The sequence below is a fragment of the Puma concolor genome, chromosome B4, assembly GCF_028749965.1.
Source record: "Puma concolor isolate L17-30 chromosome B4, mPumCon1.1.hap2, whole genome shotgun sequence".
NCBI lineage: Eukaryota > Metazoa > Chordata > Mammalia > Carnivora > Felidae > Puma > Puma concolor.
The window spans coordinates 61,830,785-62,109,471 of record NC_141673.1 but is presented as its reverse complement, the minus strand read 5'-3'; the positions used below and the strand labels follow the sequence as shown (position 1 = coordinate 62,109,471).

The 278,687-nt window shown below is 45.5% G+C and overlaps 6 protein-coding genes, 1 long non-coding RNA gene and 1 pseudogene across 15 annotated transcripts; 3 read left to right on the top strand and 5 right to left on the bottom strand.

Moving 5' to 3' along the window:
• The first annotated feature begins 9,103 nt into the window (after positions 1-9,103).
• On the top strand, positions 9,104-27,760 carry LOC147579118 (uncharacterized). Of its 2 annotated transcripts, none has more exons than XR_015253563.1 (6): positions 9,104-9,539; positions 11,274-11,447; positions 15,207-15,304; positions 17,775-17,993; positions 25,405-25,515; positions 27,497-27,760. It is a non-coding gene; the product is annotated as an uncharacterized LOC147579118 (long non-coding RNA). The 2 variants fall into 2 exon arrangements; XR_015253562.1 differs by having other exon boundaries at positions 26,793-27,760.
• On the bottom strand, positions 23,898-39,324 carry GTSF1 (gametocyte specific factor 1). 2 transcript variants are annotated; one of them, XM_086713176.1, is made up of 9 exons: positions 39,145-39,324; positions 37,510-37,554; positions 32,176-32,276; positions 30,012-30,138; positions 29,490-29,573; positions 28,978-29,041; positions 27,166-27,260; positions 26,218-26,254; positions 23,898-24,110 (listed from the first exon to the last, which is right to left on the bottom strand). In XM_086713176.1, exons 2-8 carry the CDS (start codon positions 37,523-37,525, stop codon positions 26,238-26,240), a joined length of 504 nt encoding a protein of 167 aa, XP_086569302.1. In that variant the 5' UTR covers positions 37,526-37,554; positions 39,145-39,324; the 3' UTR covers positions 23,898-24,110; positions 26,218-26,237. The 2 variants fall into 2 exon arrangements, with proteins under 2 accessions (XP_086569302.1, XP_086569301.1); XM_086713175.1 differs by lacking the exon at positions 39,145-39,324 and adding an exon at positions 38,128-38,252.
• An 8,802-nt stretch (positions 39,325-48,126) lies between these two features.
• On the bottom strand, positions 48,127-54,735 carry LOC112867442 (gametocyte-specific factor 1-like). Of its 2 annotated transcripts, XM_086713172.1 has the most exons (8): positions 54,631-54,722; positions 53,558-53,653; positions 52,950-53,062; positions 52,373-52,493; positions 52,102-52,203; positions 50,867-50,933; positions 49,329-49,399; positions 48,127-48,300 (listed from the first exon to the last, which is right to left on the bottom strand). In XM_086713172.1, the coding sequence occupies exons 3-8, from the start codon at positions 53,040-53,042 to the stop codon at positions 48,287-48,289; spliced, it is 468 nt and encodes a 155-aa protein (XP_086569298.1). In that variant the 5' UTR covers positions 53,043-53,062; positions 53,558-53,653; positions 54,631-54,722; the 3' UTR covers positions 48,127-48,286. The 2 variants fall into 2 exon arrangements, with proteins under 2 accessions (XP_086569298.1, XP_086569299.1); XM_086713173.1 differs by lacking the exon at positions 53,558-53,653 and having other exon boundaries at positions 54,631-54,735.
• A 3,952-nt stretch (positions 54,736-58,687) lies between these two features.
• Positions 58,688-99,008, top strand: NCKAP1L (NCK associated protein 1 like). Of its 2 annotated transcripts, XM_025930319.2 has the most exons (31): positions 58,689-58,868; positions 59,973-60,083; positions 60,805-60,897; positions 66,686-66,742; positions 67,219-67,361; positions 68,527-68,617; positions 68,708-68,845; positions 69,650-69,698; positions 69,797-69,953; positions 72,901-72,957; positions 73,215-73,311; positions 73,868-73,977; positions 74,148-74,280; positions 74,750-74,831; positions 75,013-75,071; positions 75,287-75,432; positions 76,804-76,936; positions 77,205-77,324; positions 79,394-79,539; positions 79,823-79,954; positions 81,441-81,659; positions 83,556-83,686; positions 86,385-86,482; positions 86,618-86,711; positions 86,868-86,950; positions 87,246-87,326; positions 90,298-90,391; positions 91,310-91,426; positions 91,802-91,911; positions 93,390-93,479; positions 97,587-99,008. In XM_025930319.2, the coding sequence occupies exons 1-31, from the start codon at positions 58,767-58,769 to the stop codon at positions 97,716-97,718; spliced, it is 3,405 nt and encodes a 1,134-aa protein (XP_025786104.1). In that variant the 5' UTR covers positions 58,689-58,766; the 3' UTR covers positions 97,719-99,008. The 2 variants fall into 2 exon arrangements, with proteins under 2 accessions (XP_086569297.1, XP_025786104.1); XM_086713171.1 differs by lacking the exon at positions 93,390-93,479 and having other exon boundaries at positions 58,688-58,868.
• Positions 99,009-104,036: 5,028 nt separating this feature from the next.
• PDE1B (phosphodiesterase 1B) lies at positions 104,037-131,532 on the top strand. Of its 3 annotated transcripts, none has more exons than XM_086713166.1 (16): positions 104,037-104,186; positions 104,277-104,399; positions 120,714-120,827; positions 122,179-122,361; positions 122,558-122,624; positions 122,966-123,082; positions 125,244-125,384; positions 125,793-125,893; positions 126,003-126,128; positions 126,254-126,355; positions 127,447-127,567; positions 127,869-127,950; positions 128,281-128,389; positions 128,867-128,997; positions 129,506-129,625; positions 130,124-131,532. In XM_086713166.1, the coding sequence occupies exons 2-15, from the start codon at positions 104,290-104,292 to the stop codon at positions 129,607-129,609; spliced, it is 1,608 nt and encodes a 535-aa protein (XP_086569292.1). In that variant the 5' UTR covers positions 104,037-104,186; positions 104,277-104,289; the 3' UTR covers positions 129,610-129,625; positions 130,124-131,532. The 3 variants fall into 3 exon arrangements, with proteins under 3 accessions (XP_086569292.1, XP_086569293.1, XP_086569294.1); XM_086713167.1 differs by lacking the exons at positions 104,037-104,186; positions 104,277-104,399 and adding exons at positions 115,531-115,720; positions 116,094-116,308; XM_086713168.1 differs by lacking the exons at positions 104,037-104,186; positions 104,277-104,399 and having other exon boundaries at positions 120,713-120,827; positions 122,117-122,361.
• A 972-nt stretch (positions 131,533-132,504) lies between these two features.
• On the bottom strand, positions 132,505-140,604 carry PPP1R1A (protein phosphatase 1 regulatory inhibitor subunit 1A). 2 transcript variants are annotated; one of them, XM_086713169.1, is made up of 7 exons: positions 140,340-140,594; positions 136,235-136,295; positions 135,191-135,228; positions 134,811-134,874; positions 134,075-134,230; positions 133,069-133,175; positions 132,505-132,635 (listed from the first exon to the last, which is right to left on the bottom strand). In XM_086713169.1, exons 1-7 carry the CDS (start codon positions 140,421-140,423, stop codon positions 132,630-132,632), a joined length of 516 nt encoding a protein of 171 aa, XP_086569295.1. In that variant the 5' UTR covers positions 140,424-140,594; the 3' UTR covers positions 132,505-132,629. The 2 variants fall into 2 exon arrangements, with proteins under 2 accessions (XP_086569295.1, XP_086569296.1); XM_086713170.1 differs by lacking the exons at positions 132,505-132,635; positions 133,069-133,175 and adding an exon at positions 133,389-133,498 and having other exon boundaries at positions 140,340-140,604.
• Positions 140,605-163,992: 23,388 nt separating this feature from the next.
• Positions 163,993-167,810, bottom strand: LOC112868013 (glycosylation-dependent cell adhesion molecule 1-like; annotated as a pseudogene). Its single transcript, XR_015253561.1, has 4 exons — positions 166,645-167,810; positions 165,687-165,731; positions 164,717-164,939; positions 163,993-164,235 (listed from the first exon to the last, which is right to left on the bottom strand). The product of XR_015253561.1 is annotated as a glycosylation-dependent cell adhesion molecule 1-like (transcript).
• Positions 167,811-180,995: 13,185 nt separating this feature from the next.
• Positions 180,996-184,693, bottom strand: LACRT (lacritin). Its single transcript, XM_025930861.2, has 5 exons — positions 184,589-184,693; positions 183,294-183,341; positions 182,043-182,147; positions 181,579-181,665; positions 180,996-181,143 (listed from the first exon to the last, which is right to left on the bottom strand). Exons 1-5 carry the CDS (start codon positions 184,644-184,646, stop codon positions 181,082-181,084), a joined length of 360 nt encoding a protein of 119 aa, XP_025786646.1. The 5' UTR covers positions 184,647-184,693; the 3' UTR covers positions 180,996-181,081.
• Positions 184,694-278,687: the final 93,994 nt, after the last annotated feature.

Sequence of the window (278,687 nt, the reverse complement as noted above, 5' to 3'; positions counted from 1 at the left end):
AAGCGATCTGGCTTCACTTTAGGAGAAACTGACCCACTGGCTTTGTGGAATACTTGGGCCTCACTGGCCGAGGCATAAGGAATGCCCAAGTGACTTATAGGGTGATGCTCACAGAAGCTGCCAGTTAAATGTGACCCATTAAGGACCCTTGGGTATTAGCATGGGTACAGACTAAACACTCCCAGAGAGTCATTGGTCTGTTAAAAAAAAACAAAAACAAAACCCAACAAGCGTATTGTTGAGTGACACGCAAGTGATATGCAGGTTAGGACAGAAGCCAAATAAATGTGACTGGAGGGCTGGGGTGGGGGTGGAGGGTTGTGGGGATGCTAGAAGGGGCCCCAAATAAGATCTAGGGCTAAGAGGGAAGAATGAAGAAGAAACCACAGGTGTGTGTGGAGGGACTTCCTTGAGCCCTTTTCTGGCCTTTGCTTTGTTCTAGGCATTAAAAAATAATGGGGCGCCTGGGTGGCGCAGTCGGTTAAGCGTCCAACTTCAGCCAGGTCACGATCTCGTGCTCCGTGAGTTCGAGCCCCGTGTCGGGCTCTGGGCTGACAGCTCAGAGCCTGGAGCCTATTTCCGATTCTGTGTCTCCCTCTCTCTCTGCCCCTCCCCCGTTCATGCTCTGTCTCTCTCTGTCCCAAAAATAAATAAAAAACGTTGAAAAAAAAATTTAAAAAAATAGTGACTTATTCTCCCTACTGAGGTGGAGAAAGGAAGAGGAGAATGAGAATTCTTCTAGCTCTGACAGCAGGTAGGGACCCTCTGGGATGGATCCAGGTATTTGACCTGGAAGTTCCTGCTTGAGCAAGACTCTGCTCTTCTCTGGTTCTCAGTTTTTTCTTTCTTAAACCAAGGAATTGAACTAGATGGTCCCTGAAGTTCCATCTCCAACACATTCAGATGCCTATATAAGAACCCAGTGGGGGAGGGGCGCCTGGGTGGCTCAGTCGGTTAAGCGTCCGACTTTATCAGGTCCTGATCTCACGGTCGGTCGGTCGGTCCATGAGTTTGAGCCCCGCGTCCGGCTCTGGGCTGTCAGTTCAGAGCCTGGAGCCTGCTTCGGATTCTATGTCTCCTTCTCTCTCTGTCCCCTCTCTCTCTGCCCCTCCTCCACTCACACTCTGTCTCTCTATCAAAAAATGAATAAACGTTAAAAAAAAAAGAAAAAAAAAAGAACTCAGTGGGGGAAAACCAGCGTGGGGGTTGGAGTCCTTGTGTGTGTGTGTGTGTGTGGTGGAGGGGGGGGCAGGACTAAACAAACACTTGGTAACTAGGATGAGCTCAGGGCTCTGAGGGAGAGACTCTGCAGGGGGTGACGGGAAGGAAACCAGGCCAGGCCAGGCCAGACCCCAGAAAAGTGAATGGAGGATGGACTCATTCATTCATTCTTTCATTCATTTAACCATGTACCTTCAGAAATTAAAACCTAGGAATCTGAGCTTCCCATCCAAGGAGGCTCTAATGCAGCTAGGAGCTTTAGATGTCTAGGAAGGGCAAACTTTCAGGTTCCTCCCCAATTTTTGAGGTATTATGGGAAAAATTAGCTAAGTACCAGGTACAGATCTGAGCATTATGCGTATATTACCTCATTTAACCTCAAAACAATCTGATGAGGCAGCTGTTTCTATCTTTCAAATAATTTCCCTATTTAATCTTGCCAACAACCCTCTAAAGTTAACAAAGCCATCTGACTGATGAGGAATCTGAAAAAGCAGGAAAAGGCAAAATTAGATTTCTTTTTTTTAAAAACATTATTTATTTTTAAATATTTATTTATTTAGAGAGAGAGTACAGATGAGCAGGGGAGGGGCAGAGAGTGAGCGAGAGGGAATTCCAAGCAGGTTCCACGCTGTCAGCACAGAGCCCCACGTGGGGCTTGATCCCACGAACTGTGAGATGAAATCAAGAGTCGGACACTCAACTGACTGAGCCACCCAGGCGCCCCCCAAATTAGATTGCTATTAGACGTTTCTAAGTGGTAAAGGTGGGAGACCCTGGAAGGAGTTGTGGGGATTCTCACTTCCTGTGAAGATCTTTTCTGCTCTGGGTTTCAGGATTGACTTAGCTGAAGGACAGAGGGGTGTAATTTGGAGCCCTTGACAGACAGGGAATGAATATGCACATTAAGGTGCCTGACAAGTTACCGGTTATGGCACCTTGATACCTTTGCCTTTCGAGATAGAAGGTATCATCATAGAGTTGGGAATTACTTTAAATTGGCCACAGGAGCCTGGGAGGCCAGAGGCTGAATTCTGAGTGAACTAGCTGGCCTTTGTTTCACCAACTAACTACTGGCTCAACAGCAGGATAGAAGGGAATTAGATATACAGAGGGACTTCCCTATTGTTTGGGTTTATAGGGGAATCTTGCCTCCTGTGGGCGATTGTAAAGTTAATTGATTGTTCCATCACCGGTCAGCAGGAGGTGGGGGTGTGAGTGGTAGCCGGCGGTGGAAGGGGGGGATGGTAGTGGAGGTGGAGGCTCCCCCAGATGACCTCTGACCCGTTCGAAGAGCCTGAGATTTCTGAGGGGGAGGAGGAGGAGGAAATTTACCAAAAGGGCACTTTGAGGGGAGGAGGGTCCACGTGTTGGGCTCCAGCCTGGGGTGAAGTCAGAGACATAAATCACACCTCCCAACTGCCCGTTTCCGCTTTGAGCTCGGTTCCCAGCCAAAAGCCGGGCTATCCTGCCAGAGGAGTGAGTGTGGAGACGGGGGAGGGACCAAGGAGCTGGAAGCCAGTGGTTGGGAATGGGAATCAGCTGGGAATGAGCATCTGGTCTCATAAGAGTCATGAAATGGGCTCAGGGTGAGGGCTGGTAGGGCCGGGAGCCTGGAGATCTTCACAAAACTGCGCTCTGGTAGATCTCGCTCTCATTCTACTTGGGACACACCCACCTCCCCACCCAGTCTGCTGAATTCTCCTTTCCCACAAACCGCACCAATGTGACATGCCTCGAGGCTCAGACCCCTACAGAGACACACCCCCACTCTTTTCCCATCCAGCTGTTGCTCACTTTTGCCAGAAAACCCCGATCTTCCTCTGATGACTGATGACCCGCCCTGAGAAAGGAGGGCAGCCTGAGGGAGATAAGTGTATCCTGGATCTTCATTAAAGGTCTAGAACCATCCTCCTCTAGTGATCCAAAAGCCTGAGCTATGTCATTTTTTCCTCACAGGGGACGGGTCTGGCGGCTTTTCCCTCTCACTTTAGGAGAACCCTGGGGTTGGCTCTCCTCTTGGTGTGCAATGCCTCCTCGCCAGGAGGTAGAGCGGGAGGCCTGACACTCAGTGTGCCTGTTGGGTGAGGTAGATGTTTGAGGGCAGGAAGTTGAGAAAGCAACTGAGACAATGGCGTTTTTTCCGCTGGCCGGGGTCCAGGTTGCCGGGTCCTGTCTGACCCTAGCAGCGCCTCCTACTTCTTCCTTTGGTCAGCTTCCCACTCAGGGCTCATTTGTGGGGAGAGATAGGAGAGGCAGTGTTCCAGTGGAGGGAAGCCCTCTTCCCCCTTTTCCAGGTGACCGTTCTGGATTGACCAGAGATTTGGGGGGCACAAGTAACCTGGTCCAGCCTGGGACCGTGCCATCCGCGCCTGGTGTTCTCTTCCATGTAAAGGAGTTTGCCGTGACCTCTCTATGGTATAGCTAGAAGTACATCTAAGGGGAGCAATTATGCTTCATTTTGGGCTATGTTTGCCCCATTCTTTTCTCTAAATTATCTGTTTGCATCCCCATTAGACTGGAAGCTTTACTGGAACAAGGACTGTGTGTCTGTCCATTGATTTGGCCCTCAGACTAGCATTAGGAAAATAATATATATATATATATATATATATATATATATATTTAATTTTTTATTGTTTATTTATTTTTGAGAGAGTGAGAGAGAGTATGAGCATGAGAGAGGGAGACACCAAATCCGAAACAGGCTCCAGGCTCCAAGCTGTCAGCACAGAGTCCAATGCAAGGCTCAAACCCACGAACCGTGAGATCATGACCTGAGCTGAAGTCGGATGCTTAACTGACTGCACCGCTCAGGCGCCCCAATATATATTTCTTGATATGCAAAGTGATAACATGATGATACAGGAGGAGGAGAGGGAGATCTTGGGAATGCTGGAATATATGTTTTCCTAGAAAAGGGGAGGGAGTTGGGTCACAGCTACCAGGGCCACTTAAATGGGGATAAATTGATATTGAAGCCTCCTTCCACCCCTACCTGTTTGGATCAGAAAAAGCCTCTTCCCGATACAACCTCTAAGTCAGTCCCTTGAGGCTCAATGATTCGGTATTGTTTTACTAATGTGCTGAATTTATCTTTAGTTTTCTCCTGTGATTCCAACATCTGGAAGGCACTCATCAAGGTCTGCACAAACTTCCCCAACTCCTTCTAACTCTCAGTCACGCTCCTCTCTTCTGAATTCTTGTGCTCATAGTCTGGACTACACAGTCTAGCATTTAATTATACAGGGTATTTATAAAGTCCTTGTGAATACATTTAGAAAGTGAGTACGTTTGGATGTATATATGATAGAAGCAACGGTAAATATTTTATGAAAGCATATTCCATATAATTTTTAATGCTAACGTTTGCTTTTTGTTAATATGCTTTTAACCTGTACAGAAAAGGCATATGTTATACTGGAAAGATAACCTGGGTTCAAATGCTGCCTCCCTCACAACAAGTTACTTGACATTCCTGGGTCTCAGTACCTTCATCTGTAAAGCAGAAGTCACACCTTCCTTGACTTGTTGGGAGAATTAAAGGAGCATGGTGCATGTACCATCACCTGCTGCAGTGTGTGACTGCAAATATTAAAACCTCATCCAATCTGGCTGATGAATCTGAAATCTATTCAAAGTCTGATATGCTCTTTGAATGAAAGGGGATGTATTTTATTGGTCAGTTCTCAGCACAGACATTACTTCCTCCTTAATTCTCTCCCAGTTCCCTAGACTTCTAGTCATTACACTGTATCTTCTTGTTTGTCTTGCCTATTGTGAGAAATAAGCCCACTGACCCAATCAAAGGAGGGACGCGGAGACTTGGAGCACAGTGAAGCCAGGCTTTCGTCAACGTTCCTGCAAAAGCAGGTGTCTGATGGACAGGCATGCTCGGCCAGTCACAGCAGGCAATTTATCTCCTAGTATGCAAGTCCCGCCCCTGGTTCCTCATTGGCTGAGTACTACAGAAGTTACAACCTTACCCGGGTGTCGCCTATGCCCATATACGGCGTGGTAGTAAGGTAAAAAATAGTCTGATGAGGGGACCCTGGGTGGCTCAGTCGGTTAAGCATCTGACTTCAGCTCTGGTCATGATCTCGTGGATTGTGAGTTCAAGCCCCGCGTCGGGCTCTGTGCTGACAGCTCAGGGCCTGGAGCCTGCTTCAGATTCTCTGTCTCTCCATCTCTCCATCTCTCCATCTCTCGGCTCTTCCCCCTGCTCGTGCTCTTTGTCTCTATCTCTCAATAACAGATAAACGTTAAAAACAAGCAAAGAAAGTAGTCTGATGGGAGCAAATGTACATTTCCTGAGGTGACACAGTCTTTCAGTCCTTCCTCCCTCTGGTCTTTGACACATGCTCATTGCAAAGCCCACGAAAATAAGCCTCTGAAACGGAGAGGGTAAGAACCAGGAAGTGAAGTGTTGAAGGGATTGGGGCTCCATTATGGGGGGGGGGAGTTCATATATATTTCCAACAGGTTGTAAACCTTCTGTTAACTAGACAGCACAGCTTTTATTTGGTATTTCTGAAAATGAATCAATCCTGTCTTTTCTCACACCCACTAAACTCAGTTCTGTGAGGTAAGGGTCTTGTTTACTTCAGTTTTTCCATTGTCTAGCACATTGCCCAGTTCAGTAAATATTATTTGAATAAATTAAACCTTTTTGCAAAAGCAATGGTGGGGTGCCTGGCTGGTTCAGTCAGTAGAGCATGTGACGCTTGATCTCAGGGGTATGAGTTTGAGTCCCATGTTGGGGGTAGAGTTTACTTAAACAACAACAACAACAACAACTACAACAATGGTAGGGGTGCCTGGGTGGCTCAGTCGGTTAAGTATCTGACTTCAGCCCAGGTCATGATCTTGCAGTTAGTGAGTTCAAGCCCCACATCAGGCTCTGTGCTGACAGCTCAGAGCCTGGAGCCTGCTTTGGATTCTGTGTCTCCCTCTCTCTCTGCCCCTCCCCTGCTTGCACTCTGTCTCTCTCTCAGGAAATGAATAAACATAAAAAGAAATTTTAAAAAGCAAAGGTAAACATAACAGTGATATTACAAAATTAATTTCTGAACTGTATGACAATTTTTTAATTAAAAAATTAAAACAAAAAATTTATGTTTATTTATTTTTTTTAAACTTTTTTTTATGTTTATTTATTTTTGAGACAGAGAGAGACAGAGCATGAACGGGGGAGGGTCAGAGAGAGGGAGACACAGAATCTGAAACAGGCTCCAGGCTCTGAGCGGTCAGCACAGAGCTGGACGCGGGGCTCGAACTCACAGACCGCAAGATCATGACCTGAGCCGAAGTCGGACGCTCAACCGACAGAGCCACCCAGGCGCCCCAATTTATATTTATTTTTGAGAGTTAGAGAGACACAGAGCTTGAGCAGAGGAGGGGCCAAAAGAGAGGGAGACACAGAATCTGAGGCAGGCTCCAGGCTCTGAGCTGTTAGCACAGAGCCCCAGGTGGGGCTTGAACTCACAAATTGTGAGATCATGACCTAAGCCGAAGTCAGACGCTTAACCAGCTGAGCCACCCAGGTGCCATGACAAATAATTTTTTTAACAAGATAATCTTCTAGCAAGATAGCACTTCTTGCTATCGTGCTTTTGATATACATCCAATTCTTGAAATGTATCTGGAGATGTGATCTAATGGCTTGTTAAAATTGTTCACTTGAAGCTGTCCCCACAGAACCAGATTTGCAGGTATGGCAGAGACCATTGTCTTCCAATGTCCAGTTTCTTCTTCTTCTTTTTTTTTAGTAATACTACCCTTCCACTCTGCTACCCACACTGAAGTTTAGCAGGATACTTGGCTGTTGGCTAGATACTACTCTGCCCAGCCTTTCTTTCTTTCCTTTAAAATAAATTTCTTTGAAAGTTTATTTATTTATTTTGAGAGAGGGAGGGAAAGAGAGAGAATCCCAAGCAGGCTCCGCACTGTCACTGCAGAGGCAGACGTGAGGCTTGAATCCATGAACCATGAGACCATGACCTGAGCTGAAATCAACAGACACTTAACCAACTGAGCTGTCCAGATGCCACCCCCTCCCCCCAAGCCTTTCTTATAGTAGGAGTGGCCACATAACCAAGTTCTGGTAAATGGAATGTGAATGAACCAATGCGTGTAACTTCTGGGTCATATTCTTAAAAAGGAAAGCTGATTGCCCTTGGCTTCCTCTTTCTTCCTTTTGCTTGCTGGGACATCGTGACAAACTAAGTAGCCACCTTCCACCAAGCCATATAAGACTTCTCCACTAGTCACGGACTACCTACCCATCTCCTTCTGGTTTATTCCTTTATTTGAACCATTCTGTGGGTCTCTTTGTTACGGCAGCATGGCCTATGTTTTTTGAAAAAAGATTAAGAGCACCATGAAATCATGAAATCTCAGCCTACTTTGAAGAATATTTTTAAGGAGTTCAAAAATCAAATTGAACCAGTTTCAATGAAAATAGAATCTGCTGAGGTCTAATTTTATTTTTCTTTTCTTTTCTTTTCTTTTCTTTTCTTTTCTTTTCTTTTCTTTTCTTTTCTTTTCTTTTCTTTTCTTTTCTTCTTTCTTTCTTTCTTTCTTTCTTTCTTTCTTTCTTTCTTTCTTTCTTTCTTTCTTTCAGGGCAATGGCAAAGGGTCTAGTTTCTTTTAATGGCATTTTGTGAAAAACTATGGAATGTGATCTATCATGAGCATACTCAAATTTCTTGCAGGCGGGGGCACCTGGGTGGCTCTGGGTGGTTAAGCGTCTGACTTCAGCTCAGGTCACAATCTCATGGTTCATGAGTTAGAGCCCCGCGTCCGGCTCTGTGCTGACAGCTCAGAGCCTGAAGCCTGCTTCAGATTCTGTGTCTCCCTCTCTCTGCCCTTCCCCCACTCATACTCTGTCTCTCTGTCCATCTCTCAAAAAGAAATAAACATTAAAAAAAAATTTCTTGCAGGCGTTTAAACATCCAACCTCTTCTGTTTAGCATAATATATTATTTACGATAACCTTGAAATCCTCGATGGATTATGGGGTAGCCAGCCTCCAAGATAGCTCAATGACCCTCATCTCATGGTATTCATGCCCTTTCTGTGTTCCCTTCCTACATGGCTTCCTACAATACAATACTGTGGAAGCGACATATGTGACTTTCAAGGCTGACTCATAAACAGACATTGCAGCTTCTACCTTGGTGTGCCTCTTGGATCACTTGCTTTGAGGGAAGGCAGCTGGCATGTCATGGTGACACTCAAGCAGCTCTATGGCAGGACCCATGTGGTGAGGAACTAGGGCCCTCCACCAAGAGCCAGCACCGACTTGCCAGAATTTGAGTTTGTGCACATGAGTCACCTTGCAGTACAAGTGACCAACCCTAGCCGAGCTTTCAGAAAACTGCAGCCCCCGTTGACATCTTAACTACAACCTCGTGAGAGACCTTCGGCTCAGAACCACCTAGCTAAGCTGCTTCTGAGTTCTTGACCCACAGGAACTGTGTGAGAGAATAAATGTTTACTGTTGTTTTAAGTCGCTACATTTGGGGCGGTTCGTTATGCATCAATAGGTACCGAATGCAGATTAGAAATTCCTTGAAAGTAGGATTCATGAGTTTTACCTATTTTACTTCAAGTTACTGCATCACCTCCCTTCCTACTTCCGCCTTGGAGATTAGAGCATACTGAAATATCTGGCAAAATATGGGAGGTGAAATGACATTCCCCTTGAAATTCAGTATGACACATCTGAATGAGGAAAACCAAGATGTCAATCGGTCCATTCTGACCGTTTTTTTTATTTCTGAGGGTATTTACAAGTCCCCAGGGTGGAGGTGAGGATAAAGGAGTAGAATTCAGGTCTCAGGATGAGTATTGTTATTTGTCATTCTGGAATCCCCCAGAATTCTCCGTTCTCAGTTCGGGAGTGGAATATGTTCTTAGGCCTGGGTATATAGGGAAGCTTTGGTAAATGGGGAGTTTCCAGTATCCTATGGAAACTTCCAGTATCCAGAGGATACTGGAAACTCACCTGGACAAAGGAAGTGAGATAGTGCCTGGGGCGGGGGAAGGTGAAGTGTTGGCTCTCTTCACAGGATCACTTCAGGCACAAGTCCTTGCCCAGGGACCAGGTGAACATTGCACAGGCAGCCAGAACCAATGGCCAGCCCACTGTGAATCTGCATCAGCAGGAAGGAGCTTGAGTGAGGAGGGGCAGCTCTGTAGGCAATGGAGCAGAGATCAGAGACAGACTTGCACTGGGCCCAGACTCAGTACGTAGCAATACAGTTGTCCCTTCTTATCTGCAGGGGATATCTCCCTGGATACCTGAAACTTAGACGGTACTGAACCCTATACCTACTTTGTTTTTTCCTATACACACATACCTATGATAACATTTAATTTATAAATTAGGCACAGTAAGAGATTAACAAGAGCAGTAAGACAATCATAATGACATATTGTGACGAAAGTTATAAATGTGATTTCTTTCTCAAAATATCTCTGTGCCTCCTTCTTCTTACGATGATCATATGAGATAATGCCTCCGTGATGAGATACAGAGAGGTGAATGACATCGGTTACTACTGACCTTCTGACATCTTGTCTGAGGCTCCTCTGCTTCTGGACCGCGGCTGACCGCAAGTAACTCAAACTGTAGAAAGTGAAACTGCAGACGGTGGGGGAGGAATGCTGCACAAAGGATATTACCTAGATGAGCATCACTTTATTTTTGACACAATAGTTTTAGATTCTTTGAGTTACAAGGTTGACTAGGGCCTCCAGCCTTCTCAGTACACAGAAGACTAGGAGGTCTGTGGACTTCACATCCCTGTGGCGGTGGACGCCCAGTGTGGGAACAGAGGTAGCACGAGTAGGGACACTAGGAACTCAGAACTTTCACTTCCCCTCCCCGCCACCCCCCCCCCCCCCCCCCCCCCCAGTACATGGTTCCCTTAGTTTAGATACAGCTTATGCCTGGGGTCACACAGGGTTCTGTGGGTGCTATATGGGTCACCCTCAACAAGGGAAAGTCAATCACTGCTCAAAACAAAATAGCAGGTATTAGAGGAGGAAGATATTCTAGGTACTGTCTAGTCCAATGTCCTCATTTTACAGATAAGGAAACCAAGGCCCAGAGAAATGAAGTAACTTGCCCAAGGTCATACAGCTAACGTGGGATAGAATCCAAGTATCTTTATCCCAAGTTAGTTCTTTCCACCCTGCCACGTTTGCCTTCCACTCTACGAATTCCCGTGTATCCCACTCCCATTTATCCTAACACTCAACCTCAAGTTCTGGATTATATTCAGAAGGTCCATTTCTAGACTTTTCTTTTCCAATGGAAGGGCAAAGATGAAGAGCTTCTGCTATGGTTTTCAGATAGAATGCTACCCCCTTTGCCTGCCTCCCTTTCTCCTGTCGCTCTCAGTGAAGAACTGAATCTATTTCTCCATATGCAGGAGGTTCTCGCAGAAGTTCTGGGCTCCATTCAGTCTGTGGCAGGGGAAGCGGATGGGCACAATGCCCTGGGATGCCCTCCAGTTTGGCAGGCTGATCGTATCCAACTGATGGTCATGGCCTGGTGCCCACTGGTAGGGAGGGTGCCCACCCATGCCTTTACTTGGTGCCTGGCATATCCACAGATGCCACATGGCTGGCGGGATACCTATGCTGCATCTCGTCTGATTTGCTGGTCCTGGTTTGTGTCACTTTTAGATTTGTGTATATATATGGCAGAATTTTAGAAGCATGGTCTCTCCATGGGTTTAAGATGCTGGCATTTCTAGACCGGCAGGCAGGACACCTCACTGCCAACCCAGGATCTGTGTTACACAGCCCAGACCTGGACGTCAGGAAACTCCTTCAAATGTCTCTGTGATCCCCTTCTTCCCATCCTCTGCCACCTTAGAGTTCTTTGTATCCCTCCTTCCCAGCCTCGTATCAGAAGCTGAGAGGTCCTAGTGTGAGGTCAAAGTCTCCAAGAAAGGGAAGGAAGAAAATGGGGTGTAAATAGGTTTAGGTAAGTGGGGACTGGGAAGCAACAAAGATACTTTGCTTATTCTCTCTCTCAGGCTTCAGAAGACTCTGGAAGCTGCTTATTGCCCAGTATTTTCCACTGCAACCCCAGGCAGACTTAGACTGCATCTCTACCTGCTGGACACCAAGGAGATCGACAACCCTGTTTTTAGCTTTCTCTTTGGAATATGGAGAGTAAAACTTCACTAATACTCCACCTTTATTCCAAGGTTAAATTCTTCCTTCTCAATCTGTTGAGGCCACATTTTTCTCTCTTAGAAACTGCCTTTTCAGAAGGCTGGACTCCAGGGAGAGCTGGGTACAATTTCCTTCCATATGCTATTCTTTCCCTCTCCAAAAGTCTCTAAGAGGCTGGATAAATGGCCTCACCTCCTTGCATCAGTTGCCCTAGGTGTGGGGGTGGTTGAAATCTATGCCCTTCTTCACACCTGTTAACTATGTCCACAAACAGAAAGCAGCAGGTAGGTGGGGTTATACTTAGGCATAGCTCACAGGGTCCCTGTTCACCTTAGGGGCAGGGAGAAAAAAAGATAGATAAAGAATTGCCCTTGTCTCTATGTCCCCCACCTGACAGAGAGATATGGGAGATCCGGGGGGTGGGGTGTCCTCTCTACTGCTCTCCTCATACTCATGGCTGTTCTCTTCCCATGCCCACTAGCAAAGACAACTCCCTTAGGACCTACCAGCGATCATTCAATCATTTCATGGTGGAAACCATGAAAGTCATTTCAGAAGTGAAGGTCATTTGTAAGTAGTGACAGCTCTCAAATGAATCTTTTATTGGTGAAATGGGACAGTGTCAATAAATACCCTTAAAATTGAGTAGGACACACAATAGCGTCAATCCATGGACGGTACAGGGCTAGGGAAACAAATGACACCAGATCCCGAAATCTACTCTCCTTTCCCCGACTACATTGTGATCTACCAAGGTTAAGAAAAAACAGTCATTTCTTTTTTATTGTTTTGGATGCCTGACCTTGACTGAAAGGATGCCCTCTGTCTTTCAAATTTTTGTTAAAAATTTTTTTAATGCTTATTTATTTTTGAGAGAGAGAGAGAGAGAGAGAAAGAGAGAGAGAGAGATACAGACCACAAGCAGGGGAGGGGCAGAAGAGAGGGAGACACAGAATCCACAGCAGGCTCTAAGCTCTGAGCTATCAGCACAGAGCCCACCGTGGGTCTTGAACCCACAGACTACAAGATCATGACCTGAGGCAAACTTGGATGCTCAACCGATTGAGCCACCCAGGCGCCCCTCAAATTTTTGTTTTAAAAATTGGAAATCAAGGAGTAAAGACAACGTATGGGGATAATCTTGTGCTGTGTGAACATCATGTCATCTGTGTATTAAATATCCTCAGTTTATTCACTACAGTGCTTACAGTTAACACTATTAAAAACTTTAGTGCATTTCCCCCCATTTATATCTTTAAAAAAATGTTTATTTACTTTGAGAGAGAAAGACAGAGAACTCAGGGGAGGGGCAGGGAGAGAAGACAGAATCCCAAGTTGACAGTGCACAGCCTGACGCAGGGCTTGATCTTAGCAACAGTGAGATCATGACCTGAGCTGAGATCAAGAGTCCAATGCTTAACCCACTGAGCCACCCAGGTGTCCCTCCCATTTATGCCTTTAAGTGATCTTATGATTCAGGTACTGTTCCTTTATTATCTCATATTCTTAATAGTTACTATACTATACTCTTTACTTTGTGATTAGTGTGTACAGTTTTAAGGATCCATGAAGGACCTAGGTCCTTAAAAACTCAAACAGTGTGAATATCTTCCTTGTGAATTCCTAAAAAGCCTTTATTCAAAGTAACATGTACTTTTAGAAACCTTACTGTACAGGAGAATGACGTGAGGTGTATTGTGAAAAACAGAGTCCTGTGTGCTGCTTCCAGATATTCTGATTTAGTAAGTCTGGACCAAAGCCCAGGCATCTGCATTTTAAAATAAGCACCCAAGTAATTATGATGTAGGTGATATTTGGATTACGCTTTGAGAAACAGTGCCTTTGACTATAAAAGGCCCGAGGACAGGACTGTAACTATAACAAATCTTCATGTGTACATCCCATTTAATTTGCTGCATGTAGCAATAGATACGGCATCGGAGTTTGGATCATCCTTGGCTAAGGACTAAACCCTGCTCATTCACTGTCATCTCATTTATCTTCTGCACTGAGGACAGGCAGCCCTGGGCCTGCCCGTCCGTTAGAGGCCCTTGGAAAAGAGGCTGTGTGTTACATGTTGTGTGGCTTTCTCTTTTGCTTATCCAAAATATGTCTGTGCAAAGTTTTGGTAAAGGCTGTACACTCTGACATACTGGCCCTGGTGATTCTGCAGCCTTCACCGGAGGGGCCTGAGGAGAAGCTGTCATTTTTTTCTCTACGTTTTGAAATGCACAGCTCAGGGGGCAGGGTGAAGGGTGGAGAGCCCGGGGACTAAACTGGAGTTGGTAAACACGCGTGAAGCAAGCTAAGAAAGCATATTAGCAGGGGAGGAATGACACGGGCTGCACGCAAAGCCTGGAACAACACAGATTTCTCTGAAAAAAGACAGCACCAGTCGCCGCCGGTGTCTATTTTGAAGGAAATAACAACTAAAAACAGTACCGACCCTTGGCTAACATCTGAAGGTTTGTCTGGAAATTGTGTTCTGAAAAGAAGTTTGCATCAGAGAAGCAAGAGAATGAAGGGCAAGTCTTGAAGGAAAAAGAAAAAATAGGCCAAAAAAATCCAGCAAGCACCTCAAATAGCCCAAAGGAGGTTGCAGGGACACGGGGAAAGCTCTATTTAATCTCTTGCCTAGCTAACACAGCCTGGAGGCAGCTTTTAATGCACTTTTTTTTTTTTATAACAAGCCTCGTTTTTGAGGTTGTGATGAGCCTTTCTAGCTCCCGGAATCAGTGATGATTCTTTAAAGAATTTCTTTTCCCCTTGACACCTGGGGACAGATTAACCAAAACCCCAGACTGGAAAGTAGGGAACTCCAAAGTTGCTCTGGTGTGCTTTTAAAACACTCTATGTGACTCAGCATGGTGAAGCAAAACCCCATCACTTTCTACGTTACTTTCTGCTTCTCTCACCTCATCTAGATGGCCTCAGAGAATATTTTAAGGTTGACAGGAAAATTTTACAGAATGGTCAAAAAGTAAAGAAAGCCCTAAAAATGGTTGTATAATCTTCCTCTTAAAAAAAAAAACAAACAACACTAATGTGTTTTGGGGGCGCCTGGGTGGCTCCGTCGGTTGAACGTCCGACTCTTGATTTTGGCTCAGGTCATGATCCCAAGGTTGTGGGGTAGAGCCCTGCGCTAGGCTCCGTGCAGAGTGGAGTCTGTGGAGATTCTCTCTACTCCTGCCCCCTTCCGCCCCCCACGCCTGCACTCTCTTTCTCTAAAATAAATAAAAAATGTTTTTCAATTGAATAACTAAGAAAACAGAATTGTAGGGTTGGATTGAACCTCGGAGGTTATCTAAGTTCAGTCTCACTTTATGAAGACAGTTATGAGGCACAGAAAAGTTGAAGGTTTCCAAGGTTGCGGGGCTGGTCTTAGATTGAAGGTATGTTTGTACAGACTCTCAGTTCAATGTCACTTCTGTCAACTGCTTTCATAACCACTTTTCTCAAGTAGTTTTTGCCTGCCCTTGTCCACTTAGTACTCACGTACTGTAGCAACAAATTTTTGGCTTTTTTTTTTTTTTTAGCAGGGGGGCAGGTTGCCATATGGTACTTTTTTCTTTGAACTTTGAAAGTAACCAATTTCCTCATGAAAAAAAAAAAGAGTGACCTAATCTTATTGTAAAACAAATATTCAAAAACCTCAACAGGCCCTAGAGTAAACTCTCAGTGCTTCAGGTGCTGACTATCTAGTTTCCTTTTTCCTTCCTCTGCTGACCATGCATTCGGATGTTTACATCGGTCAGTAGCTCTGTAAAACTCCGATACTATATATGTTGTAGGACTGTTTGTGGCAGCTTCCTGATCCCTGGATTGTAGCTACGGCGCCATGTTCTCAAACTCAGTATTTCAGCGGCCATCGGAGACTGCAGCTCCCCAGGTGGGTTAGTTCAGTAGTGTTCTGGGAATCATTCCTAGAGGCCCCGCCATAGTCTGCTTCTCCAGCTATTCAAGTGATTTTGTAAGCACTTAATGCTCTGCATTAAGTTTCCTTTTTCCTTAAGAATACTGAGATACTGTGAGTTTCTGTTTCCTGTTCTAAACCTTGCCTGATGCAGGCATTTAGAAGATAATTATAACACAACTCAATAAATGCTATTAAAAATAGTGTGAACAGGGGCGCTTGGGTGTCTCAGTCAGTTAAAAGTGTCTGACTTCGGCTCAGGTCATGATCTCACGGTTCGTGGGTTCAGGCCCCGTGTCGGGCTCTGTGCTGACAGCTCAGAGCCTGTAGCCTGCTTCCGATTCTGTGTCTCCCTCTCTCTCTGCCCCTTGCCCACTCACACACCCTATCTCTCTCTCTCAGAAAGTAAATAAACATTAAAAATATAGTGTGAACAGAGGACAGTAGGAGCCTAGATCAGAGAGGCTGGAATAGTTATCCAAGGAGATAACATTTGAGTTGGAACTTGAAGGTGGAAGATGCTAAGCAGAAAAGTGTTGGCACAGGGAGGAAACGAATGCATTTTAGGAAACAAGATGCACCAAGGTACAGTCACTAAACAGCACAGTGTTGGAGAGATGGTGAGTTCACTATAGTTTGACTATGAGCAAGGTGGGGAGACAGCAGGGCTGGAGCAAGAATAAAACACAGTGGGATTAAGAATACTGCTTTTAGGGGCACCTGGGTGGCTCAGTTGGTTAAGCATCCAGCTCGGATCAGGTCAAGATCTCGCGGTTGGTGAGTTCGAGCCCCACATCGGGCTCTGTGCTGACAGCTCGGAGCCTGGAGTCTGCTTCAGATTCTGTCTCCATCTCTCTCTGCCCCTCCCCTGCTCACGCTCTGTCTCTCTGTCTCTTCCCTCAAATATAAATAAACATTAAAAAAAAAAAAAGAGTACTGCCTTAAGGGGGCGCCTGGGTGGTTCAGTCAGTTGAGCATCTGACTTCGGCTCAGGTCATGATATCACAGTTGGTGGGTTCGAGCCCCGCATCGGGCTTTGTGCTGACAGCTCGGAGCCTGGAGCCTGCTTCGGATTCTGTCTCTCTCTCTCTCTCTCTCTCTGCCTCTCCCCCGCTCACACTCTGTCTCTCTCTCAAAAATAACAAACATTGAAAAAAAAAAAAAGAGAATACTGCCTTTAGGGGTCACAGACCTAACTCCAATTCTTGTTCCTCCATACAGTAATTAAGTAACTCTGGTCAAATCTTGTATATTCTATAATCCACAGTTTCCTCATCTACCAAATGGGGACCTAATAATATCTACTTCATGGGCTTATGTGGAATTAATTAATTAAAAATTAATTTTTTAAGTGTTTATTTACTTTTGAGAGAGATAGAGAGACACAGCTCGAGCAGGGGAGGGGCAGAGAGAGAGGGAGACACAGAATCCGAAGCAGGCTCCAGGTTCTGAGCTGTCAGCACAGAGCCCACAACTCATGAACCGTGAGATCGTGACCTGAGCCGAAGTCGGATGCTCAACCGACTGAGACACCCAGGCGCCCCACATACAATGTGCTTTTGTACAGTGCTTGGCACATCAAGTGCTCAAAAAGCCTCTGCAACTATTATTAGGTAAATTGGGAAAGAATTACTAGCTAAAAAAAATTTTTTTAGTGTTTATTTAGAGAGAGAGAGAGAAAGAGAGAGAGAGAATGGGGGAGAGGCAGAGCGAGAGAGGGAGAGAATCCTGGGCAGGCTCTGCACTGTCAGCACTGGGCCCAACTCAGGGCTTGAATCCATGAACTGTGTGATCAGGGCCCGAGCTGAAACCACGAGTTGGACGCTTCACCCGCTGACCACCCACCCAGAAGCCCTATGTGTGTGTGTTTTTTTAAAAGAACAAATGTAACCTTAGCATTTTTGGAGCTTAAAGGCTATTTGTTTATTTATAAAAAAAATTTTTTTTTTCAATGTTTATTTTTGACAGAGAGAGACAGAGCATGAGTGGGGAAGGGGCAGAGAGAGAGGAAGACACAGAATCCCAAGAAGGCTCCAGGCTCCGAGCTGTCAGCACAGAACCTGAGACCACAGGGCTTGAACCCACAGACCACGAGATCATGACCTGAGCCGAAGTTGGATGTTCAACCGACTGAGCCACCCAGGTGCCCCAAAGGCTATTTATTAACGAAAAGTATGACACATAAAAAGAGTTTAAGAGAAATAAAATTAAGGTAAAGAGAAAAGAGCAAATAACTTCTGGAAGATAGTGGAGGATAGAAGTGGGTGTGACAGCCAGCCTCCAAGGTAGCTCCCGGTGATCCTTGTGCTCGTGCTCCTGTAAAACCCCCTGCCACAGCTCAGCTGTGTAACCAAAAGCATACTGTGGAAATGATACTGTGTAACTCTTGGTAGGTCATAAAATAATTTACGGTTTCCAACTTGCTCTTAACTTACTCTTTCTGAAGGGAGGCAGCTGACATGTTGTGAAGACACTCAGATTTCTGCCAACAACCAACACTGATCTGCCAAGTGAGTAAGTGAGCCACCTTAGAAGCAAAACCTCCAACCTCGGTCAAGTGTACAGGAAACTGCAGCACGGGCTGACATCTTGACTGCAATCACATAAAAGACCCCAAACCAGGATCACCCGCCTAAGTCACTCCTTACCCATAGAAACTGTGAAGGTAATAGATGTTTATTATTGGTTTATCCACTAAGCTTTGGGGAAATGTTATGCACCAACAGATAACTAATACACTGGGATACAGAGCAGGTAGCAAGGGTGAGGTTAGCCTTGGAGAGGAAGCATACCCCTGAGATAAAGGCAAAGTGGATGCTCTAAGAGTTTAGTCTGGAGATGGGAAAAAGAGGAAGCTAAGTTTGATGACCACTATTTTCTCTAGAGAGTAAGAGGCAAAGCCATCTGCTGAAAGTAAGGATGGGAAATAGGGACTATAAAGTTGAGAACAATAGGGGCACCTGGGTGACTCAGTTAAGTGTCCAACATCGGCTCAGGTCATGATCTCACAGTTTGTGGGTTCGAGTCCCGCATCAGGCTCTGTGCTGACAGCTTATAGCTTGGTGCTTGCTTCGGATTGTGTCTCCCTCTCTGTCCCTCCCCTGCTTGCACTCTGTCTCTCTCTCAAAAATAAATAAAACATTAAAAAAAATTAAAAAAAGATAAAGTTGAGAATAAAAAGGGTGCAGTGGTCACCAGGTAAATTTGAAAAAGCCAAACAAGAATGAATATCCGAGTTAAGAAATCATACATCTGCAGTGGAGTCAGTTGGCATATTTAGGCGATTTTCTACCACCATGCTCAAGAACCCAGAAGAAATAGGGTGTAAGAGATAGTGGGTTCCACTTGACTTGGGAATTGGTGACACAGAGACAGTAAAAAAGCAATGCGGTCAAGAGAATTCAGGGTGCTGATTTAGGCCACCGGAGTGACTATGAAGTCCAAGGTGACAGACATGGAAATGAGTTCAAAAGGAAACTCACAGCCTGGGAGAGTGAGAGGTTGGGTGCAAATTACCATTTAGGGAAACAGGAAGGGTCTAGAAGCCAAAAGCAGTAAATTAGAAATCAGAAGTCCCAGGTTATGGTCACAGCTCAGTACTAATAAGCCATGGATCCTTGGCAAAGATAGTTTTCTGGGCCTCTTTTTCCTCCACCCTGGGTTAAAGTATGTAAAATGTCAGGTAAGAACAGTGGTTTGCCTAAAGTAAGCACTCTGCAACTATGTAATACTTGTTCCTCATGTTTTAGTTATATAGTATTTATTCATTTTATTTTTTAAAATATTTATTTTTGAGAGACAGAGTGGAAGTAGGGGAGGGGCAGAGAGAGAAGGAGACATAGAATCTGAAGCAGGTTCCAGGCTCTGAGCTGTCAGCACAGAGCCGGATGTGGGGCTCGAACCCACAAACCATGGGATCATGACCTGAGCCGAGGTCGGACGCTTAACTGACTGAGCCACCCAGTCTCTGTGCTGACAGCTCATAGCCTGGTGCTATGTTATATAGTATTTAATGCCCAGTTATATAGTATTTAATACACACGTACGAAGCATCAGATAAACACCAGGAAACCTACCACCAACTTATTGAATAGAGTAATATACTGTGTTTTTCCCTAATCCCATCCCCGCAGCTTCTCCACTGGAGATAACCACTGTCTTGAAGTTTGTGTTTATCATTCCCTATCTGTGTCTGTCTGTCTGTCTATCTATCTATCCATCTAAGAGAGAGCGTAAGTGGAGAAGCATGGCATAGGGGAGAAAGAGAGAATCTTAAGCAGGCTCCACGCTCAGCACAGAGCCCGACACGGGGCTTGATCCCACAACCCTGGAATCATGACCAGAGTCGAAATCAAAAGTCAGACTCTCAACTTACTAAGCCACCACCCAGGAACCTCCCCCCCGCCTCCCCCTGCTTTTTTTTTTTTTTTTTTCGAATGTTCCACATTTGTACAGCACCTATTTCTTCATATGTAAGATAAAGCTTTGCTCTTAAACTCCCCTCCAGCTCCAAGGCTATGAGATATGATTGGGTGGGCATCAAAGTTACACACCTAGCAGAACCATATGTTTTTCAAGGGCTTTATAAAGCTACAACACTGACTCTTCTGTTGACATCTCCAATTCAACAAAAGGATATCTCAGTGGAGCTTCTAACTTCAAAATCAAAACTTCCCATCACTTTTAATTTGTACCTCTGCTAGAAAGTTCTCCTCTACAGAAAACCAACACAAGGAGCAAATAATCTGTCACCTTGTCCAATGAAAACCTAGAACCCAAGCCTGAGAATGAACTAGAAAGCAGACTTCATTTCAATGACAAGCACTTTATTTTTTTTAACGTTATTTTTGAGACAGAGAGAGACAGCATGAACAGGGGAGGGTCAGAGAGGGAGGGAGACACAGAATCCAAAGCAGGCTCCAGGCTCTGAGCTGTCAGCACAGAGCCTGATGTGGGGCCCAGACCCACGGACTGTGAGATCATGACCTGAGCCGAAGTCAGGCGCTCAACTGACTGAGCCACCCAGGCGCCCCTCAATGACAAGCATTTTAATAAAAACGAAGAGGCATGGTTGGGTTAATATGAAATATTTCATACAACCTGGATTTACATCCTCCATAAAAATGTGTAGGTCTTCTTGTCTTCATGTTTCTTCAAAGGCTCTTCCACTATTTTAGTTTTTATATAAAACAGTCTTTAAGGTAAACACAAATGCAAATCTGCTGACCATATGGTTGTTCTCCAGGGGTACTGTCTGGCCTAGGATGCTATTTTTCCTAGCTATAGACAATCTTAACTTTTATATCTGTCTCACCAGTTACCAAGTTTATGAGTTAAGCGAGTTGGACCAGGCAGTGGAATTGCTGTGTAAAGGGCAAATGTCCTGTTCATACAAAGGTCTGCATTGGTCAGACCTCAGTACAGCTATTATAGAACGTCACCTGAGACTGTTGGTACTGGGGTAGCAGGTTAATAGTGTCCTCAGTGGCTTCTGAAGAGGCCAGGACTGTAAAGTAGGATGTGAATGTGTTCTGGACCTTAATCGTACCAGGAAGACAGTGATCAAAAGAATGAGTGGTCACTACAGTATTTTTCTCATAGAATTTTGGTGGTTTTCCTTATGCTACCCACTGAGTTGGCACAAGAAAACGTGTATTTTTAAAAATTTTTTTGTAATGTTTATTTTTTGTATTTTTGAGAGAGACAGACTGTGAGTGGGGGAGGGGCAGAGAAAGAGGGAGACACAGAATCTGAAGCAGGCTCCCAACGCAGGGCCTGAACTCCCGAACTGTGAGATCATGACCTGGGCCGAAGTCGGACAGTTAACCGACTGAGCCATCCAGGCACCCCGGAAAATGTGTATTTTCTTAAAGGTCTCCTTTCCAAGGCCAGTCCTGCTTCAATCATTTAAAATATAGTATACAAATCACCTTGATTTTTATAACCTGCCTCTTTAAAAATGGTAATATAGGGGCGCCTGGGTGGCGCAGTCGGTTAAGCGTCCGACTTCAGCCAGGTCACGATCTCGCGGTCCGTGAGTTCGAGCCCCGCGTCGGGCTCTGGGCTGATGGCTCAGAGCCTGGAGCCTGTTTCCGATTCTGTGTCTCCCTCTCTCTCTGCCCCTCCCCCGTTCATGCTCTGTCTCTCTCTGTCACAAAAATAAATAAATGTTGAAAAAAAAAATTTTTAAAATGGTAATATAAACACAATGTTATCTCCTCAGTGTCTGCCTACTTTAAAGCTTAAAATGAACTGGGAAAAGTAACACTAAAGGACTCCAAGAATGCCAGTATAGGTATATACATTTTGTCTAAGAGATTAACGAGGAACAGGTACTACCATGCATTACTTGAAATTAAATCCAGATATTCTCCTTGTTTAGCTCGGGTACAGCTACCAGGAGAGCTCAGAATCATTTTTACCTCCATGTGTTTATCCCTGGTAAGAACATTTGCAAATCACAATGGCACTTCTAGAACCACTACAGGGAAAGGCAATCTTCCAAAAAGCAAATCCTCTCCTTGGGGTAGAGTATGGAAGCCTTGGATAAGATTGAAATGCGGGCTTCAAAGGCTCTCTGGGCTAAGCTTGTGAAATACCTCTGCATTTAACCTGTAACACTTGACTTTAACTGAAATTAAGGCAGAATATTCAGCTGCTTACCTGTCCACATTCCAAAGGGAAGTCATCCTCTGAAAAAGAGGATCTCACAGAGAAGTTTCTCCTTCCCAATTCTGACAGATGTATAGACTTAGTCACTTCTTTATTCTAGTTTTTGGGAATTTCCAAAAATCTCTAGTAAACTAAATCCAGACTAGTGAATTCTAGGCCCAATAAACATCCCAAGTAGTCCCTGAAAGCTCCTGGACCAGACAAATTGGCTGCTTTAATCATTAGTTTACTAAAGAAACAGCAGGCTTGTTTATTTTGTGAGCTAATGAAATTAACACAGGTAGGCATTCTCCTACAGTGAGTGGTACTCACACTCGAAAAGGTCAGATGTTTTGTGACTTTGTGATTTCTGATTCTTTTGTTGAGTTGTATTCAAGCAGTTAATTCTTTGCAATGAGACTCACACCCCTGCTTGTTCTTCCTAAATTGGTTAGGTGTTCTGGATTACAACTACAGAATAGACAGTTTTGTTGTTATCACCCAAACAAATGAAATCAACAGGGATTTGTAATTTTCCAGTAAGACGAGTACTTTTAAAACGTTAGGTTGTGAGGTATTGGTTGATATACAAATAACCAGATTTAGTGGCATAATGGGTGTTTTGTCCCCCGTCCATACATTATCACCATCTCCAGAGGAAAAGGTTTAGTTATTCACTTAAGATCACACAGCTAGAAGCAGAAATACCTTGTACTGGGGCTTATCTTGAACCTGTTTTTAGAGACGGCAACTAAATAAACTGCTCTGCTTTATTAGGAGAGAATCCAATGGAAAACTCATGAAAGGAGGCATTCCATAAAAGCCCACTCTCCCTTATCTGTTACCCACAAACAATGCTAGACAGATCATTTTTGAAATTATTTGTAAGTATGCTTCATCCAAATCCTTATCTATACCACATCCTATATCCCTCTCCATGCAGACTTCAAACCAAACTAAACCTGAAAAAGCCAACCAATCAACAAAAACAAAAAACCAAAAACGCACCGATAATCCAAATAAACAAACAAAAAAACTGGTCTGGGGAAATCATGAGGTTTCCTCTTGAGGGCTAACCAGATGCTAGGACAGCCTGAGCTTTGGGTGTTTCAGAAATTGAACTTACTCTACACAAATCCCAGGGTAGTCGGCAGGGCCATCACAAATTTAAGCTTTGAAGCTTAATCAAATTTCACACACAGGTGGAAAGCCTATCTCTTCCCCACACATACATTGTTCCTCTCCATTCCAATCTTCACTCCTACATAATCTACACCTGGTTTGACACCGAGTACAATTTCCAGCTGGAATGTGGGAGAGATGAAAAGAAACCTACCCTAGGTTGGAAATATTCAGAGAGCAAGATGTTCTAAGATTTTAACCAAGAATGGGGTATATTGCTATATAAATGCTATCGACATCTTGAGGACTCTGTATAAAAAGATGCACTGATCAAAAAAGGCCCATTCCTATAAATTCTAAAAAGAAGCTGGCCGATGTGTGTCAGAGAACATAAATACAGTTATTATTTTTTTCCAACCCAAGTTTCTTGCCTGCTTTAGCTGGATCCTTTAAGATAACTTTATTTTTTTTTTTTTTTTTAATTTTTTTTTTTTTCAACGTTTATTTATTTTTTGGGACAGAGAGAGACAGAGCATGAACGGGGGAGGGGCCGAGAGAGAGAGAGACACAGAATCGGAAACAGGCTCCAGGCTCTGAGCCATCAGCCCAGAGCCTGACGCGGGGCTCGAACTCACGGACTGCGAGATCGTGACCTGGCTGAAGTCGGACGCTTAACCGACTGCGCCACCCAGGCGCCCCCTTTAAGATAACTTTAAATAATTATGTTTCATTAATGTGGAACAGGATGTGATTTCTGATCTTGGGGCTGCAGGTACTTAATGAAACTATCAAGCTATCTATGTTGATGCTTTATTTGAAGCAGTTCTTCTGAGTTTGAGAGTTCTGTCCTGCATCAAATGAATGAGACTCAAAGCAGGGAGGAAAAAAGAAAAAGGTACTTGTCAGTTTGAAAGTCACAGTTTATCTTTCTATAATTAGATTAGGAGAAAAAAAAAAAGAAGAACCCATTGGTAGCAGGAAGAAGCAAGAGTCTTCTAGGGTCTGGCATCTGCAAGGAAATGAGAGAAAAAGAAGAGATCTTAGTTCCTGTCAGTGATAAAAACACCAACTATATCTGACAACAGGCCACACAACCTGATTAAAATCTCTTGGTCAGCTGGAAGAATCTGCTATTGTTAATGGCAGAACACCAAGTACCTTCTGACCCTTAACTTTTCAGTTCCACTAAGCACACAGAAACTTGTTAATTGAATTAAAAACATTCTACACAGAGATCGATGTACACTCCTTGTGTCAACAGTTTCATGAGTGAGAAGAAAATCAGAATTGACTATCCATACAATTGACTCCTAGAGACAATTCTGGATTAATTTCAACTAACATATTGATCTTTTTCTCTTCTCACATACTCTATCTACTCATTAGTTCAGTAATATTTTTTGAGCTGTTTACAATGCACATTAGGGGAACAAAAATTAATATGATATCACCTGCTTCGAGACACTTACCTAGTAAAAAGATTTGTTGATAAAAACACAATGAGATAAAAGCATAGTAAATGCAAGGTGAACCGACCCTTTTTATGTATATGTATTCAAAAAAATCTCCACCCATACTTAAGTTCCTTAAGGGAGAAAGTCCTATCTTCTATCTCTTTTTTTATCTTTCCAAAGAAGCTACAGCATTCTACAACAGGCATTCAAAATATGATGCTTTATTTTTTATTAAGAGAATAAAAAGGTCTGTGGCTGTTTAAGGATTCTTACCTAAACTAGGATAATTTTTTTCCCTTGGTTCCTCAGAGGTTATATAGAAAAATACATTTTCAGCATGTAAGGGGTTTAACAGCAAAGAGTTAAGTTCCAAAGGAGAGGAACATCTAGTATTCAGCGTTAGAGACAGGAGCTTTTCCTAGGCTTTCATCTTAGAGTAACTTTTTTTTTTTTTTTGGTAATCTCTACACCCAATGTGGGGCTCGAACTCGCAACTCCAAGATCAAGAGTTGCATGCTCTTCTGAGTCAGCCAGTCGCCCCTAGACCATTTTTATTAGGTAGCTATCCAGTGGAGATGACCACCAAGCATCTTGGGAGGCATGTCAGAGAAGGCTTCAAAGTTCGCCATTCATCCAGGTCAGTGTGTGCTTTCCTGACACACCCCAGTGCTGCTGTAGCACTTTCTCTTCTGGGGCCAGAAGAGAATTTTCTGGTTTCCAGATGTATTTAACCATGTGACATCAGAACCTACCAAGAAAAATGGATAGTACCTAGAAGCAACTTGTAAATATTATTGTCCGTGGCTAAAGGGTGTTTGCTTTTAGAATCTCTTTTCTGCTTCTCACTAGAAGAAATATCAGTTTTGGTACAACATGAACCCTAACTCACAGGAGATCCACCTGCTTCACTGTCCCGAGGAAGCGAATGAACTGGAAGGCATCAGGCCAATTACTCATTAAGTAAATATTCACAGAGAGCCTACTATCTGCATGACAGTGGGGATATCATCTCCTCCCTAGACTAATAATATTCCTTTTGCCAGGAGCAAGACAGCCAGGCAACCTCAACCAAAATAGCATTTGAAGCATCAAATTTGGCTCTGCCATAGGTGTACAGGGTTACCTCAAGGAAAGGCTTCCTCTGTAAAAAGATTTTGCTCCCTTCATATAGATTTTGTGAGATTCTACTAAATCAGGTATTCAGATAAGATCGACAGTGCAAGACTCTTAGAGACCCCAAACTTTTAAGTGCTCATTAAAAGGAGTGAATTTTTTGATGAGTGTTAAACTGTACAGCACAGGGAAAAATTGCAGAGCAGTGAAGCACAGCTGTCTGATTAATCTCAAGCCCATTAAAAAGGCATGATAGATCTAGAATGCAACTTTGATAAAAAAAAGAAGAAAAGAAAAAGGAAAAAGGCAATGTGTATTAACGTTAGGGAAAGCAACTTGGCATGTTAACAGAATTCTAATTTAACCAGTAAATGCCTATTCATTAGCGTGTAAAGCCATAATAGAAGCTATATACTTAAAAAACAGAGGCACACACAAAGCTTTAATTTGGTACCATAATCTGAAAGAAAATTGGACCCAAATTGCTTTATGTCCAGTTAAATCTTGCTACCATCTGAAGAGATAGTGAAATAAAACTGAAACACTTACTTGATGAGATAGATATTCAGTTACTGTGCATTTCCATCTATGGAGTAGAAATATTTCAAAATAAATACACCATGACAATTGAAACTCACTCCATTCCCTATTCTTACTAAACACAAATGACTTATTCCTGGGGTAGACTGAATTACAGTATAAAAGTAGAAGAATTCAAAATTAGTGACTGGGTTCTACTCAAACGCATGGGAAAAGAATAGTTCATTCATTACCTATCAAGCCTTCAGGCATATGATTTGGTGATCTCCTTTTTTTTTGGAAATGGAAGTATCCAAAGGGAAATGTTTTAAAGGGAATCTTTCAGCCACCTACAAAATTAGCTCAAACAGCAGCAGAGACTGAAATCAAGGGAATGTGCATTTGGGAGCAACATTAGGAAAGTACGTATTAAATAAAAATGACAGTATCTTGGGTGTGGGAATTTATCGGGGTGATATGATATGAATTCAGTACCTATTTACCCAGAACGGCCTCTGATGCCTAGGGAAGACATCGGAATACTATTCTTAATGCCAGTTCTTCTGACTTATTACTTTCATTTTCTCTCTTTCATTTCCTTTTAGGTCTCTGCAATCCATTTCGAATCCCAGTTTCCTATTGATATTATGCCTTGAATGTCAGGGATGACTTCCTCCTAGGCAAAATTAATAGCTTTTTTATTGGTCCCCAAATTTGCCCATGGTATTTGATGTCAGTGGTCACCCCAACTTGAGCACATTCTTTTGGTTTCTGCGATCCTGTACTTTCCTGTTATTAACCAGGGCCAGGGCTAGGGTGAAGAAAGTGAAGTGCTCAGAATGCAAAATTCAAGGAGGCACTCACTCTCAGGGTCATGCGAGTGTATGTGTTCACACTGAACACGTTTTTGGCTAGTCAAGACCAACTGTATTTAGCACAATGAAAAGAATAAAAGCATTTTGCCTTTATTTCACTTACTGTTTTTCCACGGCAGAACATACGGCAGAGACTTGGGAACACGCATGCCTGAAGCCAGGTTACTCTTATGTTCCATAACTATGTTGCTTGCAGGGCTGCAAAAAGAAAGACAAATTTGCCTATGCCCGCCTATCTGTATTCTCCAGGCAGGCACACACAAGACCATCAAAAATGTGTTTTTTGTAATTTGGGGGAAAACAGCAAACTACATTCTGAAATGTAAACACATTTCCATCAAAACATTCTTGCAATTAGAATGATTACTACTTCTCTGAAAAGCTCACTGTTCTGTAAAAGCATTAAGATGGGTCTGACCATTTTCATTTTCCAGAAATTGAGATAAACAGCAATGCCATCTACTGTTCGGTTGTGTGACAGGCTCATCAACTCACTCAACAAATATGAGAGATAAAATGCCAAGACAACCAAACCAAAGGCAACACATCTCATAGGACGGAGGGAAAATTAAAACTGTACTATTAAAATTCATCTTCAAGTTCTTCTATTTTAGTGCACACACACAATAAGGTACACGTGCAATTGTTAACTTCTCTTAGGAGCTAAGAAATAAAAATTGATAAGCATTCTATTTGGGGAAAAATGAAGTCTAGCATCTCATTCCTTCATTTTCTAATCCATAAATATTTTCATTTCTGAATATTTGCAATTTGGTCTTGTTTGAAGATGAAGCGGTAGTGAGAAATCTTTTTTTTTAAAGTTTATTTGGGGGGGAGGGGGGGAGAGAGGGACGGAGGGGGGAAAGAGGGAGGGAGGGAGGGAGGGAGGGAGGGAGAGGGAGAGAGGGAGGGAGGGAGAGGGAGAGAGGGAGGGAGGGAGAGGGAGGGAGGGAGAGAGAGAGAGAGGGAGGGAGGGAGAGGGAGAGAGAGAGAGGGAGGGAGGGAGGGAGGGAGAGAGAGAGAGAGAGGGAGGGAGGGAGGGAGGGAGAGGGAGAGGGAGGGAGGGAGGGAGAGGGAGAGGGAGGGAGGGAGGGAGAGGGAGAGGGAGGGAGGGAGGGAGAGGGAGAGGGAGAGAGAGGGAGAGAGGGAGGGAGGGAGGGAGGGAGAGAGAGGGAGGGAGGGAGGGAGGGAGGGAGAGAGAGGGAGGGAGGGAGGGAGGGAGGGAGGGAGAGAGAGGGAGGGAGGGAGGGAGAGAGGGAGAGAATATGAGAACGAATCAGTGAATATGCAGAAATGAGCAGGGGAGACAGAACCCCAAGCAGGCTCCACTCCCTGATCTCATGAACCATGAACTCACGACCACGACCTGAGCTGAAATGTAGAGTTGGGATGCTCAACAGACTGAACCACCCAGGCTCCCCAGTAATGAGAAATCTTATAGGTTTAGATACAAATCAGTGGAAAGAAGAGATGCATTTTCTTCCCTACCCAAAGGTACTCTGGCTTATCCAGTTTCAAGTCACAAACTTTTAAGATTATTTTTCCTTAGACACTAGCTACCCAGAGTAAAACTGATCCATGTGGTGTAGCTGGAGAATTTTTTTCAAAGTGTTTAAATACCGTGAACCTAGCAAAAAAACCAAACAGACACAAGAATGTCTCGTACCACTGTCTCCCTTGCTAGGCTATAAGCTAGTATTTTTGTGTTCCCATAGTGATTAACACAAAGCATGTGACTTTTTTATGAACTGAGGAATAAAAAAGGAAAATAACTCGTCAAAACCACATCTAGACTACATTACCACCAAGTAACATCATTAAGGAACGAGATCAAATCAGGCTTTGGTGGCTTCCTTTGGTAACAGAGCACTTGGATTTTGGGAGGCAGTGCTGGGAACGAGACCATTTCATTTACCTGTTGTTGCCACAGTAGTTGGCTGTGCCCCAGACAAATGGGGTGCTGGTCTGTTCCCACAGATCTGCCAAAGAAAGCAAAACACAGTTTGTGGTGCTGTAGTTTATGCTAGTTGAATCTGTAAGGTGGGAAATAATACACCTAAGTTTAGAGAAGCAAGTAAAAATTGATCAAGTACCCTGCCTGACACAGTAGCAGGAATTTAATTGAAGGATATAAACACAGCAACATAAATAATAATAAACGTGCCCAGTAACAACCAAACACAGATGGTACAACACAATTTATGGAAAAAAACAGATGTAAAGAAGTGCTTCTTCCAATCAAGAGGGATAGGCCGTTCCACGTGTCTGCACAGTGATACAAATGTGCTCGTTCTGGGGCCCAATAAAAATAATAAGGCATTCTGCACAACATGGTGTGCTCATAAAAAAGGAAAATCTTCCTTCTGTCTAAAGCAAATGACTTGAGAATTTAGACACTGTGAAGAAAAAGACATAGAAACACTTCACCTTTATCCCAGTCTTCATCACAAGGAGGGCACTGCCAGGTGCTCTCGGCCAGAGTCTCTTGTCCAAGGTTCCTGGTTTGGTTGACTGCAAGATAATAAAGACTCTGCTGTAAGAAGGGGACATGGCCAATTATGTTAAAAGGGGTCAATGGCCTAAAAGGTTGCAGGGTAGCCTAACAGGTCTTTGTTTCTGAAAAATGGATGCTACAAAAGCTAAACAGAGAGGTCTTATCCCTTTGCTGACAGAAGAAAGAGAAGCAGGAACAAAGACATTTATCATATTTACGGCAATAAAATGATTCTTATTTTTAGATGAATTATTGGTAAAATGGATCAGGCTGTTCAGAAGGGAAAGCAGTCTGACAAACACAACCTGACAACCTGTTACTGATGAGATAAAAAACTCAAAGGCAGAAAGGTATTATTCTTCTCAAATGATAAAAGTCAAAAATCAAGGTGACAACATAGCACAATACATAGCTAGGGCTAACCTCTAGCACTGGAACATTTTAGCTAGTCTTACCAACATCCTGCTCAATACAACTTTTATCATCACAGCTTGAGATATGGTGGCTGATTTCGGCCCGAGGAACCTGGTGGCGAGCATTGAAGGGACAAGTAGCCAATTTGTTTGCGACATCAGGATGATTCTGCAGAACACAAATTAAGGGGTCTGTCAAAATAAGGTGGTTTATTCTATAAACGACTCCACTAATATCTCTCAATAAACTTGTGGCTTAACTATGGGAGGCAAACTCATGGTAGGAGAGGGAATCATTTATCACTCACACAGACTGTACAGGTGACCTCAAGATCATCAAAACATAAGCTTCTTTGTTAGAATCACAGAGACTGACAACACAGATACTGGGTCAAAAGTGGCTTATACGGAAGGACATGGTGAATTTCGGATTGGGTATTTGAGCCATCTTTCTCAGGGTCACAAGACTCTGGCAGCACAGCCTATAACGGTGGAGCTCTCTGGATGTCTTTGAAGGGTGATATTCAGGAAACGGTAACACGGAAACACGCTCTTGGTCTGCATTGCAGTAGCGCCCCTATTATTGCAATGCAATAGTGCTGGAAAATAGCTGTTGGAAGGGAGCCGCAGAAGCAGCAAAGCAATGGCTTTTCAGATTAACACAGGAACGCTTATTTAAAGTAACGATCCCTGAAATGAGGCTGTGAACAATTTGACCTTTATTTTGGTTATTGTACTGAGGAAAAGCCCAAATGAGGGTCTGTTCTGCTGACCAAGTTTCTTATTTTAAAAAACAAAACAACAAAGTATTTAACATCACCCAAATCCTGTAAGCAAGTATATCAGCAGTTAAGAAATTCATTTATTATTAGAAGCAAAACACGTATCACAAATGATACTCAAAAATGTAAAAATAATGTGAAGGGGGAGGACACTAGAGAAAAACAGAGGATGAAGAAAATTGTGAGGAATTTGCGAGCATTCCAATGCAAAGATTTTTGTGGTGAAAGATTAAGAGCATCACAAGAAGAGAGTTAAAGACAGCGTCTTTTTATCGCTTGGCTTCCTTTCCCAACCTTTACCCTTGGGGCATGTTTGAGAGCCTAGGGAAGGAAGTCATTGTGGTATCTGCTGGTCCAGATTATCCAGGTTCAACTATTAGGGATCCTTGCTCTACAGATTCAAAAGGGGTGGAGAAATGATCACCAATGGCATTACAACCATGTCTCCAAGATTACAAGAGAAACACCCTTTAAAGGATGTTAATGCATACATGAATTGTATGCAGTTTGGATTAAATACCAAAAATGTTGTCCAAGCAAATCCTTGCAGACCTTTGCCCTCTGTATCTGACATCTGTATTCTAAAAATCCTTTCTAAGTGCCTCAATTAGTATACCAGCATTAAAGTAGTTTACATCAACTAAGACCAGAAAAAAAACTCAGATGACTCCCCCCCCCCCCCCCCCCCCCCCGCCAACTCCAAAGACGCTTACTGTTTAAACTTGGAGAAATGATTATTTTTAGGAATCTTTTCTTAGGCTAACCTCTAGCTGTTCAACTTCTCTAACATTGCTAAACACACAGACAAACAAAAAAATAAAAAATAAGTGTATTATGGCACTCAATCCTTATCAGGACAATGAACACATCAAATTTACAAGCGAAGAGGGATTTCTCGTTGCTAGCAAAAATTAGTGTTTCCTCTGTTTTACAAAGAGTGAAAAGAGCATGTAAAGGGTGTTTTGTCACTAGTTAAGGGGGAAAAAAATGAAAACGAGAAAAAATTTATGTACTCACGAAATAAATTCCTTTCTATAAATGTTGGTAGTTAGAGTCCTAAAACAATTCCGGCATTAAGTTAAAACACTTTTGTTAAAATTATACGGTTATTTACAAAATCTGGTCTCTTAAAAGAACTCAGGAAGGGGGCGCCTGGGTGGCGCAGTCGGTTAAGCGTCCGACTTCAGCCAGGTCACGATCTCGCGGTCCGTGAGTTCGAGCCCTGCGTCAGGCTCTGGGCTGATGGCTCAGAGCCAGGAGCCTGTTTCCGATTCTGTGTCTCCCTCTCTCTCTGCCCCTCCCCCATTCATGCTCTGTCTCTCTCTGTCCCAAAATTAAATAAACCTTGAAAAAAAAAATTAAAAAAAAAAAAAAAAAGAACTCAGGAGGTCATTACAAGGCAAATAATGCAAACAATATCTTACCTTTCTGCACTTGATAAGATGATAAGGAAACCTGCAGGCCCTGATCTGGTGGTTTTTATCATAGGGGCATTGTAATAGCTTTTCAGGGTCCAGGGAATCGACTAAAAGAGAGAAAGGTAGGATAAACATAAACCCAACCAGCCTTTGTACAACTCCAGTATTCCAGACACACTGGATTTTTCAACAGAATCTTTAACAATAGAACAAGACAGTCTAATGACAACTTGGCATTTTAAAAAAAGGGTGACTAAACATTTAAACACGAAAATGTAACTCTGAGAAGATAAAACTGTATTACCACCAAATCTTGGGAAGTCTAGCAAAACAAGCTATCATGGGATAGCTTGATAGGATATTGATAAGATGGGATCTTATTAGTTCATATTTGGTTGTACATAAATTTGTTTTATACGAAGAGTAACAATGAAAACAACAATAATGTTAAATGAAATGACAGCCTCTTCTCCCTTCTAGATGTGCTAATTCAGGGTCATTCTTACCTCTAGCTAGCCAAACCAAAGCCTCCCAACCAGTATGCTAAAGGTCAGAATGGATGGTGTGCCAATATATTGATGGGGGATTCCTCTGCACGTGCGCCCTCTATCCCCCATCAGTCAGTTCTAGGGCAAATTGAGGGTAGTTAATACCCTTTGCCAGCATTCCTGCCTATTTACTAGTATGCCAGGTCGTGAAAATAGTTCATAAGCACTGCTCTAGATCTAGATTTCTTTTTCGTTTGTTTTGACTACTATTAAGTAGTTCCTGATCTTGGTTGCTGCAGACACCTCTCAAATGAAAACAATACCTGTATCAGACAGGTGGTTTTACCTTTTTATTTATTTTATTTTTTTTTATTTATCTTGAGAGAGAGAGAGAATATGCCTGTATGTGTGCACACATGTGCGGGAGAAGAGAGAGAGGGAGAGAGAACCCCAAGCAGGCTTTGGGTTGTCAGTGAGGACCCAACGCAGTGTGAGATCATGACCTGAGCCAAAACCAAGGGTTGGACATTCAAACAACTGAGCCACCCAGGCGCCCTGGTGGTTTTACTTTTCATAGTTTGGAACACAGGTGGGGAAAAACCAGAATTCGCTAATCTAGTGATTATCAAGTTAGATAAAAAAAAAAAAGCTACAAAAACAGAACCTCCTAAGTTTAAGACAATTGCAGACATATGTGAAAGAAACCCCCTAACCTAGATCATGCTATTTAAAACTACCCTTAGAAGACTATACTTTTGGGGTGCCTGGGTGGCACAGTCAGTTAACCACCTGACTTCAGCTCAGGTCATGATCTTGCGGTTCGTGATTCGAGCCCCACGTTGGGCTCTGTGCTGACAGCTGAGAGCCTGAGGCCTGCTTCGGATTCTGTGTCTCTCTCTCTCTTTACCCTTTGCCCGCTCGCGCGCGCGCACACACACACGCGCGCGCGCACACACACACACACACCCCCTCTCTCTCACTCTCTCTCTCAAAAATAAACTTTTTTTTTTTTAAAAGAAGAGTATACTTTCAGGAATTACCTCTATAGTTACGAAAGAAGTTTCTCTAAATGGATAATGCTACCTGTAGACTTCACATGATGCCCAAGCTGAGCCCCAAATTCTAACAAGCTTGGTTAAAAAAGGAAAATTAAATGGCTAAGCACATTCTGAGTATATTATGAGGACAAAAGGCAACCTAATAAAATGCTGTTGCCATCACTGAAGGCAATGATAAAAGTGAAATCATGTAAACAATTCACATTTGATAAGAAGCTTATAAACCAGGAGACTGCTCTGAAAATCAGAGGTCAGTGGGGAATTGAAACAGGCAGTTTCACTGGAAGAGTGGTAAACATGGAATAGACTGCTAGCCATGATCGTGATGCAAATGAGCCAGAAAGGTGACTTGAAGGACGGAAAGAATAGGCAGGAAAAGTATTAGAGGATGGGCAGGCTTGTTACGCCAACCGGGCTCATCCTGACCAGCAATCTTTTCATATTTCTGAAGCTTCAAGACACCCAGGGAGAGTTTACAGATAGAATTCTTATTAGTTTCTCTTCATTTAATCCATTCCATCATGAGCACATGTCGGGCCATGTCAGCAGCTGACTGACTGGATACACCTTATGACTCGTACACATTATACTGCCCGTACAGTGCCATGCATCAGAGCTGATGATGATGGCTTCCTACCATTAACGCTTTACTTCCTGGCCTCTGGTAACTTAGGTCAGCTCTCAACTGGTTTCTAGATTTGAAAAATTTTATTTTACTTCTAAGTAAAAAAATTTTCATGGTGATAAACAGATACACAGCATAAAATTTGCCATCTTAACCATTTGTAAGTCTAGTGTCCGGTAGTGTTAGGTATATTCACATTGTTGTGCAACCAGTTTCCAGAATTTTTTGCCTAGCAGAACTGAAACGCTATACCCATCAAGCAATTCAGAACCAAAATGCTATCCCCATCAAGCAACAATTCCCCATTCTCTCCTCTCCCCAATCCCTAGCAACCAGTAATCCTGCTTCTTGTTTATATGAGTTTGACTATTCTAGATACTTTATATAAGTAAAAGCATAGGGTAGCCTCGTTTAAAATTTTTTATTTTATTAAAAAAAATTTTTTTAATGTTCTAATTTATTTTTGAGGGACAGAGCGTGAGCAGGGGAGGGGCAGAAAGAGGGGAAGACACAGAATCTGAAGCAGGCTCCAGGCTCTGAGCTGTCAGCACAGAGCCCTATGCGGGGCCCAAACTCATGAACAGGGAGATCATGACCTGAGCCGAAGTCAGACGTTTAACAGACTGAGCCATCCAGTCGCCCCTAGGGTAGTCTTTTTTTGACAGGCTTATTTCATTTGGCATAATGTCCTCAAGGTTCATCCATATAGTAGTATGTGACAGGATTTCCTGCACCTATTTTGCTATTTGCTTTTTTTTTTTTAAGTTTTTATTTACATTTTTAAATAATCTCTACCCCCAATGTGGGGCTTGAACTCACAACCCTGAGATCAAGAGTTGCATGCTCTTCCAACTGAGCCAGTCAGATGCCCTAACCCCCTGCCCCCTTTTTTTTAAACTTAATATATCCTGGAGCTCCTTCTATGTCAGTGCATACAAGGAATATTCAAACAAACAAACAAACAAACAAAAAACAAACAACCAAACCGTAACAGGAATATTTTAGTGCTGCATATGGATGTGCCATAGATTTTTAATCAGTTTTTATACGGATGGACATTTAGGTTGTTTCCAGTTTTTTGTTATTATATATAATGTTGTGACTAACAATCTGGTATACACTTCTTTGTGTACCGTATGAGCATTTCTCTTGGACAGATACCTAAGAGTGCGGCATTGAGATATAGGTGTATTTAAAGTCATAAATACCTGTAATAAGTACTATCAAACTGCTCAGCAAAAACTCTGTCTGGCTTTTTGGGAATATAACTTAATTTGGAAAACAGAGTAGGCCCTGTAGATAAGCTGCCTCTAAAAGCACAGACTCAGATGTTCCTTACCCTTGGGTAGGGCCTGGAACCCACGGTGAGAAGAAATGGAGGAAACTTCATAGAAATCAGGACTAGACCCAACAAAAGTATCAATAGTTAAGAGGTACATCTCCCAAGCAGAAACTGGAAATCTTCTGGAATCTATCAAATTAATTTTTTTAAGTTTATTTATTTTTGAGAGAGAAAGAGCATGTGTGTGCACGTGTGAGCGCACGTGCTCGCATGTAAGTGGGGAAGGGGCAGAGAGAGAGGGGGAGAGAGAGAATCTCAGGCAGGCTCTGTACCCTCAGCATCAGCAAAGGGCTTGATCCCAGGAACAATGAGGTCATGACCTGAGACAAACTAAGAGTCAGACATTTAACCAACTGAGCCACCCGGGGGCCCCACAATCTATCAGATTAAGGTTAAAATTTAAGGTTGAGAAGGTCAAGTATATTCTAAAGCAGACCTTCTCAAACTTTAACATAATCCCTAGGCGTTAAATCACTTGGGGACTGTGTTAAAATGCAGATTCTGATTCAGTAGGTCTGGGATGGTGTCCTGACACTGTGCATTTCTAACACACTCCCAAGTGATATTTTTCTAAGCAAAATAGAAACATACGGCTGAAAAAAGTAAAGAATGAGAGACATAAAGGGGAGTTGTTGCTTTCTAATTTAATAGAGTAGTAAGCTTCCAAGAACAAATAAATATTTATCTGCCTATCTCACATGGAATTCCAGGCTTAAATTATAATATTTTAAGAAAAATTAAGGGAGTAGGGGAGGGAGCCCTACGGAAGACCAAAGAGAATCAGCTTTCTAGATCAGGGATTCTCAAAGTGTGGTCCTCTGACAAGCAGCCTCACCTGAAATCATGTCAGAACTGCAAATTCTTGGGTCCCAGACCTTCTGAATGAGAAATTGTGGGATTGAGTCCAGCAATCTGAGTTTTAACAAGCAACCTGGGTGATTCTGCTGCATGCTCAAAAGTCTGAAAACCTCTGATGTAGATATTTAATAAAGACCATTTCCATGTAGTTTCTATAGATCGGTAATAAAGATTCTACTGAACTCTTCCTTGAAGGTAAAATGGAACGAAAATATCCTTTCGTTGGAACTTACTCTAAAGACATTCTGAACGAGACAGCAAAGTAAGAAACAAAGCAGGCCCTGCTGACAAGTTTCATCCATTCACTGATGCAGAGGTTCTTTAAACTTGGTTAGGACCTAGAAACCATAGTGCCTTATGGTATCAAGTATGGCATGACACATGAAAAACATAGGACTCTGTCCCTTACTACGTGACCTTGGGAAAGTCAGTTAACCCAGGTTCTATTTTCTCGTAGGTAAAATCTGAACGTTAAATGAAATGATTTTTCAGGTTTCTTTTGTTTTTACGTTTGTATGATTCTAGGTGCTCACTCCCTTTTGACTTCTTGGGCCATGTAAGGTGCCTGGGTCACTTGAGAATTAAGAATTCTTCCTAGGATGTCTTTAAATCCTAAAAATTCAACGTACGTCAACATCATTATGTACACAATATTATTCCTCAAAATAGAAAGAAAACAGGGGTTACTAGCCCCTTAATAGGAGCAACTGAAGTCCTGAGAAATTAAAATGCTTCGTTTAATAAAAATATAGTTTAACACAGCTGTCCCAACTGCAGCCTTTTCAAAGCTTGATAAATTTCAAGTGTCTTATTTCAACTTTGGGTATTTCTCTACTACCTACCACATAGACATCTTCAGCAGTTTAGGGAGAAATGTGAATTCTTCCCAACACACTAAAACTCTTGTCAGACATAAAACTATATATAAAGAATTTAACTTATTTTCTAAAAGCAACAAGAAGTACATACTGTAAGTTTCTTCCATGTTGGAAATGAAGGAGCTGAATCCAAGTGCTGAGGGGGGAAAAAACAAGCAGTGGTTCAGGTAACCAGAAATAAAAATGTACCAAAGGAAGTCCCAAAAAGGGGAATCGAACTGAAATTGAAGCTACCCAAGTTCAATATAAGAAAGCCTGTCCTGTTCCCCCAAATATTTACCCTCCTTTAAAGCATTCTTTACTACTTTGAAGTATTTTAACATGCTTGCCTAACACACGCTCTTGGAATAAATTCTAGGGCTCACAGACAGTTAAGAAAAACCAAATATGACTACTAATTTAAACTGTATTCAGGTGATAAGGCAGTCTACTTTAAGTACACACTTAATGGATCCAATAAGCCCAGAGCCATTCTAGTTTATTATTTCTGTGACTTTTCCTAAGCACGACTGCGAAGTGCCACACTTATTCCAGTGATGTTTCACCTCCCTTCCCCCCTGCCAATCTCCTATGCTAAAATGGATACACTTGGTTAAGTGCCTCCAGTTAGAACTCATTCCCTGTACCACTGAGGGAAAACTTTTGAATGTTAGGACTTAAGAACTGTTCACTTTATGGATAACACAGTAACAAAAGTACAACTCTCCACCAGAAATGTAGACGATTAAAGGATAGGAAATAGTTCTGTAGTTTGGATCCTCTTCTACTGAAGATCTCCCCCTATTTAGCATTGTGATTAAACAAACATCATTATGGGGAAGAACTAAATTTATATAAAGCCATTCTCATAGGAAACTCCTCAAAATTGGCTAGATTTACGGCTATTGTCTCTAGAGCAAGCTCTGCTTTGGCCCTTCATACAATTCTACACCCCTTCCCCCCATTCTATGACATAAGCAGCCTTGGAATCTATGATAGGAAATACAAGTGATCAGCTGGAACTCTAGTTTAGAAATTTGCTGTGGAGCCCATTTCTTAATGACAACTGTTAGTGAAAGTGTTGTAAAAAATATTTTTCATATCTGGATTAAGAAATCCCGATCTGCCTTTTGACAAGTTTTACTTATACTTTACACTTTCTCAATAAAAAATAAGAGGTTTGGAAGGAAGAACCAAGTATTAGGTTCCTTGATTTTTAAGCCACCGTAAATTTTGGGGGCAGAACGCCTAATTACAGTAGACTAAGGGCCCTGGAATCCATAGCTTCATCATTCAGCCGTATCCACTGAAGTATCTTCCGTAACGAACTGTTAACAGGCGATTCTTTACCTTTTCCCTAGTACTAGACCGCGGTGAAATGGACAAATTACGTGAAGCAGTCAAGTTTGGGGGGCTGGATGTAGTCTGAAGCAACCGGTTAAACTCTTAACAGAGATGGGGTCTCAGGAAAACTATCGTTTTTCTTCCTTTAAACGAAACAATCAGAGTAGATTTAAGCAAGGAGACTAAACTCGAGAAGGGGTGGGGGGGAAGGTGGTTAACTTAAAAAAATGGAGACAAAAGAGGTAGAGGCCCTCGGGGTGCGCAGTCACAACAGCAGCGCCGGGAACCCACAGTCCCAAGGCTACGGGAGGAAAAAGTAAGATATTAGAGGGCGAAGGTGTCCCAGCACACTAAAGGGGAGGTGTTCGGCGGCCCCAAACCAGACGGGCCTCGCCTTCCCTACCTGGTGGAGACACGCTCTCCCCACAGTGGCTTTCTCCCCACCTCCGCGCCCCAGCAACGCTCGTTTCCGGCCCCTGACGTTGGAGGGTGGGGCCCCCACTTCCTGTGACGCTGGCCTCTGCTCCGCGGGAGCGTGGGCTGCGTGGACCCTCCTTTCCCTCGCCGTGGGCCCCGCCTTGGCCCCTTCCTGCTCTTCAGGTTCCCCCGCCTCGCGCCATTCTCCTTTTTTAGCCCATGCTCCTGGGGGTCTCCGGAACAGTAGTGGCCTTGCGTGGGTGGAACCCGCCCTGCCTTCCTCGGGGTTCGTGGCGGCCATCTTAGGAAGGCGAATGTGCGCTCGAAGCGGGAATGAGACTGGTTAGGGCCGGCTGCTGGTGGGAAGGAAGCCTGGTTGGTGTAAGTTATCCAGGTAGAAGTGTAATATGGATTTTGCGGGGCGGGAAGAGGGAAATCGTAAAGGAGACAAACTTACAGAAGAGCCTAAACAAACAAAACACCAAGGACAGGAATCTAGTTGTTTTTGTTTAGCAGGCGTTGTAGAATCTTAAAATTCAGAAGTCAATAATAGGTAAGAATGCTTGGGAGGGAGGATGACCTCGTTGGGTTAAAGGGAGTTTTAGAGTTGAGGGGAGAGCTCAATGAAAAGAGTTGGAGAGGTGAAGGGAGCCAGAAAGCTATAACTCGATAATGGAAACCCAAACATAGATTTGTTAGCCCTGTTGTGGAAACTGATACACACACACACACACACACACACGCACGCACGCACGCAGTACTTGTCCCTGAAGTGCTTAGGAAAACAGGCCTAGAGTGGATGAAAGGCAAAATAGCAGTATAACAGATGTCAAAAATGTGGTCAGGACTGGAAATTTACATTAGGAAGAAATCACTGAGGCCCAAAGTGAGCTGGGAAGGCTTTATGGAAAAAAGGGACTTGTGGTCTTTGAAGGTTAGACAGGAAAAAAGGAAGATGTTGACATCTGTTATGGTAGATCTGGTGATACTATTTTTCAAAACCAAGAAGTAAAAATATGATATGACAAAAATTTTTGTACTGTCCAAAGTATAGGAGGCAGTATGAGAGATCAGTCTGAGTACTGAAATATTGGGATTTTTGAAACATATCAGTGACTAATAGAGCCTAAATGTGACTTAGGAGAACTTATCCTGATAGCATGAAGTGAATGTGGCTTCAGTGAAAATGACCACAGATGGGACATTTTATTTTTCCGAGAATACTCCGTAAACATAATTTGTTACCTGTTGTTGGTTTTTTTTGTTTTTTTTTTGTTTTTTTTTTTGTTTTTAAGATTATCAGCTCTTGGACTTAGGAGTGTGCATCACAGTCTTTGGCTCATATTAAGATCCTAAAAAGAAATGTGTTGTTAGGCGCCCTGCCCAAGCCATTCTTGTAGGCTAGTGATTTTTAATCTTGTCTGTACATTCCAATCATCTGGGGAGCCCAAGTTCCCCTTCCATACCAGTTAATCAGAAAGGGCTGGGCATAGTTATTTTTAAAAAGCTACCCAGATGATTCTAATGTGCAGTCAAGGCTGGGAACCACTGACCTAGGCACTGTTTTGCATTTAGGAAAGCTATTCTTTCACCTGAGTGGCCTGGATAATTCCTGTGAAGGAGGAGCAAGCTGTTAAAGTGCTTCTTGAAAGATAATAGCTAAGAATGAAAGCTTCACTGCAAGCCTAGCACAAAGCATTTTAGAGAAAGCTGCTGTTTCGGCAAATCGGTTTCAGATTGTTACGAGTATCGTAAGGTAACCTTTCTGAAATTCTAAACCTCTTAATTTATCACATCATTCATGCAGATTGGTGGGGCCAATGTGATTTGAAGTGAAATGTGATTTTTCAGGCTTCAAATTGCAGTAAGCTGGTAAAATTGTTGACATTGTTACTGTGACCCATAAGTACTTTTCAGATACCTGCAGACTGAAATTTCTGAGGAAGAGCTAGGGCTTGAGACGACGGAAGGGGTGGGTGGGTTCCAAACCAGAATCCAAAGTCAGGCTTCACTGCGTTCAGTAATGCGTCAGGGTGACAGGATCCTCAGCTGAGAAAGCTGTTCCATTTAGCAGGAGTGAACAAGCCCACCAACTTGTAAACAAACTCCCCCCCCCCCCCCCCAACTTTCAGTGGAGATTTTAAAATAAAAATGCGCCACACATCTATTCTTTTTAAAAATTTTTTTTTTCTCCATGTATTTATTTATTTTTGGGACAGAGAGAGACAGAGCATGAGCGGGGGAGGGGCAGAGAGAGAGGGAGACACAGAATCGGAAACAGGCTCCAGGCTCCGAGCCATCAGCCCAGAGCCTGACACGGGGCTCGAACTCACGGACCACAAGATCGTGACCTGGCTGAAGTCGGACGCCCAACCGACTGCGCCACCCAGGCGCCCCTTTTCTTTCTATTCTTAAATGCTTTGTTCATTCATCTCCAACCTAGAAAGTTCCTGCTTTATCTAAGATCCCTGCTGAGTTGTCTTTCAGACTGGCTTTTCAGCCAGGTTGAATATATTTGAAAAGGGAAAAAAAACAAACCAAGGCATTTACACAGGGTTAGTCTAGGAGCTATAAGCTAGCTAGGATTAATACCATAAACCGAATCTGATCCTGGCTGGTTCTCTCTGATGATAGGCTAGCATTTGTCCTTAAATTATAGATTATGTATATTAAATTTTTTTAAAAGTTTATTTATTTTGAGGGAGAGAGCATGTGTGTGCGCTCATGCTTGGGATGGGAGGAGGGCAGAGAGAGAGGGAGAGAATCCCCAGCAGGCTTTGCACCGTGAGCGAGGAGCTGGACATGGAACTCCCAACTCACGAACCGTGAGATCATGACCTGAGCCGAAATCAAGAGTCTGGTGCTTAACTGACTGAGCCACCCAGATGCCCCTATAGATTATATTTTTGAACTAATAATTATAAGGTAAAAACAAACACTCTGGACTAATGACTATAAAGACAGATCTGTACCCTAGTGATTAAAAAAACAAATCTTTGTTAGAAAATTAGTTTTCTCAGCTTTTAGGATGGTAGGAACTCCAGTAGTCCTTGAGATTCTTTGGGAGTTTCAGTGTTTGAGATAGCCCAATAAAACTGAAACTTTAGCCCACCGGAAGACTAAAATATTAAATTTCTTTGTTTCTGGCTTGAGTGCTGTCAACAAAATCCTGATTCTCTTATCTAATTATAGATGCCGGTCAGTAGTTAAGTGCATAATTAAAAATAGGAAAATTATTAGGGCACCTGGGTGGCTCAGTTGGTTGAGCATCCGACTTCTGCTCAGGTCATGATCTTGCGGTTCGTGAGTTTGAGCCCCACGTCGGGCTCTGTGCTGACAGCTCAGAGCCTGGAGCCTGCTTCGGACTCTGTGTCTCCCTCTCTCTCCCTGCTCCTCCCCTGCTCATGCTCTGTCTGTCTCTCTCTCCTTCAAAAATAAATTAAAAAAATAGGAAAACTGTTCAATAAATACAGTTGCAAAATATTTCAAAATGAGAGAGCTAGGGGATCATAATAGATGTTCTTACTGATGAGGATAGATTGGGAAGTATTGCTGTAGAGGAGGGTGAAAAGTTGGGCCTGGTTACAATTTTTCAGGGAAAGTAGCAGGGTGAAGTGCTGCCAGCAGGGGGCCAAAGAAAATAAATTTATGTTTAAAGAAGAGTCCCTAGTGGGAGTTTGGATTGAATAATAACCAATATTAAGCTCAAGAAACACAGGATAATAAAGGGTGAATAAAAATAGTGATTTTTAGAGGTCCCTGGGTGACTCAGTTGGTTAAGCGTCTGACTTTGGCTCTGGTCATGATCTCACAGCTTGTAGGTTCAAGCCCCACATTGGGCTCTGTGCTGATAGTTCAGAACCCGGAGCCTGCTTCGAATTCTGTGTCTCCGTCTCTCTCTGCCCCTCCCCGGCTTGTACTCGGGCTCTTTCTCAAAAATAAACAAACATTAAAAAAAAATATCGATTTTTGAAAAATTTGTACTTTAATTCTGTGGCTTAATATATAAATGTCATATACCTGTGTAATCCACATTGCCTATAACAGTTACCAGTGGGCTTGAGAAATCTCTTCTCTCTGTTTTCCGTGACTTCCAGCTAGTTCTTTTTCCAGGAGTCAGCAACAAATAGCTCCTCACACTGTTTCTGATGCTGGCAGCTAAGATGTAAATTGTAAGTCAACGTTTGCAAACCATTGTGAGTATCACTTGGCTTATGAACAAATCGGTGAGGAAATGGAACTGCTTAAAAGAAGTTTGTTGAAAAGGTGGTAGAATGGCAGAATTATATTAAAGAAATTTTACCCACTAAAAATTACGTAAAGGACTAATCTTGCACTGAACAGTTCTAAAATTCTGTCATTCTGATCTGTTATTTTTAAAAACGTCAAATGTTTTATGAGGACTTTAAGATACAAAACAGATGAACATATGGGAAGGGAAGCAAAAATAATACAAGAACAGGGAGGGGACAAAACAGAAGAGACTCTTAAATATAGAGAACAAACAGAGCGTTGCTGGAGGGGTTGTGGGAGGAGGGATGGGCTAAGTGGGTAAGGGGCATTAAGGAATCCACTCCTGAAATCACTGTTGCACCATATGCTAACTAACTTGGATGTAAATTAAAAAGTAAATAAATTATTAATAAAACAAAAAATAAGATAAAAATGTCATCCAAGGGTCATTTTTTTCTCTGAAACCTAATGTTTGCCTGGGATTAAGTTCTTATGTTTTCTTATAACCTCCTTCCACCCTCCTTCCTTCCTAGCACTTAAACTGTGTATTAGATCAGTGGTTCTCAAAGTGTGGTCCCAAATTGCAGCATCAGTATCACTTAGGAACTTGAGAAAATGCCAGTTCTTAGGACTTACTACAGACGTACTGAATCAGAAGCTCGGGTGAGATGTCCTTTCATCTGTGTTTTAGCAAGGCCTTCGTGTGATTTTGATACCCACGAAAGTTGGAGAACCATTGCCTTATACTCTTACTGTCAACATTGTTCCTTTATAATGGACCACGCCACTGTAGTTCTTAACATAGTGTGGCAAGCACAGTAGATACTTGATTATTTTAGAGCACAGGTGTATTTTGTCAGGAGCTGTTAGGACAACTGTGAGACATCATCTACCTTGTAAGAAAACGTGGGAAAAGAGACTAAAATATTGGAGATTTGTCCTTTCCTCGTTTTATACCACAGTTGCTTGGGAAGCCTGCACAGAAAGGTCAAGAAGTATGGACCAACAATAAGATAAAGCTGGGGAACCAATGAGCTATAGTTTGGTACATTATGACATGAGTAATGGGCCTTAGCAATTGTTTCCCCATCATACTGTGAATGTGAGAGTAGAAATCCTAAACGTGATTGTAGGGAAGAAACTTCATAGCTAGGAAGGCTTGTTAGCATTACATAAATACAATTTAAATTGCCTTGTTAGGACTTTTTGGTGAAAATGAGTGATTCTGGTTACCAAGGTTTTTGAAAGATTGATATATTCAGTATAAATATTTAATCCAGGGCACTGAGTCTTCTTTATACCCCATGTCTATATAGATTCTTCATGTTCAGCAACTTTGATTTTTCTTTTTTTTTGTAGGCACAGAACTGTTACATAGTCAAGATCATGTCTCTCCTAAAGCACCTTATAGTAAAATAATAATAAATCAGAATGAAGGGACATTAAATGGAGACATACACCACCTGTTATGGGAGTATGGGGGAATAGTTAAGACTTTGGGGATCTAGGCAGGCTCTGAGGCAGTTACTTTGAAACTTTGCTTTTTTTTTTTCCTTTTAAGTATTTTTCCATAAGTTTGTTTACTTTCAAAGCTTTGACCAAATGTTACGTCAAAGGCCAAAAAAAAAAAAAAAAAAAAAGATATTTTAGTTTCTATTGTGCCTTCCTCCAATGAACTCAAAACTTCTCAAAGTGAGATTTGAGTAGATCTGACATCTATATTTTGAATGGCAGCTGCCTAATTAATGATGTTTTATCCCTTAAGACTAGGGTGGCCAATGTGTTGTTGTTGTTGTTATCCTAGGATAATTGTTGTTCCCCCCTTCATGCTCAAGAGTATCCTGGTTTGAAGGAAAAATTATGTGGTCACACCAATCAATTAAGACTACATGGCTTTTTAGGGGACGATACCATATACCTAAAATATGATAAAGGAAGACATCTTTGTCTTTTGGGCTATTTTTCCTAGGAAACATTTTCTTGAAGTTTTTTTTCAAAGGTTTATTTTTTTTTTTATTTTTTTATTTTTAAAAATTTTTTTAACGTTTATTTATTTTTGAGACAGAGACAGAGCATGAACGGGGGAGGGTCAGAGAGAGAGGGAGACACAGAATCGGAAGCAGGCTCCAGGCTCTGAGCCATCAGCCCAGAGCCCCACGCGGGGCTCGAACTCATGGACCGTGAGATCGTGACCTGAGCCGAAGTCGGACGCTCAACCGACTGAGCCACCCAGGCGCCCCTAGGTTTATTTATTTTTGAGAGAAAGAGAGAGAGATAGAGACTGTGAGCTGGGGAGGGGCAGAGAGAGAGGGAGACCCAGAATCTGAAGCAGCCTCCAGGCTCTGAGCTGTCAGCACAGAGTCCAATATGGGGCTTGAACTCACAAACCATGGGATCATGACCTGAGCTGAAGTTGGATGCTTAACCAACTGAGCCACCCAGGTGCTCCACCTAGGAAACATTTTAATTTTCATATAGTTTGGTGTTAATATACCAAAGTGTAATTTAAAAAATTCAAAATCTGTGTAAGGCCTTAGATGAAAATCTTGTTTATGTTATGTAAATACAAGGGAGCAAGTCAGTAGCCCTCCTTTGTACAAAGTATACTAGAATGTGCTAGATTCTGTAGGTATCTAGTTATTCTCCCTTCTATTTTCTGCTTTAAAGGGGAGAAAAAGATCATCTGAAAAGGATCTAGAAAGTATTTAGGTAGGAATAAGTCTCATAGGGTCAGAAAATATCCATTTGATTATAATTTCTACTTTTAATTGTAAGTCTAACTATACCTGAACTACTCAGTAAACTAGCAAAAAAAAAGTCATTATTTAAAAAAATTTTTTTAATGTTTATTCATTTTTGAGAGAGAAAGGGAGACAGAGCACAAGCCAGGGAGGGGCAGAGAGCGAGGGAGACACAGGATCCAAAGCAGGCTCCAGGCTCTGAGCTGTCAGCACAGAGCCCTATGTGGGGCTGGAACCCATGAACCATGTGATCATGACCCGAGCTGAAGTCAGACGTTTAACAGACTGAGCCACCCAGGTGTCCCTGAAGTCATTTTAAAATTAGCTAGCTGCAAAAAACAAAAAACAAAAACAACAGCTTAAAAGGAACAAATTTTGGCCTGTTATAAATTGGGTCTTGATTCAGTTTAAGCACCAAGTATGTGAATATCTCCTAGATGCATAGCACCAGGCTAGTGATATATGGTATAGCAAATACAAAGCAGCATGTGATTCTGACTTCTCTTGTGAAGATTTGTGGTATGGTTGAGGTTGGACACCTGGTAAGTTTAAATGTGGTGAGGCATAAGAATTAGCCTTAAAAAAAAAACAAAACAGCTAGAAAGAGATTTCAATGGTTGAAGGGCAAGGGGTAACATTTAAAAATGAACAGAGTAGCAAAGAATAAGGTGTATATAAGATTGGAATAACCTGACTTCTATAGAGTTAAGAAGGGAGATTTGGAGACATGCTCCAGACTCAGCTTCTCATAAAAACGATATCTTTTTTGTTTGCATGGGGCTTAAACTCACAACCCTGAGATCAAGAGTCACATGCTCTACTGACTGAGTCAGATGCTCCTAAAAACTGTATCCTTTTTTTTTTTTTTTACTTCTTTTTGAAGTTTTTATTTTTTTAATTTACATCTAAGTTAGCATATAGTGCAACAATGATCTCAGGAGTAGATTCCTTAATGCCCCTTACCCATTTAGCCCATCCCCTCTCCCACAACCCCTCTAGTAATCCTGTTTGTTCTCCATATTTAAGAGTCTCCTATGTTTTATCCCCTTTCCTGTTTTTATATATTTTTTTGCTTCCCTTCCCTTATGTTCATCTGTTTTGTATCTTAAAGCCCTCGTATGATGAAATCATATGATATTTGTCTTTCTCTGACTAATTTCGGTTAGCATAATACCCTATAGTTCTATCCATGTAGTTGCAAATGGCAAGGTTTCATTTTTTTTGATTGCCCAGTAATACTCCATTGTGTGTGTGTGTGCGTATATATATATATACGCACACGCACACACATACCACATCTTCTTTATCCATCTATCGATGAACATTTGGGCTCTTCCATACTTTGGCTATTATTGATAGTGCTGCTGTAAACATGGGGGTGCATGTGTCCCTTAGAAATAGCACCCCTGTATCCCTTGGATAAGTACCTAGTAGTGCAATTGCTGGGTTGTAGGGTAGTTCTATTTTTAATTTTTTGAGGAACCTCCATATTGTTTTCCAGAGTGGCTGCACCAGTTTTCATTCCCCAAAACTGTATCTTTTAAACATGGAAGGTTTGTACAAAATTAATTGAAGAAGGTTGATCTGATGGTCATGTAGTACATGACTTGGAGTAGGAGAAAAATAATCGGAGGATAAAGAATCTGATTAAGGGGGCGCCTGGGTGGCTCAGTCGGTTAAGCGTCCGACTTCAGCTCAGGTCATGATCTCATGGTTTGTGAGTTCGAGCCCCACGTCAGGCTCTGTGCTGACAGCTCGGAGTCTGGAGCCTGCTTCAGATTCTGTGTCTCTCTCTCTGCCCCTACCCTGCTCATGCTCTGTCTCTCTCTCTTAAAACTGAATAAATGGTAAAAAAAGAAAAACAAAAAAGGATATGATTAAGGTTACTGTATTTCCTCCACTAATAAGGGAAATAGGCAAAAAAGCCCTCTAGCCTTTTGGTTGACAAATGAGGATATGAAAACAAGGAAGACTAAAAAACCAAATGAAGCCGGTCACAGGAAGGATATTCTTTATTTAAATAAATAAAAACATACTAAGATGCCAACAATGACTGGAGTTGTTATCTAAAACTTGACAGTTAAGATTTCCCCAAAGTTTGAAAAAGGACAATACATTTTCTGTCTGCTGGCTCTTTAATCCACAGCTTCTCCATCAGTTTTTCTGACCTATGGGTAGAAAGAGAACATTAAAGTAGTGTCATTTTTTATAGTGTTTTTATAGAAGACCTAAGCTTGATATGTGTTAGTTGCATTTCAAATAGAGTTTTAGACAGCTCTTTCTCCATACTCTGACTTAAAGCCATTGGGACTTTCCTTGCATTCTACTATTTGGTGTGGAGAAGGACTTAGAATAGAAAATATGGTTTATTTTTTTAAAGAATAAAATTTTGTCTAAGAAACTTTGAAGATTTAGAATACGACATTAGTGATTAGTTAAAACTATGTTAATATCATAGAACTATGATATTGATAGTTTTTTTTTGAGAGAGTGCAAGTGCAAGCCTAAGTGTGAGAGGGGCAGGGTCAGAGGGAAAAGGAAAGTGAGAATCTTTTTTGTTTTTTAAATGTTTATTTTTGAAGGAGAGAGAGACAGCGTGTGAGTGGGGGAGGGGCAGAGAGAGAGGGAGACACAGAATCCAAAGCAGGCTCCAGGCTCTGAGCTGTCAGCACAGAGCCCATCGCGGGGCACGAACTCACAAACCGGGAGATCATGACCTGAGCCAAAGTCGGATGCTCTACCCACTGAACCACCCAGGTGCCCTGAATGGGAGAATCTTTTTTTTTATTTATTTATTTTTTTTATTTATTTATTTTTTTTTAATTTTTTTTTTCAACGTTTATTTATTTTTGGGACAGAGAGAGACAGAGCATGAACGGGCGAGGGGCAGAGAGAGAGAGGGAGACACAGAATCGGAAACAGGCTCCAGGCTCTGAGCCATCAGCCCAGAGCCCGACGCGGGGCTCGAACTCACGGAGCGCGAGATCGTGACCTGGCTGAAGTCGGACGCTTAACCGACTGCGCCACCCAGGCACCCCGAATGGGAGAATCTTAAACAGGCTCCACACCCAGTGCGGAGTCCGACTTGGGGTTTGACTTCATGACCCCAAGGTCATGACCTGAGCATAAATCAAGAGTCAGACGCTTAATTGACTGAGCCACCCAGGGACCCACTAGTTTAAAAAAGTTACTCTACCTTTTCTCCAGGACTTATAGTTGTTAGGATATTTTTCATCCATAGTCTCTTTTTTTATGTCTCTTGAGTCACTGTAGAAGATAACCAAAAAAGGAAAATTAGTTGGAGACCAGCACTGAAGATTTAGTTTAGATAACCAGTTCTAGGGGATTAAAATCACTTTAAAAAAAGGTTTATTTATTTATTTTGGGAAAGAGAAAGGGAGAGCGTGCATGAGTGGGGGAGGGGCAGAGGGAGAGAAAGAATCCCAAGCAGGCTCTGAGCTGTCAGCACAGAGCCTGGTGTGGGACTCCATCTCACAAACTGTGAGATCATGACCTGAGCCAACGTCACAAGTCAGATGCTTAACTGACTGAGCCACCCAGGTGCTCCAGAGATTAAAATTACTTTATCACAAATGGTTGATATTATTGTCAGAGTAGGAATTATTGACTTCGTGCAAGCTTCTGTTTATACAGTTCCTTTGTACTTCCCATACCCCTGTACATGTGGTGGGTAATTCCATTGATGGCTTCTCTCTCTCTCTCTTTATTTTTTTAATTTTTTTAATGTCTTATTTATTTTTGAGAGACAGAGACAGAGTACATTCGAGTAGGGGAGGGGCAGAGAGAGAGGGAGACACAGAATCTGAAGCAGGCTCCAGGCTCTGAGCTGTCAGCACAGAGCCTGATACGGGGCCTGAACCCATGAACCATGAGATCATGACCTGAGCTGAAGTGAGACACTTAACCAACTGAGCCACTCAGGTGCCCCTCTAACTCTTGTTTTTTAGTTTACTTATTTTATTTTAAGAGAGAGAGCGAGAGAGAGCAGGGGAGGGACAGAAAGAGAAGGAGAGAGAGAGAATCCTAAGCAGGCTCTGCACTGTCAGCACGGAGCCCAGTGTGGGACTCAAACTCACTACCCAAGAGATCATGACCTGAGCCGAAACCAAGAGTCAGATGCTTAACCTACTGAGCCACCCAAGTGCCCTGGCTTCTCTAACTCTTAGATGTGCCCTTCAAGCTTGTTAGGTTGGGGATCCTTGTTAGGTTGGTTCATGTGTAGTATAATAATTATTTTCCCTTTACAATTTTAGGAATTGTTTTTTTTATTTTTGAAAATCTAAGATAGAATTGACAACCTGTGTAATCAAGTCCTTAATGGATTAAAGTCCTAAGTGGAGCCTTAGGGAGGGAATGGAGGTACTCAGAGCCCATGAGTATAGGTTTTTAAACATTTATAATTGAAGTTTAGGCATCTGCCAGGTCTATGACGTAGTGGCCATCTAGCTTTAAGAATTGAACTTAAAGGTATTTTTCTCTCTGTTCCAATAACTTTAAAAAATTTTTTTAGAGTATGCAAGCGAGGGAGAGAGGCAAAGGGAGAGAGAGAGAAAGAGAGGGAGAATCTTAGGTTCCATGCTCAGCACAGAGCCTAATGCGAGGCTTAATCCCATGACCCTGGGATCATTACTGAGCCAAAATCTACACGCTCAGCTGAGTGAGCTACCAGGCACCCTACTATTCCAATGACTTCTGTAAGATGATTTATCTTACCTTTCACAAACCAGCATTTTTGGAGCAAATGTCTTAAGAACAAATAAAGGAGAATGATATGTGTTATCTAGAAAGGAGGAGAGAGGTTGGAGATGTGATACAAGTACTAAGCATTTTTTTTTAATTTTTAATTTTTTTAAAGTTTATTTATTTTATGAAAGAGATGAATGCATGCTGAAGGAGCAGAGAGAGGGAGAGAGAGAGAGAGAGTCCCAAGCAGGCCCTGCCCCATCAGCATGGAGCCCGATGCAGGGCTCGAACCCATGAACTGTGAGACCATGACCTGAAGAGTCAGACACCCCACCGACTGAGCCACCCAGGTGCCCCAGTACTAAGCATTTTTAGATTGTTGCAGAGAAAGCTAGTTGGCAGCAGAGATTTGAATCTTTCTTCCATAGTTGTTGCTGGAAATTGCCTGTGCCGCCAGGGACAACGTTCCCACCAGTTTTACCTTAGGTGTGGCCATATGATTAGTTTTTGCCAATGGAATGTGAGTGGAAGTATTTTCTTCTGGGTCAAGCTGCTTAAGAGGCACCTGCACCTCCACTGTCTTTTTGTGGCAGTTTGGGAAGCCAAGCGTGGAAGGTGACAGTCACAGATGAAAAGAGCCTGTGGTCTCAATCCACCATCCCCACTGAATGCTTGCATTGGGTTACACAAGGAAACTTCTGTTGTGTTAAACCAGGATACCAACACAACTTGAACTTTATCTGTTAAAGGAACTTGCATTATTCTAATACACACATACATCTTTATTTAATACTTATAAGGTAGGTGTTATACCTTTATAGGTGAGGGAGATGTGGTTGAGAAGTAACTTTCCTTATGGCCACAGCATATAGTTGAACCTAGACTGACTGAAAAACTAGTGAATTCTTTATGGCATGCTACATTTTAGAGAAAGGATATCACTTGAGATGGGATAAATCCAAACCTTTTAGACTACAAGTTTCAATTTATACCAATACTTTTTTCTATGGAAAGTGACCAGATATTGGTAAGGTACGATTCTTTAAGCTGTTATAAATGATTTTTGGTTTTAATTAGATCCCTTTTTGCTGGGTTGCTTCTCCAGATGCAGATGAAATTCCCAGATTTATTTGACTGTGTTGAAGGATTTTGTGGGAGGAGTATTAAGACTTAATTTATCCAGGACTACAGTACTTATCAGCTATGAAGGACTTAGAGTCCAAGCCTTCACTTATGGCTGTGTTCACTGTTTCACCCTTGCTCACCTATGTTCCAGACGTCAGGGTCTAGAATCTGATTGGCAGTATTAGAAAGTTTTTCATTTGGCTCCAAACTCGGAGAAATAACCTTTGGAAGATTAAATGGCTCTGAAATAAAGCAGATCAGAAGTTGTAGAAGCAGAGTAGAAACTTCCTTTTGTTTTTCATTCCTCTTAGTGGGCTAAGACTTCCCTAGTTATGAAATATGGAGGGCAAGGGGCAATAGAGCTTGATGCCACTCATCTATCCTCCCCCCCCCCCCAAAAAAAAGACTTACCATCATCTACAGCAGTTCTATTGACACAGTTAGCCTCATGTTCCTTGAGCCTTTTGACTGGGACCACATGGCAAGCATTATATTTGCAATTAGCCATCTTTTTAGCTATCTTCAGATTTTTCTAAAAGAAAAAGGCTCTTGTGAAATGGCTATTAGGTTTTGCCTGTATTGTACCCTCCATTCCTTTCAGGAAATGCTGAAGACAAACCATTTCCAACATTAAGAACTGCTAAGTGCTATGTATGGTCAGAAGCTTGTTTTTTTTTTTTTAATCTTTTAACTTTTTATATTGAGCTTATATTTCTTCCACCAGTGATTTAACATTTTTTAAAAAGTTTATTTATTTATTTGAGAGAGAGAGAGAGAGAGAGAGAGAGAGAGAGAGAGAGAGAGATTGAGAGAGGGAGAGAAGGAGAGAGAGAATCCCAAGCAGGTTCCACACCATCAGCACAGAGCCTGATGCAGGACTGGAACTCACAAACTGAGATCATGACCCGAGCTGAAACCAAGAGTGGGATGCTTAACTGACTGAGCCACCCAGGTATCCCAACATTTTGTATTAACCAGGAAAACGTACCTTTCTACATGATGCCAGGTGGTACTGTAACCTGCTGGCTGGCATCCTGTGGTTTGGGTCATAAGGACATATTTCTAGGACTTCTGGCTCCATGAGGCCTAAATAGTAGGAACCTTGGGTTGACAAAGAAAATATTGACATTTAAGATCAAGTAGTTTTGACATAGGCCTACTTTCTGTTCTCAAAAAAAAGAGGCAAAGATATGGGTATCTCCCTATGAAAGTTTTGCATGTCTAAAGCAATAGCCTAGTCAGCTAATAGGAGAACTGCACGGCTTACATGCCTTGGAAAACTAAAAATTAACATTTATACATATATTTTAGTCTTATGGGTTCTTTTGAATAGAATTCTGTGCCCCCAAATAGAGTATTAAACAGACAAGGCTCTTTGGAAAGCTCACAGTACTGGGGTAAGATGAAATTCAGCACCATCAGCTTGAGTGTTCAGGAAAGCAAGGCCGGGGCAGCTGGTTCCTTTACAGTTCAGCATTGCTCCCTTCCTTCTCTTTGCCAAATCTATCTAAATTAAGCCCTTTGCTAGACAAAGATGCTACTTGTCAGATCAGCATAGCCCTTTTGGGGAGAGGGCAATAGAAGAATGAACTGTACCATGTTCAAGTTCAGGCTACTTTATAATTATCTGCGAATGCCAGTCTGAAATCTTTAAAGTTGTACGTATCAGCATATGAAGACTCCTAGAAAGAACTAAGAATATACCATCTCAAATCTGCCACATTTGACTGCCAATAGGAGGCCTACTTTCCCTTATGGCTAGCTGTCTTTAGCTATCCTAGGAGACATTCACTTCAAGGACTCCCAAGTTTCCAGGCAACAGCTACAGCTGAGATTTCTGCAAAGCAGGGACAGCATAGTCTGATTGAGATGGGGGGGGGGGGGGGGAGGATCAAGGCAGAGTGGCATAAGAAGGAAGGATAGAAAAGTGCCTAGAATAGCCCATTTCAATTCTGCTTTGGATCATGCCTAGGGCATAGACAAAGGGCACAGAGCTAGACTGTTAAATGTCAGATTTTCCTGAGAGCATTTAGATGATTAAGTCCAGGGATTTACACTCAGGTGCCTTTCAGGAACGCAAGCCAGGGTGGCTCTTTCAAGCTTACACTGCATGTTAATGATAATATTAGAGCCACGAACACTTACTATAAAGTGAATTGGCTTTCTGGAAAATAACACCTGCAGTATAATCCAGTATCATACAGTTATCTTTAGATTCTTAAAGATAATAGAAGAAGAGCTTTAATACTAAAATGTAGTCTTCAGATAACCCCAAACCCTTATTTTATCCAGCAGCCTAGAAAAGTATAAAGTTTGATCAGACTGATAAGGCTGGCCTTAACAAAGAGTACTTCAAAAGTGGCAGCAAGAATTGGTAAGCTTGGACCATTCGTCTAATTATCGATAGCTGAATATCCCATGTTGGGAGGCCAAGACTATAATGGAGGCCATTTGATTTAATATGTATTAGACTTGGCGAGAGAGTTGTAGCCTCGAAGCTACTTTGACAAACTGAATCTAGAGGCCTTTGAGACCTCTTACGTTATTCTTGAAGCAGTGTCTCTCAAGAATCTGAAGGGAAGTGTGTCTGAATCTGAAGAGGGAAACAATCCTACAAGTCAGAACAAGGCAAATTTCGCAAAAGTTTGGGGTGAGGGAGAGCAAAGTACCTTTGTCAAGTGATGTAAATCAACTTTCTGTTCAAGCTACTCAATTCCTCTTCTCCCACCATATGGTCTACGGTTTCTCAAGAGGTTTGGAAGTTTTTGATGTCATAGTTAAGTCTTGAATGACTGTTTTTCAATCTTGGTTGTGCATGAAAATCACTGAGTAGTTTTAAAGTGACAGATCTTCCAGAACTAGCAGATCAGAATCTTCACACATGAGGTCTGACTAACTGTGGCTTTAAAAGAGTTCCACAGGGGATTCTGACTTGTAGCCGGGGTTACTAGGCCCTGCCCGGGGGTAATTGAACCACCCTCAGAAGGGTTCTTTCAGTTTCCAGGAGGAACTGCTCCATGGTCTTTCCAATGAAGTTTCTCTAAAGTCTACCAGTTGGAACAATTAGTCCCATCTTTAAATCTGGCCTTTTTCTTTATGTGATGCCAAGTAGAATTTCACAGAAAGTGACATAAGCTCATCACATACTAAAAACACCCAAATTTTACTTTCTTTTTGGCATTCTTAATCCAGCGTACCAGGCCTTGAGCTGAATGTTTACAAACACCACTTCTACAGGTATATGAGGAATGTAACCACTTCTACAGGTATATGAGGAATCACCACGGTTTTATAGATTAGGAAACCAACTCCGTGAGTGAGTGAGATCCTGAAGTTACAAAGCTAGCACATGTTTGAATAACATTAGAATTATTTGAGGTAATACGTACAAAGCACTTAAAGTACCGGGTCCCTAGTATATAACTAGGTCATCACTTCGCGTGTAGGACCTTAATACAGTTCCTTTTGGTAGGAACTGTTATCAATATCTCCATTTTGCAGGCAGGGAAACTGGATCAGAGCTGCTAAATGATAGAGTTGGGATATGGACTCAAGCTTTATGGCTCCATAACCTGGGCTCCTTGCCTCTAAATCATAAGGCTTTGTCCATTGGACTCAACTACATTCAAGCCCAAAATCTGTCCTATGCCAAAATGTAGGGTTTTCACATATACTAAATACAAGCAAATAAGTGTTTTCCAGTCTCCAGCAATCTTACAGTTCAGCTGGGGTGGCAGTAGAATATGAAACAGGCAGTCAAAGATGGGACCTAATTTAGGTGTAAAATATGTGGTAGTGACCAAATACCGCAGGAGTTCAGCAAGGGCCAGACTTAGGACTCTTTGAGCCAGATTCAGAAGATCGAGTAGGATTTGGGTCAGCAAGAGGGAAAGCACACATCATGAGAAAGGCAGAAATGAATGTGGCACATTCACAGTAGACTACTAGGCTGGTCCCTGCTGGGTTGGGGAGTATGCATTTGGGAACAGGAGAAAAGATTGGCTTGGTATGGAGAGTCTTCAACAAAATTTTCAGGAGGATAACAAATGCAAGTGAAAAAGATCCAATGAAACTATACTAACCTGTTAAAAAGGCTGCGGCTATATGGCAGCTGTGCTTCCTACCTGTTGGTGCCTCAGCAACTGCTCTTAATCTCCCCCATCAAGGTGAAAGACCAGTAGAAATCCCACCAATGTCTTTAGTAGAACCTGGGTTTCTTTGAGAATAGTGGGTAATTCAAATCTTCAGGGCCAATAACACCTCATTCCAGGCCCCTAGCTTTCTAGGGATTCTATCTAGTAAATAAACTGGAAGGCAGATTCTGTTTTCCAGGAGTATAAAGTTTCCCTTAGGGATGTTTGAAATTTTGTGTGTTAAGCACTGTCATCTTGTTTCTTTAAAAGAGACATTATCTTGAGAACAAACATATTAAGGTCTGTGTATAACAATGCCAATCAGCTCTCCTATCCCTCCATCCCAGGATTTATTGGAATAATGTAAGAGCCCTGGATATGGCAAATGAGAATGATTGAAAAGTGGAAGGGGGTGCCTGGGTGGCTCTGTCGGTTAAGGGTCCGACTTTAGCTCAGGTCATGATCTTGCGGTTCATGAGTTCGAGCCCCGCATCAGGCTCTGTGCTGATGACCACTTGGGAGCCTGGAGCCTGCTTCAGATTCTGTGTTTCCCTCTCTCTCTGTCCCACCCCCACTCGCGCTCTGTCTCTCTCCCTCTCTCTCAAATAAATAAACGTTAAAAAAATTTTTTAAAAAGAAAAGTGGAGAAAAGGTATTGGAAAGGAAGTAGAGGGGCGCCTGGGTGGCGCAGTCGGTTAAGCGTCCGACTTCAGCCAGGTCACGATCTCGCGCTCCGTGAGTTCGAGCCCCGCGTGGGGCTCTGGGCTGATGGCTCAGAGCCTGGAGCCTGTTTCCAATTCTGTGTCTCCCTCTCTCTGCCCCTCCCCCGTTCATGCTCTGTCTCTCTCTGTCCCAAAAATAAATAAATGTTGGAAAGGAAGTAGATATGAAGACAACTCTGTTTAACGTAGAATTTTTCTGAGGACTTTCTGCTTTTCTCCTTGAAAGAAACATGAAAGTGAGTTGGTTTTCTTGAATTAGGGAGCTAAGGCCTGGTTAGAATGGCAAGAATTTTTTAGTGCTAAAATTTATTCAGCCTTCTAACATTTAAAGTCTATTAATTACTTTTCCCTTGTTAATCTCAGTTAATATGGTTCTTCATGTGGCCTATTTCCCAATTTAGTCTTAATAATTCAACAAACGAGTCAGCATCTTTACTAAGTGGTTGAGTCCAAGAGGTGGTGTTCTAGATCAGTGTTTCTCAACATGTATTTGATGGAATATTTGCACCAAATCCTCCCATGGTGCTTAGAAATGCAGATTTCTAGGCCTCACTGCAGAGTTACCAATCCTGAATCTCAGAGGATAGGGATTGATCTCGGTTTCTGAAGCACCTTTAAGAGCTATTGTACTAGATGTGGGCCTGGGTGGCTTAGTAGGTTAAGCATCCAATTCTTCATTTCAGCTCAGGTCATGATCTCACAGTTTGTGAGTTCAAGCCCCACATCGGGCTCTGCTCTGACAATGTGGAGCCTGCTTTGGATTCTCTCTCGCACTGTCTCTCTGTGCCTTCCCCACTTGTGTGACTGTTCTCTCTCTCAAAATAAATAAATAAACTTAAAAAAAATAAATGAACTCTTGTTCAAAAGCAGTGGTTCTCAAACTTGAGAGTACATTGGAATTACTTGGAAGGTTTATTGAAACACAGAGTGCTGGACCCTACCCCAGAGTTTTGGATTCAGTAGGTCTGGAGTGGGTCCTGGGAATATGCATTCTAACAAGTTTCTAGATGATGCTGATATGACTACATTTTAAGAATCACTGTATTAAAGTATTGTGAAAGATATGAAGAAGTATTAGATACAATTCCTGTCATTAAGGGGCTTATGATGTGGTTGGGGGAGATAAGTCATATACTTAAAAATATGGTGAAGAATATGGTGTTCTGTATAGTATTTGACACTGGAAGGGATAATGTGGAGGATTTGGGATTTAATCTGGGCCCTAAAAGATGGATAGGCCTAAGGTTCAGCTGAGAATAACATAGGTGTTCCTTTTTTTTAAAAATTTTTTTTAAACATTTATTTTTTTTTGAGAGACAGAGACAGAGTATGAGCAGGGGAGAGGCAGAGAGAGAGGGAGACACAGAATCTGAAGCAGGCTCCAGGCTCCAAGCTATCAGCACAGAGCCTGATGTGGGGCTCGAAATCACAAACCATGAGATCATGACCTGTGCCGAAGTTGGACACTTAACCGACTGAGCCACCCAGGCGCCCCTAACATAGGTGTTCTTGATGGGGATATATAAAAGAGAAAAGGCATAAAGGTGGATGGGAGTGGGGTAGTCGATACTTGTTTGTCTGGTACAGAGCTTTTTATAGGACTCTAGTGAAGGGGTAAGGCCAAAAAGGTTGGTGCTAGACTGTGAGGAGCCTTGAAAGCCTGTCCCTCTCCCCTGCCTCCACCAACTTCACAGTCTTACCAAAAATGCTACACAGCTAGAAAGAGGAAGTGTCTCCTGCTGAGTGTGCAAGAGGAAGCACAAGAAGATTCTGAAGGCCTGTGAGCTGTAATGACTGCTTTCCCCCATGAGCCAATTGTAGAGGCTACAGGAAGACCAGCGCACCAACCAGGCTGGGTCCCTCCGCCCAGGGGGTGTCACCACCCAAGCTGAAAGTGTTTGGGGAGATTCGGCATTGCTGTCCGGATACTCCTCTCTTTTGGTGGCCATCATGTCTTTGACCTCTGCCTACCAGCATAAATTAGCCGAGAAGCTCACTATTCTGAATGATCGAGGTCAGGGGGTTCTCATCCGCATGTATAACATCAAGAAGGTAAGCATGAACAACTGGGCCAGTACTAATTAATCCAGCAACAGTAGGGCAGGGGACCCCGTGGCTGGCAGTTCCAGGGGCTAGACTCCTCTTCTTTCCCACTGGCCTTCAGTCACTCGGATTACATAGGCCAGCCAGTGTAGGAAGGCAGAATGGGAGGCTCTTTTTAAGGGCTTTCCCCTTCTCGATATGATTCTCGCCCCAATGAGAGTGTCTGCTTTCTGCTGGGCATATGGAGGTAGGAAATAATTTGTTCTGAGTCACTTGAATAAGGTCTGGGATCTAGAATTCTGGGTCTCATTGTTTATTGTTGATCTCCCATACTCTGAAGACATCCAAAGTTGGGTCTCTGGCAAAAACTTTTCCATGGAAGTACTTACCTAAAAGGAAAAAAATAGATATTTCAATAAAATATGGGTAGGTGCCTTCTGAGATACTTAGAGTCTGAGAGTTCATGCTCTGGTTGTGTGTGTATGCTTAGGATAGGATCTGTTGAGTTGAGAGAGGCTGGTGACAAGAGTGAGACTAGGCGGGGCTGTGGGGTGGGGGGTGGGTGGGGGGCAAGGAGCTGGGCCTAGGGAAGTAAAGAGATAAAGACGGGCGGGAGTGGGGAGTTTCTGGAAGAGAAAATAGGGAGAGGGAACTTTTATGCATTTTGTAATAAAACAAATCACCAGGAACATGGTTTGTCTGACCCCGTGACTCCTACAAATGCCCTCTGGGTGAGATACTTAGATATGGACATAATTGTGACACACTTGCCCATGAAGTCTAATTCAGGAGCAGCTGCTTTTCTCACTCCTTCCGGCTTCAGCTGAGGGGTGGGGAGAGAGCTTCCTCTTTGCGCTGGGGCCCCAGCAGACGCTGAATTCGCTGAATTCTTCTCCGTGAGACAAGATACCCAGGTTGTTCAGCTCTACTGATAGTTGGCTTCATGTCTTGGAGCTTGTTCCTCGTCTACTTAACAGTAGACTTTCATAATGCTTCATAATGAATTCTCCGATTCCCTTTCCACGAGACTGTGTGAGAATGAATGCTGCAGGGAGGGGTATGTTTGGAGGGACAGGAGAAAGGGTTGAAACAGAGTGTGCTTTATTGGTGCAGACTTGCTCAGACCCCAAATCCAAGCCACCTTTTTTACTGGAAAAGTCCATGGAACCTTCTCTCAAGTATATCAACAAGAAATTTCCCAACATTGATGTCCGAAGCAGCACGGTGAGAACATGATCCCTCTCCTCTCTTTTCTCTGAAATAATTCTGTGCTTGGATGGCTTGAACTCGCCTCTTTTAACTGCCTTTCTTTGAACTTGGCAGGGGATAGAGTAGCCTCCTTTTAGCTTTCCTGGGCTCAACCACAGGTCTTCAGGCTCTTGTAATCTTGAGAGTTCTGAGATAAGATGGGATTCTCTCAGGGTAAGCTAGAGCAAAGCATTGCCCCTTTCTCCGTTGCAAGATTCATGAGAACACTTTGTTCTTATAGAGGAAGACAGCTTGATCAACCCACCAAGGTACATTTATTTTACCGTTGTTCCTGTTTCCCCCTCTGTTTCCTTGCTGATTATCTGAGAAGCAGGCATCTCGTGGAATGTTCCTTAGTTCTCCTCCATTAAATATTAGCCCTAGATTTCTTACCATTATACGTATAGCATCTTCTCATTCTGCTTCTTTTGACTTTAATATAAATGGCAAGCCTCTTTGACTGAAAGAGACCTTGAAGTTTCCTCTCATTTAGCACTCTGTATCTAGTCAAGATTATACGCATCATCTTACCTAGAGACTTAAGACCTTCAGAGCATTGGAGATTTTCCAACTTTGCCTGTCAGTGTATTTCAAGTCTTTTCAAGAATGTTTTAGGCATGACTCCTATTCTTCTTGGATTATCTTGAACAATTATGTTATTTTGTGTTTTAAAATTTTTGCTTTGTGTTTCCCTCAGCAACATTTAGGACCAGTACATCGAGAAAAATCTGAGATAATTAGATTCCTCATCAACTACTACCAGTCATTTGTGGATGTCATGGAATTTCGGGTGAGCTCTCTCTAGCCTAGGATCCCAGTATAGGCATTATCCTTCTGAGGCTATTCCTTCTTTAGTAGATGTTCATTTATGTTTCTTAATATTGTTTCTTGAAAAAGTAAGGGATTGGGGCTCCTGGGTGGCTCAGTCGGTTGGGCGACCGACTTCGGCTCAGGTCATGATCTCGCAGTCCGTGAGTTTGAGCCCCGCATCGGGCTCTGTGCTGACAGCTCAGAGCCTGGAGCCTGTTTTGGATTCTGTGTCTCCCTCTCTCTCTGACCCTCTCCCATTCATGCTCTGTCTCTCTCTGTCTCAAAAATAAATAAATGTAAAAAAAAAAAATTAAAAAAAAAAAAGAAAAAGTAAGGGATATGTACTGATGTGGAAGGATATCTTGGTTAAAGAAAAACAAGTTATAGTGTATGATATAATTACATTTCATTTATGGGGCACCTGGGTGGCTCTGTTGGTTAAATGTCTGATTCAGCTCAGGTCATGGTCTCATGGTTTGTGAGTTCAAGCCCTGCATTGGGCTCTGTGCTTACGGCTCAGAGACTGGAGCCTGCTTCGGACTCTGTGTCTCCCCCTCTCTCTGCCCCTCCCTGCTTGTGCTGTCTCTCTCTCTCTTGAAAATAAATAAACATTAAAAAAATAAAAATAAATAAAAGGATACATAGGTTTGTATATATACATAGTGTTAGTATGTACTTGGGCAGATTTGGAACGTTATACATTTAACTGTTAGGAATAACTACCTGTGGGAGTAGACTATGATTAACTTTAATTTATTACAGTGTATATATTTAAGCATTATTAAGTATTCAAGTATTTTAAGTACCATTCCCCAATATTTTATTACAAATCTGAAAAATTTCAAGAATATTACAATGAATATGATTCTATTCTTCTCTTAGATTTCCTAATTGTTAGTATTTTATCATGTTTGCTAATCTTTATTGTTTTCCTGAACCATTTGAGTTAGTTGCAGATGTCGTGCCATTTCCCTTCCTAAATACTTTAGCATACATCTAAGAACAAGAATATTTTCTTACATAATCCTAATATAATTATCGCACTCAGGAAATGTAACATTACTGCAATATTATTAGTTTTAACATACAGTCAGTGTTCACATTCTACTAGTTGTCTCACGTATAACACATTGGATTTAGCTGTCATGTCTCTGTAGTCTTTTTTTTTTTTTTAATTTTTTTTTTTAACGTTTTATTTATTTTTGAGACAGGGAGAGACAGAGCATGAACAGGGGAGGGTCAGAGAGAGGGAGACACAGAATCTGAAACAAGCTCCAGGCTCTGAGCTGTCAGCACAGAGCCCAACGTGGGGCTCGAACTCACGAACCGCGAGATCATGACCTGAGCCGAAGTTGGCCGCTTAACCGACTGAGCCACCCAGGTGCCCCTGTAGTCTTTAGAATAGTTCCCAACCGGTTTTTTTTTTTTTTTTTCCTTATGTCTTTGATGACACTGACTTTTTGGAGTCCAGACTATCCAGACTAGTTATTTTTCAGAATATCCCTCAATTTGGATTTGTCTGATTTGTTAACTCTCTGATTGTAGTTTTGGTAGCAATACTACATAGATGATATTTTCTTTGTGTTTTAAATAATGAGCAGGTACTATTTTTGTAAATGTAAACAAACTGTAAAAATTATTTGGTATGATGTTTTTGAAGGGCAAATTGATGATGTGTTTCAAAAGTCTTAAAAACACACGTTTTTTTTGTTTTTGTTTTTTTTAAAGTTTATTTTGAGAGAGAGAGAGAGAGAGAGAGAGAATGAGCCGGGGAGGCATAGAGAGAGGGAGAGGCAGAATCCCAAGCAGGCCCTGCTCTGTCAGGATAGAACCTGATGTGCTGCTCAAACTCACCAACCATGAGATCATTGACCTGAGCCAAGAAGAGTCCGTGGCTTAAGGGACTAAGCCCCCAGGCATCCCTAAAACACATACTTTTTAATGTAGTAATTTTATTTCTAGACTTTTTCTTAAGGAAACAATCAGAAGTACAGAGATATGTAAGAGTATGTACTCTGTTAAAAAAATAATGTACTCTTTTGCCTTATTTAAGATAGTGACAAATTGATAATTGATGTATCCGATATATAGAGGTTCAGTTAAAAGTTCAGAGTATATGTCTATAAATGAATATTATGCAGCTGTGAAAGATGATAATATTTATGATAATCAGCATGGAAAAATGTTTTTCATATATTCTTTTTTTTTTTAATTTTTTTTAAATGTTTATTTATTTTGGAGACAAAGAGAGACAGAGCATGAACGGGGGAGGGTCAGAGAGAGGGGGAGACAAGAATCCAAAACAGGCTCCAGGCTCTGAGCTGTGAGCACGAACTCACGGACCGCGAGATCATGACCCGAGCCGAAGTCAGCCGCCCAACCGACTGAGCCACCCAGGCGCCCCATTTCATATATTCTTTAATGTCAAAGCAAATTATAATATAGTAAGACATAAGATGTCCCTAATATGTATATTTATACGGGGAAACACGCATATAAAGAAAATTTGAACTTCTGATTGGTGGGATTTTGAGTGATTTTAAAAAATGAATTAAAATTATGCTTGTTTGTATTTTATAATTTTTCTGCAATGAGCATGTGTTATTTACGTATTCAAGAAATAACACAAATTTTAGCCATCTGAGCAATCCAAGTTTGTGATTTCTTCAGATGAAACAAGAGTATGGAACCCTGCTTTGGGTGCCCCAAATCTACCCGAGGGGGCTAATACAGGCCTTTCATCAGACAATGAAGTGGGGACATGGAAAACTGTAAGGTCTGAAGGAGGGTCAGGTCAGAAGTTATTACTCTTGGAATTGAGGGTAGTGGTTAGGAAGAAGGTAGGCAGGCACTGGTGGAGGTGGTGGAAAGAATGCTGGATGCATATAAACTAGGAAACCTTTGGGTCCAAAGGGGATTTTAGGACACCTTCTGGTTGCTGCATTGGTAAAGTTCTGAGCCCAGGGTGTATGGTATCGCTCATTTAGGGTAAGAGGAATAATAGAGACACTGAGATATTGTGCATTGTAAAGTAGGTAGGCTCTGAATCAGACAGACCTGGTTTCAAATCTCAGCTTTACCATTTGCCAGATGTATAAATTTAGACAGGACACTCTTTGGATTCCAGTTTCTTTATCTATAAAATGGGGAAATAAGATCTATGTGGGGTATTTGTGAGAATTAAATGAGATGATGCAGGGAAAACATCTAGCTCAGTATTTAGCATATAGTAAGGTTATAGGCCAACAAATGCTAATTCCATTCTCTTTTGATTCTTACCTTTAGAAGATAAGACTTATGTAGTGACATTGTGTGAGTGGCCGATAGTAAATCTCATCTATAATCTTTGGGAATTGGGTTTCAGGAAGGTGTGGTAGAAAGGCCCTCCTAGCAAATGAGGCAACATAGGGGTAGACAGAGATTTAGAAGTCATGTAGTATACAGGGAAAATCATGAGCTCTGTGTTCTAATTCTGATACTATCCCTTACTAGTTTGTGATCATAGGCATGTATCTTAACTGCTCTTAGCCTTGGTTTCCCCATGTATTAATTTATTTTTAAATTTTGTGTGTTTATTTATTTATTTATTCATTTATTTGAGAGAGAGAGAGAGGGAGGGAGGGAGAGAGAGGGAGAGTGTGCATGCATGGAGGAGAGGGGGAGAGAGAGAGAGAGAGAGAGAGAGAGAGAGAGAGAGAGAGAGAGAGAGAGAGAATGAATCTTAAGCAGGCTCCACGCTCTGCACAGAGTCGAACATGGGGCTTGATGATCCCACAACCCTGGGATCACGACCTGAACTGAAATCAAGAGTTAGATGCTCAACTGGCTGAGCCACCCAGGCGCCCCAATCCCCCATGTGTTAATTTAGATTAGGTCTTTTGGGGAAGATAACGTGGAAACATTTTTTCCTGTTTTAATAAGTTTGACACATATATGCACCTATGTAAAAACCACCACAGTGAGAGTATAGAAAATTTCCATCACTCCAAATGTTTCCTGAGCCTTTTTTTTTTCCCAGTTCAATCTCTATTCCTCAACTCCTGGCCCCAGGCAACCACTGATCTGCTTTCTAGATTAGAATTTTCTTTTCTTCTCTTTTCCACAGGTTCATATAATTAGAATTTATACAGCATGCATTCTTTTGTATCTGGCTTCTTTCACTCAGTATAATGTTTTTGAGATGTCTCTCTGTTGTTTCATGTAACTGTGATTCATTTCCTATTTTTGTGGAGTACTGATCCATTGTATGGATACAATTTATCTATTTACCTGTTGATGGCCATTGGGTTGTGTCCATTACACGTATTGGTGGCCATTATGCCCACGATGCTATAAACATTTGAGTACAAGTCATTGTGGAAACATATTTTTCATTTCACTTGGGAAAATAATTTAGAAATTGAATTGTTAAATCAAATGGTATGTGTATGTTTAATTTTGTAAGAAACTGCCAAACTTTTTTTCCAAAGTCGTTGTTCCCTTTTCTCCTCCCATCAGTCATATATAAGTGTTCCAGTTGCTCCACATTCTCATCAGCACTTACTATTAACTGACTTAAATTTTAGCCTTTTCATGGGTATACAGTGTTGTTTTAATTTGCATTTCTCTGATGACCAATACCATTGAACATCTTTTCATTTGCTTATCGGCCATGTGTATATTTGTTATTATCAAGTATCTGCTCAAGTCCTTGGCAACACATTTTTAAAGTAAAAAAATATATATATATTCTTTGATCTAGCAGTTCCACCTTGTAGAAATGAAAGTGCCAATATGTTAGGAATAGGGAACAAAGGAGAGGCCAGGGACTGGGAACAAAGAAAATGTCCATCAGTGGGAAAAAAGGCTGAATGAATTGACCATACCATGGGCTATTATGTGGCCATTAAAAAGAAGTACATTAGTGTTCTACCAGATGACTTGGAGGACTTTAAGCAGATAAGGTTGGATGAGAAAAACAAAATGGCAAGAAGAATATAACATTATCTCAATTTTATAACACAAATGATGATGAAAAAACCTCTCTCTCTAGTTTTCTCCTCCCCCCCCCCCATCTGAATAAGACTATATAAATAGGGAGAAAATTAAGAAAGGCCATACTGGGTTGTTAAACTGGTTTACCTGGGGGGGTTGGGGCAGGATGGAGGGTGGTGCCGATGTGGGGGGAGGGAAGTGTCCACAATAAAACTGCATATTTATTTAGGTAAAATTATGTATGAAAAGAAAACGAATCCCTATCACACTGGAATGAGGGTTAAATGAAGGATATGCAAATTACCTAGTAAGTACTTAGCACATAGTAAGTGGTCAGTAAATAGAAACATAGAAGGTTGGGTTATAGTCTCATTTGTTAATGACTAATTTCTGAAAACGGGAGATGGATTACAAGAAAAACTTTTGGGATTTATCAATAAAAAATGGGTCTAATTTCTGGTATCTTAGAAACAGCCTATCAGATGATCTGCATTTTGTAACCTTTTTGTGTGTGTGCGTGTGGAGGAAGGGGGCACTGGGATGATAAAATTAGGGAGAGTATGTGTAATATAGTAGTGACTTGTGTCTGTGGAAACTTGGGCATTTGGTAGGGTAAGCTTAATAGGGGCCCACTGATGGCTTCCTGAGGAGAAACTCCCTCTATTCAGCTTCCTTTATGTAACTCAGTGGCTCTCTAGGACTTCTAAGGGAGAGAACCTTCCCTTCAAGTTCTAGTAGTACATGTCACCTTCTCTTTATTCTTTATTCATTCTCATTTCCAATTCTACCCCCAGGATCATGTATATGAGCTTCTCAACACCATTGATGCCTGCCAGTGCCATTTTGATATTGTAAGATTCTTCGTCATTCTCTTCTACCCTAGAAAAGGTCTTGGTTGGAACAGTGTGGGTTGGGAAGGGACTGGAAGAATGGCTATTCCTTCAGGATGATAATATATTACGATATGTTTAATATAATATACTGTATTATTCACTCCGTGACTATAGTTCTTTTGTATAAAGTGCTGAAGTTAAAGGATATTTACATGTGAAGCAGATCAGCAGTATGATTTATTTAATATAACAATGTCCTTATTCCACCTCTTCTAACCTCCAGATGTTACCAAATTTCCTGGCCTTTTTGTATCTTGAGCTCATTTTTAACCCCTGACTGTGGTTCTGATTTTCTCCTTCTGAATTTTCCATCCTACCAGTTCCTCCTTCTAAACAGACCCTTTCAGAGTCTATTTAGTACTGTCTGGAATGGTGGGTGAAATAGGAATTAATTGGCCTTGCTGTTCTTGGGTTCCTATGTATTTTCCTTGCAGAATCTCAACTTTGACTTCACCCGGAGCTACCTGGACTTGATCGTGACTTACACCTCAGTTATTTTACTTCTGTCACGGATTGAAGACCGACGGGTACTCATTGGCATGTACAACTGTGCCCATGAGATGCTGCATGGGCATAGGTGAGTTAAAAGGATTTAGGAGATGAAGAATCTCATACATGGTGGTATGAGGTACAAGGTGGACGCAAAGGAAATAGAATCCATGTTTTCTCATTTGAGGACTTACAATCTACATGATGATCCAGGCCAAAAAAAAAATTTAATTTTTTTTTAATGTTTATTTATTCTTGAGACAGAGACAGAGCATGAATAGGGGAGGGACAGAGAGAGAGGGAGACACAGAATCTGAAACACGCTCCAGGCTCTGAGCTGTCAGCACAGAGCCCGACGCGGGGCTTGAACCCACGAACTGTGAGATCATGACCTGAGCTGAAGTCAGATGCTTAACTGACTAAGCCACCCAGGCGCCCCCAAAAAAAAAATTTTTTTTAAATCCTTATAATGGCATATATCAACAAGTGCACAGCTCTTTTACATATAGTTAACTCTTGAGTATCTTCTAGCGGATTATCCAATTTGCATTGTCTCTGATCATTTTTTAATCCTGGGCTGGCTTCCACTGTGCTTTTCAGGTTATTGCGAAAGGAAGATAAAGTTTTCTTTTTTTAGTATTGGTAGGAATAATATTAGCAAGGTAAAGCCATTAGAGGTAAGTAATGTATGATAGTACATTTGAAGCCAAATATAAATGGATTTTGGATCATCTGAAATTCTGTGCCCCTCCATTAGTGCAAATAAAAATATTTAAGGGCTGAAAAAATGAAGACGAGAAGAATCAGAGTAGGCTGTGACACATTGTTCTATGTATGATGTGTATTCCCATGTGTCTCCAGGAATACCTAGGCACGTGCCTTACCCATTGGCTTTGAATTTACTTGTATCTTTTTGGGTTGTATACAGATTTGGACCTAGGCATGTTACTTGAATTGCAACTAATTAACGTGAATTTATAGAGTACCTATCATGTGTTCAGTACTATTTTGGGTACTTACATGGCAGAAACTTTCATGGACCTGCCCCAAACTATGTAGTTCTATCTAATAGCTTGATACACTTGGGTCTGGAATGGGTTATCTATATATGTAACTCACAGTTTAGTTTCTATATCTTTGAAGGTGGAGGGGGATGCCAGCCTATGCACACAGCTTTATCCCATCTGCAAACATGAGAGTTTACATCATGGTCAAGGGAGACCTGTAATTCTTCTTTCCTATGCTTTTTCCAGTGACCCCAGTTTTGCCCGTCTGGGGCAGATGGTGTTGGAGTATGATCACCCTCTGAAGAAGTTGACAGAGGAGTTTGGGCCTCACACGAAGGCAAGTTTCCTGAGAGAGTGGAGAATTCCTCTGGTGGAAGTATATCGTCCTCGTCATTGACATTAAGGATTCATTTGTTTATTCCCACAGGCTGTGAGTGAAGCTCTCCTCTCTTTGCACTTCCTCTTCGTCCGGAGGACCCAGGGGGCTGAGCAGTGGCGCAGTGCCCAGCTTCTGAGTCTCATCAGCAGCCCCCCAGCCATGATTAACCCTGCCAATTCAGACACAGTACGTTCCCTTCTCTGGTCAGTGATGACATTCTCTTTGCCAAGGCCATCTCTGTAGAGAGTGCTTCTTTCAAGAAATATCATCCCTAAGAGTGCTTTAGCCCTCTTCTAGGATATGCATCTAAGTTGATAACCTCTTATAGCTAAAAAATCATGTTTGGATTCGAGCTTTTGTTTGGACCAGGATTAGCGTGTGGCTGCCCATAGGAAGAATTTAATGAATAACCATAGAATGAATGGACAGATGAAAGTGAGTCATTAGACACCTATTCAGCCCAGCAGGAAATTAAACATAGGCATCAGTTAATGAACAAATATTTTTATTCAATTAATATGGGCCCAACATCCGTGCTTCAAGAACTTAAACTCTTGGAGGGAACATATGGCACGTAGTCATAAAAACACAAGAGATGGTACAAGATGAATGAGAAACGCCGATTTGTACTTGAGGTGGCAAAAAAATCCAAAGGAGGAAGCGATCATGAGAACATTTTGAGTATTGCTTTTCTAAGCTGTTGAAGAGATATTATATTACATGTTTCGTTGTCCCAACTTCCAGCCCAAGCTTCATTTCCTTTTCTCAAGTGTATTCATTTTTGCTCATTTCACTTCCACTGCCTCACCTCCATGATTGGCAGTTTCCCCAGCTACTGGTTTATCAAAGTGTCCTGAGTCAGTCTGGTAAAATAAAAGTTGGTTTTGATACTTAAATTCTAGTTTGACTGCCCTGGTCTTGACTGCCTTAGTCTTTAGGGGAAGACCAGGTTCAATAACTGCTTGACCATCTCTGCCTCTCTTCTCCCAGATGGCCTGTGAGTACCTATCTGTGGAAGTGATGGAGCGCTGGATTATCAGTAAGTTTTATGGGATCAGGTGGGAGTAGATGTCGCAGCGTGTTATGTGGATAGAAAATTCTAAAAGTCTTCATCTGCACTATTTTATCTACCTGCAGTTGGGTTTCTTCTTTGTAATGGGTGCCTCAACTCCAACAACCAGTGCCAGAAGCTGTGGAAGCTGTGTCTGCAGGGCTCCCTGTACATCACCCTAATCCGGGAGGATGTGCTACAGGTGCACAAGGTCACCGAGGACTTATTTAGCAGTTGGAAAGGGTGAGACATGAGAGCCAACTAATCTTATTTTGAGATTTTTAGGGTTTTGGGGAAGAGGGAAGGCAGAAGTGAAGGGAAGAAAACATTCTCAGGAGGGAAGATCGGTTATTTACATTAGATGACATTGAGAAGTCAAAGAAAATGAGGACTGGAAAATGTTCATTGGATGTGGCTATAAAGGTGGTCTTAGTGCCCTTCCTGTGCACAACTTCAGTTGAGTGGTAAGGTTGAAAACCGGGTTGTGGGTTTAGAAGCAAATGGGAGATAAGGAGTTTAATAAGTAATTCTTTTTTTTTTTTTTTTTTAATTTTTCAATGTTTATTTATTTTTGGGACAGAGAGAGACAGAGCATGAACGGGGGAGGGGCAGAGAGAGAGGGAGACACAGAATCGGAAACAGGCTCCAGGCTCTGAGCCATCAGCCCAGAGCCTGACGCGGGGCTCGAACTCACGGACCTCGAGATCGTGACCTGGCTGAAGTCGGACGCTTAACCGACTGCGCCACCCAGGCGCCCCAATAAGTAATTCTTTTAAGAAGTTTGACTGTGAAGGGAAGAATCGAGAGAGAACTATAAAGAGAAGGAGGCGTTGGATTGAGGAAGGGGTCACATATCTTTATTACTTTTTTATTATTGCGCACTAATATCCAGAAATGTACAAAATAGAAAGTGGACGTTGACTACAATCTCATCTCCCGGAATAGTTTGGCGTATGTCCTCCAGATGCTTGTGTGTCTGTAACACGTAAAGGTGTGAATGTGTTTTCAGCCTTACATAAGCAATTTTTAAAGAGCAATGGACCCGCCGCTACATTATGTTCTGCAGTTTGCTTTTTTTCACTTACTATATTTCGGATATTTTTCATGTCTGTCTATAGTGACTTATCTTATTCTTTTTAACAGTTGCATAGTATTCTATTATGTGGTTGTAACATAAGTTATTTACCCAATCCCCTGTGATGGACATTTGAACCATTTCCACTTTCCTTTCTTTGTTTTTTAACTGAAGCATAGTTGAGAGTGTTTCCTTTTTTAAAAAAAAATCATTACAAACAATGCTATAATGAACATTCTTAGACGCATATCTTCATGAACATTTCTCTAAGGTAGATTCTCAGAAGTGGAATTGCTGGGGTGAAGGGTATGCATATACCAAATTTTAATAGCTCCTACCAAATTGCCCTCCAAACAGCTGTATTATCTGCAGTCTATGAGAATACTTATTCCTCATACTCTCAACAACTGGATATTACCATAAAAAGAATCACTGTCAGAGTTAAGAGAGAGTAAGTCTAAGATTAATAATTAGAAGTTACAAGGGGTGGATTTGGGTCTATATCTACATCCATATCTGTATAGCTATAAAACTTTCTAATAATTATTGCTTGTTTTTTTTCGAAGTTTCTTTATTTCTGAGAGAGAGAGAGAGAGAGAGAGAGAGAGAGAGAGAGAATGAGTGGGGGAGGAGCAGAGAGAGGGAGACACAGAATCCAAAGCAGGCTCTAGGCTCTGAGCTGTCAGCACAGAGCCCAATGCGGGGCTCGAACTCGCAAACCGCAAGATCATGACCTGAGCTGAAGTCGGACGCTTAACCGACTGAGCCACCCAGGTGCCCCAAATGATTATTGCTTTTAAGGAATGGAAGGCATGTTTGAAGAGTGTTCAGTTCCCCATCACTAAGAACAACAACTAAGATGTAAGGTTTATAGTTGAGGGAGGTTTTTGGTATAAATGATCTAATTTGATCTTCATGGTACTTATATTCATGTGTAAGTATTAATATATTTTTTATAGATGAGAAAATGGAATTAAATCTCAATGCCACTCATTGGAAATAGGAAATGATTCCAGATTATTTGACTCTAATCCTGTCGCTTTCCATCATACTATGTAGAGGTGAAAAAATTATCTACCAGGAATGCTGTGGAGTTGAATCATGATTTAATTAAGATACTTTCCAAATCTAAATTTCTTTCATTCTGTGCCAAGTTCAGTAAGAGAGTGGTTTGGAAAAGGGAAAAGAAAGGTTATGAAGTTTGACTAATGCAGTGGCAACAGTGATGCAGGACAAGAGAAGACCGATGGACACAGGGAACACACAGAGCCTAAAGTAATGTGGGATTTTTGAGCCTGGATCACTAGTAGAAAAAGGAGATGGTCAGGAGAGTCAAATATTACAGACAAGTGAAGATCAGCGAAAAGGCCATTTGGTGATTCAACAGTTCACATTGACTTTAGAGAGAACAGTTTTTTAAGTGTCAAAAGCTTTGTGGGATTCAAGGGTCAGTGAAAGGTGAGGAAGTCAAGAGTTTAGGTGTGTCTTTGGAGGAGTTTGGTGGTGTGGGAGGACAGGAAAGTTCAGCAGGTTGTCAAGGTCAAGTGAAAGTCTTTCAGGATAAGGGAGGCTTTGAACTTATGTGTTGGGAGTAGAGAATAAACTGGTGGAGAGGGAGAGACCAAGTGACAGAGGTAACTGATAAAGAAAAATTCTAAGAGGAGAAGGGTGAGAATGGAATCCAAGGTAGAGCTGGAGTAACTACTCCTACTTAAGAGCAGGGCCCGTGTCATATTTATGCACTGCCTCTTTTGTCTCCCCCAAACCTGGAAGAGTACTTGGCCTAATGGTGTCAAGGCAGGAGCACATGACAAGAAGTCCAGACCCAGTTTTGCCATTACAACCCTATGTAACCTTGGGCAAGTCGTTCCTCTTCCCTGGATATTATTTTCTTCATCCGAAAATAGTGAGGAGAACTGGATAATCTCTAAGCTGTATGAGTCTCTTATTAGTAGGCCAGGGAGAAAAGTTGGGTTTGGAAAGATCCTGAAAGTGAGGGGTGCCCATGCTTCCCATACATAGGCTGTCATTTGGAATCTCTCAGGACTGGGAAGGTGGGACAAGGTCTCTAATTGGTGGTGTGGCCAACCCTGCTGTGCTTGTGTCAATTTTCAGGTATGGCAAGAGAGTGGCAGACATAAAGGAAAGCAAGGAGCATGTAATTGCAAACAGGTAAAGGTGGGGAATGGGCTCGCCAAGAGGGGATGGAATAGGAATCTCTCTTGACCTTTGTTCTCACCTAAACCGCCCACAGCTTAATTGCTTCAACCCAAGAACTTGCTGCTTCCCCACAGATTCTTGTGTTTTCTTACCAAGTCTAATGGCAGCACTGAATGTTCCTCCTATCTGATACCCCTTCCTAAATGCCTTAGGAGGATTTTTAAGGATGGGAGAGGCACTATTCTCTTGTTTCTACTTTCTTTCCTTAGCGGCCAATTTCACTGTCAACGGCGCCAATTTCTGCGGATGGCAGTGAAGGAGCTGGAGACTGTGTTAACAGATGAGCCAGGACTGCTGGGTCCCAAGGCAAGAAAATGAAATGCTGGCAGGGGAATGATGACCAATGATGAAAGACTCTGTGGGGGAGTGACTTGGCATTCATTAGTTTTTGCATTTCTGATTCGTTCGTGATCTGTTTATATATGTATACACTGATTCCCTTGAATCCTCCTGGAGCACCCCAAAACTTTTTGGATCTCTTTATTGGGTACCATCAGGGGGTAGTATATGATGCATTATAGCTATTTGTGTACTTGTCTTATCCTCTATTTGAGTGTGATCTAATTGAAGATAGAGCTTGCTTTTTTTTTTTTTTTTTTTTTTGCCAAACCACATAAATGCCTACTAAATATTTCCAAGACTTAATAGAGATGAGATAGTATTGACTGTGAGCTAATGTCAACATATGTGCATGTCTGATTCTGTTTCACGTGGTTTTTATGGGTCTCTGTGTTTATTATTGGATACTATTGCTGGTGAGGTTACACGATTGTGTCCGTAGGCATATTATCATGATGGTTCTCTGTGCTCTGAAGTCCATTTTTAAAGTTGAAAATTCTCATAATCTCTGTCCTTTCCTTAGGCCCTTTATGCTTTCATGGCTCTGTCCTTCATTCGTGATGAGGTCACCTGGCTGGTTCGCCACACAGAAAACGTCACCAAGACAAAGACACCTGAGGACTATGTTGACTCGTAAGTACTTGACATGGTTAAGAGCCTTGACCTTAGATGGATTGGGAAATGGAACAGGGAGGCATCAAATGACCTCAGGAGGTCTCCGTTTCTGCTCTATTATCACTGTCTTTGTCTCAGTTGATATTTCTAGTCTCAAAACCTCCCTGTTCTCTTCCTCGACTCTGCAGGAGCATTGCAGAATTGCTTTTCTTATTGGAGGAGATTAGGGCTCTTGTCCGGAGACACATCAAAGTGATACAGCAATACCACCTTCAGTACCTGGCCAGATTTGATGCCCTTGTGCTCAGTGACATCATTCAAGTAAGTTTAATTAACTAAACTTTGGAACTGTCAGGGCGATCCCTGGTCATTTCCCACTGGGGGCCACCCTGGCTGAATCTCATGCTTTGTAGATTGTCAAAAAGCCCAATTTTCCTCTCTGCATTTGTTGAAAGAAAAAAAAAAGACCGATAATCTCCACGGTCTTTTTTTTTCCCCCCTCTTACATGAAGAAATAGGAGAGAAAAATACTTAGGAGAGAATATTTCTTCTTACATGAAGAAATAGGAGAGAAAAATACTACTTAGAAATAGGAGAGAAAAATAAAGAGAAACTGGGTGTTAGCATGGCAGTGAACCCAGGGGATTTCCTCCATCTCTTGGTTAGCTCTTTCTGTTTCTGGCACTTACCAGTTCTTTCTACCTTCATTAACTGACTGAGCCTTGTGGTCCTGGTTTCTGTCCTGGTGGAACCTCTACCCACTTGATGTCAACTCGAACTTCTCTTTTAGAACCTGTCTGTGTGTCCTGAGGAGGAGTCCATTATAATGTCCTCATTCGTCAGTACTCTCTCCAATCTCAATCTCAAACAAGGTAATTGGAGGGAAGAGGAGAAGGTAAGGTATATAAGGGTGAACATCTTTTGTTCTAGAAATCTTGATCTCTTGAGCCAGGGAGTGGGACAAGATGACTTTGAAAAGGACCTACCATTCTGTGGAGTTTGATATAGGGTGCTGTTTTATTATTTTCTTTTAAACTTCTGTTTTTCTTGTAGTTGATAGTGGAGAGAAATTTGAATTCTCTGGATTGAGGCTGGACTGGTTCCGTCTACAGGTAGGTCTGTTCCTGTTAATGGTCCCGCCTTCTCAAGGTTCTTCCTCCTCAACAATCCCTTCTCTGTTTATTTCCTAATCTCTGCTGTATAGAGTGATTCAACATTGACAACTACTGATTGACAGGACAAACCCTAGCCAAACTGTAGCTCCTAGGTGGGCTGTCCTTTTCATTTATTTTGTTCTTCTCCACCCTTTTCCTAACTCCAACCACAGGCATATACCAGTGTGGCTAAGGCTCCCCTGCACCTTCATGAGAATCCTGACTTAGCCAAGGTGATGAATCTCATTGTCTTTCACTCCCGAATGCTGGACTCAGTAGAGACTATACTGGTGGAAACTTCTGACTTGTCTACTTTCTGGTATGCCCTTATTCAGAGCTCTTTATCATTTGACCTGATCTCTTCCCTGGCTTCTGTGGAGAACAGTAGTTCCTTCCAACAGATGGGAAAATATTGTTTGAGAGTTCCTTAGAGGCAGGTGCTCCAACTCACTCATGCCAGGTTCTACCAAATCATAGGAATTTTAGGTTGATTCCCTTTTGTTTTGGCTTTCTTTAGGATAATTATCTGTGATAATTCATCAGTATATATTTTTCCACACTGGTATCTTTGGAACCTTCTGCAGCTTCTTTTTATTCTTGGGGTATTTTGATTTAAAAGAGACATGGAAAATGTGGGGTTTCAGTGGAGGGAGCTGAAAATAATTGAGAGAGTTGGAGAATAGGGCCTTTGGAGAATGAAAATTACTTTGTCTTCCTTAGGTATCATTCAGCATTTATCAAGTGACCACTGTTGGACATAACTCTGTCCTTTGGCAGATCAAACAAACAACACAATATGTTGGCTCTGTTCTCTGCATTCAGTATAGGTGGGGAGATACAACACCCATGTACATGTGAAAAGGACATCAACATAATAATTGCAAATGTAAGAAAGTGTAGAAAGAGTGCATGATATTGAGAGGATATAGGGTTGAGGAAAGATTAGTATCATGGAATTAACCTGAGAAAGTTTTCTGGAGCCTCAGTGGTCGAATTTTGGGAGGGATGTGAATTAATATTACTGTAGGACTTCTAAATTAGGGGGAATAGCCCAAATCATGCAGAAGCTCTAGGGCGCCTGGGTGGCTCAGTCGGTTGAGCGTCTGACTTCAGCTCAGGTCATGATCTCACAGCTCGTGAGTTCGAGCCCCGCGTCAGGCTCTGTGCTGACAGCTCGAAGCCTGCTTTGGATTCTGTGTCTCCCTCTGTCTGCCCCTAACCCACTCGCATTCTGTCTCTGTCTCTCTCAAAAATAAACATTAAAAAAAAATTTAAATCATGCAGAGGCTCTGAGGGAAGAATAGCAAATTTTGGACAAGGGCAGGGAAGAAGATTAGCACTAAACCACCATGGGGTCCAGTATGAAAATCGAAAAGGGTTAAGTTTCTTGGTTTCCTGTCTACCTTAAGAGTAGGGAGTTGTGGGGGCACCTGGCTGGCTCAGTCTGTAGAGCATGTGACTCTCAATCTTCGGTTCATTAGTTCAAGCCCCATGTTGGGCATAGAGCTTACTTAGAGAGAATGATAGAGAGAGAGAGAGAGAGAGAGAGGTAGAGAGAGAGGAGGGAAGTGAGGGAGGGAGGGGTGAAGATCAGTAGATATTTGTTGAAAGAATGAATATTCTCTCCACCTCAAAGGGACCAGCAGGCTCCTAAACCCTGGTTCTAAGTCTGCTTCCCCTTTGTCTGCAGCTTCCATCTCCGCACCTTTGAGAAGATGTTTGCCGTGACCCTGGAGGAACCTACCATGTTGCGTTATGCCATTGCTTTCCCTCTGATTTGTGCTCATTTTGTCCACTGCACTCATGAGATGTGCCCGGAGGAGGTGGGTACCCTGACCTCTAAGCCCTGTCATCTCTCTAATCACATCTCATCCATATTCCACAAAACACAATTTCAAAGGTTGGTTTTGGTCATAAGAAGGGTACAAACATAGGTATGTGACACGTGACCCTAAGTGTCTCAGCTTGATGTAGAACGTGTCCTCTCTCTGGGTCTGTTTCTTCTTCTGAGTGGTGGCTCAGAGCAGATTATGAGGAAGAAGTGACTGTCTTGGTGTTGACAATTTCTTCCTTGGTTCCTCTTTTCCAAAGTACCCCCACCTGAAGAACCATGGCCTTCATCACTGCAACTCTTTCCTTGAAGAGTTGGCCAAGCAGACCAGCAACTGCGTCCTGGAGCTCTGTGCTGAGCAACGAAACCTGAGCGAGCAGGTAGGCTCAGTCTTCTCTCTCTATTTCAGTTTCCCTCTGTCTACCTTGTCTTCCTGTCAAATGCCAAGTTCTCTAACCCTTTCTCCCAAGTAGAGCTAGGGCTTTTGTGTACTTGAGTTTATGGCAGGTTTCTTTTCTTAGTGTAGTTCCTTCAGTCTTTACTCCCTTAGGACGAGATAGAGGTGTCCAAAAATACTCTTATTTGAACAGCTGCATACCAGCAAAATCTGTGCTCTCATTTGAAGCGTTCTGAGAGAGGAGTTAGCTCCCTTGTTTATTCCCCCTCCCGTCTCTGCCCTGTGTATGCATAATTAGGACTGTGGCCCCTATATCACCTGTCTTGTCTCACCTTTCTGTCCAGCTGCACCCTAATCTGTGGCCATGTGAACATTTTCAGGCACCTCCTCTGTGTTTATCCTCAGGGCTGCTTTCTTGTCCTTGTCTGCTTGTTTCCCCCACCCCCACGCCCCACCTTGACTGACTCACAGCACCTGGTCATGATTAGCTCAACCTAAATTTCAGAAAATTAGAAAATGAGGAACTTGTTGCCCTGGAGTCTTTTAGGTTTCCTGGACTACCCACCCTTCCTGGGTTTGAGTCAGGCTTTGTAGCAACTTTGGTAGAAGGGGGTCCAGGTTGTGTGTGTGTGTGTGTGTGTGTGTGTGTGTTGTGTATACATATGGATGGTTAATATTATTACTTACGTAACCTTCCCATTGTCTCATATGTAAAATGCGGATAAAAATAGTTTCTTCACAGAGGTATCATAGAGATGCAATGAAATAGATTATGTTAAAGATTTAGTACACCGCTCTCAATAGATGTCAGCTGCTATATTATTTGGTACTTACTGAGCCCTAAGCTCTGTGCTGGTTTTTTGGGACGGGGGTCCCAGAAGGAAGTTACACAATCCCTGCCCTTGGGGAATGTCCTGGTTTAAGGGAAAGAGGAGTACAAACACATGCCAGAAAGAAATTTAAGTGATGAATGCCCAGAAGCTAGGCAACCAAGTAGAATTGCAGGCATATTCTTCACTTATTTTGAGTCCCTACTACATGCAAAGGACGCGAAAGAGATTTGCTCAGTGTTGTATCAGGGGTGACTCAAGCATGATGTGAGTAATTGTTTTCACGCACACCAGGACTTTTGTGCCCAGATGAGTATTGCCCCCTCTAAAGTTATCATTTGGAATAAATAATTAGTGATGTTGCCATAACGAGCAGAGTTACGCTATTTTGGAATTACTTTCAGAATCTACCGCAGACGTTTTGGCATAATATCAGGGTTGACACATCTTTAGGGTCACATCTCTTAGCATGACTGTGAAGTACCAAAACCGGTTTTCTCATGGTGCTTACGCTACTCTAAGAGGAATTCTGAATGAGGAGTTTCCAGACGTGCTCTGCACAGGCTCCGCAGCATTGGATTAAGTGGAGAGAATTCTAAGATGATTATCTTGAAGGAGAAACCTGAATATATAATTCTATCTTATATTTTCTGTGCAGCTGACTGGGCTATCTCAGTGAAGAGAAGAGATACAGAATTGATTAATAATAATAAAAAAAGAGGTGGAAAGAGAGTGCTGGCCATATTGTGAGCTCTGAATCTTTGGACAGCTACATAGCACGGGCATCTGTATCCATGGGACAGAATATGAAGGGATGTAAAGAGAGATGGTTGTTCCATCCAAGCAAAAAATAACTTTCTTCCCAGGTTGGAAGATCCTAGAAAGTGTAATTGCGTGGAGCTCTTAGGTCCTATTCCTTTTACTTGAATTTTTCCATCAGTAAAGAGTTTCTCTCAGGATGTGAGTGGGGACTTGATGATCTGATCCATAAAATACACTACTGTTTCTAGACTTTGAGCCCTACCCATGGAGAGATATTTAGTGATACCTAAAAGAAATGAGTGCATTTCAAATTGGCCCCCATTCAAGGAGGAGATGCTGGAAGGAAAGAGAGAGAAAGGCAGACAAATAAAAGAATAGACAATAGTGGAGGGTCTGCGAGATGGGCTCCTTGTCAGTTTTAGGAATGGATCTCACTATTCACTTGTGTTTGTCCCTAAAGCTTCTACCTAAGCACTGTGCCACTACCATCAGCAAAGCCAAGAATAAGAAAATCATGAAGCAGAGGCAGACTCCCAGAAAAGGAGAACCTGAGAGAGACAAGCCAGGAGCTGAGAGTCACCGGAAGAACCGCAGCATTGTCACCAAGTGAGGACCTGGGCCCTTGAGGGCCAGGTGGCCACTGCCTCCAAGAAGGGAGAGCAGGGAAGAGGGAAGGTGATTCGGCAGAAGAACGTGGGAGTGGTGGTGGCAAATGGCAGATATGGAAAAGCACTTCCGTGTGAATTTCCTACTTTGCCTTTGAAGGCGGCATCAATGTCCTAGAAGTTGAAAGGGTCTGAGGGTCATGGGCCTGTCAAATCCTTCCTGGGTACTAGCAGGTAGTGCCAGCCCTGTAATTAAAGCTCATTTTACTTTCTCAATTTCCCAGCATGGACAAACTACACCTAAACTTGACAGAATTGGCGCTGACAATGAATCATGTGCACAGCTTCTCTGTGTTTGAACACACGATCTTCCCTTCTGAGTATCTCAGCAGCCATCTGGAGGCCAGACTCAACAGGTATCACTCTTTCCTTGTCTTCTATGTTTGCATAGTATGGTAGTCCTTTTTTTTTTTTTTTTGAGAGAGAGAGAGAGAGAGAGAGAGCACACACATGTGAGTGTGTGCGTGTGCGTGAGCGGGGAAGGAGCAGAGAGAATCTTTTATTAAAAAATTTTTAAAAATTTATTTCATATATAGAGAGGGAGCACAAGTGGGGAAGAGGGAGAGAGGGAGAGGAAGAGGGAGAGAGAGAGAGAGAGAGAGTGAGAGAGAGAGAGAGAGAGAGAGAGAATCCCAAACAGCCTCCATGCTCAGTGTGGAGCCTGACATGGGGCGCTATCCCATGACCCTGGGATCATGACCTGAGCCAAAATTGAGTTGGATGCTTAACTGATTGAGCCACCCCAGTGCCCCTGCATAGTATGGTAGTTCTTAAAGTTGGGTTCTGTTAGATTCATTTTGGTGGTCACTCTGATGGAGTTAATCTGGCATAGGTCTCAGGTATCTTTATTAAAATGCAATTAACAAAAAAGGTCCCAACATTCTACAGGTGGTTTGGTAAACAACCAGAACTGATCACCACTGGTTTAGTGGTTTAGTAGAGTGAGCGGGGATTTTGCAGTCAGGAGACCTGTGTTGACATCCTGGCCATTAGTTAAGACACTGGAGTGGGGAATCTGACTTGTTTGAGCCTTGTTTCCTACCCTGCAAATAAGGATAATGATATTTACCTTATAATGAGAATTACCTGTAATTGAGAATTGGTATAGAATTAAAGGTAATAATGTGTACGAAGTTCCTGACACATACAGGCTTCAATAAAATAGATTCCCTTCCTTCACTTTGCCTGTCTTTCCATTGCCACCTGAAGTAGGAGGAATATTCCTTATATTGGAGTTGAGTGCTATAGTCAGTAATTAGGGGAATGAGGGGAAGAGGTTTTGTTTTTTTTGTTTTTGTTTTTTGTCTTAAATAATACTCCAGTCTTCTGTGTTTTGTTTTGGAATTTGTAATCTATTCGCTTGAGTTGCCAGGGAAGGCGTGCTTGAGAAAGTGACATTTGGGTAAACTCCTGAAGAAGCCAAGTGTGTGACTATCTGAGGAAAGAGCGTTCTAGGTAGAGGAAATAGCCAGGGCAAAGGCTCTGAGATGGGAACCTGCCTAGAATGTGCAGGGACACGGGGGAGGCCAGGATGGCTGGACCAGAATGAGCCAGGGACTGATGGGTCAGATGTCAGGTTAGAGACTAGGTTGGAGGAGCTGGCAGACTGTGTAGGTGTTTCTATGTCATTGTAAGGACTTTGACTTTGACTCTGAGTGAGATGGGGAGCCTTGACAGGGTTTGAGCAGAGCACTAACAAATGTACCTACCTTTTTGGGTTTCTATGAGATTTAAAAGAGGTAATGTGTGTAGTTAAATCATAGCACAGCACCTGGAACACAGTATAAATGTGCTGCTACTGTGTTTAATATTATGATTGTGATTATGATTTTTGTCACCCAGAGCCATTGTGTGGCTGGCTGGCTACAATGCCACGACCCAGGAGATCACGAGGCCTTCTGAACTGTTGGCAGGAGTCAAGGCATATGTTGGTTTCATACAGTCGCTGGCTCAGTTTGTGGGTGCAGATGTTTCTAGAGTCATCCGCAATGCCCTCCTGCAGCAGACACAGCCACTGGACTCGTGTGGGGAACAGACGATCACCACTCTCTACACAAATTGGTCAGTGTTGCTTAGCTTCTTCCATTGCCTTACTCCTTTGTTACCACTTTTGCCTTTACACGGTCAGACCTTGGGTCCAGGCATTTTAGCTCTGAGGGTCATAGACCCCCAAATAGAGGCTTGTTTCTGCTAGAGGACTAGAGCAATAAGCGGGGGGGCAAACCCAGATGTCCTTCTTTCCATGTACCATCTATTTCTGACCTTCCATGTAACACCCATTCATCTACCCTGTAGCAATTTGACCTTTCCCCTCTTATTCTCCAGTTCTTAATCTTCCTTTTCTGGATTCTTACTGTTTTAATTTCAAATGCTCTCTCTTCCTCTTTCTGAAGTTCTCTTATTTCTCTTTGCCCAGCTTCTCTACCTGAAGACTATTCTGTCTAACACAGTATCTCCAGGATACAATCACTTCATCCCAGATACGACCATGTCGAGTCTAGCAGTTTGTTTTTAATAGGAAGGGAGCTGCCTCTCCAAAACCAGAGGAGGTAGGGATTAGCAACGTTTCCTTTGAGAGTTTAAGGATGGAAAGGAGCCAGATTCCTACCTCCCCAAGCCACTGGGTGGCGCTCTTAATCCAATATCAGCTCAGCAGGAGCCAGGCTGCAAAGAGCCCCCCTGAGCAGGGGGAAAGACGGAGACCAGTTTTGCAAGTAAGAATGCCACCAGGGGCGTGTCAGGAAAGGAAAATGGGTGTTGTGGGTTAGGTGAAGACTTTGAATTGTTAAAGAGGGCAAGCTTCTCTGAAGGGGGCACCCACCCCTTGCCTCCACCTGATCGCTACCCCCACTAAGCGCCTTACTTTTAATGGAAAGTCTCCCACTTTCAAAATTTTGACAACAAATTCAAACTAAAAGAAAAAAACCTCATACCTTTGATGGCTGGGTTTGCCCCCCACCCAGGGGACTTCTGTAAGACCTAGACCCAGAGCTAGTTCCTGGGTGAGTGGCAGGGGCTGGCCACACCCTCCTTTGCCTGGAGGTTGGGAGGGGATATTTGGAGGCTGGATGACCAGTGCTCACAAGGCTTCTGTCAGTCCAGGAGGTTTGACTTGGGACTCGGCTTCTAGAATCCTATGTCCTCAGTCCAACATTCTTTTATTTAAAAATTTTTTTTAACATTTATTTATTATTGAGAGACAGAGACACAGCGTGAGCAGGGGAGGGGCAGAGAGAAAGGGAGACACAGAATCTGAAGCAGGTTCCAGGTTAGTCCAACATTCTTTTATTTATTTTTTAATGTTTATTTATTATTGAGAGACAGAGACACAGCGTGAGCAGAAGAGGAACAGAGAGAGAGGGAGACACAATGGAACAGAGAGAGAGGGGGACACAATCTGAAGCAGGGTCCAGGCTCTGAGCTGTCAGCACAGATCCCGACTTGGGGCTCGAACCCACAAACTGTGAGATCATGACCTGAGCCGAAGTCGGACGCTTAACGAACTGAGCCACCGGGCGCCCCCCCTCAGTCCAACATTCCAACATTCTCATTGGAGAGGTTGAGGCTAAGTATATTTCAGAGGAGCCCAGTTAGTAGGAACTTTTTTCTTGTCAGTTTGGGCTTGTCTTACCTGACAGAGAGAGGCCTAGGGTGAGGGGAGAGAACAGTTGGAAAAGAGCAGGGGCTGAGAGAGGGGAGTGCATACTGTTACATCTGACAGCCCCGTGAAATACCCTGCGGACTGGAGGAGAAGCAGAATTACTACACTGCCAGTTGTTGTTGAGCCAATGGCTTGGGGTGTTAATTAGAGTGTTTTGCTGTCTTCTTTGAGTTTCTTCTCCCCACCCCAGCCTTTGGCAGAGTTTCTCTTCCCAAGCCCAGTGGTAGTAGTGGGGAGCAATGGCAGGGAGAAACGATCGAATACTAATCTCGTGTGCTTTCTTGGCCAACCCTTAGGTACCTAGAAAGTCTGCTTAGACAGGCGAGCGGCGGCACCATCATCCTCTCCCCCGCCATGCAGGCCTTCATCAGCCTTCCCAGAGAGGGGGAGCAGAACTTCAGCGCAGAGGAGTTCTCTGACATCTCTGGTGAGCCCGGGGCCTGGTCTCCTTGGCAAGGAGCTGAGCCTTTCCCCTCAGTTCAGCATCTCGGCCTCCAGACCTTCCCAGAGGCTCATTCTGTAGGCTCCTCAACATCTCTGCGGGATTACACGTTGGGGACAATAAAGAGATCCTAAGTGAGAGCCAGAATTGAGGAGTGGCCTGGGGGTTGCAGGTGGAGAGGGAGAATGAGGGGAGTTGGGAGCTAGGTAAGGCCACTCAAGTTACTGAAAGGGTTTATTTTTCGAAGGGTGGTAAATAGTTATTTTCCATTTCCACACAGAATAAAGAGTTAGACATATAACGAAGGGTAAAAGATAAATAAATAAATGTAAGGAGGGAATTCTGATATTTGGAGTTATTAAATAGTAGTCTGATGTCATGGCATCTTCTTTCTGAGGGATAAATTTTAGGGCCTGAGCCAGAGCTTGGATTGCTGATGTATAATGATGATAAAATAATAGATGACATTCACTGTGGGCTAAATTCTAAATGTTCACACCTATTAATCCCTTTAATCCTCACAATGGCTTTGAGGTAGGAACTCCCATTACCCCCGTTTTACAGATGAGGACACTGAGACACAGGGAGGTTAAGGAGCTTACCTAAGGTCACACATTCATAAATGTCTGAACTGGGATTTCAACTCAAGGCAGTCAAATTCTAGAACCTGGGTGCTTAATCACATGCGGTGCTGCTTCCCAGTGTCTAGAAGGACTTTTGTGTCTTAAGGCCGGTGGGTAAGGATTGTGGAGTGAATGAGTTGGGGTGTCCTTCTCTTTAAAAGAGGGCTGGAAGCCATACAGATCCTTTTTAATGGATTTGTTTTACTGACTGATTGATGAACTATCCTACTGTTTCCTCCCTCCTTTCACCTCCATATAAATCCTGGCTCCTGCATGGTGTCTGGTACAGGTGGGGGATGCTTTCGTGACCCCGCCTTCTCCATTCTTCCCCTTCCTTGTTTGGGGGGGCATGTTATAGAAGAGCACACAGTTCTGTTGTCCAGTGCTGTCTCCTTCGTACCCTCATTCTGATTCCATTAGTAAGCTGACCCTACTCTTTGCGCGCTGGAGGCTTCAGATGTCCCCTTTCATCAACTCCACCCACAAACTGTAGGCAGCATCTAAAATCAGCTTTAGGTCTTGCTGACAACTGATGAGCAGCAGGAGGTAAGGCTGATTCCCCCTTCTACCACCCCCACCCCAATTTCCCCAAGTTACCATGGTGATGGGGCAATGCTACTGTAAAAATAGATAGATGGAAAGAGAAGGATGGCCTAGGGTTACTAGCCTGGAGTTGAGAAGACTAGAGTAAGGAGATTCAGCAGATCTGAACTGGATGATCAGTGTGTTTTCTCTCTCCAGGGGAGGCAGTTCAGCCCTTCTTCCTCTCTATCAGCCATTTTGGCATTATCAAGTTGACCAGGTGGCACATCTTTTTCTAATTCTCAGCTCAGTTTTTTCTACTATAAATCGGAGAGGCCAGAAGTGTGTAATATTTACTCTAGACGGGGCTCTGACCAAGTTCCACTTCCTCTGTTCTTGGTGGAAGCAGAGATCAACTGGTCCTGCCTTCAACAGCTTGAGCGTGAGCCTTGATTTCTTTCCCCTCTGAACTCCTATTAACAATGTTAAACTCACTTTTCTGCTACCGGTCTCTTGTTGTTGCTACTTTTGGTTTTGTACAATTTTCTCTGCTGGGATGATGCATGGCCAAAGACCATCGCTGGAGCTCCTTCCTATTTGGATTTGTCACTAATGTTTCCAACAGGGGATTTCCCCAGTAGGGTGTCGTTTAATCCACAAAGAGCCGAAAGTGGGATGAGTAGGGACAGATAAGGCATCCGGGGCAGACTAGAGGGAGGAAGGACTTAGAGGAAAAAACAACTGGGATTCTGGGGATGTGTGTTGGTTATGAAAAAGAAAAGGTAGGTCCAGGAGAGGAAAATTTGGACAGTGAGGCATTAAATAAGGGAAGCAGAGGGAGGAGCACAGAAGACACCAGAGCTTAGATAAGAAACTAGTTGTGGTATCTACAGAAAGGGGCAATAAGACATTGTGCTAGGTTTCAGGTACCAGCCCTTGACTTGGTTAAGTGACCTTGAACAAGCGCTTGACCATGTCTGTTAAACCAGAAGGATGTACTGTATACCTCAGAGGGCTGTTAATAATGATCACATCAATAATCCTTTAATCATATATATCTTTGTGGGCTTCTAAGATTTTTAGCATGGGTTCTTATTGACTCTCATATCAACTCCGTGAAGTATTCGGGGCAGATCTTAATTTCTTCATTTTACAGAGAGGTAAATGGAGGCTCAGAAGGGTCAGTGACTTGTTTAAGGTCTTACATCTAACGAGTTAGTACAGCTAGTCTTGCAAGAGCAAAACCCAGGTACCACAGAGAGGGACTTGGGAAAGGATCACTTCCTGTAAGAATGTAAAGTAAATATCATTTGTGGTAAGTGTTTGCGTGAGTACCAGTGGGGAGGGGGTAAATGGTCCCACAGGATGGCCAGGTCTGTCACCTAAATGTAGGATTGCAGGCCACTTCTGCTCCCCAACTTCCCACTTCCTTTCCTTGAGGAAAAATATTGTAAATGTTCAGATTTACCGTCTGTCTGTGGTGTAAACACTCCAGTGCCCTCTGAGTCCCACCCGGGACCTCTGTAACTCTGTTTCAGAGATGCGGGCCTTGGCTGAACTGTTGGGCCCCTACGGCATGAAGTTCCTGAGTGAGAACCTGATGTGGCACGTGACCTCTCAGATTATGGAGCTGAAGGTACTGTGGAAACAAGGCCTGGGAAAAGGCGCAGCCTCAGGGAAAAGGGGCAGGAGTAGGAGACTGGTCGGGGGGTGGGGGGATGTACCACGGTCTTGTCTTCTCCTGCTTCATGTCTCTGTGTCCTGGCTGCAGAAGCTGGTGGTGGAAAACATGGATGTACTTGTTCAGATCAGATCCAACTTTAGCAAGGCAGACTTGATGGCTTCTCTGCTGCCCCAGCTGACAGGTGAGCACCTCCCTGATGGGACAAGGAATTGTGGCCATGGCATTACGGATGACAGGGGTTTTGGGGGAGTGGGGCGGGGCTAGGCTGGGCGTGCAGGAGCAAAACCCGCACTAGTCTCCTGAGTTCTACTTTTCTCACGTTCTTCCTTCTCCGCAGGGGCTGATAATGTGCTGAAACGCATGACCATCATTGGAGTTATCCTCAGTTTTAGGGCCATGGCCCAGGAGGGACTTCGGGAGGTGAGCTGAGGGCAAAGGGCTGCCCCAGAATCACAGATGCCCCTGAGGGTAGGGTTTCTATGAGAAATCGCGGAGACGTGTGGTGAGCGTTGAGGAGAGAGGGGGAACGTAATTTGGTAGAGGTCCCGGAAAATCTCTGGGGACAGATGAGCAGAGGACACCTAGAAGCATGATGCGAGGGCCGCGTGGGAGGCTGGTGGGGCCCTTATCCAAGCTGGGGCCCTTGTTATGTTTGTTCTATCTTTGCAGGTACTGGCACTGCCCTGTGAACTCATTTATCTTCTCTCTCCTCCAGGTGTTCTCCTCCCACTGCCCATTTCTCATGGGTCCCATAGAGTGCCTGAAGGAGTTTGTGACCCCAGACACAGACATCAAGGTATGGGACAGCTCAAAGTGCAATCCACTTAGGAGATTGTTGTTGTAGAAAGGACGTACCCAGGACCTCGTGAGGGAGGGAGGGCTCTGAAGAATACTGTAGGGGAGGAGCCAGCATTTGAATTTTTTAAAAAATCTTTATTTATTTTTGAGAGAGAGAGAGAGAGAGAGAGAGGGAGCAGGGGAGGAACAGAGAGAGAAGGAGACACAGAATCTGAAGCAGGCTCCAGGTTCTGAGCTGTCAGCACAGAGCCCGAGGTGGGGCCCAAACTCACAAACTGCGAGATCATGACCTGAGCTGAAGTTGGACACTTAGCCGACTGAGCCACCCAGGCGCCCCAAGGAGCCGGCATTTGAATAGGAAGGAGCTGGGAGAGATTTTGTAGAGAGAGGAGTAGTGGTCAGACGATATTCTTGGAGAGTCAGGGCAGAGCTGGAGAGACATGAGGGGGATGGACAGAACTGGGAGCCTGGCATACCTGTGAGAGGGTTGGGGAAACGTTACTGGAGAAAGGTAAGATCTAGGGTAGCATCGGCGGCTTTTTCTAGCTAAAGTGTGCCAATTAGATACTGAACTGTGTGCAAACAAGTTCCCTCTTCAGTCAGGAGCTCAGGTACTTTTTGTAAAATGATTTATTGCTTCCATCCCCACCCTCTCCACCTGAGCCCAGTTTCCCTTTTCTGGCCTTTCCTTCCTCCTGGTTCTGAAACTTTTTGATTCCTCTATGTCTGTGTCACCTGGCTCAGGCCTGCATCTACTACAGAGATGGAGAGAGGAGGAGGGGCTTCTGCAGGCACCCCGAGTAGAACATCCACTTCTCTGCCCCCCCCCCCCCATCTTTGCAACATCTTCTTGTCTTTTGGATTACCTGAAACAAACAGGTGTGTTATGTAGGATATACAGCTAAAGGCTGGGAACAAGGGCCTTCAGACACATAGGGCAGGCCACTTCTTCATGGATAGAGCTCTGTGATTAAGAGGGAACTGGTCAGCAGGAAGAATCAAAGTTGGATATTAAGAAAAACTTCCTTGCCTTGAGATCAAAGGAATTGTGAAATTTCCCCTCTCTCCCCCTGAACCTCAGGCTGAAGCAGTCCTGGGGACCATGTGGGTTTGATGTTTCACTGGGCTGGTTGCCCCTTCTGACTGTTCTTTTACAATGAACTTGGGTTTCTGGAAGCTGCTGATGTCGGGGATGAATGCTATAGCCTGTCAGAAGCTTGTCTACCTGTATCTCCTGGGCAGCACTGATTTTAGGCCCTGCCTGCTTGTGAAAATAAGTAGGTTGGAGCCGGAGTGTGGGGGGAGGAGAGGTGGCCTGTCCATCAGAGATTCTGTTGCTGTCTCCGAGGAGTGCGAAGATTAGGGAAAGAGAAAATAAGACTCCTTCGATCATCCCTTTCTTCTTCCAGAAAAATCACAGGTCATGGACCCGGTCCCTGATCTCCCCAGACCCATGAACTATAGGGAATTTAATTAAAGGGCAGAGCAGAACGTGGCAAAGGTGAGCCTTCCATGACAAGTACCATAGGTGAAGTGTGTGTTGATAGGTGTATCTGTAGGGTGCTTTGCTAAAGTTACCCCACCCAGTTGTCTACTCTTGAAACAATTGTCCTTGTTCTCTCCAAACATTTTCAAGTAATTTGGTTAACCTCAAATGAGGTCTAAATACTCGGCATGGGAGTGGGGCTTTGGGGCCATATCCTGGGAACTTGATTTTAAGTACTAGAGATTCAAGTATCGATCAATAAATGTATTTTTGTAATTTAAATTTGGTTAGCTAACATACAGTTCAATATTGACTTCAGGAGTAGAATTTAGTGGTTCATTACTTACATACAACACCCAATGCTCATCACAACAAGTGCCTTCCTTAATGCCTGTCACTCATCTAGCCCATCACCCACCCACCTCCCTCCATCAATCCATAGTTTGTTCTTTATTGTTAAGAGACTCTTATGGTTTGTTTCTCTCTCTTCTCTCCGTCTCCCTTCCCATATGTTCATCTGTTTTGTTTCTTAAATTCCATCAATCAATCAATATTAATTGAATACCTTCTATGTGCTTAGCATTGTGTTAAAAACTAAAGAGGAGGAAAAGAAGTGCAATGTTCCTGGCTTTGAGATAAAGGAAGAGGAGGAAAGGAATAATGTTGATTGGTGACTAATGTTTATTAGTGACTCTGAGTGTGTAGGGTAGATGCTTTATACATGTGACCTAATTTAATCTCCACAACAACTCTGTGAGGTATTGTTCTCCCAGTTTTACAGATGAGGAAACTGAGGCTCAAAGAGGTTAAGTAACTTTTAGCCAAGGTCACACATGTAGAAAGTGGTGGTCCTGGGATTTGAACCCAGATCTTCTCACTCCAAGGCCTTTTTCCCCCCTCAGATGCCATGAGGTTGTAAAGGATTATTTTCTAGGTGCTGAGATAAGCCATATGTGCCACCTCCTATCTGAAAAGGTAACTGATAATACCATGTGTGATCCATGCTAAGTCCGTGGTACCACTTTAGGAAGGAAGAGATGAATTGGGCCTGAAGTGTTTCAGCGAGGGCTTCACACATAATATGAGATTTGAGTTAAGCCTCAAGGGGTGGGTGTCACTTAGATAGAAGTAGAGGTCAGGAAAAGACGCTGTAGATGAAGAGGGAACCCAAGTATGACAGTAAGGAAGCGAGTTGTAGTTTGGAGGCAGTGAGTTGATGACTCTGGTTGCATTGACTGTAGGAAGCTCTTGGGGAATTAAGAGTGAGAGAGGAAATTCGTACTGTGGAGTATCTGAATGCCAAACAAAAGCATTTGTGCCTTTTCTCTGTAGGTTATGGAGAGCTATGAAAAGAATACCTAGAAAAGATGATAATTCACCGAAGGGTTAACATCTGTGATCCGGGAATCCTGACTACCTGTAGCTTCTGTCAAACACTTCCCTCTGGGAACCCTGTCCAGAATGTTGTTTTCTTCTCTACTAGGTGACCCTGAGTATCTTTGAGCTGGCCTCTGCTGCAGGAGTGGGCTGTGACATTGACCCAGCCCTGGTGGCTGCCATTGCCAATCTGAAAGCTGGTAAGACTGGGGAAAGTGGGCAAGGGAGGGCTTGGACCATTATTTTTAGGTGGGAAAATGTCAATGTCAAAAGAAATCTTCCCTTGGGATTGTGAATTCAGAGGATATAAGCTGGGAGCTAAAGAAAGACTTAAAGTGTAGTCCCTAACCCCCAGAAAACATTTACATAGGCAATTTAGATTCCTAGCCACGTTCCAACCAGTTGACCTGTCAATCTGCTAAAAAATATTAAGCGAGAGCCCCTTTGATGCTCAGCAAATACTCAAAGGAACTTGTGCTCTAGTTGGGGAGGTAAGATTAATGCAAATGAGACAATGAGAGAGCAAGCCACAGTTACATGTGATTTCATGCTGAGTTACATGTGATTTCATGCTGTGGTACAGCATCTATGTGCCTCAGAGTGATCTGGTGCTCTCCCCTCCCATAGAATCACCCTGATGCTATTCACTTCTTCCTCTCGTCTCCCGTTGTCTTTTACATTTCCCGGTACACATTTCCTCTTTCTTACCCACACTCAGAATGGGATGAAACCAAGGGGCTGGTATTAAGCCCTTTCAAAATTGCTGGACTGGCCCTTCTCTCTTAGTTTGGTAAGACCCTTCCCTCTCCTTCCTGCCTCCCCACCCCATCAGGCAGCTGACAGTGTCCTCTGACTGCATGTCCGCAGAGCCCTTCCCCAAGAGCTCTGCTTTGGTCACCAGAGGAGGCCTCCAGGATCAGGCCCCTCATGAGAAGTGGAGGCCAGTCCTGTTCCCCTTCAGCAAGAATGACTTGCCTGCAGTGCTTTAGAAAGCGTTTTCCTAGATAATTTTCTTACAGGATCTTCCCAGTAATCCTGGGAACTAGGACCTCTATAGAAGATAACTCCTGTTTGCTGATCGTACTTTCCCTCTTTTTTTTTTTTTCCCGTCTTACCAGATACTTCATCCCCTGAGGAAGAATATAAGGTGGCCTGCCTGCTCTTGATCTTTCTTGCTGTTTCCCTCCCACTCCTCGCCGCTGACCCTTCTTCTTTCTATAGTATTGAGAAGGATGGTAAGTAAGGAGTAGGTGGGAGGGACCAGTGCTATTAGGATAGTCTCCCGGGGTAGGGAGAGGAGACGGAGACATTTGTCTGGAGAATGTACACAATTCTGACTCAGGTGTAAAGTTCTGTTTCAAAGAACACTTGAGAATGAAGTCTCCGTAAAATTCAATTCCAGTGAGATTTCTTAGGAATACCCTTATCCTAATATCTAACTATCTTCTGATGTTTCTAGGAATATCATCCCCCAAATGCCTCCTGGTCCTTTTGGTGTCAAACGGGGGTGGCCTAGCCTGAAACAGTGAGAAAGTACCAGCTGGGGTCAGCCTGGGGTGGCTCACTTTATTTCTTTTTGTGTCTCTCCCCCTCTGTCAATCATAACCTAGGTTACAACAACAATATTCACTGCTTGACCAAAGCCATCATCCAGGTATCTGCTGCCCTCTTCACACTCTACAACAAGAACATCGAAACTCACCTCAAGGAGTTTCTGGTGGTGAGTACAGAGCCCAAGGCATAGCCCACCTCAAGCCCAACACAGGGCTTTGAGATCAAGAGCTGAGCTGTGATCAAGAGTTGAGTTGGACACTTAACTGACTGAGCCGCCCAGGCACCCCCAAGTCCTCTGTTTTTAATAAGGTCTCCGGGACATCTGATGCACAGTCAAATTGGAGACACCAAGTTTTAGAACCCATAAGGAAGCCCTTTCCAACTCTAATCCTCACAAACAACGGAACCTTTTTTCACATTCTCAAACCTTAGTGTAAATCAGAATCACCTGGAGAATTTCTGAGTCAGTAGATTTGAGGTGGGGCTAGAAACTGTGCGTTTCCAAGATCCCAAGTTGATGCTGTTCATCCTGGGATCTCGCTTTGAGAACCACTGGGCTTGATTTCTAGGACTGGGGCTTATAATCAGGCAGCCGATTGTACTGTAGGTTACATCCCATTTATTCGAGAAAAATTGTTTCAAAAAATATTTTTAGCCAAGGTTTGACTCCCTGTAACAATCACCATTTATCTTAAGTTTTGCCTCTGGAAAAACACAGAATAAGTAGTCTCTTTCCATTGTTGAAAACCCTGGGGTTTTCCATTCTAAGTCCTCCATGGTGGAATTCAATCCATACGCTTCTGATACATGGTCCATTACCCACTGCCTGACTTCAGCATTCTCAACAATGGGGAATTATTCCTCTGCAAAGCATGGGCCTGACTTAAGAAGTAGGGCCTCATTTGTCTCCTTTTAGGAGGACACACGGTAAATCATATTCTCTCCGGAATCATACCATTTTCCTGGAAGCTTAGTTAGAGGGTCTCCATTTAAACTGGGCCAGCCAGCCAATCAGAATGGGATCTGAGCATCTTAGATATAAAGAATGTTCATACCAGATCTCTAAGATGGGGTGAGAAGGGACCCCCTCTCCCCTTTTCCGTTTGCCCTGTTTCTTTACTGAATGAGAGCAACCTGGGCCTGGGATGCAGTTAATCATGTTTCTTCCTCCCTCTTTGATCTGTTGGGGGCCTGGAGGTGAATGGAGAGGACAGCCATTTGGGAGTTGACAGGAGGGGAATGTGAAGAACACTGCCTCTGAATCAGAGGCCCAGCTCTGTCTCTAGTCTGGTGGGGAGTCAGCTGTAAACAACTTGGTGACAGTGCTGTCTGAAGGCTGCCTAGGAAAAGGGATTAATCTCCAGCATACAGTATTACCTGTCTTTGTTCTAGCTTTTGTCCTCGCCCCTTGCAGCCTCTCCCCCAGCACCCCTGGCAACCTCCTGTTGTCTGCCCTGCCTGGTTTACAGGCAAAGCGCGTCTCTGGAGCCTAGGGGATTTGCTACTTTTCCACCCAGAGTCTCCAGGAACATCGCAGCACTTCTTAACTCTCCTCCTTGATCTTTGCTTAACTTCCTGTAGCCTGAGGCTGTCCCACTCTGACCTCCATAAAAATCTGCTTTCTTACAAATTCTTCCCCTACAGGTGGCTTCTGTCAGCCTCCTGCAGCTGGGCCAGGAGACTGACAAGCTTAAAACCAGAAATCGGGAATCCATTTCTCTGCTCATGCGCTTGGTATGTATTTGATTTAAATTGGTCTGGGAACAGAAAGAGCAAAGGCCAGAGGGTTTTGTGTCCTTGCCTTGTTGTGACTCAAAAGCATGAACTTGGGCGCGTGGGTGGCTCAGTCGGTTGAGCGTCTGACTTGGCTCAGGTCATGATCTCACAGCCCATGGGTTCCAGCCCCATGTGGGGCTCTGTGCTGACAGCTCAGAGCCTGGAGCCTGCTTTAGATTCTGTGTCTCCCTCTCTGTCTCTGCCCACCCCCCCCCCCCCCATACATTCTCTCTCTCTCAAAAATAAATAAAAACATTAAAAAAAAAAAAAAAAGTCCTGAACCCAGAACTGAATTCGGCCTGACCGTTAGGACTCACATTCTGGTTAACCTTCCAGACTTGTCCTGTAATCCCAAGGTAGAGTCTTCAATGACTTCTCTGCAGGACAGGGCCTACCTTGTCCCTGGCTGACTGGGTCCTTTTTCCTGCAGCGTTCTGAAGTCTGATCTGATGGGGCAGCTGTGTCCCTCATCCATAACTGCCTGTCCAATTCATGTTTGATTTTACTTGACCACTTCCTACCATTGTATGTCTTGTCCTTAAGAAGTACTATGGGAGGGGCGCCTGGGTGGCGCAGTCGGTTAAGCGTCCGACTTCAGCCAGGTCACGATCTCGCGGTCCGTGAGTTCGAGCCCCGCGTCAGGCTCTGGGTTGATGGCTCAGAGCCTGGGGCCTGTTTCCGATTCTGTGTCTCCCTCTCTCTCTGCCCCTCCCCCATTCATGCTCTGTCTCTCTCTGTCCCAAAAAATAAATAAACGTTGAAAAAAAAAAAATTAAAAAAAAAAAAAAAAAGTACTATGGGAAGGGTGCAGAATAATACAGAGCTGAACTGGGGGTGGGGAACTGGGGGCTCAGAGGAGGAAAGAATTTTCCCCTGAAAAGCTATTAAGACCGAGAGCGCGGTGGGTCATGAATCAGGCGCCTCCTGCTATCTCTTTCTTCCCAAGCTGTGGGCTTTTTGCTACTTTGGCAGAAACTTCTGGGAACTCTGACTCAGTTAACTTAAAAAAATCTTTTCCTCATGACCCTGTTTTCCTCTTCAACACGCTTACTCACTCTTTTGCTCTAAATGTCTGATTCTCCAGGTTAGTACTGCATTTAGATATGGTCAGGAGAGACTCCGGGACTGACCCCTGTGTTTCAGAGACCCTCCTCTGGCGTATGGGGAGAGGACAGGCCGATCTGGAGCCTGTGCTCCGCCTTGAAATCCACACTAAAGATTTCTGGGACCCCAGAATTCTCTGCTAAGCGGCTCCAGCCTACTTGTAGGGCTTGTGCAAAGTTTCTTCCCCAAGTGCATCCTATTGAGGCGGGCTGTGCTGTTGGAAGATTACCTCTAGTGCTCAGGGAGAGAGACAGAGACAGAGACAGAGAGACAGAGAGACACAGAGTGTGAGTAGGGGAAGGGCAGAAAGAGAGGGAGACACAGAATCAGAAGCAAGTTCTGGGCTCTGAGCTGTCAGCACAGAGCCCCACAGGGGGCTTGAACCCATGAACCGTGAAATCATGACCTGAGCTGAAGTCGGATGCTTAACTGTCTGAGCCACCCAGGCGCCCCTTTATTTTTATTTATTAATTAAAAAAATTTTTTTTTGAGTCTAAGAATTCTTAATTCAAACCTGACCTTCCACGAAATTATAAAGGTAGATTGTGAAGGTTGAACAACAGAACATAATAGTTTGATTTATTTAATCACATAGTATGCTGTACTCTTGGCAAGGCCCACAGATGTTAGAGGCAGGCATGCCTGGGACTCCCTTTGAGTCTGCTGTAAATACACAGGCATGGAGTGGGATCTGTGTCTCAGCTAGAAAAAGGCCTAGACTGGGCTGAGGATCCTGATGGAGATGAGAAGAGAATGGAATGAGGGTGTGGGGGGAGGGAGGGGTGTATGGTGAGGGGTGAAAGGGCAGAGGAGGCAGATGAGGGCAAAGGCCAGTAGTGTGCTAGGTAGAGCACAGTCTTTGGAGCAGCATGACCTTGGGCAAGTTAATTAACCTTTCTGAGACTCTGATTCTTTATCCAGAAAAGTGGGCCGTAGTCCTTGCCATAGAGTGTCAGGATTCATAAGAAAATATATGTGAAAGTGCTTAGTACATAATACATGCTCAACGAATGTTAGTTCTCTTTCTCTGCCGCTCATTTTAGTTTCTGGATGATTCTTCATTTGCTTCGTCATTTACTTGGGCAGCTGTCACCTCTGTAAGGTTGGAGGCGATTCTGTATGGCCACTCAGCCCTGCCTCCTTCTGCTTTGCTGGTCCCCTGCTCGTCCCCAACTCCCCCCCCCCCCCACCTCCCCCTCATTGTGGCAGGGTGTCTGCCCCTTGTGGCCTCACAGTGAGGCAGCCGAGTAGCTGGGACAGAGCTAGGCCCTTTTTGTTAGAGGGAGAGACCTAGGGAGGAGCTGCTGCAAAGCAATTTAAATGCAAATGTTTCCCCATGGAAATACAGGGGAAGGAACTGTATTCTGAGTTAAGAGGCTACTCATGTAGCCCCAACTCCTGGCCAGGCACTTCTCTCCCTGGGGGTCTTTCTGTCTTGGCTGTCAAGGCTGGGCAGTGCCCACCCCTGTTACTGCCAGCCTGTTCCTGGCATGGGTTTAGCCGGGGAAGAGATGGCTCTCAGAGAATCATAGAATTCTAGATGTCAGAATGAGACCAGATCCTGGCAATTTGTCCAGTCCTTACACTTTATGGGTGAGTAAACTGAGGAGAGGGTGGGAAGGATGACACATGCAAGGTCTCCCCCAAAATATATGGACATGAGAACCCAAGTGTCTTGGCTTTCACTCTAGGGCTGTTTCTACTGCCATGAATTTCCTCCAGTTAGGAGCCGTGTTATCCTCTGTGCTTAATGGAGCAAAGAATAGGAAGTCTTGGGCCAGTGGATTCTTCGTGAAGCCATCACTCATTTCCCTGGACCTGAGGGTCCTATCCTAGAAAAGAGACCCTATCTCTCTCCTGGCTTACGGTTAGAAAGTCTTGCCTAGCGAGAAATTCCTTCTGTTATCCAACCTAAGATCGGAGCTACTGTTTTTCTGGCAGATTTCCTTTCCTCCAGCCTGCCGTGTCTGTTCCTCTGAGGCTGTTTGTGTGCATTTGTATGTGCACATATTTGAGAATAGCAGAATCTTATAAAATTTAAAACTTGAAAGGACTTCAGAGAAATAAACACATTAGAGTTGATATAGTAGATTCTCTTTCCAGAATGAATTTTGAGGAATCAAAAACACCAGACATATTGGGGAGGGCCCATCTGTGTAAATTGCCAGAGGATACAGGACACTTCTCTCCAGAGTGTGTTTTTTAGCCCCACAACTTCATGGATGAGGAGAGCACTGAAGGAGATACACCCTGTTTCTTCTTCCGGGATGGGGAGCCTCCAGCCCAATGCTAGGCCGTGGGCTCTTTGCTAATATGCCCCCCTTCCCCCACCCCCTCTACCCTCAGTCTTATCCGGGCATCTTGATCTATCTTTCTGCTTGGCTGTGGGGCTGCTGGGATCACCATAGCACACAGGCTTCTAATTAAACTAATTAATCATGCCTGCTCCTTTATGCAGCATCCTTACTGCTCCCCAAGCACTGTATTGAGGGAGGGAGGAGACTGAGACCCAGCACAAGAGGACCCATGTGGATTCCAGGCCCTTCTTTCTTGGCCTGCAGTGGTGGTTGTTGCCTTCTCTGTAAAGCTCTGTCATTGGTGCTTTTATCCAACCTTACCTGCTTCTGTGCTGCCCCCCGCAAATGATTTGGCATCCAGAATGGGGAAAATGGGAGTTTTTCTGCCACCGGAGAAGTGACTCTTTCCTGTCTTCTGCTTCTGACCTTTTCCTGTAACCCTGAGAAGGGACACAGGGGCCATTATAGGGAAGCTGAAGAGGCCACGTTGCTTTCCTAAAGCTAAACCAAGTGAGGGGAAGAAGGAGGGGGGTGTGATTTGGATACTTGTTCACTTGTAACTCTTAAGAGCCTCAGAGGGCCCAGGAAACTGAACGAAGGAACAGGGTGTCACAGAGCTATACCCTCCCCGAGGTTCTCATCTCTTGACCTGTTTCCCTTCCAGGTGGTAGAGGAGTCCTCCTTCCTGACCCTGGACATGCTGGAGTCCTGTTTCCCTTACGTCCTGCTTCGAAATGCCTATCGGGAGGTATCCCGGACCTTCCACCTGAACCGAGTGCCAACTAGTACCCACTGAAGGGCCATTTGGACCTACCTAAACCCAGGAAGCTGTAGCCATTTTCTCAAGGGATGGGGTCAGGAGCCAGAGCTGATGAACAGACATATGGAGGAACAAAACCAACACCATCCATGGCTGAGAAATCAAAGAGAAATGGGGCAGACGGTAGGGGGTGGGGGCGGGGGCGGGGGCGGGAGACGGAGGACAGGTGACGGGAAAAATTAGGGAACTGGGGCCACGTGTGTACATTTTAACATAACATATAAATCATGTTTTCTAGCTTGTGGTGGCTGGTGCTTGAGCTCTGACTGGCATGGGTCTCTCGACCTTCATCACTATTCTAGGATAATGCTGGCGGGCAGAGATGATCAATCATCATATTAAACCATAATGAGCTTATAATTCTCCCACTGGAGCTGCTATTGTCTCCTGCACATTCATTAGGACGATTATCTCCTCTCTTCCTCTTCCAAATGTGTTCGGCAAACATTTAGCCTGCTCCTACTGCAAAGTAGTTAATAGCAAAGGAACTTCCTTTTTCCTTTGTGGGGGCTCTTTCAGGAGTCACGGGTCTCTTCCTCTCCTCCATCTCTACTGCCTACAAGAGGGAGTGCCCTTGAGAGAGTCTCTCTGGCCCCAGCTGCCCTCACCTGCTCTACCACACCTTGTAGGGACTAAGTTCTCCCATCTGTGTAGCCATAACCCCTCCTGCTTTTTCTTTGACATGCCACAACCCAGAGCCATGGGTCAATCTAGCTAATTCTAAGTCACACCACAACGAGTGGGATCCGAGTCATGTGGGTCTCCCAGATCGTTTGGGGATACTCTCCCTGCTATCTGGAGCCCCTAATTTAACCCAAATCCCCTTGTCGTCATCCTGGGTACAGCTGTTGCTGTAGGCAGGGATTTCTCTGCTAGATCTTAAATTTCATAGACCTCATTAGATTATAGGGCCCTGAGAGTGGGTATACTTGAGGGAGTCCAAGCTGTTTCAACTTAGCCCTTTTCTGCACTAATTAGAATTTCAAGTGTCACAAAGCCTGGGGCGTTCAAGATAGCACTAAACTAGATTCAGTTAACTCCGTGGCAGGAAAACAGTGGCCCCATCCATCACTTCTGTGCACCACGGCCAAGGAGGACTGGGGCAACAGACAGTAGGTCACAGGTTGAGAGTGGTGGAAATGGGCGAATATAATTAGTTGATTAATTAGGGTCATGTCCATATTTCCGTGATAAAGAGGAAGCATTTGTTGGGTTTCAACAAAACCATCTGAGGTTCATTAAAGCTATTTGATAGCTGTTTTGGGATTTTGTATGCACGTCTGATCTTTACTTCTCAGTACCCAGGCTTAGTCAATAGTTCTTAAACTTCGCATTCATAATCGATACACAAGTTTTTCTTAGCAACAGTTGTCTGCTCTTCAGGATAGAAGCAACAGAGGATCCAGCTTCAGGCATCAGCTGGTTGTCCTTCCTTGCTGTGGAAGGGACATTATGTTGTAAAGGAGTGATTCAGGGTCAGGCCTATTGAGACTGAGGGCAAAGTTGATCAGGAAGAGGAGTCTCAGACGTATCTGAACAACTACTCCTAGATCCTACTCTGTTAGATCTTACTCTTGAGATGGAGACCTCTTTTCCATGCACGTGTAGCACTATGTAAGAGGAGCCTCTTTTTTTTTTTTTTTTAAATTTTTTTTAATGTTTATTTACTCTTGAAGGAGAGAGATAGAATGTGAGTCAGGGAGGGGCAGAGAGAGAGGGGGAGACCTAGAATCCGAAGCAGGCTCCAGGCACTGAACTGTCAGCACAGAGCCCGATGCGGGGCTCGAACTCCTGATCTGTGAGATCATGACCTGAGTGAAGTTGGTTGCCTGACTGACTGAACCACCCAGGCACCCCAAGAGGAGCCTCTTTTTTTTTTTTTTTTTAAATTTTTTTTAACGTTTATTTATTTTTGAGACAGAGAGAGACAGAGCATGAATGGGGGAAGGTCAGAGAGAGAGGGAGACACAGAATCTGAAACAGGCTCCGGGCTCTGAGCTGTCAGCACAGAGCCCGACACAGGGCTCGAACTCACGGACTGCAAGATCATGACCTGAGCCGAAGTCGGACGCCCAACCAAGAGGAGCCTCTTAAGGACAAAGAGATAAGTTGCTGCGGGAGAGTAGAGGGTAGACATGATACTTCTTTTTTTTTTTAATTAAAATTTTTATTGAGATGGGTGCCTGGCTGGCTGTCCTTAGAGCACGTGACTCTTGATCTCAGGGTCATGAGTTCAAACCCCACGTTGTGTGTAAAGCTTACTTAAAAAAATTTTTTTTATTGAGATAATTAATCCACATGCACTTGTGAGAAATAACACAGAGACACTGTGTGTCTACTATACTCCAATTAAAAAAAAAAAAAGGAAAACACAGCTCTCATGTATCATTACCAGTTTCTCCCAGAGGTAGCCTCTTGCAAAATTATAGTCTACTATCATAACCAGGATATTGACATTGATACAATTCATGATCTAATCCAGATTTTCCCAGTTTTACTTATTCTTGTTCCTCTGTGTGTACAAAATGTTGTTCCGTACAGCTTTTTTACAGCCACATCCCCTTCGCCTTCCCGAACGCTTGGCAATACAAATCTGTTCTCCTTTTCTAGAAAATGTTGTCATTTGACATAATATCTTTTCACAAACATGTAATTACAGACACACTTCTCTGCTACGTATACTTTTCCGAAGCGCTTTCACAACTTTTATGACAATTCTGCAAGGTAGCTGGGGAAGGCTTCCCTATTTGAGGCCAGTCAACAGATTCAGAGACGTTCAATGATTTCATGAAGGTCACGTGTTTAACAGTACGTCTAGACCCAGGACCCGAGTCTGGTGTCTCAATCCTCGACGTTTTCTACCTGACCAGACTGCTTCCACATCTGGGAGCTTTCGCTGTTAGAAACCAGAGACCCTAGAATGAGCGAATAGGAGAAGGTTTGGACATGATGGCCTTCACCACCTGAAACAAAAAGTGTCTAGAGGTGAAGGGACCCATTGGCATTTCAGGCAGTTTGCTTCCTTGACCAGGAGGTTCTCTGACCCCGGACAGCTGGGGACACAATCCACGATAAGCCGCCTTCTGCTATCAGATGCCCAGCTTATTTTATTCAGGCCTTAAAAGGAACTGAGGAATGAATTCTGAGGGAGAAATTCTGACTCCAGTTTGTTTTGTCTTGCAGGCAGAGAGTAGGTTCTAGGCTCAGCATTTTGATTAGTGCAGTGTTTTCATTAAAGTCTCCATTAACTTGTTTGCGGCAGTGAGATGGAATTATCTCTCCCACGGGGCTGGGGTGAGACGCTTGTAGAGGAGATCCCTTTCCTTTGGGCGGGACAAACACTGCTCCCCCCACTATGGTGTTCGGTTCAGTGGGCAGGTGGGGCCAGAGCCTGGCCAAAGGGATCTTGCCTGTTGGCCCTTGGCCTGGGAGGAACGGGGGCCAGCCGTTTGAGCACCGGGCCCCAGGAGGGAGGGAGGTTCCAGCTAGGGAAAATGCTTCCTTCACACAGGTCCTCTGTGCCCGTATCAGTTCTTCTCCAACAAAGTTTGACTCTCGGAAGAAGCTGGCACATGGCTGAAATGCACTCACGAGGTTGGGGGAAGCGTGTTCTTCCAGTTCTCCCCCTACAGGGCCTCCTGCTTCTCCCAAGTAGCTGTCATCAAAAGAGTTGAAGATGAGTCCCCCCTCAGCCCCCACACCTCAGTGAGTGTCAAGCGCTCTCCTCCCACCTGAATAGGAAGCAGGCACACAGGCCAGGCTGCAGGTTGAGGAAGTCAGAAGTTAACTTGAGCTGAGTTTGCAGCTCTGGAGAAATTGAGGAGCAGGCTTTTCTCTTGTCACTTTGGAGGGAGAGGATTGTGAGGCTGCCCCTTTAAATAGCATTCCCGTAGGAGGCACATCACATCCATCCGTCACTGCTGCCAAAGCATCATTTTTGGTCTCTATCAAACTCAGAGCGTGTTGGGAGGCATTGTGGGGTTAGGGGAGTGATGAGGCAGGGTCTTCGAGAGGCAGGGGCCATTTGGAAGGGAAAAAGGAAAGGAATGAGGTTGGCAGAAGGAACCTGGAAAAGAGGGGGGTTGGGGACGAGAGGACAGGGAGAGAAAAATAGTGGTCTGTTGAGCCTGTGGATGGAGCAGATATATCTGGTTCTTATCTGTCTGGAGGTAGAGGAAGGCAGAAATGGAATGAGATTGCTGCCAGAAGGAAGAGGTTGAGGTTAAACACCAGGACTGGTAACTAAAGAAGGAGAAAGAGAGCCACAGAATGGAAAAACACAAGAAAAAGGTTAGGAGGCTTGGTCCTGGCTTTGTTGCTTTACTCTCTGTGGGGACCGCGTCATTTTTCTGGGCTTAGTTTTCCCATTTGTTGAATGAAGGGGGTTAGACTCGATGGACTCTAAAGCATCCTTCATGAATAACTTTTTGTTTTGTGTTGGTGAATTTTCCTTTTCTTCAAATGGGTTGGGAGTTGGGGGCCTGGGAGATCGGGGTGGGATATGCCATTGTGTTGACAAGAAATGTCAACGGATGATCTGAGATCCCTCTGAAAGTACATCTCCCGCCTCTTTCCCACCTCTTTGTGTTTAAATACCTGCCTAATTTGGGAAGCTCCTTAGCTTGGATCCTAATTTGCAATTCTTTTGTAGTTTCCAGCCCATTCTTTTTCAGTTGTTAAGGGAGGTGATTGCTCTCGAGTTTGAGAACTGGATTGCGTAGGAGTCTGACTGGGGTCTCGGGTTGCAGCTTTGTCCTGCCAGGGGCTCTTCCTCAGGAGAGAGGGGAAAGGGTGATGGATGCGGAAGTTCGATGGGCACAGCGAGGGAAGTCTACTCTTTCTGCTTTTTTCCATCTCTGCCTCTGCCTGTGTAACTTCCTGGGAGCTGGTGTTGCTGATTCTTCTCTGTCCTGCTAGGTCTGAAGGCCTGACCTAATCTAATCCCCTAAAAGGCAATTCTTTCATGTAGGAAGTCTTTGCCACTTCACTTCTGCCCGGCTTCTTTTCTCCTCCATTGCCTGGGAAGGTGGGGGCGGGGGGGCGGGGGGAGAACTCCCCTCCCCCATTTAGAATGGAGTAAATATCTTATGATCATCCCTCCTTCCAACCTCCAGAGTTCTTGAAATGAAAACTCACAGTTTGGGATTCTGGATTAGTGGCCTGCTTGGGATCCAGCAGTTAGTGAATACATCCCCAGTTTCTATTTACATAGGATTTTCCCATAATGCCAAGGTAGGTGGTTATTAAGGAGGAGAGCCATTCTGAGGAATCCTAAGGTGGTTCCTGCCAGAATCCTTAGTAGGATTCAGTCCAATGCAAGAGGCTTTGCCTGTCACAAGGTCTTGAATTCAAATTTGGGTTCATTAATTGTTTTACAAGTGTTTCAGCAGCCAGGCTGTTTGGTGTGGGCCCTTAGGCACTAGATTTCTTTTACTGAAGACAGAATAAGAGGAAATAAGAAGGCCCCGCTACAGGAGGGGTTGAGATGAGATACCAGGAATGGTTTCCTGGTTCTTGCGGAGTTCTGTACAAAGATGATGCGGTCCTGCCTGCTCTGGTGGATTCCGTCTGGAAAGCTTTAAGCTTGGAAGAAACCCCCACAGGCCAGGGAGATGGAGAGAGGCACGAGGGGGAAGGCCACAGGGATGGAGACATACCAGGACCACCAAGTTAAGGCGACTGGGGAGAGGAACGGGATCCCGTGGCAACTCAGAGCAGACCTTGAACTTTTCCCTTCACACGAAGGCAGGAGCACAAGGTGTGAGGGTCTGTCTGGTCTGGGGCTGGGTTTCGGAGGGTGGATGGCTTCGGTCGGCCACGGCACACGGGTTCCCCGAGGCAGAGAGAGAGGGGCGGGGGGGGTGCGGCGGGGGGACCCGACCCCTCCCCCTCCCGCCCCACCAGGGGCGCACGGGCGGCTAGGCACCCGCGGATCCACGAAGCCACACGCACACACACCGAAACTCAAAACACACACCGGGGAAGGCTCCCAGCCGCCCACACGGAGCGCTGCGGCCGCCCGCGCGCCAGGCACTCTGTAAACACGCACTCGCACCCCCCGCGCGGGGCACACGCGCCGCCGCTCGTCCCGGGCGCCCGGGTGCGTGCGCTCGCCCTCGGCGCCTGTGTCTGCGTGTGCCCCCGGCTCCCCCGCGCTCCTCGGGGAGGGGGAGGAGGGGCTGCGCGGAGTGAGAGACGAGCCGGCAGGCCGAGGAGGGAGGGCGCGCAGGGAGGGGGGCCGGCCGGGGGAGGAGGAGAGAGCAGAGGAGGCGGCCCCGGCGGCGGCGGCGGCGGCGGCGGCGGCGGCGGCGGCGGCGCGGAGGGCTCGGACTGGGAGCCAGAGCTCGGCTGGACAGCGCGAGAGCAGGAGCCGCAGGAACTGCAGCTCCGCCAGCTTGGGCCGAGCCCGGAGATCCCGGCCTGGCTGGTCGGCGCCAGCCGCAGGTGGGAAGTGGTTGGGGCGGGCGGTGAGGGGCTCTCCCGGCTTGGGGCTGAGGCTGAGCCGCGGTGCCGTCTCCTCCCTCGGTTCCATAGATTGAGGCTGAGCATGGAGCTGTCCCCCCGCAGCCCTCCCGAGATGCTGGAGTCGGATTGCCCGTCACCCCTGGAGCTGAAGTCAGCCCCCAGCAAGAAGATGTGGATTAAGCTTCGCTCGCTGTGAGTCCCCGGCCGGGCGTAGGGGGAAGGGATCTTAGGGAGCCCGGAAGGGGGTGGGGGTGGGTGGGTAGCTGGAGCCGGGCTGGTGGATTCCCTCCGGCACACATGTTGGCAGGTGCGAGGAAATAAGCGGCCCTGACGCGCAGGGCCAGGCCACATGTGCAAAAGGCATGTGCGGAGCAAGTCGGCCGGTTGGAGAGGGTTTAGGAGTTGCAAAGCTAATGACGCGCCCGTGCCGGTGGACCCCCCGGGGGACACACGCAGCGCGGAGAGGCGGCACGGGATGCGCTGTGTGGCAGGGCTGCAGACGGGCAGCTTTCGGGAGGTGCCAGGCTGACTCACACGTATCCGTGTGCAGGGTCGTGCAGATGTGAGAACACATGTGTGTGCATGAGGGTCCGTGGGACACACAGATGTGTGTAGAGTGATGGCACACAGCTGCAGATCTAGTGCATGGGGATACTTGTGCCAACCTGTGGGTCATATGGGTCTCCGTTGGGATTGGTGGTTTCAGCCTCCTGCATCTTTCAGGAGGTGGGGATGGGGGCGCCCCGTACCTGAACCCCTCATTTCTCTTGGGGCCTGGAAATCCACTGTGCACAGTAATGATGGGGGACCCAGCTGGGATCTGGAAGAGGGGGGTGGAGCCCCTACCTGGGAGCCCCCGGTGGTGGTGGTGGTGGTGGTGGTGGTGGTGGTGGTGGTGAAGAAAAATTGATTGACAGGGATAAGGTAACTGTCAAAACCTTTTTGTTGCTATATGATCTCCCAAGGATCTCCAAGCACATTTAGGCATCTTTTCTTGTTGTTGCAGGAGAAGGGCATGGGGGAGGATGGATAAACAGGGAAACAAGGGACTCAGGTGTCCCATACTCCGGTCCCAGGGGAGGGAAGCAACTTTTCTTTCTGTTCCTCAGAGGAGGAGAGGATTGGGTCAAAGACAGACCATGCACCATGTTTATCTCGCAGTCAGACGCCATCGGGTAATCTCCGCAGTCTGTTGATTCTTAATCAGAGAACAAGGGAAGGTGTCCTTCTCCCTGATATGACTCCCAATGGTCCCAGGAAAAAGGCTGGAGATGTTTGGTGAGGAAATGCGGGAACCATAGCCCTGAAACCCAGTTCCTCCCCATTATCCTCAATAGTGAGCACTGAAGCTTTCCATTTACTGGGTTCTGGCAGCGGGAGAGACGGTGGTAGGAGATGGATGGATGCTAGTGATTGCTTTGTTTTTAAAATACTATATCTATGGTAATAAGATGACCCCTTGATATTGGGTGGGTCTGTCTGATTTATACTGTAGCTGCTCGGAGAGGGCTTAGGGAGAACTGAGGCACAGTGGGCAACAAGGCTTGGCATCCAAATGTGCTTCTCAGTTCCTCTCCTTTGCTGCCTCCAGCCAATGCAATTTGCTGGGCTCTATGAAGCGCAGCCTTGGAATGAGTTCTGGGATGAAGAAATGGAAAACCGGATTGAATTGATTTTTGTTGGGAGGAGCACTGGGTGATTTTTGACAGAAGCCGGTGCTCTGTTAATGGTGACTAAGCCAGGGTTGGGGTGGGGGTGGGCAGGTAAGGAAGCGGTGGAAAGGCAAAGAAGGGACCTCATGGTTCATACATTAGAGAATTCAAGGTGTCCCAGGACGGCTTCCCCATAGTGCTTATAGCTCATCATATACTTTCCTTGCCTCCTTTCCAGGTAATGAATGAGACCTGCAAGAGAGTGGGTTTTACCTGTTCACTGTCTCCCACACCTTTCTAACCCAAAGTCTTTCCTAGAAGAAAATTGCTCTTTCTTCCTTGACTATGAGAAGTGCTCACTGGTGAGAGAAGAGGATCCCCAGAGGAGGCACTGAAGTCCAGGGAAAGAAGGGAATTGAAGCAGCTGCCCCTACAGACTGCATTAGCTGAGATGTCCTTATGGGAGATCATGGTGGACAGGGATCGCTAGTCTTATTGATTGAATTATTCTGGTCTTCACTCCTGTCAGCAGTCTGGTTCTTAAGAGTGCTAGCTGCATGTCATAACTTATCCAGAAAAGCCCCGTTTTCATATTATCAGTCACCAGGAATAGATTCTTGATCTCCCTTTCTCAGAGCAGAGAAAGATTTTGATATCAAGGTAGATCCCGAGTTGATGGCTTATTGGATTTGGCCCTGTTTGAATATTGGGGAGGCTTGAATGTGGAAAGAGGGGGATGGACATGATTATCCCATGAGTGGGTTCTGAATAGAAATGAAGACATATGTATAAAGGCCTTGATTCCTCTACACAACATATCCTATCCCCCCAGCCCCCCAACTGTCCTTTCAGTTTCTTTTTTAAAAAATTATTTAATGTTTATTTGTTTTTGAGAGAGAGAGAGAGAGAGAGAGAGAGAGACAGAGGGTGAGCAGGGGAAGGGCAGAGAGAGAGGGAGACACAGAATCCAAAGCAGGCTCCAGGCTCTGAGCTGTCAGCATAGAGTCCAATGCGGGGCTCGAACTCGTGAACTGTGAGATCGTGACCTGAGCTGAAGTCACTCCAAACCCTCAACCACCGACTGAGCCACCCAGGTGGCGCCTCATATCCTTTAAATTTCTAATATAGGACATCTAGAGGGAGTCCTCCATTCAGGGAGGCTGGGTCTGGTGTTTTTGCCTTGGGTTACAAAGCCCATACAAAGCCCATCAATGAATCTCATTGTGCAGGGCAGTTTCTTCTTGGGAAGGGCATCCAGGACTCCTGTTTCCCACAGTAGGACTCTGCCAAAGATTAACTTAAAATCTGGAAGCTATGAGCTGAAGTGTCTCTAGCTATGGGATTTCACCTCTACCTGGCAGGAAAATTTTCCTAACAGCGCAGACCCATGAGGGGAGGCACAAGAGAGGCTGGGATGGACAGTCTGGAGATGATGGGTCGAGCAGGGTGAGTATCTCTAACCCTGAGTGAAGGATTTGACTGGACTGCCTACCCTGCTCTGAGATGAGAGGGCCTTGAGGAGTGTAGGGTAGGGTCAGTAGAAGGAGGTTTTCTGTGTATTTTGTGAATCAAGAAAATCTGTGAACAGAGATTGGTTGGCTTGCCATCCTTAGCTCATTCATCCATTCAACAACTATTAATTGAGTGCCTCCTGAGGGTCAGGTGACGTGCTGGAGGCTGGGATATACTAGTGAACAAAGTAGACGGTCCCTGCTCCTATGGAGTTTGTAATCTGGAGTAAAGTGCAGTGGAAAGGGGATAAGGCACCCTGTTCCTCATTTTGCTACATCCATCCAAGTGGTAAAGCTCTACCACTCCAGTTTCTGCCTAAACTTTTCCTCTGAGGGGGCCTAGACACCAAGAAAAGCATAGAAATGAATTCTTTCTCTTTCTCCCAGGATAGTACAAGCATCACTTTCTTCTCTCTGTCCCAGTTTCTCCTGGAATTTTACAGACAGAACTTCCCTTTTCCTTTGGGATAGTATAAACACAATCACTTCCTCTTCTTTCTTCACATGGACTCAGGACTCCCCAGATCTAGGTGCTATGTCCTAAGCTGTGGTTCAAGGTCATTACGGCTGAGCTGGAACAAGGACCCAGCTGGGCATTAGTTTTGGTTTTCTTTGTTTCATCAGAGTCTAGTGTGGTACCTGAAACATAATAGGCACTCAATAAATGCCGTTAAATAAAAGGAATGAACAAATGAATTAATGAGTATATGTGTACATGTCACGGGGCCCAGTTCTGTCTCTGATTCTGTGGTGCGTGTGTTCCTGCGTGTGGGTGGAGGGGGGTGGGGTAGCAGGAAATAGGGATGGAGGAAAAGGAGATGGTGTTGTGTTTTGAGAAGGCGATGTTTGAAAGGCGTGGGGTTTGAGGACCTCAGGACGGAGCCTGGAGCTGAAGGAGTTGCAGAGAGGATACAGAAACGTTATTTGGGTGTGTGGATGAGATGTATGAGGATAAAACTGTAATGCCTGACTTGGGTACATATGTGTCTGGGTGAAGGTTGTGGGGGGGGGGCAGTTTGTGGAGTCAGACCTCCATGAGGATGCCTCTTTGTTTTCATATTTATAAATGGCATTTGTGATAATAAATATGTCGGGAAGGCATGCACTTCCCTGAATACCTGAAATTGTCCTATGTATGAATGAGATGATGATGATGATGATGATGATGATGATGAGCGTGTGTGTGTGTGTGTGTGTGTGTGTGTGTGTGTGTGCATGCGCGTGGGCATGTAGGTTATGGGATACTAAGTATGTGTGATCTTGTGTAGGTGTCTGCGATACACTAACATTTTTTTTTTTTACAATACTGGGGAGATGAAAAGGGCAGTCGGAGGAAGCTGAGGGACTGGACTGGGTGCCTCACTGATTGATTTATCCCCCCTTGTGTCCTCATTTTGTATGTGACCCACAGAGTGATCTTCAGTGGCTCTTACTGTTTTTGAAAGCTGTGCAGCCGTTCTCCTTTTTCTGCATATGGCTGTGGGGCTGCTGTGAAGATTGCAAGATAAACTGTGGCTCCCTGGATCTCTGGAGAAAAAGCCCCATTTCTCCCAGGCCCTGGCAGGGATGAGTTTTAGTGCCTCCCTCCTCAGATCAGCCCAAGTCCCTCTTTTATTTCCAACCATGGCAAAGGGAATCTCTCCTTCCTGGGTTTTCTAGCCCCCTGTCTCACCAATACCTCCCGTCTTTCCATTTCCTTCATCAGCTGTGTCTTGAGTGAGGCATCTCGATGGTAGAAGGTGAAAAACTCTTGCAGTAAGGGAAAGGGAGGTGCAGGGAGGGAGGACATCAATTTAGACCACAGGAAGAACTTCACAAACCTCTGGTCGGAGCGGGTGGCTGGAGAGAACGAGCATGGCCGAGTGGTGGTGGTGGAAGAACATAGGGAGTGGTGGGAGACTTGAGTTGGAGTTCATGTGCCCATGCCGCCAGTTAGTAGCTGCATGACCTTGAAGTCACACGTAGTCCCTCTGATCTCAGTTCTTCATTTGATACCATCCACGTGAAGGTTTGTAGATGGCAAAGTCTGGAGTTCTTTCAGCATTGCAGAGCTTGCTGTGTGAAGAGGCAGGGGGAACGAATGGGTGACCGTTGGCTTGGATGGGGGGGAAAGCTAAAGATTCAAGAAGCAGGAATATGAATTACTTAATGGGTTGAAGTCCTGGTGTCTGGGACATGATTTGGAAGAGTCTTGATGAATGGTTGTCTGGAGGGTTGAGACAGGTGTCTGAGCTTAGGCAGTAGAAGACTGAGTGGGGTTGCAGGCTGGCTGTCTTACAAAGGATGTGGGACACCGAAGTCAAAAGAAAAGAGAAGGACTTAACTCCCATCACCCCTTTTCCCAGTGGGTCAAGCTAGAAGTGGATGGGCCAGTTGTAGTTCTAAGACATGGTGGGTGTGGGGAGCCCAGGGACTGCCACTGGCGAGTTCTGGGAGCATTGGAGAAACTCTTCTCTGGCATTTATCCTAAATTTCTAGGTCTTGTTGGGAGTGATATGATCAGGTATGCCACATCCTATACTAGAGAATCTCTAAAGTCTCTCAGAACCCAAATATCACTTTGTTTGCCCAGAGGCCCCAGGAGGCCAGTTGGAAAGACCGAGAGAGGAAATTCTACAGTGGAGATTGCATTTGCCAGGAGGAAGGGGAGGATGGTGAGGTGTGATGTACCGGTACTGGAAGGCCAGGTGAGAGACCCAGCAGGACAGAAGCCTAGACTTCTCTAGACCCCTTTCTACCTGCCTGCTGTCCAGGGAGCCCCTGAAGTCAATGAAGTGGCTAGCTGTTTCCTATCTTCCCCTCTTTTTTTTTTTGGCCGCTCCCATCTGAGTGGGATGGAGGAGCAGGGGACCTTGAAACAGATCTTTCCCTCTCTTGTGAGTCTTTAAAGGAATCATCGAGGATTTGTTTCCGGCTTCTCTGCTCCCTCTGCTTTCCTCCTCTTTTATTTTTCTTGCATCCTTTCCTCTGTCCCTTCCCTCCTTTGTTCCTGTTTTTCTCTGCCGGGGTGCGTTTTGCTCTTCTCTCTTGTCCCACTTCCTCTCTCCCTATTCCCTTTGACCTGGCTTCTCTGGCCCTCAATTCTCCTACCCCTTTCTCACCTTGGCCAGGGGCCAGGCCATCCCTGGGGCCTCCCCCTCCTCTTCCCCCTCCCTGCCCCCAGGAGTGGTGGTGATAGTGCAGGGTGAGTTTGCTGCAGGCGCCCTTTGGGACCACGTTAGGAGTCCAGCCTCAAAGTCCAGCCTCAACGGCTGTATTCTGCACCTTCCGCACCGCCTTTCTTTTGCCTTCTCAGTGACCTCATCCTCCCAGCCTCCCTGGGGAGGAAGCCAAGTAATTGCCTTTGGATCTCAGGGGGCTGATTTTCTCAGGTACGGAAGTTGAGTAGCTATTTTCCAACCCTCTTCAGGACTGAGAAAAAGGGACAAAACCAGGGCAGCAGGTGGGGTGCAGGGGAGACACCCAAGAGATGGGAAGTTGTTAGATAATGAGACCCTCCACTAGAGAGGAAGACTTAATGGTCCCCGGGAACTGGGAGAGCATCCTGGGGCTATTTAGTGGGGGCGAAGGGAAAAAAACGTGAAGGGAAAAAAACATTCATTGTAGTCCATTCAATGCCGAGAGGTCCCTAATGCAGGTGCTTTTGCCCCTTTGTCCTGAATATCCACCCCTCCGCCCCCCTTTATCCTGCAGTGGCTTCTCTCCCCTCAGCTCCTGCTGCATTTGTGTGAGTCTGAGAAGGAAACACCAGGTTAGGATTCGACTTCAGCATCTTAGACCTGGCAGGAGTCCACTGAGGGAGCCGTGATGAGGTTTTGGTGGAGAAGCAGGCTTGGTGGGAAAAGGGTAGGGTATATCCAGGGAGTGACCTGGGCAGGGGGAGGGGGCTGGGAGAAGAGCGAGAAAGGGGGTGTTTCAGGTGGTGCTGTTGGATACAGCCTGGGTCCTTGGTCAGCAGATTCCATAGCTGCAAAGAGAAGTCAGATTTGCAAATAATTACTGTGGCTGCAGTGGCGTGATTAGGCTGCCAGCTGCTGTTGGCACCATTTAGTTTTGGGAAGGGAGCTTAGCTTCCGGGGGGCTTAGTGATTTTTTTGGCAGGCAAGACCCGAGGGCTAGAGAAACATCCCTTTCCTTCCTGTTCCTTGGCTTCCCTGCTCCCCTGTTTATCAGCTCTTCCACATCTAATGTGATTGGCTCTCTCCTCTAGGCCCACCTTGTTTGGAAACTTCTTGGGGCCTGAGCTGAATGAGCACACATCCCAACAGTGTCGCCAAGCTCCCTAAACGCGGACCATATCTACCAAACAGTAGCTTTAGAAATTCCAGTCTTGAAGAAATATTATAAATCAGATTGTACCAGACTCACCCTAAAGACTTCTGTGTCCTGGTTGTTCTCTTCCTTTCTGTTCCTTCTTGAAATGCCCAGAAGATTGACTGTTGTTTTGATTGCAGCAAGATGGAATAAACAGAGATACACAGGAGAACTTCCTGGAAAGTTCATGGAGGTTAGAATGTGACGTTCCTGTGATAAAGAAGAAAACCATCTCCCTCCTTTTACATCAGGGTAGGGATGAGTTGGGGAAGCGGTGAGCTACTCAGAAAGGATGAACTTGAACCAGGGAATCGAGACCCAGGCATCTTGTTTCCTGAGTGCCTCCAACCCAGGCACTGAATCTGAGAATCATAAAATGTTCAGAGGAGGGAGCGCCTGGGTGGCTCAGTCTGTTAAGCGTGGACTTTGCCTCAGGTCATGATCTCATAGTTCGCAAGTGCTGACAGCTCAGAGCCTGGAGCCTGCTTCAGATTCTGTCTCTCTCTCTCTCTCTCTCTCTCTCTCTCTCAAAAATAAATAAACATTAAAAAATTTTTAAAAATGTTCAGCAGAGGAAAGTGATGCCTAGAGATGGTTGGTAAGTTTGGGGGGCAGGGCTGGGACTAGGCTCCAATCTCGCTAGTCCACAGTTTTGTGCCACGCTGGAGTATCACACCTGCAGTCAGTCCCTTTCCAAGCTTCCAGCTCACTTTCCCATCCCAGGCCGCCTTCAACATCTGCTAGGCCCCCTGGACACAGGGCATCTGCTGGAACATCTGCTGGGATGTGGTTTGGAGGGCTGGTGGGGTGGTCCACATGGAGGTGGTTAATGAGTAGAATGAAACAATGCAGGGAGGGAGGGACAAGTGAGGCAGAGAGAAAGAGAGAGAGATCTTAAGGATTGGGTCCTGGGAGCCTCCTCGCTCATTAGCTAGCCTTCCTTGGACTCTATTGCCCACCCCTCCCAGTTCCTCCTTCTCTGAAGGGCTGAAGCCTCAGGGAGAGGTGACTCATTTGTGGGCTGGGCTGGGCTGGGAGCTGGGATAGCTGGGGTCTTATTGGTCTGGGCTGAGGCTCAAGCTGTTTGGTTACCCTCTTCCTCATCTGATCTGAGCTGTTCTGGGCTTTTGCTAGGAACACCTGTTAGAAACGGCTTCTGGTCAGGAGGCAGAGGAGGAGTACTTTCAGACACAACATGGGTTGGGGCCAGCCCCTTCACCTCTGCTTCAGTGTTTCCCCAGACCCTCTTCTTCAGCATCTTTCAAATCTCTCTTCTTTCCCTCCCTGCCCCCTTAGTCCCCACTGCTCCTCCTCCTCCTCTCCCTGCACTCTCTTGGTTTCTGTTCTTCTCCCACTCCCTGCCGCCCTCCACCAACCTCCCTCCACCCAGCTCCTCCGTCCAGTGCCTAGAGATCTCTTACTACCGCTGCCATGTCAACCTGAGGCCCACCGCCTCCCAGGATGGCACCCCAGCTCTGCCACCAGGGGGGCTATTTTTATCCCTAGAGCCACCCCCGCCGCCACCGTGCCCAGCCAGCTGCCAGAACTGAGGCTGCTTGTATAGCAATGGGGGAAGCCAGGGGAGTGAGGGGAGCAGCAGTGCTTGGGGAAGGTAGAGATCTGGTTGTTCTTGGTTGCTGGAGTGCTCTGCATTTTCGCCACTTTCTGCTTCTGACTGCCTCCTGGCCCCTGTGGACTCAGGAGCCAGGGAGAAGCCCTAAACATCTGGAGTGGTGGTGGCAGGGTGACTGGGGCTTTTCCACACCAGGCGGCTGGGTACAAGGGTGAGCATAGGAGGCTTTGTTCATGGAGGACTCCCAGTGAACGTTTGCTGAACAAATAACTAACTAAATAAAGCTCTGGGCTAAGGAATAATCTGTGACCTTCATGTATCACTTTATAGTTTGCAAGGTGCTCTCATGCGATCTCATTTGATCCTTGTGTGAATTCTGTGAAGCACATATTACTTCCCCATTTTACAGACAACGAAAAGACCTCAGAGTGTCCTGCCCAAGGTCATACATGGTGACAAAGTCTAGGCAAAAGTCTCCTGATTTTAATTCATGTCCTCTTTCCATTGGATGTAGGTGATTTCTTTGGCTCTTTCAATTTCTGAGATTTTGGAGCCCTGACATCAGCCAGTTAATCCCTTCCCTGACCCTCCCCACCTCCACCCCTGCTCTCATCCACTCCCCCATCCCCACCCCCTCTCTTACACTCCTCTGACCAGAGGCAGGGTTTCCAGTTCTTGGTTTACCCCCTGTCCCAACTCCTATTCAGTGCAGGTGGGGAATGCTGGGAAAAATCCTGGGAGGGAGGCATTATGCTTGTGCTCCTTGCTATTTTTAAACTAAATTTAAGGACTAAAGGAAAGCCCATGCTGGACGCTGCTGGGGTCATCCTATCTATGCCCTGCCTTCCACGCAGGGAAGTCTCGTTAGCTCAGACAGAAGTGTGGGGTGTCTGTAGATGCGTAGGTGAGTGGATATGTGTGAAATTGTTCTCCCCAGGAAGGGGTGGTGGTTGGCCAATATCCTTCCTTATTAGGAACAGTTAATAATAATACCAGGCTGGGATGAGCAGGTATGGGATACATGCTGGGATGATGCAGCATGTATGTATGTGGGGTGAGGTGGTCAGCAGTCACTTGTCCCACCAGCTTTGGTTTTACTGAACAAGAGAGCAGAGGGAAAGAAACCTGCACCTTTCTGTGGGAGGGTTGAGGTTCGTGTGTACTTGACGTGGCAGGGCCTGGAGTTGGGGGTGGGGGGTGGGGAACTGCCCTGGCTTGGTGTTTGTTGGTTTTCCAGGCTGTGTGCAGCTGGCTACCACCTTCCTCCACTCCTAGCCCATCCATGTCCCTCCAAGCAAGCATGTCCACAGGCCAGGCCAGTGACTTGTCCCTCATCCCCTGGGTGTCAAGTTCTGGGTCTCTGACTTTGGGTCTAGTCCTTTTTTTCTCTAAAAAACACTCACCAGTGTGTGTGTGTGTGTGTGTGTGTGTGTGTGTGTGTGTGTGTGTTGGGAGAGCAGAGAGAATGAGATGGGCCCAGAGAGGGTTTCCTTTCTTCCAAAATCTGCAGCAGTCCCGCTTCATGGCTACCGGGACGTACGCCAGGAAACAACTTGTAGATATTTAACCTCCATTCCTCTGTTGCTGTTGAAGCCCACTTCCACTTGTCCCAGTGCTCAGTGAGGCTGAGAAACAGCAGGTTCCCAAACTTCATTTGTTTATAATCCTTCAAGGCTTTGGCACAGTGACAAGGTATTTTAATTTCTCTCCGCTTTTTGGGGATAGAGCTGGCGGGGGGAAGACTTCCCGTCATAAAATCCTAGCTCTTGGTCTGTTTCTTCTCTTTTCCCTTTCTCCTGTCATACTCATCCCCACTAGTCCCCCTTCCTCATCTCCACATTATCCCCAGCTCTAAACCCTGGATTAAGGAGAAGGCAGTCGCGCGGGACTCTTCCCTGGATGCGTTTGTCTTCACCCGGGGCTCTCCTCCTTGGCCCCGCCCGGCCCCTCAGCTGACCAATCGCGGCCCCGGTGCGCTTGTATCGGTGACGTCACCTCACAGCCAATCGGGAGGCGGGCTGGGGCTGTACGCGCACGTCCACTTCGCGCCGCAGAGGCCGGCTTCTGCCCCCCAACCTGAGCGAGAGCAAAGCCTGGAGGCGGAAGGGTTGGGGGGTAGGGGGGGTGCCTGGTCCCAGGCCCGTCCTAGGCCGTCCCATCAATTCTCTTATCCCTCTGGGCTGGACTGGCCTCTCCCCAGTTCATTCACAGTTATCCCCCAGTACGCGTTTTCTAGATGAGACCACGGTGGGGGGTGGGGGAGGGGGCTGGGAGTGGGAAAGTAACTTGCCCAACCTCTTCGTTTCTATGAGCGAGTCCTCCCGACTTTCATTCACTGCTTGGGCGGGGCCTTCCCTCCCCCTTGAGCGGGTCTCTGGGTGAGGATTCCCCTGATTCCTGGCTTCCATAAGCCCCTCCCCTGTAGTTTCTGCTTCTCATGCTGTCTTGCTTCTGTCCTTTCAGGTGGGTTAAAGCTCATTTTGAAGAATGGCCCCGGAGAAGACCCTGGGAGGGAGCTGAATCTGCCTTAGCCCCTCCAGGGGGCCCTTGCAGGGTCCCTTCCCCTCCCACGGGCGGACTTCCTTTCCACAACAGGTTCAGGGTGGGTCCCTGGCCCTGTACCCTTAAGCCTTCTGCTAACCCCTTCTCCCCAAAGAGGAGCCCCACCTCCTCAGAACAAGGGGCTGGACTGTGCTATTTCTGTCCTTTCTGGGATTCTTCTGAGAACAGATTCTTGTTTTCGGTCTGATTCAGATGTGAAACTTTTCCCGTGGCCTCTCACCCAGTTGCTGTGGGCTGCTTCTCTGTCTCATCACTCCCTTCTTCCTCCCGTCAGGCCCCTCCTGTTCCCCTCCCCAAAGTTCTCTCTGGTCAGTCGCTCAGTTCTGCCGAGACCTGGAGGAGGAAGTTGGGCCCAAGAGGGAGTCATTCCCCTCAGGGGCCCTGGGGCCCTGGGGGCGGCATTTTGATAACTCTGAAGTAGGACACTTTGATTCCCATGGCAAACCCTGTTCCTGTGCAAAGGAGCCACCTCCAGGTCCCCATCCTCAGGTAGGCACCAGGGCTGAGAAGGGGAGAGGGGAGGAGGAGGAGAAGGAGGACAGGTTGCTGTGGGTCCACCACTAGTACTTTGGTGGAGGGGGAGGGATCAAGACTTGATGGCCCCCATATGTGGGGTGTGTGTGTGTGTGTGTGTGTGTGTGTGTGTGTGTGTGGCCTTCTCCACCTTTTACACCATCTATCTTACCCTTCACCTTATTCTCCTTCCATTTCCATCTCCCTTTTCTTTGTTTCTTTCTTTCTTTGTTTCTTTCCTTCTTCCTTTCTTTTGCTTCCTATTAATGGTGGCAGGTGACTTAGCAGTGCCTCCCCCCTTTCTCTCCTCACCCCAGCATCCTTAGGACCTCACATTCCTCTGAAATCTCCTCATCTGGTCTTAAGAACCCCAGAGGGAAATAGGATTCTTCTCCCAACTCCTAGCCCTTTGACCTGAGGCAGTCCTGTCCTAAGCGCCCACTCACAGTGATTTTTTTAGGAGTGTGGTTGCTGGAAGTAATACAGGGGGCTTTGGAAAGGGCCAGATCATCAGCCATGATGATCCAAAGAAATGAAGTGCTGGGGAAGCTGAGCTCTTCTGGGGTGTTGGGATTGTTACTGCCCTGAGCCTTCCCTTTCAGCTGCCTAGAGCTGGGAGAGACTGGGGCTTCCCAGGGGTCAGGGTCTGAGACTTTTCCTGGGGCGCAGGGGCTGAAGGGAAAGGAGAAAGAAGCGGGTGTGGTGAAACGGCTAGGGGTGGAGGTGGAAGGATTGCTGGGGAAGCTTCCAGTTTTCCTTAGGCCAGGATGAGGACTGGACAGGGGTGAGCATCCTATTGTGCAGGGAAAGGGACCCTTTCCTGGACTCTCTGAGGACCGAACCAGAGGGGGTGGAATGATACTGCCATAGGTGGAGAAGTGGGACTTCCTGCAGAATGCTGAGGTGAGGGCTGTGGGCAGGTCTGGGGAGATCCTAACTCCGCAGCCCTGAAGGACTTTAGAACCAGAGAGGCCACTGCCAGGCTGGAAGGGTGGTGTGGGAGAGATAGAGGACTTCAGGAGGGTGACGTCCAGCACCTGGAGCCTTCTAGCTGCCCGAGTCCAGGTCCCCTTCTTGGACTCCCCATTTGTCAAATGTATTCTTTAATCTTTCTCTCCCTCCCTCCCCATTCCTTCTGGTGTCTGGATCATGTCAGGTTCAGATTTCACCAGAAGCTATAAAAGAGCAAGATCTAGAGGGGGAGGCAGGAGGAACTTGGAGGGAAGGGTGTGTTAAAGCCAGCCACAACTTCATTCTTCTCTGCAGGCTCTCCATTAGAGTTTCAGAAGCCCTGCCTCAGAGATCTCCATCGTGAGCTCTGGCAGATAACTCCGCACCTGATTCCTCTGCCCCCTCTCCCTTTTGTTTATTGAACGAACATTCACTGAGCACGTACTGGGTGCTGCGCTGGGTATAGCAGCAGAATAAGCAAAGTCACTGTTAGCGTCGCTAAGGTGCTTACAGGCTGCTATGGGCCGACAGACACGAGCACTTCCTGGTGGCGCACTGAGGAGCCATGATGAAGTGGGTTCCAGCCTCTCTCCATGCAAGTTACATGCTGGAGCTCCTTCTGCCCAACACCTTTGGTGTGCGGGGCACAGCTAGGCTCCAGTAGTGTGAGTCGTGGGCTTGCCCGCCTGACTGAGATTGACAAGTTGTGTGACCTTGGGCCAGTCACTTAACCTCCCTCATCAGGTGATTGTGTGGCCCACGAGAGGTTTGTCACTATGAAGGAGAGATCATGGCCATGTTCACTGCCCCATTTCCCCTGTTAGGGGGCTTCCTAATCACCAGCCTCCATCCAAACTAGACTCACCCTTCTCCACCCGGACTTGGGATGGAGAAGGCAGGTGCTTGTTGGATTCAAAGGCAACGGTGGGTGAGCTGGTTGGGGTGGGGCCAGCGTGATGCTGGTCAGTTCATTCCGATTCACATCACGTTTATAGACACCCATCATTGTGTGTCAGGCCCTTCGCACACATTATTTCATTTAGTCCTCTTGTTGACAGCCCTTCACAGGTGGTTTATCATTATCTTCACTGTTTTACAGATGAAGGAAAAGAGGCTCTAAAAGAAAGGTTCTCAAACTTCTGTGTGCAGGAGAACCATCCTGGGTGTTTGTTAAACATGTTTGCAGATCCTTGGACCATGACCTCAGAAATCCTGGGTCAGTAGGTGTGCAGGGGGACCTAGAATCTCAATTTTTCACAAGTAGCCCAGGTGATTCTGATGCCAGTGGTCTGCAGGCCACATTTTGATAGCTCCTGATTGAGAATTAGTCAGTGACTTGCCCAAGGGGTCAGAGCCAAGAGGTGATAGATTTGAATCCAGGATTCCTGCCTCCCAGAACTCAGCCTCGGTTTCGGAAATAGGGGTAGCGATTTCCTCCCAACTCCCTCCCTCCCTCTAGGCCCATTGTGAAGATAATATGAGATAATGTGGGAGAAATCACTTTTTAAAATGTAGAGCTGGCGGCACTGCTAACGATTATGCGAATACATGCAAATGAACACGCGTGGGCTTGGCTGTTCACTTTGGGAGCCTGTGCTGGGATGTTTCAAGAGGTGGGTCGAGAAAGGAAGTGGAAGAACTTTGGTGAGTTTAGTTTTGGGTTTTAAAAACGGCTGACCAAAGTGGAAGATGAGGGCTGGGGCGGGAATCCGGGAGAGAGATGAGACCAGAGGCTTTTCTTTCTTCTTGGGTTGTGTGTCCCCAGATTTGAGGGTCCCTGGCCACAGGGACTGACCAGGAAAGGGAAGCCCTGGCTTGTGCCTGGGCTCCAAAGGCCCAGAGGAGGAACGAACCTCTTTGTTCTGCGATCTCTGGGTTAGCAGTCTGGGAGAGGCTGGCTCAGTCCCCCTTCCCAGCTCATTGGCTGGAAAGCCTTTTATGTTGACTAGCCCCTATCCCACCTCCCTAATGAAGCCCTAGCTGGGGCAGCAGCTTTACTGAAGCTGGCTTCTTTCCTGCCATTTGCACATGCAGCAGGAAGGTCAGAAGTGGGGTTTGAAGATCATCCACTGAGGAAGCTGCCGCATCGTCCTCAACTGTTTTCTTCCTCCCTTTCCCCCTTTCCCTTCTGCCCCATTTGCATTCTGTCTTCATCAGGACTGCTGGCTCCTGAGGTGAGAGTTGGCCTGTGACTCTCCCTGTGGCTGGCTATTTCGGGCACCCCCTTTCCAAAGCTGCTGAGACCCCAGGATTCTGGAGCCGCTTCTGTTCAGGAGTACCATTGTTCTCCCTCCCCGGCATCCCTGGGAATTGATGCTAATTTCAGCCTCTGGTCCCTGACTCATTCTTTTCTCCTTCCTGACTCATAGGGTGACCTTGGGTTTCTGAAGCCCCTCTCAGTGGGGAAGTGTCATGGCCACCATTTCACCCCCGACCTTGGTTTTAGGCGAGGCAGGGCAGAGCTGGGGGAAAGAGTGAGGGGAATGTTTCTTTGCTTTCTTTAAAATCACCATCTAAAGTCAGAGTTTTGTTGGCTTTGTGGCTGCCTGGGCTGGACTCGCTGGACTTCTAAGAAGTCTCCCACTTAATCACTGACCCCCAGCACTCGTGGGTGCAAAAGATGAGGGATTGTACCTTCAGGCAAAGCATCCCGTAAGTGAGACCCATGACCTCACTCCCACCACTCTGGCTCTGGGGGAAGCTGCTGTGGGGCAGAGGTTGGGGATGGGCACAGTCACACATTGCCAATGCTTCTCTTTGGCACAGCATTGGGGAGGCAGGGGTTAATCCTGCTTTGTCCGGGTTGATGGATTCAGGAATCATAATCCATTAGCTCTGCCTGGATGGAGTGAGGCCAGGCGAAAGCATTCAGATTGGTCTTTGTTCTGTGTCTTCGCCATCCCTGACAGGGACGGAGGGGTTGTGGACATGTACCCCCCTCCCTGCCATGACCAAGGGACATAATGGAAGAATCTCGGGGGCTCTTTTGCTTGCTGTTGACCCCACAGCTCACTCTTCTGGGGGAAATTGGCAATCTCAGCTCTTGGTTATCCAGGCTACGAAACAGATCATCCCCAAAACATTGCCCCAGGGGCTTGTACCTGCCTAATGGTGCTGCGTCCGGGGCAGTCAGAGCCAGAGTTTTCAGGAAACAGTGACTGAAGGGAGGTGTTGAGAGGTCAGAGATAGGTGGGGATGGTGGGGCCAGAAAAAAGCCCAGGTGAAACTTTGGGGGTAGATAAATTTAATATAGGCAGTGGCAATAGCCTGGGATGAGAGACACTAGCTATGATACTTACTGTTAGAAAGAGTAATGATCTGTGGAAGACTGAGGCCGGGTCTGTAACATGCACCCCATCAGAGGGTGTTGTGTTACCACGACAAGGTAGCAGCAGCGTCTGACCGGGCTCTGCGTACCCACCCCCCACAGGCTGCGCTACATGGTGAAGCAATTGGAGAATGGGGAAGTGAACATCGAGGAACTGAAGAAAAACCTGGAGTACACAGCTTCTCTCCTGGAGGCCGTCTATATAGACGAGACACGGTGAGAGAGCTGCACACACAGGAAGATCCCAGACAGGCACAGTGATCCAGGGTTGGGAGTAAGACAGAAAGCTGGTGACAGAGACACGTGCCAGAGCCGGAGCAGGATGGGAGAGCAGAACTGTAGATAGAGATGTCATGGAGGTAAAGAAGCAGAGGAACAGATAGGGAGTAACAGAGGTAGAGACAGACACAGGTACCAAGGAGAGAAGACCTTCCGAGCTGGAAGGGACCTTGAAGCTCATGTAGTCCTAACCTTCTTGCCTGGCGGGTGGGGGAGGAATCCCTCTAGACCTGTGCTGCCCAGGATGGGAGCCACTGGTCACAGGTGGCTGTTGAGCTCAAGTATGAATTGAGCCGTGTGTGTATATGTAAAATGCACGCTGGTTTTCAAAGAGTGAGAAAAAGGATTGTAAAATATCTCAATATACTTGTTGACTTCACATCGAAATGCTAATATTTTGGATGTATTCGGTTAAAGAAACCTTATCATTAAAATGAGTTTCACCTGGTTCTTTTTACTTTTTTATTTTATTTTATTTATTAATTTTTTTTGATGTTTATTTATTTTTGAGAGAGAGAGGCAGACCTAGAGGGAGACACAGAAACCGAAGCAGGCTTCAGGCTCTGAGCTGCCTGCCAGCACAGAGCCCAACGTGGGGCTTGAACTGACGAACTGGGGGATTGTGACCTGAGCCAAAGTCCAGCACCTAACCGACTGAGCCACCCAGGCACTCCTCTTCTTACTTTTTTAATATGGCTACTAAGCAATTTCAAATTACTTATGTGTGGCTTGCATTTTATTTCTGTTGGACAGTGCTGCCGGTCTCCAGGCTCCCTGACAAGGCGGTACCCGGTCCATTTTCTGCTTGAGCACTTTGCAGAGTTGGGAGGCTCACTACCTCACATAGTGAGCTGTTTCATTATTGGAGGCATCGGATAGAAAGAGACAGACATTTAAAAAATGTAGTGAGAGAGCACTCCTGAGTGGCTCAGTCGGTTAAGCGGTAAGCCTCTGACTTCGGCTCAGGTCACGATCTCACGGTTCGGTTCGTGAGTTCGAGCCCCACCCCGCGGCAGGCTCAGTGCTGACAGCTCGGAGCCTAGAGCCCGGTTCGGATTCCGCGTCTCCCTCTGCCTGCCCCTCTGCCGCTGCTTGCACTCTGCCTCTCTCCCTGTCTCAAAAATAAATAAACGTTAAAAAAAAAAAATGTAGTGAGAGAAAGGCAAGGGAGGGTCAGAGAAGGGAGCGAGGAGAGTTGCTGAGCGGTGGGGTGTGGCTGGACCCAGCGTCTCTAGGCTGTGGAAGCACCCCCTGTCTTTGTTCTGTGACTTCCCCTCCGGGGCCTCAGGCAAATCTTGGACACGGAGGACGAGCTGCAGGAGCTGCGGTCGGATGCTGTGCCTTCGGAGGTGCGGGACTGGCTGGCCTCCACCTTCACGCAGCAGGCCCGGGCCAAAGGCCGCCGCGCGGAGGAGAAGCCCAAGTTCCGCAGCATCGTGCACGCCGTGCAGGCCGGCATCTTTGTGGAACGGTGAGGCCCGCCCATGCCCAGCCTCCCTCTGCCTCTAGATGTGACCCTGTCCCCCAGACACCCAGGGCTTCCGGGGCCCCTACCGGACCGCCAGCGTGGCCCCCCTGCACCCAGCGCGCAGCCTCACAGCCTGCCCCACTCAGACCCCACTTCCCAAACTTTCTTACCTGCGCTTCTTTTCATCATTCGCCCTTAGGATGTTCCGGAGAACGTATACCTCTGTGGGCCCCACCTATTCCACTGTGGTCCTCAACTGTCTCAAGGTGACCCCCCAGGTTTTTGGGAAAGAGGAAGAAGGGTGGGGGATGGAATGCTCATTGGGACTTTCCGACTCTTCATGGGGTGATTTTTGCTTTTAACTGCCATTCCCATGCTCCTCAAAACGACATGTTGCCCACTCCAGAGGCAAACTCCTACGTTTTTGTCCCCTCTGTACTGAGAGATGTGTTGAGAAGAAGGAGGCCCCGCTTCACCACGTCTTTGTCTTCCTGCTTCCCAAGCCTCTGTAAACATTGGGAAGTCCTCCTTGAAGTCTAATTGTAACCCTTGCGGAGGCTGGGAAGCTCCCCTGGGAGTCTCCCTGCCTAGTCTGTTGTTTCCACAGAACCTGGACCTCTGGTGCTTTGACGTCTTCTCCTTGAACCGGGCAGCAGATGACCACGCCCTGAGGACCATTGTTTTTGAGTTACTGACTCGGCATAACCTCATCAGCCGCTTTAAGGTTGGGCAGCATCGGACCCCTCTTCCTGGGCAGGGTTCTCGGCTCCCATCACTCCTATTCTAGAAGATTCCCAACAAGCAGGTCCCACAGGCTCCCTCACTCAGTCTCACCATCAGGGAAGTGTCCCTGTGCCCACCCACGCAGCCTCTCTTTCACTTGCTCCATCCTGAGCTTCTGACTTCATTTATTGTTTTCGAGGAGAAGATTCTAGGTCTGCAACCTTCCAGCCTAGGGTTCTGCTCTCTCCCGCTTTGCTTCTTTCTCATAACTTGTCCTCTCCAGGCTGGCCCGAGGTTCAGCTCCCTGTGTCAGCCACCCTGCCTCCTGCCTGTGGACACCCGAGGCCTAGAGTCCAGATGCTGTCAGCCTGTGCCCTTGGGACTAGAGTCTCTCCATTTGTTTCCTGGCCACTCCTTCCCTTCCCCCTCAACTCTAGTCTCTGGCCAGGGAGTTTTATGGAGAGGATCAACTCTTGGCGAGGCTGGGTGGGGCTGTCTGAGGGGAGGGAGGGTGTGTGAACTCCGTTTGTTCTTCAGCTTGGCTGACCACAAAGAATATGGGATTAAAGTCCTCTCCAGATTCTGTGCCAGGGGAGAGTGTCTTTGGGGAATAGGGGCTGGAAAAAACCACTTCCATGTGGAAAAACCACACTTGGAGTTGGAGGGTAAAGGGGTTGAAGGGTCACATTGGGAATATTTGGCCAGCGCTTAGGTGGGGGTGGGCCTAGATGTTAGAGCAGAGGAAAACATGAATGTTCTGAGGGGGCCAGGCTGGGGACAAAGGGGTCTAGTTGGAGGGGCCTTTCTCGGAGGGCTTTGGAAGATCATTCAACCGTCCTCTGCCTCTGCTTCACTGTTATGCGCCTTTGGTGCGTGTGAGCCTTTCCTTGACCCTTGACTCCTCGTTTTACAACAACTCTCAAGAAGGTTTCCAGAACTTTCCTGAGATGCTCAGTTGAGATTTTCCTCGGTGCCTTCCTGAGGCCAGTCCTTCTGCAGCCTCATTTTCTTCCTTCCAATCCTGCCTTCTCCAGGCCAGAGAACAGCAGGGTCTTCCTTTTCCTAAGCTTTTTCCCAGCTCCTGTTTCTCCAAACTTGCTCTCAGACATACTCCAGACGCCAGGTTCTCCTAAACTTTGCTTCCTTGCCTGGAAGGACTGGTTTTGAGGGACCCCGAGAATAACTGCATCAGGTTGGGTTTGGCCCAGCCCCAGTCCACTGTGCGCCAAGGCAATTAGAGAGAGAGGGGCACTTCCTGCTTTAGTGTTCACTCAGGGCAGAGATTCTAGTCGGAGCCGCCCTTGTCAGGCTCCACGTTCCCTTCCTGGGCACCCAGCCCCTCCCCTGCGTCCCTTCCCTTCCCTCCAGGGACACCATGGCAACGCAGAAGCAAGGGCAGTTGTCATGGAAACGGTCCTTTAAAATTCCCTGAATTTGGGGCACAGCCCTCCGGGGTGGGGGTGGGAGATGTTAGGGTCTGACTGATTAGTGGTGCATCTTCTACGTCTCCTCACTATTGCTCACCTCTACAGAAGCCTGCCCCAGTCTTGAACCTTGCTCTCCTCACAGCCTCAGCAGATCCAGGGAGACTGGTGCAGACACCAGCCCTGCCCTCTGGGAGCCTTGAGCCTTTGAAGGAGGCAGGCATGCTCCAAGGGCATATACAGAGACAACTCACAATAGCTGGACAGAGCTCTGGCTCCGGGTGCTTGAATGTGTGTGTGTGGGTGGGTGGGTGTGTCTGGAAGGGTCATCTTATTTTTTCCCCTGAACCTCTCTCCTTGGTCTCAGATTGGGGATGGGATGGGGTGGTTGGAAGATAGGAGGGAAGTTTTCTTTTCTTAAAAATCCCCAGGGAAATAATAATAATTACAGCTACTCTTTAGAGAGCACTTACTAAGTGCCTTGTACTTATCTCATTAAATTCAAGGTAGGTGGTATTATCTTCATTCTGCAATGAAGTATCGGAGGCATGTGGCTTACCCAAGGTCACAGGGCCAGCAGGCGGTGGAGGTGGGGTGTGAGCCCAGGTTCACCTGACTGCTGAGCTCGTGCTTTCTCCCTGGGCCCCACTGCCTCCTGTAGACAGGCGGCATTGCTGATGTCAGTCCTCGGCTGCGGGCCATTCCTGCAGATCCTCGATTTTCTCCTTCCCACTGCAGATTCCCACTGTGTTTTTGATGACTTTCTTGGATGCATTGGAGACAGGCTATGGGAAGTACAAGAACCCTTACCACAACCAGATCCATGCAGCAGATGTTACCCAGACAGTCCATTGCTTCTTGCTCCGCACAGGGATGGTGGTAGGTGCCCAGGAGATCATTCTTCCGTGGTTTAGGGTCTTCCGGCTGCAGAACTGGGAAGTCCAGACTGTACTCCCATTTCCCTTTCTGTCTCTTTGGTTCCTTGCCTTTGGTATCTCAAAGTCTTTACAAAGTCATATTGGACTTCACTCAATTCTAGAGAATTCCTGGGTGGACCATAACTTCATGGGCAATGCTGGGGATGTGTGCTGGGATGCAGTGGGAGTGTTGCATGGTGGGGCAAGGGAGGGCATTCCGCCATTCTGGGAGCTGAGAAACCTGCCGTCTTAGCCCAAGAGCTGGCCTCGAAGAATGGAAGGGATGGGCTGAGTGGTATACCTGGTGTGGAGGTCTTTGGGCAGTGAAGGGCAGGGGTCAGACCCCTCTCATCCTGTCCCTTTCTCCCAGCACTGCCTGTCCGAGATCGAGGTCTTAGCCATCGTCTTTGCTGCAGCCATCCATGACTATGAGCACACAGGCACGACCAACAGCTTCCACATCCAGACCAAGTGAGGGGTGCAGATGTGGCAGGGGCAGGAGGGGCCAAGTGGGGGTGGGGGCGGTCACCGGAGTCACCACCTATAGGGAGCTGGGCCTGATGACCCCTTGGCTTTGCAGGTCAGAATGTGCCATCTTGTACAATGATCGCTCCGTGCTGGAGAATCACCACATCAGCTCTGTCTTCCGAATGATGCAGGATGATGAGATGAACATTTTCATCAACCTCACCAAGGATGAGTTTGTGTGAGCTGAAGGCGGGAGTGGCCGTACAGGAGAGACCCCTCACCCAACCCTGTCTTCTTCCTTCCTGGCCCTCCTGCCTCTGGGTGCTGTAGGGGCTGATCGCTTTTCTGCTTCTGTCCATCCAGAGAGCTACGGGCCCTGGTCATCGAGATGGTGTTGGCCACAGACATGTCCTGCCATTTCCAGCAAGTGAAGTGCATGAAGACGGCCTTGCAGCAGCTGGAGAGGTGACATCTGGTGGGGGTGTGACCGGGACTCGGCCAGAGTGGGGGCTGTGTGAAATGGGGACACGTATGTGGGCAATTGGGGTGCCAGGTCTTTACCTGGATGTAGGAACTCTCCTGGTCCCAGGTATCTGAGTCTGTCTCTGTGGCCCTGTGTGTGTGTGTGTGTGTGTGTGTGTGTGTGTGACACGTGTGTGTCCACGGCCCTGGGTTTATGTACAGCCCAGGCTGTCGGTCTCCTGGAGAGCACTTTGGGCCAGGAGTCTGAAATGAACGTTACAGCCCCTGCAGGACAGCCTTTCCCTGGAACGTTGGCAAAATCAGGCAACCTTTCTGGACTCGCTTTCTTCTCTGTGCAGTGTGAGAGTGACAGGCTTCCCTGCAACGGCTTACAGCCAGTTCCTCTGCTAATAGGGCTATTGAGAGAATCATTCGAGGTTAAAGAAAAACAGCACAGAACAAATGCCGTGATTGCTGAATGTTGCTTAAAAGTGGGTGGGAGTCTATAAATGCGTTTAAGAGAGAACAGACTGTGTGTGTGTGTGTCCTGAAGGTGTGTCCCGTACGGCGTCTCTGCGTGGGACAGCGTGCAGTGTGGCATTGTCGGGGAATAATAATATAACAGTAATAATAATAATAATTGTTACTAATGTTATTATAGATGATAACTACTCAGCACTTACCACGTGCCCGACACTCTACTAAATGCCTGTATGTTGTGTGTCATTTAATTCTCAGAACTACCCTGTGGGGCGGACTCTGTTACTATTTCCAGGTAGCCTTGAGGAAAGTGAAATATGGAGATTTTAAGTAACTTGCTCTGTGTCTCACAGCTAGGGAGTGGTAGGTAGAGTGGGGATTCGAACCCAGGGCCTCTGGTTCCAAGAGCTCGGGCTGCTTCCTATACGTATAGGAGCGTGTCCGCGCGCGCGTATGTACCTGTGTGTGTGCGTGCGCATGCGTGTCATCTCAGGGACCAGTTGAAGTTGCCCACAAGGATCCAAGGACATGCATGTGATGGGAAGTTAGGAATGGTCCAGGTTTCCTTATCCTAAAAGATTGGTCTCCCTTTGCTTGCCACCTGCCCTGACCAGGATTGACAAGTCCAAGGCCCTGTCTCTCCTGCTCCACGCTGCTGACATCAGCCACCCAACCAAGCAGTGGTCAGTCCACAGCCGCTGGACCAAGGCCCTCATGGAAGAATTCTTCCGCCAGGTAGCATGGCGTCTTCACCCACCCCTGTCCTTCTCTCCTCTTTGTTCTCCAGGTTCGCACTCCACCTCCAGATCTTCGTGCAGCTACCTGCAACTTCTGACTTGATCCCAAACCCCTGGGATCAGATGTCATTTTCCCAGAAGCTTAACTGTAGTTGCATTCCCCTTGCGTCTCATCCATTTCCAGGCCAGAGGCGCTGAAATTCCTCTTCTCCCACAACTCCCAAACTCCCCCAGCCTCACCCCGGATCTGGTAGTCTGAGGCACCCCCTCCAGCTTTCCCTGCCCTGTCTTCTCCCCAGGGTGACAAGGAGGCAGAGCTGGGCCTGCCCTTCTCTCCACTGTGCGATCGCACGTCCACTCTGGTGGCGCAGTCCCAGATTGGTGAGTGTCCTTTCCCATAGGGAGGAGAGTACCGGGAAGGGGAGAGGATGCCTTCTCGGCCTGGCCCAGGGTTGCTCCAAGTTGCCATCCCTCAAAACCAGTCTTGCTATCGAGTAAGCCTGTGCTAGAGCACGGGGTCCCGGGTGAAAGGCCTGGGGGTGCAAAGGCAGGGTCAGAAAGGCATTATTCCAAAGGCTGCCCCCATTGGGAACTCCTCAGCCCCGGGTTACCCCATTTTCCATGCAGCAGGGGGTGCCAGCCACACAGGCCCCCGTCCTCTGCCCAGCCCTCCAGGTGAGGCCTCTCCATCCTGCTCCCCCTTCCCTGCAGGCTTCATTGACTTCATCGTGGAGCCCACCTTCTCTGTGCTGACCGATGTGGCTGAGAAGAGCGTCCAACCCCTGGTGGATGACGACTCCAAGTCTAAAAACCAGCCCAGGTGAGGGATGCTGGGGTAGCCGGGTCTCCTGCTTCTGGGGGAGGCAAGAGGGACTCACAGAGAGCCCAGGGAGGAGGTACAGCCATGGTGGGGCCGGCGGAGAAGCAGGCTACTCAAAACTTGGGAGTCTCTGATGTGTGTCACACACAGGGGTGAAAGGATGAGACCAGAAGGGTGTGACCCGCACCTGTGGTCCCCTCCACCAATTTTTGTTTCTTCCATTAGCTCTGTCTCTCTTGCCTCTCTGCTAATCTTGTTTTTATTTTCCTTCTAGTAGGAGGGAAGGTGTGGAGAGGGAGGGGTGAAATTGAGTGAAGAGGGCCAGGGACTTGGGGGTACCTAGCAGAGGGAAAGGGAGAGAAGGATAAGTCTCCTTAAGCCTCCTCCTGGTCTTCCTTCCCCTCCACTCTGAGGGCTGGTGAAGGCAGCTCTGGAGTGGGCCGGGTCTCACCTCTCGAGCTGGGGGGCCTGCTTTAGCTTCCAGTGGCGCCAGCCTTCTCTGGATGTGGAAGTGGGAGACCCCAACCCTGATGTGGTCAGCTTCCGCTCTACCTGGACCAAATACATTCAGGAGAACAAGCAGAAATGGAAGGAACGGGCAGCAAGTGGTGGGTACCGTTGGAAGCGGGGATGAGGCCTTGTGGGGAGGGTGGCTGATGGAGCAGTAGCAGGACCATTTTCCTTAAGCCCTGGAGCGTCCCTTTGTGTGACTCCCAGAATTGAGGATGGAGCTAATCAGACTAAAGTTAGATCCCAGGAAAGACTGTTGAGCTGACTGGCCTGGATCATTCTAGAACGGGGACAAGAGAGAAGATAGAACAGCCATATTCCACAACCCGAGGGACTCCATGCATATTGTGGTCTGCAAATGGCGCCCCGTTAGATTTGGGTAACTTGGTGGCCTTGGCTGGGAAACCTCTTCCTTTATGGGTGAATTGAGGGTTGTGAATGTTAGCACGGCTGGAGGGGCTCTCCCTAAGTTGGCATGGGTTGAGTATAGTTCATCTTGAAGGCGGAAGGATGCATGAGAATCCTTTACTTTTCTCTATATACTTCTTGGGTTCTGGGGAAAAATATTTCTTGGTCTGGTCCTGACTTCCTAAATGTCCCCTGCAGGTATCACCAACCAGATGTCCATTGACGAACTGTCCCCCTGTGAGGAAGACACCCTGCCCTCCCCTGCTGAAGATGAACACAACCAGAACGGGAATCTGGACTAGTCTGGGACTGGCCCCGGTGAGCCTATGTGGTGGAGTGGGGAGGGTCTGGAGATTCTGTAGGGAGTAGGGAGAGCTGGGCGTCCGACAAGGCATCTTAGAAGGGTCATCTCTGGGGTTCAGTGGATGTGAAGTTCTCCCTCACTCTTTCCGGGGAGGAAAATGGAGGAAGTGGACACAGAACTGAGCCAGGGTGTGAGTGGGAAGCAAGGAATTTTTCCCACCCCCTCTGTCCACTCCCTGCAGGAAGGAAGGAGGAAGCTCCTCAGAACAGGGAGGGCCTGAGCAGCCAGCCTCTGTAGCACCTTTGAGAGGGTTCGGGAACAGGGCCCAGTCAGGGCACAAGATTCTGTGAGGTCGAAAACCATCCCCCAACACCACACCCTTGGCTGGGCACCCTGTACAAGGTGGTTTGGGCACAACTGTATATGGGACTGAGTGGGGGGACCTGGAGAAGGTGAGTCAGGCTGGAGATAAGGCAAAGAGCTGAGCACTGAGACCTCTCCCTCTTTCCCAGGTCCTCAGTGAGTCCAAAGTGTTCGATGTCATCAGCACCATCCATCGGGACCGGCTCCCCCATCTGCTCCAAGGGAGCACGGAGGTTGAGGAACAGACAACCCACCCGAAGGCCAAATGCCAGAGATTGTGGGGTTGGGGGAAGGGCCCCTCCCCACCCGACACCCATTGGGGCACACTTCAATTTCCCAGCAGCAAGACTGGGGAACTTTAGGGTCCCAATGGTCACTGTGCCCATCCCCCTGCCTCTGGACTTGCCCCACCCCCTCCGTGGCCAGATGGCAGGCTGGGGGAAGGGAGCTTCTTGGAGGCTTCCCAGGGCCCAGAGGGGAGGGTCAGAGATGCCAGCCCCCAGGCCCTCCCCCATCCTTTTTGCCTCCAAGTTTCTAAGCAATACATTTTGGGGGGTTCCCTCAGCCCCCCCCAGATCTTAGCTGGCGGGTCTGGGTCCCCCTTTTCCTCCCCTGGGAGGGGCTGGAATAGGAGAAAGCTGGGGTTTTTCAGAGCCCTATGTGTGAAGAGGGGAGTGGGCTCCTTCAGGGCATGATACCTTTCTAGGGCCTGGGAATGAGGGGGGGATATCCTCTTTACCCCAGACCTATACTGCTTCAGCGCCATCCTCAGCCACCCCCCCCCCCCCCCCATCCCAATCTTCCTTCCCTCCCATTCTGAAATGTCGACTGGGGGAAAAGACGAGGCCTTCCCTGGGGTCCTCAAGAACTTGGGATTGGTCTAGGCCCTTGGGGCTTATCACTTACCTACCCTGGCTGTCCTGAGCCCTTTGCCTCCTTCCCCTCCCCTGGGGCCAGGAGGCTCCCATCCGACCAATGTCTGTAAAGTGCTTTGAGGTCTCCCCAGCAAAGCACCTTCAGGATGCATCTTAGGAGCACAGGCAGGAGAGACCAGCTGGGTTGGGGTCAAGGGTGCATGGGGAGGGTGACGTAGAATCCAGTAATCCTGCACTGCTAACAGAGAGGGTCCCTCCCCTCCCTCCCCCTTCCAGCACCTGCCCAGCTGCAGACACCAAGAGGCCCCTCCCCCGGGACAAGTGGAGGGTGGTGGGTGGAAGGCAGATGGGAGGGACTCAGGGCTGCTGCCGGGTGTCCCCTGAAGACAGCCCAGCCAGGCCCTGTGCCCCTTCCTCTCCTCAGGCTCCTTGAGCCGCCTTGTCCCAGGAAAGGTCCAAGTCCAGGTAACTGCCCTCCTCCTTTCTTGTAAATACCAACCATGCATTTGTACAGTGGGCCCTGTTCGTGTGAAGTCCATATCCATGGTCTCTCAGACCTGCCACCCTGACACTTGTCCCTCCTATCCCACCCCGAGTGGGGCAGAGACGCATGTGACTCACCCCTGCCCTGGGTCTCCCAGAACCCTGCTATAGCCAGAGATCAATAAAGAAGGGAGACCAGGCCTGGATGTGTTTGGTGTTCACTGGGTAGAAGTCCACTGGACATCTTCATGTACACGGACTCCTTAAGCTCGAGAAAATCCTGGTGGTGTTCTCCCTATCTGATGTGTAGGTGGGTAAGCTGGGGTCTTGCCTGAGAGCACATAGTAGGAATGGCAGAAGTGGGACCTTACACCCAGGTTCTTTTTCTCTCCATCAGAGTGCTGCTTCAGTAAGCAAGGGTGAATCTTGCCTTCCCTCTTCCCCTCTCCCCCCTGGAAAGACAAAAGCAGGAGAGGCCTGACTGTGGAAGTTTCTTCGCCTGTGCTGGCTTTTGTGTTTTCCCCTGGCCCCTCAGTGTCTAGGACAAGGGAGAGATGATCTTTCCTGGTCCCAGCAAAGGCCTCTTTGTTAATAGCCACTGTGTTCTCCACGCGTCTTTGCTAACGGGTTGGAGCAGGGGCTGTGGTCTCCTCATGGCTGGAGGAGGGAACACACCCTGAAGTGTGGGAATCATTAAGGTTTGGAGGACAGGCAAAGGCATCCACACAAGCAACACCTCTTTCCCATGGGCGAGCCAGGGTGCAGTTCCGCCTCCTGTCCAGCAGGCGGCGGCCACAGCACAGTCGCAGCTGGAGGGCCTTACAACTCCCAAGTCTCACAGCTGCAGGGCAACCCTGCCAGGTGGCGGTATCTTTTCTGCAATTAAGAGAACCCAGGCCCTTTGTTCCTTCTTGGTGCCCTGGAAGTTAGTCCTTCCACCTGTCTGACCCCCATCTCTCTTCCCAGAGCAAGTAAGGGCAGGGTTGGGGGAGAACTCCCCCCACACCCAACCCCTTCTCAAGGCTCCTGCCCAGCTTCCCCATTTCTCCTGCCCAGCTTCCCCATTTCTTTCCAGAGGGAGCTGGGCAGAAGAGCAGGGAGTTGTAGAGGGGGCAGGACAAGAAGGGAGGGAGAAAGGATTCTCTAAGTTGGGAAAGAAGGAAAATGCCAAGCACCTAACACCAAATTTATCACTTTTTAAAAACAGGAGATTTTTCCCAAAAGTGAAGAATAAGAAACAAATCCAGTGTCCATGCATCCCAACTGCAGTCTTGATTCCAGGATACCTCCTTCACTCTCAGACCTGTTGTGGGGGAGGGGCAGAAAGAGGGCATGTGAGAGACCAGAAGTCCTACTGCCCCCACCCCTACTAGTCTGCCCATCCTCAAGCATCTAACCTCTGATGTCTGACGCCAGTCGCCCCGCTTGCCCGGCCTGCGCAGGGGAGGGAGGACCGTAAAATCAGCCCACGAGGCTGTTTCATCAATGCCTCCGCTCCAGGCATGACCACTGCTCACCCAGCCTGGACATGAGGCTCTCCCTTTACAGCTTAATCCCATTTCTCTCTGTCCACGGATACGTAATACACCCAAATCTTCTTGTCCCAGACAATAGCTCTTCAGTGACTGAAGCCGGTCCTCTGTTCCCCCATCCCCTAATTCCAGATCTTAGTCCTTGCCCTCATCGACACAGCCTGCTCTCCTGCAGACCAGGCAGCCCCAGCCCTAGGCTCTTACCGAGTTGGCTCCCTGGGAATCCAATGGTGGTATATGGGTTGTGGGTTCCCCTGTGCTGGGTTTCTCACTGCCCCTCTCCTGAGTTTTAGGGATGGATTCTGCAGGCTCTAAGGAGGGAAAAGGGTGGTGGGAGGGAGAGGCAGTATTCATGAAAGCTTGGAGAGGGAGCTGCTCCTCTCACTACATCCAGTGACCCCTGAGAGGGGCCCAAGACCAGGCTGGGGGCAATCGGACAAGCCCAGCGGTGTTTTCTCTCATCACAATGATTACTACAGGCTCACTTTTTAAATTTGCAATCAGAAATTGAAAGATAAAAAAACGCTTCAAAGGGGAGTTCAAAAAAGTTTGGGTACAATTGGGCAAAACCTGACCTGAGGTGATACGGGACTCCTTTTAGTCTTTATCCCATTTGGTAGGACCATTCGTTTCACTGCAGAAATATTAATGTGTGTGATTACAGGGTGCTCTGTTGGAGGGTATTACGTAATATCAGTAGATATATACACACACCATGTCACCTTCATAGAATGGGAAAAGCTCTGGATTCTGGAATCCCACCTGGGATGAGGGACTGTGGAGATGTGTTAACAGCACTACCAGCAGCTTCCGGTTCATTGCATGTGTCGGCTGCTGGGCTAGGAACTGGTCTCCTTTCATTTTCGCAAACAACCCAATGCAATAGGCATCGTCGTTATCATTTTACAGACTGAGGTTAAGTGAGTCGCTGGAGGCCTCCGGGCTGGTCAAGTGAGGAGGATTCTAGCTTGTGCGTGCTGGACCCACCATGGTGGGCTCGCTCCCTCCTTCCATACAGCAGGGAGCCCTGCAGCCCAGGTGGGGAGGGTTTGCTGTCATTCAGTAAGCAAAGGTGAGGAGACGCAAATACATGGAATACATCCAGACATATTCATATTCCCAGGACAGTTTCCGGCTCCTAGTAGACCCCTCCCTATCACGGGTAAGGTCTGCCTCCCCCCGGGCCAGTCCCTCCCCAGCCTCAACGTACTTTGTGCTTTCCCAGAAGGGCCCAGCCTTAACTCCGCTTCTGTGTCTGTGATCCCAGGCGGGCAGGACTCCTGGGTCCCTGTGCTCTCGGCGGCTCCCTCAGGTTCCTCTCCCTGCTGCTGTTGCCCCAGGTGATGTTCAACCATCATCTGGAGCTCTGGGGGCACAGAAAGGGAGGGACATGACTGCTCAGAGTCTCAACAGCCCCGCTGAAGGGCCGGCAGACATTGCTGGTGTGACATTTCCATCCCCTGAGATCTGAACGGGGGTCGGTGGGGGGGGGAGGGGTGGGGTGGGGAAAGATATGAGCTGGGCACTAAGGAGGGCCTAAAGCTAAACAATAAAACATACTTCCTTCAAAAGTCAGAGAGGCGAGGGGCAGGGCCTTCAGGAAGAAAAGACCCTCCTAACTTGCTGGGATACTTGGGGCAAAAGAAAAGACTCAGTTTAGGTTCAAGAAATATTTGAGTACCTTCTGTGTGGTGAGCACTGCATATTTTATTTAACTGCCGTAGTGAGGTGGTAGTCGGGGCTCAGTAGGTTAAGCAGGTTCTGCCAGGCCACCCAGCTAGTGGGAGGCAGAACTGGAGCCCAGCCCAGACTGTCTAGCAAACGATTCAACTCTAACAGAGGCAGGTTTCAAGACTTCGCAACGGTTCCCTGCAAAGGGGTCGTCAGGTCTACAGCTCAGCCTCAGGCACAGCGGGGCAGAAGGGGATGGGAAGGGTGTTCCTAACCTTTCATTGTGGGTGTGGTCCTCGTCACCTTCTTCCGTTGCCGTGGAGACATGGACAAAGTGGACTGTGAAGGACACAGGGCACAGATGGGGGCCGGCCCGTCTCACCCACCTTCTGTGCCTTGCCATGCTTTGGACTGGAGATTGGGGGGTCGGCGTGGGCTTCAGAAAGTGGGGGAGAAGATTCCTGCTTCCCAGCCACCCCTCCCCCCATCCCCACAGTGAGCAAAGAGACTGAGTGTGGGGGGATATGGCGTGTGTGTCCGCTCATTGGGAGGGACGCAGAGAAGGGGGAGTCGGAAGGCCCTAGAGATTGGAAGGGCTGAGGAATAATCCCCTAATAATTCTCTGGGCTGGGCTGAGCGTGAGGGACCAGCTCACCTTGAGAAGCGGGTTGGGGATCCGGTCTTCATCTATCTCTGAGGGGGAACAGGGAAAGGAGAAAGTGAAGAGGACTGAAAACCCGGGGGGGGGGAACCCCCAAAAAAGAGCTGACTTCCCAAGGGGAGGAGCCTCGGTGATCACCTCTTTCCTGATCTGTCCCTCACATCGGCCGCTAGGAAGTCAGCCTTGATGGCTGGCTGCCCCAGGCCTGTTCCCTTCAGCTCCCCCCTGCCTTGCTTTCTTCCCGGTACGTAGTCCTGTCCTTGACTCTGTGGTCCATCGTGTATCTACATCCTCGCCTCAGACCTGGAGGTTCCCAAAGTGGGATCGGTGTGGTGTGTTTGCTCCCTTCCTCTCTCTGAAGTATCCATAGCTCTTTCTCCTCCCAATCATTGACCAGGTTCAGAACGGAACCGTGCACGGGAGGGAATACCAGATAAAAAAGAGCAAGTTTATCCTGCGCAGGGAGGCACAACCAATTTTGGTAGTTGGGGGCAAGCCGGACATTCAGGCATCTTGAACTCCAGTCTGGCTTATTAGCATGACCACCTCTCCCCGACATTCCCTGAGACCCTGTTCTCTCCCCAGACCTTGCTGGGCACAGTGGTGACCGGCATGCCAGCTGCTCCCTGAGCTGTGTCTAACCTTCCCCTTCCCCTCTGGGGGCTGTGAGGCTAGCTGATGGAGGCGGTGTCTCCCCCTCACAGCTGTCACTGCCTCTGGGGGTGGGGGCCTCAGCGTCTCAGTTGCTCGAGAAACCTGGAAGACTGTTGCCGCAGCAACGGCACTCAGTTGACCACCCCAATTCCTGGGGGGGCTTAGGACGCAGGTGCGTTCCCTCCCCTCCCTAGCACTGCTCCGTCTTTCCAAAGCAAAGGAAATCCTCTTGCTAATCCAGCCGCCTGCTTTCCCGACCCTGGGACCTAGAAGCTCTCGGACTCCTCAGATCTGCCCTTCTTCCAGCCACTGGACCCCCCTTCTCTCACTGGACCCCCTCAGCAGCCCCCACTCCCTTCAGCGACCCATCCCGGGGGTGGTTACCTGGGGATGACTGGTCACTGGTCAGCACGAGGGTGGCGGGGGTGGGGCGGCGCCTCCGAATCTGAGGGGAGAGGTCAAGTGCACGTGGCAGTCTCAAAGCCCCACCCAGTACCCTTCAGCAACATAATCCAGGCCACCCGCTTAACATACCTCAAAAATGACCACATTACACTGAGCCTCAGGTCCCAGGGTGGACATTCTTGGGCCCATTCCTTTCCCTTAGGGACCCAAAAGATCACCCCCGCCCCCTCTATCCCCCATCCCCCCTTTCTGTTTCTGCATCTCCCCAGCTCTCCCTCTCAGCAGCTGTATCTGCTCAAATGCATCGATCTCTGGCCTGCTGTCCTTCCGTCCATCCTGATCGATGGTCAGAAATAACCTGACAGGGCACGAGGGCTTTCCCCCAGTCTTCTAGCCCACCACCCCAGACAGACAGGAACGTTTTGTGCGCCAGCATCTGTGGACAGCACCCCTCACACCCAGCCCAGCCTGGGCGACGGCACCAGGAAGGTAGGTCTGAGGGTGCGTTCCCTCGCCCATGCCCCTCTCTAAATTCCATGTCCCTCTCTAAATTTCTCCCTCTGTCATCGGACACACTGCCTTTCTAATTTGTCAGCAAGTGTGGTCTGGGCAAATCATTGTAACGGTAAATAAAATACAGGCAGGACCTAGTGAGGGGGGGTGGGTGCTAAAGTTACCTGAAAAATCTTATCCGGGGCCCCAGGGTCCCATTCTAAGAAATTAACATATAAAAGCTGGTTGACTCCTGGGCCTCTGAGCCCCTCTGCCCACTGCTGCTCTTCTGCCAGGCTGCCAATAAAGTTGATTGTTGTTGCAGTCAGTCCAAGGACTCTTGGGACATGTAGGTTTTCTTTCCTTTCCCGGGAGGGTTTTGAGGCTTGGAAGTGAGGGGAGCGCATGGGGCTGGAGTCCCTACAGCAACCTTCCGGGGCAGCAGAGTGGGGGGGGGGGAGGAGCCAAAGGGCTGGGAGAGGGGTTAAGATCATCCAGGGCTGAGCGCGGTAGGGCGAGGACACTGAAGGATGGAATTCCTCTTTCTCTCTCTCTCTCTCTCTCTCTCTCTCTCTCTCTCTGTGTCCATTATTTATTTATTTATTTATTTTTTTCAACGTTTATTTATTTTTGGGACAGAGAGAGACAGAGCATGAACGGGGGAGGGGCAGAGAGAGAGGGAGACACAGAATCGGAAACAGGCTCCAGGCTCTGAGCCATCAGCCCAGAGCCTGACGCGGGGCTCGAACTCACGGACCGCGAGATCGTGACCTGGCTGAAGTCGGACGCTTAACCGACTGCGCCACCCAGGCGCCCCGTGTGTCCATTATTTAGTATCACTACCACTGGGGGCGGGGGTGGTAAGACGCCCGCCCCTCTCTATGCCCAGAAAATGGATGTCAGCCTTAGCCAAGAGGCACAGTGTTAGTCTGAGAGGGGGATTCTCCCCAAAGAAGTGAGATGCACAGAATGGGGGGCTCTTGGGGTGGGTCACTGTTTTCTCTGGAAAATCCAGTGGCATCTGTTTTGGATGACATTTCAAGGTCCCCGGCAGTGCTGGTTGTGTGTGTGTGTGTGTGCGTGTGTGTGTGTGTGTGCAGTCATACACATAGGCATACACATATGCACTACACACACATGAGCTGTGAGTCTGTCTGGCCATTCCTGGTGCAGATGTGCTGGGCACCAGCAGGCGGGTACGTGTTCTTCCCGAATGTGGGGTGAGGGCCATCCTTTCCTAGGAGAGGACTCCTTTTTATTTCTCTCCTGCTGTAGGTGGAGGGGGAGTGCTGGTTGTGGAAGAGTCAGAGAGGCAGGGAGAGGGTGGGGGTGTTAGTGGAAGTTGGGAGTCCGAGAAGGTGACCACAAGCATGCCGGAAAGGGCTTTTGAGAGGGCACCAGGGCTCTGTGATGTTGGACAGGTCCCTTCCTTAACCTTGGACAAGATCTCTAGGCGCTCAGAGTCTTGGACAATTTTGATATCCTAGAGATATCAGAGAAGGGAGTAAAGTCAGACTTCCTAAAGTAACCCCCCCCCACCCCAGGCACCTGAACTACTAGGAAGTGAATAGATGGTCTTTCTTCTTTTTCTTGCACCTCCCCAAATTCTGAGTGCTCAAGGATACCTCGTGCCTTTGCCTCTGATTTATTGCCAAACCAGTCACACCAAGTACCTGGTCGCCGTGGGCGCCCCTCCATCCCCTGCCACTCTGTGCTCTGTAACTCCTAGCTTCTAACCCCCTTGTCAGTCTGGATTAGGCCCTCTTGCCACACCTGGAGCTTTTTGCTTGGGTAACACACTTGGACGACACAGCGAGAAGGGCTGAGGTTAGGCTGCAGGTAGAATTTCAGGTCTAGTGGACAGGACACCGATTTCTGAAGACTGGAGAAAAACAGACGGCAGTCCTGTCTCTCTCTTTTTCCCTCTGGCTCCAGAGAACTATCTTTTCCTCCTGTGTCTCCCGACCCCTGAACCAGCTGGACTACCCCCTCCTCCTCCCAATACACATGGACACCTGCCGTCTCTAACACCAAACAGATGCAGGTGTCAGGGAGACCTGTCTGTGCCAGTGGAAGGCAGTCCTTCTTGGAACCTCACCCCTAACCACCCCCAGCCCACAATCACGGCCAGTTTCCTGGGGCTGAGGGTATCTTAGCTAATCCCCTGCCTCCAGGCGTAACAGTCTTGCCCCTGACTCTGGGGGGACACTCCCCAGGCTCGGGCTCTCCACCCTGCTCATCCTCACCAGGCTTGAGGCCTCACCACAGTCCGTCCTGCTGTCACACCTTGGGGGTCTGGAGACGGGGCTCCCTCCAGGCCAGGGAGAGGACAGATCAGGTTCCTCACCCCTCCCCACACTTTGGGAAGCTGAAGTTGCAGGGAGAGTGTGTGCACCTACCCCTCCCTTCAGATCTCGACCTTCTTCTCCCAAACAGCTGGAGCCCACACAGAGAACCCTCTCCAGCTCATCCCAAGAGGTCACAGGGTGTTGTCAGGTGGGGAGGCCCCGCCAGAGCCCTGGCAGCCGCGTGGGGGAAATGGAGAACTGACCTTGTGGCCGACAGATATTCTTTAGGACCGGGGATGTCCAGGCAAATGGACAGAGAACACAAAACGAGATGGCGCAAATGAGCAAATATTTGGCAAATGGGCGGTAGTAGTGACCACGGGTGGTCACCCTCTCCACACACATGCTCACTCTCCCTGAGACACACACTTGCTCACACACTCTCATCCACTGCCGCCTCTGCCAGGCTGCTCTGAGCTAAAAATAGGCCAGGCCCACGGCTGGGCCAGGGCCCTGGACTCCCACCCCTTGAGCCCAGGCCAGCGCAGTGCTGCTCCCGTGTTTAGGGAGTCCCTTGCACCCAGCTCCCAGAGAGCCCCTGCCTCTGGCTTCCCAGCGCCATTCTCTGCAGGCCACCCCCACTCTCTTGCTCCGAAGGGCAGGAGTTGGGAATAAGGACCCACGTGTCCAGACTTGCATTAGAGGGGAGCCTCAGCCTGCAGACCCAACCACCCCTCTCCCCAAAGCCCGGGCGCTCTTGGTTTTCCTAGGTTCCTTCTGGTTCTCACTCTCTGGAGTCACGCAAGGTGGCCTTCAATGAGGGGAGGGCTGGGAGAGCTATTTCTCTTCTTTCAACTCCTTTCTGCAGCACCAGGCTCCCTCCATTCCCCGCCTCCTCCCCTAACCCCTCCCGCAAGGCTGCCGGCCCCCTATGGCGCCCCCTCCCCCACCCCCCCCAGCTCAGAAACTCTGGCGGGGGTTGACTGAGTGGGGGATGCCATACTGGCGAAGGGGGTTGGGGTCGTGTCCTCAGGCAGGCCCCCTCCCCCAGGGCTGGGGCGCAGAGAGCGACTCTGCGGGGACAGGCTTCGAGTGGAGGCGCTCGTGCTAGCACGGACAGGGAGAGGTGGCTCCAACAGTGGGGGAGGGGATAGAAGACCCCCCTCCCCCCCAAACTGAGCGCGGTCGCCCTCACAGGGGCGCACTGCTGAGGGCGGACGAAGCAGGTTTCTCAGATCTCCCAGCCTAGGGGGTCCCTCGTTCTTTGCAGGGCGAGTCCCCTGCCACCCCGCCCGGCTCCGCACCTGCTCCGCCGCCTCGGGGTCAAGGTGCGGCTCTAGCAGCGGGACCGTGAACTGGATCTTCCGGGGGCTGTTGTCTTGCTCCATGGCTGGGGCGGCGGCTGCTGGGCCGGCGCTGCGGCGGGAGGGAAGGCGGCGGGACTCGGGGCTGGGGCGGGCGCGCTCGCTCTCCGCTCCGCTCCGGCCCCGGCCCCAGCCCGGCGCGCTCGGCTCCCGGCGCCCTGCTCGGCGCTCCCCGCTCGCGGCCCCGGGGACTCTGCGGCCGCCGATTGGCTCCGCACCCGCCCCTCCCGGCCCCCTCCCCCTCCCCCTGCCCGGAACCTTAACCCCGTCGTGGCTGCGCCGCGGGCTGCGGGGGTCTCCGCCCCGCGGGCGGGCGAGCCGGGCGTGGCCGGGTCCCAGTCTAGGTCGGCGGCTCAGGCGGGCCTCCGGGTGTCCTCAGAGCTCGGGGCAGGGAGTGGGGGTGGGGAGCGGTACGGAGAACTTCTCCAGGCTAGGGGGACAGGTTTTAGGAACGGGAAGGTGGAGGGGCGCTGGCAGGAGGAGGCGGCAAACGCGAGAGGAAGATTTCGTTTACGATCCTGCAAGGGGTTGTCTCATAGAGCAAAGAAGGGAAGGGGATTTAGGCATGCAGCAGGAGGGATGAAGGCTAGACACGGAGAGGGACTTTCCCTTGAGAAGAAAACAGTAGAGCGAAGGGGAAAACTCGGAGGGGAGGTGTGAGGGCTGGGCGCGGGTCTTCTGTTCACTCGGCCGGCAGGCAGGGGGGAACTGAGGCCTTACAGGGTCTCCAGAGGCCAGAGCCTCTCTGTTGAAGGACCGATGGGAGTGGGTGGAGGGCTCAGGGAGAGAGGACCATCTGGGACTCAGCAGAAGGAGTGTTGGGGGTGGGGAGCTGATGATGCTTGTGAAATAGATTTCTCTTTCTGCTTGCTAAACTACGGGGCTGGGAAAGCAGGTGAAAGGCCTGCAAGGGGAGAATGCTGGGGGGTGGAACGGAAACTCCTGGTGGGGTGGCTCGTTTACAGTTGGGGTTGATTTCCAGTTCCACTACTGGCGGGATAATGAAAGTGATCTGCTGTAACTGAAGGGATGGAGGTTAGACTAGGTGAAGAACTTACCACCTTGGTGTAGGACCAGATGTCAATCAGGACCAGTGAGTGAGGCAGATAGGATATTCATAGGAGCTGTTGGGCACCATGCCAGGGCCTGGGGGCCATCGCATAGAGGGGAAAAGAGGTGCCATGGACCTGGGGAGGGGCAGGGCTAATGAACCATGGGGGGTGGGGGGGGGGAGGAGAAGAAGTAGGGAGGAGAAGGGACAGGGAGTTCTGGGGGAGGGGCTGGGCCAGGGCCAGGGCCAGAGATCTGTTTCTTTAGCCTTAAGCCCAGCAACTGCAAGTTCCATACAGATTAATGCCTGGTTCTCTGGGGTCCCTATGATCACTCTTTCCTCTAAGGGGTCAGCCTCAACTCTTAGTTGCCTCCTCTCCTGGGCAGCCCTTCCCTGACCTGGATTTCACACCACCCCTTCCCCTTTTACCTCCCAAAATAACCTCCCCTCTCACCACCCCCCCCCCCCCCCAGCCATATCTTTTTACACATGCCAGGCTCAGCTCAGTTTTCTCAGGACAACACTGGGGTATAGGGACCCAGTGGGCCAGCCAGACCTCCATTTGCATGCTAACTGACCCCATTTTATTGTCACTAGACTCTAGGAATGACCCCCTACACTCAGCATGCACTTATGGGGGGGGGGGCTTTTCATTCTTTTAAAAAACATTTTTCCAGTTTTATTGAAAAGTAATTGACATGCATCACTGTATAAATTTAAGGCATACAGTATGATGATTTGATTTACATATATTGTGAAATGATGACCACAATAGGGTCAGCTAACATCCATCTTCTCATATAGGTACAAAAAAAAAAAAAAAAAAAAAAAAAGAAAGAAAGAAAGAAAGAAAGAAAGAAAGAAAGAAAAAGAAAAAAAGGGGAAAAACATTGCTCCTTGTGATAAGAACTCAGGATTTACTCTGTTAACAACTTCCCTATATAGCTATATAGCTATAGTCATCATGTTGTACGTTCCATCCCTTATTTATTTACTTATTTGAAATTTTGTTTAATGTTTATTTATTTTGGGGAAAGAGAGAGGGAGAGCATGAGCAGGGGAGGGGCAGAGAGAGAGGGAGACACAGAATCTGAAGCAGGCTCCAGGCTCCGAGCTCTCAGCAGAGAGCCCGATGCGGAGCTTGAACCCACAAACCGTGAGATCATGACCTGAGCTGAAGTCTGATATTTAACCAACTGAGCACTTATTTATCTGAAATCTGGAAGTTCGACCTTTTGACTACCTTCCTCCACTCCCCCTCCCCCTGTCTTCTGCTTCTGATAACCACCAATCTTATCTCCTTTTCTCTGAGTTCAATTATTTTTTAAGATTTCACATATAAGTGAGGTCATACAGTATTTGTCTTTGATTTATTTCACTTAGCATAATGCTCTCAAGGTCCATCCATGTTGTCACAAATGGCAGAATTTCCTCATTTTTTTTTTATGGCTGAAAAATATTCCATTATATCTATAAATCTATATCTAATCTATGTCTATATCTATCTATATCTATCTCACAAGGTTATCCCTTCATCCATCAGTGGTTGTGTGTCTTCCTATTGTAAATAATGCTGCCATGAACGTGGGGGTGCAGATATCTTTTTGCCTTTAGCCTCTCTTTGACGTAGCAAGGCCAACCAGGAAAACAACTGATTGTATTTCCCAGCCCCTCCCCTGAAACTACCCCCATGCCCCCAACCAGAGTGACTGGGGAGGGAGGGGATAAGAAGACACTGAAGCCAAGAGAATAAAGGTGGGGTGGGGAACGCAGGACCCATTAGCAGGCAGGCACTTTGGTTTCCTCCTCACTCACTCATCTCCTAACCACGCATACCCACAGCAGAGTCCAGAGTATCCTCTACATAGGTGACTGGCACATCCCTTACCCCATTCCACTGGGACTCTGGAACTTGAAGCCAGGATTCTCACATTCCTGGATCTCTGGAGCCCCAGAATCCCCTCACTGAGCTTCAGTTTCCTCATTTGTAAAATGGGAGAAGAGTCTCCACCTGATAGGGTATCATCTGAGGTAAGATACTGGCATGTAGAAGACCCTCCATGAACCCATGGCTGCTGTCGTTACTGTCTTGTTATCTCCTAGCAGACAGCAGAGTTTGGGGAGACATCCCTCCAGGGTTTCATCAGGAGAACCTCTACCCTACCCCAGTCATCCAATTTGCCTGGGCCTCTTTCCCTTGTATCCCTCAGACTTTGGTCTGGCCATGGAAATTCCTTACCAAGTCCTACACCCACCCTTCATGTTGCTTCCTCAAGCTCCAGAGTCTCCGAACCCATGGTCCGAAAGCTACAGGTAAGGAGAGGGGCCCCGATTGCTCAGGCCTTGGGGAGATGCCCCATGAGGGGCTGTGTGGGAAGAAGGGTCCCGGGAGCAGCCGGTGCTGGGGTGGAGGCAGAGGAGGAGAGAGCCGGGAGAGGGAGGAGACAGCTCCGGGCTTGGCTTTTCCAGGAGGAGGCTGGGTGCGGGTGGGCGAAGCGTTTCTGGGTAGTGGGGAGGTGGAGTGTGACTGGCCTCAGCTCCTGGTGCTGGGGTCTCCGCGTGGGCTACAACAGGTCTGTCTGTGTGTCCTGTTTGGACCTTTATTCATGCCAGAGCTGGGTGAGTGGCTGTGTCTGATGGGCTTGTGGGTGGAAGAAGGCACGGGTTGCTCACACATGGGGCTGGGGAGTTGCAGAGGGCCTGCCATCCGCTCTTGGAACCCTCTAGAATAAGAGGTGGAGCCTGCGCTGCCCCAGACCTTCCCCAGCTCGCTCTCGTGCCTTTGTAAGAGCGTTCCCATCCCCGCTGCAGTCACAGCCCGGCCGGAGGAGCGGCCGCTGTTCTGCGCAGTGCCCTTCTGGGTCCATGAAATATTTAAGGCTACAGGGATGTGACTTGGTGATGCAGTCACTTAGCCTTAGCTCCCACCCGCCCTGCTCTGGGAGCTGGACTCTGGGTTGATGGGGCTGCTCTTTTCGCTCTCAGCACGGTCTTCTCTTATTTATCTGTCCTGCTTACCCCCACTCAGCTTCTCAGGCATTAATTCACGACTCCTCACAACTGACCAGGAGGGAGGCATATGTTAGGATCTTTATTTTACTCTTCATGGGTGGGGCCGTGGAGCAAACTGATGCTGGGATGGGCCGCTTGGGTTGGCGTTTGGGAGGTTAGAGGTCAATTCTTCCCTCTGCTGCCAACTCTCTGGGCCACTGTGGGGCAATCGCTACCTCCCTACCCCCGAACACACAGTGGCCTTTGTTTCCTCACCGGTAAATGAGGGGAGCAGGTGACTACGTGGGTTTCTCCCCATTCTAATATTTTGTCATTTGGGGTTAGGGGTGCTCTAGCCACATATTGGGAAGTCTCAGACCCAGGGTTGGGACCCAGAGGTAGGGACCTCACCTCTATCTTTGCATGTCTCCCTGCCTGGCCACTGTGGCAGGGGTTAAACCCCTGCCTGTTGGATACATAATGCATGCATACTTTTTTTTTTTTTTTAAACATTTATTACTGAGAGACAGAGACAGAGCGTGAGCAGGGGAGGGGCAGAGAGAGGAGGAGACACAGAATCCAAAGCAGGCTCCAGGCTCTGAGCTGTCAGCACAGAGCCCGATGCGGGGCTTGAACTCATAAACTGCAAGATCATGACCTGAGCTGAAGTTGGACGCTTAACCGACGGAGCCACCCAAGCACCCCGCCTGCATGCTTTTTCACACATATAGCTCTGAGGAGGTGAGGCTAGAGACTGATTTATACACCAAAGGAGCAACGACCCCATCCAAGTGGTCCCCCTGGGAAGCCATATGTTCATACCGATTTGCTGCAGTTTCTCAAACATTTCTGGAAACTTTTGGAATCATCTGAGATCTTGTGACATATGCTCTGAAAATCCTCACGGTAGAGTGAATCTTTGTCCTTTGGAGTGGCTTTGCTCTTCTGGAAACACCTGAGAGTCTTCAGGGGTCATGCATTGTGAAGAAGGAGGGAAGCCAGGTGGGGAGAAGAACTTGATCTGGAACTGAGGTGCGGGTACCCTGGAGTGAGGCTGCATGTCCCTTGCAGCTCTGACACCCATCTAGAAGGCCTCTCTGCAAGAGAAGTTTCCAGAGCTTCTTGTGAGCCCCAGCAGCACCAATGGTGGGGATGTGTGGCGTCTAGGGGGATGACTTGGAAGGCCCAGCCTCCCTCCACTGTGTACGTCCTGGTTTGCCTGTGAAAAAGCCCATCGTTGCAACTCTGCCAGGCGTGGGTACACCCCCCTGCAGCTGGCGCTCTCGGGAATGGGGCCAAAGCTGGTGATTCAAACACAGGGGCTGCTCATTTCCAAAGTGCTTTGCGTCTTCTTGAACCACAAACTGGTAGAAGTGGAAGAGACATGAAGATCAATCCACTCCCCCCTTCAAACAAGAGAGGGGAAACTGAGGCCAAGAGAGAGGAAGCAGCTCTCCCCAGGACTAGAATCCATGCCAGTGCTTTTCCCGATAAGCCAGGTTTGGCGGCTTTTGCGGGGCAATGGCTGAACCTGGAACAGTGGCGTGGACCAGATGACCTCTTGAGAGGCACTTTAACCCTCTGATCATCACCAGCTCAGAAGAACCTGTCCTTAGCTGGCCCCTCCTAGTCCAACTCTGACAGGTTGGATTCATTCTTCCAACCAGTATTTATTGGGTGCCAGGCATTATGCTAAGTGCCGGGGATACAGTGGAGCACAAAACAGATAGTCTCTGGGCATCTTACAGCCTAGGAGGGGTCCGGGCGGTGGTGGGCTGACCAAGCAATTATAAACGATGACTACTACAAAAGGGGAAGTCCAAAGAATGACATGCATCCAGAAAGGAGGAAGGTCAATGTAACCTCTGACTGCTTAGACCCCTCCCCCCCCCCCAACTCCATCCCATAGGAGCTCCTTCCCGCATGGGGGTTAAACACCCAGCCTCTGGAGCACTCTGCCTGGGTTCAAGTTATGCCACTTAGTAGCACTGTGGTCTTGGGCAAATTGTATAACCTCTCTGAGCCTCAGTTTTCCCACCTGTAAATAACAGGTATCCCTACTGTTATAGAGAGGGGTGGGATGAGGTGAGGTCCATAACGTGCCTGGCTCAGTGCCAGTACCCGTTAGGCACTCGAGAAATGGGCATGAGTGATTAGGAGTCCATCTTAGCAAATGTTTTCTCCTTTGACTCTGGAAAAAGCAGGGGGTGAAGAAATGGGGATTTCAAAGCTTTCAGAACTAGGGTTTGGGCATCTGTAGGACATCCCTTGCCCCTTTTCAGCCAGAGCCTGCTCCTCCCCACCTCTGTCTGATCAGCTGTTCTTGATGTCCAGCTGTGTTCTCATCAGCATGGATGGCCTGCTAATTAACACCCGTCCTGTTAATGATTACATCTAATGACTTTGACTTGGGCATGAGACGGAAAATTCCCCAGCCACTGGACTGGATGAGGGTACGTTACCAAGGTAGGAGGGAATGGCCCCCTGGGCTCTGGCCATGTTGTTGATGATAGGCAGCTGGGGGAGGGGAGCAGATTGCCTGGGTTTTCTCTCTGGGCTGCTCAGCCGGGGGAATGTGGATGGTGGGGGTCATTTGAAAGTTATGGCCAACCGTCCTTCCCCACTCCTCCCAGGCTTGGCAGAGTGCACCAGGCCCCGGCCCAAGCCTTGGCATTCCTCTTGCCACGGGTTGGTGGTTGATTGCTCCTGCAGCCAGGCAAGGCTCGAGATGGTGTATTGGTTTCTCAGGGCTCCTGTAACAAAGTGCCACCAACCGGGTGACGGTGACTCAAAGCAGCAGGAACTTATTCTGTCACAGTTCTGGTGGCTAGGCGTGTGAAATCAAGGTGTCAGCAGGGCTGTGCTCCCTCTGAAGACTCTAGGGCAGAATCCTTCCTTGCATCTCTCAGCTTCTGATGGCCCCAGGTGCTCCTTGGTTTGTGGCATCGTTACTCCATTGTTTACATGGCCTTCTTTCCGCTTGTGTCTCTGTGTCCTCTCCTCTTCTTATAAAGACTTCAGTCATGGGGAGCCTGGGTGGCTCAGTCTGTTAAGCTTCTGACTTTGGCTCAGGTCATGATCTTGCAGTTCATGGGTTCGAGCCCCGTGTCGGGCTCTGTGCTGACGGCTCGGAGCCTGGAGCCTGCTTCAGATTCTGTGTCTCCCTCTCTGTCTCTCCTCTGCTCGTGCTCTGTTTTTCTCTCAAAATAAATAAATAAATATTAAAAAATAAAGACTTCAGTCACTGGATTTGGGATCCTCCCCTAAATCCACGATAATTTCATCTCAAGATCCTTAATTACTTACATACATCTGTAAAGACTCTAGTTCCAAATAAGGTCACAGCTGAGGTTCTAGGTGTACCTGAATTTTTTGGAGACACTACTTGCCCCACTACAGATGGTGCCTGGCAGGGAAGAGAGGTGATGCTGACCCTGTGGCCCGTGCTGGGGCTGGCACCTGCCTCTCCTCCCCAAGTAGAGGAAGTTCTCAGGAACTCTGGGAGGGGCTGACTCGGGTCTCAAAAGGCTTAGAAAGGGAGGCGACTAGTGGAAAGTGGTGAAGGGATGGGAGTAGGGATGTTCTAGATTGGAGAAAAGAAGGCTGAGAAGACTTTGAAGGGAAAATCCCGGGTCCCTGTAATTTAGTCCTATCGGAGGGGAGAGTGTAACCCATGTTATACTGTATATATGTTATCTATATACATACTACGGCATGTATTGTATACTGTATGTTACATTTTATATTATGTGGCAACCGCCACTTGTCATGTAATAAGAAAATAAAGTTGCAGTTTGATTTCCCCGGTGAGTTTGATTCATGACATTGTCCTTTATGCTTCATTGGGATGCTAGACAGGGGCATTTTTTTCCCTTGCTCTACGGAAAGACTCTTAACTATTTTGCTTATTCTCACGTAAGAGACAGGCATGGAGCGTTGATCAGAAACTAGAACAGCCAGGCGAGTACATGAATCAAAACTTGGCGCTATTTAATGTCATTCTTGTGCCACCTGTTGGGCCCTGCTTCAGTTGCCGGGGAAAGGAGCGGGTGACTGGCTTCTGTCTGTCATGTTCTCCCTCCTCCCCTGCCCCCCAGGCCTGCCCTTCGCCCGCTCTCACCGGTTGCCTTTTCAGAGTGAGGCGCGGTGGGGAGAGGTGGGGTGGTGTGGAGCAGACAGGAAGGGGCAGGTGAGATTTCACTCGGTGATACTCAGACTCCTCTTCCATCAGCCGGTGGTATCCTTGCCCCTTTCTCTCTGATCTCTGGTGACTGTTCTCTCGTGGGCCCTTTCCTGGCTTCTCAGAGCTTTGCTGTCAGCCCCATTCCCCTGTGTTCCCTGACTCCAGGAATTTGAGGCTCCTTCTTCAGCCTTTAGGGTCCTTGTGTCCCTCGAGGTAGCCCTACTGGACAGCGCCCAAGATGGATGCATGGGGATATGCTTGTTTCTCTCCCAGGACCCAGAATGGATTCTTCTTTGCCAGGCAAACTAGCCCAGGGCCTTCTAGAGGACCAGCTCCATCAGTCTGCCCACATGGCGGTTCCTTGGTCCTTCCTTCTCCTTCTAAAGTTCTGGGTGGCATCCAGGCCCCCGGACACTCTGCCCTTACCTCAAGGGGCCACATACTCAGCTTTTGGGGTAACCTCTGTAAGCACCCACTGGGTTTGCTGTGAGGTGGGTAGGCCCTATCTCCTTCCCTGGGGGAGGGGAGATGGGGCTCACAGCACAGCTTTATCCAAAGCCTCCTAATAAAAATCCTCCCTTCATACTATGAGATTAAAAAATTTTTTTTAAATTTATTTTTGAGAGAGAGAGAGACGGAGCACAGGCAGGGGAGGGGCAGGGAGAGAGGGAGGCACAGAATCCGAAGCAGTCTCCAGGTTCTGAGCTGTCAGCGCAGAGCCTGATGTGGGGCTTGAACTCACGAGATGTGAGATCATGACCTGAACTGAAGTCAGACACTCAACTGACTGAGCCACCCAGGCGCCCCTTGTACTATGAGATTAAAAAAAAAATATCCTTGGTCTGGCCGAGGTGGTCAGAAACTAGTTCTTAAAAATTTCCTTTGAAATTTGTCATATGATGAGTTGGTACTTCACTTTAAAATCTCACCTGTTGGGGGCACCTGGGTGGCTCAGTCGGTTAAGTGTCCGACTTTGGCTCAGGTCATGATCTCATGGTTCATGAGCTTGAGCCCCACATCGGGCTCTGTGCTGACAGCTCAGAGCTTGGAACCCGCTTCAGATTCTGTGTCTCCTTCTTTCTCTGCCCCTCCTGCACTAGCACTCTGTCTCTCTCTCTCTCTTAAAAATAAATAAACATTAAAATTTTTTTTAAAAACCCTCATCTATTGTATCTTGGCGCCTACTTGAACTTCTAATTTTAATATCTTGTTACAAAAGCACCTGGGACAGTTAAGATTGTGCCAGCAGAGGGGGGCATCACGTTCTAAATCCATACTGGCAACTTCTCCGCCTCAGGGAAGGGGAGGACACCAAACAAATGGCCAGAGGCCGAAGGGCCACCAGAGGGCAGCAGATCCTGTTTCAAACTCGTGTCTTTCATTGTACTCCTTGGAATAGTTTCTCATTGTTCCCAGAGACCAGGTAGAGCCCAGGTGGTGGGCCATACGGAGGGGCTCAGTTCTCCTGGTGTCTCCACTGGTTCCCCCATGGTGACCCTACTTTCTGAATTTCTGCAGTCTGACCACTGTTCTTCCGTTTGAAGTATCAAAACCATCAGTCTACACTGAGCAGTAACAGCCACTAAACATCTACGTCGTAATGCGCCTGGAGATGAAGCCATACCCTCTGCCTTGGAGAAGCCCGACCAGGGAGGGAGAACGGTGACCAGACACGACAAGATGCAAAATGGCAACCGTTGTTGTAGAGAAAGAAATAAGGGTCTTGTAACTGAACACACAGAACCACGGAGCAGGTTGGCGGTTGCCAGGGACAGGGGTGGGGGAAACGGGTCAAAGGTGGTCACAGGTGCAAACTTTCAGTTATGAAGGATGAATAAGTTCTGGGGATGTCATGTACGGCATGGTGACGACAGTTAACAATACTGTATGCATATTTGAAAGCAGCTAAGAGGGTAGATCTTAAGAGTTTTTACATACACACACACACTCACACTTGTAGCTGTGAGGTGATGGGTGTGCTAACTGGCTGAGCTATGGGAATCACTTCCCAGTACTTACTTATATCAAGCCATCACATTATACGCCTTGTATGTCAATTACGTCTCAATAAAGCTGGGGAGGTGGGTGGGAGAGAAATAAGGGCTTTGGGAGCACTGAGATCGGAGCATGGGCTGGAGAAGGCTTCTCTGAGGAGGGGAATTGGGGTCAGGTTTTGTTTTTTTTTAAGGATGAATAGGAATTTGGGGAAGAAGAGGTGAGGAATAGGGGGAGGTAGACTGACAAATCCCGGGCAACAAGGGAGCGGACAGGTGACAAGGGAGGTGGAGGACAAGAGCTTCCTTTCCCATTCCCAGGAGGCGGGTCTAAGGCTGGATGGCTGCAGGATTTTATTAAAAACCGAGGTGGAGGCGCAGAGAAAAGCAGGATGGGTGCTTTGAGCTTCTCAGAGAAATGCTACTTGAATACTTGAAGGAATTCATGTGGCTTAGCTGGGCTTAAAGAAGACTCAGGGGTGGGGTGATTTTGGCATAACAGGGGAGCTGAGGGCATGGGCTTTGGATGGAGTGGATGTTGGAACGGATCCTGGTTCTTCCAATACCCGGGGGGGGGGGGGGCTGGACTGACTGCCTTACTTCTCAAGCTTATGTCCTAATCCGTGGAATGGGAATAGTAGTTCCTATATGGTAGGGCATTGCGAGTATTGATGGAGATAATAAACATAAAATGCTTAGCACTGTGCCTGGTAAGCTTGGTTAAATGGTAGCATTTATTATTGGAGTGACAATTACCTTTAGATGTCACATGGAAGCAACCAACTTACTCGTGCTGTTCTGCCAGGGCTGAGGCAGCCATGCCAGTGAGAGGGAGAGAGACCTGGCCTGGCTGGGAGGAAGGATGCTCTTACAGTCGGAGGCACCCAGGCCTAGAAGAGACTGCACTGTGTGTGAGGAGACATGTGTTACTGGACGTACTCAAGAGGCTGTCCGGGACAGGTCTGGGACCTGTTTCGGTTCTATTTCAATCCTTTGAGATCCTGGGTTGCTCTGAAACTGTGCAGGGGAGTCTACGAATAGAAGATTCTGTGAATCACCTTGAAGGAGAAGGGCCCCGGGGACAGGGGAGACGGAGCTGGCGGTGGAGAGAATCAGTGCCTCTCCTGAGCTAGGGCCAGTTTAGCCAAGGCCTTAGCTATCTTGTCTCCTCAGGTGAGGGGAGGGCATGTGGGAGGCTCTATGGAGGCGGTCCCAACCCTCATCCTGAGTCCCTGTGTTGGGACTCCATTTTCTGTGCGGGAAGGTTGGGAGTGGTGGGGAATATTCTTTTTTAAGACCCCTTCCTTCACTTCCAATAGGAGAGTCCCCATTCTGGGGACCCCCTGTGCATGCCTTGAAAAGCCCTTCCTGAGACAGAATTTCAGGCTTCCTCACGGCAGTGTCTGGACCTCTGGTGCTGTGCCATGTTCTCAGCGAAGGTGGCCTTTTCTTCACCTCTGCATTAATTCTGCAGATCCTGGGGAAGGGAGCCCTGGGCCTTTGAACAAAAGCTTCCCAGGGTCTTTTCTTCCCAACCACTCTGAGGGAGGGAGATCGTTACCTGCCACTACTCCCCTGTGCCCCTTTCCATTAGAGGAGAGGACTTTGCTCCCTTCTTCACAAGGGATGTAGTGAACCTTCGAGTCTCTCTGTTCTTTACTTGTTCCTCCGAGGAAAAGAGTAGCTAATTTCATCCCTGCTTCCCTCCTTTCCTCCTTCCCTTCTTCCCTCCTTCCTTCCTCCTCCCTCCCTCCCTTCCTTCTTTCTTTCCTTCCTTCCTTCCTTCCTTCTGCTCATAAATTCAATTTGGATTTGTTCATTGAGCTCCCCTTGCCCAGTAATTGCTGTTCACGATACTAGAGAGAAATGATAAATACTAATAATTCGCAAGTTCCCAGGTTTCATAGAGCTTACATTTTTGTGAGGTAGAGAGTATATAAACAGGTAGACAAATGTGTAAATAAGATAATTTCAGAATGTGGTGACTGCAGTGAGGCAATAAATAGGGTGAGGGGACTGATGGGAGGGTAGATGGGGGTGGGCACTGAATGGGGTGGCCAGGGAAGCTCTCTCCGAGGAGGTGACCTTTCAGCATAGTCCTGAAGGATGAAAAGGAGCCAGCTAAGCAAAGAGCAAGAGGAACAAGGTTCTTAGCCAAAGGAACAGCAAGGATGGAAGCCCTGAGTTGGGAAAATGCTCATGTGTCCCAGGACCATGAAGGATGCCACCATGGCCATGAAGTGGTGAGCAGGAGAGTGGAGTGAAATGAATGGGAACTAGACCATTAAGGGCCTGTAGGCCCTGGTAAGGGGTCTGGATTTTATTCGAAGTGCAATTGGAAAACACCAACGAGGGGGCGCCTGGGTGGTTCAGTTGGTTAAAAGCATCCAACTCATGATTTTGGCTCAGTTCATGATCTCACTGTGTGCGAGTTTGAGCTCTGCATGGGGCCCTGTGCTGACAGCGTGGAGCCTGCTTGGGATTCTCTGTCTCTCCCTCTCTCTGCCCCTTCCATTTGCGTGCACGCATTCTCTCTCAAAATAAACAAATATAAAAAAAAAGATGAAAAAAAAAAGACCACCTGTGAGGTTTTCAAGGTGGAAACAATTAGTTTTCATGACTAACTGACATGATTTGATATACTTTAAGAATTTCACTTGTCTGGGGCGCCTGGGTGGCTCAGATGGTTAATGTCTGACTCTTGGTTTTGGCTCAGGTCATGATCGTGAGATCAAATCGCAAGACGCGCGGCCTCACTCAGAGCCTGCAGTCTGCTTGGGATTCTGGCTCTCTCTATCTCTCTTTCTGCTCCTCCCCTGCTCATGTGCACACTCTCTCCCTTTCTTTCCTTCTCTCTCAAATAAAAATGAAGATAATGATGAAAGAAGATCATTTGTCTTTTGGAGGTTGGTTTGGAAGGGGTAAGGGTGGAGGCAGAGAGGTTAGTCAGGAGGCCTTTGCAGAAGTCTAAGTGACAGATCATTCTGGTGAAACTGGGGTGGTGGCATGGGGATGGAGAGAGTGGGATGAAGTCAAGATGTATTTTGGAGATAGAGTCTAAGGCTCTGTCGATGCGGGGATTGAGGCAAAGGCAAAAGTCAAGATTGAGTCTTAGGTTTTTGATTTGAAGAATTGAGTATATGAGGTTATATGTAACGAGATGGGAAGGTGAGGTGGACAAGTATATGAAGATACTAGTTCAGGTGCAACAACAAGGTCTCGATACCCTGGCTTAAGTGGAAGTTAAACATGGGTAATATGGTGGCTTCACAATATTCAAGACTCAGGTTCTTTCTATCTTGTAACTTGTCCTTTTCAAAATGTGGCTTCCGTTTAGTGGCCTGTGATGGCAGTGCCAGCTCTCACCTCTTCATCTCATTCCAGTTGGTGGGAAGGGGGGAAAAAAGAAGGGGAGGACGTAACTCCTTTTCTATCACTGCCCTCTATAATTTGCCATCATCATATTGGCTCATATCCTACCGGCGGCAACCAAGTCACATGGCCACATCTAACTGCAAAGAAGCCTGGGAAATGGAGTCATTAACTACATGGAAAAAGTGGTGACGTAGATCAGGGGTCTGGGTAAGGCCAAAGAGTTGGTACAACTGAACTTCTAGAGGAAAGGAGATGGACGGTCAGGAGGTTGTAGATAAGATGTGATTCTTGGAGATTTTGGAGGTTACTGTGGTAAAGTGTAGGCTGAGGTACAGAGGTCAAGGACTGAGAAGCCAGAGTGTCGGTGAGATCATCTGTGTGAATGTGGAACATCATCAGGAATGTTGACAGGAGCAAGTGAGGGGAAGAAGAGCAGGAGTTGAGGTCATCAGCGAACGAGGGGGGAGGGTTGGGAGGAGGGTGACAGCCTGTGTTCAGAGCTTCCAAGGAGAGGAGGTTTTGAAATTGGAAGGAGGAGCAGAGCTATAGAAGCAGCAGTGGGAAACCGGGAGGCCTTCCCTTCCCACATTCTAGCTCCGAGGTAATTGGCAGTGAGAGGGAGAGAAGCCTCCTCTTGAGAGCCTTGTAGGGGCTGTGGGACTCTCAGGAAATCTTAAAAATTTAAGACTAGTCAATTGAGAGAACACTCAAAACAAGACATTGGCACTATCAAGGGGTTTGCTGATCACATGCCAGGAGTTCCTGAAGTCACAGTAGAAGGGTCTGGGAGAGAGGCCGGGCAGAGAATTGGGTTGGGTTAGGGAGATGGGAGTCTGGATAACTGGGTCTTGGAGGCTTTGGCTTGACTTTGGCCATGACTGAGGAAACAGAACAAGAGGGAATCCCCAGGAGGGATTCGGTTACCCACCTTCCTCTGAGAGCAATTGGAACAGGGTATAGATTTTAGTACCTCCCTGGATGGTTTGGGACCCCTGGCAACTGATTCCTGTGGTACCAAGGCCTAAGTGGGTGTGAGTGGTGGCCGATCCCATGGGAGTGTTAGCAAAATCATGGCCCCCAAGATACCCATATCCCAATCTGTAGAATCTGTACTATGTTAGCTTCCATGGCAAAGGGGAAATAAGGTTTGGGATGGAATTAAGGTTGCTAGTCAGCTGGCTTGAAAATAGTGAGGTTATTCCAGATTATCTGGATGGGTCCAGTGTAAGCACAAGGAACCTTCAATGTGGGGAGGGATTCAGGAGAGAGAACCAGATGGGTGGCAAAGCGAGAAGAGCTTGGCTGGCTGTGGCTGGCTCCGAAGATGGGAGGATGGGACTGAAAGCCAGGGAATGTGGGCGGCCTCTGAAAGTTGGAATGAGCACTGACAGGGTTTCTCCCCTGAGCCTCCAGAAAAGAATGTGGCCCTGCTGACACCTTGATTTCAGCCTCGTGAGACCCATCTTAGACTTCTGTCCTCCAGAGCTACAAGATCATACAGCTGTGTTGTTTTGAGTCAGTACATTTGTGGTAATTTGTATTTAGACACTGTACTTAGGAAACTCATACAAGATGAAAGGATCTCCTCGTGTAGGCAAGTGCTCCCTCCTGCAGCGTGGGGGTGCCGTGGCAGCTGGGGAGACAGAACATTCATGGGACAGGTTTCACCAGGGAGAGCGGTCCATGCGTTAACAGGAATGTTCCTGAATAGCGTTGCTTCTTTCTCTGCTGCCCTCTCATGATGCAAATACACACATTTGGACAAGGCTTCCCTTCTCCTTCTCTCCCTTGGGGTATGTCTGCTGTTTCCCCATCTGCTTACTGGCTCAGGTAGGGAGGAAGGAGAGGAGGCCCCGCTTGGACTTGTGTCTTGACCGCGTTCTTTTTTTTTTTTTTTTAATTTTTTTTTTTTAACGTTTATTTATTTATTTTTTTTTAAAATTTTTTTTTTTTCAACGTTTATTTATTTTTTTTGGGACAGAGAGAGACAGAGCATGAACGGGGGAGGGGCAGAGAGAGAGGGAGACACAGAATCGGAAACAGGCTCCAGGCTCTGAGCCATCAGCCCAGAGCCTGACGCGGGGCTCGAACTCACGGACCACGAGATCGTGACCTGGCTGAAGTCGGACACTTAACCGACTGCGCCACCCAGGTGCCCCACGTTTATTTATTTTTGAGACAGAGAGAGACAGAGAGAGACAGAGCATGAACGGGGGAGGGGCAGAGAGAGAGAGAGGGAGACACAGAATCCGAAACAGGCTCCAGCCTCTGAGCCATCAGCCCAGAGCCCGACGCGGGGCTCGAACTCACGGACTGCAAGATCATGACCTGAGCTGAAGTCGGACGCTCAACCGACTGAGCCACCCAGGCGCCCCTTGACCGCGTTCTTTAGTTCAGCTTGTCAGAGAGGTCAGAGTACCGTGGGTTGTCTGGTACTTGTCTGGCCATTAATAAAAGTGATGCTTTGTTCTCCTTTCTGCCCCCTGTTCTGGAAGCACCTTCTCCATGGGCCTGATTCAGAGGAATGGAGGGTTGACAGGCTGTTGGGCCACCCTGGAGCCTTGACAGTAAAATCAGGGACTGGCCTAGGGGGACACCAGCACGGTGGATTTTTTTTTTAAATTTTTTTTTAACGTTTATTTATTTTTGAGACAGAGAGAGACACAGCATGAATGGGGGAGGGGCAGAGAGAGAGGGAGACACAGAATCGGAAGCAGGCTCCAGGCTCTGAGCCATCAGCCCAGAGCCCGACGCAGGGCTCGAACTCACGGACCTCAAGATCGTGACCTGAGCTGAAGTCGGACGCTTAACCGACTGCGCCACCCAGGCGCCCCAGCACGGTGGATTTTAACAGGCAAAGGCTTTGAAGTTAACTTTGACCTGCAGCTTTATGGGTGCAGCTGAAGTGGGAATGAAATTACCCCAATTTCATGTGGGTACAGAGCACAAGATGGTTACATTTTGGCTTCCGATTATTTGTGCTAATCTTTGGTAAGTGGTGCGAGGTTGGCTGTCCCCGATCCTGATTGTCTACTTTGTTTTAAACTACATTTAAGGCCACAGATGGAAGCATGGAAGGATTTTATTTATGGACTGCCCACAGGGTCCTAGAATTATTCCTGCCACACAGCCTCAAGTTGGCTCTGGGTTGTACATTTATTAAGTCAGCCCTGACCTCTGATCTCAGAGGCCCACTGTGGGATTAACCACATAGGTGTGGTGCACTTTGCACAGATAAAAAGGACTACGACCCCTTATGTGGAGGAAACACCAATGTGGATGAAAAGAATCAATGGAATTATTACAAACCTAAAGGTTGGGTTTGTATCTATTTATCAAGGTGTCTTGAATATTGTGTCTTTAGAAATCAGACTTAGAGAATCAAGGAGATATGAGTAGCATTTGAGATGCAAGTCTTGGTCTTAATAGGGAGAAAAATCAGCAAGAAGAGGAAAGAAAAAAGAAGGAAGTTCTGTTGACTGAGCTGGAGAGAAAGATAAGATTTTCTCAGGAGAAAGGTTGAGTTCTTAGGGGCCTTATTTGAGATATAGCAAAAGAAAAAGGAAAGTGTCCCTATCGAGTGTTTTTAAGGACTGAACTAGAAAAGAGCAGAGTATTTATTCATTTCTTCTGGGCAAAAGATATGAACAGACACTTTTCAAAAGAAGACATCCAGGTGGCTAACAGACACATGAAAAAAATGCTCCACATCACTCATCATCAGGGAAATACAGATCAAAACCACAATGAGATACCACCTTACACCAGTCAGAATGGCTAAAATTAACAACTCGGGCAACAACAGAGGTTGATGAGGATGTGGAGAAAGAGGAACCCTTTTACATTGTTTGTGGGAATGTAAACTGGTGCAACCACTCTGGAAAACAGTATGGAGGTTCCTCAAAAAACTAAAAATAGAACTACCCTACGACCCAGCAATTGCACTACTAGGTATTTATCCAAGGGATACAGGTGTGCTATTTTTGAAGGGGGACGTGCACCCCAATGTTTATAGAAGCACTATTGACAATGGCCAAAGTATGGAAAGACAGATGAATGGATAAAGAAGATGTGATATGTATATACAATGGAGTATTACTTGACAATCAAAAAGAATGAAATCTTGCCACTTGAAACTATGTGGATGAAACTAGAGGGTATGATGCTAAGTGAAATTAGTCAGAGAAAGACAAAAATATGACTTCACTCATATGTGGAATTTAAGATACAAAACAGATGAACAGAAGGGAAGGGAAGCAAAAATAATATAAAAACAGGGAGGGGGACAAAACATAAAAGACTCTTAAATATAGAGAACAAACTGAGGGTTGCTGGAGGGGTTGTAGGTGGGGGGCTGGCTAAATGGGTAAGGGGCATTAAGAAAGACACTTGTTGGGATGAGCACTGGGTGTTATATATAGGGGATGAATCACTGGATTCTACTCCTAAAATCGTTATTGCACTATATGCTAACTAACTTGGATGTAAATTAAAAAATAAAAATAAAGTAAAAAAAGAGAGGCAAACCAAGAAACAGATTCTTAACTATAGAGAACAAACTGATGGTTACCAGACGGGAGAGGGGTGGGAGGATGGATTAATTAGATGCTGGGGATTAAGGAGGGCACTTGTGATGAACACCGGGTGTGTATGGAAGTGTTGAGTCACTATATTGTACACGTGAAACTAATATTACATTGTGTGTAAAGTCACTGGGATTTAAATAAAAATTTCAAAAAGAAAGACAGAAAGAAATATTCATTTCTGGATCCAAGAGGATGAATGGGGCCGATTTAATAAGGATGCAAAGCCGACCGAGGCCGCTAGAGGGAGCCTGGATGGGGCGAGAAACCAACGTAGAAGGGTTTGCATAGTGTTGGCGAGGAAAGGACCCGCTTAGCGGCGAGCACAGCGACTATTGTTAGGTTAGTTTCAAAGGGACACAGTTATTTAGGAATGAGGGGTGGCGGAGGTATTGCCCATGCCCTGAGGGGCAGGCCCAGGAATTTGTGGTCAGGACCTCCCTGCTCCCCGAGCAGTGAGAAGATGAAATACACACCAAGGGGAATTCATGCAGGAAAGAAATATAGATCTAGCCACATCTGAGTTAAATTAGGACTACTGGGAGCATTATTCCAAATTTTTAAATATCACAAGATGACAGAAATGTCTTAAACGGCCGACTTTAAGAGAAGAGATAGTAGCATGCTCCCCACCCTCTAGTGGTAAACTGTCCAAATTCACCTCTCCATGGGACGCGGGAGGCCGCTGTGGCTAAGGGCTGGCCTCCTGTATCTTGAATCCTCATTAAGGGTTCTCCCCACGCCCCCCCCCCACCCAAAAAAAAACCCCACAAGGCTGTTGTGTTAGATTCTGGGCACATGATTGCTCTGAGGCCTGAGAATATGCTCGTGCTTCTAAGTTTCATTGGAGTAAAGCTGGTGCCATAGTATTATTCTGCGTCCCAGTTACTCTGACTTTGAATAAGAGGGACCAGTGAGCTGCTTGGGGATAGATTAAGTTAACTTTGGAGATGTCGGGAGGAGCTGTTTACATTTCAGGGGGGAAGGCCAGGATATAGCCAGTCTCCTGCCTCCGGGCGTTAACAGTCTTGCCCCTGACTCTGGGGGGACACTCCCCAGGCTCGGGCTCTCCACCCTGCTCATCCTCACCAGGCTTGAGGCCTCACCACAGTCTGTCCTGCTGTCACACCTTGGGGGTCTGGAGACGGGGCTCCCCCCCAGGCCAGGGAGAGGACAGATCAGGTTCCTCACCCCTCCCCACACTTTGGGAAGCTGAAGTTGCAGGGAGAGTGTGTGCACCTACCCCTCCCTTCAGATCCCGACCTTCTTCTCCCAAACAGCTGGAGCCCACACAGAGAACCCTCTGCAGCCCATCCCAAGAGGTCACAGGGTGTTGTCAGGTGGGGAGGCCCCGCCAGAGCCCTGGCAGCCGCGTGGGGGAAATGGAGAACTGACCTTGTGACCAACGGATATTCTTGAGGACTGGGGATGTCCAGGCAAATGGACGAAGCTAGGTTCCTTCGGAGTGATGCCTCCTGGGTAAGAACGAGCAGAACAGGCATGGTAAAGGGAAGAATTTTGGATGTTTCATTTTCTTGCATTCTAATGTAAAAGAAAAGTATACTGAGATTTTGTTTTGTGTTACTTTTGAAATTAGGAGGGGGGGGGTTAGGTTCAAATTTAGAGTACTTCTTGGTTGCTAGAAACTGTTTACCAGTTTATCAGTTTATTAAAAGATATGATAGAGGATACAGTTGAACAGGCAGACAACGAAATACCCAGGGCAAGGTCCAGGAGGGTCCTGAGGGCAGGTGTTTCTATCCCAGTGGAACTGGGTGATGTCACCCTCCTGGTGTGTGGATGTGTTCACCAACCTGGATGCTGTTGTCTTGGAGTTAATTTTGGTCCCCTCTGGACCCAATCGAGAGGACTGGGGGGCAGTAGTTAATTGGCCACCCCAATGATTCCAGGAGGATATACAAAGAATGGTGATGAGAACTTGTTACGTCATTTTTTGTTTGTTTGTTTGCAAGTATTAAGTGAGCAAATATATGTAAAGCACTCAGAAACTTATTTCCCCATTTCCTGTTTGGAAATCTATTTCTTATTTCCTTCTTTCACATAGCAGGGGCTACAGAAATCAGTGGGCCATATGATATGGCCACTTTGGTTTTTTTTTTTTGTTTTGTTTTGTTTTTAAATTTTTTAATGTTTATTTATTTTTGAGAGAAAGGGTAGACAGAGCGTGAGTGGGGGAGAGGCAGAGAGAGAGCAAGACACAGAATCCAGGCTCTGAGCTGTCTGAAGCAGGCTCCAGGCTCTGAACTGTCAGTACAGAGCCCGACACGGGGCTCGAACCCACGAACCGTGTGATCCACCGAATCATTAACCGAATGAGCCACCCAGGTGCCCCTGATATGGCCACTTTGTAGGTCAGGAATGGCCAAATATCTGTGATGTGGGAGACTGCTCTGATGCATGGCTTGTCTTCTCCTCCCCCCTCCCCTTCCCTTCCTGTCTTTCCAGCCATACCTGTGATTGGTTGCAGATCCTAGGTCCACATGTTAAGCCAAAAGGGTGGAGAGAAGAGAAGGTTACTCCATGTTGAGGGTGTTCCCTCTTAGAAGCACCCTCCCCACAAGAGGAGCAGGTTGGAGGGAATACTTCCCAGCCTGTTTTCCCGTGTGTTGCTTACTCTCCTTTGGGGGAAAAGTAGATGATCCTATGGGTGAGAACCCCAGAGTAGCTCATCCTGCCCTATCTCTCATTTAGTCTGTGAATCGGGGGTGAGGTGGGGTAGGGTGGGGTGGGAATGGGGAGATGGGGTCAAAGCCGAAGGCTCCTTTGGCCTGGGGTCTCCTATCCAGTTTTAACCGAGAGCCCTGAATTTTGGGTTTATAAAACATCTGTCCAGCTGCTAGGAAGCTGGATGCTTTCACCATTATGTAATGACCCTCATGTCATTTTTTTATTGGTCTCAACTGGAGGGTCAGAACAATGAGTCTGGGGCTTTTAATCTCCAAGACACTTCAATTTTCCTAACCTAATCTTCTCAAGGACCTTCCCCTCCAATTCTTTCCTAAACTCCAGAATCTCTCACCACCTTCCTCTGTCATTTTGGCAAGAATTTATGCCTCATCTCAAGAATTTATGCCTGGCAAGAATTTATGAGAAAGACCCATAATAGAACTTTCCATCTAGGTTGGGTGATGTTTTTGGTGGAGTTGTGAGTGTGTCTTTGTATTGGAGGGGAGGGTGGGTAACTAAGGGCAGTGGGCAGGTGGAAACTTTCTGTACCAGGAAAAAGCGAAGGAAGGAAGGATGGAGATTATTTTATCTGCCCCCAGCTGTGAACACACTTCCAGTTTTTTCTGGGCCAGGGCAGCACCTGGCCTGAGTTGCTGTGGGTGGATCACCCTGTTGATCTTCCAAGTGCATTTTTTTTTTTTTTTAATGTCCTGGGGGTAGGATAATAGACATCAGAGGTGGCTCCTGCGTTGGAAAAACTCAGTCATCCATCTGTCTTTCCTTATTCACACACAGAACACTTCACTTCTGACACTTCTGGTTCCCAGTGCGTGTGAGTTTTCTCCCATCAAGCAACTCTGGTCAACTGGGTGTCCTACAATCCAACTCAGCTCTGACAGTACCTGGAGGTTGCGTCAGCTCCCACAGGGAAAGGGCTCAGTCCCACAAGACTGTCCTCCTTCAGATGCCAATTGCAAGTCTAGGTTGTCACCTGTTCTTCTGACTGATCGGCTATAAATCATATAAATCAGAGCTTCCCGTGATCCTTCACTTGAGTTCAATTAACTTGCTACAGCGGGTCACAAAACTCAGGGAAATGCTTTGTTTACCAGTTTATCAGTTTATTAAAAGATATGATAGAGGATACAGTTGAACAGGCAGACAACGAAATACCCAGGGCAAGGTCCAGGAGGGTCCTGAGGGCAGGTGTTTCTATCCCAGTGGAACTGGGTGATGTCACCCTCCTGGTGTGTGGATGTGTTCACCAACCTGGGTGCTCTTAGAACCTCACTGTAGTGGGATTTTATGGGGACTTTATCACATGGGGCATGATCAATCATTGACTCTGTTTCCAGCCCCTCTCCCCTCTCCAGTGAAGTAGGGGTGGGGCTGAAAATTCCAAGCTTCTAATGATGGCTTGGTCCTTCTGGCGGCCAGCCTCCATCCAGGAGCCTCCAAGAGTGCACCAGAGTCACCTCATTAGAACAAAAGATGCTCCTGTCACTCTTATCACTTAGGAATTTACAAGAGTCTTAGGATCCCCATCGCTGGGATGCATCAAAGTCCAGATATTAGAACAGGGATGATTCTTTTTTTTTTTTAATTTTTTTTTTCAACGTTTATTTATTTTTGGGACAGAGAGAGAGACAGAGCATGAACGGGGGAGGGGCAGAGAGAGAGGGAGGCACAGAATCGGAAACAGGCTCCAGGCTCTGAGCCATCAGCCCAGAGCCCGACGCGGGGCTCGAACTCACGGACCGCGAGATCGTGACCTGGCTGAAGTCGGACGCTTAACCGACTGCGCCACCCAGGCGCCCCGAGAACAGGGATGATTCTAATGTGCTTATCATTTAGGAAATTACAAGGATTTTGAAGCTTTGTGCCAGATATGGGGGAACAGAGACCAATACATATATTTTCTATTATCTCATAGTTTCCTTCCTGCATCGTATCTCCCTTTGAATAGGCAATCTTCCTTCCGTTTGTAAGACCGAGAGAGATTTTTATTTTCCCAGTCTCTTCTTTCCCCATTTGGTCCCATATGCCTTTATAGTGAAAACTGCCCAGGGTTGTGTGTGTGTGTGTGGGGGGGGGGTAATTTGGCACATATTAGGTAGATGAGTGTGACATATAGTAGACACTGGGTGGATGTGTAGACCCCATCCACCCTGAGGTGAAGCTGAAGTCTTGGCAAATGGGGATGTAGAGGAAGGAAGGTGGAGAGAAGATGAGAGGGCACAGGATGGGACCCTGGGAGCATAGAGTGCATGGTCAGAAAATGTGCCAGGAAGGAAATGGGGGGCTTGGAGAACCAGTAGAGTGCAGCACATTGGGAGGTCAGTGCGGGGAAACTTTCTAGAAGGGGTAATCGTGTCCAGTTCTGCAGAGACCATGAAGAGAGGAGTAGGGACCAGAAATAGCCACCGGGCTTGTTGCTGTCAGTGATGTTGGGGGGAGCAGTTGCTGGAGGGTGTGAAAATGCAGATTGCAGGGGGTGAGGGGTGCAGGGGGTGAGGGAGCAGGGAGGCAGTGTGGATGAAGAGGAGGGGCAGCTTGAGGGGAGTCACGACCTCACAGAGGATATTTTGGGACGTGGAGACTTGAACAGGTTGTAAGCTGAGGAGGGGAGGTTTAAAATTAGAGCGATGGGGTAACTCAGGAAGAATCCTAGCGGAGTGGGGGCCTCCGCCTTCCCTCCTGGCCCGACAAAGCCACCACAGAGCCAGACTGGGATGCAACGCTTTAATAAGGGACGTGGGGAGCTGAGAGATGGTGGTCGGGGCAAGGAGGGTTTGGGTGCCGTAGACACCAGCTTTGGCCGGGACTGGGCCTTATTATCATTAGGGCCTTATGACTTCATAGGCATGAGGGAGTAGGTTTTTCAGATAGCTCATGGTTTCTTTTACAGTTTTGTCCAGATTCTTCCCGATTTTATGGCCGAGCTTGGCCAGTTTTCCCTCTGAGGTGGTTGCTGGGGAACGTTGGGAGAGAAATGGCAAAGTAAGGTTAGTCCCCTCACGCCTCCCCCACACTCCTCAGTGCTGGCACAATCAGCGGATCCTCCAAATCTCATTTACCTTTTTTTTTTTTTTTTAAATTTTTTTTTTCAACGTTTATTTATTTTTGGGACAGAGAGAGACAGAGCATGAACGAGGGAGGGGCAGAGAGAGAGGGAGACAAGAATCCAAAACAGGCTCCAGGCTCTGAGCCATCAGCCCAGAGCCTGACGCGGGGCTCGAACTCACGGACCGCGAGATCGTGACCTGGCTGAAGTCGGACGCTTAACCGACTGCGCCACCCAGGTGCCCCGTCATTTACCTTTAATTCTTGTTCCCCTTCAGCTTCCTTTCTCTTTCCACCCCCAACTTTCTCCCCCAAGGTAGTGTCCCGCCACCGCGTTTTTCTGTTTAATGCCTCCCTCCCGGCTTCTTCCCCTTGGCCCTGGCTCCTACCAGTCCTGGGAGTGAGTTCTGTAGTCTCTTCTGACTGAGAGGGAGCATTTCTGATACTCCTCCTGGGGGATGGGGTGAAGCAGCTCGGGCCTTTGACGCTTTGGTTTCCTGGTAGATTTGGTCATATCATCCTCTTCAAAAACCAGCTCTTCTCTGGAGATGAGAGATTCCTCAGAAAGGTTTTCAATGGAGACACGGTCCTTTTCGCATATCAGCTGAGCAGCTGGGACCAAGGAGATGGAATGAGGGGCAGAGAAAGAGCTCATGGTAAGCAACAGCCAGCCAGCTCTCTGCCATATCCCTTAACATGCAGAGAGTGTCAGAGTTGAGCCATTGCTCAGTCAGTGTAGACCAGAATTGAGATCCAATGCCTGCATCCAAATTTATGAGCACCTAAGGGCACACCCCTGATTTTGAATGCCGTTGAATAGGGATTCCATTCTAGCACATTCACCTTCCCGATGAAAAGAGATTAACTATGCAAACACCCGATCCATTGTCTGGTGCATAGGAGGGGCTCAATAAATACTGGCTCTTTTTTTCTGAGTTCTGGGTATTGCTTGAGTCTTCCTTCTCCGATAAATTGGGGGAAGCTAGCCTGAGACTGAATTGTGTTTATGGATAATCTACAAAGCAGGGTCCTGCGATATTCATGACTTTGAGGCCGTGGAGGAGCCTGGGACCGAGGAGCCCCTCCAGCATCCTCCCCTCAGGGTGAGCTGAAACTCCCTACCTGCTAGCATTTGGGTATGAGATATAGTCATCTTCAATGACTACCCAGCATGAAGTGCTGTTCAAATTGTTCCCGGTCCCCAGATCTTGGCCAATTAGTGCAGCAGGAAGGATTAAGGTCCAGCGCCAGGAGGGATGGTCTCTGCTCCATTTCTTCCTCAGGTGGAGAATTCATCATTTACTGGACCATCTTTCACTACCACCAACTCCCTCTAAAGGATGCCAACATGAGACTTACGGGCATTTATGGGTTGAGCCTGCAAGTGGATGTCATCTTCTGGCTCTGAAAAATAAGGGGTTAGAGTTTCTGGAGGTCTTAAGACATTTGACATGTGAGATGCTTGTATGTACCCACTCCCCACCCAGCATTTCCACCTTCCTTATCCTGTTCTCTGTCTTAGCACTTCTTTTTGTTTTTTAAAAAATTTTTTTAATGTTTATTCATTATTGAGAGATAGAGAGAAACTGAGCATGAGCAGGGGAGGGGCAGAGAGAGGGGGAGACACAGAATCTGAAGCAGGCTCCAGGCTCTGAGCTGTCAGCACAGAGCCCGACGTGGGGCTCGAACTCACCAACTGTGAGATCATGACCTGAGCCGAAGTCGGACGTCCAACCGACTGAGCCACCCAGGCGCCCCTGTCTTAGCACTTCTAACACACTTATATAATTTGTTTAATATGCCAATTATCTGTTTCTTTCTCCTAGAATGACATCTCAATGATGACTGAGGTCTCTGTGTTTTGTTAGTGTATCTCAAGTGCCTAGAGCTGTGTGTCTGGCACAGAGTAGGTGCTCAATAAATAGTCGTTAAATGAATGTGTGTATATGTCTTGCCCTCATTGTTACAGAGGGAGGCCGGGGGGCCCAGAGGAGGTCAGTGGCTTTGGTGTGTCCAGCACCCTCAGAGGCTGGAATCTTATCTGAATCTGTTAACCCATAGTCCACCTTGATTTGGGTCCAGTTGGCTCCTCTGGCCCCAGCGCCAGGATTTCTAGGGTGCAGGATTCCTGGTATCATGAGTCCTAGTCCCCTGCCTCCACACCTCAGCCATCCCGGGTGTGCACTTTTGGTTATGCGTTCTCCACACGGTGCATTACAAGGATTAAGGAGGGGTCTTCCTACTGCTGACGACTCTCCAGGGGACAGCTCAGTGACCTCTGGGGAACAAAGAGGAGTGTAGCAGAAGCCAGACTCACCATTAAGGATGGCGAGAGATGTGGAGGCTCAGGTGGCCAGCAGCAGGATGGTAAAGAATCTCATGGTGAACCTGTAGCCAGATCCGTCTTCCCTGGGGAGTCTGTTGAGTGTTGCAGAGGCAGTAGTCCGGCAGAGGCTTTAGGCTTTATTTATCTTGGGGTGGGAAAGGGCTCTGGGGAACCTGGTTCCGGATTGGATCTGGGGGCATTCCAGGTTTCCCCTCCCAAATTCCCTTTTCTGAATACATTTGTTGTTGGGAAATGGAGCTTCTGGGAAACCAGTTAACAGGAAAGTAAGGCCCCCAGCATTTCCCTGGCGTGGGCCATGCCAAAGGTGTGTCAGCCCCAGGCTCCACCTCCGGAAGTCCTTGGAATAACTAAGTGGGTGTGAGTTTCTCTCCTTCATGGTACTCATTATTGGTGTAATTTTATTTTTATTTGTGTAATCAGTTAATATCTCTGTGCCCCAGGAGGACAGAACTTCCGTGATGGGTGGTGGAACTATGTTTTGCTTGCCACTGTTTTCCCAGAACCTAGAAGGAGCTGGTACATAGTAGGCACCCAGAATATATTAGGAGGGTGAATGAATAAAGGCAGGTAGGCTGCAGATAAAACTCTGTCAGTTCAGGAATGAAGGAGCGCGGCCGTTATAGGAATTCTGATTACATGCCAGGTACTGTGCAGAGTTTGTTCATATGGGATATTTTACTTAATTCATCATGGTTGTGAGGTATGTGTTACTCATCAAGCAGGAAAAGTGATATTCACAAAGGTGAGGTCACACATCTGGGTGGATTTGAACCCATGTGAGTCTAACTCCAAACTCTGTGCCTGCTACAGGTAAGGTCTGGTGGCTCCAGAGGTGGGTGAGATGCCCAAAGAGCCACATGAGAGGTGGTGGGGGACGCACCCAGGACTTGGGCCTGGCTCTGGGCCTAGGGCTGAACTCATTGATCTTCTGTGCCTCCCTCAGGTTGGAATTTTTGAAAAGTTTTTATTTAAGTTCCGGTTAGTTAACGGACAACGTCATATTAGTTTCAGGTGTACAGTGTAGTGAGTCAACACTTCCGTACGTCATCCTGTGCTCATCACAAGTGCCCTCCTTAATCCCCATCACCTATTTCACTCATCCCCCCCCTCCCCCACACACCTCTGGTAACCACCAGTTTGTTTGTTCTCTATTGTTAAGAGTTTGTTTCTTGGTTGGCCTCTCCCCCACCTCTCTTTTTCCCCCCTTTGCCTGCTTGTTTTCTTTCTTAAATTCCACATGAGTGAAATTATATGGTATTTGTCTTTCTCTGACTTATTTTGCTCAGCCTGATACTCTCGCCCCATCCATGTTGTTGCAAATGACAAGATTTTATTTTTTCATGGAGTAATATTCCATTGTGTGTGTATTATATATATATATGTATATATATACACATTTATATTATATATTTATATTTATATTATATAATATATATAATATATAAAAAACACATTTATATTATATATACACACATATATATTATATATATGTATATATATATACACATATATATATTCCACAGTTTGGTTATTGTAGATAATGCTGCTATAAACATCGGGGTGCATGTATCCCATTGAATTGGTATTTTTGTATTCTTTGGGTAATTACTAGGTTGGAATTTTTGATAATCTCTCTGGGACATGTTTTGGGATCATCTCCAGGAAGGAGGGGGTCGGCTGTACCCTGAGACTGCACCTCGGGTCTTCAGCAGGGGGCGTGGCTTGCTGGGGGCGTGGCTTACGCCCTGAGGGTAAGGTCCCACCTGCAGGCCCCAAGAGGACTGTGGACTCTGTGGGCCAAGGTGCGAGGTGAAGCCTTCTTCCCCCCCCCCCCCCCCCCCCCCCCCCCCCCGCATCCCCCCTGGCAGCAGCGGGAGGGAAGAGCCTGGGGGCTGAGGGTCAGCCTCCAATCGCTCTAGCCCTGCTGTCTCCTTGGGCAAGTCTTCGAAGTGAAGGAAGTTTGTCTTGGGCTGCCTCCCATCTGCCCTTCCTCCACAATTGCCCCTTTCTGCGACAGCCTCCCCTCCCATCGCCTGGGGCACGTAGGAACGGGGTGGGGACAGATGGAGGCATTCACAGCGAGTCCTTAAGGGTACGGTTTCCTTCCTGCAGGCTTATTTTCCAATACCCCCAATAATCCACAAGTTTAGGCCTCCATCGTTTGCAGACTAGGCTATTTCAGTGGTTTCTCACTGGCTTCCGGCCTCCAGTCTGTCTCCACTGCTGTCCACCCTCCATGCTAATGCTAATGCCTGATGTGCAGGCTAAGGCTCTACTCAAAAGTCTTTAAGGACCATCCATTACCCCTAAGATAAAGCCCAGTCTCCTTGACCATGTGATCAGGGCTTTCCACGTTTCTGACCTCATCACTGGCCCCCAGGTGCTACTTCCTGCTCGATAAAATGTTGTATGTGTTCATGCTGTTCCTCCCTCAGAAATGCTCTTTCCTTTCCATCTGTCTGCTGTGTTCCGACATCACAATCCACACCAGGTGTCATTCCCTCCCTGGAGTGACCCCAGTCTTCTCACCATCGCGCCTCCCTCAGTTAGTCACCTCCCCTCTGCCGCCCTGCGATGCACTGTTCCTGTCTCCGTCTTTTCACGTTTCCACTCCGCCACTATTTACTGAGTGCCTGCCAGGTTGTAGGTGCTTGGAGATAAAATGGTGAGCAAAATCACCTGGCCCTGACCTTCTGGTTTTACTGTCTAGCATCTATCATATTCTCTCGTAATTCTCAGTTCAGATCTATTGCTCCTGCTGGTTAATTGCCATTTTGAGGACAAGAGCCACAGTTTATTTATCTCTGTGTTCCAATTTGGTTAGCACAGATCTTAACACTAGCTAAGCGCTCTAGTCTAATGATTTGAATGAGTCAATTTGCGAGTTCAAAGCTGGCCCCTGGGGGATATGTTTCCTTTTAGCGGGGAGAGAGGGACCTCTGAGAGGCCTTTTTCAACAATTAAGTATTTCAAAAGAATATATTGAGCGTCTGCCATATGCCAGACATGAAATGGGCACTGGAGGTTCAACGCTGAGCAAAACAGACCTGGTCCCTGCTCTCCCAGGTGGGATTGCCAGATAAAATGCAAGCCATGCAGTTACGTATGATTTTCAGATAAGCAGGGAATGCTTGTTTTAGCCTAAAAAATATTGCATGGCACATACTTATAGTAAAACTTTGCTTACTTAACTGGGTGTTCTATATTTTATTTGGTAAACATGGCGATCCTACCCCAGGGCTCCCCACCAGCCTCCAGCCTTGACCATCTGTCCCTCCAAGAGCCCAGCCTCCTCCTGCTCTCAGTTAAGGATTCTGGGGCAGGGCAAAGATGGATGGGAGAGCTGACTGTGTGCCGTGCGTGTAGCTTCGTTCTGAGAAAAGAGGTCACAATGGTTCTCTGCACACAGGTTCCAGACTTTGGTCAGATGATCCTGTTACTCTGGCCACTCCTGTTTGGTGAGGAAGTCAGGGTCTTATCTAGAGGTAGTCACCAACCGGCTGGGCAGAAGGAAGACCAGTGGCTTCTGAGGAGGCCTGGGTAAGAGATCTGTCCATTTCTTTTTTTAAAATTAAATTAATTTTGTTAAAAAATTTTTAATGATTTATTTATTTTTGAGGGAGAGAGAGAGTGAGAGAGAGAGCAAGCAGGGGAGGGGCAGAGGGGGAGACACAGAATCCAAAGCAGGCTCCAGGCTCTGAGCTGTCAGCACAGAGCCCCCGGAGGTACCCCAAGACGTGTCCATTTCTGACCCTCCACACTGGATGGTTCCAACCCAGGTCAATGAGATCCCTCTCAGTGAATTTTGAATGTGAGACAGAGAGCAGGAAAACTCACCCGCTCCCTTCCTCTCCATTTAGCAGGTCTGGGATGTAGTGCGGGAATTTGCATTTTGAAACCAGTGTCCAGGGCCTCCTGGATGGTTCAGCCGGTTAAGCCTCCGACTTCGGCTCAGGTCATGATCTCAGAATTCTGTGAGTTCGAGCCCAGCGTCGGGCTCTCTGCTGTCAGCGCAGATCCTGCTTCGGATCCTTGGTCTCCCTCTCTCTCTCTGCCCCTCCCCCGCTCGTATGCACGTGCTCTCTCTTTCTTTCTCTCAAAAATAAATAAACATTTGATGGGGGCACCTGGGTGGCTCAGTCGGTTGAGAGTCCCGACTTCGGCTCAGGTCATGATTTCACAGCACATGAGTTTGAGCCCCATGTCAGGCTCTGTGCTGACAGCTGGGAGCCTGCAGCCTGCTTCAGATTCTGTGCCTCCCTCTCTCTGCCCCAACCCACTCGCATTCTGTCTTTGTCTCTCTCAAAAATAAACATCAAAAAAAAATTTTTTTTTAAATAAACATTTGAAAAAAATTTTTTAAAAAATAAATAAAACCAGTGTCCAGAGAAATTCTAATGCAGGGGTGTTGAGGAATACACTCCCTTCAGCAATAGGGTGGCTTTTAAACAAAAGCTCAAACTCTTTTTTTCTGGTAAGGATTTTGGGAGGCAGAAAGTCTATTGTTTTGAATGTGTGTGAGAGAGAGAGAGAGAGAGAGAGATTACTATGGTGGTTGCTGGCTGGAATGTTGGAGGTTGGAGAGAAGGAGGAGGAGACTAACATTCTGTGAGAGTCTGATCTGGAGCCAGACGCACGATGATTTTAATTCTCACACTGATCCATAGGGTGGTATTGATGGCAGATTGGAAAACTGAGGCTCAGAAAGGTGAAGTAAATTTAGCAAGGGGATATAGATGTCACCTGACATGACTGGGATTTGAATCCAGATCTGTTTGGCTCTGATTTCCATGCTCTTCTCACCATGGCTCACCGCCCCCACGAAGCATCGCGAGTGTTGACTCCACAGTGCGGCAACCATAAACCCTTGCTTTTCCAGGGGGGATCCATTTTACATATTCTGTGCTGTTTCTTTCAGACCCATTGACTACCCTGGGAAATCAATGTTTCTGCCTCAAATCACTTCCCAGACTGCCTCTCATCCCCGGGGAGCAGTGGGGGTCTGTTACTAGAACAGGGAGGAAAATAAGGCCATTGACAGGGTTGCTCAGAGGGTAACAGAGCCAGAGGGAGGTGAAACAGGAAAGGGTTCAGGAGGGAGTCAACAGTTAAGTGCAGAAAGATCCCACTTCCAGGGGACTCTGGAGCATCCAGGGAGGGAGAGCAGCTTCTGTCTTGCTTCTCAGTAGGGCTCCAGCAGCTCTTCCTGAGTCCGTTGTTCCCTTCTTCAGGGTCCATTGCTTGCAAGTTCACTCCAGCCATACCCAGTTTCTCTGCCGGAAGGTCTGGGCCAAACTTGACTCTGCCTGGGCAGTCTGTGGAAAACACTCTCCATCTTGGAGATGGGGCCTTGAGAATGTTGCCCACGTGCACTGGCTGCTCTGTGCCCCCTAGAAGGCCTGGCGTGCTGCACTGGGGGTCTGCGAGAGCTGATGGAGAGGCTACCCTGAAAGCTGCAGTTTACTAGGATGCCTCCCGAGCACCCACTCAGCCACCCCTGGGGCCCTGGGCATGCTTTTCCCCTCTCCTCTGAAAGTCCTACCAACCACCTCTCAAACTACACACATAATATCCGGTACGCCATTGACGCCTTATTACCATCTAATTCACAGGCCCCATTTAAATGTGGCCAGTTGTCTCGATAATGTCCTTTATGACAAAAGGACCCAATCCAAGATTACGCATAGAATGCTGTTGACACAGCTCCTCAGTCTTTCCTTGATTTTCATGGCTTTTCCTCTTCCACGGATGAGGGGCCAATTGTGGAGCATGTCCCCCAGTTCGGGTTCATCCGATGTTTCCGCATTATTAGAGGCAGGTTCTGCATTTTTGGCAAGAATATCAGCAAGCCATACTATATTCTTTATATTATATTCTATCAGGTGGTTCGTAATTTTGATCTGTCCCATTTTTGTGATGTTAACTTTGATCGATCGATCACTGATTAACCAGACGTCTGCCAGTTTTCTCCAGTGTGAAGTTATTCTTTTCCTTCTTTGTAATTAGTATATATATTTTGTTGCAAAGTAATTTGAGGCTATGTAAGTATCCTGTTCCTCATCAAACTTTTACCAATTAGTTTTAGCACTCATTGATGCTTTCTGGCTGAATTACTTAGGCTGAATTACTTATTCCTGCGATGGTTGCCAAATAGTGATTTTCTAGTTCAATCGTTCCCTCTACATTCATTAGCTGTCATTCTGCTGTAAGGGAAATCTTTCTCACTTCCCCATTTATTTATTCATTTATTTATATCAATATGGGCTCATAACATCCTATTTAGTCAATGAATTATAATTTTGTTACTACCATTGTTTTTCATTATTATTATAATCTTTTATAATACTTTTCTTCTCCATTGACCATGGTTAATCTGAAACAAGTTGGCCATAGCGGGAGTAAGCTAGCCTTTTGGTTAGCTTGTGTATTCTCTTGTCATGTCTCCATCATTCTTTGAGCAGTTTTTCCTTTCTGGCACAGCAAGGCATTCCAGACTCATCGTGTATTTTCTCTGCACCAGCCCTGCCCGGTAGCAGCCATTTCTGCAAGGAACTCTGCTCTCTTAATGGTATTTAGAAACAAAGATTCGGGCTCTCGGTGTGATCATTGTTCTTGAGATGTCGCCACTTCCAGGCCCTTCCATAGTCAAAACTAGGGAATATATGAATGCATGTACGTATACACATGTGTGTGTATGTATGTGTATTTGTACACATAAATAACACATGCACATTTACATCTAGATGTATTTCTGCATCTATTTACATATACTGAAAACCATGAGTTCTCATTGTTATGCCCAATTTCAGTCTGGCACCGTAGAATTCAGGCCTGCTCACCCTGCAACACATAGACCCCCCCCACCTCCCCCGCCTGCTTGGGCTCTGATACCCCACGAGAGGCCACCACCTTGCCCCTTGTCCCTGCTTTCCCTGGGCAGATAACCCTCCTCATGGCTCTACACTTCCAACACCCTGCTCCAGCTTTCCAGCGATGTACCACCCCCCATCCTTCCCGCCCCTGCAGACACCTACCTTGCTGGGTTCTGCCTATTGGCTTTTGTACAGGATTATTCAGGGAGGAAGTCGGGGATGCAAGCATAAGATGCGTGTTTGAATGCAGTTGAGAGGACGACAAAATGAAGCGACTACTTTCTTATTGATATATCCTTTAATCCACTGTTTATAGTTTAGTTTTGCTTTGCGATCCCATCTGAGAATCTTTTGCTTTTAATGCGTGAATTTGTGCTATTTTTATTTATTCATATAAATGACACGCGTTTGATACCTGTTTCATCTTTTTTTTTTTTTTTTTTTTTAAAGTTTATTTATTTTTGGGACAGAGAGAGACAGAGCATGAACGGGGGAGGGGCAGAGAGAGAGGGAGACACAGAATCGGAAACAGGCTCCAGGCTCCGAGCCATCAGCCCGGAGCCCGACGCGGGGCTCGAACTCACGGACCGCGAGATCGTGACCTGGCTGAAGTCGGACGCTTAACCGACTGCGCCACCCAGGCGCCCCTGTTTCATCTTTTTCATGCTGTCCTTCCACTTTACAATTTTTTATCATTTATATTTGGCTACATGACCTATTTATTTTTTCTCTTTTATGTGTATTTCTTCTGAGAATATAAAAGATTCAGTTTGTTTATAGTCTTAGTGATTATCTTTATAACCATAACTTCAAATGATGTACTCAATTCTGTATCACTTAGATTGATTCCCTCCACCAGCAATGATGAAAACAGTGTACTTCTACTTCCTGCTCCCCTCTTTACCGTCTGATTTTCATGGATAATAGGACTAGTGTTACTTTTTCTAGTGATTTCCTTTATGCTTACAATTTTTTTTTTAATGTTGATTTATGTTTGAGACAGAGAGAGACAGTGCGCGTGAGGGAGGGGCAGAGAGAGAGGGAGACACGGAATCTAAAACAGGCTCCAGGCTCCAGAACCCGACGTGGGGCTCGAACCCACGAACGGTGAGATCATGACCTGAGCCCAAGTCGGATGCTCAACTGGCTGAGCCACCCAGATGCCCCGATTTCTTTTATACTTTAATTACTTGCTTTTGCAGGTTAAAAATAGTTTTTGACTATAAAAGTTGCACGTGTCACCTGATTTATATTAACTCCTGCTTGCTGTTCCATCCCAGCCGTCCCCATGCTGATCTTTGGTTACGTTCTCATAGTTTATAACACTTACTCTGCTCTGTAACCATAATTCCTGCAGCGACTTGAGCTTTTTTCTTTTATTTTTTTTATTAAAAAAATTTTTTTTAACGTTTATTTATTTTTGAGACAGAAAGAGACAGAGCATGAACGGGGGAGGGTCAGAGAGAGGGAGACACAGAATCTGAAACAGGCTCCAGGCTCTGAGCTGTCAGCACAGAGCTGGACACGGGGCTCGAACTCACGGACCACGAGATCATGACTTGAGCCGAAGTCGGACGCTTAACCGACTGAGCCACCCAGGCGCCCCTGAGCTTTTTCTCTTGCACTGAAATGGATTTAGCACTCACACCCAATCCTTTTACCTCATTTTCTGGAGGCTGGTTGGAGCTTATGTCTAATAGTGTTTTTGAAAATGGTTCACAGGAATGAAATGCCCTGAATTTGGCATGCTGGAAATATGTGTCTGTTGCCTTTAGTCTCATAAAATAGTTTGATTTAGTACAAAGTGTTTGGGCCTCATTTTTCTTCTTCCAGAGGACTTTGTAGGGATTTCTTCACTGTCTTTTGGTGGTGTAGTCTGGAGGCGACCTGAATATATTTTTTTCCCCCTCGGCAAATGTGTTGGTCGTTTTGCCTGAATGCCCAAATATCCTTCATCTTTGAAGATAATGAACCTTATCGGGCCAGTTCTCAGCATTAGTCTTTTTGAATCGTTCACTGGTGTCAAGTATATTGAGGGAGTTGTGCAACCAACCTCCAGAACTCTGTCGTCTTGCAAAACTGAAACTCTATACTCACTAAACAGGTTCGTGGTTTCCCCCTACACCACTCCTCCCCCCCCCCCCCCCGCCCCGCCCAGCCAGATTTTGATTTTCTTCTATTTAAAAAAAAAATTTTTTTTTTCAACGTTTACTTATTTTTGGGACGGAGAGAGACAGAGCATGAACAGGGGAGGGGCAGAGAGAGAGGGAGACACAGAATCAGAAACAGGCTCCAGGCTCTGAGGCATCAGCCCAGAGCCTGACGCGGGGTTCGAACTCACGGACCGGGAGATCGTGACCTGAGCTGAAGTCGGACGCTTAACCGACTGCGCCACCCAGGCGCCCCGATTTTCTTCTATTTTTAAGGAACACTGTCTTCAATTATGTTTTTCTTTTCTAGGTGTTCTCTTTTTCAGGAGCAGGAAGTATACATGTGGCAGATCTGGTTACAGACGAGGTGTTCTTATGTGTCCCTTGGAGAAGTGTGTTGTCAGCTCTGCCCATGAGTGTCATAATGGGATGCTGAGTCAGCATCCTCCCTCCATTTGGTTCCAGTTTCAGGGGACTTGGCAGGAGTTCTTCATAGAAAGTGTTATTTGGGGTTGTAAGTGCTTTCTATTTTCACCCCCAAATGGAATTTACATATCTGTGCGAATTGTTTTTGTTGTGATCAGTTCAACTGGTTTCAGAGATAAGAAGTTGGTAGATTTGTCTTTACTCCTCCTCTTTGTATTGGAATTATGTTATTGTTTTTTCCCCTTAATTTTTATGTAATTTATTTAGAATATAATCTATATCTGAATATTAAACATCCATAATCCCAGAAAGCAGGAAAACAAGCCAGAAAGAAGCCAATTTTAATTAAGCAATTATTATTTTTTGGTCATTTCCTGAAATTTGCGGGGGGGGGGGGGCGGGAGGGAGGTAAAGAGCTGCGGTTAGACTTCCATGTGTTAGCGCGTACCTTGAAGGGTTTGGTAGATACCACACGGCCCACCCCCACCTCCCAACCAGAGTAAGTGTTGGAGTGGACAGACCCGTACCACCAGGGGGAGCTGTCTGCTCCTTTTTTGTGTGGCCTGCCTGGGTCCTCCAGGGTTGCCATTGCCTCTGGCGTGGAAGGAGATTTCATCCTGGCTGGGGGTTCCTCCGAAACGGTATCTGGGGAAGCTCTTCCCCTTCATCAGGCTTTGTCACCATTGCGGTGCCTCCAAAGGCACCTGTGTTTGGATGTGCGGTGGCTGAAGTTTTTCTCCTTTGAGGCTAGAGGACCTGGGGCGCGTCAGGGTGCTAGAAGGCAAATAGCCCAGGAGACTGGGTGGGTATTATCAGTGGGGAAAATGGGACAAGTGTTGTGTGTAGGTATGGGCCTCAGTGGATGGTGCTACATGAATCTCCTTTCAGTACGCAGACCACTCGTTGGGGTGCCTGGGTGGCTCAGTTAGTTCAGGGCCTGACTTCGGCTCAGGTCATGATCTGCGGTCTGTGAGTTCAAGCCCCGTGTCAGGCTCTGTGCTGGCAGCTCAGAGCCTGGAGCCTCCTTCAGATTCTGGCTCCTTCTCTCTCTGCCCCCACCCCTCCACTCTCTGTCTCTCTCTCTCAAAAATAAAATACATAGACCACTTGTTAAGCATCTGTTACCTACTGAGCATTAGCTATCCCGAGATGTCGCGCGGACTCACTTCCGCCAGCCACCTGCCTGGTGGAGAAGCAGCACAGCATGCCGAAAACACGTTCTGAGAATAGAGAGGTGTAGTGTAACCCCCTTGATGGTTTTCTCTTTCTCATAATGCAAGCGCCCGACCTAAGCTTTGATTGGCACAGCATCCACTTCCAAGAGGGTTATGACTAGATAAAGACTAGATGAAGTCAGCCACATTGACTGGATAAAAAGCCAGGCTGCCTTCTTTCGCTCGAGCTACTCTGGTTTAGAGGTCTTGGTTGGCTTCAATAACTAACCCTTTGGGCTGCTTGTTTTTCCTCTTTTAGCACTTAAAAAAAATTTTTTTTTAACATTTATTCATTTTTGAGAGAGAGAGACAGAGCATGAGCAGGGGAGGGGCAGAGAGAGAGGGAGGCACAGAATCGGAAACAGGCTCCGGGCTCTGAGCTGTCAGCACAGAGCCAATATGGGGCTTGAACCCGCAAACTGTGAGATCATGACCTGAGCTGAAATCAGACACCCAACTGACTGAGCCACCCGGGTGCCTTAACTTTAAATTCCTGCTTTTATGTTTTAAATTCATCAATAAAGAGTGAGCCTATGAAACTCTTGACCCCAGTAAAAGCGGAAGCCCAGGCCTGTGTGCTCTCTGTTTCTGCCCACGACCTTATTGTGTGGTGCCAGGTGCGCTATGTCATTTACGGGGCTTATAAGTAGTGACCTTTTCTTCCCCCCAAAGTTTCACAATGGTTACTGCCGAAGGGCATCTTGCAATCATAAGAAAAACCACGAAGGCCACCACATTGGTTATTGATAGGCTGAGACCAGCACAAAACCACAATATGGAAACATTAATTTCACAGGATGAAAATGGAGAGGAGGGTGGAAGTGGTGATTTATTTAACTTTCAGCTAATGTTTATCGAGTGCCTGCTATGTTCCGGAAACTGTTTCAGGCACTGGGGATACCTCAGTGAAAAGAATAGAAACCCTTGCCCTCATGGTGCTTACATTCTAGTGAAGAAAACAAAGAAAACAGACAAGTAACTTATATAGTATATTAGATAGTGAGAAATGCTACAAAGTGAATAAGTTCTAGAGATCTGCATTACAACATGGTGCCTATAGTTAACAATACAGTGTCATGGCTTAAAAACTTGTTAAGAGGGTTAATCTCATGCTAAGATGCCAAGTGTTCTTAACACACACGTGTGCACACATAGGCACAAGAAATCTTTTGGAGGTGATAGATATGTTTATTACCTTGATTGTGGGAATGGTATCATGGGTATATGCCTATGTCCAAACTCACTAAAATGTATACATTGACTACATGCCATTTTTTGTGTATTAAATATATCTCAAAATAGCTGAAAAAAAAAAAAAGAAGTGCTAAGGACAAAAATAAAGCAGGGAATATATGCGGGAAGTGGCAATTAAAAAAATTTTTTTTAATGTTTATTTATTTTTGAGAGAGAGAGAGAGAGAGAGAGAGAGAGAGAGAGAGAAAGCACAGGTGTGGGAGGGGCAGAGAGAGAGAAGGAGACACAGAATCCAAAGCAGGCTCCAGGCTCTGAGCTGTCAGCACAAAGCCCAACACGGGGCTCAAACTCACGGACCGCAAGATCATGACCTAAGCCAAAGTCGGACGTTTGACTGAGCCACCCAGGTGCCTCTAAAAACATTTTTTTAGAACAAACTATCGGAAAGAGAAATTAAGAAAACAGCTCCATTTATAATAGCATCAAAAAGAATAAAAATAGTTAGTAATACATTTAACAAGGTGGTAAAAGATGTTTACAGTGAAACTCTAGGAGATAGGTATCAATATAATGCAACAGTATTCAGCCACCACAAAGAAGGAAATCCTGCCATTTATGTCAGTGTGGCTAGAACTTGAGGGCATTAGGCTAATTGAAATAAGTCAAACAGAGAAGGGTACATTGTGTATTCACTCACTTATGTAGGATCTAGGAAAACCTGAATTTGTAGAGACAGAGTAGATTGGTGGTTGCCGGGAGCTGGGAAGTGGGGGAAATGGGTGACAGAGGACAAAGGGTATGAAGTTCTGGTGATAACATGAAAGTCAGGAGCATGAAGAGAGGACGCGTTTGGGGATGGGGGTGGGGGTGTGTATTACTTTCCTAGGGCTTCCATAATAAAGTCAAATGGATGACTTTGAATGACAAATTTATTGTAGGGCCATACTCTCTCTGAAACTGGTAGCGGAGAATCCTTTCTTGCCTCTTCTAGCTTCTGGTGTTTGCCGGCAATTCTTGGCGTTCCTGGTCTTACCAATGCATCACTGCAGTCCCTGACTCCATGTCGCATGGTCATCTACCCTTGATGTGTCTTCACATCTTAGGTGACTCTATGTCCAACTTTCTCTCTTCTTACAAGGACAGTAGTCATATCGGATTATGGGCCCACCATAGTCCAGTATGACCTTCGCTAATTTATATACGCAATGATTCAATTTCTAAATAAGGTCACCTTTGGAGGGACCAGGGGTTAAAACTTCCACAAATCTTTTTGGGGGACACAACTGAACACATAAAAGGGTGGCAGTCTACTTGAGTGTGAAGTGCCCTATTTACCCAGGGTTGATTGTAACTGGCGCTCAGGGGGGGCCTGCTACTGGAGGTCTCTGTGTGCTTCGTAGGCAGCGCTCTCAGAAATGGAGAATGTGTCGTCATGGTGGGAGGAGGGAGGAAGGAGATGAGTTTCTTCACCCCATTTAAAACAGGGTCTATGTCGGGGTGCCTGGGTGGCTCAGTCGGTTAAGCATCTGAGTTCGGCTCAGGTCATGATCTCATGGTTTGTGAGTTCAAGCCCCACATAGGACTCTGTGCTGACAGTGTGGAGCCTTCCTGGGATTCGCTCTCTCCCTCCCTCTCTCTCTGCCCCTGCCCCCCTCTCAATATAAATAGATACATAAAAAATAAATAAAACAGGGTCTAGGTCGAATGCTCTCACTCCCAGGATAGAGGGGGTGGGTGTTAGGTGGGGTGGAGGAAGGACCATCTAGAATCAAGGACTCTGGGAGTGTTAGAAAGCACACCTGCCACACACCAGGCTTGGGAAGAGGGTTGGCAGGAGAGCGTTGTCCTGTCTTCCTCCACAGTCATGAATATTCTTCCCCTGCTCACCTGTGTGCAGAGTGTGAAGTGCGATCCCAGACTGTGGTGGAGGGAAACGGGGTACGCTAATCACATGGATTGTTGCAGTGGGTTAATAGGGCTTTTAGTCAAGTGTCAGCTCTCACTGCAGCGGCTCATTATTTTACTGATCTGGTCTAATTAGCCATTGCCCTTCACTTGGGCCCAGTGTAGAAAGGGTGAATGGAAGGCAGGAGGGATGCATTTTTAATAAGGGCACCAGAAAATGGCTTTAATAGAGTGACTCGGGCTTTGACTATTTTCAGGATGACAAATCCTGGTTCTTTGGAGGTTGATTTAATTTTTGGAAATGCTCAAATGTCATGAGGCACTCTATGTGAGCGATTAGACCGGAACTGGAGAGGCATTTGCACTAGAAGGAGGCCCAGCACGTGTGGCTGGTGGCTCAGTGCAAATGAAAGGGTTTGTTAGGGGCTGTGTCCTCAAGGAAGGCTTGACAGGCCCAAGGGCCTGGGTCAGGACACCCAGGGTCTCTTGGCGTTCCAGTGGATGGCTTTGCTCCCCACCTCCTCCTGGGCCCGCCCCACAGAGCACAGGCACACAGCATGTTGGATGCTTCAGTTTAATCGTTCTGGGCTGCAAGCATGTTTAAGGCTTTGAGTCCAGGGGCCCCGTTCTTTTCAAATTCTTAGACTCAACTTAGAAGAAAGGAACTGGGAACGAATTTCTTCAGTTTTTCTGCTAATTCAACTCCACCTAGAAGAAAGCAGAGGTGAGAATGAGGCTCACAGGCCCCAGGCCCCAGCTCCACCCTGTCCATCCTCCTCAACTCCCTCTTCTGCTTTGCAACCTCACCCAGCCCCTGGACAGCTTAGCGTGGGAGTCAGAGGGATGGAAGGCAGATTCGCCAGAGCCTCAGGGACCCGCCCGCGCCTTCCCCATCTGGACAGGCTCCGCAGTGGGAAGGCTGGGGCTGAGACCCAGGGGCAATCTGGCATCAGGCAACCCTGTGGTTTGAGTGTGTGTGACAAACTGGGGACATTTGAAGACAACAGGAGGGAAGATTCAGTGGGGAGGGGCTGTGGCAGTTCCAGATCTCTGGGCGACGGGGTCCTGACCCACCTCCTGCCCCTGGATGATGAGTGGTGAGTGTTCCTGTTCCCACAAGGCTCTGCCTTGGGATATACTCACGTTCATAAAGTTTTCCTTCACGCAGTTTTTTTCTTGCTTCTTGAAAGCCATGTTCTGCTACCAGGCTACCTTTGCTCACCAGGAATTCTAATTTTGGAGCAGAAGAATCACATTAGCAGAAAAGTCCCATCATTTCGAGAAAACTCCCCCTTCCCCCTCCTGCCCCTCACCAGACATTGTTCCTATACAAATCCCTAAAGTGAAGAAGTTTTGCTGAGGGGCCCAGCTTCTTCTCTTAGGAAGGTGGATGGGCCAGGAAAGAAACCATGGAGGGTGCAGGCAGCAAAATCTATCGCGGAAGCTGTGTGAGTGGGTACAGTGTGAGCCCCTACTTGCGACTTTACGGTCAGGGGAATGAGTATGTCTGCTTCTCCCTGGACTCGTCTCTGTGGGAGGAAGTGTCATGGAGGCCTGCCACCAGAGATTCCTCTGGGTTGTCATCTGGCGTAGAGACAGAGACTTACTCAGTGGGTTTAGTCCTTCTTTACTTGTGGTGGCGCTGTTTGGCTCCTGGGGTGTCTCTTGGGGTGAAACAGTTTCCGCTGGAGATGTAGTCACTTCAGGTTCAGCTGCAAACACGCCAATTTGTTGATTTTAGCAAAGTCAAATGGTTTTTAGTTTTGGAACAAGTGGCAGAGCCCAGGATACCTAGTATGTGCTGGGGGCCAGGATACGGAGATGATACGATTTCTACACACAAGTGCCTGTGAGGGACTGAACGTTTATGTCCCCCTCCAAATTCATATATTGAAATCCTACCCCTCAGTATGATGGTCTTAGGAGGTGGGGCCTATGATGTAATTAGGTCATGAGGGTGGAGCTCTTATGAATGGGATTAATGTCTTTATAAAAGAGACTCCAGGGCTCTTTCTGCCATGTGAGGATGTGGTGAAAACTCAGCAGTCTGTAATCTGGAAGAGGGTCCTTACTAGAACCTGATCATGCTGGCATCTTGATCTTGGATTTCCAGCCTCCAGAATTGTGGGAAATAAATGTTTGTTGTTTAAGCCATCCAGTCTGTGGTGATTTGCTGTACAGCCCAGATGGACTAAGACAGTGCCTCTTGGATGGCAGAGTTGGAGGGCAGGGTTGCATGCTTCTAATGGGCAGGGTTGGGGAGGTATTTGGGCGAGGATATGGGGGGAATCAAGGAGCTAGTCAGAGCGACGCTGGGTCTTGAAAACAGGATTTTGGCAGGGAGGATATTCTAAAGGGGCTTCCTTGGGGGCAGGAAGTCAGTCAGTCAGCCAGAGTTCTGGGGAAGGTGTGTATAGGATAGGAATGGAGAATGCAAACAAGTTCAATTTAGTTGATGTGGGCTGTACATGAAGGAGAAGCATGGAAAACCAGGATGCAAATGGTGTCTGAAGCTGGATATCGGGCAACTTGCTAAGGAGTTGGGAGTGACAGGAAGTGTGTGTAGGTGAAGGTATTAATACCGCATGGGTATCATTTCCCTTATCACTCAACCTCATCTTTTTCTCCCTTTTATCCATAACAAACCCTTTCCCCATTCTTCCTACTGATCTTGCCTGCTTGGGTTGTCCCATTTCATCCTTAGCCTTGTTGCACCCCAATCCATGCTCCTCTTGTTACCACCAAGAGCAGGACCCACCCCCACCCCCACCCCCCATTCCTCTTCCAGCCTCCACCCACATCCCTGGCTGTTAGACCCTCCCCTTGAGCACAGGGACAGGAGGGACAGAAGGACTCACTGGCCACAGTCCCCGGAGTAGCCTCGGTGGGATCAGAGGAGGCATCTTCTGCAGTGGAAGAAAGAGGTGACAGTAAGGACTGAACCTGACCCATCTGAGCCATCCTACCTCCCATTCTGTATCCTCAGCTCTAAGGAGAGTTCATGGACACAGGGAGACACGTTTCCCTATTGGTGAAATGTGCCCTTCTGCCTCATCAGTAGACCCACCAAGCACTCTGTCTTGTGTTTAACCCCTCCTACAGTTGTTTGAAGCAGGTTCTCCCGGGAGAAGTGTAATATGCTCTGAAAACTGCCCTCCTCCAGATTGCCTCTGGCCTGTGAGGGTGCCTTGAGATTCGCGCCAGGGAATTGGCTGTGGTTGGAGGTGCTCAGGCTCCTCTGTGGCTGAGGGGGACAGTGCAGGGGCCATGGGGCCATGCATGAGTGATTTCTGGGATTGGACTCCAGCCCTCCTTGTCTCTGTTCTTTCAACACAATGTTTATGCAAAGTGCTCTGCTAAGTGGAGGGGGTTCAGTGCTGAAGAAGGTGGAAAGACCCTGCCCTGACCCAGCTTACATTCCATGACATAATTATTGAGTCACTGTGTGACGGTGCTAGAGGGGTAAGTGCGGAGTGGTGTGATAACAGCAAGCAGGGTCTAATTTTTCCTACATGTTCATGGAAGGCTTTTTTGAGGAATTGATATCTGAACTGAGATTTGACAGATGAGAAAGCATTGGCCAGGTGACATTCTGGATTGGCTGGAGGAAAGTGACAAGGAGAGGAAAAGAATTCCAGGCAGAAAGAAGAGCAAGAAGGAAGGCCCCAGTGTTCGAGGAGCAGCAGGGTTGTCCTGGCACGAATAGCGCTTTTCTTTCTTTTTTTTTTGCTTTTCTCAGGAAGAGGCATCCAGAGACACAAGGCCATGGGCAGGGCCCATTGCTTGGCAAGTGGACCATGGGCTAGATTTCAGCCCCCTCCATCCCCTGCCTGGCACCCCTGTGCAGGGGACAACCTGCACCTCTATGTGGTGGCCCAGAAGGCCTGTAAGAAGGCCAGGGTGGCTGGAGCATAGTGGATAAAGGAAGGTGTGTGAGGGGATGGGCTGGAGAGCAGACAGCGCCAGGGGGTTCCTGGCTCCCTGACCAACGCGGGTAAAGAGCCTATGGGCAGAGAACTGGGGGCAGGAGTCACTTGCAGGAACAGGAGGAGCCAGGGCAGCACTGGGAGAGAAAGAGAAAAATGAAGACCAGAGTTAAGGCTTCCCTGGACTGTCAGGGCTCTGTGGGGTACAGGGGAAGGGCCATACTCACGGGCACAGACCAGGGCCCCAGCCAGAGCTGCCAGGAGGAGGAGAGCTGAGAATCTCATGCCGTGGAGTGAGAAGCAAGTATAACCACAGAATCCTCAGAGGGTCCAGGAATACCAGTGCAGATACTCCTGGGCCCTTTTAAGGATACCGAGGTCCAATGGGAGTCAAGTTTGGAGGGGTGTGACTTCCGTGTCCTCCTCCCCTTCTTCCCCAGACTGTCACTTGCTAAGTCAACAAGGGATATCTGGGGCTGCCTAGTAGCTGGCATCCTTTCCCTACTGACTTCCAGCCATCCTCTTCCTCCCCCCTTCCTTCTCCTTCCTACTTGCCCTCTGGCTTCACATCCTTGGGATCTCAGGGACCAGATGCAGAGCAAATTTTGTTTGGGGAGATTCTAGAATGTGTCTGTTGATGGTATTAATAGGACTGGCGTCTCCCCCAGGAGGAGGTTGGGTGTTTGTAAGATCATGTTGTCTACCTTTTGCCTCGATCTGTACAGGACTCCGTGCAGGGGCTTGAAGATTTCCCCAGACTATGTGAGCTTCCTTCCCCAGGAGGCCACACTCAGAACATCTGGGGACTAAGTTCATGGTTCCTTTCTCCTCTTGAGGGGACGGGTTTGGAGGCATGAATGACTTCTCTGGAGTTGTCTCCTGCTCTTGAAGTTATTATCTAACCCCTAGGAGGAACTCCTAACCCTCAGATGGACCCCTGTCAACCTCTATCATCAGGCCCAACTGATGGGAGCCCCTGTTTCTCAGAGGATCTTCTGATTACAGGACAATGGTGTTTCACTGAAGTTGGAACTTGGTTCTTCCTTCAAGTGGGGAGCTGATCCATGGTGTGAACAACCCAGAGAAGCAGATAATTGTGTTTGACTTGGGATTTCTCCCTTCCTTGAGCTGGCATTCAAAAGGCCTGGATCTTGAGTTCTGGCTTTGGCATATACACAGGATGGTACATTGCTATATACTGAAGACCTTAGGGTTTTCATCTGTCGTCTGGGAGTTACAGCTGCTATGTACAAAATTGTGATGGAAATTAAGTGAGATAATACATGGCAAAGCATTTTTTCAACAATAAAATTCTATGCAGATGTGTGGGATACTTGTACTTGAAGAAGGCTCATCTTTCTGGGTAGGTTTGGTTCAGGCTGGTGCTGAATGCCAAATAGAATGGGGTGAAGGAGACACAGGAGACGGTTGAAGGGGTGGTGGGTGGAGAATAGGGTTCTGTATACAAGTTTGTGACTCTCATTTGCTTGGTGTTGGCTTTTGCCAGGCCCTGGGTGGTCCTGCAGCTTTCTGCCTCAAGGCTGTTCTGAAGATTGGTGTGGAGAGGGGGTATCAGGAAGTTTATAACATGAGGGTGCTTGGGTGCTTGGGTTCAGAGCATTAGTCTCCTCATAAGATAAAGGAAGAGAAAACTGATGGAGTGGGACATCACAGGCATGAGGGGTGGGTCCTTTGGGGCTATCCTTAATCTAGGTTTCACCCATCCTTAACCTGCAGGTAAGATGACAATGACATTCAGGAGGTTGATCTGCTCCAGTCATGTCGAGTAGGAACTGGGTTTAAAGCAACTGCTCACCCACTAACTCCCTGGGTGATTTGATACTTAAGATTTATCTGGCATTTAATGATGGCCAGTAGGTGAAGAAGAGGGGTGTATTGAATTAATGCAGGGACAAGACTTAGCATTAACTACCCATCTAAGGGTCCAGGCCTGGAAGCCTTGAAGATGGTGGTGGCTTTAACTTGATGGGGAGATCTTGAGGAGCAGGAGAGAGTTTTGACTGCATCAGTGCCCTGGTATGTGTGTGTGTATGTGGGTGCATGTGTGTGTGTCCATGTGTACGTTATAGTAGGAGAGGCTGTGCCTCTAGATCCCAACGGTCTCCATGAGCACATCAAAAAAACCAACAGGAGCAAACCATGATATTTGCACAAGTTTTTCTAAGAGGAAATTAGAACTTTGGCATCAACACTAGAGCTGTCACAGAGCAAGGTCTCTCCAAATGTCACTGCTCAGCCCTTTTCCTCTCCTAATTCTCCTCTTGGCTTCATGAATTAAAGAGGCAGGTATTGACATAAATGTGGGTGAGATGGAAGGTAGGGAACTTAGTTCCATAGAAAATTTTCAGTATTTTATAACAGGGCCCAGGACAAATGTTACGCCAAATTATAGGGCCTGGGAAAGAATTGGATATGTATCTTAAAGAAGAGAGATGCACCTCATGTATCTGGGTGAAGAGCTGTCTTCTGTGATGTCTTGTCTTCTAAGGTATCTGACCTCCATGATAACTCTGTCAGTTGCCAAGGTGTCTTTTCTTATTCGTTATTCTCCTGGTTATTCTCTATTCATAGTTCTTTGCTTCCTTCCCTGCTTCAGATCTGTTTTCTGACCATCTCTGCACTGGTCTGGAAGGATGACCTTTATGGGGTGCACCACCTGGGCTCTCTTGCCTTCTGGCTTCTAGTTGAGTTTGGCCAATGGGAGACACGAGTGGGAAGTCAGAATGGGAAGAGAGGTTAAGGCATTCGTTCTTTCTGTTCTCTCCCTGCTTTGGCAAGTGTGGCAGGTAGATACCTCGGTAGATAGACTTCTAAGATGGTGCCCAGCGATCCCCACTTCCTGGTATCTATGCCGTTGTGTAATACCCATTCTGGATCTAGTGATTCACTTCTGACAAATGGGAAATGGAAAAAGTGATAGGATATCATTTCTGAGATTAGGTTATAAAAGACTATGACTTTTGTCCTGCTTATATGTATAATACCTCTCTCTTTCTGAGTCTTCTCAGCTTGCTTGCCTGGATGAAGAGAGCTTCCATAGCATGAGCTGCTCTGTGGAGAGGTCCAGGTGGCAAGGAACTGAGGGCTGCCTTAGTCTGCAGTTCAACAGTCCATGAGAAACTGAATCCTGCCAACAATCATGTGATTGAGTTTGGAAGTGGGTCTTTTTGTAGTTGAGTCTTGAGGTGACTGCAGTTTTGATGATATCTTCATTGTACTTTGTCAGATATTCTGAGCAGAGGACCCAGCTAGGCTACATCTGGACTCCTGGTTCACAGCAATTGTGAAGTAAGAAATGATGTTATTTGAAGTTGCTAGTTTTGGAATAATTTGTTATGAAGCCACCGATTATTTTATTTTATTTTATTTTATTTATTTATTTTTTTAACGTTTATTGATTTTTGAGATGGAGAGAGACAGAGCATGAACGGGGGAGGGTCAGAGAGAGGGAGACACAGAATCTGAAACAGGCTCCAGGCTCCGAGCTGTCAGCACAGAGCCCGACGCGGGGCTCGAACTCACGGACCGCGAGATCATGACCTGAGCCGAAGTCGGCCGCTTAATGGATTGAGCCACCCAGGCGCCCCAAGCCACCGATTATTAATACAGCATGGAGTAACAGTGGCTGTGTTCCTCTATGACAATAGCTTGTCTGGTGACACTGGTTCCACAGCTCCATTTCCTAACTGGTGTCAGGGAATGCTATTTCCTCTCTCTTCAGTGTTAGGGATGGTAATGGCTTTCTGCTGCTGTGAGTCCTTACTCGTACCTCTGTAAATAAATTTTTTTTTCATTAAAACGTCTCTTAAAAAAACTTTCTGATCATGCCATAGGTTTTCTGCCAGGACCCTGAGTGATACGTTCCACCCTGTCTGACCCATGCTGAATGTCTCCTCCTTGTTCCCCTTCTCCTGTGTGTTAAACCCTGTCCTGGGGTTAGAGGGTTAGAAGACACTCTAAAGGAGAAAGTGACCCAGACTCTTGGGGTAGATAGTTCACATATTCAAGACACAGACTTAAGCTGTGTATGTGAGGGGTATCTTACCCTGATTGCTGCAATTCACATGGCTGATCTTCTCTGCCAAGCTCTTATGGGCTGGCCCAAATTGCTACACTCCCCTAATGTCCTTGATCATTCATCTGTTCGTGGGGGAGGTGTGAAGACAAAGCAATGAGTAGAATTATTTTAAAGACTCTTATTCTACTTATTTAACAAACATACAACATATAATATGTGCCAAGCAAGCACTGTTCTCAGAGCTTTCTAAATTTTATCTCATTTAATCCGCATAACAACCCAATGAGATGGGTACTGTTAATACTCTCACTTTACATATGGGGGAACTAAAGTAAAGGCAGGTTAAAGGACTGGCCCATGATCACATAGCTAGTATGGGGCAGAGCTGGTTTTAGACATGGGCTTTCTGGCTCCAGAGTCTTTGCTATCAACCACAACTCTATGCTTGAATATGAAATCTATTTTATAGTAAACATTAGGCCTCTATAACACTGTTTCTCTAGTCTTAACTAATTAGTACCTGTAATAATCAGGGTCCTTTAGGGAAAATAGAGCTAATTGCGCATGTGTGTGTGTGTGTGTGTGTGTGTGTGTGTGTATTATTTTAAGGAATTGGCTCATATGATTATGGAGGCTGGAAAGTCCAAGATCTGTAGTTCATGTCTGAAGGCTACTGCTGGCAGAATTCCCTCTTGCTCAGGGGAGGTCAGTGTTTTGTTCTATCAGACCTTCACCTGATTACACGAGGATCACCCATATTCTGAAGGGCAATCCACTGAACTCAAAGTCACTGATTTAACTATTAATCTCACTCAAACTGCCCCCTCACAGAAACATCCATAATGATGTTTGACCACATAGCTGCTCACCGTGGCCTGGTCAAGATGATACATAAAATGAACCATTACAGTATCTTTCAACATTTTGATTTTGGAAGGTTTAGTGGACATCAAGTAGGGCCTAGAGGGAAAAATACGTCCTCTGCAACTTTAGGAAGCTTTTTCCAGACCTTAATATGAAGGACCCTTTTTTCTGTTTCTGGTTTCACAGGTGAAGTGGCGAGCTCCAGGGAGCCACAGGGAGTCATAAAGAACAAAGAGCCAGCCCTTCTGCCTATGGTCTAAGCCAAAAGAATTCTCATAGCTCCCATGTGATCCGGGGACTTGGAGCCAAAGGTCAGGGTTAAGGGTTGCAAATGTCAATGCGTTCAGGAGTCAGGCAGGTAACATAAATGAGCCAGGCAGGCCAGATATAAGGCAGACAACAGTGCAATGATGAATGAGAAGTGTCCCTCCACCTCAGGGTTAGGGAGTCAGAAGTGGTAGAACTGGAGCCAATTGGGGTGTGCCTGGGGCCTCTAAAGTGATCAGCTGCCCCTCCCTCAAGCTGATTGTTGCCAGACGTTCAACTTCAAGAGAAACTGGAGATCTGGATTTCCATGTGAAACCTCCTGATTTTCTTTCCCCTCCTCCTCCTCCTCCTCTTTCCCCTCCTCCTTCTCCTCCTCCTCCTTCTCCTTTTACATTTTCTGTAGTATTTTTACTTTTTATTTTGAAATAACTTCAGACTTACAGGGAATTTGCAAAAATAGTACCAAGAATCTTCGCATGCTCTTCCTAGGTCCACTGGGAACTGGAGTCCAGAAATGTTAACATTTAATCATGCTTGCTTTATCATTCTTTGTGTCTCCTTCTGTGTGTTTTCCTGAATTTTTGGAGAATTGGAGCTGAATGTTTAGTAGACATGACAGAAGACCCTTTCAGAACTGAGTGTTCAGTTCTTGACTATTTCCATGATGGCAGATCCTGGTCCTTGTGGGTTAATTTTATCTTTGGAAACAACAGTTAATTGACTAGCTGGGATTTGGTGTTTTCTTTTTTTGCAAACAGTGCTTCCAAATATGTCAAATCTCCCTTTCCCATTTTTAGTGACATATTTAAGGAGATTCTACCTTTTTTAGTGTCTTTTGGTTAAGAGTCCTTTCAGTTTAAAACTTTCCCTCCTTTTCTTCCCCGGCAGACACTTAACTGGAGAGACACGAAGGGGGAAAGGGGTCAGGTTCTGTATCTCAGGGAGGTGTGACAGGATAGGCAGAGATCGTCTAAGGTGACTGGTCCCTGTTAATGGAAGGAGAGGTCCTGGTCTTCTGGCTTGGTCTCCATTTATCTGCTCTTCTAGGGACTTCCACTGATGTAGGGTGTGATGGTCTCCAGGTGGACGGTGTTCAGATTCACCCCAGCTCCTGCCATTGCTGTGGAACCCCTCAAAAAGTGACAATTCCTCTGGGGCCCTGTGAGTGACTGACAACTCAACCTTGTCACCAGGTGCTGACTCCTTTCTCCTGGCCTGGAACCTCCTGTACAGACTCTTGGCCCTTGACCACTTTTCTAAATGCATTCATGAGAGCAACGGGAATTTCTAAGTTCTCTCCCTTGCCCTACAAAGGCTTCAGGAGACTGAGGTGGGAGTGTGTTCTTACATCTCTTCTATGGTCTACCATGAAACACTTCTTGCCTCCAGAAGTTTCAGATGGCAATCAGGCACCAGTTTTGTGGTTCACTCTGCCACAACTTCTGCCACAGGGACACCAACATTCATGCTGATCATCTTCCTGCTAGATCCTTGCAGTTAAGTGTGGCCATGAGACTGAGTTCTTGCCAACAGCCTGTATCACTTACTAGTGTAGCCCAGACAAACCTTCAAGCAATCTTGTGGGATCCTTCCACATTTGTGTGGTTGGAATGGTGAAGAAGATGACAGAATGACCTTGATGCCAAAGCAATTGCCAGCCCGAATCCCTAAATGATTACATGGAGAGGACTGACTCCTGCCCCCTTCCCTCAAATCTGGTGCATGAGAAAGATGTACCATCGTGTTTGAACCATTATACTTTGGGTTATTATTTATAGTAGTGTAGCCTTCACTAACATATTCTTGCCACCTGGGGACACAGGCTCTCCCCAGAGCTGTCTTACTGTGCTCCAGTCTGGGCTATCTCGGTCGGCCTAGAGTGAGCATCCATTCAGAGAGGGGAGTACCAGTCTCCTTTTGGACTGGAACCTCTAATCTATGAGTGATTCCCACAGCCCCTTACTTGGCTTGGAGGAGGGAAGGAGCATCTCCCTCCTTCTTCCATGGAGCATTCAAGAAAAATCTCTGGTAGGAGCACTGCATTACCCACAGAGCAAGTGACTCTGATAATTCCATTTTTTCCTACTCCATAGGCATGGAATGCTAGCCCAGGGGTAGATTGGGGTTGGGTGGCTTTTCTAACTCTTGGTAAGTCTCAGGGTGGGGAGCAGAGTGGTGTAATGCTCCCGGTATCAGAAGTTCTCCATGGAATGTAGGCTATTCGTGGCCTGTGGCTTCCAGGTGTGGGCCTAGGGCCAATTCTGGGGCTGTGGAAAAAGTCTCAGTCAACGTTCTGATGCATAGTAAAATGTCACTGGGCAGGGAAATTGAGGAATAAAAGGAAAACCAATTTGGGAGGCTCAGCTCCTGCAGACATGGATGAGGGGGCAGGTATGAGTGAACGAACTCTCTGGGGTCTCTGCTCTCTGGGAAGGCTCAGTCTGGAAGCTATTGTTCAGGGTGAAGAGCCAGGGTGCTTATGATGCCTCATGGGGGGGCCCCTCCATCCTGGGGACACCTGACTAGGCTTTTCACCACCCCTCTCTTTAAAGAAAGCACATACATATTCTAAGTTTGATGCTTTCAGCTTAATAGTGGTTTTATTTTTAATTTAATTAAAAAAATTTTTTTTTTTTTTTTTAGGTTTTATGCTACTGTCTTGAAGCCTGCGTGCTTCTGGGAATCATTTCTTAGCTTCTCATTACAGTTTTGGCTGCAAGTTGGGTTTATCCTTAAACAATTTTTTTTTTTAAACATTTATTCACTTTTGAGAGACAGACAAAGTGCAAGCTGGGGAGGGGCACAGAGAGAGGGAGACAAAGAATCCAAAACAGGATCCAGGCTCTGAGCTGTCAGGACAGAGCCCAATGTGGGGCTCGAGCCCACGAACTGTGAGATCATGACCTGAACCAAAGTTGGATGCTTAAATGACAGAGCCACCCAGGTGCCCCTATCCTTTTTTTTTTTTTTTTTTTAAATTTTTTTTTTTTCAACATTTATTAATTTTTGGGACAGAGAGAGACAGAGCATGAACGGGGGAGGGGCAGAGAGAGAGGGAGACACAGAATCGGAAACAGGCTCCAGGCTCTGAGCCATCAGCCCAGAGCCCGACGCGGGGCTCGAACTCCCGGACCGCGAGATCGTGACCTGGATGAAGTCGGACGCTTAACCGACTGCGCCACCCAGGCGCCCCAAGGTGCCCCTATCCTTAATATCATGGATGACATCATATAGGATAGCTATAGAAAAATGAGAAAAGGAGGGGGAAAGACAGAGGGAGAGAGAGTTGAGGATGGAGAGGAAAGAGTGGGAAAGAAGAGAATATGAATGTGGTCTAGACCCCAGCTCCACCATGTCCATTCTCCTCAACTCAGTCTTCTGCTTTCCAACCTCACCCAGCCCCTGGAGGGCCTTGCATGGGAGTCAAGGGTAGATTCACCAGAGCCCAAGAGACCTGCCTTTCTCCACCTGGGCAGGCTCTGCAGTGGGAAGGCTGGAGCTGACACCCCAGGGGCAATCTGGTATCAGGTGACCATGGTGGTTTGTATGTGGATGAAAAATTGGAGATCTTTAAAGGCACAGCAAGAGTGAAGGTTCAGTGGGGAGGCACTGTGGTGGCTCCAGGACTCACGTGTGGGGTGGGATTGGGTACATGGCTTTGGAGGAGGGATGGGGATGCTGATACTGGGGCCCACAAGGTCCCACTCTTCTTGGGACACACTCACCTTCACCATTGTTTTTTAGAGCTTTAATTGTATGCAGTGCTGGCTTTGCGAGTTCCTTAATAGCATCTTCTTCCTTTTGGCCATTTTCTAGGACAGATAGTAATTCAGGGCAGAAGAGTGGTTTTATTGAAAGAGAACCCCCAACCCCCACCCTAGGCACCGTGGGGACACCTAAAGTGAAGTGGTTTTGCTGAGGAAACCATCTGCTCTCTCACCGGAAAGGTGGTAGGTGGGTATACACCCCAGTGATTCTGTGTGTGAGAGCAGGTAAGAACCAACCCCTGCCCTCCCCCCCTCTGTCCAAGGCTGGATCTATAGCATCATTGATGTCTTTGGTGTCCTTTTGGTTAACCCCAGGGCTTCTGCATTTGTCTTTTCAGCTGTTGATGCCTTCTGGGCTGCTGCAAGAGGTGGAGAGGGTAAAAGGAACAAGAGCTCCCTCCTCACCCCCAGTGGTGGTGTTTATCCCCTCCAGGCCTTACTCTTTCACAGGCCTTTTCAGCTCTGGTCTTTTCCTGCTGTCTCCTGTTCTTTCATGGACTTTTCCTCCAGTGGATTATGATTCAGAGAGAAGAAAAGACCAGTTGGCTCTTAAAAGAGAATGCCCCCTTCTCACCACCACCCCCCACAGCCCCTCACCACTGGTTTTCATCCCCTAAACCAGCCTCCTAGTGTGGAGAGGTTTTGCTCAGGGGACTAACTTCTCCATCATGAGAATGCGAGTGGGCCACACAGAAAATGCCACACAGAGCAAGATACTCTGTGACAGACTAGAGTGTGGGTGCAGGTGTGGGAGGGATGGAGCTCAGCTGGAAAGAAGAAGCTTGTATTATAGGCTTTCAGGGACCTGGAGGAACTCTTAGTGGGGATGGGGGGCAGGCTTTGGAGAACGGCTGGGATTGGAAGCATGCTAGGCCTGGACAAGTGAGGGGTTGGAGAGTTATCCAGGAAAAGGGAAGTCATTCACTTTGCCTGATATGGAAGACGCAAGAGGTAGAGTCTGGGGAAATTAAATTTGAGAGGTAGGCTGGATCCAGATCATGGGCACCATGAGCATCAGGCCAGGAAACGGGAGTTACGTGGTGGGATACGGGGAACCACAAGAAAGGTTTTGAATGGCAGTGTTGCTGAGGATGGGACATGATGAAGACTTCTGACAACCCCCCACCATGTTGTCTTCCTCCTGCTAGTCAAGACGAACTTTCCTATCTTTTCCATTTCCCTCCTTCACTTCTGGCAGGGATGACCTTTTCCTCCCCTGGGCTCTATCTTGTTCTGGTACATAATTTTCTTTTTCAGGAAGTCTCTCCTCTCCCTGGCTCCTAGAGGTGGGTATCCCCGACCTTTTGCCCTGAATGCCTCTTCTACTTATTTTCTTTCATCTACTCACACCCCTCCTCATTAACCCTCTCACCCAGGGCTGGGGCCGGTAGGAGAGGAAGGACTCATAAGTTCACCGATCCTGGGGCAGAGGCAGCTTTTGTGTCACTGGCAAAGGAGGGAGGAGTGGCCATGTCAGGTGGGTAAGCCAGATCCAACTGGGGCTCCCTGAAGTTCCAAGACCTCTAATCACAGGAGCATGGGTGTGGACAGATGGGAAAGAAATGTCTGCCACACAGGGTCTACCAGAAATGCTTTTTAATATCTCAACCAAACCTGTCTTTCTGTTATCTTCCCCAAAGACCTAGGCTAACTTATAACATCTCTGTTAGAATGGAATCATTTTCTGACTTTCTTCTATACCTTGTTGGATGTCTGAGTTTCTTAATTAAAATGGAAAGGGCATGACCTGGTTGTAGTGATGGGGCAGGATGGGTTCTGATTATTATCAGCCCTCCATTCCATCATTCTTTCAACAACATAAATGAGGCACGTATTAGGTACTAGATATTGTGTTAGAAGTTGAGGATATAGCTTTGAGGAAGATAGATAGTCTTTGCTTGGGGAAGCTGACAGTCCGTTGGGGATTTGGATGAATTAACATAATTACATGAAAAATGATTTAATTACATTCATGATGGTGGTAGGAAGGAGGCATACAGGAGGTAATAACATGGGTAATAGGGAATTAAACTGTTCTGGGACTTCAGTGAGGCTGCTCTGAGGAAATCCATCCATAGTCATGAAGAGGTAAAGGGGCAAGCATTTGAAGATTGGATAGGAGGCATTGACAGTGGGCGGGTAAAAGAATGGGGTGGGGGATGGGCAAGCAGCTATATGAGAGCCTGGGCAGGTGGCAAAGGTAAGCTCATTGGTGGAGAAAAAGAATTCCATAGTAGCTAGAGAAGAACGGGCAAACCAGAGACCGGGCTGTAGAGCCAGGCAGGTGCCGGAGGGTGCGTCACTTCCTTTCATTAGTGGGCACAGGCCCTTGTGTGGTGAACCCGGTGGCACGCAGGAGAGATGGAGAGACACACTTGGGAGAACTGCCTTGCTGAGGAGGGGAAGGGAGGAGGGGAGGCAGGGCCCACCTTAGGGGGGCTATAAGGATGGGTGCAGGGGAAGGGCCATGCTCATGGGCATAGACCAGGACCCCAGCCAGAGCTGCCAGGAAGAGGAGAGCTGTAAACCTCATGCTTCCATGTGCCAGAGTAGGTATACCACAGAATTCTTGGAGGTCCTGGGAGCTAGTGTGTGCGTACTGTCTCTCTGGGCCTCTTTTAATGATGATAGGGACCAAGGGGAACCAGTCTTCCAGTGGTGTGCTCTCTTTTTCCTCTCTTCTCCCACCTCAGAGCCACCTGTTAAGTCAACAAGGGCTGGCTGGGACTGGCCAGTGGCCGCCTTCACTGTAGGTCAGTCCTGGACATCAGCCTTGGGGCCAGCACAAGCCTGACTGGCATCCAAACATCTTCTGCCTGCTTCTCCCCTCACCATCCTACCTATCACCTGGGCTACCATCTCTGGTGATATCTGGGTCCTAAGAGAGGCCGTGAGAGCTTTCTGAGGAGGGGACTTTGGCAGGAGGGCTGTGCCCAGAAATGTCTCTGTCACAGGGAAGTGGCCATGTGACCCAGGAGGTCAGACTCAGCCTCCTCAGGAGATGATGGAGTGGCTGGAGCTTCCCTGGGGTTGGGCCAAGTCCATCCCAGGAGGCTGCCTTCAGGACGTATTGAGGCCCCTCCTCACTAAGGCCTAGAGATGCTGGGATCTTCTCTGAGGCTCTCCATACGGTAACCAGAGTTTCTCAGTCTCTGTAGATGTCACCAAAGTGACTTCAGTTCCAGCTAATCATTCTCAACTCCAGAAAGGTCTCTGGGTAAATTAGTAGGAGGATGTAGTCTCTTCTGGGCTTGTCCTTCAGCTGGGGAGGATGGCCAGTAGTTATGGATAATCCAGATTAGTGGAGAATCCAAAAGTGCCCTCTTCACCTCGCAATCCCTTCCTGTGGACTTGTGTTTGGTTGGGATGACAGAGCCAGCCCTGGAGATATGGGTTTGTGACTTGACTTTGTAATTTATTAGCTGTGTGGCCTCGGGAGAGGCAATCACTTGCCCCACTTCAGTTGTTTTTCATTCAATGATTGGAAATCATAGTCATTATCCTGTGGTATAATTAATCATAATTATCCATTATTGAGGAATATCTACGTCAAGATTGGCCATCTCCCTCCTCCATCTGTTCTCAGGCCCAAGCTGGGGAGCTGAGGATAACATGAAAACTAGGGTTTCGATCAAACCAGTGCTGCTGGGCACTGCTGGGTCCAGACAGGCAAAGGTGAGTGGGTTGTGGTGTTGTCTTGAGGGACACACAGTGGGCAAGGGCCTCACCTGGCATACAATGACAATTGGCATAAGTGGTAGTAGGAGTCATCACGCCCTGGAAGAGAAGGCATGCCCCTCCTAGTCCACAGGGTTAGAGGTGGGGTTCTCTATTTAGTAACTGACTGACTTTGGCATGCCACATAGTCTCGGACTCTGTCTCAGCAGTGTGCAGAACCATCCAGGACACTTGTGAAGTTCAGCGGGAAAAGTTCAGATGTGTAGAAGGAGAGAGGCTTCTCCCCGAGCTCTGGATGTGCCCACCTCACCTCAGGAACCCGTTTTGTACAGCACCCCGTTCTCTCCTGCTTAGTTCACTGTGATCCTCTCTTGGCTTTCTCTTTTCAATATACAGACAGACATCTTAAAAAGAAACAAAGAGGGGAGCCTGAGTGGCTCAGTCAGTTAAGCGTCTGACTTTGGCTCAGGTCGTGATCTCATGGTTTGTGAGTTTGGGCCCCGTGTCAGGCTCTGTGCTGACAGCTCAGAGCCTAGAACTTCTTTGGATTCTGTGTCTTCCTCTCTCACAGCCCTCCCCTGCTCGTGCTCTGTCTCTCTGTGTCTCCAAAAATAAATAAACGTTAAAAAAGTTTTAATATGAAAAAATAAACAAAGTGTTTATGTTATCCCTTTCTGACTTCTTTCCAACCCGTTTACAAGCAAGCTTTTGAAAAAAACTACCTCAACATTCTTGTTTTACTTTATGTTCCCATTGCCCCATAACGTTCTCACTACCATACCCGGGACAGAAACAATCCTTATCAAGGTGCTCAGATACGATCTCCACTTCCCAGCCTGTGGGCTTGTGACACAGCTGACCCTTTACCTTGTGATATGCTGGGATGCTCTCTCTCTCTCTCTCTCCCTCTCCTTTCCTCTCTTTTTTGGCGACCCTTCACTCCCTGACTCACCTTTCCTTGCCCCTTCACTGCCCTCCAGTATTCTATTCTTAGCCCTTTCCCCCTTTCCCTAGAGTCACAATTATTACTTCCACATCCACATTCCAGCTCTGATCCATCACCCGGATGTTAATACCCACCAACAAATGAGCAGTTACAGGACCCACCGGAAACCTATCAAACCCTACAAGCTGCAAACTGGTCTCGTCCAGCTTCCCCCCATCCCCTGCTCATCCTCTCCCACTGTTTTCTGTTCAGACAGCACGACATTCACCCAGCAATCTAAATAGACATCTGAGAGGAATTTCACATTTTTCCTTCTCCCAGACCACCTATGTTACAAGGTCATTGACGCCCATCACGTCACCCTCTTTACATGCTGCCTTTTTGTCATTTCCAGGGCTCCACCATTTCTCATCTCCACTAAAGACACAGTCCCATCACTGGCTTTCCCTCTGATAGTCTCAGCTTCCGGTCTACTGGCTGTCTAGTGATTTCTAATAGGCGAGCCTGGGTGAGTTCGTGTGTCCTTTCATGAGGGTCTCCTGTTTCTCTCTTCAGTGCCGACCCCTCCTCACTCCCTCATCTGGACTCTGCTTCAGTCATGTCACATTTCTTTCAATCTCTTGGATAAATTTTATTTTTTCTAGCTTCTGCCTCTTTATGTGTTTTCCTCTGCCTACTCTCTTTAATGCCCTCCTACATCTAGATGGCTTGGCTCCTTTCTATTCATCCTCCAAGATTCAGACCAGGAATACCCTCTTCCCAGAAGTTTCCTTGGCATTCTTGTCCTCCTTCCTCTCCCTACCCAGTTAGGTCAGAGCTCTGGGCTGTGTGCTCTTATTGGTTCCTGGTGCTTCCTTCTCTCTTTGCATCAATCAGCCCGTCCCCAGGTTATCTGCACAGAGCTAGGTCTCCCACACCAGACTTCAAGCTGTGTGGTGCCGGGACCATGTTTAACTTGTCTTTGTATTCACAGCCCGAATCAAGATGCCTTAACGCAGTAAGAAGGCAGTATTTTTTTTTCTTTCTTTTTTTTTTTTTATGAAGTGAGACTAAATGTGTGAAGCCACATGCCTTCAGAATTTGGGCTGAAGGCATGTGGAGCTAGTGGACTATGTTTAGATTAATCTTTTGGAAACTGGGAATTTCACTTATATACCCAGTCCCTTGAGGTATGCTTTGCTGTGGTATCTGTGGGGTTTATTAAGGGAACCTAGGCTGATAGCTCCCTCTGTCTTGCAAAGTGGGCTTGTGCCTGTAGTGTGGAAATCTGGTGATTCAGGCCATAGAAGCTTCCTTGAGTCTGGAAAGAAAGCTTGCATGTTCTCAGAAGTGTGGAGGGTCTCTATGGGGTTCCATGGCAAAGAGGGCCGGCACTGGGTTTGGAATTCCTAAGTGGTCCGTGGTGGAACCCCCTGAGGAAGGGCCCTGGGGACAGGCTATGATATGGGGAACATTCGGCTTGACAGAGAATAGTGCTACTGTGTTTAACTGATGGCTTCCAGAAGAGTCTTCAGAAGGAAAGGTCAGGTAGTTCCTGTAGTCCAGGGTGGGAATAAAGTTGGGAGTCAGGGAGTCAAGTCTCATATCAAAGTGGGAGGCATGGCGGGGAGGAGCGGGGAGACCTCAGAGGAAGGTAGGCAGGGGCTCCAGTTCTTCTGCAGATACCGGACACTGGCATCAGAGAGGTCAGTGTGACAGGGTTTCTACCCTCGTGGAGCTCACAGTCCAAGCCTGGTAATAAAATTAGACTAACGAATGTGATGTTAATATGGCCTATAGTGAGGAGTGTCAGGAAGAAGAAAAAGAAAAATGAAGGTCTAAGGAGGAAAAAAATGAAGGTCTAAACCTGCTGAGGGAAGAGTAGAAATGTTAGAGGAAATACCCAGAGGTATTATGGACAAGAGAGTGAGGGATAGGAGGTGCTACATTCCTGGAGATCTGAAACCTAGCGCAGGAGAGAGTCCGAGATGGGAGGGCCTCGCGTGGGGTGAGATTCCACTTGTAGCAGAGCACAGGGGTGTGTGTGAGGGTATGTGGTGTGGGTGTATGTAGTCGTATGCATGTGGTGTGTGGTGTGGGTATACGTGTGGTGTATGTGTGTGTAAATGATATGTGTGTGGTATGTCGTGTCTGGTGAATGGTGTATATGTATGTGATGTATATATATGCGTGTTTATGTGTGGTGTGTGTTATTTGTGTTTGTGGTTGAGTATGTGTAGTTCTACGTGTGGTGTATGTGAGTGCCTGTGGTGTGCGTGTGGTATGCTGTCTGGCGTGTTTGTGTGTGATATGTGTGTATGTGTGTGTGTACCTGTGTGTGGGTGTGTAGTGTGTATTTGAGTGGAAGGTATGTGTAGGCAGAGGAGGATACTTTCTTCTCATTTCAAAAGTCATCTTGACAGTTCATTACACAGCCAACAGGAACCATTGTTGGCTATTTGCACAAGTCTTTTCCAGGAGGAAATCAGCCCTCGGGGTGCTGGAATCAGCGCTGCCTATGGCAGCCTCTGCACCACACCCCTGCCTCCTGGACTCTCCAAGTTTCTGGGCCTCAGGAATTAAAGGGGCAAGTACTCCCAGGAATGGTGGTGAGGGGTCAGAGGTCTGAATGGTAAAGAGTTTTTTTTTCTCATTAATTCAAAACAAGATGTTTTCATGAATTTAAAACAGCTCTGTAATGATCTGTGACCAAGCTGGGGCTGTTACCCAAAATGGAGAGGGAGGAGGTGTGGGGAGGGAGCGGGGACAGGGATGATGCCCTGAAGACTTTAATTCCTCCTTCTCTGGATGTGGTTAAAGAAAAGTACACCCCTGTCCTCTGGGTTATTTGAGCAGGTGATTGTTCCTGAATGCCTGGTTAAACATCCTGGTGATCGTTGGGGTGCTGATCTGACCCTCCTCCTGTCCTGTGTGTTCTTTCTCATTCTTCTCTAGCTGGGTATGGGGCCCTATCCTCAACAGTAGGCTAGGGAACCTGGAATATAGAGGGCGAGGAGGATGGGGATGATGTTCCCTGCATCTAAGTCATGGACAGAAGGTGCTTTACCTGGTCAACTGACCACTCTGAGTGACTTCACTGGTCTTTCTGGCAAGCACCTGAGGCCACTGCAGTAACAAGTTTTTTCCCTGAGCTGGTAGAAGCTGACCAGTCATCTTGGTCAAGTGCATTGAGTATGACCAGGAGATAAACTGGCTGAATGTTACATATGCTTGCCTACAAAATGTTCTCAAAATCAATGTCCCAGGCTTTGGGACTCCCAAAGGGACCTATCATGTGCTTCTGAAGGTGAGGTAATATTTAGCAATGATCAACTACCAACCATTTGAAACCAATGGTGAGGAAGAAGGTGGAGAGAGATTTGGGTTGAAACTCGGTTTGGTTGCTTCATCACCAGGTTCCCTTTTTGTCTGGCTCCCAGACTGCCTCTGAAAGTCCTTTCAGAAGGGGAGAAAATTTTGGAGCAATGGAAGTCCATTGGGATGAGTATAGCTTTCCAAAACGATAAGTTTGAAGAATGTGAAGTCCTGGTTTATTTGAGACAAATATATTCTCCTCTCTTTATTACCATCCAGTTAGGAACTGGCCTTTGCCAGGTCTTTGGAAGACTTAGTACATTCTCAATCCCTTTCTTCTGGGGGGATGGAGAGTTGAGGACTATCAGACCACGGGAAGTTGTGGGGGAGGGACTAATTTGGGGAGACTTCGTGGACACAGAGACCCCGAGGAGAGGAGTGGGAATATGGGCCTTCAGGGCTGGGGACTTGTTAGTGTAGGGCTTGGATGCAGAATTGGGGAATATGAATGAGTGCAAGTGAGGTGAGACCCGTTATATCAGGGGGAATAACAGAGGTGAGGAGGGGCATTTGGTAGAAAGCTGAGGTGAGACAATGGAGTTTGAAACAGGGAGAAGAGGTCATTGTGTCTCCTGTTGGTCTGTGTCTTTGGATAATTGGAGGCAGTTATAAAGTATACAGGACCTGAAATAGGTCTATGTCCTTCTCAACTTACAGTGCTTGCGACCCACTTCCTAATCCCCAGAGGTGCTGAGGGTGGAGCCAGCTGTGTGGAGAGCCAATTTCCTCATGGAGGTGACTTGGACAAATAGGATTTTTATGTTCTTGTTAATTCATGTGTGAGCCTGAGGCATTGTGGGGCTGGAGGTTGAGGAAAGAAGCTGCCAGTGAGGTTTGCAGGAGGCAACTAGTCTTGTTCTCTGTTGAGATTCTAAGAACTCCAGAGACCACAGTCCTGAGATGCCCTCAGTTGGCCACAAGTGTTGGCTCTGTCTGGTCCTCTGGCTCTCTCCTGGGGAGAATTCCAACCTCTTCCCCACTTCCTGTTCTGAGTTAATGACAAAGAAGAGGCCCACCCACCGGGCAAGTGGGAACCTTTAACCTCCTCAGAGACTTAGACACTTAGATGATGGGGGTCTCAAGAAGTCATTCCATCCATAGCATCAGGATGGCAGAGAGAAGGGAGGCAAATGGGCAGGGCTGATGGTCTAGAGGAGAGGGTGAGAGAAATTCTTTCCCTTGCCTTATATTCTAATTGTGTGATTTCTGCTGTCCAGCTTTCTCAATGTAGGGGTGGGCAAGGAGGGTTAGGGACAGCTTTAGTGTTACCTGCTTTCTCTAATACTTGTTTTTAAGACATAATACACAGACTCGATCCCCCTTCCCACTGGGAGAAATCCAATTTCCTTGTTAATATCTGTGTGGATTCCCAAGAGCTTCTGCTCTTTTAAGCCTTTTCCCTATGACTTTCTTCCTGCTCAACTGTCAATATCATTTGTGTCTTGATTCCTGGAACTGTTCTCTGTGCCCTGAATATCCCCAAATATGGGACAGTGCCCCCTTCTCTGAATTTCTCTGAGCAACACCAACGTAAATTTTTTGTCTTTGCTGAAAACTTGGGGTTAAATTCCAGCACAAAAGCACTTTAATGGTGAATATTCATCATCCATGTCCCAGATTTCATTGGCTCTGACTGCCACAGGGAACTTCACACTGTCTCTCGCTCCTTAGACCTTCACTCTCTCCAGGCCATCATCGTTCCCCTGACACCTTTATCCATTTGCCTGACTTTATTTTTCATCTCCTCACTCAGCCATGTGCACTGTGCTGGTTACCCATTAGTTTAAATAGTTGAGTTCTCTTTGTCTCCTACCACCAAGAGAACTCCACCTTTCTCCACTGAGAAGGCAGACACCAGGCATGCCCCCATTTTTGCCAGCTGTGTGCAACACAAACCTCAGCTGGAGAGAAAAATTTGTATCCTATGATACATCACAATAAACCACAATTTTATCAAGCACTCTTCCTCTTTTCTGAGCCTTTATCTTGTGAGTTAACTCTCTCGTGGAAAGAAACTTAACTCTGACTTTATAATACCAATGGCTGCAGATGACAGACTGACCCTTGCAGATATGATAATCATGTGAACTGTTGTTTTTCTACCAATGACATGAGGAACAGATCAACTGTTACTTTGCTGTTTTCCTTTACCTCTTGTGAGTTTTCTTCAGAGAGCCCTGTTCTTCCAAAGGAATTCCTTGTAATCACCACAAATAAAAATACTTTTATTTATTTATTTATGTATTTATTTATTTTAGTTTTTTAAAAAATTATTTTGAGATAGAGCACAAGTTGGGGAGAGGCAGAGAGAGAGAGAGGGAGAGAGAGAGAACCCTAAGCAGGCTCCACACCCTCAGCACGGAGTCTGATGTGGGGCTTGAACTTACGAACCATGAGATCATGACCTGAGCTGAAGGTGGATGCTTAACTGATTGAGCCACCCCAGGTGCCCCCCAAATACTTTGTTTTAAATGTTCAAATTGGCCTCTGAGTTTCCTAGTTTTCTTTTGCCTTCCTTTCTTTTGGCATTTCCAGGCTCACTAAAATATTCTCTTATGCACAAAAAAATGTACAGTCTGGATAAATTATGCCATTATGTTGGAGGCGTGAGGTTTATAGCCACTTATTTTTGTTCTAAATTATTCTATAATAAGAATGATGTAATTTGGTTTGCATGTATGAGGAGGCCCTCGGGAGAAGGAGTAGAGTCCCACCTGAATGTTGGGCAATGGTTGACCCTTAGGGCCCTGCTGGTTGTAACACACCAAGTCTGAGTGTCAGCTCTCTGCCTGTCCTTCATCCTGCCTCTTCCCGCCACCAGCTTCCTGGTTGATTGCACACAGAAAGCAGAACTGGCTGGCTGATCCCACATCATGAGTTTAAGTGAGGCAGCGCTTGGCTGTATCATGGATGTTTCTGGATGGTGGAGTGGGAGAGAGTTCATGTGAATGAACACAGGCCAGAGACAAGGGAAGCTGAGAGCTCAGGCGGGGCGCCTGCAGTTTCGGCCAGTTGTTTCTGGATCCCGCAGCAGTCTGGGGAGGAAGGAGGAGACCGCACAGCCTGTGGGCCCGGACAGTGAGCATTCCCTGGTGGAGTCAGGATTCTATTCGCTGGGCTGTTGGAATCCTGGGTTTTTTTGTTCCTTAATTCCCCATTTATTTTCGTTTAAATAAAATCATGCTGAACATTCCAGACTACTTCTGCTGGGCTAAATGAATTAAACAGAGGGTATTTTTTTCATGCATGAGGTAGGGAGGATTTCATGGGCCAGAATGTGGTGAGACGGCAGTGACACGCTCTGGAACGATTCATGAGAACGGATTCTGGCCTGGCTACCTCCCTTCTCTCTTCTAGCATAAAACTCTTAGCATGTTGGAATTTAAAGTTAAGGAAAAGGGGCAGTTTTCATATCCAGGGATAATTTAAAGGCTGAGTTTTCAAAGAGGGTCAAGAGTGTGGGGAATGTCAAGAAAACTAGCCCTGTTCTAGGAGAGCATGTGGATAAGAATCAGGAGTGGTAGCAAGGGACCCACAAGGTAGGATGGTTTCTGTCAGAACTGCGGGCATATTCTGGGTCTACGTGGGGCTTCCCTGGGGTCTCAACCTTGTGTCCGTATCTATTAAGCAGAGTCACTTGGTCCCACATCCTGTCCCTTTGTCTTAGAATGGTTTTCACTTCTGCCATAGCTGATGTTGATGGGTGATAAGTTTCTGCCCCCCTCCCTCCATTGTATCATGTCCATAGGCAGCATCCTGCATCATGTATAGCTCACTTTTGGTCTGTAAAGGTCATTCCATGGGATCCCTTGTGCTGAGTGTCTGGGAGAACCTGGATTCTTCTCACAACTTTGCCAGTGGCACCCTGGGTCTCCCCGGAAAGCTACCACCCCTCCCTTGGCTTCTGCCTCCTCCTGTATAAAACAAGAGGGCATCATTAGATCCCTCCCAGGCCCCTGCCAGTTCCAGACATCCCATTGTGTGGGCTGGTCCCTCTTCAGGTCTCCCAGTGCTCTCTGGCCAATGCTAGATGGCCTGCAATGGGGCTGGAGTGCTGCCTCGGTGGAAAGTTCCCTTTCCAGGGAGGATTCTGAGTCCATGCTCTGGACAGTGTTCATAACCCTTGCCCCTGCCCCTCTTCCCCCAGCCCCAGGACACTTTTGCCTAAGAGAAACACTGGGTTAAGAATGGTTTTCTATCAACTTTATGTGTTTTCTGCTTCTCCCTGTTCCCGCAGCCCATTCTGAAGATGTGGAGGCTGCCCTCTGGGTGAATGAGGATTGAGTGTGTTGAAGGAGTCAGTCCCAGCAAGATCAGAAGCTGCCCTGACAGCCACAGCAAATCTGGGACAGCAGAGGGTGCTGTGGGAGCAGGCTGATGGTCCCTTTGGCCCTCCTTTCCCTCCAGAAGTCATCTGAGGCCACCCCTCCCTACATCAGACTCTCCCTCATCCACCCGGTCCAGCCCCTGCCTGTTTTGTTTTTGTAATCCCACAGTGCACTTACATGGAAGGTACTTGCTGTGTGTTTGTCAAATCAATGAATAATAGAGAGACACAGAAATCTCTTCTCATTTCCTACCTTCTGTGGGCAAAGGGGAGATGCCCTGACCCCAGCTGGTCACCTGTGCTTCTCTTCCTTTGTCCATGAACCGAGGTCTCCCTCTAAGGCTTGCTGTTTCCAAGTGGCCAGAGACCATGGAAGCTGGGTGTTGAGTCCTGAGCAGCAGTCTTGAATTGCTGCTCTGATTGTGTGCAGGTTCTGTTCTTTATTTGACCAAATCCCAGGGAGCTCCTTCCAACTCCAAGGATATTCCTGAGAAGAAGACTAACATTCAGAGGGTTGGCAAGCCTGAGACTGGGACCATGCACCCGAAGGAAGGTGGGAATGCCCTCCTACGTCCTCTGAGGTTCTGGAAGACAAGGGGACCTGGGCCAGCATATCACTCTCCTCCCCAGGTAGTTCTGGGGCTCAGTGTTGGGGTGAGGCCTGATACGAAGGAGAGTGGGGTTATGGTCTGAGCTCTTCAGACTGCTCCCTTGGAAGAAGAAGCCAGGCTGTTGGAAATAAAAGGGTAAGGAATAAAATAAAAAGTAAGGAATGCGTCCAGGAAACCTGCATGCCAGTTGTTAGGGGCACTGACACATGGATTCTCTAACTTTTGTGCCCTCCTATCTGTTGTCATTGTCACTGCCTACGTCCAGAATGCTACAACTCTTGTTTGTACTATGACAATAACCTTCTGGTTGGTATCCTTGCCTCCAAGCTTTCTGTCTATGGTTTTGCCAGAATGAGCTTTTGAAAAAGCATACTGTCATGTCAGCTTTTACTTTCAAAAATCTTTGTCAGCCCATTACCTGCAAGATGAATTCTAAACTCCTTACCACGGCATTAAGTCTTTTGAATTTTTTTTTTCAACGTTTTTTATTTATTTTTGGGACAGAGAGAGACAGAGCATGAATGGGGGAGGGGCAGAGAGAGAGGGAGACACAGAATCGGAAACAGGCTCCAGGCTCTGAGCCATCAGCCCAGAGCCTGACGTGGGGCTCGAACTCACGGACCGCGAGATCGTGACCTGGCTGAAGTCGGACGCTTAACCGACTGTGCCACCCAGGCGCCCCATGGCTTTTGAAAAGCTAGTGCTTTTTTTGGGGGGGGTGGGAATTCTAAGAAAATGGAGCAGCTGTGGCATAGATTTAATTTTTTTCTGAGTCTCCACTTAAAAGACAGAGTAACTGGATGGCAAAACCCAAAACTCATGTACAATATTTACAACAAAACTTGCTGACAAATACCACAAACCCCAAATACGAGGGGATGAGAGGAAGTCACTCACTGACACAAGAGTGTGTTAGTCCCGTTTAGAAGGGAGAAGGCAGAGACAAACAACGGGAAACCCTGCAAACTCAAGAGTAGAAAAACTCCTAAATACCCAAAAGATATTCCCTGGAAGGTATTGCAGACCAATCTGAAAACAGTAGCTGAAATGAGAAGGGTTTTCCTCACTCCACTAGCAGGTGGGTGTCAGCGGCCTGTGTTAAGTCAGCAGGGTGTTGGCCAAAGATCCTAGGAAACAGTTGATACAAAACCACAATGCGTCCCTTCCAAGGAGGAGGAACTTCTGAGAGGAGAATAAAAATTGAGTAAGATAGGGACAAGAGACAAAAAGTAGGGAAGAAAATGTAAAGGCAGGGTAGGGGAGCAGAGCTGGGAAATCTCACAGTTAAGCGGCCATATTGAGAACAACAGAAAAGGGGGCTCTGCAAAGTTAGCAAAGCCACTCTGAACCATGTTCCTTCTAAAAGGCCAGGGATATGAATTTCATTTAAAATTGAGCAACAGGAAGGGTGCCTGGGTGGCTCAGTCGGTTGAACGCCCGACTCTTGATTTTGACTCAGGTCATGGTCTCACAGTCGTGGGATCAAGTCCTGGGTCAGGCTCTGCACTGAGCGTGGAGCCTGCTTGGGATTCTCTCTCTCTCTCTCTCTCTCTCTCTCTCTCTCTCTCCTCTGTTCCTCACCGACTCGTGTGCATGCTCATTCTCTCTCTCTCAAAATAAATGAACTTCAAAAAATGAGCACCAGAAAAGTATTTATAAAAAAGAAAAAGCAGGATACCATCCCTACAGACAAGGAAAGCCAAGAAAACATATCTACAAAGCAGTTCAAATCTGGTAATCTTTTATTTCAAAATGAGGTAAAAGGCATTGAGAAAATGTTATGAGATATAAAAGAACAACATAAATCAGAATTATGAACTCAGAAACAAGGTGGCCAAACTCAGGAAAGAAAGAGGAATAGAAGAAAAAAAAAATCACTTCAGAATGAACTTCATGAGAAGGAATATAAAAATGAATTAACAAAACAGATAATGCCAGGTAGGTAGAAGTGAAAAGTAGGAACAATTTAAAAAGAAAAAAAAAGAAGTGGAAGAGATAAAATTCAAGAGGAAGTGACAGATGTTGAAGAAAGGCAAAAGAAATCCACAAGCACACAATTGAAGTCCCTAAAGAAGAAAACCATGGAGAAGGACTAGAACAAACTAAAATCCATATTTCAAGAACTTCCCGAAATCAGACAGAGTTGAAGATACAAATGGAAAGAGCATACCTTCTGCTTGAGAATATCAGCCCAGAGTAACCAACACCAGGACAGAGAGTAGGCAAGTTGCTGGACTTCAAAGTAAGACAAAAAGCCTTTGGGTCTGTAGGCAACAATATTAGATTATCATCAGGGTTTTTTTTTTTTTTTTTTTTTTAAATTTTTTTTCAATGTTTTTTATTTATTTTTGGGACAGAGAGAGACAGAGCATGAACGGGGGAGGGGCAGAAAGAGAGGGAGACACAGAATCGGAAACAGGCTCCAGGCTCCGAGCCATCAGCCCAGAGCCTGACACGGGGCTCGAACTCACGGACCGTGAGATCGTGACCTGGCTGAAGCCGAACGCTTAACCGACTGTGCCACCCAGGTGCCCCTATCATCAGGGTTTTTGATGGCAATGCTTTGTGCAAGAAAAAATGGGGGCGCCTGGCTGGCTCAGCTGATGGAATCTGCAACTCTTGATCTTGGGGTCGCAAGTTTGAGCCCCACTCACACAGAGGGGTGTAGAGATTACTAAAATAAAAATAAAATAAAATAAAACAAAATAATCTTAAAAAAAGAAAAAAATGGAAGTAAAATATTTAAGATTTCAAGGAAAGAAAATGTGAGTCAAAGATTTTATATCACTGTTACCAATGTGCATGTCCTGAGGAATCTGTTAAGAGTGTGAGCTTTAGGGGCGCCTGGGTGGCTCAGTCGGTTAAACGTCCGACTTCAGCTCAGGTCACCATCTCGCGGTCCGTGAGTTCGAGCCCCGCGTCCGGCTCTGGACTGATGGCTCAGAGCCTGGTGCCTGCTTCCGATTCTGTGTCTCCCTCTCTCTCTGCCCCTCCCCCGTTCATGCTTTGTCTCTCTCTGTCTCAAAAATAAATAAAACGTTCAAAAAAAAAAAAATTAAAAAAAAAAAAAAGAGTGTGAGCTTTGGACAATCAGAATGACTAGAGAAATCTCACCAGAAGGAATGGTGGCAAGCATTAAAAAAAACAGTTACATGTAGAACTAAAACTAAATGAGAGTTTAAAAGGCGAGTACAGCACGAGCTGGTTATGTATTCAGTAGATTGAGATATTGGGTATGAGAATCAGAGGAGAGCACAGGCAATTTAAAAATATATTCTGAGTATTGGAGGTGGTAGTATTAATATTGTTATTTTCAGACTATTATTGTATAATGTAAAATAATGTAAATGAGCAATTATGGGGCTGTTTGATCATCCTGTGTTTTTAAGAATTAGGAATCTTTTTTTTTTCACCCAGGACCAAAACTGGCTGGTATATTTATTGGGATAACATTGAATCCATAGATCAATTTGGAGGTAATAGACAGCTTACAATATTGAGTCTGTCCATTCATGGACATGATCTATCCCTTCATTTATTACTAATTTTGAATTAGCAATATAATATTAATAATGTTTTGTAACTGCTGTGTAGAAAAATTTTTTAGGCTTATTCCTGCAATTTTGACTTTTTGATGCTATTGTAAATGCTATTTTTAGATTTTATTTCCTAATTGTTCCCTCCTTGTATATGTAGAAATACAGTTGATTTTTCTAAATTGGCCTTATGTCCAATGACTTAGTTCAAATTACCTAATAGTCTGATTGCAAGTTCTTTGGGGTTTTCCACATTTACAATCATGATATAATCATGTTGTGTGGGAACGATGACGGTTTCATTTCTTCCTTTCCAATTCTTACATTTTTTTCTTGCCTTTTGGCAATGGCGAGGACCTCTAATGCAATATGAACAGACATGGTGAAATCAGGTATTCTTGTTTTATTTTTGATCTCAGGTGGAAAACTTTCATTAATTCACCATCAATATCATATTTAATGTAGGTCTTTTAAAAAAGATACTTTAAAAAAATAAATAAAAAGATACTTTAGATTGAGAAAGCACTTTTATATTCCTAGTTTGCAAAAGTTTTTACCATGAATGGATATGAAATTTAATCAGATGCTTTTCTGCACCTATTAAGATATTTATATAATTTACCTTATTTATTCTATTGTTTTTTTTTTTTTAATTTATTTTTGGGACAGAGAGAGACAGAGCATGAACGGGGGAGGGGCAGAGAGAGAGGGAGACACAGAATCGGAAACAGGCTCCAGGCTCTGAGCCATCAGCCCAGAGCCTGACGCGGGGCTCGAACTCACGGACTGCGAGATCGTGACCTGGCTGAAGTCGGACGCTTAACCGACTGCGCCACCCAGGAGCCCCTTATTTATTCTATTAATAAATAATAATTTATTCTGTTAATGTAATCAATGGTATCCATTAATTTATTTAAAAATTTCCCAGATTTATTGGGATGTAATTGACAAATAGAAATTGCATACATTTGAGGTACACAATGTGATGTTTTGGTAACATGTACATTGTGAAATGATCACCACAGTCATGCTAGTTATCATTACCTTATGAAGTTACAATGTTTTGTGTGGTGACAATATTTAAGATGTTTTTCTCTCAACAAATTTCAAGTATACAGTACAGTATTGTTAGTTATAGTCACTATATTGCAATTAGAGCTCCGCAACTTATTTGATTTGCATAACAGAAACTTTATACACTTTGGCCAACATCGCCTGGCGACCACCATTTTACTCTGTGCTTCTGTGAATTTGGTTATTTTAGATTTCATATGCAAATGAGATCATGGGGTATTTGTATTTCTGTGTCTGGCTTACTCGTCATGTTTGGATGATGACAGGAAATCAGTCCATTACCTTTACAACTTGTTAATAAAGGGAAATAATTGAGTACTTATTCTGCCTATATGGACTGTACCATTGGGCAATCACATCGTAGATGAAGGAAGTGTCTCTTAATAAATGCATTCCAACTAATACATGAAAAAAAAATGTTAGAATATCACCACTTTGCAGCTCCCAGTTCATTAATGGATTTAGACATTGGACATCAGTGACTGTTAACATCACACACAAAAAAGAGAGCATCAGATATTATCTGCTTCTTGGTGAAAGGACACAATGCTGCCCAGATAGTCTTATGAAAAGGATCCAACATCGAGTTGTCTGGATTCAGTTGTCAGTTTGCTGAAAATGCAAGAGGAGAGAAGCATGTTGAGCTGAACATCAATACAGAATCATCAAAAATCTGGACTGTCAGAAACTATACAGGTCAACTGTCTGTCTACAGGTCAAAGGTTATCTTCAATCAGTACATTGAAAGGAAAAGAAAGAGATGGAGGGGAAAACCTTTAAATTAAAAAGCACTTAAAAACATTACAAAGATTAAAAAAAATAACTTTAGGGGCGCCTGGGTGGCGCAGTCGGTTAAGCGTCCGACTTCAGCCAGGTCACGATCTCGCGGTCCGTGAGTTCAAGCCCCGCGTCAGGCTCTGGGCTGATGGCTCAGAGCCTGGAGCCTGTTTCCGATTCTGTGTCTCCCTCTCTCTCTGCCCCTCCCCCGTTCATGCTCTGTCTCTCTCTGTCCCAAAAAAATAAATAAACGTTGAAAAAAAAAAATTAAAAAAAAAAAAAAAGATAAAAAAATAACTTTAAACTATGGTGGACAGGGATGCACACTTGGGTGATAAAGCCATAAACAAACACAAGGAAAATATTATAAACATTAAGATAGTGGTCACTTGTGGTGGGAGGAAGGCAGTTGTGATAGGGATGGGGCACTTGGATAGGTTTCTATGGTGGTCGGCAATGTTTTATGAGATGGTTGGTGGGCTACATGGGTGTTTGCCTTAAATAATTCGGTAAAGTATGCATTTATTTTGGATGGTTTTCTGTATCTGTATTTTATTTTACGATAAAAAGTTGAAAATAAGTCTAGTCCTTTTCTAGAAAGTTCTCCTTTCCCTATTCCAGTCCCCATGCACCCCTTTGATATCTCCATTTTGAGCATGAATGTCCCCTTTGACAGGTCTGTGCTCTTTCCCCCCACCAGAACTTTGTATGGCTGCTCCTTTTGCTTAGAATACCCCCCGCCCCCCATCACCCAGCTAATAAATTGTGAAGTTAGCACTACAGTCCTGGTTAGCTGATTCTTAGTCCTGGCTCTTTCTGCTATAGTACACGGCTCCTCTTTCATAATCCCAGTTGATTCAGAAATCCATCATGCTCTAGCCATTACCACTTCTCAGGTGATAAGCCTCCTGGGCTTGTCCGGTGAGAGAGACTAAGGGTATTTCATGTGGGTGTGATCAGAAAAGCCCTTTAACCCAGAAACTCTGGCCTGGTGCTGAGTTTGGGGAATGGAGGTCAGGGCATGAGGTCAACAGAAAGAATCATGACCTCACACCTGAGACTGGTGCTGGTTCTTCATCTTTGACTACATGGGCTGCCTGACTTTGGAACTTAGGATTGTGTGCCTTCTAGGATTTCCTTATGAGTTTATGGTTTGGGGCACTGCCCTACTTCCTCTTGGCAACCTGAGAAGTTCTAATCTTCTTAGTTTTAACTTCAGGCAAGAATACATATGTAATTTGGAATTTGGCCTCCTTTTCAGTATTTCACCCACTCATTTTGCAGTTGGGAAGGCTGATGAATCCAAGAGAAGGTGAATACTTAGGTTGAAGTTTGTGCATTAGAGAGGCATGAACATTTTTGTCTATGTGGCAGGACATTCATAGGAAAAATAATAACTGGGGTGCCTGGGTGGCTCAGTCAGTTAAGTGTCCGACTTCAGCTCAGGTCAAGATCTCACGGTCCATGAATTTGAGCCCCGCGTTGGGCTTTGTGCTGACAGTTCAGAGCCTGGAGCCTGCTTTGGATTCTATGTCTCCTTCTCTCTCTGCCCCTCCCCTGCTCATTCTCTGTCTCTCTATCTCTCTCTCAAAAATAAATAAAACATTTAAAAAATAAAATAAAATAAGCAAAAATAATAAAAAATAATAACTGATATTTCTAAAGTGATTTAGAATTTCAAAGTCAACATGCTGTCACAAACATTGTAGCATAAAATGGCTCCAAGAACAAAAGGACAAGTATCTCTAGACACTGTGGCCATGTGCACCTTACTTGCCTGTGCAACTTGCACCTGAATCTGTGCACCACACGATTCACAGGTCCTCCTCATGTTCCTGGGAGACACAGACTGGTGAGGCACAAAACAACCTGGGCTAAAGTACCGCTTAGAACCCATGATCCACAGCAAGAGCTCAAGGAGTCAATTTGCTAACTCATCCTGGTTTCCCCCTTCTCATTCTCTTCCGGGTAAACTTTCTCTTCTGTAGGCCTCACTCCTCCTCCCTTTCCTTAGAGCCTTTACTTTAGAAAACTCAAAATTGTAAATTCTTTTTCTGCCCCTTTGGGATATAAATCTTTAAAAGAGCTCCTTGCAGGTTTTACAACCCAGGAATATTGTTTTCAGGACCCAGGGAGCCATCTCTCTGAAATGTCATCCTCAGGGCCCACAGGACCTCCCTCTCTGAGTCCCCATGGAGGGTAGGAGTCTAACTAAGGTGCCTGGCTCCAAGCACTAAAACCACCTCCCGTCATAAAGATCGGAGAAGTATATTTTTCCTTTGGATAAAGGCAATTAGCTCATGCCCACGGCCACCCCAATTACTGGGTGAGTTTGAACTGTGTGTAACAAATGGTGTGGTCAAGCCCTCTCCCCTGGGGACTAGTTGTCGTTATCTGGAGAACACGTAAGCAGTCCGCTGCATGTACTTGGTGATAGAAGAGGGTGAGATTTTTTCTGTCTTCCCAATCACTTTAGTCAATTTTCCTGTGAGGAGCATTACATTCTGGTCGAACGCTTATTCAATCATAAAAACTGTTTTGTTGTCTCCCACTTTTGTGGAAGTAGGTTTTCTTGGTTGGCGGGAGATTTTGTTTTTGGTAATTTTCTCCAGATCCTCCTTCTGCAGACTTCTCTTCAGCTCCCTCCTTTGCCCCTTCCTAAAATCACATTTTGTTACCAAGAAACAGGTTACCCAATAAACTTTAAAAGACTTTTATGCTCTTCCTTATCTCTCCATTTACTCCTACACCCGTTTATCTGGATTTTGCTGTAACACACCTCGGGGAAAAAGTCCTTTAAGCCTTATTGGATATTTCTTTTATGAATTTAATTTTGCTGCCTAGTTTTCTTTTTTACAAATAAAAGTATTCACTACTTTTCATTATACATGTTGATTTAAAATATTTGAGGGGTGCCTGGGTGGCTTGGTCCATTAAGCGTCCGACTTCGGCTCAGGTCATGATCTCACGGTCCGTGAGTTCGAGCCCCGCGTCGGGCTCTGTGCTGACCGCTCAGAGCCTGGAGCCTGTTTCAGATTCTTTGTCTCCCTCTCTCTCTGCCCCTCCCCTGTTCATGCTCTGTCTCTCTCTGTCTCAAAAATAAATAAACGTTAAAAAAAATTAAAAAAAAATATTTGAAAATATGGATGAACAAGATGAAGAGAACACATTCATCGTTAAGAATATTTATTGAACGCTGGAGGAAGCACACACTGGAAGGTGGGTTGGAATAAGGAATTTGGTTTCCAAAATGTTGTATTGAGCTGGCTGGGTGTTACCCAAGATATTATTTAGGCAGTTCCATATACAAGTATGGAAACCAGGAGAAAATTTGGGGAGATATAATGATGGCAAAAATAAAATAGCCTGAGTGTGTACCAGATACTGTGCTAGGAAGGAGAGCAGGGTGGGAAGGGTCCTAATCCTGTTGACATCTATGTGTTTTTACAAATTAGGAAATTAAAGGAAGAGGTGTTATGCAATTTTTCCAGGTTAATAAGCAGCATAAATGGCATTTGCATCCAGGTCACGTTGTCTCCAGAGGTCATGCTCTAATCCCTACACTGTACTTCCTCTCTCTATCTTTTAATTCAGTCTCTCTTGTTCCTAATTTGGACATGGGGCAGTTTGGGCTTATTTGCTTTAAGAGATGTTCAGATTTTTTAAAAAAAATGTTTATTTATTTTTGAGATATAGAGTGCTAGTGGGGGATGGGCAGAGAAAGAGAGAAAGAGAGAATCGCAAACAGGCTGTAGGCTGTCAGCACAGAGCCCAATGCGGGACTTGAACTCATGAACCATGAGATCATGATCTGAGTTGAGGTCAGACATGCAACCAACTGAGCAATCCAGGTGCCCCCAGAGATGTTCATATTTAAAAATTTTTTTTTAACATTTATTCATTTTTTAGAGACAGAGAGAGGCAGAGCATGAACGGGGAAGGGGCAGAGAGAGAGGGAGACACAGAACCTGAAGCAAGCTCCAGGCTCTGAGCTGTCAGCACAGAGCCCGACATGAGGCTGGAACTCACGAACTGTGAGATCATGACCTGAGCCGAAGTCGGATGGACGCTCAACCGACTGAGCCACCCAGGTGACCCGAGATGTTCATATTTTAATGCATTTCCTTCTAGCTCATGCCCAACTATTAAAGGATTCATTCAAAGTCTTAATATTTGATTTGTTCTCTCCTATTTGGATCCTGTGGTTTGACTTTTTCTCCTATGGATTTTCCAAAAAGCAAAGATAACAATTCCGATCACATGTCATTCAAACAAGAGAATAGTTCATAGTCTTGATTGAAAGGGTGCCTTAATCCTCCAGAATTCTCTGTGTGTCTGGTGAGGGCAATGTCCTAGTTGGTATTTAGTAGACCATCTGGCCTCCCTAGGCACCTCTTCATCTGTGGCTGCAGTAGTCCGTGTAAGAAGGACTCTCTTCAGACCCCTGAAGTTTAGCCAAGAAAGGAAAATTGGAGGCTGGTGTTCTGGTGAGGTGATAAAGGGGTTGATGGGAAATGAAGCGAGGGCAGTGAGCAGAGACACTTTGAAGAAGTTTCACTTGGGTGGTGACAGACCTGTGTGTTCGAGAATATGGTGTCCAGGGAGGGCTTTTTCCAAGATGAGAGACACTTGACTCTATTTAAATGCTGACAGAGGGGCGCCTGGGTGGCGCAGTCGGTTAAGCGTCCGACTTCAGCCAGGTCACGATCTCGCGGTCCGTGAGTTCGAGCCCCGCATCAGGCTCTGGGCTGATGGCTCAGAGCCTGGAGCCTGTTTCCGATTCTGTGTCTCCCTCTCTCTCTGCTCCTCCCCCGTTCATGCTCTGTCTCTCTCTGTCCCAAAAATAAATAAACGTTGAAAAAAAAAATTAAAAAAAAAAAATAAATGCTGACAGAAAAGGGCCTGCAGATACACATCTCCGTTTTGCAGGCTGCAGGCTTTAGCGTTCTGCTTCCCATCCTATCCTTACGGTGATGAGGACATTCTCCCAGGACGCCTGCCTTGACTTACATATCTGGATGTTGCTTGCTTACACATCCAGAGGTTTCAATGTCTATTTCTATACAGGTACACATTTATGGTAATTTTAGAACAATTAAAAAAATAAAATGTTGAAAGAAACAAAAAGATGGAGAGTGAAAAAGAAGTCACTCGGAATGTTACCATTCAGCCATAGCTGTTGTTACACTTCTCAATTTTTTCCGGGTATCTACACACATACATGTGACAGGGCTTTATCTCCTCTTGTTCTCTTACCAGTACCTCAAGGACTATTTCTGTTTCTCCCTTTCTCCTGGTCCACGCTGAAACAGATCCAAAGATGTAAATCTCGGTTTAAGTTCAAGACAGAAAGATACAGATGCATGCTTGCAGGGCTGGGGTGTCCTCTCCCAGAGACCTGACAGGCTAAGGATGGACGAGAGAAGAAGGATAGGAGTGGAGCTGGGGAAGAGGAGGGATCAGGGTCCTTGGACACCTTGATCAGGAACTGGGAGTAGCCTGTCAGAACCCAATGCGGAGCCAGTCCTTGAATTCGGACCCTTCCTCTCACAGTTCCCTGTAGACGACTGTCTTACAACAGTCCTGGGCTCTCAAAAGCCTCCTTGAGCAGACCGTAGTGTACTTACGTATCTCCAATGAGAGGAGCCTGAAGAGAAATCCCCGCCTCTGGACCCGAAGTAACTATGTAGAACTGTTGCGCATTTTCCTATGAGCCGCTGTTACCTGTGTGCGTGATTTCCTCAATGAGCTGGCCTTGGTAGAAAGAAAGAAGAGACACTTAATAGCTTTCTCACCACCGTCTTTGGACACCTGCTCCGTAAAATCATGCTTCCCACGCCTGGATGAAATTGCAGTTTTTATATCTTTTTCAGTCAATAAACCGTATAGTTTAATGTAATATAAAAACTCTAAACTTTCATCCATTTGAAACCTTTCCTTTCCCTTAGAGACTATTTTGGCTTGAAAGCACGTCGTGGGGGAGGGGAGGCAGGGGCCTTTAAATCTCCTCTTTACCACCCGTTCTTTTACTCCTTCCCCATCCATGAGATTACATCTGACTCTTCTGGGATTGAAATGGAGTGGAGGAGAGATAGGGGAAAAAAATGTCTCACCCGTCTGGCACAGGTAGTCTGGTGTTGGCCTTCTTAGATGTAGCAGATTCCATATGTGAATTTTTCTTGCAGCCTGCTTTTGTGGGTTATTCAGGATCTCCTCCGATCACTGAGGATCTCTCACCTGCAGTACCTTTGCCTTGGCTGCTGATGCTCCCTCCTGTGTCCCCGACCCCCTCTTTCCTATGTCAGGTTACAGGGTGTCCTCCTGGTAGAGTTGATCTCAAGGCAAGCCAGGGAGGCTTCCCCCAAGGGACCCTATCTCTGGCCTGTGGGAACCCCATGCAACAGTTGCCTCGCCAGCTTCTGGACACGTGTGACAGGCTCAGCTTCTTTGTTTGGAATTTTCTGGAGAAAGGGTGATACCAGTCCCCATTTCTTCAAATCCAGAGGACACGTGTCATGCTGCCTAAATGCTTCTCTTGACGCCTCTCTCATTAAGCTTAATGCAAAGAGGGGAAGCCACTCTTCCTCTCCGGCATGTTGACATTCTTCTCCAAAGATACTGGTAACCAGAGATATGCAAGGATGTTTTCATCCTCCAAGAGGATGCTCGTAAAGGTAAGTGAACAAATGGTTTTTCTCGGAATAGCCAGCCAAGTCATTCCTTCTCCCCTCCTCCTCTTTACACAGCGACCGGCTGAGGGGTTTGCCCTGGTGTGAGCTGGGACCTGCACTAACTCTGGGCCTTCAGGTGGTCACAGTGGAGAAAAGCAAGCAGGATTGTTCTATGGGAGGCGATGCCGGCTTATCTGTTGGCTCAACTTCCATACAACCACATACCTTCATGGGAAACCCTTCTGTCAGCATTCCTCATCCTCTGTGCCCCTTTAGGCCTTCCAGGAGAAGGAGAGAGGTCCGTCATGGAAACAGACGTATAGAAAGTTGTAGAAACCTATGCCAGATATTTACAGCATTACAAAGTGCCAGGAGAGGGAGGCCGAGACGTAGCTCATTTAAAACAAAGAATTACAAAATATTTGAGGAAAACGAGCATTTTGAAAAAGAAGAACCAAGACAAATATACAGGATAATGGATTCACAATGAAACAAACTTTTTTTTTTCATTTCACATAAAACTTATAATTATTTAGAAAACATTGAGTGGATATCAAATCCACAGAGCTAAGGGGTAGATTTCCATGAAGAAGAGCCAATCATTAAACAAGAAAGGCTTCAGATTTTAAAGATGATTGTAAAAAGAAAGCAATTACTAGGAGGGCTGAGTAACTGAAAGTACTTGGCTAAAGAATAAACAGTGATTTGGAAATTAAGGTCTTTTTTTTTTTTTTTTTTTTACGTAAAGCAAAAAGATGATAGAAATTACGGTCTAAAGTTAAGAGATGTAGACATATCTAGAAGAACAAATATTCATTTAGACAGGTTAAAGAGGAGCACGTGGGTGCCTCAGTCAGTTGAGCCTCCAATTCTTGATTTCAGCTCAGGTCTTGATCCCAGGGTCGTGGGATCAAGCCCTACACTGGGCTCCATGGGAGCCTGCTTAAGATTCTCTCTCCCTCGGCTCTCTCCCCCCGCTCCCCCCCTCTCTCTGCCTCGGTCTATAAAAAGAAGAAAAAAGAACGAGACAAAAAGGCCAAAGAAATAATAGAAGGAAATTTCCTTGAGGGCAATTTAAACTTAAGACTTAAGATTCAAAGTGCCTCCTAGTACCTCAAAAATCTAAAAATAGAACTACCCTACGACCCAGCAATTGCACTACTGGGCATTTATCCATGGGATACAGGTGTGCTGTTTTGAAGGGACACATGCACCCCCTTGTTTATAGCAGCACTATCAACAATAGCCAAAGTATGAAAAGAGCCCAAATGTCCATTGATGGATGAATGGATAAAGAAGATGATGTGTGTGTGTATATATATATATATATATATATATATATACACACACACAATACACACAATACACACACACACAATGGAGTATTACTGGGCAATCAAAAAGAATGAAATCTTGCCATTTGCAACTACGTGGATGGAACTGGAGGGTATTATGCTAAGTGAAATTAGTCAGAGAAAGACAAAAATCCTATGACTTCACTCATATGAGGACTTTAAGAGACAAAACAGATGAACACAAGGGAAGGGAAACAAAAATAATACAAAAACAGGGAAGGGGACAAAACAGAAGACAGTCATGGAGAACAAACTGAGGATTACTGGAGGGATTGTGGGAGGGGGGATGGGCTAAATAGGCAAAGGGCACTAAGGAACCTACTCCTGAAATCATTGTTGCACTATATGCTAACTAATTTGGATGTCAATTTTAAAAGACAAAAGATAAAATTAAAAGAAAGATTAAAAAACAAACAAAAAAACCAAAGTGCCTCCTAAGGGTAGGTAGGAATACTGAAAGACACCCACATTTAAATTTCTGGATTTTATGGCTAAGGAAATGTCTTATCAATTTACAGAGAAACAAATCACTTAAAAAAGTAAAGCACATCAGATAAGCAGTGTCTTACCTGCAACACAGATAGCTAAAGGACAATGGATCAGAGTCGGCCACATTTTAGAGCTGCCGTTCTGTAGCCAGTTAAACATTATCAGGGCAAATTAAAGAGCTATGACAGCATATCACTGATGCTCCTTTTTTGGAACAATTGGTCCACAAGGAATACAATTTCAAGAAAGGGGAACATGATATAGAAGAAAGAGTGAGAAGCAGAGAAACCGACAGAATTTATAACTAAATGTAAAAAATTCTTGTTATCACTGTGTTTAACATAGCTACAAAGAAATGATTCTTAAAATAGAAATATGGTATCTATTTTATTGACAATTATATATCATATATAACTAAATATAAAATTATATATGATTATATTATGTGTTATACTAACAAGAAAATTAACAATATCTGAAATAAAATTATACCTAATTTCACTAAATCTTGGAAGACTGAATGGAACAGAGGGGTAAATTATACATAATACAGATCTAATTTTGGGGGGAAAGTCATGGATATTAATTGTTGATATTGACACAAAAATAGGTTTAATGGCTTTTTTTTTTTTTTGAGAGAGAGAGAGGGACATGGAGTATGAGTGGGGGAGGGGCAGAGAAAGAGGGAGACACAGAATCCAAAGCAGCTCCAGGCTCTGAGCTGTCAGCACAGAGCCCCACGTGGGGCTCGAACTCACGCACTGAGCCAAAGTCAGAAGCTCAACCCACTGAGCCACCCAGACACGCCCAGATTTAAATAGGTTTGTTAGAAATTTACTAATGGAATGAGTATAGTGTGTAGATGGTGGCAGTGTGTTACTTGCCTACTTAGTATCCATTCTTGCTTGCTTTCTTAGTAAAGGAATTCTGATTTCTTTAGGGGGGTAACGTGTCTGTTTAAAGGACACCATCTCCCAGCCGCTCCTGCAGTAAGTCGTGGCCACATTACTGAACGTAAATGGAAGTGCTGTGTGAAATGTCAGGAAAGGCTTCTTAAAAGGAACTGACTCAGCCGGCCCATGCCTTTTGTGGCCTCCCCTTTTTCTTCCTCCTGCTCGGAAATTGAACACAATGGTTACAGTCCTCGCAGCTGCCCATGGTCTTGAGAACTGAGAGTTATGTTCTAAGGATGGAGGAGTAGAAAAATAAGATGTGGCTGGACTGCTGAGGCCAGTGCTGGACTGACTTTCTCTAGACTTTTTTTTTTTTTTTTTTTTTCTCATTTGAGAGGGGTGGGGCAGGAAAACCATGTCTTGAAGCTGTTTACTCCTGGGTTTCTATTCCATGCAGCCAAACGGAATCCCGATTTATCGGTTTTTCCAAACTGATAGAAGAATAAGAAGAACAAAGGCTTTATCAATCCGGCAAAGGTTAAGAAAGCAGAAGAATAAAAAAGAACAACAAGAAAACAAAATAAATAAATGGAAGGTTAGAAAGTGTGCTGAAGTCATAGATTACTTCTATAAAAGACACACGAAAAATGATATGCAAAAGCTGAAAGAAAATAAAGGATGGTTAAAGAGATGTTAGGTAAATGCGATGGCAATATTAATACCTGGCAGAATAGAATTCAAGGGCCAAATATCATGACAGAAAACATGAAGTGCTATTTAAAATAGCATTGCAAGAAAAAAGGTGAAATATGCCAGGAAGATATAATAGTTACAAACTTTATGCACTGAACTTACATTGAAAGAAAGCATAAATTTTTATAAAAATAAAGATTAGCTGGCAAAACCAAAATCTCTGTAGGAGACATCATTCCGTAAGTCTCGGGAGGTGACAATTCATGTGGACGAAATGTAATTTTGTACAGAGACGATTTGACGAACACAATGGGCAAGCTTGCTTTGAGTGTCACACCAGTGAGAAGAGAATAAACGTTCTTTTTAACACCCACAGGGCTTTACAAACTTGATTAAATACTACATAGCAAAGAAAATCTGAATCAGGTCTCCCAGAAGAAATTATAAAGGCCACATTCTCTTAACACAGGATGATACAAGTTAGAAATTAAAGATGAAAGAGAATTAGTAAAAAATTTTTAAAGCTTATTTATTTTGAGAGAGAAAGAATGAGAGCGAGTGAGGGAGGGGCGGAGAGAGAGGGAGAGAGAGAATTCCAAGCAGGTTCCCTGCCATCAGCATAGAGCCTGATGCTCGGCTTAATCCCACAAACTGTGAGATCATGCCCTGAGTCAAAATCAAGAGTCAGACGCTTAACCAACGAAGCCACCCTGGCACCTCGAGAACCAGTAATAATTAAAAACAGAAAAGAAAACAACAAAACCTAACCACTGGGGAAAAAGAACAGTCTTAATTTTGGGGTCGGAAAGGAAACTGAATGTTAAATTACGATTGTTTGGAAATGGGTGCTATGTGAACCCTGCACATCTTTACCAGGATTGTAGCCAACACAGTTCTTGGAGGACCCCTGGTGTTCACTGCTTTTATGAGAAGAAAATACCTGGTAAAAAAAATTCAGTGGCTAGTAGCTAGAAACTGGCCAACCAAACACCCTGGAAAAAAGGAGAGGAGGGGATTAATCGATATAAAACCAGAAATTATTTAACTAAATCTAAATGGAGGCAATCCCAACCGAAAGAAGCACGGCTCTCCCCAAACATCTCCCTTTCCCTTTGACGTGTGGCTCACTCCTACTCCCACAGCTGAGCCCTTAGGTTGGGCACGGGGGGACACAAACGTGTCGATCACCTTGGACTCCACTGCGGTGTCCAGACATCCCACTGACAGCCCCTCCTCCAAGGGGTCTTGGGTCCTCTGACCACCCCGTCTCACTGTTTCATCTGCTGAATTCTCCGATCTTCAAGGAAGACCCACTCCTGGGTGGTGGTGCTCCCTTTGGTCTCAATATTCTGGACAACTTTAAGGATCCACGGGCGTGACCCACTCAGCGGTCTGTGTTCCAGGTTCCTTGACCTTATCTTGACTTTCATTGCAACTGCCATGGCCAGTGCACAGACCTGGATGTTACTCGGAGCTACTCTACTGTTTTTGCGTTTATGTTGGTCACGAGCTGACTAAGCCACCCAGGTGCCCCGGGGAGCTCCTCTACTTCTTAAAACACTGACCACAATCTCTTATCCTTCCAAGGCTCTCATTTTGAGACTTCCTTTCCATCTGTTTTGCAAATTTCACTTCCCTGACCTTTTTATTCCCTTTAAAAATTTTTTAAATGTTTATTTATTTTTGAGAGAGAGAAAGAGAGAGACAGAGAGAGAGAGAGAGAAAGTGGGGGAGCAGCAAAGAGAGAGAGAGAGGGAGACACAGAATCTGAAACAGGCTCCAGGCTCTGAGCGTCAGCACAGAGTGCGATGCAGGGCTTGAACTCGGAGACGAGATCATGACCTAGGCCGAAGTCAGATGCTTAACCAACTGAGCCACCCAGGTGCCCCATATTCTCTTTATATGTATGTGCAGACTCCAGTCTCCACTTGCTTCCCTTTCCAGGGTAAATTACATGGCCCACCACCTAGATAACTCTTTTTCCAATCTGTGCTACTCTCTAGTCCCATTTTTACAAACTCTGGCAAAATTTCCACCCTTGATGAATCAGGTCATCTGCCTTCTCTGGTCTTATTCCAGGTTTATTGGGCACATCTAGAAAGGAAAATATACAGAATTATAAAGATGATACCTTTAAACCTCTGGAGTGTAACCTCCGTTAGGCCCTTGACTCTTCAAGCAAACCCACAATGCTTTTCTAGTTGGTGCTGTCTCCCATTCTCCACAGAAGCTATAGCGGACCTTCTTCTAGCTCCCTAACCCACCCATCCCAACACATCCTGACTCGCCCACAGTGGGGAACCTCATCGGCTTCCCAGAGGAAATCGAAGGGCTTTGACATACATTCCCTTTATTTCTTGGCAACATCTACAGTCTTAACCTGTACTCACATTCACTTTTCCCTTTCTCCACGGTTACCATGTTGAGTTTTCCTTTCTCTTGTCTGAGACTTAGCGCTTCATCTCTGCTCTGAAGCCCGTCTTCTGCCTTCGCAGAAATCTTGCTCTGTGGATTATCTCCCCTCTCTCCTGTGCTTTAATTTCTCCTGGCATCTTTAAAGACAAAAAATTAAATGTGGCTTACAAGGTTCTTTGTGATCTGGCCTCTCCCTGCCAATCTTCAGCATTTTCCTGTTCCATTTCTGCCCCCTTGATCTATGTCCTGGCCATATAGGTTTTCTGTCAGTACCTTCAGTGTGCCTGGTTCACTTATCCTGGGATTATGCACATGCTGATCCTTATTTCTGGAATGCCACCTTCCCCTTCATCTCCAATCCGCATGTTTGAGTAATGCTTTCTACATGTTTCATCTTATATCACGTTCTCTGGGAAATCTCCTAACCCCTAGGATTGACTGGATTAGGTGCAGATCTAATACACTTAACCCACACTCTTCTTTTTTTTTAATTTTTAAAAAATGTTTTTATTTTATTTTTTGAGAGAGAGAGAGAGAGACAGCGAGCATGAGTAGGGGAGGGGAAGAGAGAGAGGGAGACACAGAATCTGAAGCAGGCTCCAGGCTCTGAGCTGTCAGCACAGAGCCTGACGTGGGGCTCGAACCCACAAAGTGTGGGATCATGACCTGGGCTAAAGTCGGGTGCTCAACGGACTGAGCCATCCAGGTGCCCCAACCCATACTCCTTAATAGCCTATCATAGCACTCATCATTTTGAAATATGCCAAGAGATTTCTTTTTCTGGCCTCCCTCATTCCAATTTTCTCCAAAAAGACCAAGACTGCTTTTATTCAATGCTGACATCCTGGCATCTGGAACATGTGTGACATATACGAGCCATTCAAAATTCGTTGACTGGATCTTTGGCCTCAAACCATAATATGGAATGTTAGGAAGCTTAATTGGGTCATACGGGAAATGTATTTTGTGTGGTTGGGAGTCCTAAATGGTGCCATTTGTTAAGCCTAAATTTAAATCTTGGAATTTTCCAGTCAGGAGAGATGACATAATCATCAGTGTCAGAAAAAATGAGCCAGACCAAAATGAACAAATCAGACTATAGATGCTGGTGAGGATGTGGAGAAACAGGAACCCTCTTGCACTGTTGGTGGGAATGCAAACTGGTGCAGCCACTCTGGAAAACAGTGTGGAGGTTCCTCAAAAAATTAAAAATAGACCTACCCTATGACCCAGCAGTAGCACTGCTAGGAATTTACCCAAGGGATACAGGAGTACTGATGCATAGAGGCACTTGTACCCCAAAGTTTATGGCAACACTCTCAACAATAACCAAATTATGGGAAGAGCCTAAATGTCCATCAACTGATGAATGGATAAAGAAATTGTGGTTTATATACACAATGGAGTACTACGTGGCAATGAGAAACAATGAAATATGGCCCTTTGTAGCAACGTGGACGGAACTGGAGAATGTGATGCTAAGTGAAATAAGTCATACAGAGAAAGACAGATACCATATGTTTTCACTCTTACGTGGATCCTGAGAAACTTAACAGGAACCCATGGGGGAGGGGAAGGAAAAAAAAAACAGAGAGGTTAGAGTGGGAGAGAGCCAAAGCATGAGAGACTCTTAAAAAATGAGAACAAACTGAGGGCTGATGGGGGGTGGGAGGGAGGGGAGGGTGGGTGATGGGTATTGAAGAGGGCATCTTTTGGGATGAGCACTGGGTGTTGTATGCAAACCAATTTGACAATAAATTTCATATATTTAAAAAAAAAAAAAAGAAGAAGAAAAAATGAGCCAGAGAGAGGTTTTCACTGTACATAGTCATATTTATCTTCCTCTGCCCCAACCCCAACTGGAGAACATGGCCAATGGGGGTCTGCAATCTGATGTGGACTCTTCTTCCAAGCATTTTCTCTCCTTGAAAAGGAGTGAAGAGAAATCTTGACCTTCCCTTAGAGACGACTACAGTGATATACTTCAGTGGAGAAGCTGAATCAATGAAACTGAGACATAATATTTGAGCTCTGTTAATGCAATTCTGCTTGGGCATCTTATTCAGTTTGGCTAAATTCTTGACAGACACCCCTTATTTGAATAGCTTTTCTTTTTTAAGTCAAAGGATTTGATTATTACTTTGGGATTTTATATTTTCTGTGGTGGAAACAAGAAGCTTTAAATGGGTATTGTGAAGAGTGACCATACGTCCTGCTTTGCCTGGTGCCACCCCAGTCTAGACCTATTTTTTCCAGAGTCCGGTCTGAGTTGGCATGTGATCTGGATTTTTCATGTGGTAGCAAAAATTAATGTTATTATTAATGGCTACAATAAAATAAACTGAGATGGCTTGGTAGATCTTCACTTTGAATTTCAGCGATGGTCTCACTGGGTAGCAGGGGAATCCCATGCTCTGGCTTTAACACATGTTTAAATCTGAAAGACAGCTAGTGATAACCTTTCTTTCTTCCTGTCTTTTCTAGATGCAACTTGACTAACACCTCCCTTTCAAAGACAGCACACAGGATACTCGGAACAGTTGGAAGAGTTAGGGACACTGATTTCCTTTAGGTCTGGATTGTGTGGGAGATGTATTTGACATGGCCCCCTCTGCTGGCCGCTTGGCATGTGAGCACTTGTTTGGTGGCTTGGGAAGTGGCCTGGGAAGTGCAACAGAAATCAGGGCGTAGGTTAACAGAGTCAACAGGAAACTTGGGAAGTTATGTGAGATATTTGTGGGACACAGAGGTTGATGAGGTCTGCAACAGACAGACCTGAGTAAATAGCCCGACTTCCCTTATGACTGTGGTTTTTGTTAATTGTTTTAGGGTATGAATCTCATTTACTTAGTTCATTGTTTGGTATTGTTTTTGAAATTTTGAACATTTGTGGCAGCAATGAACTAAAACAACAAACAAAAATTAAGTAGTTGATATTCATTTCTTAGAGGAAGTTGTTGATGAACATGACACTTGCATGAAATGTTTGACGTTTACTATCCATTACAGAAACCAGAGTGCTATGGTTTGAATGTCGTATTCCCCTAAAATTCTTAAGTTGCAGTGCCAGTGCCCAACGGTATTAGGACGTAGGGCCTTTGAGAGGTGCTGAAGTCATGAGGGTGGAGCCCCCCATGAATGGGATTAGTACCCTTATACGGAGACTTAAATGGAGATCCTGTGCCCCTTCTACCGTGTGAGGATACAGTGAGGAGTTAACCAGGAAGGGGGCTCTCACCAGAGATCGACTTGATCTTGGGGTCATGATCTCCTGGTTCATGAGTGACACGTTGGGCTCGGTGCTGACGGTGTAGAGCCTGCTTAAGATTCTCTCTTTCTCCCTCTCTCTGCCTCTCTCTCTTTCTCAAAATAAATAAACTTTAAAAAAAAAAAAGACTGAGCTTAAAGGCAATGATTTAACATCTACAGCTGCAGAAAGCATATTTTTGTATTATTCTATGAAAGCATGAGTTTTCATTTAGATAAAATGGCTGTTCTAAACTAATTTTGTCAATTAAAAAAATTTTTTTTGTTAACTTTAAATTCCAAGTTTTCTTGAGCACATGTGAAGAGTGACCTTCTGGCTGTGAAATTATTGGCTCCATTAACAAAAGCACTTGGCAGACATTTAAAAGATGCCGATTTCGTATCAATGTCATCGGATATTTCAAGAGGAAGATCAATTAATTCCAATAATGGTTCAATTTTTTTCCCCATCCAAATCATGGAATCAAAGTAAAGATTTTGGAAGTCCATTTGACATTATTGGGAAAGCTATTGTCAATTTAGTTAAACAGTTTAAATTTGAAGAGAAAAATGTTTTGTTTTTATGGTGAGAATTGGAATGTAAGTTTTGTGGATCATGATGTGGTAAAAATGTTTTAAAATTAAAAAAAAAAATAGGAATGTGCCTGTGGTGCCCATTTAATTTATAATTGAGGCCAAACAAGCAATAGTATTCTACCAACCTAAGCAGAGGTATATTTGTCAAAACTTAAAAGTAAGCATTCAACTTATAAATATATATATATAATTACAAACTAGTATATATTTAATATACATATAAAAATACTTATATACATAATAAACATACTATACTAAACATTCTAGATATACTAAACATACTATGCTAAACATCCATATCATAAATTGTACCCATATAATTGGTGAGGAAGCTGATGTCATCAACCTAATTTTAAAAATACGCAGATTATTATTATTACTGATTTATATTCATGGATGTCAATCTGTGAATTCTGAGCACATTTTATTTAAAATTCATGGGAAGTCCTTAATAAAAATACTCATTTGGTGAAATGCCAAAAACTTCAGCGTTTGAAGCTTTTAGTACATTGCAATAATGGTAAGTAAGGCCTGCAACAGAAGGACATTAAAATTTATTTCTGTAAAAGCTAGCAAAATACCAAACAAATCAAACGATGAGCACTCAAACATTTTACAAGGTTTAATTTCGAGATTTCAGGACAGCTCAACCTCGTAGGAAGAATGTTTTGACAGAGTTTCTATATTTAAACAAACAAATTGATATTTCATTCTGGAATTCGATGCAATTAAGAAGGCGTATGATATTGCAACATCTCAATCTGGTGAGACATTCAAGAATCATCAGTAAAGATTACTTTTCAATTCTTTTCGCCTTCCAAAACTATGTGGCAAGTGATGCTACTCTGAACAGAAGACAGTATCTGTGGAAATTTCTGACCTGAGATATTTACACATTTCTTTTTTTTTTTTTTTCCAACGTTTTTATTAATTTTTGGGACAGAGAGAGACAGACCATGAACGGGGGAGGGGCAGAGAGAGAGGGAGACACAGAATCGGAAACAGGCTCCAGGCTCTGAGGCATCAGCCCAGAGCCTGACGCGGGGCTCGAACTCACGGACCGCGAGATCCTGACCTGGCTGAAGTCGGACGCTCAACCGACTGCGCCACCCAGGCGCCCCAACACATTTCAATAAGAAAAAGTTAGAATGAAGTATTTTATTTGGCAGAACCTGCTGAGTTTACCAGGTACTTCAGCAATTTTGGACAGTATTATTCTTACTTAATGTAAATGTAAAATGGCAAAGGTTATTAGCAATTTTGATAAGAGGTAAAAAATAATAAAATCATATTGAAAGAATATTCTTGAGAATGAAACCAGTTGACATGGCCTCAGACAGAGATGGCTGGGATACAGATTAAAGTCTGTGAGTACACACCCAGAATAATTATTCTGCTTAAGTTAGTTTTTCATGTATGACTTGAGGCATGATGTGTCTACTACATTCTATGAATTTCAACATTTATACTTGTATTATAACTTGCTAAAAATATTAAGTGAATGCTATTCTGTAATTTTTTTCTGTTGTCCTCTGGAACTGTTGGGAATAAATGGTCCTCCAGAAATAGTCCACCTTGAACTCCTTGGGTGAGAGATGTTTAATCCCATTGCTTGCCAATTTCTGGGGACCTCTGGGAAACTATCAGGTCATCAGAATCAGTGTATTAGAATATTTAATACCTCGAAACGATTTCTTTGTCAAAGATAGGCCACCTCGGTCTCTTGAAAATACAGCACTGTGAGCTGGCCCAGTCACTCTTATTGTCTGACTTATTGTTTAGGAAAAGAGGATATCCGTTAAACTTCCAGTGAAAAAGATGGCCCTTAGTTGTCAGGTCTGACCCCTGTGGAGAGGAAAAAGTCAAAGCAGAATTTTAGAAACACTTCATTGCCATAATCCATGGATTCTCTAAAGGGATGGAGAATTCAGGAACATAGCTCCATGCCTCCATTTCACAAAATGGCAATGATCTCAGTGGGGTTTCTGACTTTTTGGATTTTTGGATTATAATTTGGGTCACCTGAACCACAGGTGATTCTTTACTAGTTTTTCACTACGTATTAATCTTCTTTCAGGGGATTCAAATATTTAAAATACTTGATTCATGTTAAAGTGCCGTCTAAAGATGCCCCCCCCCCCCCGCCCCGCCCCAGCCCCGCAAGATTGAAACCTCCTAGAAAATGGGTCTGCAATAATCTGGGAAGGAGGCAAAAATTGTTCATGGACACTCAGACAATCTGGTAGTGTTTATCTTGGACGTTGAAGTAACAATTTAAATAATAATGCAGTTTGCATAAAATTGTTCATACTTTAGTTTAAATGGGGTGCCTGGGTGGCTCAGTCGGTTAAGCATCTGACTTTGGCTTAGGTCGTGATCTCAAGGCTCGTGAGTTCAAGCCCTGTGTCGGGCTCTGTGCTGGCAGCTCAGAGCCTGGAGCCTGCTTCAGATTCTGTCTCCATCTCTCTGCCCCTCCCCTGCTTGTGCACGGTCTCTCTCTCAAATATGAATACACGTTAAACATTTTTTTAAAAGAAAAGAAGTCTGGCATAGAGTCTTTATGTATAGAAACAACTGTCCAAGAATCCCAACCCTGCCTATTTGGTGCCTGTACTCCACCTGAACACTGTTGGAGAAAATCGTCAGCGGGCCAGTCTTGGTTTGAGTGTGTGACTACAAACCTACACTGGGCATTTATCACCGCCCATCGGCCCTACAACATTTCTCCAGTAAATATGCTCCCCACTCACACATCACCTTCTCTCCTCAAACCTTCCATGAACCCTGAGCTACTTTCTGTGCTCAGGGACTTTGCACGACTTTAAGCATCTTTTCTACTGACCAATCTTCATCTCGATCCCAGGTAGCTCTTGGACTTCTAGATGTGTCTGTACAACTTCCGGTGGGTTTCCACTGAATGTCTCACAGGCATTTCAAACTCAGTATCATCCTTATTATTCTCACCCTCACAACTGCTGTTCCTTTTGGGTTTCTCATCCCACCTAATGGCGTGAACACGTTCTTAAACATCAAGTCAGAAATCTTGGGGTTACCCTAGCTTTCTCACTCAGTCCCGCATCTAATCAACCAGGCAACCTGGACGAGTCTTGTTGATGCTTCCCCTTTACTTATTTTCAGTGCCACTGATTGAGGCCAAACCCTTGCTATATCTCCTGCCAGTCAGGAACAGTCTTAGAATGGGTTTACTTCCAATGGTCTGATGCATCTTCTGCTAGCTGCCAGAATGGTCTTTAAAATGTAAATATGGGGCGCCTGGGTGGCGCAGTCGGTTAAGCGTCCGACTTCAGCCAGGTCACGATCTCGCGGTCCGTGAGTTCGAGCCCCGTGTCAGGCTCTGGGCTGATGCCTCAGAGCCTGGAGCCTGTTTCCGACTCTGTGTCTCCCTCTCTCTCTGCCCCTCCCCCGTTCATGGTCTGTCTCTCTCTGTCCCAAAAATAAATAAACGTTGAAAAAAAAAATAAAAAAAAAATGTAAATATGATCGTGTCATTTCCTGCTTAAAATCTTCCAACTCTCTCAGCCGTCCTTCAAAATAAACCTGATATTTAACAGAGCAAACATGGCCTTTAATGATCTGGCCCTGACGCATTTATGGTTTTCTCTCCTCAGTCCCTTATTTGAGGTTATGCTTTTGACACAGACTTTTTTTTTTTTGAGACTTTCTCAGTAGATCAAGGTTTTCCATTAACTTATAACTTTTCGTCTGTTCCCTAAACTCGAGAGCCATAGACTTATTTAAAGTTTGTCTGAATCTACTTGTTCTTTCAGGCTCAGATTAAGAATCTCTTTCTTAAAAAAATTTTTTTAATGTTTATTTATTTTTGAGAGAGAGAGCGAGGGCAAAGGAGGGATGGGGGTGGGGGGGCAGAAGATCTCAAGCAAGTTGCACACTGACAGCAGAGACCCCAAGTGTGGGGCTTGAACTCACGAACTGTGAAATCATGACCTGGGCCGAAGACTTAAATGATTGAGCCACCAGGCATCCCAAGAATCTCTTTCTATGAAAAGCTTTTCCTGGAGTTCTCGGAGTCTTCCCCATCCTTTCAAGTCTGGGTCAGGGATTCTGCCTGTGGGCTGGCATGGTGCCCTGTGGAGTGTGGCCCGGGTGAGGTTCCCTAGGACAGGCCCTGCGAGAAGTCTTGGAGGGACATTAAGTCACAATGTCTGGTTGGTGGAGAGCAGCCCTGCCCCATCTGAACGGCTGCTTCTTGGAGGGGCTGGTGTCCAGGGAGGAAGGTCATGTATGTCTGCAGGGGGCAGTGGGCTCAGTGTGAGGTGAACATAAGAGTGATCAGGAATTGGAGGGTCTGGAAGCCAGTTGGTTTTCCGATCAAGAGCGTTTGGAAGAGACTCCTGGCCATGAGGGGTAAAGTGGGGGGGACAGTGGGAGATGGGACAGGACAGGCAGGTGTGGGCCCCACTTCTTCATCAGATAGACTTTTTGTGAGGCACTAATTCTAGAGAGGAGTATGGCAGATCCCTATCATCAAGGGATTCACAACTGGGCTTGGGATTAAATTTGAGACAAAGAATATTAGATTTATCTGGCTTGTAAGGTGGGGGGGATATCCTGGAAGAGATATAATGAGCTTCTGATGTACTTTAGTGTCAGTGGGTGGAGAAAAGGGTTTTTTTCCTGGATAAATATTTTTTTTTTTAATTTTTTTTTTCAACATTTATTTATTTTTGGGACAGAGAGAGACAGAGCATGAACGGGGGAGGGGCAGAGAGAGAGGGAGACACAGAATCGGAAACAGGCTCCAGGCTCTGAGGCATCAGCCCAGAGCCTGACACGGGGCTCGAACTCACGGACCGCGAGATCGTGACCTGGCTGAAGTCGGACGCTCAACCGACTGCGCCACCCAGGCGCCCCTCCTGGATAAATATTTAAAGGTAGTAAGGACTTGGCAATTATTTGATAAAAGGATTGAGGGAATGAATAAGTACCGCATGTCTGAGGGTTTGAGTGTGTGTGTGTGTGTGTGTGTGTGTGTGTGTGTGTGTAGTGTATGGGTGGGTGGTGGGCAAAGGGAAGAACTTCGACTCTAGGATCCAAATGGTCACCAGCAGCAGAGCATTAGAGCTGAGCCAACCATTGCACACTTTGCACAAGTCTTTTCTCAAAGGGGATTGGATCTCCAACGCCAACACCAGAACTGCCACAGAGCAGGGGCTTTATAAACATCACTACTTACCATTGACCCGGTCCTATCGTTGCCTCACTCCTGACCTCAGGAGTTAATTAGGAAATTATTCACAGAAATGGGGGCTTGAGAAATAGGAACATGTGTTCTGAATAATTTCCCGTCATTATTTAATAATAGGTCCCAGATTCAGTGTTATTAAATGTAAAGAAAGGGAAAGAATTTAATGTGTGTTGGGGAGGTACTTGTTTAAAAGAAGATTCCCGGGGCGCCTGGGTGGCTCAGCCGGTTGAGCGTCCGACTAGCTTAGGTCATGATCTCGTGGTTTGTGAGTTCGAGCCTTGGCTCGCTCCTGTTAGCACAGAGCCTGCTTTGGATCCTCTGTCCTTCGCTCTCTGCCCCTCCCCTGATTGAGCACTCTCTCTCAAAAAGAAATAAACCTTAAAAAAGATTAAAAAAAGAAGAAGAGGATTCCTCTCCTGTCACATGACCCGTTGAAAGGCTTGTCTCCAGGAAGCCCTGTTAGAGATGAGGGATATCCCTGTATTTGCAAAGTGCTGTATCTTCTACCCACCAGACTTTTCTGAACTACTTTTCTCATTCTGCCTGCTTGTGCAGACCTTGCCTAGAGGTGGGACCCCAAATAGAGACCCCAAAGGGAGACAGTGACTTTAACTCACTGGGGTCAAGATGTAAATATGGGTTGTGCTTTGCAGGCCATCTTACCCTGACTCCTGCAATCCCCGTGACTGGTTTTCTCTGCCAAGCACCTGTGGCAGCTACCTCTTTGGTCTCTCGATGCCTTTGACTTTTCACCTTGGCCTGGGTGGGTGGCAGGGGTGACATGTGACTGGAAAGCTGTGGAGCTGAGTTTTTACTAGATGCCTCAGAAGATCCTTGATTCAGTCTTTGAGAGTCAACATGTGGCAAATCTTGGTCTTTGGTGGGTTAATTTCATATTTGGAGACAGTTGTTAACAGTTTTATTTTCTGGCAACCATTGCCTCCACTTAGGCTTTGTGGAATTTTCCTTTTATTCTTTAATGCTACACTGGGCAGATACTATAACTTTCTGGTCATTTGATTATTAAGGGTCCATTCTTGAAAATTTACCATGAAGCATAATAGAAAACTCATCTTTTTTTCTGTCAGCACAGGCTAAACAGGTAGATGGAGGCAGCGCTGAGGGTCAGGTGTGTGGTCTGGTTCTGGGATACCTGGTATTTTTGTCAGACAAATGAGGCCCCAGCCTATGTTTTCTGTTCAACCCCACCTTACGCTATTCCCCCTGGGCATCCCTCCAGCTACTGGGCACTGAGGTCAGAGAAATTTGACAAGATTCCTCCCCTCAAGAAGTTTACAGTCCGGAACTGATATTGAACTTAACACAAAAGATTGTGAGATGAATCTAATTTGTGCCAAGAAGCCTCTAGAAAAGAGAAGGAGTCGTTCAGGGACAGTGGGTGTGGAGAAAAGGGTATGTGTTGGGTAAACAGTGCAGCATCTGTAAGGACTGGACTTGGCAGTTGGCCAGACCTGGGAGTGAGAGGGAGGGAGAGGGTTTCAGCTTGAGAGAGGGAGAGGGTAGTGTGGCCTTGGGGTGAGGGAGTCTGAGGTGGAAGACAAGAGTCCAAGTAGGGTGTGTATATGCACAGGTGAGTGTGCATGTGTGTGCCTGGGGTTGTAGAGACAGAGGGGGATGCGCCCCTCCTCCTTGATAGAGCTTGGAAAACCCAACAGGGGTAGGTCCTGATATGGGCCCCAGTTTTTTTTTTACAGATGTAAATTAGTCCTCGGGGTTCCGACTCAGAGCCTGCAACATGAACTCCCTCTTTCCAGCCCTCCTTGCCTTTCTCCTCATTCAGGACCCGGGATCTGGAGGGGATATACTCATAAGAGTGAAGGTGAAAGGCGGGGATCTGAGTGGTAAAGGTTTTTTCACTAATTTAAAATAAGTGCCCCAAGTTTAGTGTCAGTCCTAAATGGAATCAGGGTGGAAAGGCATAGGATCAGAGAGGTAGAGGCTACTCCACAAAGGTTTTTCTTTTTTTTCTCCTGAGATGGTTAAAAAGCATACCCCTTTGTACCTGGGTGGCATGAGAGGCTGTCCTCCATGGACCTCCTGTGGGAAGTCCTAATGATTCTATGTCTGACTGTCCTCGCGTCCTGTGTGTTCTTTCTCTAGTCCTCATACCTGTGTGCAGAGTCCACAGCCTCTCTAGAGAGCGGGGGATGGAAGATGTAGAATTCAGTGGGAAGGAATGATCCAATACCTCTAGGAGCCCCTAGCCTGATGGGGGAGATACCTTACAAATCCAAGACGCAAGTATAAACTCTCTTTACGTGAGCCGTCTCACGCTGACCACTTCGACTTCACCCATCTCTCCATCAAGCACCTGTTGGCAGTACAGTAGTGAGTTATTGCCCTGAGCAGGTGCAAGCTGAAGTCACCTTGGTCAAGTGCACCAGGTGTGGCCAGAAGGCAAAGAGGTTGCTTTCTCAGAGAAACACCTTAGAATAAATGTCCCAGGATTTGAATACTCTCATGTGACACATCACAGACTTAAGAAGACTGAGTGGGTATTTGGAAACAATCAAATGCCATTAAGTTCCAACAGTGAGGAATATGAGGAGAGAGACTGAAGTTGAAAATGGGGCTTGATGACACTGATATGAGGCTTTCCAGTTTGCATTTGTTGCTAACAAGGTTCTAAACGCCATTTTAAAAGGGAAGTTTCCACAAATACTTTTGGAGCAATAGGTGCTCTTTTAAATTCCTTCCTTTCCTTTCTTTCTTCCTCCTCCCCTCCTCCTCCCTCTTCTTTTCTTCTTTCTTTCTTTCTTTCTTTCTTTCTTTCTTTCTTTCTTTCTCTCTTTCTTTCTTAGCTTTATTGAGACATAATTCACACATCACACTGAGTTAAGTTTCAGGTGTATAACAACGTTGATTTGCTAGCTACATTTGTATATTGCAGAATGGTCACCATCATAGCCTTAGCTAATGCCTCCATCCTGTCACATAGTTAGTATTTCTTTTTTGTGAGAACATTTAAGATCTGCTTTGTTAGCCACGATCAGGTGTATGATACAGCATTTTTAGCTATCACCACCATGCTATATATATTAGATCCCCAAATTGGTGAATCTTAGAACTGGAAGTTTCTGCCCTGGGACAAGTGTAGCTCCATGTCCCCTGCCTGCACTGTACCCCCCCCCCCCCCGGCCCCCAGCCCCTGGTAACTGCCACTCAACTCTCTGTTCCTCTGAGTTTGACTCTTTTAGATTCCACATATAAGGCATAACTGGGTACTCTTCTGCAACAAGTGTTTTGCCTCTAAGAACGACTAGTTGGAAGAGGATAATGGCCACTTGGATGTGGAAGTTCTAATTTATTTGTGACCAAGTTGTTCTCACCTGTCATCACATGCCTTGGACTTGGCCTTAGCAAGGCCACGGACATATTTAGTGAAGTTCCTTTGTCTCAGAGCAATGGAAGGCCGAGGCATCATTAGATCCCGGGAAGATGTGGGGGAGGCAATATACTTCAGGGGATTTCCTGAAGGAGGAAGCCTATGGGGCAGAATTAGAGGGGAGGGAAGGCAGAATTCAGGGCTGCCAAGCTGGAGGCCGCTCATTCTGAGGCTCAGATGTAGAAGGGGAGAGGCAAAACCAGGACAAATCAGCTTAGTGGAATTGATCTAGGGGATCCTTGTAAATGGGGGTGACATAAATATGAAGTAGAGGGAGGTGTTTGAAGACCGGGATGGGTTTTTAAAAATGTTTATTTATTTTTTCAACGTTTATTTATTTTTGGGACAGAGAGAGAGCATGAACGGGGGAGGGGCAGAGTGAGAGGGAGGCACAGAATCGGAAACAGGCTCCAGGCTCTGAGCCATCAGCCCAGAGCCTGACGCGGGGCTCGAACTCATGGACCGTGAGATCGTGACCTGGCTGAAGTCGGACGCTTAACCGACTGCGCCACCCAGGCGCCCCAAAAATGTTTATTTATTTTTGAGAGAGGGCGTGAGTGGGGGAGGGGCAGGGAGGGGGACAGAGGATTTGAAGCAGACGCTGCGCTGACGGCAGGGAGCTTGATGTGGGGCTCAAACTCATGAACTGTTAGATCATGACGGAAGCTGATTTTATGGGAAGCTGTGATAAGATGGAATCCTAAATAGGAGGAAAGGGGCTCCCAAAAGTTTAACTCCATGCCTTTATCTACTTTTGGCAATTGGAGCTGGCTGTGAAGTACTGATGGGGCCTGAATTGGGTCCTGGCCAAGTCGCCATCCACCTGACCCATCCTTTAATCCCTGGAGGCACCAGGGAGGCAAGCCCAGGTACATGAATTGCCAATTTACTCATGAAAATGACTTGGACAAATAGGATTTTTATGTTCCCGTGAGTTCATGTGCGAGTAGGCCTTGGGGGGAAAGGAGTTGCCCAGTGGAGTATGAAGGACGCCAGTGTTCCTGTTCCCTGCTGAGATTCCAGGAACCTCAGGGGGCCGTTGTATCCTGAAACGCCCCAGATGGCCACAATCCTTGGTTCCCTCTGGTTCTCTCCGGTAGATCTACATTCTCTCCCTCGCTTCCTGTTCTGAGTTGGCAACAGAGGAGGGCCAGCTGGATATGGGAAGGAACTTAGCTTCCTTAATGGATCAGTGACACTTAGAGGGAAGGGGCTTAGGTGGGTGTCGTTCCATCCATACTTGCTAGACTGGCAGGGAGGAGGGAAGCAGGTGTGCCATGCATTGTGCACAGTGGAGTTGGGGTGGGAGGATAATTCTTTTATTCCGACTTTACCTTTTGCCGTAAGTATGCAGTTTTGCGCTGTGGATATATACTGTGGCCGTATATTTACAAATATGTCTTTCTCAAGACTGGGAGTCTCCTTGTTCTCCAACCTCCTTTAATATCTCCTTTTTATACCTAAAAAATAACGTACGGGGGGAGTCTAGTTCATCCCCCCAAGTGTCAGTGATCCCCGGGAGCTGCTAGTCTCATGATCATTTCTCCCTATGATTTCTTGTTCCTTGTAGCTCTTCTATTGGCTTTGACTCTCCCCAGACACAAGACTTAGTCCCCTTTGTCTGAATTCTTCCAAACACTACCAACAGGAAGCTGATGGGTGAGAGAGGCTTTTGCTGAATGTTTGGGTTGATGTCACAGGATGAGAATTTTATCTTGACCATTAATCACCAACAGTGTATGTCATCAGCCATGGTTGACACAGAATTTCTCACTATCCTGCTTCCTCTTTGGGCCTCTCATTCTGCCACAATGCTTCTCTTCGTGGACTTCCACTGTTGGCTGGCTTTTGTCCCCTCCTCAGCCTCCCTTTTCTAATTTTTTCACATTTTTCCCCTCACTCATTCACAAAACAAGTGTTTATTGAGTGCTTACCATCTGTAGGACCTGTCCAGCACACTGGTTAGCTTAGCTTTTCTCCTTTCTTGTTGCCTATGGGAACCTCACCTTTCCAACAAAAGGCTTTTCAGAGATCCTCAGGATATATTTTTAAGCAACAAACAAAACAAAACTGACAAAAACCCCATCTGCTCATGGATGAAAGTTGTCTCTCTTCTATAAGACAGGAGATCTACAGTCAGTTATTTTTGTCATAAAGTTTTCTTACTCTCTGGGGCCTATAATTAGGATGAAGCTATAAGGGGTAGTGTGTGTGTGTGTGTGTGTGTGTGTGTGTTGTGTCTGGGGATCTGTGTGCATGATATGTGTGTGTGTGTGTGTGTGTGTGTGTGCTGTGAGTGTGTGTGTTGTGCGTGTGTGTGTTGTGTGTGTGTGTGTGGTGTGGTATCTCTGTGTGAGGTTTGGATATATTGTGTATCTGTTTGGTCTGTGAATTTGTGCAGAATTTAATTTAATTTTAACTTTTCTGGGCCAGTCTTAGGGAAAGAAGTGCCTCAAGGAGCAGGGCAGGTAATGGGAGCTGGAAGGAGGAATGTAACAGCTCCACGCCTAGGGGAGCCTTCAGAGAGGGTCAGGGCTGAATCAGAAGGAGGCCCATTCATGCAGTTTTCCCAGCACGTCACTGCCTTCCCAAGTGTCCTGAGTGACATTCTAAGCTTAGAGCTTGGAGCCCTGTGGGTTGCTTATTGAGAGGAGGTAGGAGCCCAGGTAATTTGGAAAACATCTTCTCTTACAGGGTCCGCTGCCCACTCCCCCTCCCCAGTCCTTGGGAGAGTTATTGCAGGGCAATTGCAATGCCAAAGTAAATGCCAAGCTGGGGCTGGCATGGAACCCTAGAAAACACCTGCCAGTGAGCAAAGTAAATGCCCTCAGGTAGCAAGAGGTGGCTTAGTGGATTTGGGGACAGCTGAAGGATAGATGGAGGGAATCAACAAAGGAAACAGGGCAATAATGACTAGTAAAGGAGGAAGAGAACCAAAAGTGGGGTCCGGGAAGCCTTGAAGACACAGTGTTTCAAGGAGGCTGTGATTAACTATGTCATGTGCTACTGATGGGTCAAGAGAGACAAAGTGAGGATTAATCAATCACCTTGTGATTGATAAAGGTATTTCCAGGGCACTAGTGGGGGACTAGAGTGACCTCAAGGAAGAATGGGGACGATATCCCAGTCTAGGTGTTCTCTTTTTAAAAAATAATTTATTGTCAAGGGGTGCCTGGGTGGCCCAGTAGGTTAAGTGTCCGACTTTGGCTTAGATCATGATCTCACAGTTCATGAGTTTGAGCCCTGCATTGGGATCTGTGCTGACAGCTCAGAGCCTGGTGCCTGCTTTGGATTCTGTGTCTCCCTCTTTCTCTGCCCCTCCCCAACTCATGCTCTGTCTCTCTCTCAAAAATAAATAAACATTAAAAAAACAAAAAAATAGTTTATTGTCAAGTTAGCTAACATACAGTATAGTCTTGGCTTCAGTAGATTCCCATGATTCATCACTTACATACAACACCCAGTGGTCATTCAGACAAGTGCCCTCCTCAATGCCCATCACCCATTTTTCCATGCCCCCCTCACAACCCCTTACCCCCATCAACCCTCAGTTTGTTCTCTGTATTTAAGAATCTCTTATGGTTTGCCTCTCTTTCTGTTTGTATCTTATTTTTCCTTCTCTTCCCCTATGGCCTTCTGTGAAGTTTCTCAGATTGCACATATGAATGAAATATATGATATATGTCTTTCTCTGACTGTCTTACTTTACTTAGCATAATACCCTCCAGTTCCATCCACGTAGTTGCAAATGGCAAGATTTCATTCTTTTTGATTGTCGAGTAATACTCCACTGTGTGTGTGTGTGTGTGTGTGTGTGTGTGTGTGTGTGTGTATACCATGTCTTCTTTATCCATTCATCAGTTAATGGACATTTGGGTTCTTTCCATAATTTGGCTATTGTCGATAGCGCTGCTGTAAACATTGGGGTACATGTGCCCCTACGAATCAGCACTCCTGTATCCTTTGGATAAATTCCTAGTTGGACTAGGTGTTCTGAAATTTCCTTTCACTACAAAGCAAGTAGAACCTGCATAGAACATATTTTTAAAATTGTATATTGAGCTTGCAAGAAGTCAAGGGGCAAAAATCCTCAAGTAAATCATAAGCTAAGACCAGAGTGATGAGTGGTTAGCTTCTCCTTCTTGGCAAGGAGATTCAGGGGAATCTGAAAGTTCATAGTTCTTTGCTTTAACCTTGTCTACCCAAATATCCCCACTCCAAGATCCTCCTTCTTCCTCACCAGTGCCCTAACTTCAGCATAAGAAATCTAGAGGGTTGAACTTTTAATTGGTGTTGCAACTCTGAAAGCTTTCCAGTGAGACTCTCACTGTGGTCCCCAGCCATATTTTCCCTGTGACTACAGGAAATGGGAGAATCAAAATTGCCATGAAGGCCTCCAGTTCTCCACATATGTTTCCAATTGTAGATTTGTAGCCTCTCTCTCTCTCTCTCCACCCCCTACTCTTCTAAGAGCACATTCTAGCACTGTAAAAAACCAGGTGACTATGATTTTTATAAGACACCATCGTTGTCATAGCAACTAAGTGCCCAAACTACTTGATCTCCTGATGCACTTCTTCCCATGTTGCCACTTGTGATAATTTGAGTAATATGGTGCAGTGAGCTGAAAACATAGATTACTAGTGACTCAATTTCCCACAGCAAGGAAGGCTGTAGTGCTTTCTGTTGATAAAACCACCAACCTCGAGTGACCTGGCTGGGCCTGATGCACGAAACCTAAAGAGAGTAACAAATAGACAAACTCTAGCTGAATTCAGTGAGTGAAATAATCACATAATAAATGGTTCAACTATAATTGGCTTTTCCACTAGAAGAAAGTAGTTTCTTACCTCACCTTCTATATAAAGTATATTCCACACGGTCTAAAAAAATCTTAAAAATAAAAGAAAAAAAATAGATGAAGGGGCACCTGAATGGTTCAGTTGGTTAAGCATCCAGCTCTAGATTTCAGGTCATGATCTCATGGTTCGTGGGATCAAGCCCTGCTCTGCCCTGACAGTGTGAAACCTGCTTGGGATTTTCTCTCTCCCTCCCTCTCTGCCCCTCCCCTGCTCTCTCTCTCTCTTTCAAAATAAATAAATTAACGTATAAAAAAAGATGAATATTTAAGATACTTTGAGGGTGGAAAATACCTTCTCATATAAGGAGAAAAACAAGAGAAACAAACAAAAAAATCAAACATTCATGATTATCCACAAACTTAAAAGTTGTTTATGCCAAAAGATAATACACATATCAAAAGATAGGAGACAAATCAGAAAATATTTTTTTTTGTTACACATGATATTCAGAAGGTTGCTATCCATGTTATAAACAGAATTTCTATGAAATGACAAGACGTAAAAAATAATGCCAACCATAAAGTGGGCCAAGACTATGAAGAGGAAATCTGCTGAAAGGAAATACAGATTACCAATAAGAATATAGACCTCTTCTCTACCTTATTAGACAAATGAAAAGGCATCAATGAGGAACTCTTTTTCACCATCTTATTGGCAAAAACTAAAAAATAAATGTCAGTGAGCACTGTCAAGTATATGAGGAAACAGACACTCATATCCTGTCAGTGAGAACATGGCTTGCCATGCCCCTTTGCAAAATAATCAGACAGTATCTATTCAAACTAAAAATATGTATATCATTTGTCCCAGCATTCCGAGTCCTGGGAATAATTCTGCAGAAACAAAAGCATCCATACACAAAATGTATGGACAAGGGCATTTATCACAGGCTTGTAGTAGCAAAAATACATACATACTTTCAATTTAAAAAGAGTAAAAGGAAACTAAGACCACACTAACAGAATACTAGTGTGTCCATCAATAGGGGCGTACTTGTAGAGACTGGTACAATTTCAATATGGAATATTATTTGGCTGTTAAAGAAATAAAGTGGATCTGGAAGGATGCTTATACCAAATTATTAAGGGGAAAATATAGATAGCACACAGACTGAGATTCTATATTTGAAACAAAACAAAATGGCCCATATATCTTTTACATGATTTTAGAGAATGATGGGGAAGAATACGTACAAAACTATTTCCATATGTTCCTTCAGGGGCTGGGACTAGAGAATGTGGGAGGAATGAGGGTTTTTGACCTTTTCCTATCTCTGCAGTATTGATTTCTTGCAATGAAATGAGCTCCACAAGGACAGCAATTTTGATCTTGTTTATTGCTGCCTCTGTAGTACCTAAAAACATGACAGGTATATTGGATCTATTCAATATGATTTATTGGATAAATAAACATTTATTATCTCTTTAATTAAAAAAGGGAAAACATACAGGATCAGATGATGGAGAAAGTATAGTAGAAGTAAGATGTGGAGAGAGCCGCTGCAGAAACGAAAGCTCTCTTCCCAGAGGGACCTGGGGGGACTTTTCATTCAGGAATCACAGAGTCAGGGAGGAGGAGTGGGCCACAGGGTGATTCTAGGGGTAATTAAGCAAACAACTCTCCCTGGCACAGCTAGGTCACTTCTTCTTCCCCTCGTCTGTTTACAGAGTGGCTGCTTCAAGGGTTTGCTCCCTGGACCAATGTGAAGTAATCAGCTGGGGTGTAACTCGGTCTCCAAAATGGTCGCAGAAAAAGAAAAAGAACTGTGTTCTAGAACAACAAGATATCCCAAAGCCAGTCCCTGAGAGCCAGATCGTTGCCAGGTTGTCTGCTCTCCAATCAGCATACGCTCTGCAATTTGGTCATCCCATTAACGCAATGACTGTGCTTGGTTAGCTCCAGGAAGACACGGTCCTCCTGCACAGAGGCTGAGAACCCAAAGCCTGGTATCTATAAATTCAACTCAGACCTCACTTGAAGCAAAGCTAGCAAACATCTGAGGAAGATTAACATCATAAAGAAGAAGGACCAAGAAGAATGAATGAGCTAAGGATGAAACAAACACACTTAAAAAAATTATAATTATTATCTTTAGGCAATTTATATTATTATAGTTCACAAATATTATGAACATTACAGTATATTTATAAATCAAGGGCCGATCTCAGACAAAAAGTTCTTAAAAATTAAAAAATGGCTAATCAAAAGAACGTTCCAGAAAATCGGAAGACATGGCTGGAAAATGAACCACTGACTTGGAAATCCAGGTACAGTATACTTCCATAGCACGGACCAAAAAGATGAGGAGATGGAAATTAGGAAGATAAAGATAAAAGTCATGAAGGATAGATCCTGGAGATCAGGTATGTTTCAGAGGAGGTTGGAAGAATGAATCAGAATATGAAGACGTAGGAGGAGAGGGGTTTATAATTAGATTTAATATGTCAGAATTAGTAGTTCTGATCAAAACTGCCTATTGAGGGGAGAAGTGAATAGCGAGGTGAACTTTCTGGAAGCTGAATTTTTGGGGTGAGGATCATAATTTACAAGTTTCCGGAAAAGAAATCACAAGCAAAGGAAAGCCAACTGGAATGGCATAAGCCTCATCTATAAGATTAGATGCCAATGGACAAGGAAGCAGAGGCTACTTGGTTTTGAGGAGAAAGAATGGAGAAACTGAGCTTCTGTAGTTAGAAAATATCATATAAGAATTAGGTACAAAATAACAGGGCCACTTGTACACCATTGAGAATATTAAAATTAAGATTAAAAATTCAAGAAAGGGGGCGCCTGGGTGGCTCAGTGGGTTGAACGCCCAACTTCAGCTCAAGTCATGATCTCACAGTCCCTGAGTTCGAGCCCCGCCCCGGCTCTGTGCTGACAGCTCAGGGCCTGGAGCTTGTTTCCCGTTCTGTATCTCCCTCTCTCTCTCTACCCCTCCCTCTGCCCGCACTCTGTCTCTCTGTCTCTCTCAAAAATAAAATAAAAACATAAAAAAAATTTAAAAATTTCAAGAAAGAAGATAATGTAGACTACAACAGTTGGTAAGCACTAATTATAATTTACAGTTAAATTTAAAGACAGTTATTATTAATACCAAATTTCATACAATTATTAAGAATTGATCTTTATAAGAGAGTATACACTATAATAATTGATAATAATGGAAGCAATATTTCACTATTATTTAGAAGGGGTCGTTGGGAAAGGCAGAAAATTAAAGAAATGATACACATCTTACTTTGAGGGGAGCTCACAGTGTTTAGTTGTTGATATTTATAGAGAAATGCCTATTTAAATAGCTATGTTAAAAAATGAAATGTAATAGCTAATGGAATGTAGATTTTGGCAGAGATCTCAGTTGTCCGATCTCCTTTTTCCTTTTCTTCTTTAGAATAGAATGAGGGGGTGGTATACTTTGCTAAAAAGCCACATTTTCCAGCCACCCTTGTGCTAGATATATACTAAATACACACTACATAGATGTAGTCACGTCCACGTGACTATGTTCTGGCTAATTGTAAAGAAGCGAAAGCACTGTGTGAAACTTCAGGGAAGTCTCCTCCGAGGGAGATGATTCAGCTGACACATGCCCTTTTTTGCTCTTCTCGTTTTCTTCTCCCTGCATGGAGTTTGGGCATGATGGTGGGAACCGTAGCGGCCACCCTATAACTCTGAGAATGGAAATTACTTTCTGTGAATTGTGGAACAGAGCGAGAGCAGGAGCCTGGGTTACTGGGAGAGTGGAGCCCCCACCTTAGCTCTGGACTGCCTTCCTCCAGACTTCTTTTACAGGTGAGAATACATATTCTTTTTTTTTTTTTTAAGCTTTTTAAAAAAAATTTTATTTTTGAAAGAAAGAGAGAGCTGAGGAAGGACAGCGCGGGACAGAGACAGAGGATCTGAAGCAGGCTCTGCACTGAGAGCAGTGAACCCAACGCGGGGCTCGAACTCAGGCACGGCGAGATCATGACCTGAACCATCATGACCTGAACCGAAGTTGGATGCTTAACCGACTGACCCACCCAGGCCCTCCCCACCCCCCCGGAGAGTACATATTCTTAAGCTTCTCTTATTTTAGGATGTCTGTTTTACTCAGTGGAGTCAAATACTGATACATAGATTCTTGAAAACACTAGGAGAAAAATAGAAACAGCAACTTTTTTTCATGAGGATTGGGTCAGAAATAAATGGACACAGCAAGGTTGAACAGTAAACGGATGGATAAGCTATGCAAGGTAAATGCTAACCAAAAGAAAGCAAGGTTAGCCATGTACACATCACACAAAGCAGACTCAAGGTTAAGATCTTTCAGTGGAAAAAAGAATGCCTTTTATTTGGGAAAAAAAAGGTATGATTTGCTAAGAGGCTAGAACAGTCACGAACTTTTATATACAAACCTACTTTGCACTGAGACAAATAAAATCTGCCAAAAATATAGGGAAAGAGCAACAATCGTAATGGGGGCATTTAAAAAAAAGCCCAAAAACCGACATAGGAGAAGGTACTATGATGCAGAAGCTTTGTTATGGCTTTGCACACAATGAACAAAGAACGAACATTATTTTCAGGTCCCCTGGGGCATTAAATATAGGACATCGATCCGTATGAGGCACTAAAGAAAATCTTGATAAATCCCTAAGGTGGAAAATGTACAGGTCGCATTTTCCAAAATAATGCCATATGGTCGAATTAAAAACAAAATTATAATGAAAAGGTAGCACTTTACATCTTCACATGTGGGTTGCAATCAATGTGGTTCTCAGGGAATTCTTCATTTTTATTGATTTTTTAGTACAAAATGAGCTAGATCAAAAGTAAAGGAACAAAACCTTTAACTTTAGAGACTGGACTATAGAAGCCAAATAAACCAAAAGAAAGTAGGAGGGTATTAGCAGATATTAAAGCAAATATAAAGGCAAAACTCATTTAAGTAGAAACCTGCTAACAGAACAACACATGGGTCTCAGGTGCCCCTCTCCCCTGGGAGGCACCTGCAAGGTAGCCTGCTGGGCTGTGCTGGGCAGCCTGGCTCCCAGGCTTGGGGCGTGGAATGTATGGACTTGTTGGCTCCTTGATGGGCACTGCGGTTTCCAGACCGGGCTACTGACTAACACCACTGTCCTTCTGAGGCTCCAGTCCTCTGGCTTCTGCTCCTCATTGCTTCATCGATTACCTCTCAGTGACTCCTCTTCTTTCATTTAATTAGCACTTTGGCTTCTGGATCAGTCTTGCTTACCATCCCATGTCCTGCCAATGTCCTAGATAATTTTCACTTCCTGGAGCTTCCCAATTCTTTGACCTCTTCATTCCTGATAAGTTTCATCTCAAGCGCTTTGGACGTTCATGGACCTAATTCATTATTTAAATTCGCTCCATTTATGAAATTATTGGTTCAAATAGCTTTCCTTGCCTGCCCGTGACTTTGACTTCTGAGTCCTAATTGTCTGACATAGATATTTCACTTATACCTCCTCTATCACTTTCAGTGCCTTGGCTGCTTTGGTTTCTCCACTCCTATCTTTTACAATCTTCCCTTTCTGCATTCGCTTTCACGATCCATCATTTCATGATCCAATACACTCAGCTCATGGAATGTATGAGTTCTGGTTCGTTTGTGAAAAGGGACGAACTGATTTTGCTCACCTTACCATCATTCTCTTGGACGTGACCTCAACAAAGTCATTAGCTGATTTACTGCAAACCATATTTTTTAGGTCCCAAAGAATCATCAGGAGCCCTGAGGAATCCTCAGATTTTGGAGAGTGGGGATAATCTGGAGGAAGCGTCACCAAGGAAGAGACCTGTGGAATGGATGGTGTGGAGCTTCTTAGCAGGGGAAGGAGAGGCAGGGCGGGGTGGGAGCCCTGAAGAACGAAAGAGTGGTACAAACTTGTGAAAGGGCCAGAACATCGTGGTGGTCCCGTTAGAATGGTGGGGGAAGTAAGGCCTGGGGATAAAGTATGGACGAAGCAACTTCTGACCCCTTTTATGATTCCAGGAACCCTAGGTAGCAACTGAAATCCGAAATCCTCCAACCATGCCATGTACTCTGGATCCCTCTTGTCTTCTGCTCTTCTTTGCACAGGATTGCACCTCCAATTCTACAAGAGTAGTTAACAAAGAAAAGGACGAGCTCCATAGCAGATACAGGCATAATTAGAGGGAAAGGAACGCAAGGAAGTTATCCTATCCATATCCTGCTCAGGTAGGAAGAAACCAGAGTGGTCACTCATAATTTTTGGGCTCTTAGGAGGTCCTGGGGCAAGAGGGCTTATCTACAAAGGACAAAGGAGGAAGCCCTTCCTGCAACTCCTGTCAGTCAGATCTGTCAGTCTTCTCCATGTCTGAAGAACTTCCTCTGCCAGGCTTCAGGCAGTGAGGAAATACGGCCACACTAGAAGTCAGGACACTCACTCAGATTGACATTCAAGGCCTTTTATAATCCAATTCAAACTTCTTTTAGCCTCATTTCCTAGCCTTTCATCCACTGCATATTCAAGGCAAATCCAGCTGTTCCTGAACATTCCAAGGATGTTTCATCTCTGAGTGGCATGGTCTGTCTTCTTTTTTTCTTTTGTCAAAATACTATCCATTCTCAAGGTCCTGCATAAAGGCCATCTCCTCTGTGATTTCTCCAAGCCTCCCAGGCTCGGAGTTAACTACCCCTCTTGGCACTGATGCACCTCTGTGGCTCAGCTCTGAGCTCTGAAATTAGACTCTGTGTGTGTGGGTGCGCGCGCGCGCGCGTGTATGTGTGTGTGTGAGAGAGAGAGAGACAGAGAGACAGAGAGAGGGGAAGGATTGAGTGTCAAGCAAGATTAAGGTAAAGAACATGAGTTGAAGTGTACAGTTTTTCTTCAAGCCAGCATTGGTTAGGACCAAGTGTGGTAGGCAGAACAATGCCCCCCTCCTCCCAAGATGTCCACATCCTAGTCCTCAGAACCTGTGAATATGTCATGTTACAAAGCACAGGGGAGTTAAGTTTGCGAACCAGCTGGCATGGAGATGGGGAGATTATCCTGGATTATCTGGGTAGGCTTAATGTAATCAAAGGGAGACTTATAAGGAAGAGAGGGAGGTGGGGGAGTCAGAGACAGAGAAAGAGGTGTGAAGCAGAGGTTAGAGCGGTGTGATTGCTGCCTTTGAAGAAGGAAGAGGCCACAAACCAGTGAAGGTGGACGGCCTCTGGAAACTGGAAGAGGCAAGGAAACGTGTTCTTTCCCGGAGACTCCAAAAGGAATACGACCCTGTTGATGCCTTGATGTTTAGCCTTGTGAGGCCCATTTCAGACATTTGATCTCCAGGACTGTAAGATTTGGGTTGTTTGAAGCCAGTACATGTGCAGAATTTGTCACAGCAGCAATAGGAGTTATTCTCTGAGACAAGTCTCTTGGTGCTGCTTCTCCCAGGGCTGATTCTCCATCTCCTGCAAAACCGAGAGCGGTTCTGAGTTTCTAGCTGGTGTGGGAGGACAATTCTGTTACAGCCCCTTCATGCACATGAGGTTGGTGATGGTGAAGGTGCTGAAGAAGGGGAGATTATTCATGGGGGTTGATTGCAGCATCTATGGAAATCCTGAGGGAGGCTGATAGGGCTCATTAGAGACAGAGTACTACCATGTGCCTTCCTCCCACTTTCCCTGGGTGCATTTCTTCATGTGGCTTGAAGTCACTGCATGACCCAGGAAGAGATCATCTTCCTCTTTGAAGCTCAAACTCTTCATTTGAAAATAAAGAAGTTGGATCAGATTTCTCTTAGGCCTCTGGAAGCTCAGATGCTAGCTTTGACACTCGCTCAGGGTCCCCCTCTGCCACCCCCACCCTTGTATTCTCTAGCAGAGACACCCAGAGGGCGCGAGACAGGCTTCTTTCAGGATGTATGCCCTGCACAGACAGCTTTACTCAAGCTCCCGGCTCCTCATTTGCCTGGGAAGAACCCCTTCTGTACAATAATCTCCCCAAATTGTATGTTTATCATATTCCCTGGATCCCCAAACATGATACTTCTGGTGCAGAGGCTGCTTCCTGCCAGAGTGGAGGGATAAGAAGTATGGGAGATCTCTCTGGCTTCTTCAGGGCTGTTGATTTTTGCAGGAAGTTGCTGGTCATAGCATAATTGGAACAGCAGAGGGAGCTGTTAGACAACTAGATTTTCACGTGTTAAATGTGTGAATTTCAGAATTTGATAATTGTTATAGGTATTCCAAACTGGTTACAACTAATATAATTTGTGAAATACTTCAATTAAATAGACAAGAATAGAATAATATAATGGACACCCCCATTATGTATCGACTGTCCAGCTAAATCAAATTTCAACAGTATGTGCATTTAACTAAAAAAAAATAAACATAAAGAATCAATTGAAGCTTGAACCCTTTTCCTTGCACTCAGAGCTAGCCACTATCATGAACTGTTTATTCCTCTCTTGCATGCTTTTGGCTTTTTAAAATTACATAATCATGTATCCACTAGTATTATAAAGTAGCACCTTACAGATTTAAAATTTTATAAACAAATGGCCTCACATTTCTGTTTCCTTCTGAAACTTTTTTGTTCTCAACATTTTATTTTGAGACTTGTCTCTGTGAAAAATATACCTGTAGTTCATTATTTAAACTGCTCTCTTGGGGGCACCTGGGAGGCTCTGTGGGTTCAGTGTCCTACTCCTGATTTCTGCTCTGTTCATGATCTGGAGGTTCATGAGTTCCAGCCTTGCATCGGGCGCTGTGCCAGTGTGGATCCTGCTTGGGATTCTCTCTCTCTGCCCCTCCCCTGCTTGCACGCTCTCTCTCTCTCTCAAAATAAAGAAATGAAAAAACGAAAAACTTTAAACTGCTCTCCAGGATTCCATTGTGTGAACATAGCCAATCTATTTCTGTTCATCTGTTGGTGGATGTTTGTTTTTCCATTTCTTCACTTAATAAATACGCTACAAAAATATTTTTGTTCATGTCTTCCTGTGTATGTGGCTTAGAGTTGTAGTTAGTTGTGTGATAGACGCATCTTCAATTTTAGTACACATTGCCATGTCGTTTTCCAAAGTGTTCAAACCAAATGTTCTGCAATGGTGGTCCCCACAATGTACATGATTACTCCCATTGCTTCAATGCTTGGTATTATCAGACTTAACAATTTTGCAAATATAGTGTACGTGAAAGTGGTTTCTTATATTAATTTGTGTTTCCCTTTTTATCAATGAGATTGAGGGTTTTTTTCATATGTCTATTGGCTGTTTGCATTTCTTCTGTGAATTTGTAAAATTTTTTTAAGTGTTTCTTTATTTTTGAGAGAGAGAGACAGCGTGCAAGTGGAGGAGGGGCAGAGAGAGAGGGAGACATGTAATTCGAAGCAGGCTCCAAGCTCTGAGTTGTCGGCACAGAGTCTGATGCGGAGCTTGAACTCAAGAGCTGTGAGATCATGACCTGAGCCAAAGTTGGATGCTTAACCCACTGAGCCACCCGGGTGCCCTTTGAATTTCTTTTTTAAAGTTAAATTAAAATATCTTTTTATTGTGGTAAGAACACTCAACATGATATCTGCCGCATGTACAATACAGTGTTGTATGTTGTACGGCAGGTTTCTAGAATTCCCATCATCTTATACCTACTCTTTATAGTCACACTTTCCAGGCCTTTGTTCAAAAGCCATTTTCCCACACAGGTCTTTCTAGACTCTTGTAACTAAAGTTACCCACTCCTATTAGTCTTTATTCTGCTGCCCTGCTCTCTTTCCATTTTTTTTTTAACTTTCTGAGTTTTATTTTATTTTTGAAATTAAAAAATATTTCCTCCCAGCTTTACGGAGGAATTATTGTCAAATGAATGTTGTATATATTTAATTTAAAATGTACAATTTGATGTTTTGGTTTGCATATACATTGTGAAATGATCACCACAGTCAAGTTAATGAACACATGCACACCTCACAGTTACCATTTTTTTTTTCATGGTAGAACACTTAAGATCTAATCTCTTAGCAAATTTCAAGTAGACAATACAATATTACTAATAGTCACCATGGTGTACTTTAGATTCCCAGAACTTACCCGTTTTATCACTGAAAGTTTGTAACCTTGGACCAACCCCCTAGCCTCTGGCAACCATCATTCTACTCTGCTTTTATCAGTTCAACTTTTTTAGATTCCATATGTAATTGATTGTCTTTCTGTGTTTGGCTTATTTCACTTAGGATATTATCTTCCAGATCCAGCCACGTTCTCCCAGATGGCAGGATTTTCTTCTTTTTTGTGGCTGAATAATATTCCATTGTGTAAAAATTAAACTCAAAATGAATTAAAGACCTAAATGTGAGATCTGAATCCATAAAACTTCTAGAAGAAAACATAGGCAGTAATTTCCTTGATACTGACCATAGCAACATTTTTCTGGATATGTCTTCTAAGGCAAGGGAAACAAACAAAAAAAGAAGCTATTGGAACTATACCCAAATTAAAAGTTTTTACACAGAGATGGCAACCATCAACAAAATGAAAAGGCAACCTACTGAATGGGAGCGGATATTTGCAAATGATATATCCAATAAGGGGTTAATATCTAAGACATATAAAGAACTTATACAACTCCACACCAAAAAACCCCAAATAATCTGATTAAAAATGCGCAGAGGACCTGAAAAGTCATTTTTCCAAAGAAGACATACAGATAGCAAAGAGACACATGAAAAGATGCTCAACATCACTAATCATGAGGGAAATGCAAATTAAAACCACAATGAGATATCACCTCACACTTGTCAGAATGGCTAGAATCAAGAAGATCAGAAATAACAACTTTTGCAGAAGATGTGGAGACAAAGGAACTCTTGTGCATTATTGGTGGGAATATAAATTGGTGCAGCCACTGTGGAAGAAGTATGGAGGTTCCTCAAAAAATTAAAAAGAGAAATGTCATATGATCCAGTAATTCCACTGCTGGGGATTCACCCAAAGGAAAAAAAAAACACGCTAATTTGAGAAGATATATGTAACCCTATGTTTATTGCAGCATTATTTGTGAAGCCAACATATGGAAGCAACCCAAATGTCCAAGAGATGAATGGATAAAGAAGATGTGGTTGAAAGGATGGACATTACGCAAAGTGAAGTAAGTCAGATGGAGAAAGACAAATACTATATGACTTCACTTGTATGTGGACTCTAACAAACCAACCAACCAACCAACCAACCAACAAACAAACGAAAAGCAGAAACAGACCCATAAACACAGAGAACAACCTGATGGTTGCCAGAGGGGAGGAGGCTGTGTGGATGGACAAAATGGATGAAGGGGAGGGGGAATGTAGGGGATGTAGTCAATGCTATTGTCATAGTGTTGGATGGTGTGAGATGGTAGCTACACTTGTGATGAACATGGCCTAATGCATAAACTTGTCCAATTACTATGTTGTACACCTGAAGCTAATGTAGCATTGTATGTCAGCTATACTTCAAGAAAAGAAAATTCCACTGTATGTATACAACATTTTGTTTACCCATTCTTCTGTCCATGGACACTTAGGTTGTTTCTGTGTCTTGGCTATTGTTAATAATGCTGCCATGAACATGGGGGTGCAGATATCTCTTCGAGATAGTAATTTCATTTCCTTTGGATCTGTCGTTCATGTCTTCTATCTTTGTACTTCTTATAGTCTCCTATACTATAAGAGAACTTCTTACAGGAGAACTTCTCTGCTTGCTATTTCAGCTGACAATTTTGTTCTTTAATTATATCCATTTGCTGTTCAGACCACTGTTTCATGAACCTGCTAAAAACTCTTGACCGTCTCTGAAGGTAGCTTGCTCTGTTCATTCTGCTTTCTTAGTTGTTATTTTTCTTCTTCTAATATTTAGCCTCTGTCACAATTCTGGTTTTCCCCCAATGTTTGGTGATTTGTGTTTGCTGCATAACTTTGAATTTGAAAATCTGAGTTTGCATATTCTGTTACAGTTGTCTACCTCCAGTGGTTGTGGATAATTCCTCACTGTGGAGGTTCCTCATTCTTTCCAAGCTCTGGAAACGCAATGCCTCTGAGCCCATTGCCCACATACTCCAGTTGCCTGGAGCTCTGCACAGCAGGATAGAAGGAGATCAACATTTTAAAACTTTTTTTTTTAACATTTATTTATTTTTGAGAGACAGAGTATGAGCGGAGAAGGGGCAGAGCGAGAGGGAGACACAGAATCCGAAGCAGGATCCAGGCTCTGAGCTGTCAGCACAGAGCCTGATGTGGGGCTTGAACTCATGAAGCACAGATCATGACCTGAGCTGAAGTCAGATGCTTAACTGACTGAGCCACCCAGGTACCTCCCCACTTTTTTTTAAAGTTTATTTGTTTATTTTCAGAGAGAAAGAGAGCAGGAGAAGGAGGAGGTTTTGAATGCATTAGTTACTAACTAAAAGGGGAAAAATGATCTGGTTTAGAGAAAGAACAACAAAATAAACATAAGGAATGTAGCAGAGAAGTAGAGGAAACATAGGTCCATAGACTAAAATATAGGAGAAAGAAGAGAAATAATAGATGAATTCTCATATTTTTCAAAAGACTGATAAAATTAGTCAATAGAAAAGGTAAAAGACCACACACCTATTAGTGAAAATTAGAGATATAACCATATATACAGAATTTAAAGCTATAAGATCACTCTTTGAATACTTTCTATGAAAACATGAACACTTAACATTTACTCTGGAGAAGTAAGAACACAAATAAATACACAAATAATTATGGAGAATGTTTTAAAATTTGTCCCTGCCACCCATAAAAAGAAAAGAAAAGAAGAGAAAAGAAAAGAAAAGAAAAGAAAAGAAAAGAAAAGAAAAGAAAAAAAGAAAAAAATTTGTCGCCACCATTTCCAAATTCCTTACATCCAAAGCATCAGGATCTACATGGTTTTGCTGTGTTTTCAATCAACCCTGTAAGAAAGAAATGATTCTTTTTTTTCTTAAAAAAATTTTTTTTTAATGTTTATTTATTTTTGAGACAGAGAAAGACAGAGCATGAATGGGGGAGGGTCAGAGAGAGAGGGAGACACAGAATCTGAAACAGGCTCTAGGCTCTGAGCTGTCAGCACAGAGCCTGACGTGGGGCTCAAACTCATGGACCGCGAGATCATGACCTGAGCCAAAGTTGGACGCTTAACCGACTGAGCCACCCAGGCGCCGCAAGAAAGAAATGATTCTTATAGTTATTTAAACTATTTCAGGACACCTGGGTGGCTCAGTCGGTTAAGCATCTGACTTCCTCTCAGGTCATGGTCTCAAGTTTATGAGCTCACGCCCTGCATCAGGTGAGCTGGAGCCCTGCTTCTGGTGAACACGAGCCCCACTTGGGGTGAGCCCTGCTTCTCTCTTTCTCTCCTCTCACCCTCTTTCTCTGCCCCTCGTGGGAGTCTGTCTTTCTTTCTTTCTGCCCCTCGCTCACTTTTGCCTTCTATCTCGCGCTCAAAAAAACAAAACAAAACAGAAAACAAAAACAAAAAACAAAAAAAGTAAACTATTTCAGAACTTTGAAAAGAAGGAAAAATTCCAAATTCATTTTATGAAGCTAACATAACCCTGGTACTAAAACTTAAAGATAGTGAAAACAAAAACATTGACTAATCTTCCTTGTGAAGCAATACAAAATTCTAATTACCGTACATAGTAATGGCAGACCAAATTCAGAAACAAATTATGAGAACAATACATGATTTATGATCAAAGGTTTTTTTTAAAAATAATTGAAAGGATGGTTTAAAATTTCCTTACTCCATGGGGCGCCTGGGTGGCGCAGTCGGTTGAGCGTCCGACTTCAGCCAGGTCACGATCTCGCGGTCTGTGAGTTTGAGCCCCGCGTCAGGCTCTGGGCTGACGGCTCAGAGCCTAGAGCCTGTTTCCGATTCTGTGTCTCCCTCTCTCTCTGCCCCTCCCCCGTTCATGCTCTGTCTCTCTCTGTCCCAAAAATAAATAAATGTTGAAAAAAAAAAAAATTTCCTTACTCCATATATTCTCATCAACATAGAATATACCAGTATTTGCTTTTATCCATTTTTCTAGTTTTTATTTCTTTATTTTTTGCCAAATTAACGGTGATAAGTTTGCTCTAATTTGCATATTTTTGATTACCAATACGGTTGGAATTTATTCATAAACTTATCAGCCATTTGCATTTTTCTTTCTGTGAATTATGTATCCTTTGCCCATTTTTCTGTTGTGTTTCTTGTTTTATTGATATAATAAAAATCAGCTAACATTTATTGAGTGTTTTCAGACACAAACTCCTCTAAATGATTTTATCTTTTCAATACTCTGATGAGGAAGTTACTTTTATTGTTATCTTCATACTATTGGTGAAAAAAGTGAGACCAGAGAGGTCACACAAGGTGTTCGAGGTTATATGGCTAGTATGTTGTTGACCTGGGGTATACAGGGCTCATTTTTTATTTCACAGATTTTGTTGCTATTGTGAATAATATCCCATTGTTTTTCCCTAGTTAGTTATTGATGGCATAGAGAAACACACTTGATTTTTGTAATTTTTATTTATTTCATTTTTTAAACTTTTTTTTTTTTTTTTTTTTTGAGACAGAGAGAGAGTGAGCAAAGAGGGGCAGAGATAAAGGGACAGGATCTAAAGTGGGCTCTGCACTGACAGCAGAGAGCCCGATGTGAGGCTTGAACTCATGAACTGCGAGATCATGACCTGAACCAAAGTCGGACGCTCAACTGACTAAGCCACCCAGGTGTCCCACGATCTTTGTAATTTTTAAGTTTGGCAACCTTGCTGAACTCTTTTGTATTTCTTACAGTTTATGTTGATTATGTTAACTTTTTAAATGTAGATGATTAGAGTATATGCAAAATACATTTCTTTATTCCACTTATCCTTTACACTTAATTTCTTATTTATAGTCTGCCTTCCTCTTAGGACTAAACACTTTTGTTCTGCTTTATCCCCAGTGCCTAGAACAGTACCTGTAATGTAGCCTGTGCTCAGTAAACATGTGTGGAATGAATGAATGGCAGTTGCTTAGATACATTCTGTTCTCTTCCTTATACATACTAATTAAAAAAAATATTTTGGGGGATCCTGGGTGGCTCAGTCGATTGAGTGTTCAACTTCAGTTCAGGTCATGATCTTGTGGTTTGTGAGTTTGAGCCCTGTTTTGGGCTCTGTGCTGACAGCTCGGAGCCTGGAACCTGCTTCAGATTCTGTGTCTCCCTCTCTCTCTGCCCCTCCCTAACTCATGCTTTGTTTCTCTCTCTCTCTCTCCAAGATAAATAAACATGAAAAAAATATTTTGTAGTGTTATCTAGGAATTACAGGAATATATTAGATCATAGTGGTGATTCTGGATATATATATATATATATATATATATATATATATACACATATATATGTGTGTATATATATATATATACATATATATGTGTGTATATATATATATATACATATATATGTGTGTATATATATATATATATATACATATATATGTGTGTGTATATATATATATATATATATGCACCTGATCTTACAGGAAATGTTAGTCTTTTCCCATTATTTTGTTGATTTTGGATGATTTTTGTTGTATAGCCTTTTCCCTCTCATTCTTAGTTTCTGAGATTTGATTTATTTGTATATTTCCTTTGAATATTTATCCAGAAGTGGGATTGCTGGACCACATGGTAATTCTATTTTTAATTTTTTGAGGAACCTCCACACTGTGTTCCATAGTGGCTGCACCAATTTTATTCCCATCAACCTTGCATGAGGGTTCCCTTTTCTCTACATCCTTGCTGACACTTGTTACCTCTTATCTTTTGATACCAGCCCTTCTAGCAGATGTGAGGTGATACTTCATTGTGGTTTTGATTTGCATTTCCCTGATGATTCGTTACTGGCTGGGTCCCTGGGTGAGCAGGACTGACCCTGTATTGTGGCCCTGGAGGGGAGGGCACTGAGTATAGGAACCTCCTGGTATCTGTGGGGGGCACAGATCGGAGTGTGACTACCAGCAAGACTGTTTGCAGACTGGACCGGGATGAGCTGGAGCCCAGTAACAGGGTCTTTGCAGAATCTACAGTCTGAGTTTGGTGGGCTTACCTTCAGTAATGACTGGGAGGGGCTGGAACTGGTTCATGGGCCAGTTTAACATCCACAGGAGGGAAGGCATTTTGTGTGCCCATTGCCGGATACAAGGGTGTGCAGAACTGCTCTTGGGTCCCTTGGCATATGCTGAGGGATGTGCTGGTGACAGGGCCAAGTCAATTGGGAGCTATAGCTGAGTCCTCAGAGGTACAGAACTGTTTCCATGTCTGTAGCTGGGACCATGGATGGCCTACCAGTCAGCCATGTGGGTGCAGGCCTGCATTCTTAAAATGGCTCTCCTAGGCCTTAAACTACACTGGAGTTTCACAGTCTCCTACCTGGATCCCCAGTCTTCCAAAAGAGGCACTTTTGTCCATGGACGTGATGAAAAAACATAAGGCAAGCTGAGGGCCAAGTACAAGCTAACAACTCCCCCAACACCAGCCCCCAAGGTGGGATATGTGTGACATTCCTCAGGCATTCCTCCTGGCTGCCCAAGAACAAAGGAAAGGGCAAACCAATGGTTAAGTGACAGAGATCATAGTCATACAGGACATGAGTCTCCATCAGTTTACAAGTATCTTAGTAATTACAAGAAAAAAGCAATCTTATCAATAGCCTAATCTCCAGAAACCTATGGACTCAGTTTCCTGGAGCCCTAACACCACCCTCCCCTCCATAGTGATATAGGGAACAAAGGCAAGACGAAAATGCAAATAACATGAAATGTCTTTATAACCTGCAGCCCACTGACAAATATTTGAGGCAAATACAGAGTCTAACATTTTTCCAGGAATTCCTTACTGTCTTAATGTTAATGTTTTACTGGAGAAAAAAGTTGCTTGACAATAGCAAAGCCTCCGGTATCTGATGATCTTCAATTTCTTCCTGATCTTGTTTATATTGATGGAAAATTTCACAATGAACAACCATTATTTACACTGCCTTGAAAATGGGTCAAATAAATAGTACCATTTTTTCATAGGCCTAGGTTCTGAAACAGTTAAGAGCTAGAGAAGACAAGGCAAGACACATGGAAATAAAATTATTAGCTTCATCATTGATAAAGTTGATAATAGAGTATGTGACAGGTAGGCAAGTGGGCTTCCTAAGTTTGGTCTCCAGGATTAGACAGCTTTACACCCAGTCACAGGCAGCAATGAATTCTCGTGATTCTTCCCATCAGGGAATATCTCCACCAAATTTGGGACACGAAGGGGCAGAGTTTATTGTGCACTTTCCACAAGCAACTTACTTTCAAGAGAGAGACGAGAGGAAGGAGGTAGGTTGGGCATTCCCAGTTATACTTTCCAAAGTCAGAAACCTGAGGAAATCACTCTCCCTACCTCCTAGCAGAATGAGTGACAGGCCAGAGTATTGTAGAAGCAGAACCTTATCCATCCGAGAGGAAACCACAGGAACAGGAAGGAAGCTCCTGGTGCTCGGTGTTCCCAATATCCATTCTTTCCTTCTTTATTAGTGTTACAGACCTCCTAAATTCAGCTGCACATATGGCTCCCCCAGAAGGAAAGTTACATTTCTGAAGGTCCCTTGCAGACAAGGGTGGCCATGTGCTTAAATACTGTCAATGTGAGATAAATGGGAGAAGATCCTTCAATTGCTAACAAGTTTCCTTAAGAGAGGAGGCATGCCTTTCTCCTTTCTTTTCTTTCCTTCCTGCTGCTTGTAATGAAGGCATGATAACTGAGGCTATCTTGGGCCATAAAGTGAAAAATACATGGTGAGGGTGGTAGAACAAGATGACCAAAGAAGCCTGGGTTTCTCATCACAGTGGATTTGATCATGCAAACTCTAGACTTCCCACGAGAGAGAGAGAAAGAGATGGAAAGAAGGACAAACTTAGCACATTTAAGTTACTGGAAATGGGAAGATTTGTCAGACACAACTAAAAATATGACACTGGCCTGGAGATTGGCCAGTGGGCAGCAAAAACCCAGACTTTGCAGGGTGACAGTCTAATGACTACCATTCAGTGGCAATACATTTGAAAAAGGGCACCTGTCAGAGTTGGAAAGCTAACCACCTTTCAACTAGGGGTATGTGGTATTCATGAAAACAATGGGAAAATGCAGTCTTAGCGTGGGTTGGCTGCTTTTTGCCACTTTCATCAAAGTCCGAGGAGAGAGATGAATTCAGGCTTAAACTTACAAGTGGAGAGGAGGAGGTGGGGCCCTCCTGGAGATGGTCTCTGCTTGAGGCCTCCAATTTAAATTGATTGAAAGTCTGGAATTTGGTGTCTTGAAGTTTGGAGGAGATAATCACCTATTTTGGGATATCACTGTCCCCAAACAAAGCAGTTGTATGCAGTGGCTGTGAAAAGGCAGCTAAAGAAGGAAATAAACAGTAACCCCAAGACTTTTTTAGCACCCTCTATTAAGAGTTTTCTGCCAGATAATGGGAGCTCAATGCAACAGTTAAGGTCAGATTAAGAATGCTGCCTTTAAAACCATTTTTTCTTTCTTTCTGAGGACTTCTAGATAGCTGTCACTAAGCTGACAGAGACAGTCATAGGTAGAGAAGAGAGGTCAGTCAGTAAAGACCAGAGTCTTCAGATTTAAAAACTATGTTAGATGTATTTGGTTGTGGGATATTTGTATGTGGGATATCTGGAATTTACAGATACAAATAGATCAGGTCTATACTAAATTTTAGAAGGAATTATATTGAGCAAGAGACCAATATTCCTGTGTAAAAGCCTGTGATTGTCCCACGTGTAAACCCACACATGATGGGAAATTGTGCAGCTCCAAAGAAGACGGTATTTTCTTTACCAAAAAAAAAAAAAAAAAAAGTTTAGTTATTTGTTTCGAGAGAGAGAGCTCGCACACACACAAGCAGGGGATGGGCAGAGAGAAAGAATCCCAAGCAGGCTCTGTACTGTCAGTGCAGAGCCTGATGTGGGCTCGATCACATGAATTGTGAGATCATGACCCGAGCTGAAATCAAGCGTCGGTCACTTAACTGACTGAGCCACCCAGGTGCCTCAAAGGTGGTACTTTCTAAAACATGCCTCAGTCCTGGCCAAGGAAGATGATGAGCAAGGACATACAGACTGGATAGGACAGTGGGCAAAGGAGTTACACCACAAGAGCAGAGCGGGGGATAGTCAGATGGTCAAAATAAGGACTTACTCAACTCCAAAGAACTGTGAAATTAGTTAATTGTTAGGGACTAATGACTGCTGTGCATTTTCCCTGCTACTCTTTACCAAATTATAGATTTAATTGTAGTTAATCTATTTTTTAATGTTTTATTTATTTATTTTGAGAGAGAGAAAGAGAGAGAGAGAGAGAGAGAGAGAGAGATCATGAGCAGAGAAGGGGCAGAGGGAAAGTGAGAGAGAGAATCCCAAGCAGGCTCTGGGTCATCAGTGCAGAGCCTGATGCCAGGCTTGATCTCACAAACCAAACTGAGAGATCATGACCTGAGCTGAAATCAAGAGTCGGACACTTAACCAACTGACTCACCCAGGCACCCCAGTTTATCTATTTCTTTCTTGTCCATTGCATGTTGGATTGGGGCAGGTGAGGGCTTGCTGCTTATAGGTCATCAGATCACAGAGACAGTCTAGACCTGACTGAGAAGGGGCTCATCACCCAGAGATCCTGGACTATAATCTGGAGGTGATGCGTGGTTGGGAATTTACTGTTGTCTTTTAATGGAGGGGGTGTGTGTGTGTCCTTTAGGGAGAGGAAAAGTATATACAGATAGTTGGGTGGCCAAAGGGACAGATGGTGGTAGAGATTGCAAGTTAGTCCCTAATATCTATTCTTCCCTTTTTCCTCTGACATAGAACCTTCAAATGTTCACTAGACACTTGGCTACCGGACCTGAAGATGATTTCCCAGCTGTCATTGCTTCTATTGTGGCCACCAGACTAAGTTCAGGCCATGGAAACGGTTGCTGTATTTGCTGAGCAATATCCCTAGAGGGGTGAATGGGTGTGCTCTTTTTCCCTTTCCTCCTTTCTACAGGCCAGAAGGAGGACATGTGAGCTGGAAGTGGAGAAGAGATCTTCCACCAGGAGGCAACAGAGAATCCGCGTGATGAGGATGGTAATAAAACAGGACAGAGGGCAAGTGAGTTATTGTTAATTGTGACCCCAGGACAGTTATGGTTTTCCTATAACTTTTTTTGGAAGAGGAAAAAAAGAGTGTTATTGGTTCTAATCCTCACACTTACCCTCAATTTATAAAATCATAAAAAGAACCCATGCAGGATTAAAAAGAAAATGACCCACCCACCTACCACCACCGCCATCCAAAGGAACGGACTTGAAGAAAAGACAATGTAGAGAGGTGAAAATCAGGAGTGGAGCAATGTTTTATGTTCGGTTTGAGAATTAAGAGACAAAAACAAACAAAGCTGTGTTTTATTTTTTCTCAGAGACCATCTTATTTGAGTGAAAGCAATTGATACACTGTTTGAAATTTGGGGATGGGGCTGGTTTGCAACCTGACTGGCAATTACACAGCAGGCAGGAGTCTCTGATATTGGCTTGATGTGCCCCAGTGATGGACATTTTCACTAGTGTATGATATTTGTCATAAGCAACCTTTTATTTTGTTCCACATTGGGGATAAATTGCATTTATAAACGGGCAAATAGGTTGATTCAGTGTCATATGGAGGTACATTAATAATTTAAATGCTACAGGCATGCCACATAAAGGTAAAGTATTTTAAACAAGTTACAGTTATTAGCCCAGTTATGATAGTAGATAACAATGGATATGATAACAACATGATGCTGGCCATTTTAAGAATAGATGTGTCTATATTCTATTTATATTAAAAATACTCTACTTATGATGTAGTACTCAAATGGAATTATTATACCACACTGAAAAGTCTAATGCTAAAAACTAATATTTGAAGCATTTAAAGGTCATAAACATTTCAAGTGCATATGCAAATAAAAACCCATAATACCTTTTGCTTCTAATTAAGTCTTAGTCTGAATCATGGTGATGTGATTTGAAGTGTTGGGGTTTGGAGCGGATGGCCAAGAAATAATTCTCGAGATGTCTTTGGTGCACAAAGGACCCATGGACAGAAAGAGCTGCCCCGGGGTTGTGATGGGTGACTGATTACATACCTTCAGGTTGGGAGGGGGTTAGGAATAGCATAAGTTTCTAAGGTATTTTGGAAACAACGTTTCCAGGATCTTGAGAGGCTAGCTGCTGCTAAGAAAAAGGTCATTTATTACTGTTTAGTAAAAACTCAGTCATGAGACCCTTCAGATGTATATAGCGAGCCATAAGCTTGGAGTATGATTGACGACATATTTCTTGAGGGGGAGGGTAGAGATGAAGTTTCCAAAGGAAGTTTTATATGTTAAAATAGACTTACAGGATCCTGGAGGTCAGGATAATGTTAAAGCTAAGATTGCCTTTTGCCCTTAGCAAAGTGTCATCATTGAGGCAGCTGAGCTCCCAAAGAAAGGTTACTCTGTTTCAAGGACTTGTCAATGGGCTGTAGGTAGTAGGGAATTTAACTTTTTTCTTTTGCCTTTGTTTCCCACATCAGTGGTATATAAAGAAGTTGAAAGTTGAGCTCTACTGAGGTGAGCCCTGGTGGGTGAGTAACCCGGAGCCCTGCTCACACAGCCCTGACCCCAGGCCCAGCTGTGCTCCTCCAGAAGCCCATGGGAGTGCCCGAGGGTCTGTGGAGGGCAGTTTGGCAAAAGCTTCTCTAGTTCCAAGGCCTCATTTAACATGGGAGGTGACTGCAGCCTAGAGGGGAGTACTCCATGGCTTTTTTCTTCCTTCACTGGGCAGTGAGACTCCATACTGTGCTTGGCAGTATCCCCGGAGCTCTGCAGTGCGAGGGCAGAAAGTGTCTTTTGTATTACTCTTCAGTTTGTCTGTTAGTTTTACTAGAGAGAGCCTGCAGAGAGAGGAGGGACAGCTAGGAGAGGAAAGGTAATGAAGGGGAAGAAAAGTGCCAGGGTTACTCTTTATTGGGAATAATCTGAGAAGAAAACCCTTTTTATCTTCTTTCCTTCTTTCCTTCCATCACACTCTACTTTTCAAAAACTTTTGGGGGGCGGAAATACCCTTGACTCTCATACAATGTAGTATGAATATATATAAAATATTTACTTAATTTATTAATGAAAGAACCAGCAAGATAGGAGCGACTAGTGCATTCATTAAAGAAAAAATAGTGGAGCCAGATTGCAGAATTAGATACAAAACTGTTTAATGTCCTAGAAGCTTCACCCTTGGGGGTTATCTTTTCTTTGGGACAGAAAATCATGCACCAGTTACCAATCTTCTCCAAAATAACATCTAACTTTACAGATTCTGGGCCCTACTCAATAATAATTAGTAAGCCAGACAGTACTCTATTCCTTAGAGAATCAGATGACGCTTAGCTGGGCCTGTTAGACGACGACCTAGTACAACTCTGAAAAGGTATGGAGTAATCTTTTTGTCTTATTGTTTTTTTAATATAATTTATTGTCAAGTTAGCTAACATACAGTGTATACAGTGTGCCCTTGGTTTCAGAGGTAGATTCCCGTGATTCATCGCTTACAAACAACACCCAGTGCTCATCCCAACAAGTGTCCTCCTCAAAGCCCATCACCCATTTTCCCCTCTCTCCCACCCCACCCTACATCAACCCTCACTTTGTTCTTTGTATTTAGGAGTCTCTTATGATTTGCCTCCCTCTCTATTTGAAACTATTTTTTCCCCTTCCCTTCCCTCATGGTCTTCTGTTAAGTTTCTCAAGTTCTACATATAAGTGAAAACATGATGTCTGCCTTTCTCTGACTGACTTATTTCACTCAGCATAATACCCTCCAGTTTCATCCACCTTGCTTCAGATGGCAGGATTTCATTCTTTCTCATTGACAAGTAGTATTCCATTGTATATATAAACCACGTCTTCTTTATCCATTCATCAGTTGATGGACATTTGCGCTCTTTCCATAATTTGGTTATTGTTGAAAGTGCTGCTATAAACATTGGGGTACAAGTGCCCCATGAATCAGCACTTCTGTATCCTTTGGATAAATTTCTAGTAGTGCTATTGCTGGGTTGTAGGGTAATTCTATTTTTAATTTTTTTGAGGAAACTTCACACTGTTTTCCAGAGCAGTTGCACCAGTTTGCATTCCCACCAACAGTGTAAGAGGGTTCCCGTTTCTCCACATCCACACCAGCATCTGTTGTTTCCTGAGTTGTTAATTTTAGCTACTCTGACCAGCATGAGGTGGTATCTCAATGTGGTTTTGATTCGTATTTCTCTGATGATGAGCGATGTTGAGCATCTTTTCATGTCTGTTGGCCATCCATCTGGATGTCATCTTTGGAAAAGTGTCTACTCATGACTTCTGCCCATTTCTTCACTGGATTATTTGTTTTTCAGGTGTTGAGTTTGGTTAAGTTTTTTATCGATTTTGGATACTAACCCTTTATCTGATATGTCATTTGCAAATATCTTCTCCCATTCTGTCGGTTACTTTTTAGTATTGTTAGTTGTTTCCTTTGCATTGCAGAAGTTTTTAATCTTGATGAGGTCCCAATAGTTCATTTTTGCTTTTATTTCCCTTGTCTTCACACACGTGTTGAGTAAGAGGTTGCTGCAGCTGAGGTCAAAGAGGTTGTTGTCTGTTTTCTCATCTAGGATTTTGATGGTTTCCTGTCTCACCTTTAGGTCTTTCATCCATTTTGAATTTATTTTTGTGTATGGTATAAGAAAGTGGTCCAGTTTTATTCTTCTGCATGTTGCTGTCCAGTTCTCCCAGCACCATTGGCTAAAGAGACTGTCTGTTTTCCTTTGGATACTCTTTCCTGCTTTGTCAAAGATTTGTTGGCCATACATTTGTATGTCTGAATCTGGGTTCTCCACTCTATGCCATTGGTCTGTGTGTCTGTTTTTGTGGCAATACCATACTGTCTTGATGATTACAGCTTTGTAGTAGAGGCTAAAGTTTGGGATTATGATGTCTCCTGCTTTGGTTTTCTTTTTCAACATTACTTTGGCTATTCGGGATCTTTTGTGGTTCCATACAAATTTTATAATTTTTTGTTCTAGCTTTGAGAAGAATGCCAGTGCAATTTTGATTGGGATTGCATTGAATGTGTAAATTGCTTTGGGTAGTAATGACATTTTAACAATATTTGTTCTTCCAATCCATGAGCATGGAATGTTTTTCCATTTCTTTGTGTCTTCTTCCATTTCTTTCATAAGTTTTCTAGAGTTTTCAGCATACAGATCTTTTTCATCTTTGGTTAGGTTTATTCCTAGGTATTTTATGGTTCTTGGGGCCATTGTAAATGGGATTGATTTCTTGATTTATCTTTCTGTTGCTTCATTATTGGTGTATAGAAATGCAACCAATTTCTGTACATTAATTTTGTACCTTGTGACTTTGTTGAATTCACGTATCAGTTCTAGCAGCTTTCTCAGCTGGTCTTTCAGTTTTTCCATGTAGAGTATCATGTCATCTGTGAAAAGTGAAAGTTTGACTTCTTCTTTGCCAATTTGGATGACTTTTATTTCATTTTGTTGTCTGATTACTGAGGCTAGGACTTCCAACACTATGTTAAACAACAGCAGTGAGAGTGGACATTCCTGCCATGTTCCTGATCTCAGGGGGAAAGCTTTCAGTTTTCCCCCATTGAGGATGATATTAGCTGTGGGCTTTTCATATATGGCTTTTATGATGTTGAAGTATGTTCCTTCTATCCCGACTTTCTTGAGGGTTTTTATTAAGACTGGATGCTGTATTTTGTCAAATGCTTTTTCTGCATCTCTTGACAGGATCATATGGTTCTTATCCTTTCTTTGATTAGTGTGATGTATCACATTGATTGATTTGCAAATATTGAATCAGTCTGGCAGCCCAGGGCTGCACTTGATCCGTGGTGAATAATTCTTTTCATGCATTGTTTAATTCGATTTGCTAGTATCTTGTTGAGAATTTTTGCATCCATGTTCATCAGGGATATTGGCCTGTAGTTCTCCTTTTTAGTGGGGCCTCTGTCTGGTTTGGGAATCAAAGTAATGCTAATTTCATAAAATGAGTCCGGAAGCTTTCCTTCCTTTTCTATTTTTTGGAACAGCTTGAGAAGGTTAGGTATTAAATCTGCTTTAAATGTCTGGTAGAATTCCCCAGGGAGGCCATCTGGCCCAAGACTCTTATTTGTTGGGAGGTTTTTTGATAACTTATTCAATTTCTTCGTTGGTTATGGGACTGTTCAAATTTTCTATTTCTTCCCCTGTGAGTTTTGATAGTGTGTGGGTCTCTAGGAATTTGTCCATTTCTCCCAGGTTGTCCAGTTTTTTTGGCATATAGTTTTTCATAGTATTTCATAGTGTTCTCTGATAATTGTTTATATTTCTGTGATCTGTCCTCTTTGCGATTTTATTTATTTGGGTCCTCTCTCTTTTCTTTTTGAGAAGTCTGGCTGGGGGTTTATCAATTTTGTTTATTTTTTCAAAAAACCAGCTCTTAGATTCATTGATTTGTTCTTCTATTTTTTTGTATTTTGTATTTTGTATTTCTCTAATCTTTATTATTTCTCTTCTTCTGCTTGCTTTGGGGTTTCTTTGCTGTTCTGATTCTAGTTCTTTTAGGTGTGCGGTTAGGTTTTGTATTTGGGAGTTTTCTTGTTTCTTGAGATAGGCCTGGATTGCAATGTATCTTCCTCTCAGGACTTCCTTTGCTGCATCCCAAGGTATTTGAACTGTCATGTTTTCATTTTCATTTCCTTCCATATATTTTTTTATTTCTTCTTTAACTGCCTGGTTGACCCATTCATTCTTTAGTAGGATGTTCTTTGATTTCCATGCAGTTGGAGGCTTTCCAAATTTTTTTTGTTGTTGTTTATTTCAAGTTTCATAGCATTGTGATCAGAAAATATGCATGGTATGATCTCAATTCTTTTATATTTATTGAGGGCTGTTTTGTGACCCAGTATGTGATCTATCTTGGAGAATGTTCCATGTGCACTCAAAAAGAATGTGTATTCTTCTGCTTTTGGATGAGAAGTCTGAATATATCTGTCAAGTCCATCTGGTCCAGTGTGTCATTCAAGGCCATTGTTACTTTATTGATTTTTTTTGTCCAGATTATTTGTCTTTTGTTGTAAGTGGAGTATTAATGTTCCCTGCAATGACACTATTCCTACCAATAAGATTGCTTATGTTTGTGATTAATTGATTTATGTATTTGGGTAAAGCCATGTTGGGAGCATAAACATTTACAATTGTTTGCTCTTCTTGATGGATGGACCCCTTAATTATGATATAATGCCCTTCTTTGTCTCTTACTACAGACTTCAGTTTAAAATATAGTTTGTCTGATATAAGTGTGGCTATTCTTGCTTTCTTTTGACTTCCAGTAGCATGATAGATGGTTCTCCATCCCCTCACTTTCAATCTGAAGGTTCCCTCAAGTCTAAAATGAGTCTCTTGTAGACAGCATATAGATGGATCTTGTTTTTTATCCATTCTGATACCTATGTCTTTTGATTGGGGCATTCAGTCCATTTGTATTCAGAGTTGTTATTGAAAGATATGGATTCAGTGTCATTGTGTTATCTGTAGGTTTCATGCTTGTAGTGATGTCTCTGTTCCTTTGTAGTCTTTGCAAGATTCCACTCACAGAGTCCCCCATGGGATCTTTTGCAGGGCTGATTTGGTGGTCATAAACTCCTTCAGTTTTTGTTTGTCTGGGAAAGCCTTTATCCCTCCTCTATTCTGAATGACAGTGTTGCTGGATAAAGGATTCTTGGCTGCATATTTTTCCTATTCAGCACATTGCATATTTCCTGCCACTCCCTTCTGGCCTGCCACGTTTCAGTGGACAGGTCTGCTACTACCCTTATGTGTCTATCCTTGTAGGTTAATGCCTGTTTGTCCCTAGCTGCTTTCGGAATTGTCTCTTTATCTTTGTATTTTGCCATTTTCACTATGATATGCTGTGGAGAAGACTTATTCCTGTTAAATCTTAAGGGAGTTCTCCATGCCTTCTGGGTTTGGATGATTGATTCCTTCTCCAGATTATGGAAGTTCTCAGCTAAAATTTGTTCAAGTAAACCTTCTGCCCCTTTCTCTCTCTTTTCTTCTTCTGGAACTCCCATGATATTGATATTATTACATTTCATTGAATAAATTACTTCTCTAATTTTCCCCTCATAGTCTAGTATTTTCTTATCTCTCTTTTTCTTGGTTTCATCATTTTCCATAATTTTATCTTCTATATCACTTTTCTCCCCTCTGCTTCCTCCATCCTTGTTGTCACTGCATCTAGTTTATTTTGTACCTCATTTATAGCATTTCTTAATTCCTCGTGACTATTTCTTAGTTCCTTGATCTCTGCAGCAATAGATTCTCTGCTGTCTTCTATGCTTTCTTCAAGCCCAGCTATTAATCTTATGACTATTATTCTAAACTCTTACTCAGATACATTGTTTATATCTGTTTTGAGCCATTCTCTAGCTGTCATTCTTCCTGGAATTTCTTTTGAGGAGAATTCTTCCGTTTTTGTCATTTTGGCTAGTTTTCTGTTCCTTATGTGTTTTAGTAGCTTATTATATGTCCTGTAGCTGCAAGCACTTATATATTAAAAAGGGGCCTGGCCCTTCAGGAGGTATTTTTGGAGTGTGTTGTGTCCTGTCTGTTGTGACTCTGGTTGCTTTATCTCCCTACTCATAGTGGTGGGTTGACCTTCCCCCAGGGGTGCTTTGATTTGTTCATTGAAATAACCCTGGGAAAAATTTTAAGAAGGGGGTGGTGGTGGAAGAAGCTTTATCCCATAGAAAGAGCAATGACAGGGTTGGGGAAAAAGAAAAGAAAAACAAATTGTCCAGAAAGAGAATCAGAGAAACTATATGGCTTAATCTGGAGAGAGATAGAGGAAAATAAAGAAGGAGATACAGAAGAGGTGTAAAAAGAATAGATTAAAAATGTCTGCTTAAGCAAACCAACAATCCGAAAAACCAGAATAGAGAAGGGAATGAATAAGAGGAAGAAAAGGAAGAAGAAGAAGAAGAAGAAGAAGAAGAAGAAGAAGAAGAAGAAGAAATATATATATATATTATATATATATATATATATATATACATACATATATATATATAATATATATATAATAAGAATTGACCAAGAATCAAATCAGAAAATGCAAAACCGCTAGACTGATATTTCATGGTGCATTGGAACCAATGGCTGTGCTAGTCTGGAGGAGGAGCTGTCTGGTTCAGTCAGTGTCAATCTTGCTCCGTTAGATATGCAGTTACCAGGCCCAGAGGGGAGTGGTTTGGGGTGGGCGGTCCAGCCTGCCCGGTGGGCCTGCATTTCCACCAACAAAGAGTGTCTTCTGTCGGGCACCTGCAGGGTCTTTTGTCTTTGGAATGGCTCTATGCCTTCTTCCCACAGCACTCAAGGGAGAGAATTGGTCTCTCCAACTGTGCTTCTGAGCTTGCTACTGAGTCCGGGGCTGGCTCCCCTCCTCCCCGGGTGTGTGCACAGGGTGGCCGGCCCCATTCTGGAGAAAGCCCTGCAGTTAGAAAGTGGTTCTTTCTCTGTTTTATTTTCTGTTCCTCGGTCTGCGGTTTTTCTCCTGTCCAAATACAATCCTATACTTCCACAGCCCCTCTTTCTCTTCCTTTTTTCTCCCCACAGAAGGGGATCCTGCCCCTCTGTGCCTACGCCACCCATTTTATCACTCCCAGTTTGCAATCACATACCTATGGCCTTCCAAGGTGTCCCCATGGGCCCCTGGAGATGTTTCCGTCACTCTGTAGCCCCCATTTCTGGAATTCCAAGTCTTATGGCCTCAATACTGCTGTGTGTGGGGGATGAGGGAACTTTGGGTCCCCCTACTTCTCCACCATATTGACTCCTCCCCTCTTTTTGTCTTATTTTCAAGTTTCAGTTAGCTTTTCTTAATTCTTTCTTAATTTCTCAACATCTTTAATTTCTTCCTTGCTTTTCCACCTGTAGTCTTTTAGGAAACTACCATGAGCCCTTCACTGTGGTTTGGGGATCTGGGGGTGAACGAGACCTCTCCAGAGCTCTAACATTTCCTGCTCCTGGGCCAGCTCTCTTTATTTTATTTTATTAAAAAAAATTTTTTTTTTGTTTTAATGTTTATTTTATTTTTGAGACAGGGAGAGACAGAGCGTGAATGGGGAGGGTCAGAGAGAGAGGGAGACACAGAATCTGAAACAGGCTCCAGGCTCTGAGCTGTCAGCACAGAGCCTGACGCGGGGCTCGAACTCGCGGACCGCGAGATCATGACCTGAGCCGAAGTCAGATGCTTAACCGACTGAGCCACCCAGGCGCCCCTAGCTCTCTTTATTGAGACAAGAGCTTTACTTCCCGACTCAATCTGGTGTTAGAGGTGACGCCAGTCTACCATGTGCCTGATTCTTGAGTACTACCCTGTCAGGATTTAGTCAATTTTCCTCATCTGATAGGGATGCTCCTACACTTCCAGGTAAACCTTGTGTCTGCTGTTGCTTGCTAGACTGCCCTATGACAGAGGAAGCAGTTATGTTATGTGCTGCTCATAAGATAGACGCACAAGTTATCTGGATATTCACCACGCTTTAGTCCCTACTTTACATTTGTAAGGCATTTCAAAATACACACATCCACTACGACGTTCGTCGTGTACTCTTCCTTTGCCCCTTACCATTCCCACCTCCTCAGAGTTACTCCCTGTCCTTTTACAAACAAGTAATAGCTCTTATTCCATTTTGTTTGAAGATAATTACATGACAGAGAACTTGAAAGTATCTCCTGTGACAGGCAGAGGAAATGGTGAAACTGGTTCATTACCATCCCGTGTTCAGCCAGCAATTTTGTTAATTACACGGTGCCTTATTACTTTCTGAACAAACAGCTGAAGGTCATGAACCAAACATGATGTTTACAATTGCATGAGCTTCCTCACTGCTTTCACAGTTTATAAATATTTCTTCAGTCATCCTCACCGTAGCTGGGCGAGACCCAGAAATGTCTCTGAAAGCACACAAAGGAGAGCAAGAGGAGTTCATTATGGATCCACCTTGGGCCCCAGTGTCTGATGCACCTGATACTGAAGCCGAACACTGAATATAATATAGTAAAATATTGAAGTTTGATTAGTGAGAACACACTACGTTTTTCTAATATGCCACAAAGTGTTCCTCTCACATTCTCTTGTTTTATTCAGACCCTTTGTATTTTTCATTAGGGCTTGATTGGTGGCAGAAAAAGACAAACAAACCTGGTTGGTGTGTGAAGGTGGATATGTCTGATAAATACTTGAAGCCGGGCTTAAAGTTCTCTCGTGAAGTTTTGAGGTGACCAAGTTGACATTCTGCTTTTAATTCATCCTTACTTATACCATATGATGAATTTACAAATTCTTTTTTTTTTTTTTTTCCAACAAAGGCTCATGGTCTCATGCAATTAAAACAATAAAGGGGTCCTGGGTGGCTTAGTCTGCTAAGCGGCCTACTCTTGGTTTTGGCTCGGGTCACGATCTCATGGTTTGTGAGTTCAAGCCCCACATTGGGCTCTGCGCTCACACTACAGGAAGCCTGCTTGGGATCCTCTGTCTCCCTTTCTGTCCCTCCCCTGTTTGCATGCGAGTGCTCTCTCTCTCCCCCTCTCTCTCTAGAATAAACAAATGTTAAAAAAAATTGTAATAAAATTGAGGTGGTACTAGAGAACCTGGAGGGCAGAGGAGGTGCCTGGGTCCTGGAAAATATTCATTCAGTGGGAGGAGCAGTGCACAGGCTGTCAGTTCTAGAACAAGTTCCCCACCCAGCTGGAAACTGGATTGATAGGCAGCAGTTTGAAGAAGGAGTTCAGACCCTAAATAACCTTTATGCAGAGGCAGGCAAGTTTGAGGGCCAGTCATCTCTTGAAACCTGCCTGGCTCGTGCAACACCATATACCATTTTCTTACGCACGGAAACTCCTTATGAGAAGGTTCTGAAGATAGTCTCCAAGTACCTTAAGAGCAGAACAAGAAGCTAGATGCGTCCCAAGGCCTCCTCCTGACAGATCCCACTGAGACAGGATTTGGAGGTTTTACATCAAATTGTCATTTATGAGTGATCATGCAGACAGAGGCATGCGCAGTGGAAGTTAAGCCATAGTAAGAAAGGTGCCGCCTCTGGCTGGGTCTGTCCTCTCTCCACTGGAGGATCTCAGAGCATCCCCCAACTCCCCTCCGGAGCATCATTCCTTTGCATCTGCTGTCATGGGCCATGGTGGCACTTACTCCAAGGACGCATTTTCTAAAATCCCACACCTGGAGTGACCTCTAGTCTTTCAACATCTACTTTGTGTCTCCAAACTGTATGTGAGACTCTGCAATCTTTTGATTAGCTTCAGAGACCATACAACGCAGCATTTCGCTTTTTAAATTCAAAGCCATTAATAACACATGCAGTTGGTCAGCCCAACAGAATTTAGTTCTTATATTCCACCAGCACTAGAGGTTCTCTTCATCTCTGGGGCCGTGCCCCAGGTGGCTCTAGACTTCAACAAGTCATAGCTTCGCCAAGGTTCAGTCTTATTCCCACCATAAATAAGATGTTTGGCTTTAGGGTTTTGGTGGAGAGTACGCCGTGACAGGTCTTGCTAATATAGCTCTTAGACTTCAAAGAACTACCAGTTTGGCCGCGACTCAAATCTTAGGGATATTTTGCCGCTCGGGTTCTCAAATGGAAGCTCATTGGAAAAATAATGTATAACGTTATTTGTTTTGCGACAGCGATTATTCCTAATTAAAGCGTATTTAATGCAATTTCCCGTTATTTTTCAATGGAGAGTTTTGTTATTATCGCTTTACCCTGAATGTTGGGAAGATGAGCTCTGGTCTCTCGTTCCTTACAAAAATAAGCAAGCACAATGAAGTGGATGTTTAAGCCCTGAATGTGTAACAAGCAAGTGTCACAAAATATTTTTTTTTTTTTTTTAACATTTATTTATTTTTTTGGGACAGAGAGAGACAGAGCATGAACGGGGGAGGGGCAGAGAGAGAGGGAGACACAGAATCAGAAACAGGCTCCAGGCTCCGAGCCATCAGCCCAGAGCCTGACGCGGGGCTCGAACTCACGGACCGCGAGATCGTGACCTGGCTGAAGTCGGACGCTTAACCGACTGCGCCACCCAGGCGCCCCAAAATATTTTAATTATAGTTTTTGATGTGGAGAACAAAGGCGAAAGAAATGTAGATAAAATGAAAGCTCCTTACAATCTGCAGCCCACTGACAGATAGATACTTGAGGCAGGCAGAATGCGACATTCCTCCAACTCCCAGCTGCCTTAATGTTAATGCTTTGCTAGAGGCAAAAAACAACCTTAGCTTGAAGTTAGCCAGACCTCCAGGATCCTGTAAGCCTTCTTTAATGTATGAAAATCCCTTTGGAAACTTCCTTTATCTCTGCCCCTCCCAACTAAAAAGTACATAAGCAATTATGTACATTATGTTAGTACAGCTCTTGCTGCCCACAGGTCTTCTCCCCGTGCTTTAATAAAAACACTTTTTTGCACCAAAACATCTCAAGAATTCGTTGACTGTTCACTCCAGGACCCCACATCACATCAGTTTTGTTATAAGTACAGCTTATGAGAAAAAAATTTGATAGGCATAGTACTGTATATTGCTAGGTTTTAACTGTTTCTACCCACAAACCTTATGATTCATTGGCTTTCCTCATACACAGTATTCAAATTTTGGTTCAGATACAGTAAGTTTAGTGATTTCTGATGTGGTTTGAAGTGTTGGGGTTTGGAGTCAATGGCCAAGAAAGAATTCTTGAGACCTCTTTGGTGCAAAAAAGTGTTTGTTTTTACTTTTGAGAGAGAGAAAGAGAGAGAGAGCATTAGTGGGAGAGGGGCAGAGGGAGAGAGAGAGAATCTTAAGCAGGCTTCATGTGGGGCTTGATCTCACCACCATGAGGTTGTGACCTGAGTCGAAATCAAGGGTTAGATGCTTAACTGACTGAGCCACCAAGGAACCCCCAAAGATGTTTTTATAATAGCATGGGGACAGGACCCGAGGGCAGAAAGAGCTGCCCTGGCATTGTGAAGAGCAGTTGGTTATATCCTCGTGAGCTGGGGAACAGAAAGACAAGGGGAACTTTCCAAAAGGATTTTCAAAACAGAGTCCCGGGATCCTGGAGGCCTAGCCATTGTCAAGCCAAGGTTGTTTTCCTTCTAGCAAAGCATTAACATTAAAACAGCATGGAGTTCCTGGAGGAATGTCCTACACCACCTGCCTCAAATATCTGTCAATGGGCTGCAGGTTATAAGAAAATTTAATTTTATCTACATTTTTCCCCCTTTGTTGCCCCCACCAATTTCCAACTAAAACTCTCTAGTCTGGGTCACTGGTCTGACCTGCAGAGGTCAAACTGATGCTCCAAGGCCCCAAGTGAACAGAAACATGCATTCACCACAAATTGCATTGTTGGTATGAACTACGGGGCACAGCTAAGTTCCCAGGTATTCAAAGACACTCTTTTAGGCAGGATATTCCAGAGATCTAGTGGTTGTCTCTCAGAAACCAGTCAAGGGCTTGCCCTCCGGATTGTGCAGAGTTTGAACACCCTGAGCTCGCTGAGTTAACCTTTGACTGCATGCTTGCAGGATGAATTTTTCTGGGCTATGTGAAGATGCTTAGGTGAAAGGTAGCATCTGAGTGACACAGCTTATTTGTAGCGTGAAAAAGAAAGGCACAGGCCCAAGGCGGAGTCACTTGCTTCCAGGATGGCAAACCAAGACTTACTACAATTTCAACCTCTCCAGGTGTGGAATTTTAAGCTAATCAATCTGGAGCTTCCTGGTCAGTACCCACAGGTGATCTGTCACTTGAGCTGTCCGTCCCCCGAGGGAAGATAAGGTAACGCCCCTATAAGAAATCCTGTCCTTCCCCCAGAGGGAAAGTGGTCTTGCTTGAAAGGATCTTTTCTTTTCTTTTGCTAATAACTTCTTGTCCCATCCTCTTTCCTACAAAGTAGGACTCCTCTGACCTCCCCTCTACTTGCTAGATGGGATGCTGTCCGATTCTTGAGTCGTTTGATAAAGTCAGTTAGATCTGCACATTTGCTCAGTTGAGTTTTTGTTGTTTAACAGTGTTACTGATGTTTTTAGATTATTAATTATGAAGACACCCATGAGATAATATGGTCATTGGTCATGCTACATTCAAGAAAGTCAACAGTGGAAGTGATCATTTAGCTAAAGGCTAAGGCTGAAGTCCAAGAGGAAGAGTAGATTCAAAGACAGAGGAGGAATCCTCGGTTTCTGCAGATTCTGGAGGTTGCATCTTCCTCCTGCCCCTCACACCCAGTGTTGACCCCTCCATTTGAGTAAGTCCTAAAGGCTCATATCAAGTATGTAATAAATATATATACTCTTACACATAAATGAGACATTTCTTTTCTGAGCATCTCTTATGTACATCTAGATACTTCAACTGGAATATTTCAAATCCACTCCTCTGTCCTTTAGATGGGCTGGCCTTCCCGGAATGGTAAAGTGAGGAGGTATTACAAAGATGCTATTATGCTAAGAGAGGCAGAAAATCCAGAATCCTTTGTGAATCGTGTCATTATTCCTAGGGGATCCTAAGGGGCTGTATGTTCACAAGAGAAGAAAAGCAAAAGCAAAGTAAAATCAAAATCAAAGCCAATCTTTACATTAACCAGGGTTAATTATAAAGTTCAGGACTCCAGGATCACACGGAGAATTCTTTCTCCATAGTTCATTCATTCAACAAACTTTTACTGAATGCTATGCATCAAAAATTGTCTTACATGATGGAATTACAGGTGGCATCACAAACAACAGCCAGAGAAGTAAGGAGATTGATTTTTTTCGGGCCACTGCAGTGACAGCACCCCAGATCTGAGGGTCATAGTGACTCAGCAGGTTGGGTTTGCCTTAGATGTTATAGGGAGGGGGAACCAAGTTGTAGATGGGGTGATTTACAGTGGAAGTCGTTTTGAGAGCAGGGAATGTCCAGTTGGTTACCTGAATAGGAAATGTTTTCCGCTGTGGTTATGATGAGGAAGCAGAGGCAAGCTGAGGGCAAAGCACAAGCTAACACCCCACAAAGCCGACCCCCAGGTGGGGTCTGTGTGATATTCTTCAGGTACTCCTGGCTGCCCAAGGACAAAGGAAAGAGACAAACCAATGGTTAACTGATAGAGATCACAGTCATGCAGGACATGAGCCTCCATCAGTTTACAAATGTCTTAGTAAAAGGCAATCTTACCCATACCTAACCTCCAGAAACCCATAAACTCGGTTTCTTGGAGTCCTAATATCACCCTCCCCTCCATAATGATGTGAGGAACAAAGGCAAAAGGAAATGGTAAATAAAGTTAAATTTTCTTATAACTTGCAGCCCATTGTCACACAGCTATAACCCATGTTATACACAGTATAACATTCCCCCAGGAACTCCCTACTGTCTTCATGCTAATGCCTTACTAGAGGGAAAAATAACCTTAGCTTGACAATAGCTAGGCCTCCTGTGTCTTATGAGTCCTCTTTAGCATATCAAAGTCTTTTTGGAAACCTCCTTTTTGCCTTTACCTCCCCTAACTTCATAGGATATAACCAGTCAGTCCTCACAACCCCAGTGCAGATCTTTCAGCCCATGGTCCTGTTCCAGTGCTTTAATCAAATCACCTTTTTGTACCAAAGACATCTCAAGAATTCTTTCTTGGCCATCGGCTCCAGAGCCCCACCACCACTCCAAAACCACATCAGTTAGATAGGGTTAGGACACACACAGTTCTAGTCTTAGCTAATCAAATAGGAGACAGGAATGGGAAGTTGGAGGTTCCGAGTCTGGCTTTTTCAGCAGGTTCAGACCAAAGGAGAAAGGTCTGTGTCTGACTTTGTTAGAGTGAACAAAGCCAAACAAAGCTCCTGCCCTCGTAGAGATTACATTCTAGTGGAGGAAGGCAGACCATCAAACAAGTAAATACCTACATTGTATGTCAGATGGTTAAGTGCATTGAATACAGCCAGAATCAGCTAGAATGTGACATTTTTCTTGATGATGATGTGATTAGGGGAGACTTCTCTGAGGAGATGATCTGAAGGAAGGGAGTGATCTGAAGGAAAGGAGGCAGGGAGCCTTGTGGCTCTCTGGGGGTGTGCAATCCAGGCAGAAGGGGCTGTGAGTATAAAACCCTGGGGCTGAGCATGCTTCTCTGAGTAACAGCAAGGAGGTCACGTGTCTGGGGAGAGGTGAGAAAGGAGGACAGTGGGAATGTATAGGATCAGAGGAGTGGCTGGAGGTCAGATCATATGTGGCTTGTGAGAAATGAGAAGCCATTGGAGGTTTTTAAAGTGGGTTCTTTATAAGCCCAACGCCATGTATTAAGGACTCCGATGATGCAAAACCACACTCAAGATACCCAGTAGAAATTGAACAAGGGGCACTTACCAGTAGAGGCCGGACTGTATCCTAATTTTCTGTCTGTGAGGCACTGGATCCAGTTAGCATCCTGAAATCTAGCCAATCATAACCGAATTCATCTTTTCTGGGCAAGACTGAAGAGGAGGGTGGAATGGATTCATCCTCCCCCCCCCCCCCCATTTTAACAAACCTATGGTCAGCTTTTGAAGGAGTAACAGTTAACACTTACTGATCGCTTACTATATTCCAGGCACTGTTTTGAACAATTCACATTTATGAGTGAGGTTGATTCATACCTCAAACATCCTCTCTAAGTTAGATGCTATTAACTTCATTCTCCAGATGCTGAAAGTGGGGTCAAGAGAAATTAAATACCTTGCTCGAGGTCTTCCAGTAGCCAAAGGGGGGTTCCAACACAGGCAGCCTTCTCTCTTCACCATTCCACTGATGGTAAAGTAGTGGGTGCTCTGGCAAGTCAGTGACACATCAGGTATGTCAGAGCAGTTGACCTGAGACCAAAGCAGTTGCCCACACAGCTTCTTTGATGCTGCCAGAGAAGCTTCCAAATTGTGTCAAGGTACAGCTTAATTCAGTTCATCCCAATACTGCTGTAAGAATTGGCCTCTGCTTCTTCCCTTTTCCTCTTCCCTCTTCTGTTTTTATGTTTGGACACGAGGTCCGTTTGGGCACAGCAGTATTAAGGCGACCACCAGATGGCAGTATAACCCAACTTAATACA

Bases quoted from the DNA above. Each gene is read 5' to 3' on its own strand.
- GTSF1 (XM_086713175.1), bottom strand. From the start codon at position 38,209: ATGCTAAATAGGGGGAGATCTTCAGTAGAAGAGGATCCAAACTACAGA. The intron at 32,277-37,509 runs GTATGTACTTCT...TCTCTCTTTTAG, and splicing joins CAACATGGAAGAAACTTACA to TCGATTCCCTGGACCCTGAA. The intron at 30,139-32,175 runs GTAAGATATTGT...TGTGTTCTGCAG, and splicing joins ATCTTATCAAGTGCAGAAAG to AATCATCCTGATGTCGCAAA.
- LOC112867442 (XM_086713173.1), bottom strand. From the start codon at position 53,042: ATGGAGCCAGAAGTCCTAGAAATATGTCCTTATGACCCAAACCACAGG. The intron at 52,204-52,372 runs GTAAGTCTTTTT...GCTTTATTTCAG, and splicing joins TAGAACTGCTGTAGATGATG to AGCCATTTAATCTTCCAAAG. The intron at 49,400-50,866 runs GTAAGATAAATC...TATCTTCTACAG, and splicing joins AAAATGCTGGTTTGTGAAAG to TGACTCAAGAGACATAAAAA.
- NCKAP1L (XM_025930319.2), top strand. From the start codon at position 58,767: ATGTCTTTGACCTCTGCCTACCAGCATAAATTAGCCGAGAAGCTCACT. The intron at 73,312-73,867 runs GCAAGAAAATGA...TCCTTTCCTTAG, and splicing joins CAGGACTGCTGGGTCCCAAG to GCCCTTTATGCTTTCATGGC. The intron at 79,955-81,440 runs GTATCACTCTTT...TTTGTCACCCAG, and splicing joins CTGGAGGCCAGACTCAACAG to AGCCATTGTGTGGCTGGCTG.
- PDE1B (XM_086713166.1), top strand. From the start codon at position 104,290: ATGGAGCTGTCCCCCCGCAGCCCTCCCGAGATGCTGGAGTCGGATTGC. The intron at 120,828-122,178 runs GTGAGAGAGCTG...CCGGGGCCTCAG, and splicing joins GTCTATATAGACGAGACACG to GCAAATCTTGGACACGGAGG. The intron at 122,362-122,557 runs GTGAGGCCCGCC...ATTCGCCCTTAG, and splicing joins GCCGGCATCTTTGTGGAACG to GATGTTCCGGAGAACGTATA.
- PPP1R1A (XM_086713169.1), bottom strand. From the start codon at position 140,423: ATGGAGCAAGACAACAGCCCCCGGAAGATCCAGTTCACGGTCCCGCTG. The intron at 134,875-135,190 runs GTGAGCTGGTCC...TGTCCTTCACAG, and splicing joins TCCCCAACCCGCTTCTCAAG to TCCACTTTGTCCATGTCTCC. The intron at 134,231-134,810 runs GTTAGGAACACC...CTGTGCCCCCAG, and splicing joins GACCACACCCACAATGAAAG to AGCTCCAGATGATGGTTGAA.
- LACRT (XM_025930861.2), bottom strand. From the start codon at position 184,646: ATGAGATTCTCAGCTCTCCTCCTCCTGGCAGCTCTGGCTGGGGCCCTG. The intron at 181,666-182,042 runs GTAAGTCTCTGT...CTCCAAAATTAG, and splicing joins AGAAGGACTAAACCCACTGA to AATTCCTGGTGAGCAAAGGT. The intron at 181,144-181,578 runs GTGAGTATATCC...GCTTTCTTCTAG, and splicing joins TGAAGGAAAACTTTATGAAC to GTGGAGTTGAATTAGCAGAA.